General features: G+C 38.1%; 19 protein-coding genes across 34 annotated transcripts in view; 8 read left to right on the top strand and 11 right to left on the bottom strand.

Annotated features, from left to right (window-relative positions):
* Nucleotides 1–3,459: 3,459 nt before the first annotated feature.
* On the top strand, nucleotides 3,460–6,123 carry myl10 (myosin, light chain 10, regulatory). The gene is made up of 7 exons (XM_056271552.1): nucleotides 3,460–3,566; nucleotides 4,096–4,182; nucleotides 4,271–4,346; nucleotides 4,879–4,983; nucleotides 5,518–5,596; nucleotides 5,701–5,749; nucleotides 5,893–6,123. The coding sequence occupies exons 1-7, from the start codon at nucleotides 3,564–3,566 to the stop codon at nucleotides 5,995–5,997; spliced, it is 504 nt and encodes a 167-aa protein (XP_056127527.1). The 5' UTR covers nucleotides 3,460–3,563; the 3' UTR covers nucleotides 5,998–6,123.
* Nucleotides 6,124–7,670: 1,547 nt separating this feature from the next.
* On the bottom strand, nucleotides 7,671–25,011 carry LOC130105525 (collagen alpha-1(XXVI) chain). The gene is made up of 14 exons (XM_056271549.1): nucleotides 24,364–25,011; nucleotides 22,762–22,884; nucleotides 22,548–22,651; nucleotides 13,641–13,702; nucleotides 13,425–13,554; nucleotides 13,101–13,208; nucleotides 12,911–13,036; nucleotides 11,683–11,766; nucleotides 10,227–10,270; nucleotides 9,954–10,016; nucleotides 9,791–9,826; nucleotides 8,310–8,354; nucleotides 8,137–8,212; nucleotides 7,671–7,845 (listed from the first exon to the last, which is right to left on the bottom strand). Exons 1-14 carry the CDS (start codon nucleotides 24,504–24,506, stop codon nucleotides 7,727–7,729), a joined length of 1,263 nt encoding a protein of 420 aa, XP_056127524.1. The 5' UTR covers nucleotides 24,507–25,011; the 3' UTR covers nucleotides 7,671–7,726.
* A 517-nt stretch (nucleotides 25,012–25,528) lies between these two features.
* bcl7ba (BAF chromatin remodeling complex subunit BCL7B a) lies at nucleotides 25,529–28,756 on the bottom strand. The gene is made up of 6 exons (XM_056271496.1): nucleotides 28,588–28,756; nucleotides 27,922–27,997; nucleotides 27,637–27,739; nucleotides 27,318–27,488; nucleotides 26,840–26,919; nucleotides 25,529–26,669 (listed from the first exon to the last, which is right to left on the bottom strand). The coding sequence occupies exons 1-6, from the start codon at nucleotides 28,677–28,679 to the stop codon at nucleotides 26,577–26,579; spliced, it is 615 nt and encodes a 204-aa protein (XP_056127471.1). The 5' UTR covers nucleotides 28,680–28,756; the 3' UTR covers nucleotides 25,529–26,576.
* Nucleotides 28,757–29,546: 790 nt separating this feature from the next.
* On the bottom strand, nucleotides 29,547–34,395 carry tbl2 (transducin beta like 2). Of its 2 annotated transcripts, none has more exons than XM_056271521.1 (7): nucleotides 33,907–34,395; nucleotides 33,634–33,749; nucleotides 33,038–33,222; nucleotides 32,760–32,911; nucleotides 32,524–32,650; nucleotides 32,110–32,262; nucleotides 29,547–30,104 (listed from the first exon to the last, which is right to left on the bottom strand). In XM_056271521.1, exons 1-7 carry the CDS (start codon nucleotides 34,037–34,039, stop codon nucleotides 29,645–29,647), a joined length of 1,326 nt encoding a protein of 441 aa, XP_056127496.1. In that variant the 5' UTR covers nucleotides 34,040–34,395; the 3' UTR covers nucleotides 29,547–29,644. The 2 variants fall into 2 exon arrangements, with proteins under 2 accessions (XP_056127496.1, XP_056127497.1); XM_056271522.1 differs by having other exon boundaries at nucleotides 29,547–30,113; nucleotides 32,119–32,262.
* Nucleotides 34,396–34,630: 235 nt separating this feature from the next.
* Nucleotides 34,631–49,948, bottom strand: prdm15 (PR domain containing 15). Of its 4 annotated transcripts, none has more exons than XM_056271515.1 (24): nucleotides 49,866–49,948; nucleotides 48,732–48,771; nucleotides 48,493–48,586; nucleotides 47,539–47,692; nucleotides 47,310–47,462; nucleotides 47,023–47,125; nucleotides 46,686–46,934; nucleotides 46,408–46,564; nucleotides 45,613–45,734; nucleotides 45,417–45,511; nucleotides 45,196–45,283; nucleotides 44,249–44,416; nucleotides 43,894–43,988; nucleotides 43,667–43,798; nucleotides 43,255–43,398; nucleotides 40,064–40,227; nucleotides 39,878–39,957; nucleotides 39,607–39,726; nucleotides 38,641–38,772; nucleotides 38,471–38,554; nucleotides 38,210–38,385; nucleotides 36,982–37,059; nucleotides 36,478–36,681; nucleotides 34,631–35,651 (listed from the first exon to the last, which is right to left on the bottom strand). In XM_056271515.1, the coding sequence occupies exons 2-24, from the start codon at nucleotides 48,760–48,762 to the stop codon at nucleotides 35,103–35,105; spliced, it is 3,372 nt and encodes a 1,123-aa protein (XP_056127490.1). In that variant the 5' UTR covers nucleotides 48,763–48,771; nucleotides 49,866–49,948; the 3' UTR covers nucleotides 34,631–35,102. The 4 variants fall into 4 exon arrangements, with proteins under 4 accessions (XP_056127490.1, XP_056127492.1, XP_056127491.1 ...); XM_056271517.1 differs by having other exon boundaries at nucleotides 46,408–46,561; XM_056271516.1 differs by lacking the exon at nucleotides 49,866–49,948 and adding an exon at nucleotides 49,566–49,652.
* Nucleotides 49,949–52,420: 2,472 nt separating this feature from the next.
* On the bottom strand, nucleotides 52,421–64,562 carry LOC130105495 (C2 domain-containing protein 2). Of its 2 annotated transcripts, none has more exons than XM_056271505.1 (14): nucleotides 64,100–64,562; nucleotides 63,832–63,927; nucleotides 63,272–63,391; nucleotides 59,747–59,848; nucleotides 59,472–59,588; nucleotides 58,734–58,851; nucleotides 57,804–57,912; nucleotides 57,250–57,314; nucleotides 56,718–56,833; nucleotides 56,249–56,405; nucleotides 55,959–56,063; nucleotides 55,682–55,809; nucleotides 54,701–54,983; nucleotides 52,421–52,771 (listed from the first exon to the last, which is right to left on the bottom strand). In XM_056271505.1, exons 1-14 carry the CDS (start codon nucleotides 64,367–64,369, stop codon nucleotides 52,542–52,544), a joined length of 2,016 nt encoding a protein of 671 aa, XP_056127480.1. In that variant the 5' UTR covers nucleotides 64,370–64,562; the 3' UTR covers nucleotides 52,421–52,541. The 2 variants fall into 2 exon arrangements, with proteins under 2 accessions (XP_056127480.1, XP_056127481.1); XM_056271506.1 differs by lacking the exon at nucleotides 52,421–52,771 and adding an exon at nucleotides 53,451–53,506.
* Nucleotides 64,563–66,774: 2,212 nt separating this feature from the next.
* LOC130105518 (inactive serine/threonine-protein kinase TEX14-like) lies at nucleotides 66,775–89,292 on the top strand. Of its 3 annotated transcripts, XM_056271537.1 has the most exons (28): nucleotides 66,789–67,023; nucleotides 67,113–67,227; nucleotides 67,319–67,484; nucleotides 67,792–67,931; nucleotides 68,143–68,227; nucleotides 68,811–68,944; nucleotides 69,050–69,166; nucleotides 74,818–74,941; nucleotides 75,035–75,213; nucleotides 75,528–75,676; nucleotides 75,791–75,981; nucleotides 76,896–77,004; nucleotides 77,133–77,674; nucleotides 78,060–78,127; nucleotides 78,285–78,376; nucleotides 78,482–78,694; nucleotides 78,823–78,920; nucleotides 79,281–79,400; nucleotides 84,390–84,489; nucleotides 84,588–84,663; nucleotides 85,099–85,250; nucleotides 85,375–85,523; nucleotides 87,000–87,174; nucleotides 87,293–87,436; nucleotides 87,512–87,602; nucleotides 88,236–88,372; nucleotides 88,488–88,548; nucleotides 88,769–89,292. In XM_056271537.1, the coding sequence occupies exons 1-28, from the start codon at nucleotides 66,894–66,896 to the stop codon at nucleotides 88,812–88,814; spliced, it is 3,903 nt and encodes a 1,300-aa protein (XP_056127512.1). In that variant the 5' UTR covers nucleotides 66,789–66,893; the 3' UTR covers nucleotides 88,815–89,292. The 3 variants fall into 3 exon arrangements, with proteins under 3 accessions (XP_056127513.1, XP_056127514.1, XP_056127512.1); XM_056271538.1 differs by lacking the exons at nucleotides 84,390–84,489; nucleotides 87,293–87,436; nucleotides 87,512–87,602; ... (1 more) ...; nucleotides 88,488–88,548; nucleotides 88,769–89,292 and having other exon boundaries at nucleotides 66,775–67,023; nucleotides 87,000–87,125; XM_056271539.1 differs by lacking the exons at nucleotides 84,390–84,489; nucleotides 87,293–87,436; nucleotides 87,512–87,602; ... (1 more) ...; nucleotides 88,488–88,548; nucleotides 88,769–89,292 and having other exon boundaries at nucleotides 66,776–67,023; nucleotides 84,588–84,645; nucleotides 87,000–87,125.
* A 178-nt stretch (nucleotides 89,293–89,470) lies between these two features.
* Nucleotides 89,471–92,977, bottom strand: ska2 (spindle and kinetochore associated complex subunit 2). Its single transcript, XM_056271532.1, has 7 exons — nucleotides 92,837–92,977; nucleotides 91,170–91,259; nucleotides 90,918–91,094; nucleotides 90,655–90,729; nucleotides 90,124–90,166; nucleotides 89,867–89,999; nucleotides 89,471–89,757 (listed from the first exon to the last, which is right to left on the bottom strand). The coding sequence occupies exons 1-7, from the start codon at nucleotides 92,864–92,866 to the stop codon at nucleotides 89,625–89,627; spliced, it is 681 nt and encodes a 226-aa protein (XP_056127507.1). The 5' UTR covers nucleotides 92,867–92,977; the 3' UTR covers nucleotides 89,471–89,624.
* Nucleotides 92,978–99,847: 6,870 nt separating this feature from the next.
* On the top strand, nucleotides 99,848–105,436 carry mdh2 (malate dehydrogenase 2, NAD (mitochondrial)). The gene is made up of 9 exons (XM_056271523.1): nucleotides 99,848–100,027; nucleotides 101,957–102,125; nucleotides 102,444–102,527; nucleotides 102,750–102,859; nucleotides 104,021–104,146; nucleotides 104,256–104,333; nucleotides 104,537–104,636; nucleotides 104,854–105,005; nucleotides 105,127–105,436. Exons 1-9 carry the CDS (start codon nucleotides 99,965–99,967, stop codon nucleotides 105,256–105,258), a joined length of 1,014 nt encoding a protein of 337 aa, XP_056127498.1. The 5' UTR covers nucleotides 99,848–99,964; the 3' UTR covers nucleotides 105,259–105,436.
* Nucleotides 105,437–106,913: 1,477 nt separating this feature from the next.
* On the top strand, nucleotides 106,914–114,169 carry zgc:153345 (uncharacterized protein LOC566129 homolog). The gene is made up of 13 exons (XM_056271582.1): nucleotides 106,914–107,226; nucleotides 107,313–107,401; nucleotides 107,548–107,644; nucleotides 108,206–108,489; nucleotides 108,739–108,896; nucleotides 109,021–109,167; nucleotides 111,232–111,312; nucleotides 111,410–111,512; nucleotides 111,636–111,691; nucleotides 111,783–111,885; nucleotides 111,994–112,078; nucleotides 112,166–112,307; nucleotides 112,479–114,169. The coding sequence occupies exons 1-13, from the start codon at nucleotides 107,095–107,097 to the stop codon at nucleotides 113,996–113,998; spliced, it is 2,997 nt and encodes a 998-aa protein (XP_056127557.1). The 5' UTR covers nucleotides 106,914–107,094; the 3' UTR covers nucleotides 113,999–114,169.
* Nucleotides 114,170–115,047: 878 nt separating this feature from the next.
* On the top strand, nucleotides 115,048–171,102 carry ryr1a (ryanodine receptor 1a (skeletal)). Of its 4 annotated transcripts, XM_056271491.1 has the most exons (106): nucleotides 115,048–115,256; nucleotides 118,883–119,002; nucleotides 119,101–119,202; nucleotides 119,445–119,465; nucleotides 119,813–119,887; nucleotides 120,016–120,094; nucleotides 120,184–120,296; nucleotides 120,383–120,482; nucleotides 120,885–120,981; nucleotides 121,077–121,151; nucleotides 121,242–121,398; nucleotides 121,511–121,675; nucleotides 122,234–122,355; nucleotides 122,596–122,785; nucleotides 122,919–123,054; nucleotides 123,188–123,283; nucleotides 123,438–123,556; nucleotides 123,650–123,783; nucleotides 123,865–124,106; nucleotides 124,185–124,377; nucleotides 124,452–124,668; nucleotides 124,754–124,858; nucleotides 124,981–125,084; nucleotides 125,163–125,246; nucleotides 125,863–126,022; nucleotides 126,285–126,432; nucleotides 126,578–126,783; nucleotides 127,185–127,359; nucleotides 127,719–127,927; nucleotides 128,341–128,699; nucleotides 128,779–128,905; nucleotides 129,032–129,192; nucleotides 129,384–129,546; nucleotides 130,744–130,830; nucleotides 130,918–131,144; nucleotides 131,297–131,741; nucleotides 132,174–132,758; nucleotides 132,849–133,049; nucleotides 133,162–133,273; nucleotides 134,355–134,495; nucleotides 134,591–134,864; nucleotides 134,995–135,109; nucleotides 135,210–135,342; nucleotides 135,506–135,600; nucleotides 135,688–135,823; nucleotides 136,013–136,199; nucleotides 136,472–136,583; nucleotides 136,679–136,799; nucleotides 137,637–137,806; nucleotides 137,980–138,200; nucleotides 138,451–138,541; nucleotides 138,627–138,767; nucleotides 138,880–139,043; nucleotides 139,144–139,222; nucleotides 139,366–139,455; nucleotides 139,565–139,702; nucleotides 139,917–139,994; nucleotides 140,097–140,172; nucleotides 140,278–140,401; nucleotides 140,486–140,601; nucleotides 140,684–140,751; nucleotides 140,840–140,961; nucleotides 141,127–141,176; nucleotides 141,377–141,437; nucleotides 142,364–142,490; nucleotides 142,583–142,694; nucleotides 142,788–142,869; nucleotides 142,956–143,086; nucleotides 143,546–143,866; nucleotides 143,951–144,191; nucleotides 144,274–144,361; nucleotides 144,524–144,616; nucleotides 145,426–145,440; nucleotides 148,673–148,843; nucleotides 148,975–149,034; nucleotides 149,112–149,246; nucleotides 149,515–149,627; nucleotides 149,742–149,838; nucleotides 149,935–150,041; nucleotides 155,312–155,363; nucleotides 155,550–155,624; nucleotides 158,149–158,248; nucleotides 158,363–158,442; nucleotides 158,531–158,607; nucleotides 160,538–160,611; nucleotides 163,143–163,223; nucleotides 163,480–163,568; nucleotides 163,667–163,795; nucleotides 164,006–164,110; nucleotides 165,514–165,595; nucleotides 165,683–166,983; nucleotides 167,073–167,143; nucleotides 167,256–167,424; nucleotides 167,958–168,044; nucleotides 168,239–168,493; nucleotides 168,651–168,781; nucleotides 169,068–169,110; nucleotides 169,198–169,334; nucleotides 169,535–169,595; nucleotides 169,685–169,831; nucleotides 169,912–170,046; nucleotides 170,228–170,384; nucleotides 170,516–170,580; nucleotides 170,679–170,779; nucleotides 170,869–170,920; nucleotides 171,007–171,102. In XM_056271491.1, the coding sequence occupies exons 1-106, from the start codon at nucleotides 115,209–115,211 to the stop codon at nucleotides 171,100–171,102; spliced, it is 15,207 nt and encodes a 5,068-aa protein (XP_056127466.1). In that variant the 5' UTR covers nucleotides 115,048–115,208. The 4 variants fall into 4 exon arrangements, with proteins under 4 accessions (XP_056127466.1, XP_056127464.1, XP_056127465.1 ...); XM_056271489.1 differs by lacking the exons at nucleotides 115,048–115,256; nucleotides 118,883–119,002; nucleotides 119,101–119,202 and adding an exon at nucleotides 161,520–161,537 and having other exon boundaries at nucleotides 119,460–119,465; XM_056271490.1 differs by lacking the exons at nucleotides 115,048–115,256; nucleotides 118,883–119,002; nucleotides 119,101–119,202; nucleotides 145,426–145,440 and adding an exon at nucleotides 161,520–161,537 and having other exon boundaries at nucleotides 119,460–119,465.
* Nucleotides 171,103–177,031: 5,929 nt separating this feature from the next.
* Nucleotides 177,032–197,785, bottom strand: LOC130105529 (cytokine receptor common subunit gamma-like). Its single transcript, XM_056271551.1, has 8 exons — nucleotides 197,633–197,785; nucleotides 186,737–186,824; nucleotides 186,493–186,665; nucleotides 186,264–186,397; nucleotides 185,825–185,978; nucleotides 181,180–181,279; nucleotides 177,396–177,492; nucleotides 177,032–177,300 (listed from the first exon to the last, which is right to left on the bottom strand). Exons 1-8 carry the CDS (start codon nucleotides 197,703–197,705, stop codon nucleotides 177,040–177,042), a joined length of 1,080 nt encoding a protein of 359 aa, XP_056127526.1. The 5' UTR covers nucleotides 197,706–197,785; the 3' UTR covers nucleotides 177,032–177,039.
* A 6,784-nt stretch (nucleotides 197,786–204,569) lies between these two features.
* Nucleotides 204,570–218,779, bottom strand: LOC130105531 (cytokine receptor common subunit gamma-like). Its single transcript, XM_056271553.1, has 8 exons — nucleotides 218,643–218,779; nucleotides 214,539–214,626; nucleotides 214,283–214,455; nucleotides 214,054–214,187; nucleotides 213,611–213,764; nucleotides 205,472–205,571; nucleotides 205,241–205,337; nucleotides 204,570–205,142 (listed from the first exon to the last, which is right to left on the bottom strand). The coding sequence occupies exons 1-8, from the start codon at nucleotides 218,710–218,712 to the stop codon at nucleotides 204,882–204,884; spliced, it is 1,077 nt and encodes a 358-aa protein (XP_056127528.1). The 5' UTR covers nucleotides 218,713–218,779; the 3' UTR covers nucleotides 204,570–204,881.
* A 1,798-nt stretch (nucleotides 218,780–220,577) lies between these two features.
* si:dkey-18a10.3 (heat shock factor protein) lies at nucleotides 220,578–227,003 on the bottom strand. Of its 2 annotated transcripts, none has more exons than XM_056271533.1 (12): nucleotides 226,783–227,003; nucleotides 224,775–224,883; nucleotides 224,546–224,676; nucleotides 224,323–224,438; nucleotides 223,834–223,909; nucleotides 223,680–223,741; nucleotides 223,453–223,567; nucleotides 223,247–223,335; nucleotides 222,909–223,055; nucleotides 221,162–221,258; nucleotides 220,948–221,056; nucleotides 220,578–220,812 (listed from the first exon to the last, which is right to left on the bottom strand). In XM_056271533.1, exons 1-12 carry the CDS (start codon nucleotides 226,873–226,875, stop codon nucleotides 220,646–220,648), a joined length of 1,311 nt encoding a protein of 436 aa, XP_056127508.1. In that variant the 5' UTR covers nucleotides 226,876–227,003; the 3' UTR covers nucleotides 220,578–220,645. The 2 variants fall into 2 exon arrangements, with proteins under 2 accessions (XP_056127508.1, XP_056127509.1); XM_056271534.1 differs by having other exon boundaries at nucleotides 222,915–223,055; nucleotides 226,783–227,002.
* Nucleotides 227,004–227,894: 891 nt separating this feature from the next.
* On the top strand, nucleotides 227,895–230,030 carry cfap298 (cilia and flagella associated protein 298). Its single transcript, XM_056271500.1, has 7 exons — nucleotides 227,895–228,120; nucleotides 228,369–228,536; nucleotides 228,613–228,680; nucleotides 228,796–228,954; nucleotides 229,092–229,223; nucleotides 229,550–229,645; nucleotides 229,779–230,030. The coding sequence occupies exons 1-7, from the start codon at nucleotides 227,982–227,984 to the stop codon at nucleotides 229,887–229,889; spliced, it is 873 nt and encodes a 290-aa protein (XP_056127475.1). The 5' UTR covers nucleotides 227,895–227,981; the 3' UTR covers nucleotides 229,890–230,030.
* A 1,580-nt stretch (nucleotides 230,031–231,610) lies between these two features.
* Nucleotides 231,611–236,016, bottom strand: eva1c (eva-1 homolog C (C. elegans)). Of its 3 annotated transcripts, none has more exons than XM_056271529.1 (8): nucleotides 235,436–236,016; nucleotides 234,348–234,544; nucleotides 233,974–234,097; nucleotides 233,741–233,893; nucleotides 233,198–233,341; nucleotides 232,640–232,717; nucleotides 232,462–232,548; nucleotides 231,611–232,049 (listed from the first exon to the last, which is right to left on the bottom strand). In XM_056271529.1, the coding sequence occupies exons 1-8, from the start codon at nucleotides 235,548–235,550 to the stop codon at nucleotides 231,631–231,633; spliced, it is 1,317 nt and encodes a 438-aa protein (XP_056127504.1). In that variant the 5' UTR covers nucleotides 235,551–236,016; the 3' UTR covers nucleotides 231,611–231,630. The 3 variants fall into 3 exon arrangements, with proteins under 3 accessions (XP_056127504.1, XP_056127505.1, XP_056127506.1); XM_056271530.1 differs by having other exon boundaries at nucleotides 234,348–234,531; nucleotides 235,436–235,525; XM_056271531.1 differs by having other exon boundaries at nucleotides 234,348–234,477; nucleotides 235,436–235,522.
* A 391-nt stretch (nucleotides 236,017–236,407) lies between these two features.
* Nucleotides 236,408–254,340, top strand: mis18a (MIS18 kinetochore protein A). Of its 3 annotated transcripts, none has more exons than XM_056271511.1 (5): nucleotides 236,413–236,700; nucleotides 237,461–237,527; nucleotides 237,625–237,747; nucleotides 237,864–237,966; nucleotides 254,060–254,321. In XM_056271511.1, the coding sequence occupies exons 1-5, from the start codon at nucleotides 236,493–236,495 to the stop codon at nucleotides 254,144–254,146; spliced, it is 588 nt and encodes a 195-aa protein (XP_056127486.1). In that variant the 5' UTR covers nucleotides 236,413–236,492; the 3' UTR covers nucleotides 254,147–254,321. The 3 variants fall into 3 exon arrangements, with proteins under 3 accessions (XP_056127488.1, XP_056127486.1, XP_056127487.1); XM_056271512.1 differs by lacking the exon at nucleotides 254,060–254,321 and adding an exon at nucleotides 238,721–239,298 and having other exon boundaries at nucleotides 236,415–236,700; XM_056271513.1 differs by lacking the exon at nucleotides 237,625–237,747 and having other exon boundaries at nucleotides 236,408–236,700; nucleotides 254,060–254,340.
* Nucleotides 247,072–255,515, bottom strand: hunk (hormonally up-regulated Neu-associated kinase). Its single transcript, XM_056271510.1, has 9 exons — nucleotides 255,228–255,515; nucleotides 252,831–253,123; nucleotides 252,523–252,578; nucleotides 252,003–252,138; nucleotides 251,779–251,906; nucleotides 250,343–250,469; nucleotides 250,086–250,254; nucleotides 249,839–249,992; nucleotides 247,072–248,971 (listed from the first exon to the last, which is right to left on the bottom strand). The coding sequence occupies exons 1-9, from the start codon at nucleotides 255,465–255,467 to the stop codon at nucleotides 248,295–248,297; spliced, it is 1,980 nt and encodes a 659-aa protein (XP_056127485.1). The 5' UTR covers nucleotides 255,468–255,515; the 3' UTR covers nucleotides 247,072–248,294.
* Nucleotides 255,516–263,235: 7,720 nt separating this feature from the next.
* The window catches only part of LOC130105511 (hormonally up-regulated neu tumor-associated kinase homolog A-like), a 21,890-nt gene continuing 17,370 nt past the window's right edge, over nucleotides 263,236–267,755 (top strand). Inside the window, 1 exon segment of the mRNA XM_056271528.1 lies at nucleotides 263,236–263,616. Coding sequence (XP_056127503.1) covers nucleotides 263,296–263,616 — 321 coding nt within the window. The 5' untranslated portion in view covers nucleotides 263,236–263,295.

Raw genomic sequence — 267,755 nt, 5'->3', positions numbered from 1 at the left:
GGCGGAGTGAGAATTGGAAGCTCGTGGAGTCCCGTGGCTCCTCATAAGTGCTCCTCCCCTCGGTTCCCTTCTCTGAGACACCAGGGGAGCCGCGCAGGAGAGCCAGTCCCACTGGCGGTTTGTTTTTTCAGGCCCACTGGAGCCTCTGAGCACCCAGCCCCCCCTCTCTCCGCCCAGGCGTGCGCACACCTCATGGGAGCACAATTAAGAGCTGTCTCTCCTGCCTGCCGAGCTGTGGAGGACTCCCTCCTCTACCCTTCCCCTTTTTTAATCAAATAAGCCTCCTCTTGAGGCTAGTCCTCGTTTAAAAAGTCGGCATGCAGGATTAGATTTTAATTATGGAGATGCAAAGACATGGCAAGAGAACATAATGAAGAGACAAGCAGGGATGTGAGGAGGGCATTGTTCTGGGGATGTGTCTGACTTATCTCATGCACACCTGTATGTGATAATCAATGGACAGGTGTCTGAAATCTAGTCATAAACAAAAATTAATTTTTACTGTAAATTATACAAACTATGACAACATTTGAAATATAAATTGCTTGTATATATTTTAATTTGCTGTGTAAATACGTCTACATGAATACATGAAGATCTAATTGAACAGGTAATAGGCTTTGTGGTGGGGGAAAATCATCTTTAGAAACTTACATTGTACTTCATAAATTTAGGGAAACTGCTCCATCTGCAGGCAAACAAACTACAACCAATAGCACCACTATAATTTAAATATAAACAAAGAGTATAAACAAAAATTAAATGAATGCAATTCCATTAGCATTCATTTTTACACTTTTATAAGACTAGTGTGTGTGTGTGTGTGTGTGTGTGTGTGTGTGTGTGTGTGTGTGTGTGTGTGTGTGTGTGTGTGTGTGTGTGTGTGTGTGTGTGTGTGTGTGTGTGTGTGTGTGTGTGTGTGTGTGTGTGTGTGTGTGTGTGTGTGTGTGTGATTTTTTTAAAAGAAATTAATTCTTTGATTCAGCAAGGATCCATTAGTAAAGATGGTTACAATGTTAAACAATTATTTCTATTTTAAATAAATGCTGTTCGTTGAATTCCACAAAAAAATATTAAGCAGAACAACTGTTTTCCACATTGATTCAACATTGCAGCAAATCAGCATATTAGAATGATTTCTAAAGGATCAGGTGACACTGAAGACTGAATTTTTTTGAATTGTCATAATATTTGACAATATTACTGAAAAACTTAAAATCAGGCATATAGCCTACATTTTAATGATATATACTAGAGATCAAAACGTGGCCCAAGTTACCTGATTTTCCATAAGCAATAATGAGAGGAACATTAAAAACGACTAAATGGCTGTGCATCCCCTCAGCGTTCTCGTATAAAGCAGCCCTGTATTCACAGGCCTGTTAAGGTGTGATGGAACCATATGGCTAATTTGATTGACAGTAAGAAGCAGCTGTAGGAAGCTGACACTTCCCCGCCAGGCTCGCGATCAGTTGTGTTACTGCTAGCACACATATAAGCAGACCTTGACTCCTTCTCGCCCCCCACCTGCTGGTCACACTCCTAACATGGGCACACAGCACACTCCACACACACACATGCACAATGCCAAGCAGGAGATCACAGTGGCATTCCTAGCATCCCATGATGCAGTTCTTCTCCGCAGCTCTTTTGGACAGTGTTCGTTCAGTTGTCTGCGTGGACACTGCTAAAACAAGCTTTACACAGCCTGCTGTCGTGCCAGGATAGCTGGACAGATTATTTACGGCAGTCTGACGGCACATTATTTGGCTGTTTGCAAGAGCACATTTAAATCTGGCAAGCATGGGATGCCTGGCTATATTTGTAGTGCTGAGAATGGCTTTTGTTCAGCCCAATTGTTCGCAACAGATAATGGGAGACAAAGTAGAAACAATATGTTCATAAGAGTTGCATGCTAAACTAAAGCCAAGGGATTGACTATAACTCACATGTTATAATGACTGGATTTAAACGGATGAGTTCCATATGCGTGTATTACAATAATATGCGATTGTTTTGCCCTATACATGCCGATAAATCACAATCAGAATTTGGAAAAGTCCAATTATACATATGCCTATGTTTGGGAGTTTTTTTATGGCAGTGGATTTTAACCAATGTTTTAATTGTCGTTTAAAGACAAGGGTAGCCTATATTTTATAAATGTGTTGTAATTCGTTTGAATAGATAGATAGATAGATAGATAGATAGATAGATAGATAGATAGATAGATAGATAGATAGATAGATAGATAGATAGATAGATAGATAGATAGATAGATAGATAGGATTCGTTTGAATAGATAGATAGATAGATAGATAGATAGATAGATAGATAGATAGATAGATAGATAGATAGATAGATAGAGAGAAGGACAGACAGACAGATAGATAGATAGATAGACAGACAGACAGATAGATAGATAGACAGACAGACAAACAGAGAAGGACAGACAGACAGACATAGATAGATAGATATCATTGAGATACTACTATAGTTTTTAACATTTTATTTTGCTTTTTTAATTTAAATTAGTTTTACTTTTTTTTTTAAATGTCTATATAGTTTTTATTTATTTTATTTTATTTTTAGTTATTTTAGTACAACGAGTTTAAATGTTGCCTACGTTTAAGTTTGTTTCAGTTGACGTTTATTTTATTTCAAGCAATACACTTTTTTTTATGTTTTTTTAGTTGCAGTTTTAGTTTCAGTTAATAACAATGTAGACCAAAGCAGATGTTTAAAAAATATATATATATATAATAAACGTTTAAAATAAATCAACAGAGTTAAAAGTGTGACAACTAGCCCCATTCTCCCCTATACAAAGACTGTACAAAATATAACACAATCAATAGTACAAAAAAAGTGTGTAACTGAGCAGAATAAAAAAAGTAGATAGCTGCAATGAATATAAAATCTGTGAAGAATAAGTGATAAAAATACAATGCACTACGTAACAGATGCATGTTGTCTGCTGTTGCATCCATTTAAGCATCTAAGTCTAAAAAGTATAAATAAATGTTTCTCGGATTCATCTCTCCAGAATGTTTGATTCTCATCGAATACACTCAAGTTAGACCTGCATGTCTGTGCTTTAAGCCTCCTAACTGTGTCTTGTAAGCTGGTCAAAAGTGTCTATACTGATCACCAATGTAACAAGGACATCAAATAATTAAAGTAATCCATGTAGCGGAGACATTGCGTCAACATCTGACCAAACACACTGATGTGAGAAGCTAGCCGGCTTCACACGGTCTTTAAACGACACATTAGGCGTGTAGTAGAGTCTTAGGGGGTTAGGGTGCTTCCAATGATCCTAAGATAGCAAAGCCCACACACTCTGATCATATCAGCATCTGTCCGTAACAATAACTGGGGGGTGGTAGGGTTGGTGATTCTCTATATGGCAAGTATTCTTCTGTTGTGCCTCCTCCTTTGTCTAAACATAGAACAGGTGGGCCGTCAAGCCAATTGTGCCAATATATAGCTGGAAACCGACGATGTTTGAGTGTCCCTCAGGCTTTTGAGACCAAGAACAGAGTAAAGAGAAGCTCTTCACAATGGTAGGACCGTGTCTCTTTGCTTCGTCCTATCTTAACATGGAAATGGTGGTGAAACTGAGTGGTGTTGATCTTCTAACTGAGAGAATATTGTATTTTATGTTAGAAAGTACATGCAATGGAAGGTTTTGTACATGTATTTCTTTCTATATCTTTTAAAAAGGGCCATTTTCATGAACCTTGATCATTGTTCCGAGAGCAACTTTTTTTTTCTTTAAATTTCAGGAAGCTTCTCAGTGAGTAACTGTTCCAGAAGTCAATATATAGCCTATTTGTGTTTAATTTGTAGCATTTCGGACTAAATGCAACTAAATTCATGATGTACTTGAATAGGGCCACATTTTGACAGCTCTCAATGTCAAACTCGGCAGAGTTCATTTTGTGCCGTAGAGCGGTTAAAATGTATTATAGCAAACGTCTTTGCGGGTCATGTCATTTTTGCACGAATTTTTAAGTTTTATGTGCTTCAAAATTACATTTAAATAGACAGGGGGAAAAAAAACATCTAAATTGTTTTTGCTCTGAATCCCAGGCACCAAAGAAGGCCAAGAAGAAGGAAGCTGCCAGCTCCAATGTGTTTAGCATGTTTGAGCAGTCACAGATCCAGGAGTTTAAAGAGGTGGGTCATTTCTAGGATTCACTTACTTAAACATTTTATTTTAGCATATTTTTGGTACTTACCTCTGTAAATCTGAATGCTTCTCTAGGCTTTCACCATCATGGACCAGAACAGAGATGGCTTTATTGACAAAAACGACCTGAGGGACACATTTGCTGCTCTGGGTGTGTGAAGCCTCACTAAATGCCTGTATATAGTGTAAATACTGGAGATACTTAAAGGTGTTTATCCTTTTAAACCAACAAGAGTATTGTTCTAAGGGTTACAGTGGCTCCTCTTTAGCCCCCTACTGAATGTTGTGAAGCCTAAATGTGATTACTGTTTGACAGATTTAGATGCAAAACCATTCTATGAAACCATTGATAAATTCATATACAGCAGTAAAATCTTTCTAATTTAATAATTTTTTATAATATAAATATATTTTTTCATTACAAATCATACTGTCAGCACAGCAATTCAAGTACATTTTGTTATTTTTGTCTCTCAAAATTCTAAAACTTTGTCTTTTAAAAGTAAAGCGAAACATACCTTGCCTAATTATTATTTTCCCTGGCCCTGTAATCCGGTCTCATTAGTATTTTATTGCATTAAACATCTATGAGCTATGTAGTGTTCTACTCCCACTACATTTGAACTATCAGAGGAAGTGGCACTCTGTATTAATGTATATCTCTGTATGTGCGTGTTTGGCAGGACGTCTCAATGTTGGCAACGATGAGCTTGATGAGATGCTAAAAGAAGCCTCCGGCCCCATTAACTTCACCGTCTTCCTCACCATGTTTGGAGAGAAGCTCAAAGGCAAGAATCAAATTTATCAGAATTGAAATGATAATCATGCTAATGAGGTGTAAATAGCAGCAGAACCCAGCAGACATGAGACATGCTGCATACTGATATATGAATTGTATAGTTTAGCATCAGAAGCATAGATTTTGAATGTAACTTTCTCCAAAAATGACTCGTATCTTTGTTAAAGGGATAGTTCACCCAATAATGAAAATTATGTCATCTCTGTTGAACACAAAAGAAGATATTTTGAGAATATGGGTAACCAAACAGTTGATGGGCCCCATTGACTTCCATAGTATGGAGAAAAAAATACTATGGAAGTTAACTGTTTGGTTACCAACATTCTTCAAAATATCTTCTTTTGTGTTCAACAGAAGAAAGAAATTCATACATGTTTGGAACAACTCGAGGGTGAGTAAATGATGACAGAATTTTCATTATTGGGTGAACTATCACTTTAACCTTTTGACATGTATAAGAGTATATTTGACTCATTATAGTTACAGAATAATCTATAATCTGTTACCTTTCTGTGACTGACAGGTACAGACCCCGAGGAGACTATTCTCAATGCCTTTAAGATCTTCGACCAAGAGGGCACAGGAATCCTTAAAGGAGAAGAGTAAGTAAATTTACGGAAATGTAAAACCTTTCAGCACATCACTGACTTTAAAGTCCAAAGTCTCCTTGAAATGCATAATATATTTATTTTGTTTCTCCTCACAGGATCAAATATCACCTTATGTCCCAGGCTGACAAATTTACTGAAGCTGAGGTAATATACTTTTCTTTCTTCTGAAATGCAAAGGCACAATTTGTCTGAGATGCTGATGATGAATTTTATATTTAATATTAAAATATGTAAAAAAAATCGTTGAATGCATTTTAATCATGAACATTTTTACAAAATGTACCTAGGTAAACCAGATGTTCACAAACTTCCCCTTGGATGTGGCTGGCAACCTGGACTACAAAAACCTGTGCTACGTTATCACCCACGGAGAGGATAAGGAGCAGGAGTAAAAACTACATTTCCCATGTCTCTCCATGTTTGTTCATGTTCATTTGTGTGCTGTCTTCCTCTTAAGCTCTGTACCTGTGCCTTTTGTCAATAAAGAGATTAAAAAAAAACAAAGCCAAAGTACTGTTGTTGTTGGAGGGTTTAAACTCTCTAAAATCCCATCCATCCATCCATCCATCCATCCATCCATAAATAAGTAAATCATAAAATGCTAAGTACAGTACTGTTGTTGTTGGAGGGTTTAAACTCTCTAAAATCCCATCCATCCATCCATCCATCCATCCATCCATAAATAAGTAAATCATAAAATGCTGTTTCCCATACATTTTTTATTTAAAAAGTCAAAAATCAAAATACAAACAATCAGATTCTGGCTCTCAATAACGTAAAGTTTTACTGTGGGAAACTTTTTGAACAAACACTTCAGACATGGCTTCTTTCTTAACTCAACAACAAGAAAAAGCCCAAGATTCAGAAAGATTTTGTTCCCTCCTGAGGGGATTACAAAAGCTCAAGCGCAACAATAAGCTTAAAGCCACAATGGCGTGTTGAACGGTCCTCTGCGAACAAGGTCAACAGGGCCTTTTGTGTCTCTCTGGCTATTCACTGCAACCCTATTAATAGCAGACCTGGGTGCGTTTTAGGTGCAGACCATTTTGGGTTTTCAGCGAGTCAATGATAGGCTGTATGAGAACAGGTGAGCAGAGGTGTAAACACAATTTATTACGGTAGACGTTGCCCTTTCTATTCAGGCAAAGGGCTAAATTTGGTTTTAAAGTTCTATTCTAGTGTATTTTGTACGGTTGCTGTGAGCTTTGCGACTTGAATTGTTTTCAAACAAAGCCACTGCTATGAGAGCTCTATAAATATATGTATGTGCATGAGGTCATCTTAGGTCATCGATCAGAAAACATAAAGGAATTGACAAGAAAAATTGTGCCTTTTTTGTTTTCTGGAAAGTCTTTATGACTATATTTTTTCTATGACAATACAAATTTTTCAGCTAGATAAAATCATCATTCATGCCACATAAAGCTCATTAAGAAATGAATAGTGTAAAGAATGCTATTTTTTGCTTGTCTAATCATGTAAATCATCATGTTAATCAATTACCCCAGATATCCTGCCAGTACAAAATCCTCACTTTTACCATCATAAAAGAAACAAACTACAGTAAATACACACTTAAAGTCACTGAAGATTGATTCCAGTTACGTTCTTAATGCATGTTTCTGTTCTTATTGATGATTAATTGGTGCATGTTATTCAGTCTTAGTTTTTATAATCTTTAATCAAGATCTAATAACTTGCTCTTACTATAAAATAACTTTTTTTTCTGCTGACATCACTTGGATACTTCTAACCAATAGCAAAATAGCTAGTTAGTCATCATTTTAGCAAACTCACATTCAGGCTCTATTCTGTAAGTAATGCCCACTTTTCAACATTCAATCAATTCCTGATGGATAAAATAAAGGCCCGCCCTTGAAATACATCACATTACATAAGATGAATGGATTATAAATGGGAATGAAAATGGTTTTCAGACAGAATATTACCATTAAACATAAAATACATAAAGTAAATCAAATAGAAAAGATCAGTGCCACTTTCATTATACTCATCAACATATACATTGAGTGATCTGTCCTTCAGAACAACAGACAGGAGATAAAAGGTCTTGTGGTCACAAGTGTTTGTTATTCACTCTTCATACCCAACAGAGTCCGGCTACTCTCTGTCCGAGGTAACAGGAGAGGAGGGTCTGCCAGCACTAACACTTTTAGCACTGCCTGTTAGCATGAAGTCTGCCAGGAGATCTATTCCAGAACCAGAGTCCAACAGAGTATCTGGGCAGAGCGGGAAAGAAACAAAAATGAAGTTGCATAACCATTCATGTGTCTAAAAATAAATAGTTGGCTATATATTTATGGTCCTCTGATGTCAATTTTATCCTTAAAAGCAATTCATCCTCATGCAACCTTAAAGTCATTACTAAACAATCACTGCAGATCCTAACCTCTCTGGCAGCTAACAGCTTATGCCATGAGATACAAATGACGCTCTGGAATCCAACTGAGTCTAGTTATAACTTATAACTGGAAATCTAGATTAATATTAATCAATAATATTAATCTCACCATGAATGCCGATCATGTGTTCTAGAATGAGAACCCTCTCGGCTAAAATCTTCAGCGCTTCCCTCAACTGCTGCACCTGCAAGAAGGCTGAGCTTTAGCATGTGACAATAAATCATCATAACTACACATACAAAACTTCAAAACTATCCAATTTATTTGTGCATCATCCTTACCTCTCCTGGAGTCTCTCCCGGCTCACCTTTAGGACCTGGAACACCCTGCTCACAAAATGAATTTTATATACATGTATATATATATATATATACACTCACCGGCCACTTTATTAGGTACACCTGTCCAACTGCTCGTTAACACTTAATTTCTAAGCAGCCAATCACATGGCGGCAACTCAGTGCATTTAGGCATGTAGACATGGTCAAGACAATCTCCTGCAGTTCAAACCGAGCATCAGTATGGGGAAGAAAGGTGATTTGAGTGACTTTGAACGTGGCATGATTGTTGGTGCCAGAAGGGCTGGTCTGAGTATTTCAGAAACTGCTAATCTACTGGGATTTTCACGCACAACCATCTCTAGGGTTTACAGAGAATGGTCCGAAAAAGAAAAAACATCCAGTGAGCGGCAGTTCTGTGGGCGGAAATGCCTTGTTGATGCCAGAGGTCAGAGGAGAATGGCCAGACTGGTTCGAGCTGATAGAAGGGCAACAGTGACTGAAATAACCACTCGTTACAACCGAGGTATGCAGCAAAGCATTTGTGAAGCCACAACACGCACAACCTTGAGGCGGATGGGCTACAACAGCAGAAGACTCCACCGGGTACCACTCATCTCCACTACAAATAGGAAAAAGAGGCTACAATTTGCAAGAGCTCACCAAAATTGAACAGTTGAAGACTGGAAAAATGTTGCCTGGTCTGATGAGTCTCGATTTCTGTTGAGACATTCAGATGTTAGAGTCAGAATTTGGCGTAAACAGAATGAGAACATGGAACCATCATGCCTTGTTACCACTGTGCAGGCTGGTGGTGGTGGTGTAATGGTGTGGGGGATGTTTTCCTGGCACACTTTAGGCCCCTTAGTGCCAATTGGGCATCGTTTAAATGCCACGGCCTACCTGAGCATTGTTTCTGACCATGTCCATCCCTTTATGGCCACCATGTACCCATCCTCTGATGGCTACTTCCACCATGTCACAAAGCTCTAATCATTTCAAATTGGTTTCTTGAACATGACAATGAGTTCACTGTACTAAAATGGCCTCCACAGTCACCAGATCTCAACCCAATAGAGCATCTTTGGGATGTGGTGGAACGGGAGATTCGCATCATGGATGTGCAGCCGACAAATCTGCGGCAACTGTGTGATGCCATCATGTCAATATGGACCAAACTTCCTGAGGAATGCTTCCAGCACCTTGTTGAATCTATGCCACGAAGAATTGAGGCAGTTCTGAAGGCAAAAGGGGGTCCAACCCGTTACTAGCATGGGGTACCTAATAAAGTGGCCGGTGAGTGTATATTTTTTTTTTTTAAATAAAAAACTATTTTTAATTACATTTAATTATCTTAATTATAAAACTGAAATGCATTGCAAAATAAATTCATTGATTTATGAATTGATTAAAAATTATAATAAAATAAATAAATAAATAAATAATTGTTATAAATATAAATGCAATCCAGTATGTGCACTCACAGGCTGCCCTTGCTTTCCTGTTATTCCAAGTGGACCCTTTGAAAATAGAGTGATACAATCTAATTAGCCCAAATAAAAAAGATTACATTTTTATCTAAAATGAAAAATGTATAAGATTAAGATGTAATTTCTATCTAAATGTAGGTCTTTATTGATGACTCACTCTTTCTCCTGGATCTCCTTTGGGTCCCCTGTCACCTGGTGTGCCTGGAAAGCTTAAGGCAGCCTATGATGAAAGTGAAATAATAAGTACACTGTGCCTTAAATATCCATATGTATTGTTCAATTATTTCTTTCCTCATACAAACTGTAAATGCTTACTATGTTAGAGCACATTTCATGTATAATCTGCAAGAACACTAAATATATTCTTAATTCTTTCTATTTATCCTAAAATATATTCTAAACACATTCCATAATGATAAAAATGCCTTACATTTTTCCCCGGGGCACCTGGGTGTCCAGATGGTCCGGCAGGCCCTGTTCAACACATATGCATGGGCGTCAGTTTGGTTTGAAATGTGCTGGGGATAGAGACGCATTCGGAAGTGCATTTTCAGAAGTGCTGGGTACAATGACGCATTCATTTGTTTTTCTCTTTCGCAGGTCATGTTTTGAAAGACGATGTCCTGTAGCTTACTAATGTAAATAAATAAAAATGCATACAAAAATGTGATGATGTCCGACTCGTTTTATGAAGAAGAAAGCCTTAAGTTTTCAAATAGCATTAGTCATATGACTCACTATTCTGCTTCATAAGTACCATGTTGACAATATGACATGACGTGGTTTAATGTACCTAAACAATGATTACCAAATTTCTCTCTCATATTGCTCCTCATAACCACTGAAAACTGTCAAAAAAATCGAACCCAAAGTCCAATTATTATGGACGTTATCTGACATTAAGCGTTTCTGCTTCACATTTTCAGCAGGGCAGCGGCCAGCGGAGCGGCTGTGGGTTGACTCCCCACGGTTCTCATGGGCTTTATATATAAGTCCTAACGTGAAAAAGCTTTACGTGGTTTAATGTACCTAAACAACGATCACCAAATTTCTCTCTCATATTGCTCCTCATAACCACTGAAAACTGTCAAAAAATCTAACCCAAAGTCCAATTATTATGGACGTTATTAAGCGTTTCTGTTTCATTGAGGCTATTGTAGGAAAAAGCTTAACGGTTAAATGTACCTAAACGACGATCAGTGATGACCAAATTTCTGGTTATATTTTATGTTATATTAAGTGGTTATGATGAGCAATACGAGAGAGAAATTTGGTGATCGTTGTTTAGGTACATTAAACCACGTAAAGCTTTTTCACGTTAAGCGTTTTCGAATGTCCCAAGGAAAATAGGCCTGGCCTACCATAGGCTACGTGTTGAAGTTCAGTGGGAAAATGTGTGGCTATGCCTTTTTGCTAATATTTTGATTTAATTCCCAGTACAATTGACCATATCTTCACACAACTCAACTTCTGCACTACAAATTTTGACAAGATTGAAAAAGCAAAAATATGTGTCGCACAGATATATGATGACTGACATCACCCAATCATGTGCGATTCCCGCACGGTGGATTCCAATCAAAGTAACAAGTTCCATTTGGCGTGCCAACCACCGCTCCCCAACCTAGAACGTATCCCAATGTTACAGTTGTTGCAGTGATATGAACAGAGAAGCGTGTAGCCAGCGCAGCAGCAGAACGGCTAAATTGAGCTTGAGGTTTTAAAAAAAAAGTGGTGGGTACAAAATGACTAATGACGAAACATGGTGGGGGCGCGTCCCCACCGAAATCGACGCCTATGCACATTTGGATAGAAGAAGATTAAATGTGTGATGAAATAGGTGGGTGATACCAGGTGAAACTGTTTGCTGTGATGTTCTGGCATACCTGGCGGACCAGGAGGGCCGGAGGGCCCGGGGGGACCAAGGAAAGTCTGAAGGTCACGATAGGCAGCAAAGTCACTATCCGCATCTGAAACATGTAATGTAATGTAACTTCACTTGCAGCTGTACCGCTGTTCTGTTCAGTAGGATTTGCTTCTCAGGTTCTGTTTTGGGTTATCCAGATTCATGCTGCCTCACAGACAGCTAACAAATGACTCTGATTAACTGCTGACAGACAGAAGCCAACCAGACTCTTAGAGTGAGCCAGAGCTCTGAGAGGTTTATCCAAGCAGATCCTACTCAAATGCTGCCATCTTATGGTCATTTTGAGAATAACATCTGAAAGGTTGCTGCTGCTACAAATCATTTACGTATTCAATTCCTTATTTTCTTTAACCCTGATTAATAATGGTGAAAATTCTGTCATTAATTACTCTCCCTCATGTCGTTCCAAATCCGTAAGTCTTTCGTTCATCTTCGGAACACAAATGCAGATCTTTTTAATGAAATCTGAGAGCTTTCTGTCCCTCCATTGACAGCTACGCAACTACCACTTTGACGCTTCAAAAAGTTCATAAAGAGATCGTAAAACTAATTCATATGAATTGAGGGGTTTAGTCTAAATTTTCTGAAGAGACATGATCGCTTTATATGATGAATAGATTTAATTTAAGATTTTATTCATAATTTATTCATTTTATTTATAAACATTTATCAACTCTCACATCAGTTGTGGTAAACGGAAGATCAAACATATTCGCTTGATGTGTGAGAACCATTCACGTATATTACGCAGCACGTTTGAGCTTCCACAAGAACCAGTGAGGTTTGTTCTCGCAAGTCAAGCAGGTTAGGTTGAACTTCCGTTTATGTCCGCTGATCAAAGCATAAATTAAATCTGTTCATCACGTTAAGTGATCGAGTCTCTTCAGAAGATTTGGACTAAATTGCTCAATTCATATGGATTAGTTTTACAATCTCTTTATGAACTTTTTGAAGCATCAAATTGGTAGTTGCGTAGCTGTCTATGGAAGAACAGAAAGCTTTTCGATTTCATTAAAAAGATCTTCATTTGTGTTCGGAAGATGAACAAAAGCTTTACAGGTTTGGAACGACATGAGGGTGAGTAATTAATGACCGAATTTTCATTTTTGGGTGAACTATCCCTTTAAAGTCATAAATTATGCCATTACACAGTGAACCGCATGTTTAATGTGGACTGTTGTACTCACATTCGCCATGTTGTTTAGCCATTAGAGTGAAAACATCTCCCCTAATGGAGAAGGGAGAGGATGCAGCAGGTCCCGGCGGACCAGGAAGGCCTCTTTCTCCTGGAGGACCTCGCAGCCCTTGAGGTCCTATAGAGATCAGACGTAACCAGGGGAGCTGTGAAGCTAAGTGAAAATATTTGCTAGTTCTTACCTCTAGGTCCCATAGGACCAGGTTTTCCAGAAAACCCTATCTTTCCTAAAGGTCCAGGAGGACCAGGGGGACCTGGGATCCCAACAGGTCCTGGTTGTCCTTTTGGTCCTGGGAATAGAATTCTGATTAAGACAATATAAAATATAAAACAAAAATATTTAAAACTTATATTTATAAATACGTATGTATTTTATATATTTTAAGATTTAATTATGTATTTATATATCAAATAAATAATAAAATAAAATAAAACAGATAAATATCATATGAAATTACGCATCCTAAAGAACAGTATAGTAAAACATGTACATCGTTTTTTCTTACCTGGTCGGCCAATGGCATTGGGTGTTATTGGTGAGGGGTGTGCCCTGTCCACCTCATTATCAGCTGTTCTCTCAGGTGATTGGCTGGAAAGAGGGAGAGGGGGTGCCTCTGCATCTTTCAGTAACATTATCTGTTAAAAAAGAAAAACCACACTCTTACCATCTTAACTTAAATGTGCCTGGTTAACACAAGAGGTTACCTACATTTCTATCTTACCTGAGCTTCAATGACACTCAAGCGCTCTTTGACGTCAGCATAACCAGTACAGTTCATGCACTCTAAAGGGATGAATGCAAAAAAAGAGATGTTAAGGAAACGTGGTATGACAGCATGCAGAGAAAGGGGGATTTTTAACCATAAAAAATTACATAGCACAGAGTGAATGGATTAGGCAAATGCTATAAATCTCTCAGCCATCTGTTGAGTCATTAGTCAAATCTATGATCATTCAATCTAAAGTTTGCTCCGTTTTTGCAATATCATAATTGCAGACTAGTCAAAGTGGTAAGCAGAACTGATCTGAATGAGGTTAGTGTGATGCTCTCACCATGAGCGTAACAAAGACACATTCATTCATACTGTCCTTAAAATTCCAAGGATCCTTCCAGAGTCACTGACTTGTAGTCCAAAAATGAAATCAATCCCGAAACCTCAGTGTGAAACCAAAATATCAGTTGTATGCTCAGTGTTGTTTTGTGAACAACGAGAACTTGTTATAGAGACACTAAATGAGTTCAATCACATCTTTGGTTGACATCCCTCCCTGGGGTATGATAAGGAACAGGAAAACCAGACATTGGCCAGCGTGGTTTTCCATATGCATGGAAACCCAGTGAAGGGAAATATCTCACTCTGGGTTTCCCCAAAATTCACCTTTCTCATTTGAGAGAGACACTCCTCACAGCACAGAGGCTGGACCTTTCTGTAGAGCAAGAGGGATCTTCCAAGACAGCAGAGTCTTGGGAATCATTTGGCGTGAAATGAGATGATGATGATGATCTCTTAATGGTGAAATTTTATATGTGAAATGCAATACACAGATAATGATATTAGAAATTAAACTTTAGAACAAAATGTAACAATATTCACAAAATACAAAATGTCTCAGAAATTAAACTGATTATGCTGAGCTGGGGAAGTTACTTTAATGTAAACACGAATTGCTGTTTGCAACCCATTTTTTACATATTATTTGACATTGCCATTTAAAAGTTTGAGGTCAGCAAAAAAAGTTTTAAAAACAAAATACTTTTATTCAGCATGGACACATTAAATTGGTCAAAAGTGACAGATTATTTTTTTATGATGTTATAAAAGTCTTTTCTTTCAAATAAGTTATTTTGATAATAATAAAGAAATGTTCATAGAGCACCAAATCAGCATATTAGAATGTTTTCTGAAGGATCATATGACACTGGAGACCGGAGTAATGATGCTGAAAATTCAGCTTTACCATTACAGGTATAATATTTTAAAATATATTAAAATAAAATAAAAAATATTTCACAATGTTACTGTTTTTTTTTACTGTATTTTGATCAAATAAAGCATAAAATACTTCTTTCAAAAACATAAAACATTCTTACCAACCCCAGTCTTTGTTAAATACAGCTAAAAACAAAGAAACTAACCACCTTAATTTTTGACTGGTTGAAACATAGTAAGGAACTGAAGAATACATTTGGATTAAAAGACATAAAACACCAAAAATGCAGTACAGGATTCATTTTTGGACTCATTCGTGTACATTCAAATGGACCACTAATATAAACCAAGCTTCATCATCTGCTCTCAATTGACTTTAATATTACAAGACTAAAGGCCACAAGCATGTCACAGTGTCATCAAAAAAACAGTTTGGATGCCAGACCTCATGAAGGGACATTAGCTCATTCCATGAAGCGCAAAGGAACAAATTTGTCACTCCTCACCACAATATACACATCCAACAGAGCAGGAAAGTTGACATGTCTCTGTTTTTTGAGGTGGAAAGCCATAAGGACTGCATTAAAGGGCAATGCTAACTGCATGTCTCCTCATTGATGAAACACCCATGCTGGGAAAACCAAAGAATGCCATTCACTCTATATCAGTTATGCTAAAAAATAAAATATAAAACACTAGTTCTGTAATATTTACTTTGTAGGGACTGCATGGCACTGGGTGATGTATGACAGAAGGCTGTGTGCAAGTTAAAGCGCTGTTGAAGTTTGGCAGACTGTGAAAACGCAGAATGAAATGTTCAGCTGTCTCTGACATGCCTGTTCTCTTTGTGCATTGGCCATAACGCAGGGTTCTGCTGGATACCAGACCGCTCTCAGATCAGTGGACAAATGAACGTTGGGGTTTTCTGGAAAAAAGTAAAGAAGAGCAGCACAATGGGATCTGCAGACACTGGACCGTTATGCTTTCTGCAGATGCGAGGGAAGGCTTAATCGGGCCTACATTTTTTGGAACTAGCACAACGATTTTATTAAAACTGACATGGTTAATAAAGTTACGCAAACACGTGCCAGCGCAGACATCAGTGATGTATTGATGTACCAAACCAGAGTGCGACTCAAGAAGTACAAATACACAAATCACACATGCAAGCTGACCACATTAAGACTCCACACCCATTAACAGCATTCTGGCAGAGACTGATGGGGTTTTCAGAGATTATGAAGACACAAGATACTTCTGCATGTTCTCCAGGGTGAATGCAGTTTATAAAGTGGTTTATTGGTAAAATGCGATGCAATGAATTTGTTTTATACAGAATTTTAATAGGCTGTATTGCCAGATCTAGATTGTGCGTCATTAACTTTTTTCTATGCTAAATACAAGCAGACTTGTCAGTAATGAACTTCAGTCTCTGTATCTGCCCTCAAACAAATACTTTGGTCACATGCATTGCAGGAAGACTGGTAATTGCTTGCCATCCCTCTTTGGGATTCATTCGCTTGAAATTGTACCCCCCTAAAGCGTATAGTGTACAAGCAGACTAAACAAATCTAAATTCAATTCAGTTTAAAATGCACTTTCACGTAATTGCAGGAGTCTGCTTTTGCTTATTTGGTTTGTGAAGCACCTACATAAATAACTAAATAAAAATAACATTTTAATTTACATTTGACATTTAATTTAATACATAATATCACTGGGAGACGGGAGTTGCTCTCTAGTGACCATTGGAATAATGTTGAGGGACAAAGGATCTCTCCCAGCTGTTGATTCCAGCTGCAACCACGACACCTTACAGTTGTTCTGTCTTGCATTTGTTAAAATTGTGATGTGCATGTTTCTGATCTATTTGTAATATTGTTTTAGACTATTATGCATAGCCCATGTTGGTGACTGTGGTACTTGGACAGTCCAACTGGATCAGATGTGTTTCTTGGTCTGAAAAGTTGAATAAGATTTAATAAGAGTAATAATTTCCAGCAAAATAATCATTTTCATAATTTTGGTTCAGCCCTATACTTTGTGATTATTTAGACTAGTTTATATTCATGGTGAGTGTTGGGTGTAATGCATTACTAATTAATTACTGTAATTCAATTACTTTTCCCTTGAAAATGTAAAGTAATTTTTCTGTAATTTAATTAGTTACTTCTGATGTAATTGCTTTAAACACTGTATAGACTATAAAACAATTCTATATAAAACAAGTGTATTTAACATCAAAATTTAACGTCTAATGTTAAAATGTATGTTTTAAATGTAACCTTCTCCCTTTAAATAGAGAGAATAATCATTTCAAGAAGAATTTATGCAATTTTATATTATTTATTAAAAGAGCAGTTTCATCCTTGTATTGTTCAACTGGCCGAGGTTGATATGGGATTTGGAAAGTAATTGGTAATGAGTAATGCAACACTTTTTGGAGAGAGTAATCTCCGTACAGTAATCTAATTTAACTGTTTAAGATGTAATTAGCTAGTAATTAATTACTTTTCTTAGAATAACTTATCCAATACTGTTCATGGTGGAAATTACAGGGGTTTTTGGAGGGTCCCACCTCCATTTAAGGCTCAAACCCCAAAAGAAAGTCAAATAACAATAAAGTTGGGCTTACTAAACAGTAAGAAGTAATACATTTGATCGTCACTAAAACTTAATATTCAATAAATATTTCAACAACATTTTCAAAAGTAACCACAAAAAGTTAAATCACAAGTAAATCAGATCACAGAGCTACAAAGATGCAACATAGTACATTATACTGTAAATCTTACATACATATACATCACTTATATTCATCTATAATATACTCTATATATAAATATACACTATAAGTCAAAAGTTTGGAATAATTACGTTTTTTTTAGACTTCTTTCAAAAACATTTAAAAATCTTAATCTGTATTTATTGTAGAATACTGTTTGGCTAACTAGAAACACTGCAGGCACCAAAAGACATTTTGCTAATTCTCACTGCACCCACACAGACGCTGATTAATGCAGACAATCACCAGATTACAGTATGCCACTTCTCAGGAACTGCACTACCCGCCAAACGCTGACATGTTCAGTCAGCGAAAACAAGCGCCAACTAACAGCAACAGATGCTGACAAGGGTACTGAAAAACCAAAAGAACGTGTCCTGTTGCCATTGATGTGAATGTGTCTGTTGGCATTGGTCACTGTATAATTTGCACACTGATTATATTCACCATGCATTTATGAGATACAGTTTTGGGTTTAAGTCTTACAAGTTACCCTAATGAACAGGTAGAACGCATCGGCTTGTCCATCTGTGCTCCACCACAGAAATGAGATGATCTCACCCACCACAGGCAGCTGAGGGGGCTGAAGCACACGCGTCCTCATCAATCATGACCACAGACATCCCATTTTCCCACAGCTAGGGGTACTGATCACAATCTCAATAAAGGAATTTGTAAAGCAGGTGATAAATTTGAAACTCTGCCAGGCCTTCTGGAAACCCGGTATGGGGGTTGTAAGAAAGACAGCTGGAGCAAATAGATATAGATAAGACCCTGACCAGGGCATTATGGGAAGTTCGAGTACCCAAGTAATTCTGCTGATGGGAATTGTTCCCATGAATGACTAATGCTTTTAGTCTAACAATCAGGGTTTGGTGGTTTTCAAAAAGGAATCCAGGAACCCTCAGAGAGCCATTATGTTGTACTGTTGTTGATAAAATGAATTACTTGTATTAAATTAACTGTTTAGTAAATGTTATAAATCCACTCCAACTTTTTGTTTAGACTGTCTTTTAGGGATCTAACTAACTCCGTCCCCCCCAAACCACTGTTATGTGCAGCATGCATAAAAGTTAGACTAAATAAGTAAAAACAGTTGAGAGGTACGCAGAACATTAAGGAGACAAGCAAGCATTTTGCTAAATGTATTTTTTGAGCTGTTGAAGTTATATGTTAAATTAAGATTAAATATGCTAAAAATAAATTGTAATATGCTTATAGTATTTATTGATCCTCAGGTAATCTATCTTTACTCTAACAGTGGGAAGAAAAACATACAATGTCTAAAGCTGTATTATGCAAATCAAAGTAAAAATTTCCCAGATAATAATTTGATTTGTTTTTTAGTAGTTAGTCAGTTTTTGGAAAGATTTTGTATTTCTACACTACCATTCAAAAGTTTAGGGTCGTTTTTTAAAAGTCTTTTATGTTTCAAAAGTCTACAATTTTATGAAGTTTTTAATGCTCACCAAGGCTCTTATTTGATCAAAAAGGCATTTATTTGATTAAAACAGTAATACTGTGAAATATTAATACAATTTTAAAAAGCTGTTTTCTATTCTAATATATTTCCCTGATGATAAAGCTACATTTTCAGCAATATAGTATTAAGTGACACGTGAACCAGCATATTAGAACGATTTCTGAAGATTTAGAGATCAAGAAACTTTTGATTGTTAGTGTATATCACAAAAAGCTCAAAAACCTCTGAATTGGGAGATATCAATTACATTTTTTACATCAAATACAAAAACATAACAGTAGGTTTTTGATGTGTTGCATGCTATCTAGTTCCTCTCTAGTGACAATTGGAATACCGTTACAGGACAAAGGATCTCTTACAGCTGTCGATCCCAGCTGCAACCATCCTCCCACACCTCAACAGCTTTGCACTCTAGCATTCCTTGATGTCTACTCATTCTTAGTCAAACATGAAGCTATACTTTTCACATAGTTAAACACAATTGATCAGAATACCCAAGTCTTTGACATACTAATATGGAAATTTAACGAGATCAAGAGAAGAACTGGCCCCAATATACAAGGAATCCATTAAAGAACAAAACAAAACTAACCGAGGGAGGGGCAGCAACAAAAAGTCCAGCATTTTGCTGACTAATCTGATGGATGGAAAAGATTTCTTTGTCTGCACTGCATTAATGAACAAACAACTTCATCACACTGGTATCTTTTAATACAAGGCACATGAATTTTCGACACTGTACATTCCTGAAGGACTAAACATCATTAATGTGGTTCAACATGACCACAGATAGTCACACAATTCTCAATAACTGTCAAAGTGATATGAATAAACATCTAAAGCACAACTCCAGGGGAGAATGAATCAGTTTCAAGTTTCTGATTGCAATTCTGTTTATATATATATATAGCTGGATTGTTCACTCTTACATTTGGCTAGTTCCTACAACCAAGGTCTGAATCCTGCCTGATGACAACAGCTTGCTAGTAAATAGTTCTCCGAATGGATAAATACATGGACATGAAATGTACATCATAAAACAAAAAACTGTGAGTCTGTGGTGTGACACGAGAGACACCAGTTTCAGTGGATGACTGGGAAGAACAATTAGAATTAAGTATTCTATTTGGCCGTTCACACAGAAGCCGTTCTGCGCTGCACGTCCATTGTTTTTCTATGTAAATATGCCCTAGATGGATGTGTTTGACCATTCGTGTCTTGTGTCTTTTGCATGCCACTGCGTTCAGAAAACTCATGCTCAAGTTAGAAGTTCAACTTTTAAAAAAATGTGTCTTGAGACCTCCAATTTTTTTCCATTCCACTGCCCGCATCTTTACATTTTCAATGCATTCTACGTTTTTCATTTGCATTCCACTGCAATGGACGGCTGGTTTTAAAATCTTCCCGGTCTAGAGACATTTGTTGACATTCGCTTCATGATAACTTCAGTTAACTCTACAATAAGTAAATCCACTTCTTCACCAGCTAATTACTCTTTGACAGCAATGCAATAGAAATATACAGAGCTATCACAAAAACAAAATTCTAAAGATGGCTGTGAGCTTGGGTCTATTCCTTGCATTATTTTCCCATTACATATTTCCCATTGAATTTGATTCATGTGTCTCATGTTTTAAAATTTAGAGTCATTTAGAGCCTCGTAATAGATAAAGCACCCTTTCCACAAACTTTTCTTTAAGAAGAGTACATTTATAACACTGAACTAAGTGTTATTTTACCCTTGCATTAAAATATGGGGTTTCTAATACAGCTGCTGTTGGAGGAAATGGGAATGCAATAAAATAATTATAATGGCTCTATTTGCAATGATCATCGACCCATGTACAAGTTCACCTTGATTGGTTTAACCAAGTTCCAAACCCGGAAATGTAAAAAAGATTTTTAATGACTGAAATCAGACACAGCATTCTTCTTTAGGCCTCATTACACACAATAAATGGAAATGTTGGGATTTCACACGACTGACTTTGACCTAACTTGAGCTGTTTGACTACGAGTCACAATCCAAAGTCCAAAAATAAGTTCTTAAATAAACCAAACACAGAGGGGCCTGAGACCCAGGGGATTGACAGCCTCAGGCTGAAGCTATGAGCCCAATGGAGAGGAATAAAAGGGAGGAGGAAGGAGAAAGGAGAAAGGGATGGGGAATGAAGATTTCTGATTTATTTACATGTCAGAGATCGTGGCGCCCTTGGATTTGACCCAAACTAAATCATCCACATCTCACAGGGGATGATCTGAAAAGAGACACCGCAGACGGGCCAGTGTGTCTGCTGTGGGGGGAAGGAGGTTCATTAAACCAGCATCCAGAAAAACATGGGAATGTGTGTCATGGGTCAATTATCCTTATTGGGTCAAAACTATTTGGACTCTTGTGACCTCTACCACATCTAAATGTGCTGTGTCAAATCAATTAAAATGAATCAAAAGCATTGACTCATTTCCTTAATTCAAAATATTTTCTTCCAGCTATTTATTTTAGTTTAATTCAAATGTATTTACCCATATATGCAAAGACCCAGAGCTGTGCTGGTTTTGATTATGATTATCTCTCTAGGAGTAAAGTGTGTAAGGAGTGTAACTGTACCAATATGACATGACATTGACATTAGACAGGGTTACCAGGTAAAATACATACAGATATTTGTGTTTATACCCACAAAAAGTTAAGAAAAGGATGCATTGGCTCTAATATTTTAGTAGACTTCCAAAGAACTTGTCTCAGATACTCCTCCTAAAATTCCTTAGGATAAATACAAATAGAATCACATCAGATGTACAGATAATTTAGTCTTGGAACAATATAAGAAATATTCATATTGAGACATATTGACTTTTGATTGCAGATTTTTGTGTCATGGCAAATCTGAGCATACTTTGTGACATGGCCAATCCAAAATGGATTTTCTCCAGGTTAATATATGCCAGTATTAGAATTTTTTGCACTGAAGTGTGTGGTGCTCATATAGAGAGAGGGGAAATACGTTCAGCGGAAAAATGATTGACACATTCCCTTTTTCTAACAGATGATTGATTCCCACAGTCAGACCAGCTGTTGTCATTCACATTAGCACCCACAAACTGAATGTAAGGGATCTCTCCTTGTTGCTAAGAGACTTAAATTTGAAAAAGAACCACCCACTAAGACACACCAAGCCAAGTGTAAGTGGTGTTTGCCCGTGCAAAACTCTTGCTCGATGCTTGGGTCCTCTGGGTGGTTTCAATGTGGTTGCTTGCTTACACAAATCAAAAGAGTCCAACCACAAAATCTCTGTGATAATGTTACGATTTTCTTGGCACAACTAATAAATGTCATCTAACAGCTAACAATTCTTTTCTCTCACAGACATTCAAATGCTTCAGCAATACATCAGTGAACTTGAGATTGGTGAGAAATGATCTCCCTCACCCTCTCTGCAGTCTTCCCCATGGAATCCCGGACAGCATCGCCATTCCAGAGAAGTGATTTTCCTGTAGGTCACTCTGTACACAGGTCTCACCAGAGTTCTGTAGCTGGGAAAATACAGAGAAGCAAAGCATACACAGAGTCTGTTAGTGAATGTGAGAGTGAATAGTAGAGTATAATCCAGTTTATACCATGAGATCATTTCTTTTATCTGTACCTGATGAGGTTTGCACACGGTCCAGGCCATCGGCAACTCTGAAACAGTCGCTGCACAACAGTCTCTGTCCCATTTTGTGTCTGACATGAAACTGTCTTCTGTACTGTGTACTGGCACCGATTCCTTATTCGTTCCATGATGAATAAACAGTAATAATGACAAAGACCAGACCAATCAGTATCCAGCAATGTCAAATATCGAATAGAAAAAACAAATCATGGAGAAATGAATGCCAATGAAATCATGGAAATTTAGAGCATTAGGTAGAGAGTGATAAATGTGTTCCTAAAATTCCTTTTCACAAAACTCATATGGCATTGCAAAACAAACAAGCATGTGACTTCAGTAGTTTTAGTGCCATAATGTTTCTTCATGAAGCTCCTTCACTTCAAAAGCGAAATGAAATACAGCATAGTGGACCGAGGGTCCTCAGAGAGAACCTCTCAGTGGCACAAGCATATCTTTTTTCCTTTACCATGGGAGGAGACTGAATGATTTATTCTCTCCCGACATTCATTTAACACCCAGAAGTGTCTGTCATCTGTTCTTGAAAAGAACTAAAACAAAAAAATCGGGAAAACTTCCTTTCTGATATGTCTCGGGTGATTCAAAATATCCCAGGATTGTGACCGTTTTGTCTTTCATGTCATTGTTCTTCGTTGTTTCACAGGACAGATTGTGATGAGTCGTGATCGGACTACAGACACACATGAAGCTCTACACGTCTAGACTAAAGAGCTCAACCTCAACCGCATGTCAAGCCACAAAATATTTTGCCACATCTGTTGGGATAAAGATTTTTAAGATAAATACTTTTGGCTTTGATTTGGTTTGTGCTTTTTCTGGGAATGCAATCAGGGGTCCACATGAGCCTTCACAGATGTGTTTAGGATAGATAGATAGATAGATAGATAGATAGATAGATAGATAGATAGATAGATAGATAGATAGATAGATAGAGAACAACAAACATAATGACAGAACAGATAGAAGATAGACAGACAGATGATAGACAGACAGACAGACAGATAGATAGATAGATAGATAGATAGATAGATAGATAGATAGATAGATAGATGTACACTGTAAAATGATTTTTCAAAGTAGTAAATAAAACACTGATTATTGAAGTACGTTTTACAATAATTTACAATTTCAGTCTTTCTACTTGAAATTTTCATGTTTAATTCAATGTTTCTTTGTAATTATTTATGAAATACTAGCATTTTCTGAGTGAAAGCGGTTTCAAAATAAATCCTACACCAGTTTTTTTCAGTGTAGGCCTAGGTTATTTAGCTTCAAAAATGTATTTATATGTACACATTACATATATATCCAGAAAAGTTGTAAGCCACATAAACAGTTGTGAATACTATTTTTAAAAAGTAAAATATTGTTCGATTAGATAATAATAGAAATGCTCGACTAATTTAAGTTTATTAAAGCTTGACTGTTATAACTCGAGTTCATTGACCTTAATCCATCATCCTGCAATATACTAAGGCTTTAAATCAATCAGTTTGATAACCCAGTGATGCTCCAGCTGGTTAGTAAATCTCTTTCTCTAATGTTACATCGAGCACATGAAGTCACAGAGTTTACCTGTTAAATGTGTTTGCTCCAGTGTTGTGTTCGGACACTGTGCGTTGCAGTCTCACTGGAACCTGATAAATAGCTGCTGAGGCTTTAAAAGGACGAAACGACAACATGAAAATACAAAGAAGTTTCCAAAATCCCTCACGCATGGTCCGACGTCTTACAACTCTTCGCTTATTCCCTGCGCTTTATCTGATGTTGTCCTGCTCAGACAAGTTGTGTTAAACGCCTGAGTGAGTTATTGAGAGACCTGACGGAGGAGAGACAGTCAAAATGCTATCCGGTCTTCTGGAGTAAAACACTGGCTGTCTCATAACATATTTGGCTGACTATCTAGTATCTACTACATCATCGATAGCGTGGCCAAAAAATGCTGCAGGCGTTTGTGACATCCAAAACGCCGTCTAGGTATGAATTAAGGTACTGTATAATAATGTATAAAGAAATGCAGAGAAAACAACTAGAGGACAAACATAAGATAGATAGATATTTCATTATTAAATACAATGCTGATACGTAAATAAATAATAATAATAATAAAACTGATGGGCAAAAATAATAATCAATAGTTCTGATTTAAAATGGGTAATGGGGCTTTAGCGCCACCCGCTGGTCAACCACTTTTTAATACCACAAATATTGAATCTCCTACACTAAATCTTTTCTTTTAAAGATTTTTGTAATGTGTTTCAAAGAAGTCTCGTATGCCCACCAAGGCTGAAAATACAGTAAAAACAGTAATACTGTGAAACATTATTTCAATTTAAAATAACTTTTCTATTTACATATATTTTAAAATGTAATTTATTCCTGTGACGCAAAGCTGTTTTTTCAGCATCATTACGCCAGTCTTCAGTCACATGATCTTTCAGAAATCATTCTAATATGATGATTTGATGCTCAAGAAACATTTTTTTATAATTATCAAAGTTGAAAACTTTTTTTTTAGGATTCTTTGATGAGCAGAAAGTTCACAAGAACAGCATTTATTTGAAATACAAATCTTTTTTTTACATTGTAAATGTCTTTACTGCATATTTTGATCAATTTAATGCATCCTTGCTGAATAAAAGTACTGATTTCCTTTTAAAAGGAAAATCTTAGTGATCCCAAACTTTTGAACAGTTGTGTATTTTGTTATTGTTTTGAAAAAATAATGACAAAACTGAAGTTTCTTGAAATGAATGTCTAATATTTTAATAATATTTGCTTCAAATAACAATATGGCTGCTTCATCAACCTCAATGTGCCCACTATACAAATACCATTCCTATAAAATTTGATGAATAATACCAACATACTAAATAATAACTTATTTCAATGTATGTGTTACATTGAGACAAATGAGTAAATGTTCAATTAATGAAAAAAAAAAAAGAGAGCTGGAAGGGGGATTCTTTAACAGTTGGAGGCACTAAGAGACCCTGAGACCAGAATCTACAAACAGAAAATCTAGATATTATTGACACATTTTGAATCATAGCTTAAACATTAATTTCAATCTGCATGTAAACTCACAGAATTTGATTGAAGACCTTCTGCATGTTAAGTCATTGTATTTATTAAAAGAGAATGGCGTGGTCTAATGAGATTATTTGTGCATAAAGTGTGATGTATTCAATTATATTTCAAGTACCCTTGTTATTTAACTCACTATTTGTCTTTGTTTTGAAATACATTTTCTTCAATAATGGCTAAGCCTTCAGTCAACATGAAATTATTTTATGGCTTTCTTTTTTATCAAGCATCACATTCCACTGACTATAAAATAAAACTATTATCATTATAATAACTGTAACAGCAATCAACAAGAAGGGCTTTAAAGTGAGAGTACATTCATCTGCTCTCCCGGTAAACAGGAATGTCCAGTTAATAGTCTGGCTTCTTTTGATTTTGGCTTATTAACCTTGAAATAATGCTTCATTTATGTCCCATCCGAATTCTACTGCGAGATCTTCAGAAATGAACAATAATTACAACATGACCAGAATTGAAACATATTCTGTATGTTCTGGGAACAAGAGTTAAAAAGGGAAGGCCAAGATTTGTAAATCTTAAATGTTGCAAAGCTATTCCATGCGATAATAAATATAGTGCTTTCTCGATGTCTGGTCCATATTGTGTCTTTTGCAGCAGTTCTTCAGTGATCAGTCTGGCTGATTATCAATGCCCAGTGTGCAGTGTGTGTGTGTGTGTGTGTGTGTGTGTGTGTGTGTGTGTTAGCTCAGAGGGGCTGCCTGGATGACCGAGACCTGCTCGGTACAAATTCTTTTTAGTGGTGGGGCTCCACAACTGTCCTCATCCTCCTGCACCTGGAGAAAAAGGAACAATTACTAGCTGACACAGAAAGTTGTTGCGTTGAGAATAAAACCTAAAAAAAGAAAGAAAAAAAAATTGAATTTGAAGGCAAGCAAGGCCCAGCAGAAGAACTGTCCTTGCAGTCATGCTTTATTATCAAACTCTGGCTAGTTTTGTTTTGTACCTGAGCAGTGAGAGGAAGAAGATCTTCTTTGATCAGTGTTGGCGGCTCATCTGCAATCTCACTCGACTGCAGCAGCGGTTCTAGAAAAAAAAAAGTTAGCATTTTTAAAAGTGGGTCAACTGACTAAAAGATCTCAGTGAACTTTGTATTTTTAAGAGATAAGAGCGCAACACATTTGCTCAGAACAAATCAGCATGACACAAAGAGGGAAAACAACTTACAGTGGAATCTAAATATTTAAGCAAGGTTTATAAAAGCTTCAGGGTTTATGAAACACTGAATATACCTTTGAAAATGTGTAATTTATTTATTAATAATATAATGAGTAATGAATCTCTCAGAGATTAACATTAAACGAACATTTAAATATAAAAAGATAATATGAATTTGTATAAAAGAAAATTACAAAGTAATATAATATAATATAATGAATCTCTCAACATTAAACTTAATCAAAAATGCAAGCTATGAGTCTCACCTTCCATGATTTCCTGGCCGAGGGTGGGCGGCTGTGGGTCATCTGTATGATAGTCTAGACTCTGAGGTGCAGGACTGACCGGCTCACTGGGCGGTAGACTGGAGTTATTGCTGCTGTCTGCAGCTATTTTATGCTGGTATGAGTCGAGAGAACTCTGGTTGCTGTTGTCATCTGAGAAGGCAGGAGGCAACCAAGAGAAGATTTGAATTTGACATGAAAGAAAAAATCATATGGGTTTGGAACAACATGAGGGTGAGCAAACAATGATAGAATTGTCATTTTGGGGTGAATTAACCCTTTAAAACTTGCATCTGTTTACCTTGAAAATCTAATAGTACAGAACAGGCGTTATCAGATGCCTCCTCAGTGGGAAAATTCTTCCGTTGCATTTCTCCACCCACAGACACTTTGCTTTTGTCCTTCTAAAAGACATCGGGTTACAGATACAGTAAATACTGTGGAGTTTAAGATAATATGTACAGATTATTTTGATCTATATGTATGAAATGGAAACAACATATTTTTGTACATGCATTTAGCTTATCCAGATGACATGAAGGTACAATTAAAACAAAGAGAAAAGAACATCTAAGATGTGTCGTACCTCCTTTGAGTCCACCACAGGAACCCATTTAAATATTCTTAATGATGTATCACCAACTGTGACCCATTTCTTCTCCCTGAAATGGAGCAATTGTGTAACAGGTTTCCTATATACATGACTTGAAAAGCTCTATCAAGTTTCCATGTTAAAAACGCAACCATGCAGAAATAAAGCACTTATCAAGTTTCCAGATGGAGAAAGTTTTGGCTCATCTAAAAGCTATTTTTTTGGGACATGGGATTACAAGGTCCATTTGTTAATGAGATGAGCCCTATCAAATATCCCCATTTATTTCAATAACAAAAGTGCTTCGTTTTGTTGGGCTAAAGCCTTACTGGGTGTGCTTCAGTGCTTGGATTACTCTTTTGCACAGTAAATGTATAATAGATTATATAAACTAGTAAAAAAAAAAATCAGGTTACTGACAGTCCCTACATACTACACTTTTTCATCATATGAAGAAACCCTTTAAAAACCTCTTAAGTCCCGCCTCTTTTTGCCACTTGTCCCTTCAGAAAATAAAGACAAGTGCGCTGACATTGGCTGTCTCTTGTGTCAATCAAACAGCATCCTCTTATGAAACTCCTCCTCCTTTCCGACTGAAGTTTCTCTTTTGAAAAACATTTCTCTCTTTCAAAGTGTCTTGACGCCGCCCGTTATACTCACCATCTCCGTACTTTCTCGATGGCGGCCATCACTTTCTTAATGTCATCTTTAGCGCGGCTTCGGGTCTCTGCGCGGACCGAACGACCCGACATTTCTGAATTTTATCGGTACTCTTACTGGAATCGTGTCGGTCTCGCAGTCTGGCTGCACAAATCTCGCATCGCGAGAACTCATACTCTACTTTCCAGAGCTTCTTGACAGGTCCCACCTACTTACAGAGAGGGCACAGGTGGCTGCTGTTTTTTTTTTTTTTTTTACATTTTATTATTAACTTTATTATAGTCATTATAATCATATCCAGTCAACGACCGAATGGCCAAATCATCTTTTAAGGATTATACTTGTTTATAACCTAAATGCTTTAATTTAACTTTTAATAGTTATAGTACCTTTCAAAATAAAAGTCTTCAGGGGCTGTTTTTTTTATAGCTGAATTAAGATATTAAAATTTGTAATTCTTAACAGTTAATAACATTTAATAAAAAGTTAACAGTTTATTATTTCTATTCATTATTTTAAAATGATTTAAATATACCGTTTAATGATTTAATTCTTACAAAACTTCGCTGCTGACAAGTTCCTTAAAAAGTGCTGTATTACAATTCTTTGATTCTAAAATATTCCTATCCCTGTTCAATATGCAGAGAAACGCAAGTAGGCAAAATTATAAAAAGTCAAATATAAAGCAGTTCAAAGGCAAAACACAGTGACTACATTTAGTCAAATTTGAGGTATGAGATAATCTGCCCTTTGACAGACAGACAGCTAGCTATGCTCATTTAGAGAAATGAGGATGAAAATAATCAAATCAATCAAAAATATTTTCGTTTCAGTATTACAGCTTGTTGCCTTTGTAGAACAGTATATTTCTCCTGAAAAGTGTAAACATGTCACCTTTAAAGCCTCAAAAATACGGAAGAAAATGTAGTGGAAAAGGAACAAAAGTCATTTACAAACACTTAAAAACATTTGATTTATTCAATAAAATCATCATGCTAAAGTCACTTATTTCTGAAACCGAAAACAGACTTGCTTCCCAGTGAAAACAAATCAGCCTTTAGTTCTTTGTTGCATTCAGCACTGTTTCCAGAGCGCTCTGAGCATCTGATATCTGCTGCTGGAGTCTTTGTCTTACTCCATCATTTGTAGTTTTCTTCAGCATGGTCTCCATGTCCTGGATGGCAGCGCGGTACCCGGTTACATTGTGAAAGACGCGAATGGCACGGTCCCCAGTACTGACTAGGAAACGGCTGTTGATGTCAAACTTAAGGTCGGCTATTTGTTCGCTGTGAACACCGTGGAACTCCTCCTCTAGTTCACCAGTGGTAGCACTGTATAAGGCTATATCACAGCCGTTTGATATGGCTACTACACGACCGTCGGGTGACAGTGCAATGCGGCTTCCCTCCGACACCTGACATGGCACGGTCCGGAGCAAATATGGGTCCTGCTTTTTCTTATACTCCACATCAGTGTCCCACAGCTTCCATGTGCCGTCTTTGGACACAGTCACCATTCTGTAAAAGGTAGTGAAATGTTATTAGTTGTAGCTATCGATTTATAGTTAAATTTGACCGTGAGGATTTTAAACTCAATGAAAACTATATAATTAAACTTTCTACACTGTTCAGGCTCAAGGAACAAAATTGTTAACAGTATTCAAACATGTTATTAAATGTCTATGTTCTAATTTATAAGTGTTGTTATTGTTAACTAAAAGTATTACAATTTATTTTGTTAATTGAAATAAAGCTATGATGATAATATATATATATATATATATATATATATATATATATATATATATATATTAGATGAAAAACTAAAATATTAGAAATGTGGCCTTGGTAACAAACTTAAGTTGAAGTACTAAAATTGCTAAAACTAAAATTTACAGACCCCCTGTGGTGAAAATCCAGTTTTTAATGTTGTTTATTTGTCTATGTGGTGTTTTTAATATGCTTTAAAGGGATAGTCCACCCAAAAATGAAAATTCTGTCATCATTTACTCACCCTCAAGTTGTTGCAAACCTGTATGAGTTTCTTTCTTCTGCTGAACACAAAGGAAGATATGTTGAAGAACGATTGGACCTTTGGCACCATTGACTTCCATTGTATTTTTTTTTTCTACTATGGAAGTCAATGGTGCCAAACAACTGTTTGGTTCCAATCGTTCTTCAAAATATCTTCCTTTGTGTTCAGCAGAAGAACGAAACTCATACAGGTTTGCAACAACTTGAGGGTGAGTAAATGATGACAGAATTGTCATTTTTGGGTGGAGTATCCCTTTAAGACAAACCATGTGCAAATTCATAAGTCAACACCATTCCGGAGTATTTTCTCCTGAAAACTGCAGTGAAAAAAAGACGCGGTTTTAAATCGCTGGTGTTTCTGACATCACAAACTACCTTATAACCAATCACGTCAACGTGCTGGCGGGCTATAGCATTTCATTAACTCTGAAGCAGGGGAGTCTCAAGAGAAGTGAGGTTATCCCGGTTTATTTTTCTGTTGGTATGAAAAATTGGGAATATTTAGCAATATAACGGGTGAATTATGTATATGATATATATTTCGATGTTATGATGAACTAAATGCCTTTCTCCTCTGACGTTCTGAGTTGTTCAAAGCGTTTCTAAGGATACTGATTGTTAGAAGGCAGCCGTCTGACTCTAAGATGCGAACGGGAACATGGTTTGTGTAACATTAGCAACACATTATTAGCTGTTTGATAACCTAGTCAAGCCAAAGGCTAATCATATTAATCACTGTTTTGTGTCCGTCGTTTTAGAGAGCAATACATAAAACGTGTTACCATTCTGATACATCGACATGTAGACAAGCTTGTATAATTCACTCTTTCACTTCTTCTTCTGAATCCGTTTCTGGTTCAAACATATATGGCATAAACACTTGTCATTGTACAGCGTTTACTAAAGTTGACCTAGTGGATCTCTGAGCTGGTTTGAATGAGTGGAGGTGGGGACTAATTTGCATATTCATAGATCCACTTATACTAAACGAAGCAAGGGTGTAGAGTTACATTCAAGCTATTTTAAGGCATGAATAAAAAAATCCACAGGAGAAAACGTTTAAATATGTCATTTTGGTGATCAAAGATGAGTTTTAAGGGATAACTACAGATACCTACCGGGGGGACTTTAAGCTAAAAAACATTTTAAATGAAAACTGAAAATATAAAAATAAAAGCCAATTCAAAATGTGAATAATATACTAGTATATGAATAATACTAAACACTGATTAAAAAAAAAAAGATTTTAACATATATATATATATATACACACATATAGAGGGAGGGAGGGAGAGGGAGAGAGAGGGAGAGAGAGAGAGAGAGAGAGAGAGAGAGAGAGAGAGAGAGAGAGAGAGAGAGAGAGAGAGAGAGAGAGAGAGAGAGAGAGAGAGAGAGAGAGAGAGAGAGAGAGAGAGAGAGAGAGAGAGAGAGAGAGAGAGAGAGAGAGAGAGAGAGAGAGAGAGAGAGAGAGAGAGAGAGATGATCTTGCCTTCGAGAGTCATTTGAGAAATCAAAGGAGTAAACTCCAGCTGAGTGTCCCTTAAGGTCAAATGCACGAGTGACCTCTTTGAACTCCCCTGATTTACCAAAGCAAACCTCCCACACCTTCACATCAGGGGTAAAGCCACACGAAGCAACAAACCTTATGAGAAGAAATATTAAAATAAATAAATAGAGATTTTAAATCTATTTCATTTGCATTACAGATCCATATTATTTAATACTATTGACACAGTGATGTGATGCAGATTTTGCAAAGAGGGTTTCATTATTACACAAACGTTATTACATGTAACACATTTGTTTAACTATATTAAATATATATTTGACCCAAAAACACTTGTACATAAGGAAAACATTTCTAATTCCCAGAGGAGCTGCTTGTATTACTTCTTGAACTAACCGTCCACACGGTGACACAGCAGCATGTGAGTTGGTCATCTGATTAGTGTTGATAGTAGCTAAAACCTCTCCTTTCAGATCCCAGATCACAATGGTGGTGTCAACAGAGGCAGACATGATAAATTTGCCTGAAAACAGAATCTAAAATTAGTAATTAAGTCTTATGCAAGCTTGCTTAGCATATGTATATGACATTTAATACAGTTCAGATGGATTTAATTAATGGAGTCCACTGACCTGTCTCAGCGATTCCGATGTTGATAATGATCCCCTTGTGTTTCTGAGGGAAATCCCCCGCAGCAGCTTTGAAATTGAATGTCCCATCATCTTTTTTAATCATCTTATAGATTCGAATGGTCTCTCCATTAGACAGCCAAGTGATAAACGCTCTAAGGACAAAAACCAACCAGTCAGCAGTAATAACTGTTTAAAAGAGTATCAGAAAACTTGTAGATTTAACATGACAAAATATGTTAATGACATAAATTGGGGCGTGTTAATGAGGCCAAACGTACCGACTGTCTGGGCTGAAGCGGACGAGTGTGGCGTGGTCAAACTCAATGTTGGCTCGCAAGCACTTGTGATCTCGGTCAAGGAAGTCTTTAGTGCTCCAAATTCGGATGGTACGGTCATCTGAGGAAGATGCAAGGTATTTGGCATTGCTACTAAAATCCAGGCAGGTCACATTGCCACTGTGACTCTAGAAGGGGGGAATGAATGCACAGAAATACAGATCAATATACAGGACTTTGACATGCACCTAAAGACAGTTTGCAATCTTGACATTTAAAATAAGACAATATAATATCATTACAATTAATTATTATTATTATAACAATGTTATATTATTATAACATTATTATCAATGTTGAAAGCATATGTGCTGCTTAATATTTTTGTGGAAAGAGTCATACGTTCTTTCAGAATTGTTTGATGGGTAGAAACTTAAAAAAACTAAATGTTTTGTAACATTTTTCATTTTGATGCATCCTTGCTGAATTAAAACCATTAATTTATTTGCCATTCTGGTCTTCTACTGGTTGCCCTTGACATGCTTTGCCAGCAAATGACGTCATGTGTTTACTATATCTTAGATTTGATCACGAAATACCTTGAGAGAGGAAGCCAGTAGCTGGTGTGAGAATGTGTGCTGCTGCGGTCTCTCCTTACGGGGGCGCTGTTGCTGCTTCTGCTTTTTAGAAGGAGCTTTCGTTGCATTTTCCTCCACTGTAATATTATCCAGTTACATAGCATCAAAATAAACTACTTTCCAACCTAAACTATGTCTTTGAAACGAACTTACAACATCGTTATGTTAGTAAAAAAAATCAACTTCAAAACTAAAGTTGCTGGCAAGATAGAAGAGGGACACAGACACACTTACCCGGTGCATCGGTGTCTTTCTTCTGTTCGTTTTGCTCAGATAATTCACCTTTCTGTCTACCAACAGCCACGACCACTAACAAAACCAGTGCACCTATCAGTACTGACAGTGCAAAGATCGCTGCAAACTCCATCTTGGCTAGATTTGTGCCACGTTATCACCCCTGACACAAACAAGCAGGCTGTATAGAAGCAGATCTGTCTGTCTCTCTTCTCTGTAACTTGAGTCGCACTTAGTTCCACTTCACGCTGGCAGCTTGAATGCTGCAACACATTAGAGTGATCTTCATTGACTATCCTAATGGATCAAACTTCTCGGGGCAGCACGGCAGTCCCTTTACTTGTTTTGAAAATTGCAAAACGTATTATATAAATTACGTGTATGAAACGAAAACTCAAAAGGGGTCTGTTATCTCAAAGAATGAATTACACTACACGTAATCAAGTGCTAAATATCTCTTCACAGTTCACCACCGCGCAGCCGCGAGACTCTTTCGTTGGTGAGCGAATGAAAAGTTCGAGCTGTTAGCGCCCCTAATGGTTTGGAGTCTCAGCAGAAATTTACAAATGACCCGTTTACACCAAAATGATCCAAAGAATGATTAACAAAATATGATTTGATTTTAGGGATACATCTAGGGATACACTACATACTGGTATCTGTTATTGGACGATATTAGAGATTTTTTAATTTAAAGTCATTGGTGGATATTCACACATTTGAGACAAGTCCATACATGCATTTATTAGGACAACTCATTTTTCCTAAAAAAGGAAAGAAAAAAATAGAAAATATTTCCAGTTAGCACTCACAATACACTATATCCATGTATTGCATTTCTATAGATTCATTCTTTTTGACATCATCACTCCACAGGTGCTACAGAATGACATCAAACAACAAATATAATTTTAGTTATCATTTTGAAAAACTAAGGTCCTCGCTTTTTCTTAAATCATCACCAGACGTTTCATGCATTCATAAGAAAAATAATAATAATCTTCAGCATCTTAATAATTGGTTGAAATTGTCCTCTGGTTTTTCATCAATTCCAACAAAAGGCTTGTGCTGCCCTTAAAGTCACAGTCATACTTTCAACAAAGAGAAGTGCTCAATTAATAACAAATCCTTTCCTCATATTGGTCCAAATCTTGAAAAGGGACCGTAGCTATAAATTACATCATATACTTGATTTCTCAGTAGCTGAACATCTGTGGTGCTGCAGTGGTCTGTTGTTGAGGAGGTCCTGTGACTTGCGGCTGAATCTGATGCCTTTGTTCTGGCAGTGGTTGTGGCTGTTCTGACGGTGCCTGAGCGGACTGAACATCCGTCTGGGTGTCATCTATGGTGGTGCCATGATCTCCATCGGCCGGTGCGACGGGCCTCCAGGTTAAAGCGGGCTGTTCCAGCTGGTGGGAGATGGGGTTGACGAAGGTGGTGAGGTTGATGAAATGTGCCACTGATTGCGGAGCCGCGGCCCCCGTGGATCCCACCGCCTCTGACTGGAGATCTGCTGGACGGTTGTGCAGCATGGCTGAACCGCTGACGGCATCGAAGGTCACGGTGAGGATGGAGCTGTCCAGGGTGAGGGACCGATCGCTCGGAGCGAGGTGGCTGACGGCGACAGGCTGGAGGCTGCTGAACTGGGCGGGAGCGGGTGTGGTGATGGGAGTCACAGTGATGTTGGTTAAACTGACCGAGCTGGAGGGGGCTGGAGGGGCGCTGGGGTCAGCCAACACTACCACCTGCGTGTGTACATTTGACGGAGGAGATTATTCATTATAATTAAATGAAGCAATATCTAAAAACTCAAATGCACAACCAAATTGAAATATCTGTTGGTTTTAAAAGTCCATGAAATGGCATTCGCTACCCATTCTGATTCTGAGTGAAACAAAATATTCGACAATACATTTTTGTTTTGATTTTATCCATCAGGAATTGATTGGATCTAGGGATACTGTACCGTACATATTAGTACCATCTTGGTTATCAGACAATGTTAGAGCTTTTAAATGTATCAGTATTGGTTGATATTGGATATTTATTTGGCTATGCTCATTTTCTCTATTTTTACATTTAGATAACCTTTACTTTTGTGTAAAACTCACATGTAATTGATCTTTAAATACACTAATAATTTAACAACACATTTAAATGTAATCTTTAAGAAATGAATATCCATTTTCATTCTGTACATTATAATGTAGCGATGCCTAAATTCACTTTTAGAATTTTAAATAATTGATTTTAGTGATACATTAAAAACAGGAATATTGTGAAATATTTTTAACAATTTGAATATATTTTAAAATGTAATTTATTCCTGTGATGGCAAAGCTGAATTTGCAGCATTTTCTTTCAGGATTCTTTGATGAAAAGAACAGCATTTATTTAAAATACAAATCTTTTGTAACATTATAAATGTCCTTTTGATCAATTTAATGCTTCCTTGTTTAATTTCATTTAAAAAATCTTACTGACCCCAAACTTCGAAGTATTATGCTCAATTTTGTTTTCATGTTGACTTTAACGGCGAAATGCTAAGAGATCATTTCTGAATGAACAAACCTGCTGAATGCTCTGCACAGCAGAGTTGGTTTCATCTCCCACGGTGTTCGAGAACTCAGTGGTTCTGCTGGTGAAGTCAGCGTACTCGTCTGAATCAGACAGCTCAGACTCGTGAGGCAGGAATTTTGCCCTCTTCTTGGAGGGATTGGAGTTCCTGGAGACTTTTTCCACAGTGAGAGAGCCTTTCTCCAGAGTCAGAGAGGGCTGAATAACAGAGAGAACAACAAACAGAAACCAAATAATGAAAAAAACAAGTCAGAGCAATAGCCTTGTGGGCAGCGCTCCGACATATGGCGCAGATGTGCTTCAGGTGACCAGAGTTTGAGTCCTGGCTGTCCTGTTCCCCTCGTTCTCCACCCCATTGCATCCTGTCTCATCTACGCTATCCTATCTATTAAAGGCATTAAAAAGACCAACAATATAACTAAAAAAAAATTACCCTATCCACCTTTAATTTTCATTCTCTGTCTATCATCATGCAATACAGGTTGTTAAAAGACAAACCTGTGTAATACTAATGGTAGAGGCGTCGACTGTTGATGGTTCTTGAAGATCAAAGTCACCCAATCGTACAGTCACAATCTGAAAGATCATATGAAGCTTAGACATATGGCTTTCCATAAGCTCAAACATTTTAAAGGAGTGATCAAAAAATGCAATATGTACAGAGCCACACAGAAAATATGTATATCATGTCCACAAATACTAGTATAGTAGTAAATAGTTAGTTACGTCAGGACGTTTTATTAAATAGTTCCCTCATTTTAAGTAAATCATGCACACAATATAATAATTTGATCACTCGATTTAGTAAATCGTGGCCACGTTGTAAAAATTTGTTCCATTGTTTTAGTTAAATCAAAACGAGGGAGCAAATTAGTTCAATGTGGCCACGATTTACTATAACAAAGGAACAAATTAATAAGCTGTGGAATGAATTCTTAATTCGTGGCCACAATATTATTATTGTTTGTCTGGATGTCATGTGCGTGGCTCTGTAAATATGAAATGAAAAGGTCTTTTAAAATGAATCACTATCTTGGGATTTCATGTTCATTCATTTTTTACTTTTATGAATTCGTTAATTATATTTTCGTCCAATTTACTCTGACTAAAACAGCATGTAATTTACTCAGCAAAAACAATATTTATTTGATGAAAACTTATAGATAGTTATCTTGAAAAATTAACTTTTTGAAAAATGTATAGTTTATTTATTTAAACATTTATTTACAAACCCCAAATCAAGAAAAGTTGGGACATTTTCTAAAATGGAATCAAATCCAGAATCTGTGATTTGTTCATTCTCTTTCAACTTTATTTCACTGACAAAAGTACAAAGAAAAGATTCCCAATGTTTTCACTGAACAGCTTAATTGTATTTTGTAAATATAAACAAATTTCGATGGCTACAAAACACTCTAAAAAAGTTAGTTAAATAAAGAGATGTCCCAACATTTCTTGATTTGGGGTTGTAATTTAAATGTGTAAAATGTATAAAGAAATGCATTTGTCAACATATTTCTTCTGTCATTGTTAGTGCATCATTAATATCACATAATATCTTTTTTCTAGTCATATTACATATCGTGTTTTAAGTGAATTATCATTATTTGTCATTTTCGTCTCTCATCTCGTCTTTCAACTTAATTATCATTGACAATATCAAAAGAAAAACGAATATTTGAATCAGTAATGTCATTAACCCTGGAGGTGTGTGGTTGTTTCTCACCTCGGGGTGTTTGCGGCGCATGTGGCGGTTCATGGAGGCACGTGTGGAGACTTTGGTGCCGCACAGGTGACAGCTCTGAGCCTCCACCTTCTCATGGGTCAACTGCATGTGTTTCTGCAGCATATACTGCGTCACATACTTCTTGTCACAGACGGCGCAAGAAAACGTCTTTCCAACTGCAAAAACGAGACAGATGAGAGTAAATATTTGATTGTTTTAGTGTAATTAAACCAAACTCTGTAATATTTCAGTGAACTGTACCTGTATGAATAAGCTTGTGCGTTTCCATTGTGTTTCTCTCACTAAATGTCTTCCCGCACAGCTCACACATGAAGTCCTTTGTGCCTGAAGGAATACATTATTATATTTTGAATACATTTTTTGTAATATGTATCATATGTAGCATTACAGTATGATGTGATCCTACTCACCTGTGTGTCTTTTGTAATGCTTCAGCATGTTGACTTTCTGGGCAAATTTGCGGTTACACTCTTTACATTCATATTCTTTAATTCCCTTGTGCAGTTTCATATGATGCCGTAGAGCATGTTTTGTCTTCATGCCTGGAAAACACAGAAGCATTTATGTACTCATTCAGTTAAAATTGAGCTACATGCTGCGTCCCAATTCGCATACCATCCATCCTTAATAGTAATCGAAATTAGAATTAGTGTGTCCCAAATCGTAGTGTATATAACCAAAGATACCAGATTGTCTACTTTTTCCGGTTAGAATCCGAAGTGCAGATCCATGCACACTCTAACAGCTATGGTTGAGAATTTGAGTAGAACCACAAATCAAAAATGTAAAAAAAAACTACAAACATGCCGGACGTGCGAGTCCAGAGGCTAAGAAGAGAGGTTTAGATAAAGGGGTTTGAGTGATTTATTATCAGTATCTAACATGACGAAAAGATTTTTCACTGTTATCCGCATTAAATTTCATCTGCAACAGCATTGTGAACTTTTGTACAGATACGTTTGGTTATTAACTTTTGAATGCATCATAATGCAAATTGTAAACACATGAGGAGAGTTCTCCGCATGAAAGACCCATGACTGGCAGATCAACGTGCTACTACATTTTTCTCCAAAACGGTATAAATTAAATGTGGAGGATTTTAATTGTGACTCGATGATTGGCAGGGCAGTTTAAAAGGTGACAGGATGCACATAACTAAGTGACAGAGCTGTCCGTTAAAGACGCAATTATGACAAAGTAGTATATCCCAAAACTTGTGTACTCTGCTACACACTCAAAATGATGTACTTTTTCTTCACAAAAAGAGTACATATTTTTAGGGGATAGTATAAGTAGGCGAACTGGGACGCAGTGACAGTGTTTCACATTATTAAGCAAGGTGTATTATGGGATGGAGAGGAGATAAGTGTCCGCACCTTTCCCACACTCTGCACACAGGAAGTCTCTGACGTTATCATGGACTCTCAGATGTTCCTTTAGCATGTCTTTCCTAGCGAAGGACTTTCCACACTGATCACAGCCATGGCTTTTCACTCCTGCAGCGGCCAGAGGGTTTATCACTTTTAATTAAGCCTTGTCTATAAAATGTAAGTGATTAAATACTTTAAAAATCAAAGAAATTGTTCAGTTTAGACCATAATATCTATTTTTCTACCTGTGTGTTATACTTGTAGTGCTAAGACTCACCTGTGTGGATGATTTTGTGCCTCTCCAGGTTGCCGATGCTGTTGAAGATCCGTCCGCACATGTCACACGGATGAATGTATCTGTGAAGAAAGGAATGGCATTTAACTTTCCTGCAAAAAAGAATCTTAAATGTTTTTCTAAAGCCTTGTGAAGAAGCAAATATTTGAAATCCAATCTCTGTCTTACTTCTGCACTGCAGGATCGGGCAGGTGGTCTCGGTGGATGACCAGGTGAGCGTTGTACGTGGCCTTCAGAGCAAAACGGCGGTTGCACATTGTGCAGTTGTAACCTTTTTCCTTATGCATGTCCATTATGTGTTTCAAGTAGTCACGACCCTTGGCGAATGTCACCTGATGAAGGTAGTTGAAAAGTGGTGGAGAGAGAATGAATGTTCATGATAGATAAATAAACTATTTTGCTGGGAATATAAGATTAAGCAACATCATGAAAATCACATGATTTTTAATGTACTTTTTATTTAGCAATTCAATGTTTCTGTGAATCAATTAAATTTGATTTAAAGATTTTTTCTACTTGTTTGTTCACCACTCAAAAATGTTCATGGAAGTCTATTCATTAAGAAGTGAAATGGATGTGTATTTTTATATATCAAAATGTTTTAGTGGAAATATATGTTGGTAAATATAGCTGTTTATTACTATTTATTGTTTATATAGTGGTGCATATAAATTAAAATGAATAAATATAAAAACATACACTGATTATTTTTTATCTAGATTTTTACTGTATTCTAATTCTAGCATTACACATTTAAATGTACTTTGCAACAATAAATCAATTAAGTGATAGGTACTACATTTCTTTAAAAAAAAAAAAAAAAATACACTCACCGACCACTTTATTAGGTACACATGTTCAATTGCTCATTCAGGCAAATCTAATAAGCCAATCACATGGCAGCAATTCAATGCATTTAGAGATGGTCAAGGCGATCTGCTGAAGTTTAAACTGAGCATCAGAATGGGGAAGAAAGTTGATTTAAGTGACTTTGAATGTGACGTGGTTGTTGGTGCCAGACAGGCTGGTCTGAGTATTTCAGAAACTGCTGATCTACAGGGACACTACACTATGCGTGAAAATGTATGCCATGATGATGCCAGAGGTCAGAGAAGAATGGCCAGACTGGCTCGAGCTGATAGAAAGGCAACAGTAACTCAAATATCATGGCACAAATGATATCTGTCTTGCTTGTGCCGGTGATCAAGGATAAGTCTAGTAAGGTTGGTTGCTCTGATAACTACAGACCAATAGCCCTTGCCAGTGTATTGTCTAAAGTTTTTGAAAGCATCCTGTTGAGCAGAATTGTGGACATTATCCCCTCTACTGACAACCAATTTGGTTTTAAACCAAAACATGGCACAGATATGGCCATATATTCCTTAAAGGAAATTGTTAATACGTATAGAGATAAGAACTCCTCAGTTTTAATGAGTTTTATTGATGCTTCAAAAGCGTTTGACCGCGTCAATCATTACAAGTTATTTGACAAAATGAGTAAGAGAGGTGTATCTAAATGTATTGTGAGAATTCTGTCCCACTGGTATGCCAACCAGTCTATGTTTATAAAATGGGGCCACTGTGTTTCTGCCCCTTTTGGGGTCAGGAACGGGGTCAGACAAGGTGGAATCCTCTCCCCTATTCTTTTTAACTTGTATGTTGATGAGCTCTCTGTCTGCTTGAATTTGTGTAACACTGGGTGTATGATAGGTAACACTCTAGTGAATCATATTATGTATGCAGATGACCTTGTGGTCTTCAGTCCTAGCAGTGCTGGTCTTCAACAGCTTCTTAATGTTTGCTCTGACTATGGAACTGTTCATGATTCAAAATTTAATACAGACAAGAGTGCGGTGATGATTTGTAGAACAAAGGAGGATAAATGTCAAATGTTTCCTCCTTTTAAATTGGCAGGTAATACCTTGATAGTTTTGAGCAAATATAAGTATCTTGGGCATCTCATTACAGACCAGTTGAAGGATGACCTTGACGTTTATAGGCAATGCCGCTCTATATATGCTCAGGCGAATAGTTTGGCTCGTAAGTTTGGTGGGTGCACAGATAGAGTGAAAGTTGCTTTGTTCAGAGCTTACTGCACTTCTCTCCACAATGCCCACTTGTGGTCTAGTTTCAGCAAAGCTAGCTTGCATAAACTTCAGGTAGCTTACAACGATGCACTGAGAATTCTGCTGAGAAGACCACGCTGGTGTAGTGCCAGTGAGATGTTTGTGGCTGCAGGTGTTAATACTCTGCAAGCCACATTGAGAAATGTTATGTACAAATTTATATGTCGGCTGAATAACCCAGAGAATTATATAATTGTGGCATTGACCAATATCAAGTTTAGCACTACACGGTATAAGTCCAAGTTATGGAAGCATTGGTATAGCTGTCTCCTCTGAAGTTGTATTTGTTTTTATTATATTGTATTGTATTGTGTGTACTGTCTTGTTTGTTTTATTTGGACCGGTGAGTCTGTAATAAAGTTTTATTATAATTATTAAATAACCACTTGTCACAACCAAGGTATGCAGAAGAGCGTCTCTGAACGCACAACATGTCGAAACTTGAAGCGGATGGGCTACAGCAGCAGAAGACCAGACTGGGTGTCACTCCTGTCAGCTAAGAACAGGAAACTGAGGCTACGATTCAGATGGGCTCACCAAAATTGGACAATAGGAGAAATATTGCCTGTTCTGATGAGTCTCAATTTCTGCTGCGACATTCATACGGTAGGATCAGAATTTGGCATAAACAAAATAAAAGCATGGATCCATCCTGCCTTGTATCAATGGTTCAGACTGGAGGTTGTGGTGTTATGGTGGGGAGGATTTTTTGGGCCCCTTAGTACAATTGAGCATCGTTTAAACACCACAGCCTACCTGAGTATTGTTTCTGACCATTTCCATCCCCTTATGACCTCATGTGCACATCTTCTGATGGCTGCTTCCATCAGGATAACACGCCATGGCACAAAGCTCAAATCATCTCAAACTGGTTTCATGAACATGACAATGAGTTTACTACACTCAAAATGCCTCCATACTCACCAGATCTCAATCCAATAGAGCACCTTTGGGATGTGCATTCGCATCATATATGTGCAGGTGACAAATCTGCAGTAACTGTGTGATGCTATCATGTCAATAGGGACCAATATCTCTAAAGAATGTTTCCAGCACCTTAGTTGAGTCTATGCCATAAAGAATTAAGGCAGTTCTGAAGGCAAAAGGGGCTCCAACCCAACCAGCTGGCGAGTGTATATATTATACATAAAAAAAACGTCAAAAGGCTGAAAATTTTGAGACATCAGAAGAGACACCATATTCAATCAATTATGACATTAGCTCCTACTTTACCTGACATTTCTTACAGCTGTATTTATGATGTTCAGGATCGTTCTTCTCATCTTCCTCATCAGAACTGTCGTCACTCTCCTCCATAGAGATGCCAATCTTTTTAATGAAGTCCTCTCTTTCCTGCTCGTCCATTAAGGCGATGTCCTGTAAGAGATGGTTTTGGACTTCAATTAGAGTACACCGCAACATATTAACTTTTTTTTTAGATTAGTCATTATGCTCAACTAGCTAACTAACTTTTTAAAATGATGCTTTAAGCATTTAAATGCCTCTTAACAAAAATGTTTTGATGGGACGTAGTGGACCCTATTTATTCAGCACTTCCTTCAGGCTGACTAATCAACTGGTCATTCAGACAACCCACCAAATACTTGATAATGAAAAGATAGTTTTGCATGTCACTATTCCTCACCTTAAAGTGTACATGTATGTGATCTCTCAGGACGTCCACACGGAAGAACCTGCGTCCACAGATCTCACAGGTGTATTTCTTGTCCCCGTGGGTTAGTAAGTGTTTGTTCATGTTACTCCGACAGGAAAACACCTTGAATAAAAAGTTATTTATTTTATTTATTTTTTCAATGCTACACAGATCTGATTTCAACAACAAATATGGTGTCCTTGGTCTAGGAACACCACCTTTCCACAAATGGGACACGCCGAAGGCTCCTTTCTGTATTTGCTTCCCTCCTCCCCGTTCGCTTCAAGTTCCTCTCGTTTCATGTTTTTCGGACCTGTGGAAAAGCAATGGGTGGTGGAAGCCATTAGTGCACATACAGAGCAAGTGACATAATGGTTGATGATCTTTACCTACAGAGAAGGACAAAGAAAGTTAATGAGGCCTAGAAACAGAGAACTCAAGTAGAGCAGATGTTTGTGTTTCTTTACTGATTAGATAAACAGACTTTACTTTCAAAATGACTTTATATGAGTATTCTACATGGGCACAGAATAGTTTCTTGTTTTATTTGAAGCAGCAACGTTCATAACTCACCAACAACATGCCGCCTCTGGTGGTCCTGCATGACATCTTTGCGGTAGAACATCTTATTGCAGATCTCACACGCATACAGTTTCTCTCCGTGTTTCTTCTTGTGCTTGGACAAATTACTGTTAGTGGAGAAAAACCTAGAACATATCTCACACTGGAACGTTTTGTCATCTGCAACAAGAGGGAAACATACAAAAAAGATGTTGTGCATGCGGTCAAATACATATTGTGTTCATTTGTACGATACATTTGTAAAATAAGGCGTGTTTTATAACTCAAATCATGCAAAAAAAAAGTATGCTTTAACTAATATTAACAATCAGCAATATATTTTTACAGCATTGATTAACCTTTGTTAATGTTAGTTACTGTAATAAAAATGTTCATGTTCAAGTTAGTTCACAGTGCATTAACTTATGTTAACAGATACAACTTTTGATCTTAAAGATGTAGTAGTAAATGTTGAGATTTACAGCATTTATTAATCTTAGATAATGTTAAAGTATTGTTCATTCTTAGTTTATGTTAACTAATGTTAACAAATGAAATCTTATTCTAGTGTTACCGTAAAATTTAAACTTTTCATTTAATTAATTACATAATTTCCTTATTAATTGGTTGTCTTTTTTTGCAACATTAAAAATGTTTTTTATAAATAACACTGAATTAGTGAATCAAATAGACAGCCCAAAAAAAGTAAATTGACCAATAATACAATATCATAAAGATATATATTCAAATTTAATTTTCATAAAACACAAACATTATTACTATTATCAATAATAATATTAATAATTATTATTATTAGTAGTAGCAGTATTATTATTATTATTTATGCAAAGTTGTGTAAATGGTTTAGAATAACTCCCCATAAATTTAAAACAGAAATGTACATATTATAATGAATGAATATTAAAATGAAACCTTTTTTTATTTAAATTTTTTTTTACCTGTCCTGCAGTTATGAAATCTTAAGGCATTTTCCACTCGGAAGGATTTCTCACAGGTTGAACATTTGTACCTATACTCTATATCAGACTAAGAAAACACACACAAATAAAACATGTCAAGATACATTCATTTTACACAAATCTGTGTGTCTTTATATTTTAAAACATGCTATTTTTAACAATCAATAAACATGAAGTTATTGGTTAAAAAAGTGCCATACCTGATTCTTGCTGTGTTTGTAAGATATATGCTGTTTAAGACTCTCCTTTCGACTGAACATCTTGTCACACTCATCACACTTAAAACACTTATCACCTGTAAGTGACACAAAATTATTCAGCATATGGCACATCTAATAACCTCAAATGGTGCTATGCAGTGTGATAAGTTATTTCCAGGGATGATGGGAGAGCTACCGTGGGAACGGATGTGTCGGTTGAGGTTGCTGCTGTTCTGAAACACCTTACAGCAGAGGCAGCACTGGTAAACTCTTTTATGATCACCACCCTGCCGCAGAGATCGCCTCCTTATACCAGGTCTAACAGAAAAACAGGATCAAGACTTGTTCAAGTGAAATTACACTGCTGTTCAAAAGTTTGGGGTCAGTAAGATTTTATCATGTTTTTAAAAAGAAGTCTCTTACGCTCACCGTGGCTGCATTTCATTTTAGCAAAAATACAGTAAAAAAATTGTATTATTGGGAAATATTATTACAATTGAAATTCCGGTTTTCTATTTTAATATATTTTAAAATGTAATTTATTCCTTAAAGCTGAATTTTCAGCATCATTAAAACATTAAATCAATAAACATTTCTCATCATATCTGCCAAATATTTTTGAGGAAACATGATACATTTTTTAGGATTCTTTGATGAATATAAAGTTATTATACATATATATATATATATATATATATATATAATATTATATTATATTATTTAAAGAAGAAATCTTTTGTGACATTATAAATGTCTTCACTGTCTCTTTTGATCAATTTAATGCATCCTTTCTGAACAGAAGTACTTCTTTCTTTCTTTCTTTCTTTCTTTCTTTCTTTCTTTCTTTCTTTCTTTCTTTCTTTCTTTCTTTCTTTCTTTCTTTCTTTCTTTATTTCTTTCAATAAAACAAACCCCAAACTTTTAAACAGTAGTGTATGTGTTTTAAAACCCAGAGGATGTGACATAAGTGAATCGTAAAGGTTGTCCTTACTTCCCAGAGGAGATGGGGGAGCGTGTCACCCGAGATGTTTTGAGTGGCGGGCCGTCTCCAGCCACCATGACCTCTTGGACATCCAGTACAGTAAGGGGAACATCAGGAGCCAAAGTACTGAGAGGCGGCTCACCAGATGCAGGAACAGTGGATTCTGCTAAATGGGAAGTGAAATATAATGCTCATTTAAACAATTTTTGTTACTTCTCTGCAAAATGTGCTTTAAAAACCATCTTTGCCAATCAAACCCCTTTATAACCCTGAAACCCCCACCTCACCTTGACCGGAATCGGCTGATCCACTTGGCGCAAGTTTCTGTGCTTTTGTCCGTCGTGGTCTGCCTTGTTTTCTGGTTGGCTCTGGTGGGGCGGGAGCAACGTTGGCCGTGTTGTTTTGGGGTAGCGCCTCTGCAACCTGCTGGACAGGTGCGTCTGCTGGGGTTTGGCAGAGCAGTTGCTCTGAGACAGGAAGGGTTTCTGTTGGTGGCCCCTTCGCCGAAGGGACTCCAGGTTTGCTGGACACCATTTCTGAAGAGGCAAAATGATAAATTACGTCTAGCATACGTGTACTGCACACTGCACAGATACTGCACACTGCACTTTAAAGCACACATACCTGTTGGAGAAGGAAGTACAGGTGACCTAAGAACAAGCCGATCCATTTTTTTGCCATAAAATGCTCCATACCAGACTCTCAATTCTGTTCCGGGCAGAACATCCTGAAATGGAGGAAATGAAAGAACAATTCGAATAAATTGGCATTTGAAGTTTAATAGAACACCGCAATTTAAATACATTTTATTTTACAATCGAAGTCATGCATTATTTGATAGCATAACTATCTTCACTATTTAACCACAGTGCTATGAAAGGAACAGAAGTGACAGTACGGCATCAATGCACCTGTGATGTATTAAAGTAAACATCATCATCTTGCTGGTAGGCCGTCAGATTTTGGTGTTTGTGGTCTGTGGCAGGCCGAACCAACATCATCCAGTTACAGTCGTCTTCATTGGACGAGTCAAAACACACCACCGATCCGTCCTTCTGAAATATCTAAGATACACAATAGAAAAAACATTAAGTATAGGTCATATGGTTAGGAGTGGCATATTAATGGTCTACTGTTTACCTTTAAAGGAAATGCGCCCTCCATTTGAAGGCTTGGAACCCTCTTGGCCTCAAAAGGGCCAAATCGAGTCCTTTTAACCAGCCGTCTAAGTACAAACACGCCTTCGTTCCCCTCCTCAGCTGACCTGATCTCCAAGCTGTCTGGTAAAGATGACCTGGAACATGGACAATTATGTTCTTAAGTTAAAATTTCATTTGCAGACAAAAATTGGAATAATTAAGAATTTCTTATTGTTTTAAGAATTTCATAAGATGTCTCTTATGCTCAAGTAGGCTGTATTGATATGAACAAAATACAGTAATATAAAATGTGAATAGAAAACAGTTTTTGCTGCTTAAAATGTTTCTTGAGCAGCAAATAAGCATGTTAGAATGGTTTCTGAAGGATCATGTGATGCTGAAGACTGCTTAAAATGTACCTTTGCCATTCCAGGAATAAATTACATTTTAAAATATATTAAACAAAGAAAAGAAAGTCCTTAAAATTGTAAAAATTTGAACTGTATCTATGATCAAATAATGCATCCTTGGTGATCATAAGAAAAAAATATTTTCTCTTAAACAATCTTACTGACCCCAAACTTGAAGGATAGTGTACAGAAAAAATGTATGATATTTAAATTTGCAATATATGTAACAAACCATAATGGTTTTATGATCATTAGCTTTTCATCTCACAATCCCCCTGGAGTTCTTCCATTAACCCCAGTTTGGGAAACCCTGGCATAATGTAGTGCTTAATGCATACTGTTATTGTCATAATACAATTCAGTGATAAATGTCACAAAGGCACTAAGAAATTCAAGCACCTAGTCCAAGAATTTCCTATTAAAAGAAATACCAAGTCATACATATATACTGATAGTAAACATAAGACAGTCAATATATGGCCTTTGAAAATCACACATATGACCATCTAATTGTGGTCAGCCAAAAGCCACCCATGTCCACTCACCGTGCCCGACTTAGAACAAATGAGTCCTTCACTGTGACGATGGGCCCCAGCTCAGGACACTCAGAGTCGTGGTACTGCCCGCAGTCCTCACACCCTGCAGGAAGAAGAGTCACATGCAATATTATGGCATGTACTTGAGTAAAACAAGGACACAGCAAAAAAGCTCACTAGTGGCAATAAGGATACAATAATGTTTCATGCATATTCATAAACAAGCAAGATTATAGTTGTGCACTTACAAATAAACTCATCTGGTGTCTGCTCTGCCATTCTGACACCCTAAAGATGATGCATCAAATATGTACATTAGTTTTAACACCTGTAAAAGCATGCTGTACTTATGATACAAATTAATACCACACACACACACATAAATATACATATATATTTATAAATATATAACACATCTGAGACCATTTCAAATTACATTTTGAAACATATGACATGAAAATGTTAAAAACATGCAGATTCTTAGAAATATAAACTTTGTTTTCATGTTGACTACATATATTGGAAAAAAGTAAAACCATTTCCCACAAATATTATTTAATAACTAATAAATCTAAAGAAATAATAATAATAAAATACTATGTCAAATAACTTATGCTATAACATTTCCCCCCCCAAAAAATCTGCCTTTAAAATTAGGCTTTTTTGTATGTTTACCATATATTATTTTTAATATATAATGACATGAATTTTAAAAACATTCATCGGGTGTATTTAAGCATTTGGCATGAACTGGGTTTTTAATATATTTTTTATATAACTTTATAAATCTGGACCAAACATATTTACATATGTATAAGGAGACAATTCTTTGAAATAATACGCTATAAAATTATAAGTCCTTAAGGTCTAAATGCAAAAACATTTCAATGCACTTTTCCATTATAACGTTGTGTTGATTGCATTGCTGTCAGTCAACAAAACCCATTACACAATGTAACAGATTTTGTTGATGCTCCCAAGATCAACAATCACAACGCATGACGCTCGTTATCAACGCAGTACAGGCAGCTGTCGGCGAATGAAACGCCTGTAAGCAGCCAGGGAAAGAGTACAATACGGACCGATGCGGACAGAATCCGTGATTTGGGAAGATTTCAAACTGTAGCCGGGTTTTAACTCCGATCTCAGGCAGCGCTCGCTCTCTTTCAGCAATGCAAATGTAACAAAGAACAATCGGCATGGCGGATGGAATGGAGACGCAGCGCTCATCTGGAGCTAGAGCGTTTGAAAGCGCAAAGCACAACAAACTCGCTTCGCTCACACTTTTCATTGCTGCTGCACCTTTGAATGAGGACCATTTGGGGATTTCGTTCAATGCGTTTGAATATAACTACCTCACAAGTTTAGCATAAAGTCATTACCTGTTTTCCAAACGTCTACACATTGAGTGAATCCTGACTCCGGGTTCCAATCCGCTCCAGAAACCGCGCAGGACCGGAAATAAGACCCACGAATTGCATTATGGGAAGTGTAGTTTTTCCCCAAACGGTCCACTGTAAGATTTTCATCAATATTACAGCTGATTAATTAGATTATGCAGACACAAAATAACATGTCTGACTCTAAATCCTATTTCGACAGGAAAAATGAATGCAGAAACAAACAGGAATTTTCAGTCAGTATTTACTGCTCAAACCAGTAGATATGTTGATGAACATAACATAAGCACAGGCTTACATTCATTATGCACAGACATCAAGGTCGTTGTCACTTTTTATAACAGCTGTTCAGTTATAATGTCATTTTGTAGGATAATCAGAAAGCAAATCAGCCATTGGGTTTGAAAAGTAACAAAAGCTCTGTTTAGCATTACTTGAAAAGACTTTTGCATTAAACAACACACATTAGGCTACACAAACATACATCAAATGTGAAATTTAAAGCTTTATTGATATAACAACAGGGTTTCATAAACTAGCATACTTGTGGTAGTTGTAGTCCTTATTCAACAACACATCCATGTGTAATTTATGTTATAGAGCAAAACAAGTCTCTTCAAGTAATGACAGACTTTATTTAATATCACAAACCACCGTTCTTAAAAGCTGACAGAGAATTCCAGAGGGTTTTAGGACTACAAACGCAACAGCTTTATGAGTTCTTACTGCACAGGCCATGCAGATGTGTGATCTTAATATTGCAAGTAAATGTGTTCTGGTGATAAACAGGTTCTCATGGATACAATTATCATTCACAATTTCTACAGACATTCTGGTTAAGGAGGCCAACCAGAATCCAACAGAAAGCACAGATGAGTTAAGTTAACAAGGAGTTCTTTAATGCACATGATTATATTATGATGATACGCATAAAAAGAGGACTGATGTGTTCGATTTTATTTAAAGGCTAGATCACCTCTGGACGGCCAAGCAAGCATGACAAAAATAAAATCTTCATTTGCCTCCTGTTTCAATAAAAATGACCTTTGTTTAATTTTATGACTGTTAAGATGAAATACCACCAAATGAAGTGTTAACAGCCTGTAAATGGCAACACACAACAAAAAAAAAAAAAAAAAAAAAAAAAGATCACAGAACAGTAGTCCTCCCAAAATTCAGAGTTAACGGCCAGACTGCTGAAGTTTCTTTCTGGCAACATTCACTATGGACAGGCATTCAGGTTTCTTCTACATATGCAGCTTGAGTTCAAGTAAATGTCAAATGGAGCCTGTTATTGAATCCCCTTCCCACAAATCCACTGCAGTTTCAGAATACAAACTGGTGGCTGGCATTCACAATCAACATTTTAGGTGGCTTAAGATTACAAATCAAAGAAAACACCACTCTTGGGAAAATAACTCATGAATCGTGAACATATTGAATAGCTAAATTCAAGAGGACAGTGCTCTTGCATTCTGGTCTTTCTCAAACGGGAAAATTCCCTTGCTTAGTGTTAAAAACCTTTGGTACAATTCACACACATCAACTTCTTTAAAATTGTGTGGCATTGTGGAATGACGAAAAAAAGAAAAGAAAAATCAATCAGCACATTTGACAATTATACAGTATATTGAATAATGTATGCTTAAAAAGAAAATATTTAAAATAAAATAACCCTTATAATATCTTTTGTTGATATTTTCCCACCTCTGCTTAATATTTAGAAATTAAAAGATGAACAGAAAACCAAACCCGTCTTAAAGCAAACATATCAGTGCCAACCCAGAACATTTGAAATGTTATGCTCTGTTAGAAAATGTTTCACTCAACAAATTTGGGAAAATAAAAGTCACTGTTCCCAGAGACAATTAGGCTTAAACTGCAGATTAGTATCCCTATCAAAATAAAAACTCCCATATTCAATTCACATAAAGGCAGAGATCTTTCACATGATTTTGAACAAATCCAGAGCATGTTCACAACCAAACCCCCCAGAATTCACTGCACATCACTGCAAATGCATTTGGAATGAGTTCTGAGCATATAAAGAAGTGCAAATCAAACTGATGGTTTTCCCTTAGATAGTCAGATAGTCCAGGTTCCATCAGGTCACCAGAGGGTTTCCAGAGGGATAAAGCTTAGGTAAATAGCAAGAAAAGGTTATCATCAAATCCCACTTTGGTTAAAAGGCCACAGACACAGAGTATCTTTTGCATGATGATCACTGTTTGCATAAGGTTAAACGATTCCTTTGAGTCATTTGGAGCGACGAAGAGAGCCAGTGCTCATTTGGATGCTGTTCTGTAACTTTCTTGCATAAACACACATTTCACAAGGTGAAAGAGAAAGTGACAAGCCTCTGATGCCCATTTACATGGATGAAGAGATGAAACTAGTGCCATGAAGACAGACTTCATAAAATAGGTAAAGAAAAACCAAGCTGAAGGGTCTGAATAATAATGAAAGTGGACTTCTGAGAATGTGCATGATGTGTTGAGAGGGAGTTGACAAAACAGTGATTGTTGCAACGCGAAACAAGAAATGACTTGCATAAAAGTTGAGAATGAATGTGAAAAGGAGGACGTTAGAAAAAAATTAAGAGGTGCAAAAACTATTAGTCTCGATGAAGGCCTTCTCTAATGCAACAGAGTGGGCAGTTCACGTGGGCGGTTCCCTCACTGTGCCGTTGGCTTTGCTCTTGCTCTTGGGCAGAAGCTTGTGGTTGATAATGCGCCTGAAGGTGGCCGTCCTCTTTTCCCTGTCGCCCATCATGGCCGCCTCGGGATGCTCCAAGTACTGCAGATCATTGTGGGACTGGCTCATTCCTGGCTCCTTTCGCTGATGTCGCCGTCTGAAGAATAGCTTGGCACTCTTGTGCAGGAAGCTGCCTACAGGGGGCGCCAAAGAGAGATGAAAATAATCAGCCAAGCTCACTAACATACTTCACTGAGCCAACCCGGAAGTCAAACTCTGATCAACAGGAAGCTAAACCATAAAATTAGTAATCAAATATTCTGTTGGTTTTATCGACTACCATGAGGAAACAGCGGATTTGTGGGAATTGTGACGCAATCTGTGTGTCATTTTCAGCTCTGAAAGATGCTACTGCAATACACTGGCAGCATCAGATGGAAATTAGCTGAAAGAATACAAGCACACTACTAACACAGAGTATGCAAACATGTTTGAAAGTGCTTGGTTTTAGAATCAAAGCAGCCTAAACCAGTCCACACCAGCTTAGAAGTTCAGGAAGGTTGAACTTCTGAATTTTTATGCTGTTTGGGCAAGTTATCAGCTGAAACTCTCACTCAGCCAACAATGAAAAGGTTCAATAGCACAAAACAAAAAACAAGAGGTGCCTCCAAAGATTTGAGAAGCCAAACAGCATGTCAAATCTTTCTCCATGTCCAAAATTCACGTTTGAAAAACCATGTTAATCAAATACAGGGTAATAACTTGCTTATTATCCCGATGGAAGTTTAAAACGCTGGGGCATGGACTAGCTTTTTTTACTAAAAGGGTTTGTTAATTTCACAGGGAAGTCTACATAATTTTACTATTATAGACTTCTCAAGAGGTCACTTACTCTTCCAGCAATAAAGTCTGGTTAGCACAGGTTTCCACTTTAAGATAGCAAAAAAAAAAAAAAAAAAAAAGGTGATAAGGGAGAGGTACAGAGGACAAAAAAAGACAGTGAATGTCATCAAATGTGAGAAGTACAGACAGAAAGACACTAGACAGTGCTGTAACATTCATATTAGACAAAGGTGAGACAGAATTTAGTAGCTCTGTATTAACTGGCATGCCACTAACAAGACTTGAATTTGGTTGAGATGTTCCTTTTTAAGACATTTTTCAGTCTTTTTTTGAAGGTTGTTTACATTAAGCAACTCAAGTGACGGAATAAATGGCTACTTTACTCTTTGTCTTAATTGGACATTAGTTTAAGATTCAGATCAGCTTTTTAGAATAATTAATTCTAGAATAATAAATATTGTAGTTACAATTTCGTGGGGCAAAATATCATAAATTTACCTGATACACACTACCTATACAATAGCACAGGGATAGTATAATCTCTCTCAAGACCCACCACAATATTTGAGATCAGAAAACAATTGAATTACTGTAAGCTTAATGTTAATCAAAAGTTTGATTTGAAAGAAATTGATATGACAGCGCATATGTATATAATTAAAACGCGGCCTACGCAAATTCGAAGTGATTTTTACTTAATGTTGGAATATCGTGCATCCCTAGACGAAATGTGTCATTCACTGAAACACAAGTTTAGCTGCAGCCAAGTGACTTTCTGTGACCCACCTTTTCCCACTCTGTGACCACGGTTTGAAAACCTCTGCACTAGCATAAACACTACTGTTAAATTTTTAAAGAAATTAATAAAAATGGAACTTTTGTTCCAGCAAGCATGCATTAAATTGTTTAAAAGTGACAGTAAAGGTATTTGTTACAAAAGAAATCTTGTTCTAATTAAATTCTGTTCTTTTGAACTTTCTATTAAACAAAAAATCCTGAAAAGAAATGTATCAGCGTGGTCAAATAGAGACTTCTTTCAAAAACATAAAAAAAATCTTAACGACTCTCAAACGTTTGGCCGGTAGTGTAAATGCATGCCTTTGACCTTGTGGTTCACATGCAGACCTGTGATCAGATTTATGACTCTAGTTAAGCACTTGATGTAGTTTGAAGGTGTAAACTGGTTAAATAGAAACCCAAAACCCAGCTCAGCATAATTCTGAATGTTGTTCTTTTTCAATACACAAAGCTCAAAGTCCATTCCCTTTCTCCACCCTCACCTTTTCCTTTTTTGGAACCCGTTTCAGAGGTACAGAGGGACAGAGAGGACTTATCCGCATCTGGGTCCTCTCCAGCCTGACTCTCCCAGTCCTCCACATGATCTGTGCCATTCGCACCCACCAGAGACTCTATGGGTTCGAGAAAGCTGGGTTCTGCCACTGTTTCCGAGGGTAATGCTGCTGCTTCGCTGCTGGTGCCCTCAGATGCTCCGGACATAGAAGCGTCCATTGCAGCTGCATATCCAGCCATCAAAGTCATCTCCTCATCCTGTGTTAGAGGGGCCTAGAGATCAGATTAATAGCAAAGCTTCAATTAGAAACTGACAATTAAAGCCAAAGAAGCCAAACTTGCTTTAAGATGTAACGTGACTAGGGCAAGGTATCACTAACTATTTGTTGATACAGCACAAAAAAATGTATTCTGTCTGATACTGACAATATTGTACTCTTTTGTAAAAAATATATTACAATCAAAATCAGTTGTTTTAAATGCTACAAGTGAATTCAGGCATCACAACATTATAATGTAAAAAGATCTAAAAAGATTGATAGATGTCCCAAAAATGACAAACTACAAACATTAGGAAATGCTTGCTTGATTCATGGGTTGATAATCTTGATCTAGGATTAGAAGGTTTCCAATTTTGAAAATAAATCTGATCAATTTGCACAATTTTGTATAAATAAATCAAAATCATTTTTAATGCTAAATGATTTTTGGGAATCACAACATTATAAATGTACAAAATAAAAAAGAAATTCTAAAGATTTTCTAAATATTCCATTTACCAAATTTATTAAATTATTAGTGTAAAAAAAAAAACATTTAAGTAAGCAATTGATGACACCGATGGTAATATAAATGTAAAAAATATGGGAAATGAGAATGCACAGAAAAAAGTAAACAAAAGTGCTATGGTATCAATATAGTGTACATCCCTACTAAATACGCATATGTGGGCAAGCAGTCTTTTTCTGTACCTTGGTTACTCCTGAGATGATGATGGTGCTCTTTTTGACAGGAGATTTGAGCTTCTGTTTTGCCGACTCATGGAGCTGTCTAATGGCAGCCTCGGCTACAGGGTCGGTCCCATTTAGCATCAATAACTCTGTGCAGGAAAGAGAGAAAAAGAGTGTACAAATGCTGAATGTAACCTATTACTAATGTGTATTTTGCATTCATGCTTGCTCCGGGATTGCTGAAGAGCACTTGCGGAAATGCGTATGCCACTGAAGTCAACAAGCTTGGAAATCTCACCTGTATCCGATGATGACAGGGCTTTGCTAACTTTGGCTCCGAGTATTGACTGCTGCTCTGACACCCTTCTCTCCACCAGCTTATTTCTAGAGGGTGATTTGGATTCTGTAAGAGGGATTTTTAAAAACACGAAAATCATATTAGAGATTTCGATTTAGTGGTTTAGGAGATTGACATAACAATTGTAGCATTTTTATATTTAACTTTAATAACAAATACCCAAATAAAACCCCCACTATTTTGCCTCCCTCAAAAATTAACAACTGAATCAAAGGTCAAATGAAAGCTACCAGGTTGCAAAGGTCGTCCTGGTTTACTCCTCACAGCAGTGACAGTGGTGACAACGGTGCCACAGGGCATCACAGTGCGGTCCATCTCCACTCTCTTAGTAGGGGCCGGCGTGGGCGTCTGCCAGCTCCGCACCTCGCTGGGCTCCAGGTAGGTGAACTACACCGAGAGCATGAAGAGGTAACGTCAGGTTTCATTCATTCAGGTTGGTAAACAAATATATTCAGTATGGCATAATTCATTTTCCAAAGGAAACGGAACGAAATTATAGTTTAGGCTTTCTTATAGTTCTTTCTGCATATTAAGCTTGGGCATTTTAATTCACTTCAGCATTAAAGAGTTTCAGGCCAATGTACACAAAAATACATAAAGAGACACATTTCTATGAGAATTAGATCTAAAATAAAATCAAAATTGACATCTAGTTACAGTCTCATTATGATATATTGATGATATTTGATATACATTTACCTCAGTAGTTAGTGATCCGGTCATATGATCTTTGTTCATGAGTGAAAAAGTCTGTTGACCTTTGGGGTGTTTCTTCACTAGATCAAAAGGCACAGATACCTGACCTAACAAACCACCTGGGAGGAGAACAGAGAGTGATGCCTGATCAAATCAAATGAATGCTCATTATTTAATCAATGCGTTTGCCTAGGAAGGCAAAAGTGACACTGAATAAACAGACAAACATTTCACACAAGCGCATCTGGCCTGTTAGAAATCAGGGTGAAAGGCCAATGACATGAGGTAATGGAGGCCGTCACATTGTCTGTTAGCAGAGTTCAGATCATAATGTTACCACAGTATCCTGCTATTAGCTCAATAAATGTACCACTTTCACCTCATTTTGAGGATATTTCATGATTTAGAGAAACAGATGACAGAAAGTAGATTAAAATTCAGATGACCTTCAAGCTTTTGCAGACCCAGATTAATGGATATCACTATTCTGTTTTTATGCCGTTAAGCTGGTTTATTTTCGGTCATGTGGACTTACTCTCCTGAGGTTTGCCGTTATCCACGACCTGGATGTTCAGCTCCTTTGATCGGCCGCTAAGCTCACTGCAAAACCATACAGAGACAGGAGATAAAATAAATCATACGGCATTCCTATCTAAAAAGATGCCCCAAAAATACCAATCATTTTATTTATTTTAAATGTCTTAGGACATGGTTGCTGGTTTTAAATTTTGTGTGGATTTGTGAGTTGACAATCCTGACCAAGCTTTTGAAGGTTTACAATTTTTAAAAATGTTAAAATAATATTAAATATAAAATGTTAAAATAATAAGAATATAAATAATTATTGATATTTATATGTATATATACGCTATTGCACCTGTGCTACTAACATTACTAAACAGCCAGTTTCCCAGCCAGTAGTGTCACTCCAACATCAGCCTGATTCACATTATTTCCCTTTCCTAATTTCCTGTCCTATCTCTATTGTACTTTTCTATAACAGCGGCAAAAGGTTAAAACAGATATTTTTTTTTCAATGGGTATAAATTAAGTTGGCAGGAGCAGCTGGGGAGGTGGACCTGAACTCACAATATGAAGGGCTGATCCCAGGCCGGGTTGGATGTGTTAGTCAAGACCGAACTGGTGACCTTCTGAGGAGGATCATCCAACTGGAGGATACACTGGGGATTCATGCCGCCTGAAAGCAGAACAGAAACAGTTTATCATCTTCAAGCACAAGCAATACCATTCCGAAAGTAGACTCATTTGCTAATGTACATGTAACCCATCAAATAAAACCAGATTTTTGTGCCAAAAGACAAAGGAAGAGATCTAGTACTGTTTGAGCTAAATGACTGACTAATGCAGAGAACACTCTTTGTCAAAATGAATTATGCATAAAACGGATGAGCTGCCAGTTGTCTCCGTTAAGTGCTTGGCTAGGCTGTAATAGTGACTTGGCTGGAGAGCAGCGGGACAATTAGACCACTTCCGAAAATGATTTCCGAACAGAAGGGACATCCTGATTGAGGGAAACACAGGCAGTTCACTTAAGAAGTCATGGGGGCGGTGCTTTTTGGGAAGTGTTGCCTGCACTTTGTGCCCACAACAAAATTCCATCTAAATTATTGGCTTTATTTCTTCGATCCAAGCAATATTAAAACATTAGATGAGGTCTGTGGTATATATGAGGTCCATCTAATACATAACGAGACCAATGGGACTTTAAGGATGTACATTTTTGTGAATCATATGACCATATATTTAGAAATGGCCCATCATAAACAGCTATCTGTGATTACGAAAGGCACATAATAAAAAAAAAGGTGATACTAAATTGTTACAAAAAAAATTCTTTCAAATGCTGAAAAGCATGTTTAAACCAATATACATCATGCTGCATTTTATTGAATATTGTATAAATCTGCATAAATTAGTTGGCTAAATATTAAACACCTGAAAGGACATACATTCTTCATTAATATGTGTGTGCGATGCACTACTCTTTTGGCCACTGACCTGCAGCACCATTCTCCTGTTTGCATGTGACCCGGATGTTCTTCACTAATAGTTTCCATTCATGTGCTCGCGGGGGCTTTGGGGGTGAGGTCACCTCCAAGGTCTTGTTCCTTACTTCCTGTTAAAGAGGACAAAGGAAATAAAACATTATCACTCATAACATCAACAGCAACATCCTTTTCTGTGTTTTTCTCTCCATTCTGAGAAAATTCCAAAGTTATGTAATTCTCTGAATATTATGACATTTATCAGATCATATATTCAAGGCCTTAAAGGGATAGTTCACCCAATGAACTATAAAATTATGTCATCATTTACTCATCCTCAAGTTGTTCCAAACCTGTATGAATTTCTTTCTTCTGCTGAAAACAAAAGAAGGTATTTTGAAGAACATGGGTAAACAAACAATTGATGAGACCCATTGACTTCCATAGTATGGGAAAATTTTTTTATATGGAAGTCAATAGGGCTCATCAACTGTTTGGTTACCCATGTTGTTCAAAATATAGTCTTTTGTTTTCAGCAGAAGAAAGAAATTCATACAGGTTTGGAACAACTTGAGGGTGAGTAAATGATGACAATTTTAATTTTTGGGTGAACTATCCCTTTAAGACAAACATAATAGGGTTTTAAAACTCTTCTGTGGTTGAATTTGAAATGATGTGGAACCTTTTTAGAGAGGATTAAGAGCTAATGATGATACGATAAACACTTAATGACATTTGCGCAGGGTTGTACCTGGACTTCTGCAGACTCTGCATGTCGGCTGCTCAGAGTTACAAATGCTTGAGCTCCATTCAAGACCTGTCTGAGCCTGTCGCTCACAGCCACTTCACTTAGACTCTCATAATCTCCCTGAAACACACACAGAGTCATGCCATGTGCTTTCCGAAAAAAAATAAGCAGAAGTTACCCCTTAAAAACGACAGAGATTTACAAATGAAAAACAGACAATGAGAACCGTACTTAATCATGATCTTTTCTTTCTTGAGTGGTCTGATGAGTGAATATACCTGCGCAAAACCTGGCGTCAGCTGCAAATCTACAGAGTCCAGGTGAAGCACCCTCCAGGAAATCTCCACCTCCCTGTTCACCTCTTTCATCTGTAGGGCCAGCTGTGACAACAATAGACACACAAACGTTACTTATAACCACAGACACAAAACAAGGGCTGATTTGAGCAATAAGTCATGAGACTGTGTACAAAATTGTAAAGCCTAAAACCTCTTTAAACATGGTTTAATATAAGGTCTCAATTGTTTTGTTGCTTTTAAAAGCTCACAAAACAGAAAACATAGTTAAAATTAAAATGTCAACCATCATGTAAAACAATGTTAGCTTCTATTTATTTGTTCACTTATTTTTATTATTAGGATTTTTTTGGCATTTATTTTTGCATTAAATTATGGATATAAACTCAACCTATTTAAATGTAAAGCTTATCTAAAGTTTGGGTCAGTAAGATAATACAGTAAAACAGTAATATTGAGAATATTATAACAATATAAAATAACTTTTTTATTTTAATGTATTTTAAAATGTAGTTTATTCCTGTGATGGCTAGATTTTCAGCATCATTACTCCAGTCTTCAGTGTCACATGATTCTTCAGAAATCATTATATGCTGTTTTGGTGCTCTTATTATTATCCATGCTGAAAGCAATTGTGGAAACTGAATTACATTTTTTTCAGGATTACTTAATAAACAGGAAACTCCAAGAAACAGCATTTATTTGAAATTGAAATATTTTGTAAATCTAAAATAAATACCTTACCTTTGAGAACAGACCTGCACTTTAAAAAAAAAAAACCAGCAGCAAATGCAGTATGATAAAAGACACCAATGTTTAATAAAAGTCATTAATAATAATAAATGACAAAAAATAATTTTTCAACTTATGGCTATTTACCATTGTCAACTTGCCACGTACAGAATCAAACTACTGTGCACTCACACAAGTATGTGTATGAATATTATTGATTTAAGAAAAATGCTGCTTGAAAAACCAACTGAAATAAACAAATGACCAAAAATCAGCTATAAATTAAACAATAAATGCTGCTGCTTCAATTCAGCAAGGCAGAAACACACAGCGACCTACAACAGAATAACCTAACACTGCCTACTTCAAACTCACAATAAACAAAGGGTCCAGAGCATTCTCATATTCACAACAGCGCATTGAGCCGCAGGGCCCACAGTACATGGAGGAATGGGCTGTCATGTCCAAGCACGACTGCTTTACATTTCTGGAGAATGAACTTGGATGAAACGAGGAGGAAAAAATGACAGGGCGCCAAATTCCTTTGCAGTGCTCTCAAGTTCATTCCCAAATCACATGAAATAATAGTCTGAAGAGACAGCAAATGCTAACCAGTTACTATTAGCTTGCCTTAGAGTGAGATTTATATAATCAGGAAATGCTTCAATCGATCTACTTCAATCTTAGGCTGAAAATATATTTGCTTACAGTGCTTGTGCCAAGTGTTGGACCGCATGGAGTTAAAATAAATGGGTTATTCCACAACCTTGTATACGGCTGTCGGGGTTTAGAGTGCAATGACCTCTAGAACAGAAACAAAAGCCCTAAATATACTGTTATTCAGCCTACAAAGCCATTCTAACAAGAGCTGGAGCTTTCCAGTAACCGGCCTTGACCAGCAGGGGAAACAGACAAAAATATGCAATAGCCATATGGATTCCTCCAGAAAGAGGCTGAAATGACAAACAGAAAATAAACGCAAAAACTCCTAAACATGCAAGCATTCTGTATGTACATTTGGCACATGCCCGTAATTCTATTTACAATCTAGCACTTGGCCTAATCCTCTTAAACAAAAACTGCCTACTACTACAGAATACCATAGATCCGGGGCGGATTGTGGAGACATATGAGGAAAATTTTAGATTTTACAACATGTTAAATGTTTAGCCATTCAATGCACTTAAAGCTAAAACGGGATCAGCAAAACAATGAGTCGTCGAGTAACTTACTGGTTTAAAAATAGCTGTAATTCAATTAAGCAAAGACGGTGTGAGCTCTTAAACACAATGTATTGTCAACTACTGCAAAAAAGCTGCAGCTCTGCACACTGAAATTGTGATATAGTTTTTTTTTGTTTGTTTTTTACTGCTATTTGTAGTGCAATATTAAAATAACTCTGTTCAAGAGGTACAAGCTTTTCCATGAATAATTCTGGGCAGGATGTACTAGTGCAAGTGCACGTGCTCTTTCCTGAGGCAGAGACATATTAACGGTGATTAAAATAAAGGCAGGACACTGAGCCAGTGCTCGCGACTGAGGCACTTAATCTGATTCCCGTGGCGAATAAAATGGCAGAGTGAGTCACTCCCTATAAATCAAAAGCATCCAGGATGGTGCACGAGGCGTTACATCTCTCATGAGAACATGGGATGTCCCATTCAAGGGCAAATGTGTTTATTCCTCATTCCATATAAGCCTAATAGGACTGTACACAAACGGAGCAGTGTTCTTAGGGTTAACTAAAACTATTAAAAATGACAAAAGAAGATCTGCACACAAAAAATATGCTAAAAAGCTCACATGAAATGTATTGTCCAGAGGCACAAATAAAGTGCAATTTTTTTTGCACTTTTGCACATTTGACTTAGCTAAAATTATTAAAAATTAAAAATAAAGCTGAAATAAATATTAGATGAAAAACTTAAATGAAAATTAGAAGCATTTACTTGGTGATTTACTAAATGATATAAATAAGTTTAAGTTGATGTACTAAAACTGAAATAAAAATAACAAAAATTAAAGCTATAATGAAATATTAAATAATAAAAATTACAAGAGCACATAACAAAAAGACAAGCCTAACTGAAACTAAAATGAAAATGTAAAAATGAAAAGCCAATTCATTTCAAAATATTAATAAAATACAATAGAAGTATACTATGTACATAAATAACATAGAGGGGTTGAAGTCTGAGAACACTAATGAAAACATTGTTTTTTGTGCATTACTTTAATTCTACACATTTTTTTGTATATCCAAGTGAAAATGGAAGAAAATCTGACCTTTTGTATAAACAGTTCACATGATTAGTGACATAGAAACCAAACAAAATATAAAAAATTTACTATTCATTTTACATCTACCAACACTTCTTTGTTTTAAAGGTTTCAAAATCCTAAAACTTTATTACTTGCTTTAGAATATAATTAACTTCCCCATAAGACTTATTTCCCTCTTCACTCAAACTGAATGTACAGTTCAATTAAGCATAGTGTTGATTTATCCCCATGTGATTAAAATAACTATTTACTTTGATGACAAAACACATGACAGACTTTCCTAGAAGCACACAGAATGAGACGCTTGTCTGCTCCATAGGAATGTTTTGAAAAAAAAAACTGGTTCATCCTCCAAACCAAATGCCAATATCTCTGGAAGCATTCAAAGAATGACTGTCTTGTTTGACAATTTGTTATACAGACGCCAAAGCCTGATGTTTACTCAACCATCCTCAAGTGACTTTAAAGAGCAGAATAAACACTCGTTTTTACCTGCAGACGAAGTGGAGATATTTTCACACTGTATCTCAGGGGTGTTTCTGAAGATGCTGAGCTTGGTAAAGCACTGACAGAAAACTGCAGTTTGTTCCCAACCACCTGACACAGGACATCCTGCAAAAAGAAACCAACTATGACTAAAACTAGGTGGAAACTTTAAATATCCTAACATTTTAACAGTCATAACACTGCTAATAACTTTCCTGAATCAACAAACAGCGGTGCATGTCAAAAGGAGAAGTCTTATATCATACTCGCCCTATTTTGATTCAACACATGCAAACCTAAATACAGGCAAGTAGGGAGATCCACAATATAGTGTATATTAACTTAACTAACTTTAACTTTTTAACTTTATTGTCCCCAGGGGGAAATTCTTTTCCACAGCACTGCACTTGTTTAACACACACAACATAACCAATTTAATACAAATAGACAACTACAGAAAAAAGAAAAGAAAAAAAAGCAGTTAAATAACACTCAGCGATGTCTGTTGTTAAGGTATGTGATGGCTGAGGGAATCAGGCTTCGAAACATGCCCTCATTGCCCTTACCTTTTGACCGAGTGTTTTTGTAAAGCTTGAAATCTGGTCCACGGCCAGTTCTGATGACTGGACACCATCATCTTCAAAGGTCAGCTGAATCCCGCTCTAATAAGAGGAACAAAATACCAAAGTAATACAATAAGCAAAAATAGACCACAACAATCTCTTATTTTTTAGGAAGACTAACTATATATATATATATATATATATATAGAGAGAGAGAGAGAGAGAGAGAGAGAGAGAGAGAGAGAGAGAGAGAACTGAATTACAAACAAACCTGTGATCTACGAGCTTCCTCATTAAGGCCCCTAAACCAGGCTCTTCTCCACTGACTCTTCCAGCTTTTCAGAGACAGCACCCAGCATAAAATCCCATCAGCTTCCTCTGAATCCACATGACTGAGAGGTGTTTTCCCAACAGGGGGTTCGTTGGAAAAATACAGCACCAAGTATGTAATCAAAGTGACAACAGAGGCCAGAAAGAGAGTGACCATGCAGAGCCACTGCCAGTCACCCACCCCGGAGAAAACACCCTCCATAGACGACATGATCACCGAGCCATTCTCTTAAACCCTTAACATGTTTACCCTCAGCTCTGCTCCTCACCCTTCCGCATCCCAACACAATAACGAAACTTTCCTTCCTAGAATAATTGAGTAATAAAACACCTTCACAAAACAGCAAAAATGAAAGTTCACGAACGGAGGGTGGGTGGAAACACGAGACCGGTGGATTGAGGCTCGTAAATCTCACTTCAACCAGCAGGACAGCGACAGATAGAACAAAATACAATTATTAAATGTGATATTTATAATATTAGAGCATCTGTACAACTACTTACACACTAAGTAATTTTTTTAACATACGTTAATCACAGTAAACCAATTGTGAATTAATCTGCGAGATGTTAACAGTGTTATCGGACACATTCAATTTTTTTTTAATTACAGGTTTAAAAAAAATATTATTAATATTATACATTAAAGACATCGGTTGGACTATTATTTGCTATTTGAAGACATCTCTAAATAATAAAATCATTAGATCCGGAGTAGGCTAACGTTACTCGACGTGAAAAAAAAGTTCCTGAAAATCCCCCCGGTGTTGATGAGCCACGTTACCATCACATTAGCCGAGCAGAAAACAAAAAAAAAGAGTTTAAAAAGTGAAATTAAGTGCAGTCCTCGTCTTCTGTAACGGGGTTGTTCATCCTTCTGTGCGTGTAAGAAGAGAGATAGAAAGAGAGAGGATGTGTGTAACACCAACACACACCTCTGATTTCAAGGATTATTAGCTTTGCGTTGAGGTTCAGGACAGCACCGTCACCAGACCAGACAAAATAAAAGTCCCTACCGCAGTTTTCAAAATAATTCAAATATAATAAAATAAAAACTAATTGCCTTGAATAAATATATTGACAAAAATATATAAATCTATAAGTAAGAATAGTTTTATGTATATCATCATATGGGGAATTTATGCTTAGCAGAAAAAAAGACAAAGGTGTCTTGTGACATTTCTTTACTAACCATTTGAACAATGGGCGTTTCTTTGTTTATATGGCTTCTTTTTTTTTTTTTGGCAGTTTGAATATGATTTTGTTTTTTTGAGTTGTGTGGTTAAATGAAATTATTTACAGAAGTCCTAACCCTAATTTCTCAAAGTAGCATATAAAACAATGAACCTAGTTTGGCTATTTTTGAATCACATTTATAAAGAAATTGATTCACTATTCATTCTTAAACTGTTTAATGTTTTTTTTTTATTTATTTTTTTTATCTTTAGCCATTCTTTCGATCCATGATCGTTCACCATGCACTGTGGAAGACTGTTTATGCTACAATTGAGTAAAAATATGAATCTGTAAATCATAATGAGATAACTAAAATTAAATAATAAATTATAATCTCATAATTATGATAGTCACATTATATTGAGAAAATGTTTCCTAATAATGACTTACTATATCATAACAATGAGAATGTTCTCCGTAATTATAGTATCTCAAAATAATGAGAAACGTTCAGATAATTAGTTAATGTGTTATAATATTTAGGGGGAAATCTCATTATTATGAAAAAGTTTCTCATCATAATGACTTACAGAATCATTTATTTACTCTCAACTGTGGCGGGAACGGGCTTTCAAACGATACTGATACTTATACAGTATATATGTTTTGTTATTTCTGAGGTAAACAAGGTTTAAAAGCATTATTCATAAATAACATTAAACAAACTGCAATGATTTTGTTTTGTCGATAATTTCTTATCAATTACAGAACATGAGCAATCGATAGACAACTTTCAATTTAAATTAATTTTGACAAACGTCACATAACAATTCTCATTGCAACACATTTGCGCGGAGGGAGAAAGCAAAAGGAGAAATAGTGCGTGTCACTCACAATGTTTTGCTAACAAATTGGATTCTCACTTTAAAGTTTATGAAGTCTATTTATGAAGTCTAAACAAAACATAAAATCACTATTTGAAATACTTCGAATCGATTCTATGAAATAAAACATATGAAATGTCGATATTTCAAGATTCATCTAATAGTATCCATCCGCTGTTTCCCAACGTCCAATAGAATGATCAAGAACGTGTGAAGCGCGTGAAATACATTAACGTTACAGATGAGAATATTGAAGTAGTTCTTTCAGAAGTCATTTTAAATTAGCGACAATCACCTAAACTCTTCCTGAACTGGTAAATTATAGTACGATAAATATGAATATTCAGATTACATGAGCTTTGTCTAATTTTGTCCGCTTGCTAGCATATGTAACTTACGTTGATTACATTTAAACTTTACGTTTGAGTATAACAGAAGTCAGTAAGGAGAACTTCGCTGGTTAGTTCTCGTTTAATAGTTTATTTTTATTTTACTTTCTGACTGCAACTGTAATTAGTCAGTAAACAATGTTAAGCAAACATGTGTTAATCTCTCGTTAGGTTAGGTTTCTATGCTAAAACTATCCAACCTAGTAATTTAGGCCTAAATTATGGTTTACAGGTGAGGAAGAAGAAACCTCTGGAAAATTTACTTGATCTATGGGACATCAGCATCATGACAGGGGTTCAGCCAATGCCCTGCCCGGTGCTCCTGGGTACTGTGAAAAGTGGAGGTTTACCAGCCCTCCTACACAGATACACAATTGAGAAAAAAGTAGCAAAAGTGGAGAAAGTACTCAAAAAAGGTTTGAATACATCTCAGAGGCATTTCAAATGATTTTTTACTTTGATTGTACATGTCTCATTAATGCTTTTTGTATGCCACCTTCCATAGGTGTGGGAGTTGACAGCATGAACCACCTTGGACAGACACCACTCTTTTGTGCATCTCTCCTCGGCTTTGTCAGTGTAGCAGAGAAACTTCTGCAGTTTGGAGCAAACCCAAATCAGTAAGGCCAAACCTTCCCATAATCATCCATGGAGATTGTGTGAATATGAAAAATAGCATACTATCTCATGTGTGATGCTTATGTCCACTAGCCGCTGTAATGATGGAAGTACCCCCATCCATGCTGCAGTTTTCTCTTGTAATCCCTGGCTCCTGAGTTCACTGCTGGATGCTGGCGGGGACCTGCGTCTCCATGATGATCAGGGCCGGACTCCGAAGGACTGGGCCGAGGCAGGTGCTCAGGAGAACAGCCCCAAGGTCTGTGCTGCTTTGGTTCTGTATAGATAAAATGCAGCATCAGTACAGCCTTAATCTTTGTCTTTGTCATGACAGAGTATTTCATGATATAATTGATTATTTTAGATGTTTTTATTTACAATTTTATACTGTCAACATTTTCATAGTTTCATATTTAAAACATCACATTTCTGCAATTGTAATTTCTATGTGCATGCATTCATAAACGGTCTGTGTAATGCACCTTATTGTTCTATACTTGCTGCTTCAGATGCAGCTTCTGCAGTGTAAATATGCCATATGATTAATTGGTCTTCCTTATCTACAGATGCTTGCTTTTCTGAAGAGATGCGAGTCTCAAATGCAGAGGTTGTTGCAGACGCATCTGTCCGGGGATGTGCGTTCCTCCCCTACCTCCTCAAAGACTCTCCTGAACTCTCCGTCCCTGCTCAAGCTCTTGCTCCCTTGGTAAGATCTGCAGTAATATTGATCTTTATCAGTGAACACTTTCAATCTCTTTGTTATAGTCTTTTATTCTTGAGAATGAGAAAGTAACAACACCGACGTAGGACAGTACTCAGATTGCACATCAAATGGAAACTCAATACAGTACAAGTGTTTTTAATACAAAAGTGAAAGTAAAAATTCAGATTCTTTTTGTTTGTGTCCTTTTCTTTAGGGGATATGAGCTCAGTCATGAAAATAAAACTAGCTATAAGATGTCTGCCTGTGATTTGATGATGCAGTGTTTTGGCTATGGAAAGGTTTGTGTAAACATTTTTTTCTCTCTTACAAGTATTTTGAGAAGGTTAACCCTGCCTGAAGAACCCTTGAAAACACCAAGAATACACATTTTTGGGTAATTTTTATAAATAATTTCATATTGATGAATAAACTATGTTTTAAATCCTAGATTACTATTATAATGATTTATAAAATTGAAGGGATAGTTCAACCAAAAATTAAAATTCTTTCATCATTTACTCATGTCGTTCCAAACCTGTATGTCTTTTTTCTTTTGTGGAAAACAAAAGAAGATATTTTGAAGAATGTTGGTTACCAAAAAGTTTCGGTTCCCATTGACATCTATTATATAGACAACAAGCACAATGGAAGTCAATAGGAACCAAAACTGATTGGTTAACAACATTCTTCAAAATACCTTAATTTATGTTACGCAGCCATACAGGTTTAGAATGACATGAGAGTGAATAATGACAGAATTGAATTTTTTTTTTCGATTCCTCTTCTCATTAGCACAGTAAAGCTACTAAACACAATGTCCTTTAACGTTGACAGTTTAATCCCAGTGAGCTGCAATTGTTTTCTTTTCTTTAATCATTACAGTTATGCTTTGAGAAGCCAGGGCTGAGTCTGGGATTGGCTGCTTCTGTGCCCTTGATATGTGACGGTGACTTAGGTCAAGCTAATGATGAGCCCCTCAATTCATTTATGTGTGGATCTTTCATACGTATGACCAAGTAAGACATTGTAATGAATGACCTTTTTAAATATGCTATTGAAGTCACATCAGAGGAAAGATGTAATGGATATAATAGCATTTCTTTTGTTTAACCATGCCTTAGTTACAGTTGGAAAGGATGTCGCGTCACTGTTAAAGAGCTACATGATCAGATTTTGCAACAATGTGAAGAAAAAGATGGTCTTCTGGATCTACTCATTTCTGAGCAGGAGTATTGCTGGTAAGACTATAAAAATTCCTGGAATAAAAAAAAGCTACAAAAGAGTTTGACAAACTCAACAGTTAACTTCTTTAGGTGGTAGGACTGGTTTTTGTAACAGTTTTTTTTACTAAATGTTTATTCATGTAAATGGTTTTCCCTTACACTTCATTTGAACTGGGATAATTGACCTTTCGCCGGCCCCTGCCCCAAAACGGCCATTGTCCAATCACACATCATAGCAACCGTTACTATGTGAGCAGGTCCGTCAAACATTGACTCCAAGCAAGATGGTGAAGCGGTCCGCCCACGGCCGATAGATTGTCTGGAGTACCCCGATAGATACCCCGATAGATTGTCTGGAGGAGTTGTGTTCTTTCCGTTTCCAAAGCCGAAAACACAACGTGAGCGGTGCCTACAATGGATAAAAACAGTGTGGACGGCCCCACTCCCAGTTAAATGTGTCGAACATGGTTAACTCGCGTGCAGCGTGCGTGATACAGTAAGACACAGAGATTAGTCAAAGAAACACGGAGAAAGCAGATCAAGAGGATCCACAAAGGAATTACGTTTTCTAAAGGGTTGTTGTTAACATGATATTCTCAGGAGAAAATTAGCAGCAGTCAACTAGCAGTGCAGCAGCCGTAGACTACAGTTGCAGGGGTAGGCAACAGGCGGCCCGCGGGCCAAAACTGGCCCGCCAGCAATATTTTCTGGCCCGGCGGATTATTTTGGAAGTCCGTTTTTTTTTTTTACTATAACGGTTTACAAATAGAACGAATGTGTATCATTCGTTCAATCGTTTTTTTCTTCAAATTAAAACCAAAAATAAAAAAATGAAAAACAACTTGTTTTTGAGATTTGAGATTCTGAAAACGAGATCTAAATTTTTAAAGCAGTGAACACAGAGTGTATTTTAAGCGGTTGCTGAATAGAACCTTGTGGGAGCGGGACGGAAAAAAACAGTCCTGCGCAGACCTCCTTAAACCTTAGGTGTGTAGCCTATGTGTGTCCCGAATAAATAATAATTTAAAAAAGGAATAAAGTTCAAAAGTTGGACTGTAAGCGAATGAGGCATGATTGCTATTCACACCTTTATTAAAATGGCTGTAATCTGTTACCACAATAGTACTTGATCTGTTTAAAATGATTTCATTGATATATATGGCATGCTTACTAAGGGGTTAAATTAAAAAGCAAAATTAAAATTTGACTAATCCAGTAATTAATTTTTTCTATTTTTGATCTGAGCACACAATCAGAAAATCAGAAAACCTGTCATTATTCGTTTTTTCATTTTATTTCAGGAAATAAATAATGGAAAAACAAGTCGTTTTTATTTAATTTTTTTATTTGGTTTTAATTTGAAAAAAATATTGTGAAACGAATGAAAAATGAACGAATGATGAACGAATGATAAACGGACACATCATATTCCACGATTATAGGCCTACTGCGGGCGCAAACAGACAAAGAAACACCAGAACAACCATTTTTTTTGCAATTTTTAATGTCGTCTTTTAAATCTGAAATAAAGACAATGTTGCTTGACAAAAGATTGGATAGCCTATACTAGGCTAATTCAAAAGAGGGGGTAATTATTGGACGAATAATGTGTGGCAACAGCAGCTTAACAGTAGCACATAATTCGAACATTCATGAACAGAAACAAAACTATTCGGCCTAAAAAAAACGGAACATGGATTATCCAGGTCTATCCACCTGAAACGACATGAAGAATAATATTTCAGAACAATTATAGTGACATTTCAAAATGCAATCTGACAATTAAATATAATTTGCTATCGATAGAGTTAGGCTACTCACTTAATGTGAAAACTGGCATCCTTGCCTGGCATTCGTCACAATGCTTCGGATGTCTGGTGTTACAGTTGTCACTGAAATCCGCAGGCAGTTCTCGAGGTTTTTGTGCGTCAGTCGATTCCTCTCATACGTCTTTATTGCATTCATTGATGAGAAGGCAGACTCGCATGTATAGGTGGAAGGGAACATTGTCAACACATAAAACGCAAGGTTCTTGATTGTGCTGTACTCCTCTGAGCATGCCACCCAAAAGGCACTCAGGGACTCTGCAGATCTGAATGCATCTTTGATCAGAGAGGTTGTTTGGAAATCAATTAACTCCATCTCAAATTTAGCCTCATCCAAGGAAGGGACGATTGTTTTGACCAGGGTGGAGAGTTCTCCGCTAGATCGGGTTGTGAGAGGGTCACACACATAAGCAATTACTTCATTCGGGACGGAGAAGTCCTCCAACCTAGAAGAGAAGTTGGCTCGGAGTTGCTTGATGAAGTCTACCATCAGTCCCGTCACTCGTCTTGCCTGTGTTTTTAGAGTACTAAAATGTAGGAGCCTGCCAGTTGATATGTCGGACTCTAACAACCCCAGCTTGATGGTGAATGCTTGGAGCTTTTCAACCATGTCCACGATGGTTTTGTCTTTTCCCTGTAGCTGCATGTTAAGATTGTTTAAATGGCCAAATATGTCAGCTAAAAATGCAACATTGGACATGAACTTCTCGTCCTCCAGAAAGGCAAGGTGATCTGCTGCTGCCTTACTCTTGCTAGATATAAGGAATGCCTTCATCTCACCCAGTAGCGCACAGAAGCGCTCCAACGCTTTGCCCTTGCTTAGCCAGCGCACGTCATTGTGCAGCAGCAGGTCGTCGTGGGTGGCCTCCTCTGAATCTGCCACAAGCTGTCGGAAAAGCCGATGCTGGGTGCTTGATGTACCCCTGACAAAATTGATGACACGCATCACTTTATCCATAACTACCTTCAGCTCACCACTGAGCTTTGCACAAAGTACACTCTGGTGGATAAGACAATGCAGCCCATGCATTTGGGGGGCGATCTCCTTCAACCTGCTCACCAAACCTCTGTGTTTACCCACCATAGCAGGGGCCCCATCTGTCACGAGTAGGTTGACTTTCTCAAATGACAATGAAAGCCGTTCAAACACTTTTGACAGTTCAGTGAATATAATATCTCCAGTGGTGTTCCCCTCCAAAGGAATAAGAGACAGCAAATCTTCTCGAAACTGCTTCCCATCAAAATACCTGACAAAGACACACATCTGGGCAACATCTGTGTAACTTGTCAGTGCTCTCGTCTACCGCTAAGGAGAAGTAATTAGCCTTATTGAGATCACTGATAACGACTCCCTGCACAGCATCAGACAACGCCTCTATGCGGCGGGTAGCGGACCTTGCAGAAAGGGGCACCTGTTTGACAGAGGCAATGATTCCATCCATGGACTTGTCAACAGCCAATTCCTCCAACACTGCAACCATGACTTCTTTAAAAAGCTCTGCGTCGGTGAAAGGCCTGTTGTTTCTTGCGAGCAACCAAGACGCTTTTAGAGACGCACTTGTCGCTTTTTGTTGCGAGGTGAAACCTCGCAATAGGATCCTGCTGCCCTGAGCATAGCCTTGTGCCAGCGCTTCGATTTTGCGCTTTCGTGCCTCTGTTTGAAGTGGATAGGCAACCTTGAAGCTGCCATGCTTTGTCTCATGGTGCCGTCGTATGTTGTATTCTTTGGAAACAGCGACAACTTCTTTGCAAATCAGACACACCGGCTTTGAATTTTTGAAATCCGGTAAAATGAACGCAAAACTCTCTTTCCATTCCTCTCTAAAGGCTCTATTTTCATCGTCAACTTTTCTCTTAAGACCTTTGGACAAAGACATTTTATTCATTTATTTTATTCATTCATTTAGCTAACTTCACTCTGCACACTAATCACTTGTAGGCCTACGTAACAACCAGGGTTCGAATTATAATTTCATCTTTGTGGGGGTCTTTTTTTTAAAAAGAGAAAAAAGTAGCCTATGAGCAGGCACGGTGTGTGTGATAAATAAATTGCTTAACACTGGCGTAACTTTGTTTTAAAAAGTTAGTGAGTGAGTGGGGGTTGGTAATACAATGCTAAATCAGATATATGTACAATAACATGTCCAACAATCGATTTAAATAGTACATGGGGTTTAATTTATCGTTAATGAGATGTATCCGCGGCGCTTATTTCTCGTGTGCTTAAATGGTCCAGTGGTAGAACTTTCGTCAAGCGTTTAAAAGGTTCTTGGTTCTAATCTTCATTCATATAGTTTTTTTTTTCTTTTTCTTTTTTCTTCATCAAAACTGATTATGCTCATCAGTGGTTGTATATCAAGTAGTAGGGACACGTTTGTGTGCATTATATTTTGTGATTTCACCGTAACGAATAGGGCAATAGGCCTATTCCATGTAGCTGGCCCGCCATCTACTGGATAAAAAAAATATTGGCCCGCGGCCAAAGTTACTTGCCGACCCCTGGTTTAGAGTGCAACGGGGAAAGCATGAAGCTTACTTGACAACATCAGTTCATATATCAATATCGTAACGAATAGAAATAACCTTAAATAATGTATGGTTATCTGCATCTTTCCGTCTCTTATGTATAGTTACTTTTTAAACACGAAAATCGCATTCAGCATGACACGCAAGCGGTTGCCGTGGTAATGAACAACCTGCTTGTTAAAGCGAATGTATGATCTTGTATCGGAGGCAAAATGACTAAATATGCAGCGCGAGTAATATATTTCTTACTCCAAACAATTAGCCACTGAACCAGCTGATAAATCTTCTTCAAGGCTGTGTTGGTTGCATTTGAGGTACAGGTCATGGGGTTTCTCAGATTTCGCTTGAGACCGTTCGCCTCGATAGTAGTCGTGTCTCCTTCATTGCGTATTTTTATATTTTGAATATATCCCTCCACTGCATACTGTAACCCCTTGTGCCTCGATCTGGAGGATATCGCGGAGGTATTGCTCCAAAAAAGGTCACTGACACGCACGGGTATACCTCTTCCCGTCATGGCAATCTGTCGCGCTGGTCGTGTTTGACCATTTGTTTGACGGGCGTAGTAACAATAACTAAGCGGCGTGGCTTTTGCGAACGGTCAATTAGAAGACATTATAAAAATAGTATTTCTTAGTGAAATTGAATGGAAAATAATGTATATTTTATCGATTGGGAATTAAATTAAACATAAACGGGGTTCAAAACGGACGCAGAGGCGGCTTTTTTCTGCTGGACTGGTAAGACATAAGCGATCATTAGATTTAATCAGCGCGATTTACTGCAATGCTTTTTTTCCCTTAGTTGGTCAGAACAAAAGTGGATGTTACTTGACATTTTCCTGTGAAAATTCTTATGTTGGTCATACTTCCAAAAAGTAGAATCTGTGATTCCGAATTACAGTATCCACACCGGCGCGCAGCTGCACATTCTCCTCAAAACATTGGATTCATCCGTGCTGTGCCGTGCCGAGGCACAAACCACGTAAGGTTGATAATTCCGCTAATAACTGCAATTGCAGATTTCAAACAGAGATGGTGACAAAGAGGAAAAACTACGGACTGCAGCTTTAACTATAATTGCCCTGACTAGAATTATGCGCTATTAAACCAGTAACATTTATCAACAAATTTAATAAGGTCCATTTTGATTTCATGTCCAAAAATGTGTAGAGGGAATACTTCACCCCAAAATGAAAATGTTTATCATCATATACTCATGTCATTCGAAACCTATGTTTATTTTCCTGCATTGTTATTTGTTATATATAAATACACTGTGCAGTAGCCATGATTTCTATGATGTCCTCTGTAGTCAGGTGTCTCACCCGCACATGCTGATGCTGATGGCTGTGAGTATGTCAGCTGGCCTGGACAGCACAAGGCTGGTCTATGAGAGAGTGAATGTTGGATCCCTGTACAGTCTGCTTCATCAAAAGGTAATAATTGAGCATTTCAGAAAGCACAAATTTATACATGACAGAAGTGGTTTTGTTTTAACTGCGTTCTTTGTTTATTTCCACACTCTGCAGCGGGATGAGTTTCCTCTACTACAGCTGGTTGACCTGTTATCTGTGGTGCTACAGGTGTGTGAGGTGTTAATGTACCTGAACAGCCGATCTCTGGTGCTCCGGGCCCTTTCCTCACACACTGTACTCATAGTACACCCTGGAGTTGCCAAGGTTACGGGCCTCGGGTTCATGGTGCCCAGGTACACCGTTGCAAAAAGCACAAATTAAAATATATAGACTATAAATTTAGAATAATTTGAATTAATGAAATGTGTAAATTAAATAGTTTATATTCATAATGGACATTCCATTCACACCAAGGATGATAACTATTATGATATTGGTAAAGATATAGTTCTAAAATCCAGAATAAACAGAATAATATCAGCTGCTGGTGTGGGTGCTAATATAGGTATCATTATAGTTTTCTTGATAGTTATCGTTCTTGGTGTGAATAGGCCTTTACAGTATGTAATTTGAATCTTTAGTCATTTGATATGTTTTCCAACTACAGTGAGGGAACATGCCCCTACAGCCCGCCTCCTGTTCCTGTGCCTCTCAGCCTGATAAACTGGGCAGCTCCGGAAGTCATTAGATGTAGAGCATGTACAGGAAAAGCTGATCTCTATAGTGTGTGCGCCCTTATACAGGAGATCTATACAGGTACAGGTCATGTAATGAAAACTGTCTGTCATCTTTAATGTAGAGCTTGTGTGATAGATCTCTTTTTGTGTTACTAGTTTGTAACTTGTAACGTGGTTGTGTTGCTTTGTACAGATGCTGTGCCATGGGGCCCCATGGACCCACGTTGCATAAAACGGTCAGTAGAGGCCGGTCAGGCTCTGATAGCACACCCTGCCGTGTCTGAGCCTTATTACCAGTTCCTGCAGAATGGCCTCCAGCACAAAGCCCAGCACAGGACCAGCAGCCTGCACGATCTGTGCTACAATCTACGCTGTTATATCAGAGTTTGTACATGGGTTTAGTTGTGTTTCTGTGTCTCATCAATCTGCATCAACATGCTCTCTTTTCTAGATGTACACTACCACTCAAAAGTTTGGAGTGGGTTAGATTCTTTTGTAATGTCCCTGAAATTCTCTTATGCTCATCAAGGCTGCATTTATTCGATAAAATACAGTAAAAATTGTAATATCGTGAAATATTATTACAGTTTAAAATAACTGTTTTCTGTTTGAATAAATTTTATTCCTGCAATTTATTCCTTTGATGGCAAAGCTGAATTTTCAGTAGCAATTACTCCAGTCTTCGGTGTCACATTATCCTTCCGAAATCATTCTAATATGCTGGTTTGCTGCTCAAGAAACATTTCTTGTTATTATGAATGTTGAAAACAGTTGTGCTCCTTAATTAGTTTGTGAAAACCATGAATAGAAAGTTTTTAATTTTTAATCAAAAACAAATTGTTACGAATGCTGAGAGATGAGGCAGAGAGAGAATCCACTTGCACACTCATTTTTAAACAACAAAACTCCACATGAATAGACAGGATCATCTGACCCAAAACACGAATACGATCTACCATGAAACAACAACTAGAAAAGCACAAGAGAAACAAAAGGGCTATATACACACAGGGGCTAACAGGCTTAACAAGGAAACGAGGACTAGGACAAGAAATACAACAAAGGTCAAGACAAGACGGGTAAATATGTGACAAATCTTCCTGAACCCAAAATTTTGAATGGTAGTGTATGTCTTTTGTTGCCCTTTTTAAAAATTTATTTAATTGATATATTTGGATATTTTCTTTCTTAGTTATTTTACAATTAAATTATTAAAAAGATGTTGTGCAAGGTTTTTCCAGGTATACAGAGATAACATGATAGCATGAGAGTGAATAGTGCAATCTAATCTGCTGCAGGAGATAAGAAGCGAGAATAAGAGAAGTGGATGGAACTCTTGGTCGGCTCTTCAGTGCATTCCTGGATGGAACACTGACATTAATCTGGCGAAAGAGCAAGACGGAGCTGGTGAGATTTCCATCCAGCCATGATTAGGGAAACTTTAGAGCCTAGAAAATGATCACTTTTGCAAGAAAGTGCCTGCTAAGAACATTAATGTAATGTAATACTTTGAATGTCCTATACTTTCCTTTTAGTATATCAGAACTGCAGGACTGCAGTACACAATGAGATCCAGGACCATCACCTAGAAAGAATCTACACAGAAGAAGAGAAGTCCACCTCAGACACTGATGACCTCCACTGGGATATTTCGCATCATGACAACATTCCATCGTATGAATGGCCTATTACCCATCATTCTCCACTCTCTGAACCATCTTGTTCTAACTATGTTGATACAGACAAGGATCTGGCAATCAGTAGCTCCATCTCAAAGCATACTGGCTCCATTGTTCTCAACCTTAAAGTGTCTGAGGTTCTTCTACAACAAGCTGAGCAGAGTCTGAATAATGTGGAGGCGACTCGATTGAGCACCCCATGCTTTGACGAGGTGGATGCTGTGGTGAAGAGGATGAACATGGAGAAAGAGCGCAGTGATAGTGTTTGTAAGGCTTTCGGGCCACCGTCCAAACGATATATACACGAGTGGGCCATTAATGCAGATGAAGAGGTCAGTCAGTACAGCTCAGCTCAAGATGAGAGCTTTGAGAGCACGTCCTATCCTAGTAGTGTACAGGTATGTGCACACAACCTCAAATGTCACAGCGTTAAAGGTGAAGTGTGTGTTTTTCAGTGCTAAAAAAAATATAATATATAAAAATATAATAAATATTAATTGCTAAAAAAAGTGGGGTCGGTTAGATTTGTAATGTTTTGGAAAGAAGTCTCTTAAGGTCACCTTGTTTTTGAACGGCAGTGTACACGCGCACACTATACTTCACCTTCAGAATATCACCAGACTTGTATGATCAACTAGCTGGGAGTTACATGTTTATCTAAATTAGTGACAATTACCACTAACAAAGATCAGATACTAACAAAAAATTAATGGAATAGCAATCAGTGTAGGTTGATGATTTAAATAACAAAAAAAAAAATATGAGGAAAAACTTTACTTACAGGAGGAGAAAAGTGACTTCAAGAGAGTCGAAGCAACAAAGAGAGGACAGCCGCAGACAGGACGTCAGAGGTACAACAGTACAAGTGCATTAGCAGAAAAAGACTAATACAAGTCATATACAAAAAAAGAATATAATATATAGGATGGCAAGTTTGGCAACAACAGAAAAGATATATGAGCAAATAGGAGAGAGAATGACAAAAATAAGCAAATACATCTCTTTCAGGTTAAATGTGCAACTTGGGTTGTCGGAGACCCAGAAAGACAGAGCACACCGATCTCTCGCAGAACATTACCAAACAAAACCCACATGGACCAGTGAGAGACAACAGCCACTCCATTCATTATCTTCATGTGCAGTTTATCCAGTTTAAAAAGAAAAGTGTTGAAAAGGTATGTGATCTGTCCTGTGTGCTGGTACAGGTGAGGTTAGTGACATGGTGGCCCTAATGGCACGTGGGTGTTTGGGGAAACCACTGGGTGCTGTGGGCAGCAGTGACAGTGAGGATGTAGAAGAGCAACAGCTTCACCTACAGGACTGGCAGAGACACAACATCAGACATAGTGTGAACAGCTACCCGGAATCTGAGACCCAGGAAAGCACTGATTTGGAGCAACTGTTCAAGAGTTTTGCTGGTAATAGAGCTATGCCTGAAATTGCTGTTTAGATATTTCATATAGTCATGTTTTATTTTGGTTACATTTAGTATTAAATTCCATTTTTAAATAATTATAACTCATTTTCAAATTCTATTTACGGCCAGGTATTCAGTGTGATAGTGAGGAGAGCACAAATTACCACACTATCAATCAAACTTTTGATGTGACCAATGGAGTGCTGGAGGCTACAAGCCAAACTGAGGTGATAAACTATAACCTTTATTTATATTTGTTTTTACCAGTTCATTAAAGTCCCCCCCCATTAAAACACAACCGCCCACATTTACATTCGGTATTCATCATCTTGACGAGATTACATATTTCACTTGCAAAAAGGTTATCATAACAGTTTTTTTTCTTCATGTAGAAGTTTTAAAGGTATAGTAACAAAAATAGCTTTTTGTGTAATAGTTAAAGGCTGTTTAATAAGAGCTGGGGGAGTTTAATAAATGGTCATTTGAAACTAAATTATGACTGAAAAATGTATTAACAAATACACCATTTCTGCATATGTAAAATGTTGAATTTTTAATGTACTATTTAATGTCTTTTGTGTCCAAAGGATGAGGGAAGTTCGGATACTTCGGCTTATACACAGACTCCTTTAGAGCTGTCTAGTGTGTTCTACACACCTAATAACCACCTGTCCAAAAGCACATCATCTGGTGTAGAGCATTCTCAGGTGAGAGTGGACATTTTTAAGTTGGTTTTGTCATATAACACTCTAAACCCTGGTTTGTGGTTTCACAGACAAGGCTTAACCCTCTGGGGTCCAAGGTGTTTTTGGGGTCCTTGATGTTTTGACATACTCTGACATTTGTGCTTTTTTCAGTTGCTTATAAACATATTACTGGCAAAGGTGTAATTACACTCTATTTAGCACACACAGGGCTACCATAATGTGTTATCAACATGTATGTACATTTTTGTATTTTTGAGAGAATATTGTTTATGCGTGGTTATTGAAAAAACTAAAACTTAAAGTTTCTGAAATAAGGCCACAAAACACATACTAAATATCTGTCCACAAGACTTTTGACTAATGGATGTTATCGCCTAGAGTTTTTTCTTCAAAATGATCTGAAAATCATCCTGCCTTATCATTCACATAAAACAATAGATTGGTTTAAATTTAAAAATGACACTTTTTGTTTGGAAAGGCAATATGCGCAGGGGTGTGACCTGCTGTGATTCACACCTGAGAAGACAATGGGCCCGCATAATGAGCGCATGGGGCTGCATACTAATGACCCTTTCATTCAGGTGTGTCACTGAGCCACAAGAATGCAATGACAATATATATATATATATATATATATATATATATATATATATGCCTATATAATACAAAATTGGTTCACAGTTCCAATTATTTATTTATTTTTCAAATTGTGCTTGCAAATTGTATAAAATCAAATGTAAAAATTTATAGTAATTGTGCAGTTAATTATCATACTGTTTTTACAGAAAGTTTGGGAATGTATCCCAAATGTGTCACTAATAAAACACAATACAAATAATTTAAAGAGGAGGCTTATATTGAGCTTTTAAGATTTACCTAAGATTTATTTATATGTAGCCTACATATATTTTTGCTATTTTAATAAAAAGGTTACAATTACAACAACAATTAAAATTTTAACTATATTTCAAATGTAATCTTTCTTTGTATTATATACTAAAGTATACATTTTATCAGACATATTTCACAGTTGCGGATTAATTAGTTTGAATATAGCTTACAATCGAACAAATACTATAATAACATCTTAGCAAACAAGCTTATTTGATGTGGCAGTATTTTACAGTAAAAACGACATATTGTCTTTCATATGTAACATATCGTTTTTATGATTAGGACATATAAATGTTAATTTGCAGTTTAATACGTTGCTTATACAAAAATATTTTATTTCAACATATTTCAGTCGATTTTTACTCATCTCAGTATTGGAATATAGTTAGGTAAAAGCTGTTCATTCATTCACACACAAAAACGCGATTCAAACAGTCTTTTTGTTTACAGACACTATTCCATATCGCGATTAGCACAAAGCACTTGAAAATAAAGAATGTACCTATTTCCTCGGCTGGATCCGTTGCTCCTCCAAATGAAACTACCTGTAGCCTACTTCTGAGGTAATTTTTTCCAGGATTATTATTAAGATAGTACTATTATTCCTCACAGCGTCGTAAATATGAGTCTCTTTCGGTGGTTATCCAGCTGATGCGTGGACGTGGATCGCCTCAGAGCATTTGTGTTTGAATAGAGCGCGCGTTCCGTGGGCGTGGTCAAATTAACTTTAATGAGCTGAGACGAGAACGACTATCATCTCTCTCTTTTCGTACAGATTACATAAAATGAGAAAAAAATTTTTTTATATAAATTACTTCATTTAAAAGAAGATAATTCAGGCTTCATGCCTGTGTGCCTGTATACCTGTTTGACTGAGTATTTGCAGAGTTACAGATGATTTTTCGGACGTGTTTCAGAATGGACTTCACTGACAGAGAGAACGCAGAACGCGCATCATGTTTATTTTTCTTTATTAGGCGAAAAGCACAACACTTTGTTTTTATTATGAGGTTCCACAAAAAAAATACAAACTTAACAGGATCGAATGATGTACAACACTTATATGTAAGATCAAAATTAACAGAGTAATTTGAGTCTCTTTTGCACTGATAAGGAAAAAAGTGAGCTGGTATCGCCGGCGAGACCGCTGACCCCAGAGAGTTAAGCTAGTCCCAGACTAAAATGCATGTTTGAGCCCTTTTAACTGAAAGCAACTTGCACGGACATATCTTCAAATATGTCAGTGCCATTGTTTTGTCTCAATGTCACAAGCTGGGCTCGAATTTGGGTGTCAGGTGTGGTGAGTTGAGAGATCTACCACTGAGCCACAGAGGAGGTTATGTTGGACTCAAACGAAACACTCAAGGCAATACTCCAGTCAAAGTAGATTTATTTAAAAAAAGGGTAGTTTGCAAGTTAAAAAAAATCCAACAAAAGTTCTTTCCAGAAAGAGGTATTACTAACAGTAGTGAATCTGCAAACAATCACAGGAAAGAAATAAAATAACGCCACAAGGGGCGAAAAACTAAATTAAATAACTAACACCTTACTTGGGATAACTTGGGATAACTTTGTGGGACACAGCAGGAAACGCATAGCTAAGACTCAAAAACCGAGTGAGTAACAAGGGAAAAAACACAGCTAAAATACTCTAGGGCCACGGTTGTCAAACTGGGGTACGTGGACTGATTTCAGGGGGTACGCGAAAAAAGATCTAAGGGACTGTTCGTTTTTTATTTAAGGGGCTACCGGAGGAGTTTTGAGATCTGTAGTCAAAAAAGACTTGACCCTCCCTTCGCCAGCAATCATTTTTTCTATGACCCTCCAAAATGATTGTGAAAAAAGGCATGACCCTCCCCGATAATTTATTGATTACTTCTGTACTGGTTTGAGCTTGGCAAAGATGTTCAGATAGCCATTGTTTTTTTTTACAACCATGCCAAACGACCAAACCTACAATTCGGTTCGTATCACGATTTTTGATTTTAGATTTGAAAAAAATCATGTTTTCGGTGCTGATGCAGTGGTGACGCTTTCATGTAACATGCAAGGGTGGTGCTGCCAATAAAGTATCTAAAAGCTGCCACAAAGAACCGGCATAATGATTATGAATATGTCAAATATAGCAAGGAGACATTTTAATTGTTTATTAATAAACAAGTGTTTGTCAGTGTCGGCTGCAAAGATGAAGTTGACGATTTTGACTCGCGATCTTCGCAGTAGTGAACGCGCCAGAGAGAAATGCACATTTCATACGGATTACATAAGCAGAGAGTCTGATTTCTTTCGTTTTGAATTGTTCTGTTAAAAAGTAGACATTTCAAGCTTTCTATATATTTCTCAGGTCTGTGAGGCAAGTACCTTATACGCTGTGTTTCGGTCACTGATCTATATATAGATCAGTGGTTTCGGTTCATTTATTAGGAGAGAGTCCAGTTCACACGCCGGCGCCTCCGTGTCATGATGATCTATTTTCTACTATATTTACTTCTTTTTATTAAATCCAGGCAATTGGTTGATGATACATTGATTAAAATTAAGATACAAAAACGAAATTCACTTTAAAGAAAGGCTTTGTGCTTTCTGTTTGAGGTCTCTGTAAAAGTTTTAAAGTCGCTTTCAGAGCGGTCATGTCCGTAACGGAGAACTGTCACGTCCGTAACATTGTTTTTTTCCTCGTAAATGCGAACACGAAAAATTAAATAAAAATAATATTTTATGTTATGTGGAGGCCGACCCTTCTTCATCCGGTGGGTAGTATTACTTTTGTTTTGCGCAGTGTAGTTCATAGAATTACTAAAAAATATTTTGCCACCTAAAAGTTAAAGATTTTTTGTGTCACGTCACATGTGTATTTCCCTCATATTAAATATAAAACACATGTGTAGACTGATATTTTTCTAATGTCTGGAGCTTTATTAAGGGAGTATGGATATATAAACAGACGTTTCAGTATTAAATGCATTTTCTGAGAATTTATATTTCAAGTTTTGACTGCAAATGTCACGTCCATAACTCTGGAATTGCACAATTTTAAAGAATTTATCCTCACTATTCTCGACAAAATTGATAAAAATAAATATTAATAAATAAATAAAAACTTGTTGTTAACAATTGGTGGTGTTGGGGGTACTCCGGAAGATCTATAATGTCTCAGGGGGTACATGCCTGTTAAAAGTTTGGGAACCACTGCTCTAGGGGAAACAAGGCACAGGTGACCTGGGGTGCTTCTCAATATCCCTCCTCGTCTCCTCGCTCCTCTGTCCTCCATCCTATGACCCGGAAACCGATCGAGCTCAGCCATCTGGAAGGACATCTCAATTCTCTAATTGCACCGCGAGGAGGCGAGGATCGAGGAGTGAGGAGGCTTCCAGAGGAGCTATGAGCGAGGATACACAGGTGTACCCTTTGCGGAAGAGTTTTATCGACTAAACATGACGCACGTATCAATTCTCCTCCCCCTTCACATCTGTCACAATCATTTGAATTTATACTTTACTTTTGTAGTTTACATAAACCACACAACTCACATATTTCAACAAGGTATCTTGCTTTATTATTATTTATTTCTTAATTTCTTAAATAAACAAACTTTAACAACATAAGGGCAGATCCTTTGAGCACTGCTGATGACGCAGTGAAGTGACGCTCGAGTGATCAAGTATTCCAATGTATAAAAAAGCTTTCATTCAATTCCTCCGTCCTCATTTTTTTTCCTTGCAGCCTTCCCTCGCGTCCTACAGGGGGTGGAGCTGAGACGCGAGGAAAGGAAGCGAGGAAAGGAAACGAGGATGCACAAATAAGAAATGAGAAGCACCCCTGGATACCGCTAACAAGGACACATGAGGAAGAACTAAGGCAGAGGGGAACACAGGTGACCTCTAGAGGCCCGGAGACAAACAACAGGAGGCAGGATGCTGACACTCAAGATGCACCCCAGAAATGTTTTTTTCTAAGGCATATTTATAAAAGCTATGTAGATGTCCTAATTGAACTAAGGCCTAGTCCTGACTTAGTCTAAGCCCTGTCTGTGCAACCGGGCCTAAAATATAGAAGAATAAAGTCAATATTTTTCGTAAACCCTTTATTTCTCAGTCACTGAGCTCAGAGGATGAGTTGGACGTCACAGTGGAGGTGTGTCGACCCAGCACATCTCCAGCAGAAGAAAATCAAGCTGTAGAAAACAGTCTGAGTGGTATACAGATGAAACACTCTGCAATCATTGTATTACCAGTTTTGTGGGTAAAGTTTGTCCTTTTTTCTAACCTTTATATCATCCTTATTATTATCTAGAATACCAGCTTGCTCAAGAGGACTCAAAGGAGTCTGAATCCATTACCCCTGTGCACAGGTGCATTCCTACCCTCAGGTAAAAAAAAATTAAGCATTTCACGCAAAGCTCAACAGCAGATGGAATTGATTTCTTGTAATAACTATGATTTCTTTTTATTAAGTGTACAGTGAGTTCAAATATTTGGGGTTAGTAAGACTTTTCAGCATGGACACAAAATTATCACAAATGACAGTATAGACATGTATATATACTGTTATAAAAGATTTCTATTTTAAATAAATGCTGGTTTTTTTACTTTCTATTCGTCAAAGAATAGAAACAATTTTACTGTTTTTACTGTTTGTTGATGAAGTAAACCAGCATTAGAGACTTTCAAAAACAATACAAAATCTTACCAACCCAAAACTTTTGAAAGGTAGTGTATTTTGTCTGTTGAGTCCTTTGCAAATAAAAATAACAATAGTGACTTCCTTCGGCTGAGTCTGTGCTTTGGTTTATTTGTTTGATCAGTTGTTTGCCAGACCTTGCTGAGATTGCGGACCTCTCCAGCATATCCTGTTCACCGGCCCAGCACCAAAAGTGGCTGGGGTCTGCTGAAGCCCCGCCAATCCCTCACAGCAGAGGACATCCACCCTGCAACAGCACCCCACGCAGCCCAAAAGGTATGATGTGAATCAGAAAAATATAACGTGCATGGTACTTAGGCTTCACTTTTAGGATTAATCAAAATTCAGAGTACATTCTGTGTGCCAGTTTTATGTAATTGTGCACACTGTTTAATTACAGGTCGTAGGACTCTTCAAGATGTGCAGATTGGCTCTGAGCCCCTCCCTCACCTCCAGAGCCTATTGGATACATCACCATGGGGCAGTGCTCCATCCCACACTGTCTGCACAGAGAGTTACGCCACAGCCAGCGCAGGAGACAGCAGCAATGTCAGTCAATCATATTTGAATAATACATTTCTGAAATATATCAATGGTCATATGGCTATCGGACGATATGTGTTTTTATAATGTTATCTGTATCAATCACCGGAAAAAACACCGGCAATAGTTTCACTTTGTAATGTCATTATTTCATATAACAGTAAGAGAGAATAATAATACAGAACTTAACTTTTAATTAAAATAAAAAAAAAACATTTAAATATTTCAGTGATGCTTTGGATGAACGATATATAAAAGCGCAAATATATAACTGCTTTTGACAGCGCCTCAGTCACAAGCTCAGCTTCTTGTTGGTCTTTTCACCAGAACACGCACAGCAGGGGAGAGGCGCATTCACAATAGCAGCTTGAGTTTCGGTTCGCTCAAGAGGTGCTTTTCTACGGCGAGAGACTTCTATGTTTGGCTTGTTCCAACAGTGAAAAGTCAACGGTCTGAAGAAGAACGATTCAGTGTAATTGCAGTTGGATGCTGCTTTATTAAGACAGAGCGCTGACCGCTATTCACACACTTGAATGTCGTTGCAACGGCTGTTTTTTCTTCTCTGTTTCTGCTGATCTCTTGCGCCCCCCTTGCAGTACCTTGCACCCTCCACACTTTGAGAACCACTGCCTTACTCGGCTTTCATTGTCAATTGCGCTCGTTCCTGTTGCGTGTCTCACACTGGCAACCCGCGTGAGCGTCGTGTCTGAGGAGGAGGGTGCAGGGGAACAACGATCTCCGATATTTTGAATTTGGACTGCAGTACCTATTTCGACCACTCATTCTTACAGACTGCACCTTTAAATGAACACTCCAGATTATTAATACTAGTTGGCCTGACTAATGTTAAACATAAATAAAATGTCTACTCAGAGCCTGTTTATTGTCCAGGACACACATGCATTTTGGTTCTATAATCTTTGTTATCTTTGTGTCATTTTATTGCATAAAAGAAGAACGTTGGCTATAGGTGTGTATCATGTCATTCATTATTTTTTATTAACCTTTATGTAATAATTATTATTAATATTATTACCAATTTAGACTTAATGTGAGTGTTTTTTTTTGTAATCAGTCTCTAAATGTAGAATGGTAATATCTAATTAACCTATATTTCAGTTATTGGCTTCAAAATATTATAAATTATCAGTTATCAGCCAAAATATCTACGTCAGTGCATCTCTAATTTTTCTAATATGTGCTTTTAAATCTCATGTTGACTACCGGGAGAATATGATAGCACACTCTAGCCATCAAATATCTTCAATATTGACATCTTCAATGCATGTTTTGGCAGCTTGAGTTCACTCAAAAAGTTTTATTGACTTAACTAAAAATATTTTTATTATATACAAATGCTTATTGTTATTGTTTTGTTGTAGAAGCTTTCATCTGACAAAAGTAAATATTCCATTATCTTATATTTGCATCAATATATTCACAGCTGTTACATTTATAATGATATTCTGCATCTCTTTTCAGACGAATGCCTCTGTGTCTAGCGTCCTGCAGTCTCCATTGAAAAGAGAAATGTCTAAGGAGGAAACAGACTCTCCCTCTAGCGGAAATGCAGAGTTCACCACTGCCAGCTCTGGAGCAAGACAGACCACTGAGACTAGCCAGGAGACCAGTGAAGAGATGGGGCATCCTTTTGACAGTGTGCATTTATAATTCACTGCTATAGTGTTCCAAAAATTAATTATGGGAGGTATTGTTAAAGTATTATTTTAGTGATCGCTATGGTGTGAGAATCAAACTGTTTGTGATTCCTGTAGAGAATAATGATGTGGATGAGGAAGTAGGTGACGACCTGTCTGATTCTAAACATCAAGAGTCCTCTGATGAAAAGGTGTTTGAAGATGAAGGCATCTCAAAGAGGAAGGAAGAGTGTAAGGGTGAAAACCCGTGTCAGATACACCGTGAGACGGATCTACATTGGGACTGTTATTTTAATTTTTAAAAGGAATTAAAAAGATGTACGTTTGTATTTTCAGACCAGCATCCAGATCTTAACTCTGCTGATATGGAAAGTAATGCAAACTCTCAAAAGAGCAATAAGAGTCACAGCCTTGATGACACCGAGAGGTAAAACCCAATACTTTGCCTTAGTGAGGGGTATTTCATTATTGGTTGATAACTTTCAGACAGTGTTGATACAAAATATAATAATATTTAACACGACATTGCCCTCAAAAATGAGGGTCTATTTACACTTCATGTGTCTTTATAACTCGGATAGTTATCCACTTAGGTATACATATTTTATTTACACTTGTAAATGAAACAGAAATTGTCTGCATGGAAAGTCTGCATGAACTTGAAATTGCAACCGGATTTTCCCCCCTATTGTTACGTATATCCAAGTGAAACAAGAAAAAACATTACTATTTTGATAAGAGATTATGAGCACAAAATAAAATAAAAAATACAAATATGTGCATGGATAAATTGCATTTAGAAAAATAAGAATTGTAAATTTTGATTTCATTGTTTTAAAATGAATCAGAATAGTACATTAAAAGTCTACAACAGTAAGGGGTGGATATGTATGTATTATTTCTTTATGTACAAAATTTTGGAAGGAGTTCAGTCTAAAATCTTGCTGACAGCTATTTTAATTGAATGTTTTGTTCATGTTATTAGGTCCTATTATGTTTTTCCCTCTCCTAAAAAAAAAGAAAGAAAAAAAGAAGATACTTCTACTTTGAAATCTTGCAGAGCAAGTTCCACCTTTGATGAGGATCTGGAAAGAATGCTTTCAGAAAGAGCCCCTAGACAGAGAACCCCTGAAATAAAAGGAGAGGGGGATGTGAGGGACTTGGGCTGTCCAGAAAGAGACTACATAGAGACCGCAGGTGAGTGGAAAGAAGTTATGGGGTCTTTTTTGGCCTTCTTTAAAGGTTCAGCAAATAAGCTCAAACGCCCACTGTAGTGTTTAACTGGTTGAAGCCCTGTTGATTCTCTCTGTAGAAGGCATAAATGAGCTGGGAGAGTGGATTGAGGCAGCTAATCAGGAGAACCATCCTAACAGGTGCACAAGAAGCCTAAAATAAAATGCATTTGACCCCAGGAATACAGTGCTAGTGTAAAACTTACTGCTTAGAATAGAAATATTGAAATTACCATTGACTTTTAAACACTTCAGCCTTAGAAATTAATGTTTTACAAGTAACTTGCTAACTAAAACTAGCTAACTTTCCTGCCCCAAAATTCATTTTTGTAATTTCATTGTTTGTTTGTTTTATCATCAGAGTTCTTGAGCATACACCTCCAGAGTCAGTCAAACCACACTGTTAAAGAGGAGCCGATCTCTTGGATTTCCTCAAGGTCTCTTGCATCTGAATCGTTTCCATTTTAGATGCTTAAGGCATGTGGTTTGTGTTCCTTTATGTTGAATTTACTGTTGAAGGAAAAAGATCTTTCCAAATAAAAGCCCTTAGCTTTTAAACTTGTTCTTAACATATGCATATCTTCGAGTTCTAGCGTTGATGTTACAATTTACTAGCAGATGATGTTGTTCAAGGTAATATATATTTTTTAAATGATTTTGACATTCCGTTTGATGTTGCTACAAAAAGGTATTGCTATTTGTCGTGTTATGATTAGTAAAGCTTCTAAATAAAAGAACACGTATATATACACACACATCTATAAATAAAAGACATTTTATTGCATACAAAAAAAATGTATTTACTGAATCTTACATTCAAATACAGTCTCCTTTGCTTTACTGAGATCTTGACGATCTAAAGTTACATAAACACCTGTTTAACTTTACAAAAAATATAAACTCTTCTGCTGTACAGTTTCTTTCTTGTACAAATCTAATGGTTTCCAGGTCATGATGTAATTTAATACAGCAGCATAATGCTGAAGAAATTAAGTTTATTCCTTAAAAAGACTGATAAAAGTTAGTTTATTTTGTATGCAATCCCAATTAATGGATATACTGAACTTTATGGACAAATGTTTCTGAAATGTTGTCTAGTTCGCCATCATTCAAGTGTGTGTAGAGGGGTTTTACTATGGAATGGAATATACTACAAGAGGAAGTAACTCGAGGCTTTACGCATTTTGATGGGGTTGCATCTATTTTGTCCCGGTTTCTCAGTCTTTTGCCAGCAATGACACAAGTCCTTTCTTATCCAGCTCAATGAGTTTAAGGTGTTGTAAGGTCTTCATTGCAGAATCACTGACTTTCATGTTTAACTTCTTCATTCTCTGAGTGCTTATCGGCCCTCTAAAGTGACAAGAATGAAAAGACTTAGATCAAAAGAATTAAGGTTGCCTTAAACTTCACTACATTGTGAATCATGTTAGGGCTCAGGGTTAAATATGACCAGACAAACCTGTTTTTATCTGAGAAGTACTCGGATAACTGTTTATTGAGCATGTTGAGGTCATTCAGCTTCAAGTTACCACGTACACTCCGCGGGACAGTCTCAAATGTCCCCTCAGACACCTCTTCATGCATGTTCCGTGCTGCAAGACAGACAAAATAACTATATATTACAATTATTGAGACTGATAAAGATGCTGTTCACCTTTGACATTGTGAAAATGTTACAGCTGCTTTATTATGTTGATGGTTTTCTTCTGTCTTTACATTCAGACTGTGCTTGAGTTTGAGGTTCTGATATCGGCATGGCCTAAAGAAACAGAAATGCATTAATAAATAGCTAAAAAAGAAGCTTTCGCCTCATAGGACCACAAATATTAACATTTTAATAGGTACAGAGACATACAATACTGTTTAAAAGTTAGAAATGTATACTGTTATTCAGCAAGGACACATTCAATTGATCAAAAGTGACAAAGATATTTGTGTTACCAAAGTTTTGAATTTCAAATAAAGTTTCCACGAAAATATATAGCAACACAACTGTTTTCAGCATTGATTTTTGTAATCAGCTTTGCCATTACAGGAATAAATTACAATGTAAACTATATTAAAATTGAAAACAGTAATTTTACAACATTACTGGTTTTACCGTATTTTTGATATTTTTGAATAAATGCAGCCATTAGAGACTTCTTTGAAAAACTTTTTTTTTTAATCTTACCAACCCCAAACTTTTGAACAGTAGTGTAGTTGTGTAATTATGATAAAAATCATTTTTTAACAAAACTGTCTAACCTCAACATTTAAAGCAGCAATGGATGAGCAGAGAGCATCTCTCGCTTCTTGTTCTTCTTCTGTCAGTGGAGGAACCTTGAACACCAGAATTCCCATTAGCACACAGAGTCTGAACCACAAACATCATGGAACTACTTTATTTTTCAAAGAACACCCCCTTTACCATGGTAAAATCATTGTGTATGGCCTCTAGTGTAGTAACATTGACAAGGACCCTTTGGCTTTGTTAGACTTGTGCTCTTGTTGCACTAATGAATGAATACCTGCACATCTGCTGTGTTCTGCAGCTGTTGAACCAGCTGTACTGTCGTGTCCAAATGAGCTCGTATGGAGTCCATGGATCGTTTCTGTTCTGCTGCGATCTCCTCCACTTGAGTGCACAGGGCCGAATGGCGTGCTTTGATCGCCGACAGGTTCTCCAGCAACTGAACAGGGTTTCCCTGAAATCCACAACCACAGATTTAGAAAAACAGAATCGGTCATTATTTAAAATGAATAAATATATACAAACTTACCTCAAACGAGCCCGCTTCACGCACATTTGCCATGAAGTCAAATTTCAGCCGCTTTTCCACATATTCTATATCAGCTTCTGCTTTCTGGAACTACAAGGACATGGATCTAAACACCATCATTCAGTAAGCATTCAGAAAATTTGAGTCAGGAGTTGATTGCCATTCATAGGCTTTAGCATTTATTGGCTCATCTGAACGAGGGTACGATCTAAAACCTGAAACCCTATTAGCAATATTGCACTACTCTGAACACAGTGGACAGCAGAGTCAATACTGATAGGGTCCCAAGAATTAGGATTAGACATTACGACCTGTAAAACAGAAAACAAACAACTATATGCCAACTGAGATGGTGGACCTCTTTGAAAAGTTGTAAACATTGTGCAAAGCTGTTTTCAGATGCTTTGACAATACTATTGCACTGCTAGCTGTCCAATACAGTAGTGCAATGAAGTCAGAGCACCTGTTAACAGCAATTGATGTGACTGGCCACGATGTTGACCCTACCTTTGAGAAAAATCCCTGGCCAATGCCCTTTTAACATTGCACTGCTTTAATAACTGGGTTATCAGTAGTACAATATAAAAGGGGCACTGGACAGACAGTACGCATTCAGGGTGGTCCTTCTGCATGCTGAAATATCCAACAATCATGTAAATAATGCCAATTAAAAGCCTGGGAAGAACACAGTTTTAACATAAACATTAGAAAACAAACACTATAGTGCTGAGATCCAGATATGTAGATATGGGCAATAATTTTAAAAGTGAGTGTTTAATTGCTATGGTATTTAGTTCATTAAAGCTACTTTGCATCTATTTCTTATTTATTTATTACGCAACATCCATAATTATTCATAATATATATATATATATATATATATATATATATATATATATATATATATACACACATACAATTTCTGGCAAGCTAATACTGCGCCCCCTATCGTTTCCTCGTACTAATGATATTTAAACATGCAAATATAAAATTAATACAGGTTTAAGGTTTTACTAAAATCATTGAATAACAAAAATGACTTATGAGATTTTGCAGGCAATTGTCAGAATTGTCAGAATCTTCACAGACTAAACGTTTACAAAGATCTGTGCGTCGTCCAGAAGCAATGGACACATTTTATATTAATTTTATCAGTTAATAACAACTGCGACATTAACTTGATGTATATAAGCCGGAACAGTTTATACGTGTATAAAAACCTTATTGAATAATGTATAGGAGTAAGTTCGGGCTGCAGCGCACAGTTTGGCGGACAGACGCACAGGCCCTCCCGCACCAGCACTCCCCTCACTACCGACCAGCTATCGAACCAAATAAACATTTTCAGGCTGAATGCCAAGGATTCGTTTCAAAATATACGCATTACAGTAATTTAATTACATGAAGACTGATATTGCAGTAAATATTAGTAAATCATGTAATTAGCTGTTGCACTAGTTAGCCATCCAGCTACATGTTTTTCGTAATTTTCTCCCCTCCAACCTGAGGGAAAGACAGAGGAATATAGAGAACATGTAATTTTTCATGTTTTATTCTGCATTACGTCGTCTAATGCAAAGGCACCGGTATTATTAACAAATAGACGGATCCGTCACTTTACAAGGGAAAACATTTGATGGAAACGTTTGCCTGAAAAAACAGCTTACCATCGCCTCCAGCTTATCAACTGTCTCCATGTTGAATAGTTTACATTCCTAAAGCAGCCCCGGAAATATAAAGCTCGCAGCAGAACGCAAGACCTTCTCTGATTGGTCAGCTGTCAGAGAGCGTGGAAGGTGATTGGTCAGTTTGGAAGGAGAAAGAGCGGAAAGGGGGTGGTATATTCGGGATGGAATTCTAACGTACTGTTTTGTACGTACTACAGTATATCTATACTGCGCATACTATTTATGCTTGTTGCATAAACAGAACGTTCGATATTTCCGGGTTGTAACGGTAGGCCGCACGACTTCCGGTTACTCCTGTCAGAGCGAGTCTGACAGCGAGCAGCTGCTTGTCAGAGCGAGAACGCTAACGTTAACTTTAGTTAGTCAACGAGGAAGATGGCATTTTACACACGATGCTTGCAGGACCTGCCAAGGACTACCGTTAACGATGTACATAGGATTATACAATCCTCAACATCAGCCCCAAAGAGCAAGCGGGAGAAGGGGTTTAAAATGTATATTTCCAGCTACATTGACCATTACGAAGGTAAGTTAATTTACTATGCTTTGTTTTAGTCTAGTAGCCTAGCCTATGAGCTATCTTGCTAACCGGTAACGTTAAACATTGAATGAGCCTGATGAATATTATATTGTTTTAATTGTTTTGATCATAACATGATATTATTCTTAACTCAGTGTCAAACAAAGAGCCAGAGACAGGGAGAGTGAGCGTCCGCGCTACCTGCCATAGGTCACTGAGGAAGAATGAGAAACCTCACGACCTCAGAGTAGGATCTAAGATAGTTCAGTTGTTCCAGCCAGTTCTGCTCCAAACATGTCCTGGGGATTTTGTGTTGCTAGGATAGGTTCTGTATCAGTAACATAGGCAGAAAATAGCACTCGGATATCTAACCTAGCCCCCATGAAAACTCCAGGAACTGCTTGTGACGGCTGTTGTTTATTATAAGTTAAGTTTAAGTTAAGTTTGTATGGTAAGTTAAGTTGTAAGTTTGTTGGAGTTTCAGTTATCTGTATGTTCAGTATTCATGTAACGTTTTTGACTTGTAATAGCCTACTAACATCTCACATATGTAATACTAACATATTTTAATGTTTATAAAAACAGAACTAAAAACGACCTTTTTTGGTCATTTGTTAACTAATATGATATGGTTAAGCCTACCATGACTAACAATCTGAAATGTTGATTTTGTTCCATTTCCTGTGCCTGTACTATATTTAAGATGGCAATGGTTATTGGTAATGTTTTTTTTTTTTGTTTTTTTTAAGATTACACTTGAGCACTCATTCCCGGTGCAACTGTATGAGGCTGTGTGTTCATGTGTGGCTGGTAAGGCACTGTGCAATCACAATGTTGCACTGCTCTATCAGACAGCACACTTCTCGCAGCTTCAGATCAGTGCTGTACCCCCTGTCCTTAGTTGCACTGAAACAGAGCAACGCTGGCACAAGCCAAGGTCTATGGTAAGTCTGAGAGCATTATTTACCACACTGTTTCATAGTGTAGTCAGTCAGCTGAATTGGTATGTGTGCAAAGCTTGCTTTCATTAAAGACCATTACTATCAACAGGGTGTGAAGCCAGGCCGGGTCAGAGACATGGTCGTGTTGGCAGCCAAACCCAAGCAAAAGACGGTTGGAAATGGTGTAAGGTAATAATGTTTTATGTTATTTCTATAATTTAGATAAAACATGATTTAAATATGAAAATAAACACATCTGAAACACAGCATGTTACCATGTACACAGGAGCACACTTTACAAAGCACTGAGGGGAGAACTGCCAGATGTGGACATGCTCAAAGTGGCTGAGGTGTATAGTGATTTCCCTGCGACCTTGGCACCACTCATCACCACCATGGCCATTAGTTCTGATGTTCCGTTAGTCCAGTCAGCACTAGGGGAAGTGCAGGAGGGAAGTGCCATCGCCTCTCAGCACCCAGTAGCACCCACCAGGACCATCCAGTTGCACTCAGATGCACCTCCACCTCCACTTCTGCCGTTGGCTGATTACAGGTTGGAGCCTACAACCTGTCAATTTGTTTGCAGTGAACAACAACAACTTCATCTGGTCTCCCTCCAGACAAGTATTGAAATGGCCAGACAGGTGGAGGCTTCCACACGGGACCAGAGCTTGTCTGCAGAGTGGCATCAGGTTCGTCGACCACGAATAACGTCCTCACACTTTAGAGAGTTGTGCCATGTTCGAGGTGAGAGTACAGCACAGCAGCTCGCTCAGAGGATTTGGAAGGGCACTGTTCAAACTGCTGCCATGAAGAGGGGCCTGGTACTTGAACCTGTTGCCATTGAGGAGTACTGCAGGATCAAGAACACAAACTATTGGCCTTGTGGGTTTATCATCCACCCTGATGCCCCCTGGTTAGGGTCTTCTCCTGACGGGGTTGTATTTGACCCAACCGAAAACCCTCCCTATGGTTTGGTTGAGATTAAATGTCCAAATTGCAAGAGCTATGTTGATTGCAAGTACTTGAAGTTGCATGGCAACACAATGCAATTAAAACGGCAGCACAGCTACTACTGGCAGGTCCAAGGCCAGCTTCTAATAAGTGGAATGGAGTGGTGTGACTTTGTGGTGTTTGCAGAGGATGACATGGTCATCCAAAGAATCTACAAAGATGCAGAGGTTGCACAAATCATTAGGGAGAAGGGGGATCACTTCTTTTTTTATTTTTACATGGCTGTGTGTTTGAAATAGATACTGTTACTATTTACTGTTACTCTTAGAATAATTTACAGTAAATCAGTTCTATTTTTGTATGTATTTATTAAATTGTGAATGTTTGTAAACAAACAACATATCAGTTTAACCCTCATTTATGTTGTCACTTGTGATCTTTGGGGTCTTCAGATACCCCAGACAATAACATTTAATTTTGTAACAGGATTATAAAAATGTTTTTACAAATGCAATTTTACTCTGTTTGTTAATGTTTTTCCTCAACATTTGTGTAGTTTTGGGAGGATTTATAATATCTTGTAAATTTCTATGAATAGATTAAAAAATATTTATTTAAATAGGCTTTTAACAAAAAAACAACAACAGTATTTTATGCAAATTTCACTTTATAAAAGACCCAGATATCTAACTTTCATTCATGGGGATAACATGGATAATTTTAAATGGTTTAATGTAACATTTATGCCCATTTTTGAAAAATCAATTTAACCACTAGATGGCTATTGTCACATTCACTGTCTGTCTTCATCTGTACTACACTTCCCAGTATCCTCCGTCATCATCATCACCTGTTCATCATCGTTGTCATCCCCGCCTTCACCTGTGTTTCACTCATCATCGTCACCTGTTGTCTTTGTCATTATCTCTGTGTATTTAAGCTCCCCCTGTTTCTCTGTTCACTGGCCGGTTATTGTTTGTGTTCATACACACTTGTTTCGATTGTTGGATTGTTTGAATATTAAACTTTAAGTTTGCTGCCTGAAACATTACAGCTACATGGCTCCATTATACTATTTGACTACCTGAAAGATATATTTTCACAAGTTGGATTCATATCTAAATGTTATAAAATGTTTAAAAAAAATGTCAAAATTTAGCATTTTTTGTACAGAAAAAAACTACAAAAAAAACGTTTCTCAATAATTTTACATTATGCTTAGAATCAAATCTGAACAAAGTGTTACAAAGAGAAATGTTGGACTCTTAAGATGTTATTTATTTCAATCATCTATTACTAACTGTAACAGAACAAAAATGAACAGAAATGAACAATTATATTACATGTTGGGTAAAAATACATGACCATCAAAATGGAATGAACTGAACAGCAATAACAAATGAGCAAGTATGTGTGTGAGAGAGTGTGTGAGTGCATTTACAAAGATATATATAGATTTGTAAAAATGAACAATAACATCTCTACATTTGTGTATGTTTGTAAACATACAACATACAGTATCAGTTCAAGTTTTGTATAGATTCGTAAAAATTAACAATAAAACTTGAACAAAGAAATTGGAACTGATTGTAAACTGATTCATAAAAATTCTAGTCCATTCATTTCTGTGTTGCCCATGCCTTAACCAGTGGTCCATTCTGGTAATTCACCAAGAGACAAGCGACGGTGAACAACTGGTCAATGCTCCCACACACTGACAGAGGAATGACTTTATCAAACAGTTTGTTCTCTTTTACTCGCCTGATGCACCTCTCAACATGCACTCTCACACGGGCAATAGACTGTGTCTGCTGGACATCCTCTTTGGTCATCTGTTTGTTTCTTGCAAGGAAAGCAGGTCGGTAAACCTTTCCAGAGAAGAGATTGTCCACAAGAAAGCCTTTGTCAACCAGAAATGGCCATCTCTGGTGTGAGGAGTTTGGCTATTCCTGACTGCTTAAAAATTTCCCGGTCACTCATGGAACCTGCATACAGAGGTGACACAAAGGTGATGGGACCATGAGGTGCAATGCCAATCATGGCCTTGAAAGTGGTGTGTGACTTGTATGGGGAGTAGACTTCGCTGTGCAAAAGAAGAGAAGAGGGAGTTTGGCAAAAGATTTCTGTGCAGTCAAGCACCACTTGTGTGTCTGGGAACAAAGCAAACTCAGGTGGTAGATGAGCCTTTAATTCCTCTGGTGGTATCCACAGGCGGATGGAACCCAGTAGATAATAGAGGAAATGTGTCCACGATGTAATTATTCTGCTTGCTGTGGTGGTATGGATGTTGAAGCGTTTGGCTAGGTCCCTCAAATGCAGGCCCACAGAAAGGTGCATCAAGAAAAGCAGTAACTCATCTATCGGTGCTAGTCTCTGTTAAAAAACAAAAACACACAACACACTAGAAATCACTTGTACTGTAGTATTAATGTGTGTTGCCCTAACAAATCATCTGAAAACACCCTTGATTAATAATGGAGCCTTTGACAGTCAAGATATGTCAAGTAAACTGTAACAAATGTTAAGACTAACAACATAACTTACTGATGGTCTCAGAAGGCTAGGTTCTTTGGAGGCAGCATGGACACTGGTGATCCGTACCATTTTAGTTGTTGCAGCAGGCTCCACCAATTGCCAAAAGGCCTGGAAATGCTTGTATGATGCAAATCTGCAATGAAATTATAATCACTTTAGAACTTTATGTTCATAATAATACAAAATGATGACTGACATATTATTGATGGAACAACATACTTTTTTAAATTTTACTTCAGTTTCTCAAAAAGGAAATTTTACTTTTACTCGAGTACATTTTTTAGGGAGTAATTGTACTTTAACTTTAGTATAGATTTTCAGTACTATAACCCCCACTGCAACCCAGACACACATAGAGTTAGCTACTACATACAATTGCATAATAGCATGGACCAACCTTGTGTAAAAACGAATATCCTCATCAGATCCTTGGAGGTGTTGGAGTCCAAACCGAGACAGCAGTTGCAGTGATTGGACTTGTTGTTGGAGCTCCTCTACCTTTCTCCTCAGGGCTTCGTTTTCATCTGCCAGATGATGTGTGACAAGTGCAGTAGTGGGGGTGACACAGTAGGCGTGATCACGATGTACAACTTCCATCTCTGTGACCACCTCGTTGTCAGACGCCATCGGTAGGTCAGGGGAAGGAGGCCTTGGCCGACGTTGCCAGACATTAAGCCGAGGTGCCGGGACGCTGAACTCATTCCAGGCAAACAAACAAGGGACACTGCCTTTCTTTAGTCGTTTCTCCCCTCCAGTCGTCGTTACAAAATCCTCAAAAAGGAAATGACAACTGCAGACTCGAGTGCATTCAGTTGGAGTGAAGCTATCCCTGCGGATCTTGACTAGCCACTTTGATCTCACCTCAAGATCCACAGGGAAGCGATGAAAACTAATCGTTCCATTGTATTTCGACGAATTTCCACATATCGGCACACAACAGTGTAAAGACGTTCGTCTGGATTGACGCTGTAATTTAATTCGTTTTTCTTTTAGTCTTGAGAAACTCATAATTGCCGTCTAACTAAACTATCACTCTCTCGCTCTCTCTGAGAGGAGATAACGTCAACGTAACCGGAAGTTGTGCGGCCTACCGTGACAACCCGGAAATATCGAACGTTCTGTTTATGCAACAAGCCTATTGAAATGTATGTGAAATGTAGGTTATATTGAAATGTGAAATATGAATCCTAAATTCAGTGATTAAAATATTTGTCTTTCCCCCCTCAAGTTTTGTGTTAGAGTATGCTGACTATTAAATAATATTACATTGTGGGATACAGTGTTTATTGGAAAGAAAAACAACTATTTAGCATTTTAAATCCATTTTTCTAAAAACTTTTGTCACTCAGATCAAATAATGAATCAGATTTACTTATTTTTTATACACCACACTGAAATGTCAAGAACGGAACACAGTATTCTTTGCTGTAAGCTTTTGTATACCACACATTTTGTTGAATATTAAAGTAGGTCATCCAATTACTCTATGCATGCAGAAAATTCAGAATCATATACCTAACATAGCCAGACTCAGCACAGTATTCATACTCTATACCACTACACTGCACAGTATTCAGACTTCACACTACATGATGATCTATATTTATAATAATAGTTCACAAACATTTTGTCCCAGACCTTGTAAATATAGCAAGAGACCTGTTTTATTCTCCAAGGTGTAATGTTCAGGCCAGGGTAATTTTAGAATAATCATGCTCCTAGACAAATTCAGTTTTAAAACTAAATTCTTAATAGGTCAGGAGCAGTTACTACTGTTTTAAAAAAAAATAAACTTTGTACTTCTGTCCTTAAATAGTAATAAAAAAACTTAGAGGGCTGAAAAAGTTTCTATGACGTTTCATCCAAACGGACCAATCGATCGCCAGAATGTGATCAGCCATTGAAAGAGTAAGCGGTGGTAAACCCTGCCCCATTTAACATGACTGACACAATTTCTATTCAATCATAGCTCTGCATGCACACCGCTACACCAATCAGAGAAGGCCAGAATGTCATAGCGTCAACAAAGCTTGGCTGCACCGTAGGCTTGTTCTCACCCGGTTGTCTTGTTAGAGGACGTTGGAGTCACAGTCAGGAGGGGCTCTATATCAAATATTAATTTTAAAACCGCAAGCACTTACAGAATATCAAGCCAACATGTTCTCCCGCATCGCTAGACCAACAGCCACCCTCGCCCGGAGCTTGTCCACCTCCTCCCAGGTAAAAACGGTCATATTTGTTACCATGCGAGTGCGCTAACATTAGCCTACATGATGTATATGAGTGTATAATGACGCTAACATGTCAAACTGAGATTAAAACAAAATGTACTTTTTTTCTTTATTGATTCGTGGTCCTTAATAATCCATAGACTACAATACTATAGTTGAAACTAAGTTAAGAACCTGCATCCAGGTAACCTAGAAGTTACCTTGCTTGGCATTTAGCCAGTACACTGACAGTGTGATTTCTTAGTCATATGGTATTTAGGTTTATAGAGGTTACAATAATCATGAATCCAGTTGAAACCCTGCTGTCCGCCATGAGTAGATTTTTAGTCGACCTTGCCAACTCGTGTAGTCTGCCTCTGCCTGTGTGGGATCATGATTCCAGGTTAGAGATGGCATCTGACTCGACCCGCTTTGAAAGGTCATTACTGTAATCAGCTACTTGTCTCTCTGTTGTGTAGCAAGTACTACAAAGTGTCTTGATCTGTAATGAAGAGATCAGGCTTAATGCAGCTTTTGTGTTGGCTTAAAATGGCAAAAGCGCTACTGAGATGATTCACCATCTGATATGTTTCATGAAACACAACTTTGGCCTTTATAAGGCTTGTACTTATATTCCCCATACATAATCACACCCACATTGCATTCCTTTTTATTCTTAACACAATGCAATACATGCGTTTAGTTGCCAATAGAATAAGACTAATTAGTTTGTTTTCAATAAACTCGCTCTAAACGCACTCATATGCCATACAGACTTCCTTTGTACTGTCTAAACACTTTACAGAGTCCTTAATCACTTGGTTTAAACCCTCCCATTTCGCTGCATGAATGGTAGTAAAAATTCCCACTGGCGTATTTCCAGACTGAAAAAGTCCCAAGGTGCAGTTAAAAAATATGTTTGTGTGACCTCTGTTTGTAAACACACAGACACAGAAAAGGATGTTTAACATTTTGCAATTTGCATTCAAAGGCTGTTCTATTTTTATTTAAAGGGATAGTTCACCCAAAAATTAAAATGAATTACACCCCCCATGTCGTTCCAAACCCGTGAGACTTTCGTTCATATTTGGAACACAAATGAAGATCTTTTTGATGAAATCTGAGAGCTACGCAACTACCACTTTGATGCTTCAAAAGCTTCATAAAGAGATCTTCATAAAGTAATTCATATGAATTGAGCGGTTTAGTACAAATTTTTTGAAGAGACTTTATCGATTTATATGATTAACAGATTTAATTTAGGCTTTTATTCACATTTAAGCATTGATCAAGCTAAAACGAACCTACTTGATGGGCGAGATCAAACCTCATTGGTTCTTGAGGAACCTCAAACGTCCTGTGTAACACACAGGAATGGACCTCATTGGTTCTTGGACGTCAAGCGAATGTGCTTGAGCTTCTGTTTACCACAACTGATGTGTAAGTTGATGAATGTTTATATGTGAATAAAAGCCTAAATTAAATCTGTTCGTCATATAAAGTGATCGAGTCTCTTCAGAAGTTTGGACTGAACCACTCAGTTCATATGGATTAGTTTTACGATCTCTGAACGAACCTTTTGAAGCGCCAAAGTGGTAGTTGCGTAGCTGTCAATGGAGGGACAAAAAGCTCTCAGATTTCATCAAGAAGATTTTCATTTGTGTTCCGAAGATGAACAAAAGTCTTACAGATTTGGACCTACATGAGAGGGTGAGTAATTAATGACAGGATTTTTGGGTGAACTAACCCTTTAAACAGTTTTTGATGACTAGTTATGATTAATGATACCTCTTAAATGTTTATATATATATATTGCACATAACAATACAGTGCAGTAAATTTAATGGCCTATTGAGTCAAAGTACACTTAACTGATATAAGTAGGGTGGATCAGCACATATTGCAATTGTGACATGTTGCAATTTTTTCCTCTTTGCAGAACAATGCGAAAGTAGCTGTCTTGGGTGCCTCAGGGGGCATCGGGCAGCCCCTGTCCCTCCTACTGAAGAACAGCCCTCTAGTGAGAGAGCTGTCACTTTACGATATCGCCCACACTCCTGGAGTGGCTTCTGACCTCAGTCACATTGAGACCAGAGCCCATGTCACAGGTACAGAAATGTTTTCGGCTCAAGCCTCCTTGGTTCTGATGGTTATAATTAGATTTTTTAGTATTTGCAGATAAATCATATTTATTATTTTAAAGTTGCATGAAATGAACATTTCCTGTGTTTTCTAAATGCATCTTCTTAATCTTGTGAACGATTCATCCAGGTAACTTTTTAACCCATAATTTTGATTTAAAATGTCAAAACTTGACAGTTGAAACAACCTACTTTTATCTGGTAACATATGCTAGTCTTCTCCAATGCTTAAATCCTATTTACTTTAAATTGTTCTGCTATAGTGTTCACTGTGTTGCCTTGCAGGGTACATGGGAGCAGATCAGCTGGGTGCTGCACTGAAAGGCTGTGAGGTTGTTGTCATCCCTGCTGGTGTCCCAAGGAAGCCTGGTAATATTTTTTATGTCTCTGCTTTGTTTTGTTTTTAAGCGCATTTCTAGTCAGCATCGAATGGCATTTGCAACATTTTATTTGTGTGAATGTAAAATAGGATATTCAACAAAAATTTTTGATTGGCTTAAACATAAGGGCTTGGGGATAGAATTGGGCTCAGTTTTAAATTCTTATGGATTTCTATATAATTCTGAAGATTCTTTTTGGCCTTTTTTCTAGGTATGACCCGTGACGACCTGTTCAACACCAATGCCACTATTGTGGCTATATTAGCTGATGCCTGCGCCCGTCACTGCCCTGAGGCCATGATCTGCATCATTGCAAACCCTGTAAGTATAATAAAGTCTTGGAGAGATTAGTGCATTGCTGTTATATCACTTGCTAAACTGTCCAAAGGTCAAAAGGGCGTATAGCACTACATATCTATTAGGGATGAGTCGCGATCTTCGAATAGTCGAACTGCGTTCGAAATTCGATCATAAAATTGCTTATTCGAATATCGTTATATTTTGCCGCAATTCCAATGTGACATAATTGACGGCGCGCCTACTGTCCTAGATCGCGCAGCAGGGTATTTTCCTGTCGGGGACACAAGGTGCCACTAACATGAATGAAACCCCCTCCTGCGCGATCTTGGATACCAGCGTTTTTTACATAGTGTAAACAAACAACAGAAGAAGAGCATTGTTGTGACCGTTAACTCTGCGCCCAACAGAGGTGGGTAGTAGACTAACCTTTACTGTCTATGGTAGTAACCGTCCATGGTAGTAACAAAGTAGGCTACATTTACTTCACTACGTTGGGCGACGTTCCTCTCGTTTCCTTATTTTAATGCAATACATGTTGTTAAATGCGTAGTTTATTCCAAGCGCGCTGTATCTTTATTACTCGACGATAGCACTACAAGTATGATGACATTATCCGTTTTTTGGACATATACATTCATTAATAGGCTACATTAAATAAGCTACCATTGTCCACACCACAGTTTATGAAATGAACACCCGCCATCCTGCGGTAATGTGTGTGTATTGCGGAGTGGCATCACACGAATAGTTTTGATTGAAACTAATTTGTTTAAAAAGTAGGCTTTTGCAGTAACATTTTTTTATCTAACGAGCATCTGGTTTGGCGATGCAAAAACAGACTGTCCTGCTTATTGTTTTTTTCTTAACTACCGGTATGTTAAAAAAAACGATGAAAACATGTTACTTGTTCAATTATTAAACCGTTTGTTTGATGACAAATCGCTAAAGATGAAATTGGCCTCCCTTTCTGTCACTGTGAGTGCGGGGGGGTTTTTTTGTTGTTTTTTTCGAACGATAATCAACTTTTGCTGCTCGATTTTCGAATGGCATTTTTGGCAGAAATTCACATCCCTAATATCTATACACATACATGCATGTATGCTTTGGACCGTCCATTTAAGTTGATAATTGTTCATATAGAAAAACAAGTTCTGTATTATTAAACTTCATTGTAAATTTCAGGTGAACTCCACTATTCCCATCACATCAGAGGTGATGAAGAAACATGGCGTCTACAATCCCAACAGAGTCTTTGGTGTGACAACACTGGATATTGTCAGAGCAAATACTTTTGTTGCTGAGCTCAAAGTAAGTTATATAAACTCAATAGATACAGATTTTTAAGTACAGATTTATTTATTTAATGTCATACGTTTGCACAGTCATTTCATTGTCACGGTTACTGCAATATTTCCAGGGCCTTGATCCCGCCCGAGTCAATGTGCCAGTGGTCGGAGGTCATGCAGGAAAGACCATCATTCCTCTCATTTCACAGGTGAGGAGAACCTGTATTACTACATAACTGATAACTTATTCAATAAGCATTTGAACAGTATTGCATTACAATGACTACCAATTCAAGCTTTAACTTTCATGTCAATCCAAGCTCAGCAGTTTTTCTTTCGGACAGGTTGTTTAGATTATTTAGTGAAATGATAAAGCTGATGTGTATTCTTATTCTTTTCGTGTTGTTTTCAGTGCACACCCAAGGTTGAGTTCCCAGCAGATCAGCTGTCTGCTTTGACAGGCAGGATCCAGGAAGCAGGAACTGAGGTTGTGAAAGCTAAAGCTGGTGCAGGTGAGAACTGAGGTTTTAGATGCTGTTTGATTGCTTGTTTTTTGATTGCATTAAGTACTCTGAGGCTTTGGTTCCTTCATGTCGCTGGCATTTTTTTTTTTTATTGTCCAGAAATTTAATTTAGATAAAAAAAAAAAAATACCACATTAAAAATACCATTTAGAAGATCTGAAAGATGAATTTGTATCTGTAAACCTAAAGGTGTATCTCTTCATAGGCTCTGCCACTCTGTCCATGGCCTATGCTGGAGCCAGGTTCACATTCTCCCTTCTTGACGCCATGAATGGAAAGGAAGGTGTAGTTGAATGTGCATTTGTGAGATCTGAGGAAACCGAGTGCAAATACTTCTCTACACCTCTCCTGCTTGGGGTAAATCTAGCTAGACCCTCTTTAGATGTTACTACTTATCTTCAGATCATACAAGGTCAAACAACCACCTGGTAAAACAGGCTTTTCTGTTTTTAAAATTAATTTCTCTTCCTTTTCTCAGAAAAACGGCATTGAAAAGAACCTTGGCCTTGGCAAGATTTCTGCGTTTGAGGAGAAGCTGGTAGCTGAAGCCATGGATGAACTGAAGGGCTCCATCAAGAAAGGAGAAGATTTTGTTTCAAACATGAAGTGATCTGTGCTTGTGGCACACTACCTGTGAAATGTCCTTTATTTATAAAGCTGAGTCATTGTATGTCAACAGGGTTTCCCAAGAAATGTATGTTCATCATGTTCAAAGATGCAGACAGTCTTTGTACTGATTAAAACAGTCAAATCCAGCCATCAATAAAACGGTCTGTTTACCAACTCTATACATCCTTGCATTTCAGTTCACTCTATTCAATATATTGCTCTTTTGCTATGAGAATATATTATTGACTTGTTTTTTGTTGTTGTTGTTGATTATAAACGGTGACTCATAAATCAATGTGAATGAGTTTTACATAAATGGGAGTGGCTCTGAGTAAACCTGCTGTCAGGGTTATTGTTATTTTCAGTCAAGGATCCACTTTCACATTCAAGTCTCTTTCCATGTACTTATTCAAATGATTAGAGATTTGGAGGTATTTAAATGAAGCTTAATGATGTAATGGATATTAAATTTCCTACACACACATACACACACGTATGTATACAGGTGAAACTTGAAAAATTAGAATATTGTGCAAAAGTTAATTTATTTCAGTAATTCAACTTAAAAGGTGAAACTAGTATTATATAGACATTACATGCAAAGTGAAATATTTCAAGCCTTTATTTGTTATTTTGATGATTATGGCATATAGCTATGAAAACCTTTTCACAATATTCTAATTTTGACTTAGCCATAATCATCAAAATTATAACAAATAAAGGCTTGAAATATCTCACTTTGCATGTAATGAGTCTATTAGTTTCACCTTTTAAGTTGAATTACTGAAATGAACTTTTGCACGATATTCAAATTTTTAGAGTTTCACCTGTGTGTGTGTATATATATATATATATATATATATATATATATATATATATATATATATAAAAAATTTAAAGATCTAATTATGATAGTTTCAAGTCTGCCCCATATTTGTGTTATTTGAGAAGGGGGTATTGTCTGCATGAATGATGATTTGAAAGGATTTTCCCCCACAATATTTTACAAGCATAACTACCTAGCTTTCTGAAAACATTTTAAATATAAACACCTAGTTTTATGTTTTTATTTCACCTTTTCCAATTACAGTAGCATTAGTTGGTGTCTTACCTGGTGCCTCGATCTTAAAATGACATTGTTCTCCCATTGTAAACAGTATTTTATAATGGATAGAAACCTTTCATTTTATATATGGTGCTTAAATCATATTGCTGATAAATCTTTTCCCCTAAAGTGACTTTTAATAGGTAATATCTTTTAAAAAATGCTAAAAGCTTTCATACTTGTGGTTGCATGCCTACATATATTGTTAAAAAACATTTGACAGTTACCAACCAAGAGATGTTGATCACATTAGGAAATATTTTAAAATAAAAATATTACTTTTGAAAATGTCTATTTTTTTATTATTTATTTGTTTGTGTATTATAATATTTGTATGGGTTTCTCACTTTTAATTAAAGAAAAAATTACCCTCCATTTTACTGGCAGATAAATATTAAACAGGCTGGATTTATTTTATTTGTATTCAGTAATAATAAAAGGAAAAACATTAGTCAATTCCAGCAAAGCAAAAAAAAAAAAAAAAAAATCTTGTCTCACATTGGCTTATTTGAATAAGGTTAGCTCATTTGCATACGTTCAGATGAGCGGAAACGACCTGCCACCAATCATTTCAGGCGATTCGTACGGAAACGTCGTCTCCGCATCCACCGTCGTACTAATTAGCCAAATTTACCGGTTCCATGACTTTACTGTGTAAGTCAATAACAACCAATTAAACAAAACATTTTGAATTTAGACAGAAAGTTTTTGTGGTGTTCAGACCGTCAAATAATGGCTGGTTTAACAGAGGAGCGTTTGCGCGTGGTGGCGATCATTCACGCGCTCAAAGCTGTCGGTATCCGCGTGAAAAACTGGAAGAACTTTCTGAATGGAGATTCCAACTGTCAACAAACTTTTAGTCAGGTAAAAAAAAACTCCTTGTAACGAGGGGTAATTAATTGTTACTTAAAAATATATTGTCATTTACATACGTTGAATTTGTCTCCCAGGAGAGCTCGTCACAACGCTTTGCTTTTGGACGTGACATGCATTTGCTCCCTCAACATCAACTCTCTGACATGGGCGGTACACTACCTCAGTATGTTTATCAACATCTCTTGTTAGTTTTAAAATTCAGATAATCAAAAATAAAATTGAGTTTCACGAGAATAGCATGACAGTGATTGAGAGACAGAAGCCTGCGTTTGTATTCCACATGAGAGCATCTGAAGTGCTGGTTTTCAGGTTCTTGGTGGAGGCCTGTGGATATCTGTCACAACATCTGGATACAGAAGGTCTTTTCAGGAAGACCGGATCCCTGAGTCGTATCCGAGCTCTAAGGGTAAATTCCTTCAAATCTGTCATATATCACAATGGCATTGACAGGTTATATCTTACCACTCTGCCTATGTAGTTGTACGTGTTAAATTTATAGTGAGCCTTTTGATGGATGGCAATCTTTTTATTCAGGTACCCGTTTTGACCTTTACAGGTGTATTTTCCCCCCCACTAATTTTACAATACTGGTATAAAGTTTGGAATAAATAAGATTGTTTAAAATGTTTATGCTCACAATGGCTGAATTTATTTACATTAATTAGAATAATTTCTGAAGGATAATGTGACACTGAAGTAATGGCTGGTGAAATTTCAGTTTTGCCACCTCAGGAATAAATTACAATTAGTTAAAATCAATTGTTTTTCATTGTAGTAATATTTCACAAAATTGCTGGTTTTACTGTATTTTTGATTAAATACATCCAGCCTTGTTGAGAATAATAGCCTTCTTTCAAAAACATACAACTTTTGACTGGTAGTGCAGTCTAAAATATAAATAGCACTTTTGACAAATGGTTAAAATTATCTGCAAGAAAAAGTAACGACAAATGCTATTATTTCATAGGCAGATTTGGAGCAGGGAAAGACAGTCTTTCTTCCCCCGCACGCAGACCTCCTGCAGCCTTGTGACGTTGCCTCTCTCATCAAGCAGTTCCTGCGTGAGCTGCCATCTCCACTCATCCCTACAGATCTCCAGATCCCTCTGATTCAGGCCCAGGGGCTTGAGATGACACATGACCAGGAGGGAGCGAGAAACAGAACAACTCTGCTCATTACAGCTCTGTTACCTTCATCCCACGCCCGTGCACTCAGATACCTCTGCACCTTTCTGCATCAAGCTGCGGAGAGGTTTTACATTTGATTGCAGCTTGAAAATATGCAGCTTACTTTGCTGAATGTCAATTTGAGTATTTTATTTCCTTGGATCTGTGCAAATTTTAAAGGAATTTTCTCTTATTTTTCTGTAATATTTACTCTTAAGTTGAAATTATTGTCTGTGGTAATTGACAGCATGCTAAAAACACTTTGCATAGATGTATAGACAATACACGAGCTCATTTTTAGTCATATTTTCCTTATTTTCATGTCTTTGATCAGATGCAGTGAGAATAGAATGGATGCGAGTAGCCTTGCCGTTGTTATTGCTCCTAACCTGCTTCAGTGTCAACCTTGCAAACTCACTCTGGACACCGAGAAACATTTAGACCAGCAGACATCAGTGATCAAATCATTCATTCTTCATGCAGAACGTATTGGTAAAGATGTAGGAGATTTGAATGAGCGATTGGTTAACCTGCCCTTTGCTGGGTGCAGCATCAGATTGACCCATTTATTTGGAGTAAACTGAGCTTGTACTTGTGTGTGAACTTTGTCTATCAGGTGTTGTTCCATCATGTGTGCTGGAGGCTTTAAAAGCAACAGGGGGAACAGAGACACCCTCTTCTGCAGGTGGCGCTATGTTTAGTAAGAGGACAGGACTCAGTGTTTACAGAAGTCTGAGACGACAACGAAGACGAAGTGTTGGTGGTGAGATTTTTTTGTTTGTTTTGTATATATATTTTTATTGAGCAGATTCTTAAAGGGGTCATATAATGCCATTTTTGTACAAGCTAATATGATTCTTTAGGGTCTAAATTAAAAGTTTGTAATATACTTTAATTAAAAATTCTCATTAGTATTGTAAGAAAACACTTATTTTACCTGGTCAAAAACAGCTCTGTTTTCAGCACGCCGTTTCAGTGCATATGCCTTTAAATGATCATGAGCTGCGCTCACTCCGCCCCTCTGTTCTGTGCATAGCAGCTACACCGTTTGTAACACAATAACACAATAACCATAACGCTTGTTCAGTATAAACGTGGAATTATGAATTATATTGAGAACGTCATACATAGAAAACATGCCGTAATGTACCCTGACTGAGTGTAAACCTTAGACGCATTCATTGTGAAGCGTGCAGCTAGCGATTTGCAAAGATTAATATATTAATATAAAGTTTAATAAAACGTTTCACTCACTTCCGTTCTTCTGGAGGTTCAGCAGGAACACGAATATCTGGTACCGATCCTTTTTAGCAAAGCTTCTTAGCAAATCCAGCTTTATACTGACCCTCGTTTATAAAGCAGTCTGGTGTGTGAAATGATTCGCGCAAACATGAAAGCATTGACGTTGCTCGTGTGGAATATTCCCTTCGAAAACAAACTCAGCCACTGCGTCTTCAGCGGTTCGGATTCAGGAACATTAAAATGACTGTGTTCGTTATTACACCCAAGAACAGAACACCACAATCGCTTAGACGCCATTCTGCTCATAGACAGTGCTCCAGCATATCAACAATGACCGCGCCGGTCCGGTCCGGTCCGCGCAGACTATGATTGACAGCTACCTCATGTGCGAGGGCGGGTCTGTGTTGAAACGCTCCCGTCAATCAACAATCGCGGGAGGGGCGTCCGTTTTATTGACGTCACAAAAACGAACGGCTCGATTTGAGGCAGGGGAAAACATATAAGGAGATTAAAACAAAACCACTGGATGGATTTTTATCATTATATGATGTTTGTGTACAGGCACTGCCAACACACATTTCAGTACAATCAACTTGTAAAAGTGCATGTACCATTATATGACCCCTTTAAATGGCCAATATTCATGGCATACTTGGAAAACAAATCTTTAATGAAGGTACAGTCTCAAAAAAGGAAAGGACAATAATGGAGTGTTGAATTACTCTCTAGACAACGCTCTCTAATGGAGCGTTGCATTTTTTCCAGGTGTAAAAAAGGACATTAAGTTCTTTAACCAGGACAATTTAGGAGGGGGGCATGAGGATTTCCAATGTAACAATATTCGTCTTCTGGCTACCAATGAAGCAAAAGCAATAATTTTAGCATGGAGCTTGTTACACAAGCCATCAACAGGGAGTACTCCAAAAATGGCAGTTATTGGGCAGGGTTTAACAGAAACATTAAGAGCCTTTGACAATGCAACAAAAAAAGAAGACCAGAATGGATACAATTTAGGACAGGTATAAAATGTATAAGAATGATCTGCTGGGGATAGCGAACATCTATTGAATCTGTCATCTTCTGTTAAAGAAAGTTTCTTCAATTGTTGGTTTCATACTGCCATAACCACCACAGACAATTAAGGTGGTCATGTGTATTCTGTATTTTTACAGCTCCCCACCAATCCTAAATATACAGTGTCATTTTTGATTTTGCAATATAATATTAAAAATGATGAAAAAACATGAAAAAATTTCTATTAATAAAAGAATACTGAAAAAAGTCACAGCTTTCACAAAAATATTTAGTACAACTGTTTCAACATTGATAATAATAAGAAATGGTTCCCGAGGGCCAAATCAGTATATCAGAATAAAGGAATACATTTCTGAAGGAATAAATTACATTTTAAATTATATTAAAAACTGATATTTTAAATTGTAATATTTCACAATTTTTACTGTTTTTCTAGACCCCAAACCTGTTAAGTATATAGTGATTTATGTTATGGGCACAAACAAATTCCTAGCATATCTTTCTTTCTGTTTTAATGATAATGTAAATTTTTATCAAAATATTGTTTCAGAAATATTCGTAGATGCTTTTTCCAAACTGAAGCCATGTCGTACTCCCACTGGACCACCAATAGTGTTAGATGCCATGTCAGGTGAGCCACTATATTTTTGCATGGTAAGTGCTTTCCTATTAGTTATTCTCTTAAACTGCAAAAGTAAATAAAAAAAATGCTTCTTTGATCTTTATAGTGACTCCTCTCTCAAAAAGCCCCTCTCCTCAATCACCAGTTACAGTCAAACGTAAAGCCACCGAGGAATCACTTCCTGAACTTGAAGGATCTGCAAAGAAAAGGTACATTTTTGGCTTATCTGATACATAAATATCCATTTTGTCTGGTTGTCAGATAACTTCATAGACTACTTGCAAAAGATGTTCATCCCAGATGTTTCTGTGCTTGTGTTTACTATTGTTCAGGCGGTCTTTGCATGACCTAAGAGAGGACATGTCGACAACTATCACTCAGCCAGAAGGTCAGTCCATTTATGTGTGTATTTTACCAGCTTATCTCATGATTGTTGTAGAATATTGATACTCCAAAGATGCTTTGTAAAAATCTGTTAGAATCTGTAAGCAGTCATAGTCCAAAGACTATGTGTAGTAAAGAAGATACTATTCTTACCACCAAGAAGAGAAGCCACACGAGAGAACAGCGGAAATTGCTTAGGTACTGTATCATGACTGCACTCTACTCTGTAATACTAATTTGGGGATGATAATTTCATCTACAAAGAGTAGCAGTTTGGCTTATCTGTGTATGTTTTGGGGTTTTCAGGCCTCCAGCACAAGAAGAAAAGGTGCATCGGAGAAAAAGATCTCTCCGATTTTTTACTGTGTCCAGTGGAAACAACAGTAACCAAGTATGTTTTGTTTTAACCAGCTTTTAGTAGTTTTTACTCTTTTTGTTTAATTTTTTTCATTCTGCTAACCTGGTTTCATATTTTTAGCTTTCAGTGACACCAACTCATAAAGACCCTGAAAATTGTTCAGAAGAACACCAAGAACAGCTTGACTGTAAAAGTGATTCACCACTTATAAATGATATGTCTCCAAGGATACCTCTTATTGTCATTGATGAACCAGGAGCAGGTTTGGATGAGTTTTTATTAATTTAATTCACAATATTTACTGATTCAATAAAAATCTGGCCAATATGTCGGTTCATCACTATCGTTGACATTATTGTAAACTTTAAATCTTTTCATATTTTCTTTTGTTCAAATAAAACATTTTTTGAATGTTTAATTTTCAATCATGCAGTTGTTGTTGGGAATGAGGTGGATGATGACCCGGATCTTCTCAACTGCTGTTTTGCAGAAAACACTGATGACTGTCTAAAAATGGGAATAGAAGCATCTTTCATGCAGAGACAGGACAGTGAAGAACCCTGTGACGATGAATGCTGGACCGTACTTGAAGTTGAGGACTTTGAGCGGTTAGGAGAATGTGAGGTAAAACAATCTGTTACTCAAAATGAAGGGTCTCATGCAAGCACAGAAGTAGAGAATGAGTCAGAGGTGAAGCAGCCACGTAAAGAGTCCAAAAAGGATAAGAACCGCTCTAAGAACCGATCTTGTCCTCGTAGATCCATAAGCCTACCTGAGGTGATGCTTGAGTCGTGTACTGATGAGATCCCCGTTTTGGAAAAGGAAGTTGGTAGAGCTGAAACTGAGATTGATAACAGTGTCTGGTCGATGTTTGCAAGTCTGACCCTTTCAAATGAGCAAGAGAATGTAACCACGGAGAAGAAGGGGGGTATCAATGAAGTGCAAGAGACAAAAGGAAGCATTAAAACACAAAAGAATTATAAACAAGACAAGATGACCGACTCAACTATTGGTTTCAAAAGACCCCATCAGCGTTTGTCCGTGGCTGAGCGACTTAGAGGTTTTAGTGCTTTGACCTTGCTGCTCCGGACATCACGAACGGCACCTCATTTCCGGGAGAAACCGCAGGATTCCCTTCAGAGGGGAGCCACGCGCCTTCGGAGGCAGGGGGCACGCCGATTTGGCCGCTCCATCAGTCATGAGGGCGTATCTGAGAGACCACCAGAGCAGAGCCCTGTGGGATCTCCTCCAGCAAATCAGGCTTTCATAGGAATGTGCGACGCTAGCCCTGATTCGGGTGTGGAGTCGGTCGATCAAGAACCGATTAATGATTTACATCATCAAGAGATGTGCAAGAGGTCACAAAATTCCCTCCAAAATCAGACAACAAATGATGTGGATTCTCTGAGCTTGTTGGGAAACCCGAATCAAGATCTGAATTTGTCTGCAATGACGAAAACTGAATGTCTGTTCCTGTGCAAGCAAACAGAGCAGAATGTCAAGGAGCTTGATCTTCATAAAATGTTGGATCAGAAGTGTCACATTGGTGGTCACGAGGAAGACGATTGTGAAGATTCAAATGTTCCTCCTGTAGTTCTTACACCTGATCTTGCATCACCAATGTTCTTCCAGCAGATGCTGCCATTGAATCTCTATGAAGACTCAAGTTCAGTCGAAGACTTCAGAACGGATCAAGTCTCTCCTCTGCACGAAAGCGATAAGGAAACCCCCTCATGGCTGAATGCCAGTCCTCCATTTGAGTTTCCACCTTTTGCTTCTTTGACACGAGACGGTGTGATTTTTGAAGATGACACAAGTAATGGGTTGCCTGGTGAGCTTTCCTCTCCAATCTTTCAGTTTAGGCATCCGACCACTAGAAGGCGCTACAGAGACTCTCCCCGCTGGCCCTCGCATGAGGTGCGCATGTCTACTTGGAACCCGTTTCCACTTTAATCATTTAGTTCTTTAATTTTTATTAGTTACATATCAGTTCCCAAAGACTGGGATCTGAATATGGTTTGTATAATCATTAAACTATTATTTATGCAACAATGGTTTTACTTGTTTGTTTGTGAGCTGTCACAAATTTTCTTTGTTCTTAATAAAATCCGTTTTAATAGTTCACTTTTTTTGTAGTTATTTTCTAGATGTTCAGTTCATTTAATTTTCGCCCATATAAGGACCTGTGACAAAATCTGTTTGCAAGTTAAAATGTCATTACTTACCCTCAAGCTGAGTTTCTTTCTTCTGTTGAACACAAAAGAAGATATTTTAAAGAATTTTGGTAACCAGACAGTTGATGGAACCCATTGACTTCCATAGTAGGAAAAAAAAAATTCTTTAAAATATCTTCTTGACAAACTCCTCATACAGGTTTAGAACAACATGAGGGTAAGTAAATGACAAAATGTTCATTTTTGGGTGAACTATCCCTCTAAGCAACTGATTTTGGTTCCATGTCATGTTAAGCAAGGACGACTGGTTTGGGAAATGTTTAAAAAAATATTTCTGCTTAAATAAAAGTAAGCTAAACAGTGTCTGTGCCATGCTGTTGATCCCTGGCATGTGTGATCTAAGATTGTAAAAGCAAAATGCAATTGCAATAAAAGTCTATTGGCAAACAGTTGCCCCATACAGTTCCATTGCAAGTGCATTTCAGTACAGTTTTCTTTTTTCTTTTTACAAACTTAAGTTTGAGAATCCTTTTTGGTGACTTAGAATATTTCTTTATTAGAGTGAAATTATTTATTCATTTATTTACTTTTAAATATCCAAGGAACAAATCCAGATTAAAGGGAAAGGAACCAAGTTTTAAAAGAAAGGTACAATATTTTCCCTCATTAAACAAGTTTGAATTATTATAAAAAGATTGTTAATATCCTTTAGCTAAGCCCAACAGAGAGTGATAATGTTAGTTTTATGAGGCTGGTGCTCCTCCTCTTTGATGTGGAGCAGCGAGAGAACGCTACAGAAAGTGGAGCTCTCTGTGAACAGCATTCACCAGAGCTGGAGTCTCAGTTCTTCCACACGCACAGGCAGCCTGTGGTCCGAAGTGAAAGAGAAGTGGGGAAGCTAAGGCTGGGATCTGTCCCAGCTGAGAAGAAGGAAAGAGAGGGGACCCCATCAACACTTTTCCTGCCGGTACCCGCAAATCTCCTGAACCATGGCAGAAGGAGCAGAGGGAGAAGAGGAAATCCAGTTCTTACGAACAGTGAGTTATATTGAGAATACCTTACCTCCGATTAGTTAAAAAATGCATGTATCGTATATATATATGCATTAGAAATATGATTTTTTTTTTAATCAATGTTAAAGTTGACCACATTTTTACAGCTTTCTCATTCAGTTTTCATGAATGTTTTTGGAAGAATGTTGAGTGACATGACCAGGTGTGTGGATTTGCTGGCATTGTTGTCTATTTATACATAGTGCAGTGCAGAGGTTGGATTGTCACTGTTTGAAACATGACTTTACACTTGGCACTGTGCACAGAAGCATGACAACTACATACTGCCAAGATCAAGATATAAATCTAGACTATAGACCAAATATACAGTACAAAGATCTGTGAATTTAAGATGTGTGAGTGAAGCAGTACTGCTGTAGTGTATGTTTATGAGTCTATATGATTGACCTTAGTGTTGTAAATGCCTGACCTGGCTGTGTTGGGGTTATGTCAACATGAACATTGAGTCATTCTAACAAGAGCTCAAACAGTCCTATAATGGATGCACTGGAAGATTTTAACCAATGCAGAAGCGTAGATCAAGACAACTAGTGCTGTTCTGTACTGTTGTTTGTGATGCTGCTGTCTATGAGCTCTGAGTCTATATACAGAGATGGGATTAGCTGCTTTCTGGCCCGTCATGAACCAACACCTGTTTGTTACAGTCTATTTAAAAAGTCTATTCTGTCCCCCTATTTTTATGACGGCCTCCAGAGCTTTTCAGCACATATTTAGAGTTTGATTAGCAAAAACATTTTATGAACACTGTTTAACTGCATTTTTCTGGTAAATAATATTTTATTAAGATTTTTAATAAATTAATTTTTTTTATTGATGAGTGACTAGATAGTGAAAGAAAAGCAAATGAAGTGGTCCAGCTTGTGAAATCCTTTAATGCTGTTTACAAGACGTCACAGAATGCATCATTTTGGATCATTCTTCATTGCAAGTTGTTTTATGGAAAGGTATTTTTGATGCAGTTTCTTGATACATTCTGTGATTGTGAAACAAGAAGTCAGACAGTCATTGTCCCAAATGAACAGTCATTCATTGATTACAGTTCCACTGTTACTTTTGTGTGACTCTGGCTCCAGGAAAATTGCAAGTAGCAGGTGCCACAGCCTGAAATAGAGGGATAGAGGAGGAGGCCGGGAGAGACAAGTAGGGGAGAAAGCTGACTAAAAAATAATGTAATGCTTTTGATACTGTAATTGGGTTGGCTGTCGTTTCAAACAGTAAGCGACGACATGCTAAAACGATTTGAAACCCATTTAAAACAAATCTTCAAAATCTTTATACATTTTCAAAATTCATTTATTCAGTTTTTATGACCTCATTAATATACACATTGAATAGTATACTTCTAAAATTGTATTTGTCACACAGCAGGTCTATGTGTACGGCAAAAATAAAAATTTGATTTAAAAAAATTTGACAATTTTATGTAAAATTATGCAAATCTAAAAATGTACACGTTCCTTTACAAGCACATACATATTTTTTTTTAATATCTCTATTGCTCATCATGTATTTATTTAATCGGAAATTCAGTAAAAACAGTAATATTGTGAAATATTATAACAACTTAAAATATTATTTATTTCTGGTGATGGTAAAGCTGAATGTTCAGCATCATTACTCCAGACTTCAGTGTCACATGATCCTTAAGAAATCATTCTAATTTGCTGATGTGGTGCTCTAGAAACATTTCCTATATTATCATTGTTGAAAACAGTTGTCCTATTTAATATATTTGTGGAAACCTTGATAATTTCTTTGATGAATAGAAAGTTCAAAAGAACAGCATTTCTTTGAAATATAAATCTTTTGTAGAAGTCTTTACTGTCACTTTTGACAAATTTCATGTTTCCTTGCTGTCAGTTACTATTGCCCTATTGTGACGTATATACAAGTGAAACGACTTCTCGAACAAGAAAAAATGTTGGCCGGAACATGATTGTGTCCATCAGGAATTGATTGGATTGTTAGATCGCTGTGGTTTGCTTATTTCTGTGATGCCATGTGAGTGACAGGTTGTCCTGCCCTCGCGCCAGTAAATAATGTCATCATCAGAGAAAAGAATAGATGATGCTGCAAGTGGGAAGGGAAGTTATTTTGATGAAAGATTTTGAGAGAACATGAATTAAAAATAAAATTATGTGCATGAATAAACCATTTATAAAACAGTAGCATTCCATAAAAAATATTTTTGATGGTAACTTTAATGTCTTTAGAAAACGTAACTGTTGAACAGTATGTATTTCCAACAACAAGTTTAAATATTTTAATGGGATGATTGTAAATAAAATGAATGCTTGTTGCATTTCCCTCTCATATATTATAAAAACGTATTCTGACATTTATTAAATGCAAATGTTATAATTGTGATCTCACAAAGACTATATTGTTACAGAAGCACTGTGTCTCAGGTTGCTAGCAGAATGTGTCGGTGTAGACAGGGTTTTCCACGGCCCACTGGGTTACATTCCAGCCCTGGAATATCTCAGCAGATGACACACTTACTTAATACACTGTCATGCAGACTAGCCTGTCAAGGACATGACCTGCCCCGATTTGTCTATAAAGGCAGGCTTCATCTTTAATTTGCACTTTCATACAACATATATTGAACTGAATCAATGGAACAGTAATGAGGTTATCTATTAAATCAAGTCTTTTTGAGGTCAACTTGTATGGCAATAGAGTAACAGAGGGTGGTGTTGTACTTAGAATTAGTGGCACCACTACAGGCTTTTATAACTACCGGTATGTTTTAAGATCAAATTAATTTATTTTCATATAACCTATCAAATAACTTTGTTTCTCATAGAACTTAAAAATATTTAATACATAAAGCAATCTTTCTTTCTTCTCAGACAGGCCTCACATGCCTCACAGGCCTCTAAGCCTCCCCACATGTGTTCTGGCTGTAACCTGAGCCACATTCAGGATTAGGTGCTTTCTGCCTTGATCAAGGTTACAAATAACAAATTATGTAGCAGCAATGTGTGCTATGGGCATGTTGTTACAAAGAAAACATCAATGACTTGTCTAAATCAATATTTCAGAAAGTGGCAATATTCAATACTGAATTAAATTGGATTTCTGTGATTCCAGTAGAGCAAAGATTGAGATTTACTCCTAGTACTCACAGAGAGTTGCATCAGATGATGCATCGACAAAATATTGTCTTTGTTTATCAAAAGGTTGCGTGAGATTGTGCCCCGAAATTTGTATAGCTTTTTGTCTAATGTTAAAAGGATAGTTCACCCAAAAATGTAGTTCCAACCCTGTATGAGTTTGTTTCTTTCTGTGGAGCACAAAAAATATATATTTTTTGAGAAATGTCTCAGTGATTGTTTTTTGTCAATACAATGGAAGCCAAAGAGCACCAAAATGGTTGGGTTACCAACATTTTATCAAAACGTAATTTGTGTTCTGCAAAAAAAAAAAAGGCCTAGAATGACTTCTACATGAGGTTGAGTAAAATGACAACAGAATTTTTATTTTTGTGTGAATTAACCCTTTAACTATTCTGACATGTTTAGTCTTCTTTAAAAACATGATATATTACTCAGATACTGACATCTTGACATTTATTTTCTTTGTAGGATGACCAGGTGGTTCTACAGTGCACAGCTACTATCCTGAAGGAGCAGATCAAACTCTGTCTGTCCTGTGAGGGTTTTGGGAATCGCTTGTGCTTTCTGGAAACTACGTCCAATGCCCAGGTATGCTTTTCTTACATGTCATTCTGAATTTATGAAATACTGTTTTGGATTCCCAGTGTTCTGTACACTGTTTTTTTTTTTTTTTTTTGTCATTCTAGAATGTTCCTCCTGATCTGGCCATATGCTGCTTTATCCTGGAGCAGTCCTTATCTGTGCGGGCCCTTCAGGAAATGCTGGCTAACACAAATGATCTTAATGAGGTTTGTTCAGAGCACATACATCAGGAATGGGGTGAGAGTCACTCTTAAAAGTAGATAGTCCACCCAAAAATGTAAAAATTAAATTGTAACAACATTACGGTGAGTATTAAATGATGACAGAATTTTTGTTTTTGGGTGAACTATCTCTTTAATATCAAATCAACTCAATTCAAAGTCAATTACTTTTGATTACATTACATTTCTTGTCCTCCTTACCTTGTTCTCTCTTTTGCATACTATAGGCAGTCGATTTGGACAAATGGGTAGGTTTCCATTTTTGCCTCGAAATGTTCCTTGCATTTTGCTTATTCTTATTGCTGTGTTTCTACCTCAGATTATAGCCGCCTTGTCACTATCTCTGACAAAAGGCAGGCCAGAAGTCATTCATCACTAATGTCGGAGACAGTGGAAAGGCGGGTTATAACTGAGTCCCTGATGCTAAACACTGTAACGGCACATTTTTTGTCCTCTCGTAGTCTTTACTCACCTAACGCAATTCTGTGTTAATCTTTCAGTTATTGCTGTGACAAAAAAACATATCTATATAGATTTGTCCACATAGATAGACTCTTGAATTGTTTATGGTCATGTTTTTCCACCTTCTTTCTAGTCTTCACAAGGAGGAGGCCACCGCACGTTGTTGTATGGCCATGCTATCCTTCTCAGACACACTCACTCTAGCATGGTTGGTCAAATTTTAATATACCCATACAGGCTATCACTGGATGAGTATTTTAAGAGAAAATGTACTATAGCGAAATAATAATTTATTCTCTCTGTTTTTATTGATTGGCATCTCTTTGCATGATGCAGTACCTTAGCTGTTTGACAACATCAAGGTCACTCACAGACAAGCTGGCCTTTGACGTGGGCTTGCAGGAGGACTCGACAGGTGTTTAATTTCTAGGGGATTGTTTTCTCAAATATAGTGCTTGCAAATGTACAAAAGGGAAATCTGAGTTAAAGAAAATCTCCCTCCAGGTGAGGCATGTTGGTGGACCATTCACCCTGCATCCAAGCAGAGGTCAGAGGGTGAGAAGGTCAGGGTGGGCGATGATCTCATCCTGGTCAGCGTGTCCTCTGAGAGATATCTGGTAAAATATCCGTCTCTATATAGTCAACACAATCTCTTGTAGATGGAGCCTTACAGTTTCACTTGAAACATCTGTACCATCAACAGCACCTGTCCTATGCCAGCGGAGACCTCATGGTGGACGCTTCTTTCATGCAGACCCTTTGGAACATGAACCCAGTCTGTTCTGGCTGTGAGCTGGCAGAGGGTAAGCTTAAAGTACAAGCATTTTAAATTCTTTAGGGCTGCAAGACTTTGGGAAATTTGATTTAAACCATGTGGTGTTCAAAAAGTACATCTTTTTATTATTATTTTCATGAAATCAATGTACTTTATTTTGTATGAATTGTTGCAAGTGCCAAAACCTTTACCAGAGTTCGTACCATTCTGATGAAGCAAAAAATATAAAAATTACTAAATAAAAACAAAATAAGAATAAAAATTACAACTGTTAAATTACATTACTAATATGTATGTCTTAATTTCCTTATTTTCCCCAGTTAAACCAATATGCATTATGCAACCAATAGCAATATGCATTGTAGACCAATTTTAAAAGTGCCTTTACAACAAACGTAATACATTATTTTGTGATGTTTCCTTGGTTCAGGGTATCTGACTGGAGGGCATGTTCTGCGTCTTTTCCATGGGCACATGGATGAGTGTTTAGCAATTCCTGCTGCTGACCAGGGCGACGACCAGAGACGGTGAGATACAAATCCATATGCTACTGTATGTAAACATGCACAAACAGCTAATCTACACCACAATCAATCTTTTCTTATTTTGCATGAAATTTCAGAAATGCACACTATGAAGGTGGAGCCGTGTGCAGCCACGCCAGATCTCTCTGGAGACTGGAGCCTCTTCGCATTGGGTTGGTGCTATTTTTATACAGCAGAGCCTTAACAAGCGAAAATAATTGTTTTTCTCCTTTAGAGCTGATGTTCAATCTCATTGTACACAGGTGGAGTGGTAGCCACATGAAGTGGGGTCAGTCCTTCAGGGTGCGTCACATCACAACAGGCAGGTATCTGTGCCTGGATGAAGAGAAAGGACTCCTGATTGTGGACCCGGAAAAGGCGAATACGAAGAACTCTGCTTTCTGCTTTCGTGTTTCTAAGGTCTGCATAATGCTCTCAGCTTTATAACATACTCTCTGGGAGGTTGCTCTTTTGAAAATATTTCCTAACAATCTTTGATGTCAAAACATAAAAATGTCATTTGATTGAGTAGGAGAAGACCGAGGTGGTTCAGAAACGTGACGTGGAAGGAATGGGGATCCCAGAGATCAAGTACGGAGAGTCCATGTGCTTTGTGCAGCATGTCTCTACTAGCCTGTGGCTCACATATGCCTCAGTGGATGCCAAGTCTGCTCGACTGGGGCCACTGAAGAGAAAGGTATGAGTGTTAACCTCATGTACAGTACTGTTCAAAAGTTTGGGGTCTGCTTTAAAAATAAATTAATGCTTTTGTTTGGCAAGAATGCATTAAATTGAGCAAAGGTTGTGGTAAAAACATTTACATTGTTACAAAAAAAAATTCCTATTTCAAATAAATTTTGTTCTTTTGAACTTTATATTCATAAAACAATCATGACTTTTTTTTTATCACTGTTTCCACAAAAAATATTAAGCTGCACAACTTTTTAACATTTTTAATAGCAAGAAATGTTTCTTGAGCTTCAAATCAGCATATTAGAATAATTTCTGAAAAGTCAGCATAGCCGTCACATGAATAAATTACATTCGAAAATATATTAAAATAAAAACAGTTATTTGAATTGTAATAATATTTCACATTATTACGGTTTTAATGTATTTTTGATCTGGGTGAGTATAAGAGACTTTATACTCAAAAACATTAAAAAAAATCATACATAGCCCAAACTTTTGAACAGTAGTGTAAATTCACAGACCTAATTCGATCAATTCTAATATGTGCATTTCCTTTCCTTAGGCAATACTGCATCAGGAGGGTCACATGGACGATGCTCTTACTGTGGCCCGCTCTCAAACAGCAGAATCCCAGGCTGCTAGGATGATCTACAGCACTGCGGGACTCTTCACTCAGTTCATTAAGTACGTCCGCATACAGCTGTAGATCTGGTCTAAAATTGCAGCAAATTGTAATCTTTTAGGATTCTTGGAAAAATCTTAAACCAGCCTATCAAAACAAACAAGCCTAACCAAACGTTGAGACCATAGTCAACTTAGCACCATTAAAACTGGTTTAATAAAAAATGTTGTTGTTTTATCAGGGGTAAATATCAGGGATAAGGGTAAATTATTTATTTTTTGTTGATTTGTGTTGTCTTACAGGGGTCTGGACTCTCTGAGTGGGAAAAGTAAATCTCCAGGTCCATCCCCATCTCTGCCTCTAGATTCCATTGTTCTGTCCTTGCAGGATCTCATCTTCTATTTCCGCCCTCCTGATGAGGAGCTGGAACATGAAGAGAAGCAGACCAAACTGCGCTCTTTAAGGAACCGTCAGAATCTATTTCAAGAGGAGGTTAGACATGCTCGCAAAAATACACACAAATACAGATAAACCAAATTTGATTTATACTAATGAAAATATATTGTCTTTACATTCACTGCTTATAACATAAACATCCAAACATAATTATGTCAATGTTGATTAGGGCATGATCACTCTCGTATTGGACTGTGTTGATCGGCTGAATTTCTACAACACTTCGGCCCACTTCTCAGAATTTGCTGGGGAAGATGCAGCTGAGTCCTGGAAAGAGATTGTCAACTTATTTTATGAGCTGCTGGGTATGGCTGTGTTTACTCATGACAGCATCATGCAATACAGACAAATCTAAACCACACTGGGGCACTTAATGATTTACTGGTTTCAGTGTTTTTTTGGGAAAATGTAATTCCCTTGTCATTTTTTCTTTTATAGCATCTCTGATCAGAGGAAACCGGGCAAACTGTGCTTTGTTCTGTGATAATCTTGACTGGCTTGTCAGCAAACTGGATCGTTTAGAGGCATCCTCAGGTAGGAAGCCATAATTTATCCTTTGAGAGTCCTTATTAATGTCTTTACTGTTGCTTTTGATCAATTTAATGTGTCCTTACTGAATAAAACACTAATTCTTACAAACCCCAAGCTTTTGAACGGTAGTGTATATGTGCATATTTTTAATTGTCAGGCATTCTGGAGGTGCTGTATTGTATCCTTATTGAAAGCCCTGAGGTGCTTAACATCATCCAGGAGAACCACATCAAATCCATCATCGCGCTTCTGGACAAACATGGACGCAATCACAAGGTTGATATCTTTTCGCAATCTAGGTTAAAGCTTTTATTTAATGAGTCTTCAATCGTATCTGATCACATGCTCTGTTGTGGCTTTTCTTTGTAGGTTCTAGATGTACTTTGCTCTCTATGTGTTTGTAATGGTGTTGCCGTGAGGTCCAATCAGAATCTGATCACTGAGAATCTGCTTCCGGGCCGTGACCTCCTCCTGCAGACCAACATCATCAATTATGTCACCAGGTCTGATTCAGTACAACCCAAATGACATATAAAAGTTATCTGTAGAGGCATTTGTGTGGACTCATGTTTGATGTTTTGCAGTATGAGACCCAACATTTTTCTGGGCACGTGTGAAGGCTCTACACAATATAAGAAGTGGTACTACGAGTTGATCGTTGACCACGTGGAGTCATTCCTGACCGCTCAGGCGTGTCACCTTCGAGTTGGCTGGGCTTTGACGGAGGGCTACAGCCCCTACCCCGGAGGAGGAGAGGGATGGGGGAGCAATGGAGTTGGAGATGATCTTTTCTCGTACGGCTTTGATGGGCTACAGCTGTGGACAGGTTAGGATTACCTTCCTCTATCTATTCCAGCACATTGATATCTCACTGAGCACATCTATAACATTGCGCTTTCATCAGGTCGCGTACCACGTCAGGTGACTTCACCCAATCAACACATTCTCGCGGCTGAGGATGTGGTGAGCTGCTGTTTGGATCTGACCGTGCCCAGCATCTCCTTCCGTGTTAATGGACATCCCGTTCAAGGCATGTTCGAGAACTTCAATCTCGACGGTCTGTTTTTCCCTGCGGTCAGCTTCTCAGCTGGGATCAAGTAAGAGTTGATTTTTCAACAAATTACTTGTTTAATCTAATAGGACAAATTCAAAAATGCATTCCACTTCACAGAGTTCGATTTCTCCTTGGCGGGCGGCATGGAGACTTCAAATTCCTCCCTCCTCCAGGTTATGCCCCATGCTATGAGGCAGTTCTGCCCAGAGATAGGCTGCGGATTGAACCCATTAAAGAGTACAAGCATGACTTCAATGATGTCCGGAACCTTCTGGGGCCGACCCAGTCTCTCTCCCACACTGCTTTCACTCCCTGCCCAGTTGACACTGTGCAGGTAGGATTTCAGACAATATTATTAAAGGTCTGTGTAAATAAAGTGACCTGTTGTATTGATTTTACCATCTAAATTATTTCCGCAGATTGTTCTTCCTCCTCACCTAGAGCGTATCAGAGAGAAACTGGCTGAGAACAGCCACGAGCTGTGGGCCGTTACTCGAATTGAGCAGGGCTGGACTTATGGACCAGTGAGTCTATGAATATAAAATAGAATTGAAGGAAATAATGATTATTTTAAAATACTAAATGCACAATTAACATCTTTCAATTCATACTCAATACTGTCTGTCTGCTGTCCCCACTCTTTCAGTTCCGTGATGACAACAAGAAGCTGCATCCTTGTCTAGTGGACTTCCAAAGCCTCCCGGAGCCTGAGAAGAACTACAACTTGGCAATGTCCGGAGAGACACTGAAGTAGGTGAAATACTGAGCTTTTATATATTTGTTGCTGTGTGGTTAGTTAACCCCTGGTTCTCTGGATTCTGTCTATAGGACTCTTCTGGCCTTAGGTTGTCACGTAGGCATGGGAGACGAGAAAGCAGAGGAGAACTTGAAGAAGATAAAACTTCCTAAAACGTCAGTATTACAGAATATCTCAATAACCACCACTAATCATTTAACACTAATAAAGTAGTTTTAATTAAATTACAAAGGTACAATAGTGTTAGTTTACCTTTCAAACGTTTGGGGTCAGACATATTGGTTAATAAAGTCAGATTAAATACATAGTATATTTGTGTTATTTAACATATTTAATTATTGCAGGTTTGTGTTTGAATTTCACTGTTTTTATTCATTTAGAGTAATACGGAAACTGTTTTGATGAGTGACTGTTGAGATGAGTAATTGTACGCTCAGATTTGGTCTAGAACTACAATAACCATCATGTTTACACAACTCGCACGATGCCTTTGCTTACTTACAATTTCTCTCAACATGTGGACAGAAGAGCTGTCAGAGCTTCAGACATTTTGTGTACATTTAAAAGTAATGCATTACTTTACTAGTTACTTGAAAAAAGTAATCTGATTATGTAAGTTGGTTTACTTGTAATGCACTACTCCCAACACTCGTAGTGTATGCTAACAACAACAGGTACTGAGATATTATAGGTATTTTAATGTCAAAATGATAGAGAGAAAAAGCTAAATAATGATGTCTAAACTTAAACTAGTTTCTGTTTAATTCTTAGGTATATGCAAAGTAATGGATACAAACCTGCTCCTCTAGACCTCAACTATGTGAAATTGACACCGAATCAGAACACACTTGTGGAAAGGCTAGCTGAAAATGGACACAATGTCTGGGCTCGAGACCGTGTCCGCCAAGGCTGGACTTACAGCATTGTTCAGGTACTGTAGGTGTACACTTTGTCACTTTTTAGTAGCAACAAAATAAAAACAACAATAAATTCCCATGCTTTCTAGATCATGGCTCATCCTTTACGAGTATCACATTCATCCATATTCTGAGAGAAGTACTTCAAAAAACATTTGAAAATATCACAGTATACAATATTAATAAAAATTTAGAAGATTCTATGAAATTACCATTTCAGCTTTTGTTCTTTCTGTAGAGTTTGCTTAATTTTCTTCTGAATTTTCTTTTTTTTAGGACATTGTGAACAAGCGCAACCCCCGTCTTGTGCCATACATTCTCCTGGATGAAAAAACGAAAAAAACCAATCGTGACAGTGTATGTGCTGCTGTACGAACTCTGATTGGCTATGGCTACAATATTGAGCCACCTGACCAGGAAAGCAGTGAGTGTCCATCTAATCATGCACCAAATCAACCTCTTTATATCACTCTTGAAGAATTCTACTACAAAGAGAACTTAAAGTCATCCAATGAGTTTTGTATTTGTAAACTTTTACTCACCTAAACCTCTGTGACCATTTATTCCAGGTGGACATGGGAATGGCAGTGGTCGGAGTGATAAGATCCGTGTGTTCAGGGCAGAGAAATCCTACGCGGTGACCCAGGGGAAATGGTACTTTGAGTTTGAGGCAGTAACAGTGGGAGAGATGAGAGTTGGGTGGGCAAGACCAAACGTCCATGCAGACAGAGAGCTGGGATCAGATGATCTAGCCTATGTCTTCAATGGGTTCAAGGTACTGAAACTTTATTAGTATTATTAATGGCTTCTTTTAGGAAACCCTCCTCAAGCATTATTGCACATTATTGCACAAGCTTATCCTATGGTCTTTATGATATTCATTAGAAGATTGACAAGTATTAGTTTTGCTTAGCATCACACCGCCCACATTTCTTATTATTAATGTTGAAAACGGATGTGCTGTGTATTATTTTGTGGGAAACATTATTTTCCAGGATTTTTTTTTTCCAGAAAAAATTCAGAACAGCATTTATTTGAAATCTTTTGTAATAAATGTTTATTTTAATGTTGATCATTTTTATGTTGAGTAAAATCTCTTTTTTTTTTCAAATGCATTTTTTTTTTTTTTTATCAAAACAGTACTGTATAATATAATTTACTGATTTTTACCCATAGTCTCAGCGTTGGCACATAGGGAATGAGCCATTTGGCCGGCAGTGGCTGTCTGGTGACGTTGTGGGCTGCATGATCGACCTGCCAGAGCAGAACATCATGTTTACTCTGAATGGAGAGATGCTCATCAGTGACTCTGGATCTGAGATGGCCTTCAAAGACATTGAGATCGGAGAAGGTGAGAGTCACGAAGAGGAATGATATTGAGATGTTAGTTGGCTGTGACATTTAGGTTCAGGTTTATTGATATAGCCCATTTCATACACAGAATGGTAACCCAATGTGCTTTACATAATAGCAATTACACAATAACATTAGCAATAAAAACATGTTAAATCACAGGGAACATAATACACAAAATTGAGAGCTTAAAATAAAAACCTTACAGACCACAGGTACAAGAGAGGGTTAATAGAAAGCATCATAGAAAAGTTTTGTTTTTAGTCTGGATTTAAAAATAGAGACAGTAGGAGAGGTCTTAATGTCTACAGGAAGACGGTTCCAAAGAAGTAATAATATGTCTGTTCTCCTGACCAGGCTTCATCCCTGTATGCAGTCTGGGAATGTCCCAGGTGGGCCGTATCAACCTTGGGCAGAATGTGAGCAGCCTGCGTTACTTCACAATCTGTGGACTGCAGGAAGGTTTCGAGCCCTTCGCCATCAACATGAAGAGAGATATTACCATGTGGTTCAGCAAAAGCTTGCCCCAGTTTGTGCCTGTACCAATGGACCATCCTCATATTGAGGTAAAAACACACTGAAAATCCCTTATAAATGCATGCTAATCTGCCTTGGCTACTAAGTAAATAAATAAGTCCTAGTACTAAAATGACTAAAACTGAAATAAAAATAAAGGTTGCACTTTATTTTATGGTGTCGTAGTTTCATTGTACTTACTCAAATAGTACGGAGTAATATTAATTAACTACATGTGCTTACTATAGAGTTAGGGTTTGGCTTAGGGTTAGTTGCATAATTTACTAAAGTGTTACCAAAATAAATTAACAGAAATATTAAAAAACTAATAAAAATGAAAAAAGCACATTACCAAACGTACTAAAATTTTAATGAAACCTGAAGATATACAAATAAAAGCTAATTCAAAATATCAATAAACCCGTCTCAGGCCTCTTTTTTTGTTTTTTGATTGCTTCAATAGGTGTGCCGTGTGGATGGAACAGTGGATAGCGCCCCCTGTCTGAAACTGACTCATAGGACATTTGGATCTCAGAATGCCAACACGGACCTTCTGTTCTTTAGACTCAGCATGCCCATAGAATTTCACGAAACCTTCAAAGTGCCAGTGGGAGCTTCACCCCTCACCCGAACCCTCACTATCCCTGAGGATGAAGCTCTTGAGGTGGACCCCGAATCTGAGTTTGAGCTTCTGAAGAAGTCAGCCACTCGTAAGGAGCAAGATGAGAAAGAAAAAGAGCCTTCAGTCCCTAAAGAGCTTCCTGGCAGCAAAGAGGGTGAAAATGAGAAGGACACCACCACAGAGAAGAGCAAAAAGAGAGGGTGAGAGAAGATAGATGCGAGATTGTATCTGTAATCTTGTCTTCTGATTCAGAAATGACAAAATATCTGTGATTTCCAGGTTTTTTTCCAAGGCGAAGAAGGCAGCATTTACCCCACCACCGGTGGTTCCAACGGTGCCTCGTCTGATGGAGGATGTTGTCCCAGATGATCGAGACGATGCTGATATTATCTCAAACACAACTACAGTATGGATAAAACTTTTACAATTTTTCCCTTACTAAATATCTGTGTAAGCAGAATTTCATCTAAATAATGTGTTGATGCATGATAATGTTGTCCTGTAAAGAGAATCCTTCTTTTCATCCCAACAGTATTATTATTCAGTCCGAGTATTTGCCGGACAGGAGCCCAGTGGAGTATGGGTAGGCTGGGTCACTCCTGACTACCACCTGTACGATCCACACTTTGATCTTTGTAAAGTCAGAAATGTAACTGTTACGGTTGGGGACGATAAAGGCAACATTCATGACAGGTAACTTAACTTAAGGTAACTTTAGTATATAGCTTCATACTGCTACATATTTTAGTGCATTTTTCGCCAGAATATGACTAGTAAGGCTTAACTTTATCCATTTTATATCCTTAAATTCCCCTTAATAAGTCATGGTGGAGGTTACTTTACATGTTTCAGCACAACCCGGTCTCTTTTTCTGCTTTCCTCAGTGTAAAACGCAGCAACTGCTACATGGTGTGGGGAGGAGAATTTAGCAGCTCACAGCAAACACGCATCAGCCAGGAGGACTTTGTGATTGGCTGCTTGGTGGACCTGGACACAGGACTGATGACCTTTACAGCCAATGGCAAAGAGATCCACGCTTTTTACCAGGTAAGATAAAGTGGCCAGAGTGAATTAGGTTTCACTTGTTTCCTCTAACTGAACAGTACATAAGGAACTAGGTAAGTTTGCAGTAGATTTTTACATTTTCTGATTTGAAAATGTGACTGGAAAAAGTAAATAGTGGGGTGTGTTTGTTTACCAGGGTGCAATGACTACATGGTTGCAGTAGTGTTTCAAGTGATTTTTAACACATAGCTAGGGTGCTCCTAGATGGTTAGTAGTGTAGTACAGTATTGAGCAGCAGATGCTTTATAAACTCAGCAAAAATGAAATGTCCTCTCACTTTCAACTGCTTTTATATATATCAAAGTAGCAGCCAGTATCTGGTGGGGCACCAGCTGCTTTAAATACTACAGTCCATCTCATCCTCATGGACTACAGCAGTTCTTTCTGTGAGATATTACTCCACTCTTCCACCAAAGAACTTGCAAGTTCTCGAACAAGTTCTTCTTGTCTCCCTGTAACACTGTCTTAGGCATCTTACATTACGGACACTGTAGTTTATTGCTCTGTTCACATCTGCAGTCCTCATGCCTCCTGCAGCAGGACTATAGCATGTTCCTGGGCATCTTTCTTCTGTTGTTTTTTTTAGCGTCAGTAGAAAGGTATCTTAAGTGTCTCTTTACAAGTTATTGTAACTTACCCTTTATTATCTACCACCTGTAAATTGTTAGTGTCTAAAGATTCATGTGCAATAGTTGTTTATGGCTCATTGAACAAGCATGGAAAACATTGTTTAAACCCTTTTTCCAATTAAGATCTGTAAAGCTTATTTGGATTTTACAAAATTTATTTCAAATATCCTGAAAAGGGGAAAGTTTATTTTTTTGCTGAGTTTATATTTATGCTTCTAGCTAATAGCTGTTTAGCAGCACGTATTTGCAGGACCTAAGCAATATAACAACCAAGAAACAATCAAAACACAATAATATATAATAAATATATAATATGTATGTATTATATATTTTTATTTAGCACATTCAACAAATGACCAATTATGTAAACTCCTAAATAAAATAATTCTGTTTGCCTTTAAATTATTATGTATTATTATTATAGAAAACTCATTAATTCCAATATTTAAAACATTTGACTTCTTTAATTTCCTAAAGGGAATTAAAAATACTTAATCACCATAATTTATGTCTATTTAATGTGAAATTAAGCTGTTTCTCTGTGTTTCAGGTGGAACCCAACACTAAGCTCTTCCCTGCTGTGTTTTGTTTGCCATCTAGCCAGAACATGATACAGGTGGAACTCGGCAAACTAAAGGTCCCTATCTTAGTGCTAAAGTTGCCTCCTTTTTTGTGACATAAAATGTTCTTTATTCATATTCTTCTTTTACCGCACTTTATCCAGAACATTATGCCCATCTCTGCGGCCATGTTCCGCAGCGACCATAAGAACCCGGTCCCTCAGTGTCCTCCCAGGTTAGATGTCCAGATGTTGACACCTGTCATATGGAGCAGGATGCCTAATCACTTTCTGGACCCTGAAACTGGCCGTGTGAGTGAGAGGCAGGGCTGGAAGGTACAATGCATGGAACCTCTCGTTATGATGGCGCTGCACATTCCAGAAGAAAGCAGGTATTACATTAGTATGCATATATTACCCGCTTATTTCATTAGAAATTTGAAAAACTTTCCTTGATCCTTTGAAATAAATAAATTCAGTGTACAATGAAAAATGTAATGGATTAAACAAGTGGCAGAATTTGATATCACTTCCTCTTTTCCAGGTGCATTGACATCCTGGAACTGTCGGAGCACACCGACCTAATGAAATTTCATTACCACACTCTTAAACTGTATGGTTCAGTTTGCGCACTGGGCAACAACCGCGTCGCACACGCCCTCTGCAGCCACGTGGACGAATCGCAGCTCTTTTATGCCATCGAGAACACCTACCTGCCCGGCCCCATCCGCAGCGGATACTACGACCTGCTCATCTCCATGCACCTGGAGTCTGCCAAGCGCAACCGTCTCATGACCAATAAGGAGTTCATTGTGCCCATGACGGACGAGACGCGTAGCATCACCCTCTATTCAGACGCTGAGAAGGCCCATGCGCTACCTGGGGTCGGGCTCACCACCTGCCTGCGCCCCAAACTTCACTTTGCCCCAACTGGGTTTGTGGGCACTAATGCAGACCTCTACACTCTCAGCCCCATCTTACCTCTACAGGTAGGTGGAGGAAATGAGATAGAGGCCAGGGTTCTATAACTAAAGCTAAAATCATAAAAAAACTAATTTTGCTGTGTGAAATTAAATAAATTTGAACTGAAACAAAATAAAATATTAAAAACCTAAACTTATTTTTTTTTAGTTTGTTGCCAGCCAGCATTTCTTATTTTTATTTAGTTTAACTTGCTGTACTAAAAAATTCAAACTAAAACTGAAATAAAAAATAAATGAAAATGACAAAATTAACAAAACTTTAATTACATTTGATAACTGGAAAAAAGAAAATTTAAATATAAAAAATAATTCAAAATATGATTAAAAACTATAATAGGATCTCAATGATACTAAAATAACACTGATTGTTTGTGAAAACTGCCACAAAATTGGCATTTTAATTTATCTGTTGCTGACTCTTCTCTTTCTGTACTTTAGATGCTTAAGGACCATGCCCTCAACATGCTTACTGAAGCCGTGCAGGACGGTGGACAGGCCATACGGGATCCCGTAGGGGGCAGCGTTGAGTTCCACTTCGTGCCCATCCTGAAGCTAATCAGCACCTTGCTCATAATGGGCGTGTTTGATGACAACGACGTTAAGCACATCCTGAAGCTGATCGAACCATCCGTCTTCAGTGATGGAGAGAGCCAGGCTGAAGAACTGGAGGCCACCAAAATTGGAGATACTGAACAACTGGTCAGCAAAGAGGAAGGAATAGAGGTAAAAGAGAAAGCGGAACATGTAGAAAATGAGGGAGAGCTGTTGGATGAAGGCATGGGAGAGGATGAGGAAGAAGATCTTGAGGAGGATGAGCTTGAACCTGAGGAGGACGAGGAATATGAGCAGGCAGGAAAAGAAGGGAAGGAGGACGAACATGCTGCGGAAAAAACGGACAGAGAGAAAGCGACAGATGGAGAAGCTGAGAAAGAAACTGGTGCAGCTGAGGCAGAAGTGAAGGAAGAGGAGGATGTGGGAGAGGGACTGCTGCACATGAAGCTTCCTGAGTCTGTTAAACTTCAGGTGAAGTACTGCTGATTGAAGACTTTCATGTGTTACTTTTTGTCTCGCTTTTTGACCTTTTGACTCACTTTGTGTCTTCCTCATCCTTAGATGTGTACTCTTCTGCAATATTTCTGTGACTGTGAGCTGCGTCACAGAGTGGAAGCCATCATTGCTTTCTCAGACAGGTTTGTCAACCAGGTGCAGACCAATCAGAGACAGCGATATAATGAGCTCATGCAGGCCTTTACGATGAGTGCTGCAGAAACAGCCCGCAAGACTCGCGAATTCCGGTCCCCTCCACAGGAACAGGTACTGTACAGCCGCTATACATGTGTGAATGTATACACACACACACACACACACACACACATATATATATATACTTTTTATAGCTAATATTGTATAAACTCTGTATATTCAGGTGAACATGTTGATGAACTTTAAGAATTGTCCAGAGGATGAAGATAGCCCCGTTCCTCAGGATGTCCGGAATGGCCTGATGACATTTCACCATGACCTTTTGGGTCACTGTGGTCTGTTTAACCGTGCAAACGGAAATCTTTTCAAAGAACATACTGTCACTGTTTAATACGAAGACCAGTATCATTACAGTCCATGTTTATTCCTGTTAGCATGCCACTCCTGTTTCCATATGCATTTTTTTCAACCTTAGAAAGACGAGGTACATCTTAGGAGTCACTGTTCTCAAGCATAATGGGTCTCATTCATGAAACATTCGTAAATATACGAGTAATTATGCGAGTGATTTGCGCGTAAAGAGACCTTCCCGAAAACTCTTCTCCTGATTCACAAATACTTCGTAAACGTCAGATGTGATAGTGAAATGTGTGTGTGTGTTAATGAATTCCAATCAGTCGTAAATTGGATGCGCGTGCACGTTCATTCTCAATTACCATAAATCCCGCCCATTAAATCCGACTGACAACTATATATGGGCATCATATTGCGCATGAAATGAATGCGAATGAAAAAAAAAAATTCTCAGATGCAGAAATTTAAGTTTTATTATCAGAAGTTCATTCAAAACGCCACATTTTATTTTCAAGCGTACATAGTGGTGTATCGGGTCCTAAGAAAAAAGGAAGCTTGGCAGCATATTACAGATGCAGTTAATGGAGTTTCATCTGTTAATCGAACATTCCCAGAAGTGAGAAGAAAATGGTTCGACATTAAGCTTGAGAGCAAAAAATGAATTAGTTCACTTCGGAAAAATAGTATTCAAACTGGAGAAGGACCACCATCGCAGATGCTATTACTGGCTCTCATAATAAGAAAAACCGTATGTAATTACTATATATAATATTTTTTCAAAATGCTGTGCAAATATGTACCCGATTAAGGTGAATTAAAATGCAGCCTTATTAATGAGCAAAACGTTCGGGTGTTAAGCGCACTATTTACGTGTGGCTGGGAGCAGGTGTAGATTTCTTGTGTACCAACTAACATTTGGAAAATACGAACATTTTAATGAATCCGCAAATTTACGCCAGAACCACTTTACACACGATTTACACAAATTCGTTCTGCTCGTGTTTCTTGAATGAGACCCAATGCAAGGACTGGAGTCATATGGATTCTCCTTCTCTGTCATAGGTGTACATATTGAAGAGGAGGAGCAAGAAGAGGTGGTGGACACCTCTCTCCGTGGGCGCCTCTTGAGACTGGTGGAGAAAGTTAGGAGCTTACGCAAGAAGCCGGAGGCAGAGCCTGAACCTGAAGAAGACAAAAAACCCAGTAAAAGATTTATTTTTTTACTTTGTATTAGACTTCCGTGTGACATCTTGTTTTCCCCTACCATAATTACATGAACATCTGCTCTTGTGTCACAGGTACTCTGCAGGAGTTGATCTCCCACACGATGATCCACTGGGCTCAGGAGTCTTTCATTCAGAACCCTGAGCTGGTGAGGCTCATGTTCAGTCTGCTACACCGGCAGTATGATGCCCTGGGTGAGCTGATCCGAGCGTTGCCCAAAGCCTACACTATCAACGCTGTGTCTGTGCAAGACACAATGGAGCTACTGGAGTGTCTGGGGCAGATCCGATCCCTGCTCATTGTTCAGATGGGGCCAGAAGAGGAGAGGCTGATGATCCAAAGTATTGGGTGAGTGCATGATCGCACCCTTAAAAAGTCCTTTAACTTCAAATGGTACCAATAATTGCAACTGCAATAGATACACTGTGAGAAATTTCCACCACCCAAGAGTTGCAACCATCCTCTGTTTCTCTTTCAGAAATATTATGAGCAACAGGGTATTCTACCAGCACCCCAACCTGATGAGAGCTCTGGGAATGCATGAGACAGTCATGGAGGTTATGGTGAACGTACTTGGAGGTGGCGATTCAAAGGTACACAGTTTATATTTTTAACACATTTATGCAATGTTCAAACATTTGAAGAATCAATTGGTTTTAAAGATTTAATTTGATTCGCATTTGCTCTGGGCAGGAGATCAGATTCCCTCGAATGGTGACCAACTGCTGTCGTTTCCTGTGTTATTTCTGTCGTATCAGCAGACAGAATCAGCGTTCAATGTTTGATCATCTGGGCTACCTCCTGCAGAACAGTGGGATTGGGCTGGGTAAAGCCTGATTCTTAAAGAAACCCACTTTCCTTTTTGATAACTTTTCATCTACAGAATGTACATTTATGTTTAGCCTAGTTAAAATTAAATTACATTAAAACTCAGCTATAAATGTATATTATTGAGTGTTGTATCAATCAACCAGTGATCACTGTTTCAGGAATGCGTGGCTCTACTCCCCTTGATGTTGCTGCTGCATCCTGTATCGATAACAATGAACTTGCTCTGGCTCTCCAAGAGCAAGACTTGGAGATGGTGCGTCATCCTAAAGTACAGATGTAAATCTTTGTGACCAGTTTTTGTGGCTCCTACAAAAATCTGTTTGTCTCTCTGTTTGTGCAGGTGGTGAAGTACTTGGCTGGTTGTGGCCTGCAGAGCTGCCCCATGCTCTTATCAAAAGGTTACCCTGATATTGGGTGGAATCCATGTGGAGGAGAGAAATATCTGGATTTCTTGCGCTTTGCTGTATTTGTTAATGGTTTGTATTTATGATGTGATTATGATTGTGTCTAACTGGACAAAGGAAAGTATACAGTATTATACATAAAATGTAGTTTGTTAGTGTGCGAAGTGCAAATAATGTTGACATGAGAAAAATAAAAACAAAATAAATAATAAAAAAAATATACAATTAAATTAAAAGTTTTGTATAATGTTCTGCTTTCAGGAGAGAGCGTGGAGGAGAATGCTAACGTGGTGGTCCGGCTGCTGATCAGGAGGCCTGAGTGTTTTGGTCCTGCACTGAGAGGAGAAGGGGGCAATGGTCTGCTTGCTGCTATTGAAGAGGCCATTAAGATCTCAGAAGATCCTGCAAGAGATGGACCCACTGTTAAAAAAGACAGACGCTTCCCAATGTAAGGGCAAAGCATCTCTGTACTAGATTACCGTCTGGTATATTAAAGACATTTTATCCTGATCAGTGCTTCCACCAGTTTCATATATCCACCATTACCGCCACCCACACAGCCAACAACCTGCACACGCGCTAACATTTTCACACACGGAAGCACCTTGTGCGAAGTGAATAGTGTAGAGGGAAAATAACATGTTAACTCAATTATCACTGTTTGGTTTTACAGTGGTGTGTAGAGAGATTTTTGAGTGTTTCTTGTTCATGATGTGTCAGGTTTGGAGGTGAGGAGCAGCATGAGGAAAACAGAGTTCACCTGGGAAATGCCATCATGTCCTTTTACTCAGCTCTTATTGATTTGCTGGGTCGCTGTGCTCCTGAAATGCACGTAAGTGTGTTTGTACTCTATGTAACTGCTTGAGTGGGACTCAATGAGAGATCTGACTTGATTGAACATCTCACACTTCCTGTCTGTTTGTATAGTTGATCCAGGCTGGTAAAGGTGAGGCTTTGAGAATCAGGGCCATTCTTAGGTCTCTTGTGCCCATTGAAGATCTTGTTGGTGTGATCAGCTTGCCAGTCCAGATACCTGCTTTTGGAAAAGGTAGTGTTGTGGATTTTTTATCCTCAAACCTAACTATTTTAGATTTGGCTCCCTAAGACTAACTATTCTAGTATAACTTATACGCTAGCGCGTCTAAATATAATTGACGTTAGCTACGTTCACACAGCAGCGAGTCTCCAGTCGACTACAGCATCCGCTCCCTAACTATACTTCAGCGAGTCTCCAGTCGACTACAGCATCCGTCTAAATCCTATACTCCAGCGGGTCTCCAGTCGACTACAGCGTCCAGAGCCGATAATCTAACTTGTTCTCTTGCTGCGCAGCTTTAATGACAGACAGACTTGAGTAATTGTCCTTTAAATGCTCTTTATTACAGCCGGGAGTTCTCGAGCAGTACTCAGAGAATCTCCCAAAAAGAAGCAATAAGCATGGCCGGTGGATCTCAGACAAATCCCATTGAGAATCCCACCAGTAAACACAAATACAACAGTTTTTATAGAATAGGGAGGTATGGCAAAATGACATGATACATTATATAATTTCCCTACAATTTGATTGGTTCTTCATTACTTCATAATCACAAGGTTTCAAATTTATCACAAGGTTTCAAATTTAGACTGTCTAGTTTCATTTCCCATATTTGTTATTTATACACACACACGCACACACTCAAAGTCATAAGTTTTTTCCATTGGTTTCGTACAGTACATTCTGTTTAAATGTTAGATGTTAAATAAGGTTAGATGTTAGTCTAACCTGGTTAGTTTTATATTGTTTAAAATTTCCACCACAGTAGCAAGTAAAGAGTTTGTAGATGGAAGCTTAAATCCTTAATTTTCTCACACTTCCTATCTTACTACGCTCATTATATTTCAGATAACAGCGTCATTGAACCAAAGATGTCTGCTAGTTTCGTGCCTGATCATAAAGCACCAATGGTCCTGTTCCTGGACAGAGTTTACGGCATCGACAACCAGGACTTCCTGTTGCATGTACTAGAAGTGGGCTTCCTGCCTGACATGAGAGCAGCAGCTTCCTTAGACACAGTAAGATGTCTTCTGTATCATTCTTCACTAACAAAAATGCTGTCTGTGACCGCATTCAAATGATGGTGCTCACATGGAAAATGCTGGTTCAAGTCTGGCTTTCATTGTTTCCTTTTCTCTTTACATAACTATCTGCTGTACCGTCACAATTATTATCCTGTTTTTCCTCTAAGGCTGCGTTCAGCACTACAGAAATGGCCCTTGCTCTGAACCGTTACCTGTGCTCCGCTGTGCTGCCTCTCATCACTAAATGTGCTCCTTTGTTCGCCGGGACGGACCACCGCGCCATCATGATCGACTCTATGCTTCACACCATCTACAGGCTGTCCCGAGGACGCTCTTTTACCAAAGCTCAAAGAGATGTTATCGAGGAATGTCTCATGTCTTTGTGCAGGTAACTTGTGTGCAGTGTTGGGTGTAATTCATTACTAAGTAATTAATTACTGTAATTTAATTACTTTTCCCTTTAAAAAGTAAAGTAATTAGTACAGTATTCTAATTACACTGTTGAAGATGTAATTAGTAGCTATAAATTAATTACTTTTTTAGAGTAACTTACCCAGCAATAATTGTGCGATACAACAAACGCCAATAAAACAAATATGCATTCAAAATTCATTTTGGGGTTGCTTATTGTTTTACAGGTACCTGCGTCCTTCCATGCTTCAGCACCTCCTCAGGCGGCTGGTATTTGACGTGCCGATTCTGAATGAGTATGCTAAAATGCCCCTTAAGGTATGGGATTATATCATTACACGTCAGTACAATGAATTTAAGCTGGTTGCTATAGTCATCTCATCTGTCTCTCATTATTTTGCAGCTGCTTACTAATCATTATGAGCGTTGTTGGAAATATTATTGTTTGCCCAATGGCTGGGCTAACTTTGGCGTATCATCAGAGGAAGAGCTTCATCTCACTCGTAAACTCTTCTGGGGAATTTTTGAATCTCTGGCTCACAAGGTGGGCTTGTACTGAGCTGTTTGAGAGAGTATTAGTGTTATTCTGTCCCCAAAATGCATTCAAATGACAGAATAACATAATAAATAGCTTTTTAATTTGTGTCCACCAACAGAAATTTGATGCAGAGCTATTCAAAATTGCTATGCCTTGCATATGTGCGATCGCTGGAGCAATTCCTCCCGATTATGTAGATGCCAGCTACTCCTCCAAAACAGAGAAAAAGGCTTCTGTTGATGCTGAGGGCAACTTTGACCCCAAACCTGTTGATACCACTAAGTATATTTATTTATTTAATTCTGTTTAGTGAGATTAATCAAATTGTCAAAAAGTCAAATATTTTATTACTTGTGCTGTTGTGATTCTCTCTTTTTTATAGCACTATCATTCCTGAGAAGTTGGATGGTTTCATCAACAGATATGCAGAATACACACATGACAGATGGGCTTTTGAAAAGGTATATATTATTCTATCTATCTGTCTATCTATCCATCTATCATCTATCTATCTATCTGTCTATCAATCTATCTGTTAGGTGGCTGGTAGTGTTTTATTTATTTATTTGCATTAGAGTTTTACCAGTGCCTTTTAATCCACCAGATCCAAAACAACTGGACTTTTGGTGAGGTGTTGGATGAAAATGCCAAGACTCATCCCATGCTCAGGCCTTACAAAACATTCTCTGAAAAGGTAACAGACATCATATATTACATTTTCACTCTCTCAGACTCCATAGTGCTATTTGGTTATTTGTAAGTGACCTATATCATATGTTTTAATGTAATAATATTTGCATTAGGATAAAGAAATCTACCGCTGGCCTATTAAAGAGTCTGTGAAAGCCATGATTGCCTGGGAGTGGACATTGGACAAAGCCAGAGATGGAGATGACGAGAAAACAGAGAAGACAGCACGCAAGATCTCACAGACTGCACAGGTAAGGGAGGATAGAGATAATAAAGGATAGAGTGGAAAATATATTGAGATACTAACTTGATACTAACTGCATACTGCTGTATCTAAAACTCAACATTAAGTTTTGTGACTTGTTTCACATATTAAACAACAAATTGCATTTATTACTGATACTCTAAATACGAGTATGATATCATAATTCACAAATGCAGTGTTTTTACAATTTCTTTTCATAGGCGACCTATGACCCCAGTCATGGCTATAGCCCTCAGCCCATTGACATCTCAGGCATGACACTGTCCAGAGAGCTACAGGTACACAATGATTGAGAGAAAGAGCACAATCCCAATTAGTTCAACATCACCAATTCAATACAATTGAAAGCACCATGGCTAACAGCACACTGCATTTTCTAGTCCATGGCAGAACAGCTTGCAGAAAACTACCATAACACCTGGGGCCGCAAGAAGAAAATGGAGTTACAATCAAAAGGTTAGCCTCTCTCCAATGTCTGACCAATAAACAGCCTTTTTTAAAATGATTTTCCTGGAGTTCATTTTAGTTTTTCAACATCTCTCTTGATGTGTTTGTACTTAGGTGGAGGGACACACCCTTTGCTTGTGCCTTATGACACACTGACAGCTAAAGAAAAGGCACGAGATAGGGAGAAAGCATATGAGCTGCTCAAGTTTCTGCAGCTCCATGGATATGCTGTGACAAGGTACAGGAGCCACTGAAACCCATATATATACTCCAAAATAATGTAATTGCTATAATTGTGATTGTCTAAAATCTCTCTGTCCAGGGGGCTCAAAGATATGGAAAGTGACATTTCATCTATTGAGAAGCGTTTTACCTATGGCTTCCTACAGAAGCTGCTAAAGTGGATGGACATTGCCCAGGAGTTCATAGCACATCTTGGTAAAACTGCATTCATTTGTATTCCATGAATTTATGGATGAACTGAGATTAACCACATTTTCTGCGACATTTGTGTTTACAGAGGCAGTTGTGAGCAGTGGCCGTGTGGAAAAGTCGCCGCACGAACAAGAGATTAAGTTCTTTGCCAAGGTGGTCTATAATCCCAAGAAATCTTTTAGCATTTAACGTTTGATCAGGACTGTAAATAATGTGTGTGAAATATTTTTGTCCTCCTCAGATTCTTCTACCTTTGATAAATCAGTATTTTAAAAACCACTGCCTCTACTTCCTCTCCACGCCGGCCAAAATCCTGGGCAGTGGCGGACACGCCTCAAACAAGGAAAAAGAGATGATTGCAAGGTAACAACACACAAACACTTAAACAGTCTGATATGATGTTAATGTCAAATACAATATTCTTTCACATTACATTTTTTAAAACTTTTTATTTCACCCTGCTTTCTTTTCCCTCTTTCTGTCACGTTCATTCTTATGTTTGTTTGATTTCCTTTAATTTGGTATCAGTATCTTCTGTAAGATGTCTGCCCTGGTGCGACACAGAGTGTTTCTCTTTGGTAAGATGTACTCTGCTGTCCTCCATCACTTTTCCTTTCCACTTTCTTATTACTTTTATTTCGAGTGTTTTACCTTTCTTTTGTGTGTTTCTCTCCATTAACTCAGTAGAGCATCTAATGTGCTTTACCTCAGTGTTTATGGTTTAAAAAAAAGGTGAATATCTATCCTTGATGTAATACCATCTGTTTGTGATATATAGGTACGGATGCACCTGCTATTGTCAACTGCCTTCATATCCTTGCACGCTCACTTGATGCCAGGTAAGTCAATTGTCAATCAGAATAGAGACCAGTAGCACACCAGTTGTATGTTGTATCTCAAATGTGTCAAACTCTACTCCTGGAGGGCCAGAGTGTAGCTCCAACCAGCTTGCCTGGAAGTTTATAGTAATCCTAAAGACCTTGGCTGTGTCCGAAAGCATCCCCTATACCCTTAATTAGGGCACTGTTTAAGGGGACAGGCATTTTTGTGGTGTCCAAAACCATAGTGGATGTAATCAAGTGTACTCGTTCAATCCCACAATGCATGCACCGCAATACAGAGTGTTTTTGTGGTGTCCAAAACCATAGTGGATGTAATCAATTGTGTACTCGTTCAATCCCACAATGCATGCACCGCAATACCGAGTGTACAACCAATGTACGCTCAACAGCTAGAGAATACCCATAATGCACTGTGATGGTCAAGATGGCACCTGCAGCTAAATCATCAATCCATCCATTTTCCAAACCACTGGTCCTATGTGGCTACAGCGTAATATCATACAGGTATAAATTCATTTTTAATCAATTATTATTTTGTTTAATTAAAGTTTATACATGTTAGTTTCCATGGCTGAGTTCAAGATAAATTGTTTCATTACTGTTGGAGCTGCCAGTTTGCTAAGTTTCAAATGATTATTAAACAGCAAGCACAAACTATGCTAAAGCGGCAGCCCTTCCAGCACACTCAGTTTCCTAATTCCGTCACTCGTTTTCATTCATTTCTTCAAGGGGACTATATTAGTGGAGTAATGTAGGGAATAGTGAATGAGGGTATAGGGGGTGATTTCGAACAGCTCTTGAATAGCTGGTTCAGGTGTGTTTAATTGTGATTGGAGCTAAACTCTGCTGGACAGTGGCCCTCCAGGAACTGAGTTTGACACCCCTGTTTTGTAAAAAAAAAAGTATTTCCCTGACTTTAACAGAACTGTGATGAAATCCGGGCCTGAGATCGTAAAAGCAGGGCTGCGTTCGTTCTTTGAGAGTGCAGCTGATGACATTGAAAAGATGGTGGAAAACCTCAAACTTGGCAAAGTGTCCAAAGGCAATCAGGTGCAACTTTTAGTAAAGCTAATATCACAAGGTGTTTTTTTCCTGCATTATTTTTACATAGCACGAGTCCATCTGTGTCTTTTGTCTCTCAGCCAGTGAAAGGCGTGTCTCAGAATATTAACTACACCACAACAGCTCTGCTCCCTGTCCTCACTTCGCTGTTTGACCATGTCGCTCAGCACCAATTTGGAGATGATGTTATGCGTAAGGACCTTTTTTGAAAACTAAATCATCATGCGTTCATTTTAAAATGACGTAGATAAATTGATTTGCGTCTCTCTGTCTTGCCTCTATTAGTGGACGATTTGCAGATGTCATGCTACCGAATCATGTGTAGCATCTACTCTCTTGGTACAGTAAAAACACCTCATGCAGAGAGGTTTGTATTTGTCTGTGTATGTGTGTATAAATGTATGTGACAGTGGGGTTGGTTTTTTTTATATTTTTCCTTTTTATGTGCATTAGGCATAGACCAGCCCTTGGAGAATGTCTTGCTCATCTTGCTGCAGCCATGCCTGTGGCCTACCTGGAGCCCAATCTTAATGAGTATAATGCGTTTTCAGTCTACACTACCAAGACACCCAGAGAAAGAACTAGTAAGTCATCTCTTTTCAGCTACAGTTCCATTCAATAAAATACATATATAATGTTACAAACATTTTCTATTTCAAATAAATGCTGTTATTTTAAACTGTATTTTTCTATTCCTTAAAGAATCCTGAAAATAAATATCATGGTTTCCTCAAAAATATTAAGCAGTGCAACTGTTTTCAACATTGATAATGATAGGAAATGTCTCTTGATCACCAAATTAGCATATTAGAAATGACTTCTGAAGGATCGTGTGACACTGAAGACTGGAGTAATGATGCTGAAACTTCAGCTTTGCCATCACAGGAATAAGTTACATTTTATGCCTTGGTGAACATAAGAAACTTGCTCAAAAACATTAAAATATCTTACTGAGACCAAACTTTTGAATGGTACTGTATATAAATCTGTTTCTGTATTTGTATCTGATTTTTATTATTCCATTTTTTTCCTTTTATCTACAGTCCTGGGCCTTCCGAACCATGTCCAAGAGCTGTGTTTGGACATTCCTGAGCTAGACATATTATTGAAAGAGATTGGAGACCTGGCTGAATCAGGGGCTCGCTACACTGAAATGCCGCATGTGATCGAGGTCACCCTGCCCATGCTATGTAACTACCTACCCCGCTGGTGGGAAAGAGGAGTGGAGAACTTTCCTGAATTGGAGGGTAAGCTGTGTACAGACGTCACCTCCGATCACCTCAACCAGCTCCTGGGAAGTATCATGAAAATTGTGGTCAACAACTTGGGAATTGACGAAGCTTCCTGGATGAAGAGGCTTGCGGGTACGAGAAGTTGTAATTCTCAAGTCTGGGCTTGTATTTTGCACTGAACCTGATCTTCAACATAATATCCTTGTTTCGATCCAGTGTTCTCCCAGCCCATTGTGAGCCGAGCCAAACCAGAGATGCTCAAATCCCATTTCATTCCCACCATGGAGAAGCTGAAGAAGCGAACGTCTAAAGTAGTGGCTGAGGAGGAGCACCTGCGTATGGAGGGGAAATCTGAGGGGGATGAGGAGGAAGGAACTATTAGAGATGAATTTGCAGTTCTCTGTAGAGACCTGTATGCTCTTTACCCTCTTCTCATCCGCTATGTGGATAACAACAGGTATTTTGTGGTTCCTACGTAGATTATTTTAATAGCATCGTTTTTAGCTGTCTTGACATTTTAAATGTCACATGGGTTTTAGAGCAAGATGGCTGACGTGTCGCGACCCAGATGCCGAGGAACTGTTCCGCATGGTGGGCGAGGTCTTCATCTTCTGGTCCAAATCTCATGTAAGAGACAAATGTCTATTTGAACGAAACAAAGAAAAACACACAGTATCAGTATTATAAACACATTCATTGAAGCCACAGCATATGACATTTGAACACAACAACCTACAATTCTATGTACCTCGCTTCTCTTCTCATTCTCTCGGTTTTATCTCTATGCAGAATTTCAAGCGAGAGGAGCAAAACTTTGTGGTGATGAATGAAATCAACAATATGTCCTTCCTCACTGCTGACAGTAAGAGTAAAATGAGCAAGGTGAGGCCCTACTGTCAATAAATGGGAAATAGACTTTCATATTTGATCATTTATTTCGTATTATTTGATTATCACGTGGTCCGAGTAGTTTTTCTGTTCTGCAAATTCACATTTATAATTTATATATTGTTTTTTTTTATATTTACATAATAGATTCGTTTTTTGGGTTTTTTGGGGGCGAAAGGGGGGAGGGGGGTATTTGATAAAAAAAAACTGACTTAAGCGTTGTGTTGACAATAGCATTATTTTAGAATTATTTATATACCATTATAATATTTTGAAGTAGATTTTTTTTAATCAGTTTGCATTTTAATTTTAGTTTACGTTCTAGTATTTTTTTTTAAATATTTACATTTAATTTATTTTGATTTAAGTTTTTGTAATTTTTGGACTACATTTGATTTTAGTTGCCAAGGCAACATTTCTAATTTCTAAAGTTTTTCATCTAATATTTATATTTTATTTAAACTTCTTCAGTTAGTTTTAGTTAACAATATTAACTCTGATTTTCAGTCCGTTTTTTCTTCTCAAAACAAAAACTTAAAATTGTTAATAAACCAACAGCCAATGGTTGATTTGGCCTCAAGCCCCACATCAAAAGGTAAAGTGTGCAGTGCTTTCATGTTTTTTTTGTTTTTTTGAAGACGTTGAGTTTATTCTTGCTGCCACAAAACGCCAGTGATTACTGGTATTATGTGCAAGTGCTTTTCGGATGCGTTTTACAGGATTTAGGTGACAGTGTTAATGGTGTTCTCTCTCTGACTGTGCCCTGTCCTCTTTTTCTCATCTGGATGCTGGTGGGTTTCTAGACCGGGGACTCTGAGGTTAGCTTCTCTGTCTGCACGACTGCTGTGCTACCGCATGGCACCTCACATCTAGGGGGGGAGGCATTTCATCAACTCCCCCGACACACTGGCACTCATAACTGTGACTTCACAGCTGTTTGACAAGACTAGTGTCTATAGGAATAACACTCTTTTTTTTTTTTTTTTTTTTTTTACATGTTTCATGTGTAGATAGGCATCATGCTAAAAAGCATAATGGTGTTTTTTTTTCCCTAAAATGGTGTCTTTAGTGCTCTTTATGGATTAGATTATTGAGGGATACACAGCTTAAAATGGGAATTTAGAAGAATACAGTATAATAACACAATGTAAATAATTATGTTAAATGGTTATATTATGAAAAGATGAGCTCTCTCAGTCTCAAGAAAAATCCCATCCCCATGGACACAAGGGCCACAGGGCGCCTGTCGTCCTGCCAGTGTGTGAGGGGGGGAGTCTGAATAGAGGCGTTTGATGAAAGAACTCTTTGTAGTGTCAGGCTCATGGCACTTGATTCCATGTCCGTCGCAGAGGGTCCAAGCCCCTGGAGGCCTGTGCCATCACCCTGTACAGCGGTTTGCATCTGTTGGACTGTAGTTCGGATGGGATCTTCATACATCTCTTATCTTCCTTTTCTTTTTGTATAACGGCTGCAGGTTGGGGTCAATTTTTAATCTGTTCAGGAAGTCAACTGAGACTCAGAAATTTGTAGAAATTCACACATCAAACTATTCAAACTGTACTTCAGTTCATTTCCTAAACTGGATTCATGTGACGGAATTTGACCTCAATTAATTTATATTTCATCATCCTCCTTGACAAAGGGGGGCATTTAGAGTCCATCCTCTAATGTGTGCCTACTTAATCCCACCTTAACTGGAATTGTTTCTGTACTTATATCCAATGGCTTACATATCCATGATGTTTCATTTTTGTCTCCCCATCCACCCCTTTTAGCCCATGACCCCTGATGCAATCAAAAACAAATGATTGAGGTGGGATTGTGGAAAAGGGAATTAAACTTACATACTTTAGGACTAACGTAACCTGTAAAACTTGGCTTTAATTGTTAGTTGCATTAACACAATGGTCTACAGCTGAAACAAATCCTTAGTACAACCACAACAGAATACATTATTTTATTTAGACCAGGGTTGAAGACAATATCAGATACCCAAGACCCAAATCCAGACCACTAACGGAGCCATTAAGACCCAGACCAAGACGTGTCGGTCCAAGCTATGAGACCCACAACAAGGCCATGTTTATTTGATTCTGGGTGGTCTTAACCCTATAAATCCTACTGTATCATATTTGATACACAAATTTCTAAGGCCTCTAAATTATCTATGCGATCAAAACTTTGCTGAAAAACCTGTTGTACTCATTTTACTACATGGCTTCTATTGTCTTATTGATAGTTTATACTTTTAAAAGGCTTTAAGTAAAACGTCCCCCTTTACGTTGTGTTCTTGCTAAGAAATCTTTAGAAATTTTTATAAAGTAAATGTAAGAATAACTATACATTGTTAGTAATACTTTAAGATGAACACTTACTGGACTGAAGTAACTTCGCTTTAATTGATTGTCCATAGATCATTATCTCTTATTATTGGGGTGGCAGTGGCTCAGTGGTTCATGTAGGTTGTCTACAAACAATATAAATATATAAATGCAATCCATTTACCATTTATAAAAGTCATGTGAAAATGTATCAAATATGATGCACCAGACTTTTGAGGAACGTTTATTATCTCTCAATCATCATTGTGTTGCATTGCATTATGTTTTGCTCCCTATGATGAAAAATTACAGAGATTTGTAAAAGTATAAACTTTATAATCAATTTATTATCAGACAACAGAGGGCATGAAGTAGATTGTGTACAACAAGTTTTTCAGCATCTTGCTAAGACATATTATTGGAAGATGTAGAGTAACAACCGATATTTTACTGCATTTTATAAGTAGTCTACTATACTGTTATAAAGATTTAATTCATTACAAGCCATCAGAATTTCATCTTACTTTTTGGCCATATAAATAAAACTGAGGTGTTTCTTGTCCTCCCCAAGTATGTCCTTATATTCTCACTATATCATAGTATATAAGCCATAAAAAGCCTGCCCTGATGCATAAAATATGATTCACAACGACTTTAACAAGGTTAAGACCAAGACCACAGGGTCAGTACACCAAATTAGATTGACGTACTATATTCTTTCACCCACAATGGTTCTCATTCATGAAGCATGAGCAGAATGATTTTTGTCTAAAACCATTCTTACTTAATCTTTGCATTCTTAATCTTTGCACACAATTTATTTTGCTCATGTTTTCTAAATGAGACCCAATGTCTGAAACTCTGAAAGTGCTGGATTGGAGGGGCAAAACTGGTGCAAACAGGACATGTGTGATCAAGCGTACTGAAATGATTGCCTCTGTGGGTTGAGTTTCTTAACTTTGGCAACCCAAAATGAGTCAAAAGCGATTATTTCCCCTTTAGTTTTATAATTAACGCTACAGAGTGAGTTTTACAGTGTGTTTTTTAGTTCCTCTTCCTCCCCCTGAGTCTGAGCTTGTTATGACCGTGCATGTCTTCGCAGACCTTTTCAATGCATGGAGTGTATTAAGCTGCACTGACACGTTATAGTACCAGCCTATCTATAGTGCCTGCTTTTATTATGTGTCTACGCTAAGATGATGTTTCAGTTGAATGAATTTCCCCCTTTTTAATGTTGTCACCTCTGTTAAGATTAGAATTAAGATTTTAGCTTCAGACCAAATGTGCCTTGTCTTCCCCACTAAGCCCCAATGTTGTTGTCTATTCTGATGAAAAGCAACCCTGAACATTTACCCTCCCTTCCCTCTTAATTACCGTATTTACCCCACTTAATTACCCCTATAATCAGAATGACTCCTTTCCATGGACTGTTCTCTAAAGAAGTCCTAACTTAAAGATAAAACCTAATGACTGAAATAATGTCTTCAAGTAAGGATGGATTGTTCTGTTTAGCGGTCTAGGTCCTTCTTAGGGAACAGGAAGCTTTGTATTTTTCTCAATGAAATGAATGTAAAATCTTGAGTTGGACTTCCATTTTTTTGGTCAACAGACTCTGTTAGCACATCATTCAATATGAAAATCTTTTCATAAGATGCCATAAGATCTCACTGAAAGTTATTTCATGATGTCTATATCAGTTGTCATGCTTTGAATGTTACTTTCATCTCAGGCTGGTGGCTCGGATGTGGAGCGTACCAAGAAAAAGAGACGTGGAGATCGATACTCTGTTCAAACGTCCCTCATTGTAGCATCCCTGAAGAAAATGCTTCCCATTGGACTTAACATGTGCTCTCCTGCAGACCAGGAGCTCATTAACCTGGCCAAGACACGCTATTCTTTGGTAGTGTGATCACCATATATCTGTCTGTCTCCCTATCTATCTCACAAGCCTAGATGTTGTTATAAAGTTTCACTTTGGTTGGTCAGCAAAAAAGGTAAACTCAGCCAGTCTGTTGTGTTGTTGACCCATAGAAAGACACAGATGAGGAGGTGAGAGAGTTCTTGCAAAATAACCTGCACCTCCAGGGCAAGGTAAGTTTATGTCTGCATGTTTGTGTTGATGTTAAAGTGTTTTTGCAGGAATCCGAATGCTATCTGTCTCTTCTCAGGTCGATAACCCGTCTATGCGCTGGCAGATGGCACTGTATAAGGAAATGGCAGGAAAGGCAGAAGATGCAGATGCTCCAGAGAAAGTAGTGAAGCGGGTTCAGGAGGTCTCTGCGGTCCTCTACCACATTGAAGTGGTGAGTTTGAATTCAAAGGTTTGAAAATCCTAGTGCAACTCAAATAAATCACATTTTGATGACCACTCACCCACACTACCACTATACTTCAGTATCCCAGTCAAATTCGCCAGTTTGTTGCCTGAACAGCAAAGCATTAATAATAGGCAAATATAAATGCGGTTTAAAATCAGATAATAAAAAAAAATAATAATAATTATGTTGCAGCCCAAGTAAAGTTGTTTTGTCTCTTCTTAGACTTATGTCTTTTGTTCCATTCCATCTTCAGACAGAGCATCCTTTCAAGTCCAAAAAAATGGTTTGGCACAAACTGCTGTCGAAGCAACGACGTAGAGCGGTGGTGGCCTGTTTCAGGATGACTCCCCTTTACAACTTGCCCAGGTAAGAAAAAACACGATCACACGAGAGTCAGTCAGTCTATTTCATGGAATAAAATGATGAGAAAAGGGGGTAACAGGATCGGAGACAGATAAATGTTTACCGTCTCTCTTTCAGGCATAGAGCATCTAACATGTTCCTGGATGGGTACAAGCGGAACTGGATCCACACCGAAGGATATTCCTTTGAGGACAGAATGATTGATGACCTATCTGTATGTGCTCACACATTCACAAAAAATACTGTTGCATTTTTAGCAATTTTTTGTGATGTAATCCACATGATATAGTTTTTGTTCTCACTGATGTAGAAAGCAATGGAGGAGGAAGAAGAGGAGGAAGAGGAAAAGGAGACAAAGCCAGACCCTCTTCATCAGCTCATCCTTCACTTTAGTCGCACTGCCCTCACTGAGAAGAGGTGAGATCCCGTCACACCCTTTGTTAGTGAACAACACAATTGGCTCCTGGTGCAAAAAGAGATGATCACATGGCCATAACCAGTGACTGTTATACAGACAGCTCAAGCTATTCACTTTTTTCACATGGTTTTTTGTCAATGTAATGTAATCACCTATTACAAAATAAAATCAATATATAAGTACGGGATAATGTCAGTCTGTCTTATCAATAACTTACATTTTAGAGGTCATTTTCAAAAAATTGTCCACATGATATCTCTGTTTAGAAACGTATATTCTGATTATACAAAAAATTATATATACAGTGGGTACGGAAAGTATTCAGACCCCCTTAAATTTTTCACTCTTTGTTATATTGCAGCCATTTGCTAAATTCATTTTAAGTCAATTTTTTTCTCATTATTGTACACACAGCACCCCATATTGACAGAAAAACACAGAATTGTTGACATTTTTGCACATTTATTAAAAAAGAAAAACTGAAATATCACATGGTCCTAAGTATTCAGACCCTTTGCTCAGTATTTAGTAGAAGCACCATTTTTGATCTAATACAGCCATGAGTCTTTTTGGGAAAGAAGCAACAATTTCTTCACATCTGGATTTGGGTATTCTCTGCCATTCCTCCTTGCAGATCCTCTCCAGTTCTGTCAGGTTGGATGGTAAACGTTGGTGGACAGCCATTTTCAGGTCTCTCCAGAGATGCTCAATTGGATTTAAGTCAGGGCTCTGGCTGGGCCATTCGAGAACAGTCTGGGAGTTGTTGTGAAGCCACTCCTTCGTTATTTTAGCGGTGTGCTTAGGGTCATTGTCTTGTTGGAAGGTGAACCTTCGGCCCAGTCTGAGGTCCAGAGCACTCTGGAGAAGGTTTTCGTCCAGGATATCCCTGTACTTGGCCGCATTCATCTTTCCCCCGATTGCAACCAGTCGTCCTGTCCCTGCAGCTGAAAAACACCCCCACAGTATGATCCTGCCACCACCATGCTTCACTGTTGAGACTGTATTGGACAGGTGATGAGCAGTGCCTGGTTTTCTCCACACATACCGCTTAGAATTAAGGCCAAAAAGTTCTATCTTGGTCTCATCAGACCAGAGAATCTTATTTATCACCATCTTGGAGTCCTTCAGGTGTTTTTTTAGCAAACTCCATGCGGGCTTTCATGTGTCTTGCACTGAGGAGAGGCTTCCGTCGGGCCACTCTGCCAGAAAGCCCCGACTGGTGGATGGCTGCAGTGATGGTTGACTTACTACAACTTTCTCCCATCTCCCGACTGCATCTCTGGAGCTCAGCCACAGTGATCTTTGGGTTCTTTACTTCTCTCACCAAGGCTCTTCTCCCCCGATAGCTCAGTTTGGCCGGACGGCCAGCTCTAGGAAGGGTTCTGGTTGTCCCAAACGTCTTCCATTTAAGGATTATGGAGGCCACTGTGCTCTTAGAAACCTTAAGTGCAGCAGAAATTTTTTTGTTACCTTGGCCAGATCTGTGCCTTGCCACAATTCTGTCTCTGAGCTCTTCAGGCAGTTCCTTTGACCTCATGATTCTCATTTCCTCTGACATGCACTGTGAGCTGTAAGGTCTTATATAGACAGGTATGTGGCTTTCCTAATCAAGTCCAATCAGTATAATCAAACACAGCTGGACTCAAATGAAGGTGTAGAACCATCTCAGGGATCATCAGAAGAAATGGACAGCACCTGAGTTAAATATATGAGTGTCACAGCAAAGGGTCTGAATACTTAGGACCATGTGATATTTCAGTTTTTCTTTTTTAATAAATGTGCAAAAATGTTTTTCTGTCAATATGGGGTTCTGTGTGTACAATAATGAGGAAAAAAATGAACTTAAATGTTTTTAGCAAATGGCTGCAATATAACAAAGAGTGAAAAATTGAAGGGGGTCTGAATACTTTCCGTACCCACTGTATATATATATATATATATATATATATATATATATATATATATATATATATATATATATATATATATACTAGGGATGCACCGAATCCAGATTTGTGGGGTTCGGCCGAATACCGAATCCACTGGTTAAGATTCTGCCGAATCCGAAACCGAATACCGAATCCTACTCTCATCCTCAGTCCATTAACACAGTAAACACATTAATGAAGTAAACAAAGTGGATTTTTCATTTTATTTTATTACTGTAAATAATAAACACTACTTTTACTTTTATAACTGTAAAAAAAAGAAAAGAAAAAAGAATAAGCAACATTATGCATTTTAACAGCGGCGATGTTGTGTAGCCTAGAGTCCTTGCCACCATGAGACAAATCGGCATTGCAAATTGAACATGTAGCTAGACTTGAATTGCCTTCTTTCACTGAAAGTACTGCCAAACAACACTTTTTCTGCTCACGAATTCCATTTTCACTTTCTCACAGCCTACTGCATTCGAACGGTCCACCTACTGTAGCGAGTGGAAATAAGGTGTGGCCCCTTTAAGAACTGCGCGCCGTATGTGTCGTGCGCCTCGAACACATGCCCATGTATGCGAGATATATCCAGCTGCAGACCCGCAGCACCACCAGTTTCAGAACCCCAGTGCCAGAACCCCAGCGCCAGAACCGGAAGTGAGGGAGGGGCGGAATTATTTACAATGACACAAGCATGGTTGCAAGTATTTAAAAATATTTAAAATTGTTGCACCTTTTAAATAATATTTAGGGTATGTTTTTATTACACAGTGAGTCACTGCTCGTTGTATGAACTATAACTGGTATGTGAGTGACAAATAAAGAGCAAGACAGCGCTCGTGTTGTTTGAAGACGTGAGAGTGCGCGCGCGCGGCCAGGGCTCTCTCTCTCTCTCTGCTCGTTAAGCGCCCTGTCATGCGCAGCAGTCATTCTATTCTACATCACTCACCGATCAAAATAGGCTTTGGCGGGACAAAAATTTGCTTTGGCGGCCGCCAAAAAGCGGACGATCTGACGGGTTTTAGAAGATTTAATACAACCTGAAACTAAAATACAGACCCGACCTCTATTTGAGACCGGACTTATATTTACCCAGACCTGCAGCCACACCAGGCGTGTAAAGAGACAATCGTCTATTTGGGACTCGGCTATTATTTGAAGTATGGTACATTTTTATGGTTTCTTTTAAAACAATGCCGGATTTTCTCTCTCTTTTTAGATTTTTAACATTATTTTACATAAAGAAAAAATGCATGCTGCACATGTTCTTGTGAAATAAAGTATATTTTATATAAAATGACCATAAGTTTCAAGCATTATTTTTCACCATCATGATCAGGAAGTAACTCTCATAATACAATGAAACGGATAACTATATAGAATTATATTACACAAAATCAATGTTTTAAAATGCTTATTGTACTATACCTTAATGTATCATTATAATACGTATAAAGTATGACGTTTCGTGTGTAATAATGCCGTTTCGTGTCTAAGCAAATTACGCTCCAAAACGTTAGGTGGCGTTACTCGGTTTAGAACGTAAGCTCCGCCCCTCACTTCCGGTCCTGGCGCTGGTGTTAGAACGTAAGCTCCGCCCCTTACTTCCGGTTCTGGCGCTGGGGTTCTGAAACTGGTGGTGCTGCGGGTCTGCAGCTGGATACTATTGATGTATGCGGGTTATTTCTGTTTGATGCTCATTTTTACCTTATTTTGTTAAGTAACGCTGTGGACGGTAGAACGTGTGACAGACAGTTACACAAGTTCGATTGTGGAATAAAGTGCGAGTTGTGAGATGCAGTGGCGTAACTATCGGTAAGCAGGGTACGCGGTTGCTTACGGGCCCGGACCAATCAGGGGCCCGCTTGACTGGAAGATATTGATTGACAGCCGGGGCCCCCTATCGCATTATTACTACTTTTAGTTTGATCTCATTTGACTTTATCACGATTTTGTTTTAAATAAATAATGACAACAACATATTTTACAGATCATTAAATACATGTGTGAAACGAACAATCATGGATTTTGGTGTAATTTATTTTGAGCTGGGACTGGGAAATCCCCGGGTCGGCTGTTTACACGCGCGCGCCACTTCATGCGTTTTCTCAGATCGGATAGCTACTGATTTATCAAAACGATTCCATTTACAGCTGGTCACATAAATGTGTTTTTGCAAAACAGATATAAATCCGATCTTCAATTTCCGCGCTATATGCAGATTTAATAGAGTTCACGTCACCGAAAGCAACAGATAAGCTGCATTTTATTGATCATCAGCTAAAATTTCTAAATCGAAGACCTTAATTAGAGAGAGCGGCAACAGTACTGGTAAGATCATTTCGTTTCTTTACTTTTAATGAAGATGATTGTGTGTTAAGCGAGCGTCTGCGACTTACTTTCACTTTGATTTGCGATAGTTTGTGCATTGGCTTGATAGATGCTCATCTGCGGTGATGCGTGTTGTTGCAGAAGCGTCGTCATATCTGACTATGACATATAGCCTATAACACGCTCTCACACGTTTATTTTTTTAGCATTTTTAGAGGAGTAAAATTGACATATGTGGTTTCAACAACCAGATGCATTTACACTTGTCCAGTGTCGTCTGGAATGCGGCCCAGACCACCTCCTGAAGTGGTTTGAGCGACCGGATTCAAATCCGTCTCGAATGCGTTTCGAAGGGAATTTACACCTGGTCTTTTCACGATCGGATAGCTATACGATCACAGAAAAAGCATGAAGTGGCCAGGTGTAAACAGTTCCTTGCGTATTGCATGCAAAAGCCTACTCGTGGACATTGCGTCATCACGTGTTGTAGTAGGGGGCCCGCCTTGATAATCCTGCATAAGGGCCCGGTGTTGGCTCGTTACGCCACTGGTGAGATGCCAATCGCCTCCGTGAGTCTGTCTGGCCTCTGCAATAACTACTACAGGCTTGTTCGACTTGAACCGGCGCTGCACAGACAGATGAGTTTATGACATCAAAGTCCCGCGAGAGCAATTCAAAAGCATAAGGAGCCGTCTGCTCTCTATTCGTTCACGCGGTACTTTGATGTCATTCACTGATCGGTGACTTCGACGTAGCGCGCGTAGTGCAAGCCTAGGGTTCGGTTCGGTGGAAAAAAATTCTGAGGTTCGGCAGAAACCGAACCCCGTTAAAAAGCCCAATATTCGGCCGAATCCGAATCCTGGATTCGGTGCATCCCTAATATATACAAAGAAAGATATTCTAGGATCAATTATCATTTCAAACAATGTAGACCTTTTTACATCTGTGGTTGTCTTTGAATCATTGTTATTTATCTCCTTGTCCCTGCTTCTGCTCTGTCACAGTAAATTGGATATAGATTACTTATACATGGCATATGCTGATATCATGGCTAAGGTGAGATCTTTTTGTTTTATTGTAAACCGTTAGCACCAATTTACTATTGTTTATTCTAATTTTCTTTTTATCTGTGATTAAAATGTATACATATTACTTTACCGTTACTTTTATACATTTATAAAGCCATTAATTTATAGGCTCTCACACTATGTAATGTTCTTTGTTCATCTCTGTTGAATTTAGAGTTGCCACATCGGTGAAGAAGATGAGGGTGGAGAGGAGGAGGAGGAGGAGGGTGGAGAGGAGATGCCCTTTGAGGTGCGACAGACAGAGATGGTAGGGGGAGTCCGGGGGCTGGGGACGGGGATGACACAGAAGCGGTAGAGTGACATCCAAACCAACCACTGTATCATCCATCCATCCATCCATCCATTCCCTCACATCCCATCTTATGTTTCTCTGACTGGCCTGTGCTCTCTGATCTCTCTCTGTCTCTCCATCTGACTCATTATTAATGTATTAATAACATCATCACACTGCAGCATCTTTAAAACATTTTCAAAGGTGTTTTATTTTATTTTACAGTTGACAGAGCTTTGAGCCACCAACTAAACACAAATGCATAAACAATTACCTGAATACATTTACTTGACAAATATGTTACATATGAAAAAGACTAATATTTGGACTTATTTTACAGTTTGTACCGAAACATCATTATTAAGTGTTTAGTAGTTTGGGCTTAAGGAAATGTTTTTTATTCTTTTTGTTGTACCATTCAGTTATGAACATACAAGGGTGAATTTCATAAAGAAATCAAAATCAACAAAATAGGAGTTATATATTCTAAAATTAAAAAAAAATTGTGAATTATTTTATTGTTTTAGTTAATTCTTATATTTTCAATTATATAATTATACAATTCCTGGATTGTTGACTTCAGAGAGATTTCAGTGTGAAATTTCACCTGTTGCAGCTGTAAAAGTTCAAAAGAAACTATATCCTTATGGTTGCTTTTTAATGATATGTTGGATGATTTATTGTTTTCTTGCCGTGAGCTTGAGTGAGGTATCAAGTGAACATACTAATATATGCTGTTTCACAGTTTGAGTAATCACTAATGATGGCTTATGTCATATTTATGCTTTCTATTCTATTTCTTACCTTAATTGACTTAAACTCATTCACAATAATTATGTGAAAATGACTAATCAATGTTTTCCCCCATACTGACATAGTATACTGACACACAGACTACAGTTAAAGCCAGAGCAGTCTCCTAGTCTACACACACACTCACAGAGGAACACCTATGATGAAGTGGATTGTACGCGCCATACACACACACACACACACACACACACACACACACTCACTCAGGCTGAGCGTTTATGTAAAGACATGGTAAGAAGAAATGCACACACTTTTGGGTGTTTAGGCCAGGCTTACATGGGAGGGGGGTGGCATGGGTGGGGTGGGAGGTTTGGGAGGGTGGTATATCATGCATGCAGTAATTTTTTAATTTTAAATTTTATGATTCACTTAATTTTTTAGAAAAACAAGCTTCTGTAAGTAAGCCAGCTTTTGTATTTGCTTTCAAAATTTTCACTTTGCACTATCTTTTATTTTTGTAATAAAAAGCTTGCTTTTATTATCATTTCAATGATAACATTATGGAATTGTATTTGTTAAAATATCTACAATTAAAAATAATTGCATTTAATTACAATTCCTTTTTATTTCAAAATAAGTTGTATGATGTTTGGTAACGTGGGCTAAGGGTTACGTATATTTTGTTTATCGTTCACTTCCCAACAGGAGACAGAGCTGTAGATGAGTAACACCTGTATGGCTCTTTGTTTCTCTGTGAGATGCAAAGCCATCAGGAGAGTTTACTGTAGTCCAACGTTTGCTCTGATAGACAAACGTGGGAAATTTGTATGACTATCCCATAACTAATGATGATGGTGCGGTTGATTGGGAGCATGCTAAATGAACATGAGTGAAAGAGAACAGAGTTTTAGAATATAAAAAGAATAATCAGCGGGGCCCAAGCACAGCTCACACAGAAATAGAGTGCAACAGTTGGGTTCCAAAAGTAAAAAGGTTTATAAGTTAAATCAATTTCCATATAGAGAAATTGATTTTTACCTTATAAATCTTTAAAGACAACCTTACTGTGAGTTACGAGACTTCTGCTGATGTTGTTAGCCCACATTATTGCAACTTAGTTTTAAAACAATCATGTTTAACATCAGAATTTGTGGTGAAAAACTACATGCAAATGACGTAATCTTGATCATACATCTTATACTAGTGACAATAGACAATCAACCTTTTTTGTCCACAAACTTTCACTAATGAGACCGCAACTACGGCTCACTGACGTTTTTCCTACTACGACAGTACTCATTGTTTTTGAGTTGATGAAGACAATACATTTACATGCTCGCTGATGTCCTTTGTCGTCTTCACAGAAATACCAGTTTCTAAATTTAGAAAAACCCACTGAGATAATTTTCTTTACACAACACATGAAACTGCATGTGACTTTAATTGTCACTCTACATATCATTGTCTGACGCCCACAGACATAATGAACAACATTTTTATAACAGGATCTTGAAAAGCACACAATTAAGACTTTTGAATGACAAGTAGCACCTAATCTAGACTGAAAAATAATCATTATCGCTTATAAAGAAAGATTTTACTGTTTTGGTTTCTGTAGTTCAATTGCTGTAGTGGAGCAGTGAGATTGAGCAGAAAGAATGGTTTGTGAGAAATAGGACGCATTAAAGGCTTTCAGGCAGTTCATTTTTTCCATGTTTAACCCTAACAGGAAAAAGAGATGGAAAAGCAAAGACTCCTCTACCAGCAGTCCCGTCTACACAACCGAGGGGCTGCTGAGATGGTCCTACAGATGATTAGTGCCTGCAAGGGTACATGTTCACCCTTACACACACACACAAACACTATTGGATCTTTTCCCCTTTTTTTTTTAAGCTTGAACTTTCCATTTATTGTTCTACATGTTTTTTGTTTTTTTTGTACAGGTGAGACAGGGTGCATGGTCTCTTCCACCTTAAAACTTGGTATTTCTATTCTAAATGGCGGGAACTGCGAGGTCCAACAGGTTAGTTAAGAGTTTGCATTGAGACAAGACAGTGAATTAGACCCTGCACTAATGCTCAGCTGTAACAGGATTGACTATTTGCTTGCAGAAAATGCTGGACTATCTGAAAGACAAGAAAGATGTGGGTTTCTTCCTCAGTGTCCAGGCTCTAATGCAGACCTGCAGGTATATTTTAACTGGAGGCTGCTGTCATCACACATTCTAGTTAATAGATTCATTTGTAACACTTTAGAATACGGTTCCTTCGTTAATGAATAACTTCACAAGAACCAATGAGTAACACAATATTAACAAACAAGTGTTACTACATACTTCTAAAGAAATTTTCTAAAAGTATACTATTTAAAAGTTAACCAAAAATCTCAAACTCTTGAGATGACTTTTGTGTTTGGTTGCACAAATCATGACTAGATTACTAATAATTAGTAATTCCCACAGAAGTATGTAGTAACACTGGAGTCATTACTAGTTTGTTAAAATGATTCTTACAGTAGTTACTAATGAAAAGCCAATAAAGTGTAGAATCTTCTAATCACTCACAAGATATACACACATACACACACACACACACTAGACTTGTAGTCGAGACCGCCTAAACCGAGACCAAGACACTACCAAGACCAGATGGTATCGAGACCAAGACAAGACCAAGACCAAGACCAAGACAGACCAAGTCGAGACCAAGACCAAGTCGAGACTAAGACCGAGACCAAGTCGAGACCGGAGGGGAAAAAAACATTAGTGTTGAAGCTAAGCAATAACTTGTCAAATGTTGTTTTGCATTTGCCTGCCTATCTCTGCTGATTTTGAAGTCTCCAAATGAACCCATTCTGCAACTTTTAAATACATAATTATATTTTTAAAAACGAAATTATAGGCTTAAGTGCAGGATCCGAAAGTTGGTCGTTTTTGTCGCTATGGTTACACACACACACACACACACACACACACCATTGGCGGTGCGCTCAAAGTCATCTGTCAGTTGTGCAGTTACCCAAAATCTCCTGAAGGTAAAACCCATCATGTCACTGATATGTGTTTTACTAAATATTAATATATCAAAAACTGTACATGATATGTGTTTTTTAAATCAAGTGATCAAAGTGCTCGTTGCCGCTGCGATCAGTGGCGCGGATACAGTGTTTTCTCGCGTGGCTCGCGCGCACCGCACTGTCTTCACTCGGACGCGCGCTTCAATACGTTGCGGATATCGTCGTGGATATTGTAGTATTGTATTGCTCAATCCCCTGACCACTATGTCGGTCTGAGACAGCGAGACCTAGACAAGACCGGGAGGTCCGAGACCAAGACAAGACCGAGACCAAAGACCGTCAAGGCCGTGACAAGACCGAGACCACGTAAAAGTGGTCTCGAGACCGGTCTCGAGACCAAGACCGGTCTCGAGACATACATCACTAACACACACACACACACATGAGCTTGGAGACATACATAAAAACATATTTTTTTGGGAGGTAGGTTAAATAATAAAATAACTGTATATGGTATTTGGGTGGCTGATGACTCAATATGTTCCAGTACTGCACCATGACTCTAGTGATTCAATGCCAGTCCAGAGGAATGCCGGAAAGTTGGCCACAGGACAAGTAAGGTCCCGACAACTGCATTTAAAAATCCATTTCTTTAAAATTATTCAGTTGATAAATAGACAGCATAGGCCAATTATTAACAGCTTTCCCAAATCATGAGTCTGCTATGCTATTAGTTACATATTGATAATGTAAACAACCTTGTGTATTCGTTTACAGTAGTAGTTAAAATGTTAATATAGTGCTAGTCATTTGTCCTGCATTGGTTATTGATTAGTTTCGCATGAATTATGACACTTTTTCAGTAGTTCTCTGGGAAGCATTAAAAAATAGTAGTTATTGATTAGTTAATAGTGAAGTACCACTTTCATTTGCGCGCTATTACTTACTAGTTCGTTAATCAGAGTTTCTTGTTAGTTAATAATAGTTACTAGATTGTTAATATTGTGTTACTCATTGGTTCTTGTGTAGTTATTCATTAACGAAGGAACTGTATTCTAACGTGTTACCGATTCATTAAATCAGTGTTTGGGCATCTTTTGCAGTGTTTTGGACCTGAACGCTTTTGAGAGGCAGAATAAAGCAGAGGGTCTAGGTATGGTGTCAGAGGAGGGAACAAGTAAGTAACGTTAATAATCTAGAATCTTTTTTCATCAAGATAAATACCAATAAATGGTCAAAAGGAAGATTTTAGTTCAATACAGAAAGCTCTGAAGATCATAGTCCTATCAAATGTACACTGAACAAAAAACGCAACACTTTTGTTTTTGCCCCCATTTTTCATGAGCTGAACTCAAAGATCTAAGACTTGTACACAAAAGGCCTATTTCTCTCAAATATTGTTCACAAATCTGTCTAAATCTGTGTTAGAGAGCACTTCTCCTTTGCTGAGATAATCCATCCACCTCACAGGTGTGGCATATCAATATGCTTATTAGACAGCATGATTATTGCACAGGTGTGCCTTAGGCTGGCCACAATAAAAGGCCACTCTAAAATGTGCAGATTTAGACAGATTTGTAAACAATATTTGAGAGAAATAGGCCTTTTGTGTACATAGAAAAAGTCTTAGATCTTTGAGTTCAGCTCATGAAAAATGGGGGCAAAAACAAAAGTCTTGCGTTTATAATTTTGTTCAGTGTAATTTGAAAGTATAGAGCAACTATATAACAATCCATAAACATGTAGACTGTCTTGCCAAAATGACATATGGCAAATATTCAATCATCCATCTGTAATCATACATGTTTGGTCATTCTAACATGGAAATGCTCATCATTTTTGTTGACAAAATTTATCAGTTGAATAAATTAATTGTAATCATATTGTCATATACTCCATTTGTCTCCAGATGTAATAATCTAGTCTAATATGATGTCAATAAACACAGATTATGAAATTGGCCATAATTAATTCCCTTTTCACTCCATGTCGTCTGTTTGCCCTCAACTCACCATCCCTCTTTTTCCATGGCTATACTATTGTCCTCCATCTCTTTTCATTCCTCCTTTCCTTCACGGGCCTCAGACATGAAGCTAGAACGGGGTAAATAATGCCTCTGTCCCTCTTCTTTTCATTTCTCTCTTCCTGTCACTCCTCTCTGTCCCTTTATATCTTTGAAATCAGTTTTGTTTGAAACCTAGCTTTTTTGGTCTTTGAAGAATATATATACGTTTAAGTGTATATATATGAATCTTATTACTCAAGGATTTGTAAAAACAACTGTCAGTCACATCACAAGTACAGATCGCAGAACTGTGTATCTGACTTATTCATTCACACTGACAGAATGTGACTGAAGTGTTTTTCTTTCTTCCCTTGAGTGTTGAAACAGATCTACTGTAACTCTAGAACTCTGCATTGTGTCTAATCTATAAATTAAATTATACAATAAATATATGCTGCATTTTAGTTATTCAGTGTAACAGACAAAAATGTTTTTATTCATAATGTTGGTTTTTGCATTAATGAACTTTCCTTTCGTGTATTTATAAGCATTAGCTTTGTTTCTATCGAAAAGGGTCTTAACCTTCATATGATCACACTAAAATTCTTAAATTGAGTTTTTTTTATTCCTAACAAATACATATAACTTAAACTTACCAAATCAAGCCATTGATTATGAATTGAGCCAAATCTGATCTAACTCTGTCTTGGCTTCACGATTTGCACCTAACATTACCCTATATGCTCTCCTATATTTACCCCTGTCATGAGGTCATATTTAATCCAATAATCAGTCATTCATAATTGCTCACATCAAAACGGTAGTCTATGTTAGTTGACAGCAGTTTAGCATTGCAATTTAACATTTTGTGCAACAAATTTGCAACAAAATTATCAAAGGAGCTATTTGTAAACATATCAGTCCATGCTGAAGGCTTTGACTGACTGTGATTTTCATGAATTTAGCTTTGTGTAATGACCTCCTCCTTCCCTCCCCAAACACAGCTGAGGTTTAGGATTGCAGTAGGTCTGTCCCGCATGCTAAAGTACCATTTATGTTAGGGCTTCATGTTGTAATTAATCCCCCTTAGTTTTTGAGCCACAGTTTATGTGATTGTATATAAGTGTTCTTGTATCTGTTTTCATATAGGTACATTATTGTGTATGTGTATAGTCAATGTATATGTGTTGTGTTATTTGGGTAAAGTAATTATGTGATGTGGCTCATTTTGTTGCTATAGTTCAGTCGGAGTTAAAGAACTAGTGATTATGCAAAAGGCTGTGTCTCATTCCACTCCCTAGTTCCCAAGGAAGTGAATCAGTTAAATTGTGCCATGACTAAGATCTTAAATAATTTAGCTTTATTGGTGCTTTCTGGGATTTTTCAGTGCACCTTGGTCAGCATACTTAATAATCAACTGGGCAGTGGATTGAAACGCTCCCAAAAATAACAAAATTTCCTGCTTATCTCTTTCAGAAAACAGACAAACAGACAAATATATTGCAGTTTGCACTAACATCATAACATGAGAGATTTGAGGCAGTTTGTTTTCTCTAAGCTGTTTAATCTCACTTTCTTCCACTTACGGTCTTTCTCTTCTCAGTTCTAATCAGACTGCCCCTACACTAAACCTGTGATGAGTGTCATAAAGACAGATTTACCTTTATGTGATGTATTCCCACACATTTCCTTCCTTCGCCTAGGTGAGAAGGTGATGGCTGATGATGAGTTCACTTGTGACCTCTTCCGCTTTCTGCAGCTCCTCTGTGAGGGTCACAACAATGGTGGGTGGGTCCTGAATCTGCACATAAATTTTTACTGCAGAGTGAATATGAAAATTTATACTGTGATTTATTGCAATTTGTGCCCCACAACCATTTCATTTTTTTTTTTACACACCATCATATTGTTCCAAACCTGTATCTTGTGATTTTTTTAAAAATCTTTTTGAAGAGCCAAGTTTCAAGGGTTTTGGAAATGTAATGTCTGTCTGTAGCACAGATTGTGTGTTTAACCATCTGTGAGTTTACTTCACTTTAGACTTCCAGAATTACCTCAGAACACAGACAGGCAGCACCACCACCATCAATGTCATTATCTGCACAGTGGATTACCTGCTTAGACTACAGGTGAGGTCATTTTACCCTGGAAAACCCAGATAAAATGTTGCTTATATTTGGATTTTAGCACACTTATTGCTTTGTGGGCATTTATTTTCTCTCTCCAGGAGTCTATCAGTGATTTCTACTGGTATTACTCAGGAAAAGACATCATAGATGAACCAGGCAAGAGAAACTTCTCTAAAGCTATGGCTGTGGCCAAACAGGTGTTCAACAGCCTTACCGAGTATATCCAGGTGCAGTTTATTTTTTGATGATTGACATTTTTATTCCATTTACTATATTCATTTATTTTGGTCTCTACATGTAGCTGCACAAACCCTTTTGTGATTCCATAACCTTAACAGAAACTACTTGCTGTGATTTTTAGTACATTCATTTCCCCTAAAATCATACACTTAATTCACATATAGCTGCCATATATTGAGGTTATCCTTCTGTTTCAGGGTCCCTGCACTGGCAACCAGCAGTCCCTGGCCCACAGTCGCCTGTGGGATGCTGTGGTGGGCTTTCTGCATGTCTTTGCCCATATGATGATGAAACTGGCTCAGGTAACCAATCTAAATTTGATTTGTCTGTTATGTAAACATTTTGTTTGTTCATTCTCTCTGAATGCATTAGATCACATAGCTGAAACTTTCATGTACTTGAAGTTGGCTTAGTGTAATTTCTCAACTTGATATACGAGTAGTTTTTGTAGAGTATAAAGTTCTTGTTGCATCAGCTAATGGGGATCCTAATAAATAAATAAAACAGCATCTTGTATGGAGCATAAAACCATAGTGCACAGTTTCCCTGTCTTGTCAGTGGATATGCACACTTTTACCAGTTGCAAATATATTTAATTTCTACTAAAAGGGCTCATTTATTTTTAGTGGCTAATAGAAAATGCATGAAAATTAAACTATAGTAGTTGCTCATGTAGAACTGTTCTTAATGATTATATTACATGCTAATGTTAAGAACATGTTACATTCCTTTTTCAATTTTAAACAAATAGTGTGTTGGAATGTAATGCTGTTTTTGCTCTCAATGCTTTACTGATTAATTAAACTGTTTTTCACACGCCGTATACAGGGAAGAGTATGTATCACTCTATTTATCTATTGAAGTGATTGTATTTGAGTTTTCCCCCTTCATGTTCCAGATTCCCAAATCCAGGTTGTTTGAACCCAAGAATATAAATTTGGAAGTATTCCCAAAAAATTTCCTTTTTATTCCTGTATATTTTAGCTTAAGTATTTAACATTTTTTAGACACAAAATATAGTTTGTTTTGTTTTTTTCATTTAACATGATAAATTTACTTAAGATTTCTGTTAGAAATAAAAATCTAAAGAATGCAAAAAAGTGGGTCAAACAGCCTGAGAAAATGGATGGAAGGCAGTTAACATTACCCAAAAGAACCATGTGTTTTCAGCTTTACATGATTTTTTATTAAAAAAGTGTTTTGCCCTTTCTATAATTCTACCTTTAGTGTGCTGATTGATTTTTGTTTTTATGATTTTCATGATCTCTTGTATGTATAGAGTGTTTCTGTTTCTAATAATTATTAACCCCTGTTATTGTTACTGCATGCAATAACCTGCATTTAAATGTTGCAGAATTTTACATTATCCTCAGCCAATCTGATAAGGTAAAGTTTCTTATAAAGATGCTACTGTAGTTATTTTTTTAAACATACCCTTAAAGTTAACCAAGTTAAACCCTTACAAATACTGAAGACCTTATGTCTAAAACAGTGTTTTTTCCATTTAAGAATTGTTTACATTTGTTGTTGTTTTTTATTTTATTTAAAACATTCAAAAATGTTACATTTTATATGTTCCTTTAGTTTACAAAATAGACATTTTTATCAAATTTGTTCATTTAGATTATATATTTATCATAGTTAAGGTATCAGCATCTATTATATGTTATTGTGCAGCTAGTATGTCAATTCTGTTTTCTTCTAGGATTCCAGTCAGATTGGTCTCCTGAAGGAATTGTTGGACCTTCAGAAAGATATGGTGGTCATGCTATTGTCTTTGTTGGAGGGTATGAAGACAATCTTGCATTTATATTCATTAATTTCACATTATTCAGTCTAGATTTGATTACACTGTATGGCTCTGTATTTGACAGGTAATGTTGTAAATGGCACCATTGCTCGGCAAATGGTGGACATGCTAGTGGAATCCTCCAGTAATGTAGAAATGATCCTTAAATTCTTCGACATGTTCCTCAAGCTAAAGGACATTGTTGCATCTGACGCATTTCGCGACTATGTGACAGACCCCAGAGGTTTGATATCCAAGAAGGACTTCCAGAAAGCCATGGACAGCCAGAAACAGTACACACCTTCAGAGATCCAGTTTCTATTGTCCTGCTCTGAGGCAGATGAGAATGAGATGATTCATTATGAGGAGTTTGCCAATCGGTTCCAAGAGCCAGCAAAAGATATCGGATTTAACATAGCGGTGCTGCTAACTAACCTCTCTGAACACGTTCCTCATGATACCAGGTTGCAGAACTTCCTCGAACAAGCTGAGAGCGTTCTGAACTATTTCCGCCCATTCTTGGGTCGCATTGAGATAATGGGCGCCAGCAGGAAGATTGAGAGAATCTACTTCGAGATCAGTGAGGTGAATCGTAAACAGTGGGAGATGCCTCAAGTCAAAGAATCCAAGCGGCAGTTCATATTTGATGTGGTCAACGAGGGTGGCGAATCGGAGAAGATGGAGCTTTTTGTTAACTTCTGTGAGGACACCATCTTCGAGATGAATATTGCTTCACAGATTTCAGAGCAGGATGAGGAGGAGAGAGAAGAGGATGATGGGGAGGAACCTGAAGGAGGAGATGGAGGAGGCGGCGGTGATGAAGAGGGTGGTGGTGAGGAGGGCCAGCCAGAATCAAGCTCTGCCTTTGCCGATTTCATCCAAAGCGTCATGAATTTCCTGGGCATGTTCACCTTTAGGAATATTCGCAGACAGTACCGTAGGCTCAGAAAGATGACCATCAAGGAAATTGTGGTAGGACTTGTTACCTTCCTGTGGACAATCCTCATGGGCATCCTCCATTTCATTTACAGTGTGTGTAAAGGTTTCTTCCTGCTCATCTGGCATACACTTTTTGGAGGCGGTTTAGTTGAAGGGGCTAAGAACATCACTGTGACCGAGTTACTGGCAAGCATGCCGGATCCTACTCAGGATGAGGTGCACGGAGACCTTCCTGGAGAACCAAGGGGTCGAGAGGAGCAGGATACTGGTGGGATAACAGACTCAATGGAAGCAGGAGGGGGAGAGGAAGAGGATGAGGACACCCAGGAAAAAGATGGTGGGAAGATTCCTGGTATCGATACACCTGGTGGACTTGGAGATATGGGTGACACGACCCCCGTGGAACCACCAACTCCAGAGGGCACTCCATTAATGAAGAGGAAAATGGTATGTGGGTTTTCATTTGGCTGATTTCCTCTTGTTTCTTCACCAGTGTTCTAATTGGTGGTGTTGATCCTCGTTTATTTATGCTGCAGAAATCAGAAGAAGCAGGACCTGAGCAACCTCCTGCTATCGAAGAACATCCTCCTGAACCTGAGAAAGCAGAGTGAGTGACTCCACAATGAAGGGAAAACAAGACATTTTAGTGTTTGTGTTTGGTTCTTTATGGTATTTTAGATGTATTTAGAATTTTAATGACCATCTTCCATGTGTAACAGCACTGAGAATAGAGAGAAGGCAGAGAAAGAAGCAGAGGTCAAGCCTGACACAACACCAGAAGAACCAAAACCTAAGAAAGCCACTAAAGCAAAGAAGGAGAAGAAATCAGCCAAAGGAGCAGGATTTGAGCTCTGGAACGAGCTGGATGTTCAAAGAAATAAATTCATGGTAGGACAAAATATAATATTATTTTTCCCAAACTAATACAGAAAAATAGAAACATAATCCAAAGAACAAGGCAAATAAAAACAACAACATACACACCTACAATACAAATGTTCATACTCATCCTTGCATAAGAAACACATGTGTATACGCAAGCACATACACACATACTTAGACATACTCTGGTCTGGTCATAATATATAACTTATATTAGTATTTAGATTTTGATAAAATTCTGCAGTACAAAGTTGTGTAAAGGATTACACATCCGACACAGTCTTCTATCTCATATATTCATGGCATGGGAAAAAAAACACTTAGTTAACCGATGTAATCTTTTTAACCATTTCCCCCAATATGATGAAATTCTATTAGTATGTTGTCTTAACGAAAAGGTCAGAGTTTCCATATCGTACACATCATTTAAAATTTCAGATGGGGGATCCTCATTGAGCCATTTCCTTGTAAAGGCCTTCGTACTATTTGCTAGTACCGGTAATACATTAAAAAACTATATGTCCTTTGTTCATCTACAGAACTGTTTGTCCCGTAACTTCTACAACCTTCGTTTCCTGGCTTTGTTTATCTCCTTCGCCTTGAACTTCATTCTTCTCTTCTACAAGGTTGTAAACTTATTTTAGATTTTTACACTGTTTTCCCATTTTCATTTTTGGTCCATTTGGATTTCAAATATTCATGACCATTTTAAATTCCTTTTAAAATGGCATGCCTCACAATAATTTTGCGTACGCATACAGGAGATATACAAATCAAATCTAGTTTTTATTTTTAAGGCTCCATCTTTTTATTTCTCCAGGTATCTGATACTCCTCGCAATACTGATGAGTTTGAAGGCTCAGGCATGTTTGAAGGCTCTGGGCTGTTTGAAGGTTCGGGGGAGGACTTTGATGGCTCTGGCAGAGAGGATGGAGGCGATGATGATGTTGAGGAAGGTCCTGTCTATTATTTTCTGGAAGAGAGTACCGGATACATGCAGCCCACTATGTCCGGCCTGTCCATTCTGCACACCGTCATTGCTTTCATAACCATCATTGGATACAACTGCCTTAAGGTTTTAACCACTAGTTTCATATTTTAATGCCTGAACTTATATGATTATCAGTTTAGATTCAAGTTGGTTTTTATTTAATTCTGATCTTCAATATGTACACGAATATTCCTATTTATTTGTGCTATCAATAAGTGATCATGATGTCATGGTCTGTTAGATTCCACTGGTAATTTTTAGGAGAGAGAAAGAGCTGGCGAGAAAGCTGGAGTTTGATGGTCTTTACATCACTGAACAGCCAGAGGATGATGACATCAAAGGCCAGTGGGACAGATTGGTGCTAAATACACCGTAAGTGTGGAGACATCTTGATTATTATGGAGACATCTTGATTATTATGGAGCTGTTTCTTACAAGATATATCTGAAAACGGACATGTAGACTAAACCGAAAGTTAACCTAGATTATGTTTTGAGCTCAAAGTTGTTTTGTACATCTGGTATGTGGTCCCTAATTAATGTTTCCATAATGCGCTAGGATAAGTGTTCTAATAAGTGTTCATTAGCAGACCTAGCCAGTTGTGGTCCTTTAATAATAATTTTTTTTTTTAAACTAATACTCTTTATCATTGTTTTAGCTCCTTTCCCACCAACTACTGGGACAAATTTGTTAAGCGAAAGGTAAACCAATATTCTTCCTGTTAGTTGGTATTTTGGTTTAAAATGAGTGCATTTACAAAGCTTTATGATTCTTGATTATTTTGTAAGGTTTTGGATAAATACGGAGATATTTATGGACGTGAGCGAATCGCAGAGCTGCTGGGCATGGATCTGGCATCGCTGGATGTCAGCAAACAACAGACAGACAAGAAACACGAAGAGCCAGACAACTCCATGCTTGCATGGTATTAAAAATACATCACTACTGGCATATACATTTGTGACATTTTGTCTAAGACATTACATTTAGGTTATGTGTTATTAATTGCCACTAGTGGCACCAAACAGAATTTCAAAAATATAGATTTTTCATAATCAGATCATCCTGCCCTAAAACCATTGGTCAAGGCAGAGTTTTAGATTTTCTTTCCATATTATTTTTTAGGCTCACTGCCATTGACATCAAGTATAAGATCTGGAAGTTTGGAGTTGTGTTCACAGACAATGTAAGTCTTTTTTGTGAGTTACTAAATTTTATTTTATTGATTGATTGCAAAGTTCATGTAATGTGCACTAACGTGTTCTTTATTTTTAGACTTTCCTCTACCTGGTGTGGTACACAGTGATGTCACTTCTGGGACATTACAACAATTTCTTCTTTGCTTGTCACCTTTTGGACATTGCAATGGGTGTCAAGACCCTGCGTACAATTCTTTCCTCCGTCACACACAATGGCAAACAGGTACAGTCAGTACAACAAAACAAAAGTGGTTCTGGAAATCAGTACTGATGCACCGGTTGACTCTGTTGGATTGTTTTTAGCTGATGATGACTGTGGGTTTGCTGGCTGTGGTTGTGTACCTTTACACTGTGGTGGCCTTCAACTTCTTCAGGAAGTTCTACAATAAGAGCGAGGACGAGGATGAGCCGGACATGAAGTGTGACGACATGATGACGGTTGGTCACTTCATTATACAGAATTACTGGTATCAAATTGACCTTTATTCTCTTTCTCCAATAATGTAGTTCTTAAAAAAAATGATAACCATTTGTTATGGGTTGTTCACTTTTTTCTCCAATTCTTCACTAACCAAACACATGCTGTATAATCCCCAAATCTCTCTCTTTCTCTTGGCAGTGTTATCTGTTCCACATGTACGTGGGTGTGCGGGCAGGTGGAGGTATAGGAGACGAGATTGAGGACCCAGCAGGGGATGAGTATGAACTCTATCGGGTGGTCTTCGACATCACTTTTTTCTTTTTTGTCATCGTCATCCTGCTGGCCATCATTCAAGGTAAGACTTGTCTTGCTTTTCAACACGTGTAACATCCTAGCAATTATACCACATTAAATCTTACGTTTTGGAGATTTATGGCTGGCTATGCCAATGCACGTTTGTATGCCAATGCACGTTTGTCTGCACAGGTCTGATTATTGATGCTTTTGGGGAGCTGAGAGACCAGCAAGAGCAAGTAAAAGAAGATATGGAGGTACTGAGATCATTACTGTCCAATAAAAAAAAAATACATATTAAGTATTTATATACTTAGCTGTCTGTCTGACTTTACATATTGCTTTGCTTCTTCAGACCAAATGCTTTATATGTGGTATTGGGAGTGATTATTTTGATACAACTCCACATGGCTTTGAGACTCATACGCTTGAAGAACACAACCTGGCCAATTATTTGTGAGTGATTCAGTTTTATGGCACCTTTCTGATGTTATACAATCTCTCCATCACCAGACAAACAGAACTAATGTTTCTCTCTTCACTAGGTTCTTCCTGATGTACTTAATCAACAAGGATGAAACGGAGCACACTGGGCAGGTGAGACATGTCACAATGTTCACACCTCATCATAACAATAATGAAGTGTGTTTCAAACATATAGGATATGTGTGTGTGTTTGACAGGAATCATATGTGTGGAAGATGTACCAAGAGAGATGCTGGGATTTCTTCCCTGCTGGAGACTGCTTCAGAAAACAATATGAAGACCAGCTTGCATAAATGCAAATCTGTTTTGTATCTAGTTTTTTAAAGCTGCAGTCCGTAGCTTTTCCTCTTTGTCGCCATCTCTGTTTGAAGTCTGCAATTGCAGTCATTCGCGGAATTATTAATTTTACGTGAGTTGTACATCGGCATGAAACAGCGCGGATGAACACAATGTTGTGAGGAGAGTGCGCGTCGCGGCTGTCGGTCACAGCGCCGGTGTGGATAACGTTACTGGCATTCAGAATCACACATTCTACTTTTTGGAAGTACAGGATGACCAACATAAGAATTTTCACCGGAAAATGTCATCTGAACAAGTAAGTAACATTAACTTTTGTTCAGATCAACTACGGGGAAAATGCATTGATTGCACTGCAGTAAATCGCGCTGATTAAATCTAACGATCGCTCATGATGTCGAACCGTGCAAATTATACTTTGTTCTCAAATTGTTAATGTTAACAACATCAGCTTTGCGTGACTACATTTAATGTGTTTTATGGTTACCTGTAGTTCAGAATTCATATTCTCCATAATAGCTAAACGAGAAAGGCACAACAAAGGAAACTCCATAACTGTGTGAATTAAGCAAACAATTTTGGTACTGTTACACGATTGAACTATTGAAATGTCTTACTTGTCCAGCAGAAAAAAGCGTCTCTTCTTCCGTTTTGAACCCCTTCAAAACACGGAGTTCACGCACCAAACGCCCTGCCTATGTTCCTTGTGTTCACATGAGACGGTTGCTGTCTTTCTCTAGCCACTTTAAATCCGAAGTACGAAGTCTTTTGGGTTTTATAACGGGTGAATCTCCAGTTGACACTGATGATTGTCGTTTGGATCTTCCTGGATCCGCCATAAGTTCAATTATGTAAAGTGCTGCGAGAAAAGGCATCTCTACTCTCCCCAACGTCAACATCCTCACGCGCAGTATAGCTAGCCGAAACTCCTTTATGTGTACGAATGTGACGTAATGACGCAAAGACATGCTCGAATTTCCCGCGGAAACCCACCAGTACCACTGGAAATAAAATCATTATTACAAGCTAACCGTTTTGAATCGAGCTACGGCAACCAGATAGTTTTGAACACTGGCTGAATATGTTTTTTTTTAAATAATTATTTTGGATTATTTTTAACTTGAAAAAAGTTACGGACAGCAGCTTTAAACTAACAAAACTATTATCATGTTATGTGACAAACCATGATTTATGTACATTTATACTTAGAAATTATGTTGTAGAAAAAAAATGCATGCTATTTATGGATAGTATGTTTTTGGGTAGTTTTATTTATTTTGGGGTAGTTTCTAATCATTTAAAATGTTCATGTTGCTAAGACCTGTCTAATGATTCTTTAGTGCAGCATCACATTAAGTTTTAGCCAAGTACCTAAAAGTACCTTTTGTTTCATAAATATGAATATGAATTGTATTTTATGTTCTTGCAGTAATAAGCATAAGCATCCCACTTCATCATCAGCTCGAACATCAGAATTGACTGTGAAAAATTAAATAAAAAGAATAATTTAATCCAAATGTGTAAATAATCATTACAGACATTGTGATAGTTTAGCTGTTTTGTGCAATGATTAGCATTAAATTCTTTAAGCATAATATCTGTGTGCAAATATCCCAAAAACTTGTACTACTGATGATCAATATGCCAATATACATTTAAGCAACATACCAACATTGTTTAATTTTAAGATTTTAAATGCATAAATGCATAAAGAAAAGTAGAATAATTGAAAAGTAAAATCCCAGAGCAACTTGTCTAGTTAAAATTAAACTCTAGTTGAAATGTAACTGCAACTACATTGCCAATTGGCAGCAGCATGAATCACAATAACTATTACGCACTCTAATCATGGTTTGGAAGCTGAAGGGCTTTTCCCACCAGTACACATATCATACTCTAGAATTTACTTTCTGCCAAATATATCTCTTATCAGACACATGATACAAAGCTCTTGCTTTAACAAAAATGTTATCGGACATTAAATAAATCTGTTAGTATGCTTCCTTCCAATAACTACAGAAATTTCATGTTGAAAACAGTGAACATAACATGTTGAGAAAAATAATTCCACACAAATTAATAAAAACAAGGGCAAAAAACATGAAAAGTGGTTACATGACTACTATAATGGACGGAGCTACCCAAACTGAACAGAAAACAAACGCCATCTTTATAAAAAAAAAAAAAGAATGCAATTTCAATTGCAAACACTACATTATCCTGCTTAAACAAAAGAACATAATAAATAAAAATATTCAAGCATTTAAATTATCATTCCTTGTTTGGATATGTAACTTTACTGTGTCACAATTTGGTTACGTTTCCTGTTCCTGTTTCATGTGATCCCCTGTTTAAGTCATGTGATCCAGCCATGTGTTCCCTTGTCTGATGTGTCATGTTGTCATTGTTTCATTGTTCACAGGTGTCTCTTGTCTTTTCATTAGTCTTGTGTTTTTAAGCCCTCATGTTTGCCATGTGTCTTGGTCAAGTTTTCTTTGTGTAACCACTGAAGGCAAGATGTAGAGAGAACCCAAGTGCAGTTTATTTAATACATAACAAGATCAAACCTAAAACAAAAGCATGGCGTGGCATGAACTCAAAAACATGAACATGACACTTCCCAACCATGGTTACAGTGAAACACTTTACATAAAACTTGACCAAGACACATGACAAACATGAGGGCTTAAATACATACACGACTAATGACAAGACAAGGGACACCTGTGAACCAGTCTATGCTGTGAACAATGAACCAATGACAACATGACACATCAGACAAGGGAACACTTGGCAGGGTCACATGACTTGAACAGGGGATCACATGACAGACATGAAACATAACCAAATCGTGACACTCTAACTGCATTTTAAAAACAAAATGTGTGAAAAATACCAAAACTGGATTTTATCATTATTTAACCTGAAAAAACACATTTTCACCTGTAAATGTCCTGCTTTTCATCAATCAAAATACTAATTTTACAAAATACTAAAAGACAGCTGCAGTGCAACAGTCCTCAATGAAACATCTCCTCCTAACTTTACTTTTATGAGTGTCTGCAGAGCTGTAAGGAGAGGTGGAGTAGCTGCTCTTTTTAAGGATGTCTATCAATGTAAGCAAATATCATTTGGTAATTACCCGTCTTTCGAATATCTGGGTATTGTGTTAAAAGGCGTTCCACGCATTTTACTTATTATTCTTTACAGGCCTCCAAAATACTCTTCAGCCTTTGCTGAGGACTTTACAGAACTGTTATCAACAATTTCCTCAGAGTTTGACTGTTTTGCTATTGCTGGAGATTTTAACATCCACATAGATAATACAGAAACCAATATGGCAAAAGAAATCAAAACTGTTTTAAAAACTTTTGACTTGATTCAGCATGTACACGGACCGACACACACTCGTGGACACACTCTGGATTTACTTATCAGTAAGGGTCTAAACATTTCATCGATTGTTATTAAGGATGTAGCACTGTCTGATTATTTCTGTATTTTCTTTGATATATTGATCTCTCCTGCCATTGAAGCTAGATCTGTGTCTGTCAAGAAGAGATGCATAAATGAGAACACTAGTGTACTATTTATGAAGGCTATATCTTCAACACCAAGCTTATCTGCTGACTCTGTTGATTTTCTCCTTGATTCTTTTAACTCAAAAGTTAAAAGTGTAATTGATGATATTGCTCCTGTGAAAGTCAGGAAGAATAGTGGTAGACAAAAAGCACCTTGGAGAAACTCAACAGCAGTGCAAAATATGAAAAGACAATGCAGAAAAACAGAGCGCATGTGGCGGAAGACAAAACTTGTAGTCCATTATAACATCTACAAAGACACCATCCATGCTTTCAATATGGAACTAGGCAAAGCTAGACAGACTTTCTTCTCGAATATTATAAACAGCAACTTAAACACGCACTCTTTTTGCTACTGTAGAGAGACTGACAAACCCCCCAAGCCAGATTCCCAGTGAAATGCTCTCAGACAGCAAGTGCAGTGAGTTTGCTTCGTTCTTCTCTGAGAAAATCAATAATATCAGAAAGGTGATCAGCACATCATTGAGTTGCACTGGGGTCAGACAGATCAGACCACAACCTGAGAAAGCAGCTACTATGTCTGATTTTGAAGAAATTGATGGCAAAATTTTAGAAGAAACCGTACAGCACCTTAAAACATCAACCTGCGCCCTTGACACACTTCCCACATCTTTTTTCAAAAGTGTGTTAAACTGTTTAGAAGCAGATCTCCTAGAAGTGGTAAATGCCTCACTTATCTCTGGGAATTTTCCAAACTCCCTGAAAACTGCAGTTGTCAAGCCCCTCCTGAAAAAGAGCAATCTGGATAAGACTATATTAAGCAACTATAGACCGATCTCAAATCTTCCTTTCATAGGCAAGATCATTGAAAAAGTTGTCTTCAATCAGCTGAACAAATTCTTAAGCTCTAATGGATACTTTGACAATTTTCAATCTGGTTTCAGATCGCATCACAGCACAGAGACAGCTCTCATAAAGATAATAAACGATATTCGCTTAAATACTGATACAGGCAAATTATCAGTGCTGGTACTACTCGACCTCAGTGCTGCATTTGACACGGTTGATCACGACATACTTCTTGACAGGTTGGAAAACTGGGTCGGGCTTTCTGGGATAGTTCTAAAATGGTTCAGGTCATACTTAGAAGGGAGAGGTTATTATGTGAGTATAGGAGACCATAAGTCTGAGTGGACATCCATGACTTGCGGAGTCCCTCAAGGCTCAATTCTTGCACCACTCCTATTCAACCTATATATGCTCCCAATGAGCCAAATAATGAGAAAGAACCGAATCTCTTACCACAGCTATGCAGACGACACACAGATCTACTTAGCCCTATCGCCTAACGACTACAGCCCCATTGACTCCCTGTGCCAATGCATTGATGAAGTAAACAATTGGATGTGCCAAAACTTTCTTCAGTTAAACAAAGACAAAACTGAAGTCATTGCGTTTGGCAACAAAGATGAAGTTCTCAAGGTGAATGCATACCTTGACGCTAGGGGTCTAACCACTAAAAATCAAGTGAGGAATCTGGGTGTGTCTCTAGAATCAGACCTTAGTTTCAGTAGTCATGTCAAAGCAATAACTAAATCAGCATACTATCATCTGAAAAATATTGCAAGAATTAGATGCTTTGTTTCCAGTCAAGACTTAGAGAAACTTGTGCATGCTTTCATCACCAGCAGGGTGGATTATTGGAATGGACTCCTCACTGGCCTTCCTAAAAAGACCATAAGACAGTTGCAGCTCATACAGAACGCTGCTGCCAGGATTCTGAGCAGAACCAGAAAATATGAACACATCACACCAGTCCTCAGGTCTTTACACGGGCTCCCAGTTACATTTAGGATTGATTTTAAAGTATTATTACTGGTATATAAATCATTTAATGGCCTAGGACCTAAATACATTGCAGATATGCTCACTGAATGTAAACCCAACAGATCACTCAGATCATTAGGATCACATCAGCTAGAAATACGAAGGGTTCACTCTAAGCAAGGAGAGTCTGCTTTTAGCTACTATGCAGCAGCAGCTGGAAGCAGCTTCCAGAAGAGATCAGATGTGCTCCTACAGTAGTTACATTCAAATCCAGACTCAAGACACTACTGTTTAGCTATGCATTTACTGAATGAGCACTGTGCCACTGTGTCCGACTGTTTGTACTGTATTTTATTTTTTATTCTAAACTGTTAAAATTATTCTTATTTCTTTTGATTATTTTAATCTCTTTATTCTTAACTGTTTTAATTATTCCTATTTCTTTATGTAAAGCACTTTGAATTACCATTGTGTATGAAATGTGCTATATAAATAAACTTGCCTTGCCTTGCCTTGCCTAATTTCATAACATTTTTTCTAAACTCTTAAACTGAATTGCCTCAGTCAGATTAAGACAGATACTGGGTTATCCACTTGAGATGGGTCCTGGGTTGGTAGGGCTTCAGCAGGTCCAGGTATGGTGGAGGCTGATGAATAGCTATGCATGGATTGGTAATCTGACGACAGGTCTGTTGGGTTTGAGAGGATGCTTTCACTGTCACTGCTGGACTGGGACACCATTCTGTACTCGCGCACAGGACAGGCACGCTCTGTGAAATTGGGTTTGAAGCCGTTCTCCAGATCTTTAGGCATGGACAGCCATTTCTGTGTGAAAAAAAAGATGATATATTTTCACATTCCCCTCTATGAATTAAAAAACTAATTCAGGGTACATGACTAAAAAACAAAAAACTGCTTACCTCTATATTGCCATCATAATTGTCAAAAAGGGATGCAAGGTATTGGCTTACATTTCGTCCTGCATTTGGTACCACTGGTATTAAAATTATTCTTAATCTAAGGAACATTAAACATTAGTTTAGAGTAAATAAAACACTTATGGACTTTTATTGTGGAAAATTATTAAACTAAAATGTTTAAAATGAATGAGCGGTGTATTTGAATGAGCATTTAACGCAGAAAACGGCAAATATTGCAAGAGAAGCCCGCTCCATGCGGAAAATTGGTAAAATCAAGGCGACATGGACAAGGAATTGTAAGGTATTCATTCAACTTAATGGGTCAAATCCGGAACAAGCTAAAGTTGTGATGTTAAGAGATTTGATGGATCTAGAACAATTTAAATAATGGGATATATTCCTTTTTGCATTTTTGATACATCTCAAGATATGCCGATGTTGAACCCTGTGGGAATGAATATAATCTTGTCAAAATGGGAATTGTGGTCAGATCAATGGATTAATTTTGTTGTTGGACTGGGCATGTATGGTTTATTAGAATGTCTATTCGACATCCAAAGCACTCATTTTTTCTATCATGGTCCCAAATGTTGACATGAACAGTGATAAAATATTTGATATGGAAACTGTCTTTGCACATAATATACTAGCACCTGGGGAATGTCACTACTTTACAACACAAGAGTTCAATGGGACTACACAAAGGTTTTCCGATGACGCATTTTCCATCATACACTTTAATAGCCAAAGTTTGAAATGTAAATTATCAAAGATTAACAACTTTCTTAGCGATTTAAAACGGACATTTAAAGTGATTGCTGTAACAGAAACCTGGTTGAAGGAAATGCAAGTTGACAGTGTACAGATCAATGGTTACAACATGTTTTATGTAAACAGGATGGGGAAAGGTGGAGGAGGTGTTGCCCTCTATGTTGATGCTAAATTGAAATGTAAAGTTGTTGAGCATAAAACCATAGCTGTGACTGATTTGATGGAAGCATTAACGATAGAAATTATAAATGACAAAGGAAAAAATGTGTTAATTACTTGTGTTTATAGACCACCTGGGCCTGCTATTGATTTGTTTACAAAAAAAATAATAGAATTGTTTGACGATGTAAAGAATAAATCAGTAATTGTATGTGGTGATTTCAATATAGATTTGGGTAGCAAAATAGCAACTAATGATTTTAGGAATTATATGGAAACTGTAGGTTTATGCCCAATGATAACCAAACCAACTAGAATCACAACTCATAGTGCTACGATTATTGATAATATATATACAAATATACACGGCGAAATTATAAATGGTATTTTTACAATAGATGTGAGTGATCATCTCCCTGTATTTACATTTTATGACAATTTCTGTATTAAGACCACGCAAGATAACTCTCTCTTTGTCATAAGGGACAAGTCTAGTAAAGCTATTGAGGATCTTAAAGAAGATCTTAAGAGGCAAAATTGGGATCAAGTATATACGAATGACTTAAATAATGCTTATAATGCTTTCATGACGACACTAATTAATTTATATGATCAAAATTGTAAACAAATCAAAATTTGTGTTCAAACTGCGAAGAAATCATTTGATAACCCTTGGATGACAAATGGGTTGAAAAATGCTTGTAAAAAAAAATTATCTGTATAGAATGTTTTTTAAAAAAAGAACAGAAGATGCAGAGTGCAGATATAAAAAATATAAAAACAAACTTGTATCAATTATAAGAAGACAAAAAAAGGATTATTATACCAATCTGATAGACAAAAGTAAAGGCAATATCAAAAACACATGGGGCGTAATAAATACAGTCATGCATAAAGGCAGGCCCAAAATTATTACTCCCGATTTTATAACCAAGAATAACTCAGATAAATATGCGACAGAAGAAATTGCAAACGAATTTAATAATTATTTTGCAAATATTGGCTCAAATTTAGTACAATACATCCCAGATGAAAATATTGATGGTAGTATTATTCCACATAGTGTAAACAGCATTTTTCTTGAGAGGGTACAATAGAGTGAAATTTTGAAAATTGTGTCTGGATTTGCAAATAAAAAGTCAAATGATTATATAGATATGAATATGTCACTGATAAAGCAAATTATAGACGTTATTGTGGAGCCTTTTACTTATATTTGTAATTTATCATTTACCACAGGGAAATTTCCAGAACGTATGAAGATAGCCAAAGTGGTTCCAATTTTTAAAAAAGGAAATAAAAATGATGTTTCGAATTATAGACCCATATCTCTGTTACCACAGTTATCTAAAATCTTAGAAAAATTATTTGTGAATAGATTAAAACATTTTTTGGATAAAAACGAATTGTTAACAAATAGTCAATATGGATTTCGGTCAAATCATTCAACTGCAACAGCAATGTTGGAACTGGTAGAAGAAATAACCAATGCTATGGATAAGAAATATGTTACTGTAAGTGTCTTCGTGGACTTGCAAAAAGCGTTCGACACTCTAGATCATGAAATATTATTGATTAAATTATATAAATATGGTATAAGAGGTATAGCTCATCAGTGGCTCAAAAGTTATTTAAAAGACAGAGAGCAGTTTGTTGAAATCAATAACATAAAATCAAGAAATTGTTCAATAAATTGTGGTGTACCCCAGGGGTCGATGCTAGGTCCAGTACTTTTTCTTCTTTATGTGAATGATATAGTAAATGTTTCTAAGTTACTAAAATGTATTTTGTTTGCGGATGATACTACTTTATTTTATGCTGGCAAAAATATAAATGAGGTATTACAAGTTGTAGAGTATGAGTTTGGGAAAATTATTAGATGGTTTAACGCCAATAGACTGTCTTTAAATATCAGTAAGACAAAATTTATGATTTTTAGTTGTATAAATGTGGATTTAGATGCAGCATTGTCAGTACAAGGAGTACAGATTGAAAGGACTCATGAATTTAAGTTTTTAGGTGTTGTGATTGATGAACAGTTGACATGGAAATTCCATATTGACCATGTAAAATCTAGGGTATCCCAAATTATAGCTGTGTTACATAAAGTAAAAGAATCTGTTAATAAATGTGCCTTAATTTTGTTATATAATTCATTGATTGTTCCACATCTGACCTATTGCATTGAAGCATGGGGAAGTGCAAACAAGACTTATATAGAACCTGTTTTTAAATTACAAAAACGTGCCATTCGCGTTGTAAATGGAAGTGAATATAGGGCCCACACAAATCCAATATTTATACAGTTAAAAACTTTAAAATTCAATGACTTATTAGAATATAGTCTTCTAAAAATAATGTATAAGGCTCATCTGAAAATATTACCTGATAAACTGCAAAATAGATTCATCAAGAGAGTTAGTGAATTTAATTTAAGAGGAACTGAAGTCTTTCAGAAACCCGAGTTTAGAACAAAATTAAAGGAAAGATGTGTCTCAATACAAGGTGTCAGTCTGTGGAACAATCTAAATAGTGAAATTAAAACTTCTATATCGTTTTTTTGTTTTTAAGAAGAGTGTAAAAACATTACTAATAGGAAAATATAATGCATCTATTTAGCAGGAAAATGTGATATTTGATTTATGACATTGCATACTGGTGCTGCAAAGTAGACGTGTGTTGTAAGCGTACCTTTTTGGAATTGTAATTTGACTTATGTTGATAAGGGGCAGATATTATAAGTTTATCTTCTTTTTGCTCCTTTTCATTTCTTTTTCAAAAGAATGAAATAAATAAAATATGAATGAATGAATGAATGAATGTAAAGTAGTTAATAGACAAAATGTATTCAAACCTCTCACTTTGGACCAGCAAGCAGGCGAGTATGACGAGTATTATTGCGCCTCCCACTGTATACAGCACCAGTGTCGTCACAGACATGGGAGCCAGACTCTCTGGGAAAAGAGTTGCCATTAATGCCACTGCTGTACTTTTCATTATTGTTTTCAACTAGCATATTTCCTAAATCTCTGCAAACATTTTATGATACGTTTACGCTTTAGGAAGGTAAAAATGCACACTAAATCCACACTATCTCTAATGCCTTTCCCATCAATCATCATGTTCATGAATTCAAATGCCCTGAAATCGTGAGATGTTAATTTAATTATATATTAAATATAATTTGGAAGTAAAACAAAGTGCTGCACATTTTATTGTTGCTGAGATGGGTATGTGTATTTTGTAAAACGTTTGCAACCGCTTTTTATCACATAATAACAAGCTTTTGTAAGCCGTTCTTTGTCATTTGTCACATAGAGACTACTGAACAGACATTTAGAACTTTACTTTAAAGCACTGAACATTAAAATGAGGAAATAAAGCTGTAAATAAAGGGTGTGTTCACACTTGTAGTTCGGTTCACTTGGTTTGTTTTGTCAGGACCAAAAAAAAACATGTAGTCCTGGTTAGCTTAGCGTTCCCATTGGCATTTTTAACACCGAACTTAAAGGGATAGTTTACTTTGAAATTAATTTTTGGTATGTTTTAGCTTACCTCAAGGGCATCCAAGATGTAGGTGTCTTTGTTTCCGCAGTAGTTTCAATTTTGATATTTTTAGGTCAAACCGTTCTTGTCTGTCAGTCATATAATGCAGGTCTATGGTCACCACCTCAAAGAGCATGCACAGAGAAGTCCAAATTAAACATGATTTAATGACTCGTAAATGTAAGTGCACATTGATGACCTAAGACAAGAAACAAGCGGTTTGTGTGAGAAAACTAACAGTATTTATATCGTTTTTACCTCTTGTAACCACAGCCACGTCCAAGTGATCTGAGGGCGCGGGCACTTCGGTCTGCCTCTGCGCAAGCGCTGGAAAGCGCCGGAAGTGATCTCTCGCGTGTGTACGTCACTCATTGTTTACACAGAGATTTCGGAAGTGTTACCTTTCACTGCGAAGATCTAAACATATTTAGATAATATAAAAGGAAATCGCAATGGAAGACGATTTCGATATAGCAACAGACAACGTTTAACTTTTTCAGAGAGATCACTTCCGGCGTTTTCTGGCGCTTGCGCAGACCGAAGCGCCCGCGCCGTCAGCTCACTCGGACGTGGCTGTGGTTACAAGAGGTAAAAACGATATAAATACTGTTCGTTTTCTCACACAAACTGCTCGTTTCGTGTCTTAGGCCATCAATGTGTACTTACATTTACGAGTCATTAAATCATGTTTAATTTGGACTTCTCTGTGCATGCTCTTTGAGGAAGTTACCATAGACCTGCATTATATGCAGAGCCGGATTATCCATAAGGGCACTTGGGCCAGTGCCCAGGGGCACCAACCATTCACAACCACTAGGGGGGCACCACATGAGTCAAGCATTAAAAATATTTTTCGTAAATTGTTATATTATTAACTTGAAATTCTTGACAGACCATAAATAAATCGTTTATGAACACCAATTTAACAATAATAATAACAATAATGATTTAATAATAAATTATAAATAAATAAAGATTACATGACCACTATCACTCCCCCCTCCCCAATCTGTCAGAGTTGCGTTGGTCCACAACAAATACGTGCAAATGTGTCATTTTTTTAACGGCTACAAAAAAATGAATTAAAATCAAAACTGGACAGACGTCAATTGAGTGGTTTTGCAAAAAGAAAGTTAAAGAAAGACAACGACGCTAGACGTAGCTACAATTCACAATGTTCCAGGTATCGAAAGATTTTTTGTGAGAACATCACGGGAATTGCGATCACTAGCAGCGCTGAGTCTGACGAAGCCGGAGCTAACTGTGGAGACGGTAACAAAGAAATGGACTTTGGGGATGTAGTTGACACCTTTGCTTGCGCAAAATCAAGGAAGGAGCAGTTCTGCTAAACTTAATACATGAAAACGTTTTACCAGATTTAGTGCTACACTTATTGTCTCTTATTTGTTCCTCACTAAATAATGTTTTTTTTTCCACTAAATGTTCGATTTTATACAATTATTGTGCACTTGTGATTTTTCTAGACTAAATTTTACTGCTGAGTTACCCACTAATCTAGTTTATATAATAGAATTTTTGTCATAGGTTATGATCATATTTTTTTTTATTTGTTGTTTTTCTTTATAATGAAGTTGTCTGTATTAAGTAGATTGTGTTTAACAGAAAATAGTGATTATCAGTTCAACACACAGAGTTATAGAAATTCTACTTGATTTTTTTTTTTTTTTTTTAACTGCGCTGGTATCGGATCGGTATAATTCAATACTCAGACTTTTTGGTATCGGATTGGATCGGTTCAGAAGAAATGGTATCGGGACATCCCTAATATTTTCTGGTAGGCTATATCTAAGTTACCCAGGAGCTCTGTTGACATAGGCTTTGCTAACGTTAGTTACAGCTTGATGAATTGAGTTGAACACATCAGGAGAGAACGCAACATTAGCCAGCTAGCTAAAGCTCTGGTGGGAAATTATTAGCTAACGCTACGGAGGCCATAATATTTTTGACTCATGGCTGAAGTTAAGTTTCTCCAACTCTCCCCAGGTTGGCAAAAAAAATGCATCTCAAAATGCATCAGATTGATGCTATAAAATATGGAATATTTAAAAAATTTCTTCCGGGGGGGCATGCCCCCGGACCCCCCTAGAGGGGTAATATCCTTCTCACCTTTTTCACCCCTGACCCCTTTTCATGCCTGTAGAGGTAAGAAACCTGATAGATTTATTATTATTTTTGGGCAAACGTGAATTAACGCTGTCAATTAATTTATGTACATTTTTAATTGACACATTTGAATATAGGGGGCCTTTTGAGGTATAGTGCCCAGGGGCACCACACTGTCTTAATACGGCCCTGATTATATGACTGACAGACAAGAACGGTTTGACCTAAAAATATCAAAATGGGCTATATGCACGCATAACTTCCGCGTTTGATGCAAGGATGCTCTTGCGTTTCCGGTTGGGGAGATTTAAAGCAGAGGAAAACCGAGGAAACCGGGATTATGGCAGAGTCTTCAAAATGTACTGTCCTCTCGTCTTTGAAACGAAACTTTAATACGTTTAGATGTAATTTTAAATATAGTTATGTTTATTTAATATAATAAACAAAGAAGCATAAACAAAATGAGGGGTGTCTGTTTTGTCTGTTTTTGTGACTAACGTTTCTTTAGTATAGCAATAGAGTAAAAAAACAATATAAATTCTCGGTATAGCATTGGACTCTACGATCGGCGGAAGTAATCCAGCATCCTTAGACCTTCACCGGAAATACCGCCGTGCATAGAGCCCATTGAAACTACTGCGGAAACAAAGACACCTACATCTTGGATGCCCTTGAGGTAAACTAAAACATACCAAAAATTAATTTCAAAGTGAGCTATCCCTTTAAAGATACCGAACCTAAAGGCATAGGGTCTGATTGGTCGGCTTTTATGACGTATATTTCTAGACAGAACTTACAGAACATCCAAAACAATACTGTGTGAAAATTCAAGGAGTTATGAGAATTTGTAAGAGGTAGGAATAGGGCCTTCAGGCAATTGAGACGGACTCATAATTATGAGCATTTGTAACAATATAAAATAACTCAAGCATTAGTAAAAAAAAAAGACAATACGCAAGGTTGAGAGTAATTATTGGAGTGAGTTATGCAGCTCAATAGTTAGAATAACACCCGTGGGAGAAGTATGGGGGATGATAAGTTAGATGGGTGGCGTAAGGAGGGAATGGGACTACCCTGTACTGGTCAATGGGAAGAAGGCAGTGACAGACAAGGAGAAAGCAGAGATGATGGCAAAAGCTTTTGTAGCATTAAGTGTACCTTTTTCTAAGGCAGAGATGGAGAGAGTGATTACCAGTGCAGGGATGGCATCACCAGGAGGAGATTTGTTATCATGTAGTCTTTTACGTTCCCACTCATTCAAATTAACTGCACACACCAGGGTTCATTTTAATCCAACCAAACATGCCAAGTGTGAACGTGCCCCATCAGGTAGTCAAGTTCTTGATGCCCATTTGAACACTTTCTTGGGCCAAACACAGGAAATACGTCATGCAAGTAGACAAGTTGTTGAGTGGAATGACTGCAAGTGTGGGTATTGGTACTCTCTGCCATAAGGTGGAAACGGTGAGAGACTCCGTCTTTAATGAATAAACCCTGAAATCTCATCCACATGTATATCAATCATCCGAAGTGAAGAAAGTGATTGTGGAAGGATTTTATGACAAATACCTCACGTTCTAACATGTAAATCCATAAAAAGCATCCAATCCGATAAAGCATAACAGAAGATACGAAAATTACAAGATACTTGTGCGCTGCAGTGCGTTGCGATTGTGCGAAAGCAGAGAGAACTGTTTTGATTGGCTGCTATTATGAAAAATTGATCTGTCGTGTCACGCCCACTGATCTATGTAAAGAAGAACATATATGTAGGTAGGCATATATAGATCAGTGAGATAAGATGTGATAAGTTCGTGCTGCGTCGGTACCTGTGTCGTTGGTCTTGTACACAGACTCACTCCAGTCGCTCCAAAACTTGGACTCTCCGCAGGATGATGAGATTCGAGCCCTGACCTGGAACTCATACCGTTTTTTGGAGGGAAAAGACAAAACGAAGGAACTCCTGCTGCCCGGAGAGGTGTTCTGGAGAGAGAGAGAGCTGTTAACTGTGCCGCGTTTTGTGTCTGGTTATCAGACGACCACAAGGTGAAAAGGTGAATATTTTATTTTTATTCATTTTATTTGTTTATTTAATAGTTGCATAAAGGCAATATCAAATCCCAATCTTGCTGTTTGTCTGAATATCTGCACGAGCTTATCATAATAAATTAAGATGCTATGAAAGACTGTATTAAATATAAAATGTGCACATGCTTCAAATGCAGCTCATCCAATCAGAATTTATTTTTTATAATACTAATTTTATACCTTCCAGTTGTTGTCTGTCCTGTGACGAACTTCACTCTCAATACAGCTGTCATCATTGGTGACATTCCAGTACAGCCACAGTTCAGTATCTTTTCTCTCCACCAGAGACAGGTTGAACGGAGGGTTAAGCTTCACTGATTAGCAACACAGTATAACGTATCAATCCATCAACCAGTTATTTCCATACAGTTGTTGTCAAGTTGTAAGAAATATGAATAACTTTTCATACCATATTCTTTTAGAGAATGGTTCTGCTCTGTCACCAAACTGCCGTTGTCACTGTACAGCCATGTGTTCAACGAATTAAAACGTCCTTTTTCGGGATAGGGAAACGCGCAGCCCACATTAACACTGTTAATCTTGTGATATGTAGAACAATCCAGAATTTCGTGATGCAAAAACCTAAGAGAAATCAAAGGATATTGTTATTCCTGATATATTAGCATCCAAATTTTTTTGTTCAACATACGCACCTGCTCTTGAAACTGTAATTGTACTTGAGCCCAAGCTCACTCCATGTGCAGTTAACATAGTCCAGATTTATGATAAGGCAGTTTATTTCTGGGTAAAGATGAGAGACACAGTATAGTAAATGCACCGTGGGTATACTTTGTAGAACCTTAATTTATACAGTTCAATTTTCTAAAAATTACAGCTTGTAATGCATATTGTTTGTCAGTAGAGGATGCTCAGCAAGACAGACACGTATACATACAGGAAATATGTAAATTCTTTAGTCAAAAACACATTAAATCATACTGATTCAAACTGAAAGTATAAAATCAATGACTTACACAAGAATTCTTAGAATATTTTAATTGAGTTAAAAAACTTAATAGAAAGCTCATGTTGCATGTGCACATCATGGCCACAGATCAGACATTTTGGAAAGCATCTCTGTGGCCAGACTTTTTAGGCCCTATATATGTTAGCATATTATACTTTAACATCTTAAATATTGTACAACCACACTATTCCGTAGTTTTAAAATGCATATAAAACGTACTCGGTTACTAACGTAACCTCGGTTCTCTCTAGAGAGGGAACGAGTACTGCGTAATAGCTTACGCTAGGGGAAAACCTCTTTTCCACGAGATATTGAAGCCAAAAATTATCCTTAATTTTGTATTAATGTAAAACGCTTTGCAGCAGCAAGCAGACACAGGCGAGACAGCTCGCGCGCCTATTGGCTGCTCTTGCGGCAAATGCAGCAGCCTATCGAGAGAGACTCTGCGTGACGTAATGACCAATGGGGGCAACTCGCGCCCATATCGTCACGTCCCGCCAGAAAGGGCGTGGTCTCACTCTATAAATATGCTCGTTAGGCTGGTACAAGCTGGTTTTCATCGCCGAAGCGAACCAAGAGCGTATTCCAAGCACGGCAAGATACGCAGTACTCGTTCCCTCTCTAGAGAGAACCGAGGTTACGTTAGTAACCGAGTACGTTCTCTTACGAGAGTATCTCTCGTACTGCGTAATAGCTTACGCTAGGGGAACACAATGCAACACGCTGTGCGTACAGGGATCCAACACCAAAGTCCCAGGGGCCGAAGCCCAGGGCTCATAAAGTGCATAATCACCATAAACTCACATAGAGTGGAGGAAGAGAGGCTGGAAGCGTCATACCTTATAAAATAGCACCCAGCGGGGCTTATCATATGACAATAAAACGTGCAGTCAGGGTGAAAGCTTTCAGCCTGATCTGGGTGGCCATACGTGTGTCAACACTCATGGGGCTGCAGTAAACTCAGCATCTGGGCCGTACAGCGGGGCAGATAGCACTGAATTTTAGACCGTCAAAAGCTTAGCTTGTAAGGCGGGTACCTCCAGGTTATAGTATTTTATAAATGTAGACGGTGAGGCCCAGCCTGTGGCCGTACAGATATCTTGCAGGGAAACCCCGCTAGACCATGCCCACGAAGAGGCCATGCCTCTCGTGGAGTGCGCTCTGACACCCAAGGGGCACTGCAGGCCCTTTGCAGTGTAAGCGAGCGCAATGGCATCCACTATCCATCTGGATAGGCTCTGTTTTGAGGCGGCAAGTCCCTTGGAGCGCCCGCCAGACAAAACGAAAAGCTGCTCAGTCTGTCTGAAAACAGACGAGCGCGAACATTCATTTTGAGAATGACCTTCGAGTCATTAGGCCCAAACTCCATACATGACGCGCTTACTGAAAGCGCCTGCAAGTCCCCTATGCGCTTCACTGAAGCGAGAGCCATGAGAAACACTGTTTTGAACGACAGGTGTTTCATGTCCACCAGCTGGATTGGCTCGAACGGGGCGCCTTTCATGGCCTCCAGAACCGTGGAAAGGTCCCACGTCGGGACTGAAGGGGACCTGGGAGGGTTTAGCCTGCAGGTTCACGGCCCACCAAGCGGATAAGGCGTACGGAGCGGCAGGAGAGGCAGTATCAGCTCTCCACGCCATGGCTATTCTACAGGTGTTCCAGGCGAAGTTGCTTAAGTCCCTGGATGGCGTCGCCTCTGTTGACGCTGACGTCATCCGGGATCTCCGCTCAGCTACGGACCTTGCGCTGATGGCCACCAAACGCTCAGCACAAGCCATCGGTCGCTCCATGGGTTTTCTGGTCGTCCTCCACAGACACCTGTGGCTGACGCTGTCTGATGTCAAGGATTCCGACCGGAAAACCTTGCTTAATGCTCCCATCACCCCAGCCGGTCTCTTTGGGAACGCGGTGGAGCCTGTCACGGAGCGTTTTTCGGAGACCCAGAAACGCGCTAAAGCCATGAGCCACGTGATCCCGCGTCGAGCGCCCCCGGCTCGTCAGCGTTCGCGCTCGTCATCGGCTACCCGGAGCCAGCCCCAGAGCTCGGTGAGACAATCGGCGGCGCCTCGCACCGAGCCGGATGCTCGCGCTTCCCGGGGCAGACAGTGGCCGGGACCCGGGAGAAAGAGCCAGGGCCAGAGAAGGAGCCCACGCCGAGGGAAGGTCAGCGCGCCCCCCTCCGCGTCAAAGCCTTCTTCCTGACGGAGCGCCAAGAGGAAGAGAGAGCGCGAAGGAGGACCGGCCTCCAAGCGCCGTGTTCTTATGCATCGTGTCCCTCATGTTCAGTTGAGCGACGATTGCATATGTGTGAATGTTGTTTGCTCCAAAAAATTAATAGAAGCATGTATCCCTTCACAAAAAGAGCTTTTTCTTCCTCTTACACCTCACATTGTGTCACCCGCCCTTTCACGAGACAGCGCAGGGTCACACTCGATGACTATAATGGCATCTCATGGGCACAAGATCGCCAGCACTACACTCAGCCCACTGCGAGCCGCACTCCCACCAGGGCTATCAGCCTCGCGGGAGTGCGGCTCCAGTCTAAACACTACACTGGGGGCGACTATGACCGCAGTTCGAGCACGCACTCTGAGTCGTTTTCTGGGTGCGTGGGAATCAATTCCGGGCATTTCACCGTGGGTGTTGGGCTTAATTCGACACGGGTATTCGCTTCAGTTCAGACGCAGACCATCCCGTTTCAACGGCGTGATCCCGTCATTAACTTTGCCCCAAAACGTTCCCGTTCTGAGACAGGAAGTTCTCAGTCTGCTCAAGAAAGGAGCGATAGAACCGGTTCCCCCGAACGAGAGGGAGAGCGGTTTCTACAGCCGCTACTTTGTGCTACTCAAGAGAGGGGGGGGTCTCCGTCCGATCCTGGACCTGAGACCCATAAACCGAGCACTTCACAACCGCGCGTTCAAAATGACAACGTTGAAGCAGATTCTGGCGCAAGTTCGTCCCGGGGATTGGTTCGCTTCAGTGGATTTAAAGGACGCGTACTTTCATATCCAGATAGCAGCGCGCCACAGGCACTTTCTGAGGTTTGCGTTCGAGGGCACAGCTTATTAGTACTCAGTACTCCCGTTCGGATTGGCTCTTGCCCCCCGCACCTTTTCGAAGTGTGTGGACGCGGCGCTTTCTCCCCTCAGGTCGAGCGGAATGCGCATCCTAAATTATCTGGACGATTGGTTGATTCTAGCCCACTCGCGAGAGGTGCTAATCGGTCATGTGGAAATACTACTTCGTCACCTGGACTCGCTGGGGCTGCGTGTAAACGAACAGAAAAGCGTGTTCACACCGAGTCAGACCATAACATTTCTGGGAGTGTGCTTGAACTCAATAACGATGCGAGCCCATCTCTCTCAAGAGCGCATAAAGTCTCTGACATTATCATTGGAACCGTTTCAGACCGGGCAGGTCTGTGCCACAAAAGGAATTTCAGAGGCTGTTAGGTCTGTTGGCGGCAGCCTCCCCAGTGTGTCATCTGGGGCTGTTGCATATGCGCCCTCTTCAAATCTGGTTGAAGCTCCGAGTCCCTCAGGGGGCGTGGTCGTCCGGACTCAGGCGCATCACGGTCACCGGCAGCTGCATTCGCACTTTGGTACCGTGGAAAAACCCAGCGTTATTCAGTTCAGGGGTTCCGATGGGCACCGTGGCGCATCGCACCGCAGTCTTGACGGATGCATCAACCTCAGGCTGGGGAGCAGTGTGCATGGGCGCGACTGCCTCAGGCTTATGGACGGAGTCGCAGCGAAAGTGGCATATAAACCGCTTGGAATTGATGGCGGTATCCTTAGCCCTCAAAGCCCGGTGTTTTGAATCGCGGAGCGGATATGCTCTCGAGGAATGGGATTCCTCATGGAGAGTGGAGGCTTCACCCGGGATCGGTGCAGATGATCTGGGATCGGTTCGGCAGGGCGGAAGTCGATCTGTTCGCCTCGAGCGAGAACACGCACTGCCAGGCGTTCTTCTCGCTGTCTCGTTCCCCCTTGGGACGGACGAACGACGCCTTGACTTCGCGCCGGCCGAGAGCCAGACTTTACGCCTTTCCTCCGGTGAAGATTCTGCCTACAGTGTTATGCAAAATCAGGGAGGAGAAAGCGTCTGGGATTCTCGTAGCCCCGAACTGGCCGAATCAGCCCTGGTTCGCGGACATGATGGAATTACTAGTGGACTCCCCATGGGAAATTCCGCTCAGGAGAGACCTGTTATCGCAGGCGAACGGCACGGTATGGCACCCCAACCCCGGGCTGTGGAACCTTCATGTGTGGCCGCTGCGGGGACTCTGAATGAGCGGGACGCTCTGCACTCTCGAGCGATGAGCACTATCGCTGAGGCGCGCGCCCCATCCACTAGGCGTTTATACAAATTGAAATGGGAAGTTTTCTCTAAATGGTGCCAGGATATCAGCATTGACCCGGGTAATTGCACCGTGTCGGATATTCTACGCTTCCTTCAGCACAGGATGGATAATGGGAGTTTACCGCCCACTCTGAAGGTGTATGTGGCTGCTATTTCTGCGTTTCACCCCCCGATCGAAGGACAGTCGATCGGTAAACATGCGTTGGTGATCAGTTTTCTCAGGGGAGCTAGGAGATTATGTCCGTCACGGCCGCCTTTTGTGCCGCCGTGGGATTTAGCCCTAGTGTTGAGGGCTCTGTCTCTTCCACCGTTTGAGCCACTGGCTTCGATTGCGATCAAGGAGCTTTCCCTGAAAACTGCTTTGCTTCTCGCTCTTGCTTCAGCGAAACGTGTTGGGGACCTACAAGCGTTCTCGGTTCACGAGGACTGCATTCGTTTTGGACCGGGAGATTGTAATGTGACTCTTCGGCCAAGACAGGGTTACGTTCCGAAGTCACTCAGTACTCCGTTCAAAGCGCAGGTTGTTTTACTGCCGGCGTTGTCTTCTGAGTTGTCAGTCTCGCGTGATACTGATGCTCAGAGCGCTGTTTGCCCAGTCAGGGCTTTACGGATGTATATGACTCGCTCAGCCGCTTTTCGTCAATCGGATCAGCTATTTGTATGCTTTGGCGGTTGCAACAAGGGACGTGGAGTTTCGAAACAGAGGCTTGCTCACTGGATTGTGGATGCTATTGCCTTGGCTTATGATTGCCAGGGGGTGGTCTGTCCCCTCAACATTAAGGCTCATTCGACGAGGGCGATCGACTCTTCGTGGGCCTGGTCCAGAGGTATGTCTATAAGGGACTTGTGTCTTGCTGCTGGCTGGTCTTCTCAGAATACGTTCGCCAGATTTTATAAGTTGGATGTACCTTCTGTTGCGTCTCAAGTGCTTTCGGTGAGCTGAGCCTTCAGGTTGTGCATGAATGCTTGATTTATGTATTGTGCTTATGCAACTGTCGCCGCTTTGCTGCTGACTTGTATTATACTTGCTATTACTCTGTGTTGTTCTGCCCTGAATGATTCAGTGCAAGACTTCCCTCTATTCATTTGCTTGGGATATGCAAATTTTGATGAGGTTTAGAAAGCGCGCTATTGGCTCGCTTCGCCCTATCAGGAGCTCGTATTTCTAGTAGCACAGCTATTGGATGAGGGTTCTGTCATTCTCGAGTGGGTGGGTTCACTGCTCCACGGCGGGATTTGACACAGTTCCCATACTACGTCATCGACGTAAATGTCGAAGTGACCGCCTTGAAAGGGAACGTCTCCGGTTACTTTCGTAACCTCGGTTCCCTGAAAGGCAGGGAACGAGACATTTACGTCGAACGCCGTGTCGCTTGTTCTTTCGAGCGTTCAGTCGTATTCTGATGCAATTGATGCGCATATGCAATTTATACTGCCAGCAGGCGTGTCAGTATTTGCATATTTTGTGTCAATTGGCCAGCTGTCTCCAGCTGGCGTTAGCCCATAAGATTTCAGCAGAAGTGAAGAAGGGGAGGAGTTCCCATACTACGTCATCGACGTAAATGTCTCGTTCCCTGCCTTTCAGGGAACCGAGGTTACGAAAGTAACCGGAGACGATTCCCTTTCCGTTGGGACAAAACGCTTAACACATACAGTGATATGAAAGACCAATCTTGCACCTTATTGGGGATGTAGGCTGTAGGCTACTATATAGGCTACAGGCAAGAAGATGGACTCAGATAATAAACACTTTCTATTCTATTCTATTCTCTCTCTCTCTCTCTCTCTCTCTCTCTCTCTATATATATATATATATATATATATAAAGTCCTTAAATGCCTACGTGTATTGCATTAGCTTAAACTGGGATCATAGCACTTGCATATTGTTGTCCTCCTATTGTTAGTTTAACTGTAATCGCTTTGGATAAAAGCGTCTGCTAAATGACTAAATGTAAAATTGGCTTGACATTGGACATTCGCACATTTAGGACCGTCTCTAAAGTTGCATACAACATTGGCAAGTACGTTTCTAACTTCAATCGCAAACTTACATTTATTTGAATAAATATCAAAATCCAAAGGGTGCGCATTATGCATAACACTACATGAACACTTACAGTTGGTTTTATGACTGTAAGTCGTTCTATTCAAATGCTATTGAAGTTAGAAACGTGTATACCAAAGTCGTATACACTTTAGAGACGGTCCCTAAATGTGCGAATGTCCAACATCAAGCCAACTTAATGCCAGTCTATCACTGGGAAACGCTTAGCTGTGCGCGTTATTCTGAGTCCTTCTGCTTGCCTGTGAGTTTGGACTTTTACATCACTAGTCCATTAAGCTACGTTAAGCGTATATGTCCAGCAGGGGAATCCTGAAGTATTGAGGGAAACATAATAGCCTGCATGCAGCACATCGCCACAATATAAAGTTAAGGCAACTAAACAACCAAGAGAAATATATGTCAACCTCAAAAATGTAACATTGGATCTGTATATCCGCATCGGGGAATAAAATTATGATCTCGTTCACGGTAGAGAAATATGCATGTAGGCTGCACAGGAAAAGTAACCGTGAAGGCACCGAATTTAACAAAAACAGCCGTCATAATAATCACAAATAAACTTACATTGCTGTAAATGAGTTTTATGAATGAATGACTTGCTCTAATTTTGCTGGTCTTCGTCAACAACAAGCGCTTTTGCACCCCCTGATGGTGAGGTCGACTAACAGCAGATGGAGATTATGCTCGGCAATCTTCTGCTTTTCCTGCAGTTCCTGGACGTCAATGTTGAATTTACTGTCGAATTTGAACCACTGAATTTGTGGAAGCGAATTTGCAAAGCGAAATAAAATGGACCGAAAATTGCCTGTTGAATATTATTGGTTGTATTTTTAAACAGTTTGAATATTTTGGAAATGAAATATGAATGGTGAATATGGATTATTGAATTTTGAATAATGAAAATGTGTTTGAAATGTTTTTAATTGAAATATTCACAGCTTAAATATTCAACCATGTTGAATTTCAGCCCATAAAAATGCAAGCCCTAAAAATACAATGCATAAAAATGCAAGCATGGTTAATGCAATGCCTATTTTTTTTCAAGTAGTGCAATTCAACAGGCTTTTTATTTCAAAAACATTTGACATTATTTTACTTCCATAAGCAAGCCCAACTGGAGTACAGAGGCCGCTGAGGCCATCAGCCCCAGCATTTTCTGAAACCTTTTGAGCGGAACTATCGAGCCGTGGCGGAAGGATTTCGCGACGCGCTGAATATTTAGTCCGCGCTCTGGTGACAGACGTGCCGTCATGGATAGCGAGTCTAACACTGTTCCCAGAAAGGAAATTTTCTGACTGGGAGACATTGAGCTCTTCGCCCAATTGACTGTGAGGCCCAGCTCCTCGAGGTGCTCGAGTAATGCGGCCCTGTGTTCTATGAGCTCCGATCGTGATCGAGCTAGAATCAGCCAATCGTCCAAGTAGTTCAGGACTCGCATGCCCTGAAGTCTCAGGGGTGCGAGCACCGCGTCCATGCACTTCGTGAATGTACGAGGTGCTAGGGACAGGCCGAACGGCAGGACTGTGTATTGATATGCCTGGCCCTCGAAAGCGAATCTCAAGAATCGCCTGTGATGGGACACTATTTGTATTTGGAAATAGGCGTCTTTCAGATCTATTGACATAAACCAGTCCCCGTGGCGCACTTGCGCGAGGATTTTCCTGGTCGTAAGCATTCTGAACTGGCGTTTCACAAGCGCTCTGTTCAGCTGTCTGAGACCCCCATCCTTTTTCGGTACCAGAAAATATCAGCTGTATAGGCCCCCTTCGCTCTGAGCCTGAGATAAAGGTTCTATAGCCCCTTTGCTCAGTAGTTTCGCTATCTCGGCACGAAGTAGATGAGACACTTCGTTTTTCACCGTAGTTTCGACACGCGCCGTATAACGGCGAGGGCGTCGAGCGAATTGTAGCGAATAGCCTCTCTTTATAGTGTTCAGCACCCATTCTGATACCCCGGGAAGCTTTGACCATGCATCCGCGTGAATAGCTAGAGGCAGAATGAAATCCGGGCTCTGGCCGCGGCAAAACGGCAGCTCGAGAGCCCTGGTATACTGGGAACACAACACCGTGTTTACAGCGTTCGAGGCGGGGGGCGCACTGATCACAGCAGGCAGCCTGGCCGCGCTCAGCTTTTCTATGGCAGATTGTGCAGAAAAAGTGAGCGGGGCAGATCCCGTAGGATTCGGCGTGTCTGTGAGAAAATGGGCGCGGGACTGCGGGCACATTTACTACACTGAAAACATTGTTGGTTAGAGCCGACTGAATGTGTGTTGGTTTCGTTTTTACAGAAACCAAGGGACACGCAGCATGCAGTGTAAGCGGGCATTGTGACATGGGCGCGTTCACTACATTGTTTGCACACTCGACCTGAGTCGATTTTATTTGTGCTAGCCCTGCACCGTGGCGGGCTGTGTCTGGGTGTGGGAATGGGCACTGGGGCGTGGGCATTCTTACAACACTCATAACACCATCGGCCGTGGCCGTAACACCAGAAAATGCACTCTTTATTAGATTTATCTGGGTAGCCGTAAAAACGGCTTTTGTGCGCAGGCAAACGGGCTGAGACACCGGCTGGCTCACTGCGAAATACACTGGGACAGTCGCGATGCTTGGAACTGACCGAGCGAGAAGTTTTGGTGGAAATCCGGCCGCAGCGGGATCTGAACACCGTCGCTTTCCTAGAATGGCTAGGAAGACTTTGAGGCCTCGGGCTTGATCTCAATCCTCGGCCGGGGCCCGCGCTGAGGGGGGCGGCGTCCAGCAGAGCGAGAGCGCGGTCTTTGGTTTCGGGCGCGGCGGCGGCGGCGGGCGGTGCAGATGAGACATTCATTTCCGAGAAAGCGTCCGTCCAGTCTGTTGCGCGGCGGTTGCGCGGTCGCCTCCCAGTCGAGGCCGATGCTTTCCACGGCCTGAGAGAGCAGACGAATCAGCTCAGTCTCAATGCCGGCTCTCTTACCAGTGGTTTGGCGGGAAACGCTAGCGGAGGGGAGGTCCACGGAGCTCGCCCAATCCTCGCTATCAGATGCCAGAAGAGAACACGCCTCGGTGGGTTCGTCGAACTCGTGGACGGACGCGGCGGCCGTTGTCCGTCAGTGAGCGACTCCAGCGAAGCCGGCAAAGCTGGCGGGCAAACCGGCGAGCTTTGGCGGGCTGGAGAGAGCTCGGGAGCGCGCTGGGCGCGGCGCTTCTTGCGGCGCGGCACCACGGCGGGCTGTGGTGAAGGCTCGGAGAATGATGCCAGGCGAGTCCTCAGAGTCACCATAGGCAAAAGCTCGCAATGAGGGCATCCGCCGTCAGCGAGCGCGATGGCCGCGTGATCCTCACCCAGGCAGGACACACAGATGACGTGACGGTCCCCGTCGCTGAGTGGGGCGCGGCACGAGCCACAGGATGGCATCTTTAAAAAGACGCAGCTCTTTTGTGATGAGAAGTGTGAGTCGCGTCAAGTAAGCGAGCAAACACTCTCAGCAGAGTAAGGATACAAAGTGATATAAAAGGATATAGAACGCCGGAAAGCACAGCAGGTACGGCAGTTGAAGGTGGCGAGGCCAGCGACTCCAGAGCTCGTCCCGCTGAAAAGCTTGCTTCGACGGCGCGGCTTCTCACTCCGGATCCAGCGATGCGTGTGCTTCGCTGAAGAGATGAAAATCAGCTTGTACCAGCCTAACGAGCATATTTATAGAGTGAGATCACCCCCTTTCTGGCGGGACGTGACGATATGGGCGCGAGTTGCCCCCATTGGTCATTACGTCACGCAGAGTCTCTCTCGATAGGCTGCTGCATTTGCCGCAAGAGCAGCCAATAGGCACGCGAGCTGTCTCGCCTGTGTCTGCTTGCTGCTGCAAAGCGTTTTACATTAATAAAAAATTAAGGATAATTTTTGGCTTCAATATCTCGTGGAAAAGAGGTTTTCCCCTAGCGTAAGCTATTACGCAGTACGAGAGATACTCTCGTAAGAGAACCACAAAATGGGGAAGAATTGAATAAAAAGACGACATACCCACCCTGATTTGTTAAGTCGTTCAGAAATTACTTTAGTTAATCTTGTTTTTTACTTGGTAGGCCTATTATATGTTTTATAAAGTCAACATAATATCAAATCTAATAATAAATAAAAAAACATTTTATTTTCAAAATAGTTATATGATACTCACTCGGTTCGGATGATGCTGAAAATGTAAATGAAGGACTATTCCCAAGGAAAAGACTGACTAATAGTAATATCATCTTGGAAAGGTTTACATAACTCACTGGTTTTGTGTCTGTTTCTATCTTTCCTGTTCTGTTCTAAACGTATCCGCTCTTTGTGGGCTGACGTATATGTGAGATTTCCTGTTTCTGAAGAAGCCACTTTTTGCTCACCGCCTGAAAAGAACTGAATGCTAAATTTGTTTTTAAGTTGCATATTGTTACACACTATTTTTCAGATGCCGATTCACTTGTACATAAAAACTCACATATTGAGTTTAAACCCTAAAACAAGCAAGACTAATATATATATATATATATATATATATATATATATATATATATATATAGGCCCATATACTGTATATATATACACTCACCTAAAGGATTATTAGGAACACCTGTTCAATTTCTCATTAATGCAATTATCTAATCAACCAATCGCATTGCAGTTGCTTCAATCCATTTAGGGGTGTGGTCCTGGTCAAGACAATCTTCTGAACTCCAAACTGAATGTCAGAATGGGAAAGAAAGGTGATTTAAGCAATTTTGAGCGTGGCATGGTTGTTGGTGCCAGACGGGCCGGTCTGAGTATTTCACAATCTGCTCAGTTACTGGGATTTTCACGCACAACTATTTCTAGGGTTTACAAAGAATGGTGTGAAAAGGGAAAAACATCCAGTATGCGGCAGTCCTGTGGGCGAAAATGCCTTGTTGATGCTAGAGGTCAGAGGAGAATGAGCCGACTGATTCAAGCTGATAGAAGAGCAACTTTGACTGAAATAACCACTCGTTACAACCGAGGTATGCAGCAAAGCATTTGTGAAGCCACAACACGCACAACCTTGAGGCGGATGGGCTACAACAGCAGAAGACCCCACCGGCTACCACTCATCTCCACTACAAATAGGAAAAAGAGGCTACAATTTGCAAGAGCTCACCAAAATTGGACAGTTGAAGACTGGAAAAATGTTGCCTGGTCTGATGAGTCTCGATTTCTGTTGAGACATTCAGATGGTAGAGTCAGAATTTGGCGTAAACAGAATGAGAACATGGATCCATCATGCCTTGTTACCACTGTGCAGGCTGGTGGTGGTGGTGTAATGGTGTGGGGGATGTTTTCTTGGCACACTTTAGGCCCCTTAGTGGCAATTGGGCATCGAATCATTTCAAATTGGTTTCTTGAACATGACAATGAGTTCACTGTACTAAAATGGCCCCCACAGTCACCAGATCTCAACCCAATAGAGCATCTTTGGGATGTGGTGGAACGGGAGCTTCGTGCCCTGGATGTGCATCCCACAAATCTCCATCAACTGCAAGATGCTATCCTATCAATATGGGTCAACATTTCTAAAGAATGCTTTCAGCACCTTGTTGAATCAATGCCACGTAGAATTAAGCCAGTTCTGAAGGCGAAAGGGGGTCAAACACAGTATTAAAATGGTGTTCCTAATAATCCTTTAGGTGAGTGTATATATAGCAGCAATAAGTTGAAGGAATCATTTTCTGTATGAATTTATCAGTCTCTTACATCATTCTGGAGGAATTTTGGATTGATCTTCTTAACGTTGCTTCAGTTCATTGAGGTTTGTGGGCATTTGTTTATGCACAGCTCTCTTAAGGTCCCGCCACAACATTTCAGTCGGTTGAGGTCTGGACTTTGACTGGGCCAACACCTTAATTCTTTTCTTTTTCAGCCATTCTGTTGTAGATTTGCTGGTGTGCTTGGGATTATTGTCCTGTTGCATGACCTAATATTGGCCAAGCTTACAGATGGCCTCATATTTGAGTCAAGAATTACAGAGTTCATGGTCGACTCAATGACCAGTGGTGGATGAAGTAAATGTAATTCGTTACTGTACTTTTTTGCATATCTGTACTTTACTGAAGTATTTAAATTTTAGGAGACCATTACTTTAACTCCACTACATTTCTAAGTTAAATATCTTACTTTTTACTCTACTACATTTTCACAATCTGTCGTTCCTTTTTATTTATAAGTGAATAAAAATGTAACAGGTCAAACGAGCCACCAATCACAGTACAGGGCGCTCGTGCTTTGTTTTTAACTTGCCATGGCGGTATCCACTAAGCGCGAAACAGAGCCGTTAATTATGAGAGTTGCGAACGGTTGCAACCTTTTTTACAGTCTATGGTTGCGACCGCAGTGATCTCGCCGCCGTGCGGTCACGTGATTCGTGTAGCTCTCAATAGTTCCAAACCGCGTTGCCATTCTTGGTCGAGTTATACTACTCATGTAACTATTTAAATAGGGAAAACGTGGAGGTGTTTGGTCGCTTCTCTGGTTGGATCCTAATGAATGAACTGGGCTAAGTTAAGTGCTAAAGTGTCTCGCGCGCCAGAGCGATTAAGTGCACGCACCGAGACGAGAGAGGTATAGTTAAGGCAATAACATAGTTTAATATGAAAAAACAGTGCAGTATCCCTTTAAGTACATTTGAAGGCAAATACTTTTGTACTTTTACTCAAGTGAATGTTTAAAGGCAGCACTTCTACTTTTACTTGCAGAATAGTTTACAGTGAGTATCTTTACTTTAACTCAAGTAAGTTACATGGTATGTGATGTGTACTTCGTCCACCACTGTCAATGACTGCAAGGTGCCCAGGTCCTGTGGCGGCAAAACAAGACCAAATCATCAATCCTCCATCAGTGTGATGGACAGTTGGTAATGTTTTGCGATTTTTCTGAGCATTGCACGGTCTGACCGTGGGATGAATTTACTGAGACGAAGATTGGCAACTGTCTTGAATGATTTCCACTTGTGAATAATCTTCCTCACTGTAGAATGTTGGACATCAAATTGTTTGGAAATGGCTGTATAACCCTTCTCAGATTGATGGCAGCAACAGTTGCTGCTCTAAGATCATTGCTGATGTCTTTCCTCCTTGGCATTGTGTTAACACTCACCTAAAGGCTCCAGACCAGGGGTCATATTAAGCTGCCAAAAAGCTCTTTTTTTTATTTTGTATCATCTGTCCATAGAACGTTTGAAAAGTAACTGACATTACTGGAACTTCAAACGGGACGGGTTCAGTCAAACACTTAAAGGGATACTCCACTTTTTTTGGAAATAGGCTCATTTTACAACTCCCCCAGAGTTAAACTGTTAAGTTTTACCGTTTTTGAATCCATTCAGCCGATCACAGGTTCTGGCAGTACCACTTTTAGCATAGCTTAGCATACATCATTGAAGTGGACAAGACCATTAGCATTTCTATAAAAAAAAATGACCAAAGTGTTTCGATATTTTTCCTATTTAAAACTTGACTCTTCTGTAGTTACATCGTGCACTAAGACCGACGGAAAATGTAAAGTTGCGATTTTCTAGGCTGATATGGCTAGGAACTATACTCTCATTCCTGTGTAATAATCAAGAAACTTCACTGCCGTACCATGAGTGCAGCAGGCGCAGGCACTTAGTCCCGGTCACGTTGGAAGTTACTGAGCTGGGGACTATTTTCAGGCGCTGCGTCATATCATTACGCCTGCTGCACTCATGGTACGGCAGTAAAGTTTCTTGATTATTACGCAGGAATGAGAGTATAGTTCCTAGCCACATCAGCCTAGAAAATCGCAACTTTACATTTTCCGTCGGTCTTAGTGCACGATGTAACTACAGAAGAGTCAAGTTTTAAATAGGAAAATTATCTAAACACTTTGGTCAATTTATTTTGAGAAATGCTAATGGTCTTGTCCACTTCAATGATGTATGCTAAGCTATGCTAAAAGTGGTACCGCCAGAACCGGAGATCGGCTGAATGGATTCAAAAACGGTAAAACTCAACAGTTTACCTCTGGGGGAGTTGTAAAATGAGCCTATTTCCAAAAAAAGTGGAGTATCCCTTTAATATGGGTTTGGTTCATACATACAGGGATACAAAAGTAGGCCTACCCCATGTGTAAAATGAAATACTCTGCTTTATCTTTAATCCTGTGGGCCTAATTTTCTGCCAGAGGTCCTGGACATCTTGTTCAGATACATGGCATCATGGATTCAATCATATACCAACAGATAAAAAATCAAAACCTGACAACCTCTGCTATAGAAATCGTATAATGGTCCATGTTTGGATCTTCCAAGAGGACAGTGATCCAAAAACAAACATCAAAATCAAAACAAAAATGGGTCACTGAGCACAAAACCAAGCATCTACATTGACCATCCCAGTCCCCAGACCTGAACCCAAAATGAGTGCGCTGAACTGAAGAGAAGAAGCGCCAACATCTGGTAATCTGACGGATCTGGAGAGATTGGAGGAATGGTCTCTGATCTCTTGTCAGGTGTTCTCCAAACTCATCAGGCATTATAGGAGAAGACTCAGAGCGGTTATCTTTGAAAAAGGAGGTTGCAAAAAGAATTTAATAAAAGGGGGCAAATAATTGTTCCCAACGTGTTTTGGAGAAAAACAGTTATTTCATAATGTGATTTCCCCCCACTTTCAATTCTTTTACTTCAATGAAAGGTTCAATTTGTGCTATTTTTTTTAATAAAATATCAAAATGATTAACAATGCAGATATATATTTTTACAGCCATCTTTGATCATATTAACCAAGGGGGCAAATAATTCTGACCAGCACTGTATATGCAACTACTTTACTAACTGGCAGCAGCATGAATCACAAATAGCACTCCGCTAAATAATCAGATAATACATGGTTTGGAAGGTGAAGGGCTTTTCCCACCAGTACACAAATCAAACTCTAGAATTGACTTCTTTCTGCTAAATATACGTTATCACAGATACATCTTCCACTATGATACAAAGCTCATTGCTTCGACAAAAATGTTAGTAGACTCATCTGTGTGGCTTTCTTCCAACAAATCTACAGAAATCTCACATACGTTCCTGTGGAAAACAGCGAACATAACATTTAAAATGTTCATGTTGCTAAGACCTAATGATTCTTTAGTGCGTGTCACATTAGGTTTTAACCAAGTAGCCTACCTAAAAGTATACCTTTTGTTTCATAAATATGAATTGTTCTTGCAGTTATAAGCATAAGCATCCCACTTCAACATCAGCTCGGACATCAGAATTGACTGTAAAAAATTTAATAAAAATAATCATTTAATCCAAATGTGTAAATAATCATTACAGACATTGAGATAAACTGTAGTTTAGCTGTTTTTATTCAGTGATTTTAAAAGCATTACATTCTTTAAACATAATATTTGTTTACAAACATCTACTCATCTTAAATCTTAAAATGGCAAATTCACATATATTGTAAATGTTAAACATCCCAAAAACATGTTGTTCAGAACTACTGATGAGCAACATGCTACAAATGCAAAAATCCTGATGAAAACATACAGCTAATATACATTTCAGCAACATACCAACATTGTTTAATTTTAAGATTTCAAATGCCTTTTTAAGACTTTTTTTTCAAAGAGATACATGAAAAACAGAATAATCTAAAAGTAAAACCCCAGAGCAACTTGTCTAGTTAAAATTAAACTCTAGTTGAAATGTAACTGCAACTACATTGCCAATTGGCAGCAGCATGAATCACAATAACTATTACACACTCTAATCATGGTTTGGAAGCTGAAGGGCTTTTCCCACCAGTACACAAATCATACTCTAGAATTTACTTTCTGCCAAATATATCTCTTATCAGACACATCACTATGATACAAAGCTCATTGCTTTAACAAAAATGTTATCAGACTAATCTGTTAGTATGCTTCCTTCCAATAACTACAGAAATTTCATGTCGAAAACAGTGAACATAACATGTCGAGAAAAATAATTCCACACAAATTAATAAAAACACTGAACAAGAGCAAACAATCTGGGGGGAAAAAAGTGCTTACATGACTAAAATGGAGAAAACAAACGCCATCTTTATTAAAAAAAAAGAATACAATTTAGATTACAAACACTACATTATCCTGCTTAAACTAAAGAACATAAGAAATTAAAACATTCAAACGTTTATCATTCCTTGTTTTGATTTGTTACTCGACTTTTGAAGTTGACTTTTTTAAACAAAATGTGTGCAAAATGCCAATACTGGATTTCATCATTATGAACAATTTTTTTTTCTCACCTGTAAATGTTCTACTTTTCATCAATCAAAATTCTAATTCTTATTTCGAAACTCTTAACTCTCAGGTGCTCTTCATTTGGGTGCAACACTCGTTATCAGAAGTGACCGGACACCTAAAAATGAAACTTCCTCCATCCCAGTAAAACCAATGCAATTTATTTACTTCAATAATATTTTTTCTTTTTAATTTTGTATTTTGGGAGAATTTGATGTTACTTATTTAATTAAATAATTATATATTAAATAAAAATAATTAATTAATATTTATGCAATATTTATGGTTAATTTTTGCCATTGAAAATAATACAACATTTTTTTTCTCTAATTATTGCAGTATTTGAGATTAATAGAGACTAAGTCAGATTAGAGCCATCTTTTGTGGAAAATTAAATAAAACATTATTTCATGGGTTCACCACTAGATGCTTATAAAGCTCTCTATGGAGAGACTTGTGAATCCTCTAAAAGTTTTTGGACCAAATGACTTACTTTTAAGATGTGGATTTGAATGTATTTTTTAGAAATTCTCAAATAATACTTTTTGCCAAGGTTTATAAAAAATGTTTAAATAAATTTGATGTGAAGTGTACACATTCTTGCATTATTACTACAGTCAAACCTGAATACAGAGAAAGCATTTTGTTGCAGGTAACAATACAATTCAATACAAAAACAGTAATGAACAGTAATGCTTTATCACAGCTTATTATTATTTATAATATGAATTATTATTTTAATATTTTTCATAATAATTATATCAATATATATATATATATATAAATTATAATTATGTTATGTTTTTCACTATTGATGTTTTAGAGGGTCACCCATTCATTGCTGAGCACTTTTTTTTCTGCATCGTGGCCGATTTGTAGAGAATTTTTGTGTTTTTGTCAATTTCCCATTCATTTCCTATGGTCGGTCATTTTTGACCGAAGAGCGAAAGTGACTAATTTTTGTACGACCACTTAGCCTGCTTGAATCATGCCTTCAATTTTTTTGTTGTGTTCACATACCTAATGCCATAAAAGTCACCAAGTTTCGTAACATTCCGATGAAGCTGTGATTTTTTAAAATTCAAAACAGAACGTTTTTTGGTCAGAAGAGCACCTGACGCACTGAATTGCCTCAGTCAGATTAAGACAGATACTGGGTTATCCACTGGAGATGGGTCCTGGGTTGGTAGGGCTTCAGCAGGTCCAGGTATGGTGGAGGCTGATGAATAGCTATGCATGGATTGGTAATCTGACGACAGGTCTGTTGGGTTTGAGAGGATGCTTTCACTGTCACTGCTGGACTGGGACACCATTCCGTACTCGCGCACAGGACAGGCACGCTCTGTGAAATTGGGTTTGAAGCCGTTCTCCAGATCTTTAGGCATGGACAGCCATTTCTGTGTGAAAAAAAAAGATGATATATTCTCACATTCCCCTCTATGAATTAAAAAAACTAATTCAGGGTACATGACTAAAAAAACAAAAAACTGCTTACCTCTATATTGCCATCATAATTGTCAAAAAGGGATGCAAGGTATTGGCTTACATTTCGTCCTGCATTTGGTACCACTGGTATTAAAATTATTCTTAATCTAAGGAACATTAAACATTAGATTAGAGTAAATAAAATACTTATGGACTTTTATTGTGGAAAATTATTAAACATTAAACTAAAATGTTTAAAATGAATGTAAATTAGTTAATAGACAAAAAAATGTATTCAAACCTCTCACTTTGGACCAGCAAGCAGGCGAGTATGACGAGTATTATTGCGCCTCCCACTGTATACAGCACCAGTGTCGTCACAGACATGGGAGCCAGACTCTCTGGGAAAAGAGTTGGCATTACTTTTCATTATTGTTTTCAACTAGCATATTTCCTAAATCTCTGCAAACATTTTATGATACGTTTACGCTTTAGGAAGGTAAAAATGCACACTAAATCCACACTATCTCTAATGCCTTTCCCATCAATCATCATGTTCAGGGTTCTAAATTAACTTTTTTGATCACCAGCCAATGTGGCTGGTAACTTTCTAAAGTTACCAGCCATTTAGAATTTCCACTAGCCAAATTTTTTCCGGTGAAAATAAGAGAAATTATGAGTGCCACTGAATGCATTTGATAATTTTATCAACATTGTTGGCATGAAAAACACATATAAAGTACAATACAACACAGAAAGTGCAAACATTTCATTTCAAGTTTGGGATCTATCTCTATTAGGGATGTGCACGAATATTCGAATTTTCGCTCTGTAATTATTATTAAAAAAATAAAATACTAATACTAATACTTTTTTTCTTCAATTTTTTTCGCAGTTATAATTAAATGCACTGGGTGGAGCATTTAACAAGTGGATTGTGTTTTTGATCACATAATGTCGTTGTCTGCCTCGCGAAGTTTGGAATTACTTAGATGAAAATGATAGCCTATTACAAAATGGAATTACGTTTAATCAATTATTAATTAGTATTATAATCATAATATCACCACCACAATGAGAAATCACATGAAATCCAAAGAAACAGCAGTCGACTGAGGAAGCAGCTGTCCATCACTGCATTAACGACTGCAGGTCAGCAGCTGTACCCCGATATCTTCTGGTAGCAAAATGATTTTGACATATGCTTCCTTTAAGTTTCGTTGAGGGAGACAGGTTTAAGAACAGAAAACGCAAAGTGCTGTTACTTCACTTTGCACACACACAGGCGCGCGCGTCTCTGCCACGCCTGTGTGTCAGCGCAGCGCGTTTTCTCACTCGAGCATGTGGATATTATTGTTTTTCTCAACATGAACGTGAAACAATATAAACACGATAATCATATGCTGACTCGAGTATGTAGGCTACGTTCTGTACGATAACTGCGCAGTCTGCTTCTTTTTTTTTTTTGCGTTTTTTCCCCGTTTGCGCTGCCTGAGCTTAAATGCTTTTGTTGTTTATATATTTTGTTTACACATATTGTTTAATGTTTTCAACTAAAAGAAAACCTTAAGATATATAGTAAGCTTGTTGTGTATAGGCTATAATTGCCTAATGTATAAGCTTGTAAGAAATAATGACAAAAACCTTAAACTTAAAAAAAAATATAGCTGCGAGCAGCGATTACGGGCCCAAGCCGGTGGCACCGCAACCCCGGTGCCTTTAGTTACCTAAAGGCACCGGGGTGGCGGTGCCGCCGGCTTTGGCCCTTCATCGCTGCTCGCAGCTATATTTATATATATATATATATATATATATATATATATATATATATATATATATATAAAAAGCCGGTGGCACCGCCACCCTGGTGCCTTTAGGGTTATTGTGCACGACGTGACACAAAATATCTGCTCGCTATCTGCCGAACGGCTCTGGTAGTTCCGCTTCAGCACTGATGATGTTGTAGAAATAGTGCGCTCTGGTTGGTCTGGATTATTCTGGATTTTTTATTTTATACAGAAATAAGTTATTTATAATTCAGATGAGAATAAAGTTAGTGTTGATTAAAATGAAGGAAAACAAATATATTGATCTGAAATATAGCACATTAATTTTAAATGTATTTAGGTTCAATTACCAAACATACAATCTTAATTTAATTTAAAGCAAACAATACATTTAAAATATATGGGTTGTATGCACTTTTTTTTATATAAAAAAAAGATATATATCCAAAAAGACAAGGCCTTAAAGGGTTAAACTCTTGTCACTGTAACAGACGCAATCTCTCTCTCTCTCTCTCTCTCTCTCTCTCTCTCTCTCTCTCTCTCTCTCTCTCTCTCTCTCTCTCTCTCTCTCTCTCTCTCTCTCTCTCTCTCTCACACACACACACACACACACACACACACACGTCAAGTCACTTACATTTTAGATGCAATATTGAATAAGCAGAAAAATCGGATTTTCTGCTCTGAAAATATAAATAAGCATAAAAATTGAATAAGCACTTTGAATATTCTAAACAGAATAAGCACTAGTCGCTAATGAATAAGTACTAGTACTTAATGGAATAGATACTAGTATCTAAAAAATAAGTACTAGTAGCATGAAAATAGAGACTAGTAGGTTAAAATGATTAAATGTTAAAACGGCTTGCCATATTGGCTCAGAGAGAGAGAGAGAGAGAGAGAAAATGACCTTTTAGATACTAGTACCTATTAATAGATACTAGTATTTATTCAATAAATACTAGTACTAAGTCATTAGATACTAGTACATATTAAATAGATACCAGTACTTATTCATTAGCTACTAATACGTATTCAAAAGAATATCTAAAGAATAAGCACTAGTATCTAAAGAATAGGCACTAGTACTAAAGAATAAGCACTAGTCCCAAATGAATAAGTACTAGTACTTAATGGAATAGATACTAGTATCTAAAAAATAAGTACTAGTAGCATGAAAATAGAGACTAGTAGGTTAAAATGATTAAATGTTAAAGCGGCTTGCCATATTGGCTCAGAGAGAGAGAGAGAAAATGACCATATTCAAACCACAATATCTGACTTTCTGAGGGTCGGAGCTAATTACTTTAAATTAGAAAGTTGTTCGGCTTGAGGAGAAGAATATACACGCTGAGTTTTGTAACTGTAGGTAAAACTAACTAAGTTATAACACACTTTATATGTCCTTTTTTAGTCATGAAAATTAATTTCCTCTCCGTGGCCAAACCGTTCGAGATATCAAAAATCTGTCCACAATTTAGCATCCTTAATGTCTTGACTTCATGCACACCGAGTTTGGCAATGATTGAATGAATTGCCTAGGAGTAGTACTTCAAATTCCACAGCAAGCGTTTTCCAAACAACCCATAATAGCCGATTTCCTGTTGGGCTGGCGTAAAACTTGACCAGGGGAAAGATGTTCGGCCCGATGAGATCTATATGTGTACTAAGTTTCATATTAATTCATGCAAGCGTGTTGGATATATGGACCAAATTGTTGGACCCCGTTCAAGGGGGCGCTGTTGAGCCCCCCTGCCACGCCCGGGTACCAGCTTCAGCCCGGCCCTGATGGCTGTGGGCTCTGACCTGTGTGCAAAGTTTCAATAGTTTTTGAGCACGTTAAGAGCCCCAAAAGCCCCTGAAACCTTGAACTCCATTAAAAGCAATAGACAAATCCCTCACACACAGAGACGAAGAGAGAGGGAGAGAAAATTCTCAGGGTTGTATGCTATTTTTTTATATATAAAAAGATATATATCCAAAAAGACAAGGCCTAAACTTTAACAAGGGTTAAACAATCACTGTAACAGACACAATCACACACACACACACACACACACACACACACACACACACACACACACACACGTCAAATCACTTACATTTTAGATGCAATATTGACTTTTTTTCTGTTTCAGCAGCGAAAATAGTTAAACAAAGATCACAGCAGAACCATCGAGCATCTCACAGCAACGCGTTCTCATTACTGAATGATTCAGCATTTTGAACGAATCGGTTGACTCAAAGATTCAACGACCAATCCATAATCTGTTTCATTCATGAATGACTCAGCCGTTCGAACGAATCGTTTGAACGAATGAATCAATGACTCGCTCATTAAGACGGTCGCCTGGCGACACCTAATGACGGTTTAGTGATATGTTTAAAAGTATCATTCTTTCCAACGATTGTTAATTAACTCATATTTGAAACATAAGCTATATATATATATATATATATATATATATATATATATATATATATATATATATATATATATGTATATATATATATATATACACACATATGTATACACAAAAATAAAATAAAAACACATTTGAAGCGTGTTTGCTTACTAAATTGTGAGCTGAACGAAAGTTGCAGAAAAGATCAGCAACAGGAGTCAAAATTCATTAATCACGAGAGTGAAGAGCTGACTGAAAAAAATGATGATGGAATATTTTGTGTAAAAGCGCCTATTTAAGCGAATCTGTCATTTACTCATTTGTTGTTGTGTATTACCTGAAAACCGGAAACAATCGGCCCCCGATATGGTGCTAATTTTAAAGTGACACTAAAAAGTATGCGGCTGCACTGGCATTCATAACGGTGCGCGTCCATGGCGACGAGCAAGCAGAACAGAGCGAACGTTTTTTCATTTCCACTTCCATAGAAATTCATTCGAGCGCACTGCGAGCGCCACCACTATGTCCGTGCGGATGTCCTTACTTTACTTTCACTTTTATATTAGCGATTTAAAAGGCCTCGCTGGTGTCTAACGTCGATTAACCGGTGGGAAAAGATCCTCACAGCCACATACCTAATATATTTATATTTAATTACAATAGCCATACCTGATAAAAAAGTTTTATGTACTGAGTTGATATCATTTTGGACACAAGAGGGCAGTATAGCCCTTTGTATTACTTGATGTATTTATTTTTTAACTGAATAGCACATTCTGGCTGTTTTTAAACTTGTACATTATTCTTAAATTGAAAACAAGAATAAAATGGGGTTAGTTCTGATATTTGTGTAATTTTATCTAGAAATAAATGGTGTATAATTAATTTTTTAGAAGATATGAGGCTTTTAGTGTTTACTTTTTTGACATGACTTTAATCCCTCGCCATAGCAAAACAATTTGAGATAGCCATTCACAATTTAGCTTCTTTAATGTATTTTCATCATGTTGAAAAAGTTTGGTGGGAATTGAATAAACCACTTAAGAGGAGTGGGTAAAAAATCAGAGGCTTTTTTAGCCAAAAATCCACATTCAGACAAAAATATCTGACTTTCTGTTGATCCGAGCTAATTACGGTAAATTAGAAAGTTGTCCGGCTCGAAGAGTACAATATACATATCGAGTTTTATTACTGTAGATAAAACTAACCCCCCCCCTTTTGTCAAAAGCATTTAGGAAGTGACACACTTCCTGCTGCCATTTGGTGGCGCTATAACTTTGACTCACAATAGTCACATCCATGTGATCGGGCTCTTACAACGAACACACTGTTGAAGTTTCATCAAGATCAGTTAATGTATGCAGTAGTTATGACACACTTCCTGTTTCACGTTTCTCGCCATAATTTTGTTTCCTCGCCACGGCCAAACCGTTCGAGATATCAAAAATCCCCTCGCAAACTTTCATCCTCAATGTCTTGACTTCATGCTGACCGAGTTTCGTGCCGTTTGTTTGAATTCTCTAGGAGGAGTATTTCACATTCCATTGCGTGTGTTTTACCAACAACCCTAAATAGCCGACTTCCTGTTGGGCTGGGGTAAAAAGTAAGAGTGTGAAGTATATATGAAACGAGGAGATCTACATGTGTACCGAGTTTCATATTATTACATGCAAGCGTGTTTGATTTATGGACCATGTTTTCGGACCCCGTTCCAGGGGGCGCTGTCGAGCCCCCCTGCCACGCCCGGGTACCATCTTCAGCCCGGCCCTGATGGCCGCGGGTTCTGACATGTGTGCAAAGTTTCAGGAGTTTTTGAGCATGTTAAGGCCTCCAAAAGTGTCCAAAAGGTAGCAGAAAAATAATAATAATAATAATAATAATAATAATAATAATAATAATAATAATAATAAATAATCCTAAGGAAAACAATAGGCCCTTTGGGCTTGGGCCCTAATAATGTAGGCTATCTCTCGTTAAACGACATTTAAATTTAAACCCAGAAGTCTGTCCCAACCACCGCCGCATTTAGTTTAATCTTAACTTTTTACTTTAGCTACTTTACTAGCTCCCTCCTCTTTCAGTCTGCTCCCTGCTCTGGCTCGTTCTTCATCTTCCTTGTGTTTTCTGGTGGATGGACGCGTACGCTCCGTTTGTTTCCATGATCATTTCTCGCGCTGGTTTCACTGCAAACTGCGCGCAGCCAATGGGCGTATGAAACGTCATCACGTAGCATTACGGCACAGTGTTTATGGGAAATGTAGGAAGTACTGCCAGGGGGATAAATGACCGAGAACAGAACCTTATGCATCACCGGCCAAACTGGCTAGTAAGTTTTTATTAACACCTGCCAAAATGAATTTTAACCCGCATTTGGCGGGTTGGCGGGTGTTAATTTAGAACCCTGATCATGTTCATGAATTCAAATGCCCTGAAATCGTGAGATGTTAATTTAATTATATATTAAATATAATTTGGAAGTAAAACAAAGTGCTGCACATTTTATTGTTGCTGAGATGGGTATGTGTATTTTGTAAAACGTTTGCAACCGCTTTTTATCACATTATAACAAGCTTTTGTAAGCCGTTCCTACAATGTACTAAATTGTCATTTGTCACATAGAGACTACTGAACAGACATTTAGAACTTTACTTTAAAGCACTGAACATTAAAATGAGGAAATAAAGCTGTAAATAAAGGGTGTGTTCACACTTGTAGTTCGGTTCACTTGGTTTGTTTTGTCAGGACCAAAAAAACCCATGTAGTCCTGGTTAGCTTAGCGTTCCCATTGGCATTTTTAACACCGAACTTAAAGATACCGAACCTAAAGGCATAGGGTCTGATTGGTCGGCTTTTATGACGTATATTTCTAGACAGAACTTGCAGAACATCCAAAACAATACTGTGTGAAAATTCAAGGAGTTATGTGAGGAAAGGTTATCTGGAGAGCTTAGAGATATGGATATTAATAGACAGTATAGTAGCTTCCAGGAAAGAAGGGTGGCGAATGAAACTCTTCCTAAGAGTTCTGGAAAAAGGAGAAGGAAAGCGGTTCCATGGTGGACAGAGGAATGCAGAGAATATGTAAGAGGTAGGAATAGGGCCTTCAGGTAATTGAGACGGACTCATAATTATGAGCATGTGTTACAATATAAGAGAACTCAAGCATTAGTAAAAAAAAGACAATACGCAAGGTTGAGAGTAATTATTGGAGTGAGTTATGCAGCTCAATAGTTAGAATAACACCCGTGGGAGAAGTATGGGGGATGATAAGTTAGATGGGTGGCGTAAGGAGGGAATGGGACTACCCTGTACTGGTCAATGGGAAGAAGGCAGTGACAGACAAGGAGAAAGCAGAGATGATGGCAAAAGCTTTTGTAGCATTAAGTGTACCTTTTTCTAAGGCAGAGATGGAGAGAGTGATTACCAGTGCAGGGATGGCATCACCAGGAGGAGATTTGTTATCATGTTGTCTTTTATGGGTGAGATAGCATTGGGAAGACTGCTTAGACTATACTGTCGCATCTTGTGACATCATGTCATGTGTTTGGTTTGTTTACATGTCTTTGGTCCGTGTATATAGCGTTCATATTTCATTACAACCGTACCAGAGTTAGTTTGGAAGCAGGCTCTGCTTGTTTTGTTTCACAACAGGGTTCGCACAAGCGTTCCCACTCATTCAAATTAACTGCACACACCAGGGTTCATTTTAATCCAACCAAACATGCCAAGTGTGAACGTGCCCCATCAGGTAGTCAAGTTCTTGATGCCCATTTGAACACTTTCTTGGGCCAAACACAGGAAATACGTCATGCAAGTAGACAAGTTGTTGAGTGGAATGACTGCAAGTGTGGGTATTGGTACTCTCTGCCATAAGGTGGAAACGGTGAGAGACTCCGTCTTTAATGAATAAACCCTGAAATCTCATCCACATGTATATCAATCATCCGAAGTGAAGAAAGTGATTGTGGAAGGATTTTATGACAAATACCTCACGTTCTAACATGTAAATCCATAAAAAGCATCCAATCCGATAAAGCATAACAGAAGATACGAAAATTACAAGATACTTGTGCGCTGCAGTGCGTTGCGATTGTGCGAAAGCAGAGAGAACTGTTTTGATTGGCTGCTATTATGAAAAATTGATCTGTCGTGTCACGCCCACTGATCTATGTAAAGAAGAACATATATGTAGGTAGGCATATATAGATCAGTGAGATAAGATGTGATAAGTTCGTGCTGCGTCGGTACCTGTGTCGTTGGTCTTGTACACAGACTCACTCCAGTCGCTCCAAAACTTGGACTCTCCGCAGGATGATGAGATTCGAGCCCTGACCTGGAACTCATACCGTTTTTTGGAGGGAAAAGACAAAACGAAGGAACTCCTGCTGCCCGGAGAGGTGTTCTGGAGAGAGAGAGAGCTGTTAACTGTGCCGCGTTTTGTGTCTGGTTATCAGACGACCACAAGGTGAAAAGGTGAATATTTTATTTTTAGTCATTTTATTTGTTTATTTAATAGTTGCATAAAGGCAATATCAAATCCCAATCTTGCTGTTTGTCTGAATATCTGCACGAGCTTCTCATAATAAATTAAGATGCTATGAAAGGCTGTATTAAATAAATATAAAATGTGCACATGCTTCAAATGCAGCTCATCCAATCAGAATTTATTTTTTATAATACTAATTTTATACCTTCCAGTTGTTGTCTGTCCTGTGACGAACTTCACTCTCAATACAGCTGTCATCATTGGTGACATTCCAGTACAGCCACAGTTCAGTATCTTTTCTCTCCACCAGAGACAGGTTGAACGGAGGGTTAAGCTTCACTGATTAGCAACACAGTATAACATATCAATCCATCAACCAGTTATTTCCATACAGTTGTTGTAAAGTTGTAAGAAATATGAATAACTTTTCATACCATATTCTTTTAGAGAATGGCTCTGCTCTGTCACCAAACTGCCGTTGTCACTGTACAGCCATGTGTTCAACGAATTAAACCTTTGTGTTTTTTTGTAGGGAAACGCGCAGCCCATATTAACACTGTTAATCTTGTGATATGTAGAACAATCCAGAATTTTGTGATGTGAAAAGCTAAGAGAAATCAAAAGAAAATTGTTTGTCTTGATATTTTCATCCAAAATTATAGGTTTTTCTTTTTTGTTCAACATACGCACCTGCTCTTGAAACTGTAATTGTACTTGAGCCCAAGCTCACTCCATGTGCAGTTAACATAGTCCAGATTTATGATAAGGCAGTTTATTTCTGGGTAAAGATGAGAGAAACAGTATAGTAAACACACCTTGGGTATACTTTGTAGAACCTTAATTTATTTTCAAACTCCTGAGGTAAAAAAAAAAAGAAAAAAGAAAAAAAGTACAGCTTGTAATGCATATTGTTTGTCAGTAGAGGATGCTCAGCATCAGGGGTCTCATTTCTAAAACTGTGTGTAGGATCCTTACTTAAAGTGTATGCGCCCGAAAGCCAAAAATGGTGTACACCAAAAAATATTCATGCTTTGTCCAAATACCCACACTTGCGGTTGCGGCCTTTGCACTTGACCACTTGTCTACTTGCATGACCCAAGTGTTCAAGTAGGCTTAAAGACTGCAAGTGTGTGTAGAACTTTTGATTACTCGATGGCACACTTATTGTCTTGAAAAAAATGCAAGTGTTTACAGAGCTTTTATTTATTATATTTTTAATACTTTGCATTTCAGTCTGTTCAGTAGTCGCTATGTAACTAACAGAAGACACATTTAAAATTGTGGTGCTTCTAATTTGTGATAAAAACAGTTGCAAATGTTATACAAAATTGGCATACATACCATAGGCCTACTCATCTTTGCATCAACGAAATGTACAACGCTTAATGTTTTTACTACCAAATTATATGTATCTAATTAATTTAACTTAGGCTACAGTGGAATGTTTTCCTCGACATCTCGCGATTTCGGGGCACATGAGTTTCCGGACATAATGCATGATGGGATACGCAATTAGCCTCGAATACCGCTCCAAAGTGTAGTGTGCAATACTGTGCATTAAGGGCACTACACTGCACTTTGGCATTTTTAAAACATGGGGCAGTCTTGCGCACTAACTTCCTGTCTCGTAGACGCGCTCTCAAGTGGCCAAGACCGCAAGTGTGGGTATTTGGTATTTGGACAATCCGACTTATAAAACCGTGCGTACGCCAGAACCTGCGCAAAATTCCTTTTATAAATTCCAGTCAGCGGAAGATTGTGCGCACATGCGTCTCTTCCCCGAAATAACTATGGAGCTCACAACGCCTAGTTTTACTCATAGACTGTAAAAAAAAAAAAAAAAAAGTTTTACTCTGCATATCCTCATCTGCATATAATTTACATAATGCATATTCATTCACGTGATACCATGTTTAACGGTACAAGACATAAGGAAAATATGAGATGTGCCGCCACATTACATTGCTAAAAACCATTTTATAGGCTATCATTGCCTTGTTTTTGAATAAATAAATAAAATAGTATAAAATATATATAAACTAATTTCAGAGAAAGTTTTTCTCAATCTTTTCCACAGGCCAAATAGTATTTTTAATTGATTTATATTTTTAATTGAAACAGATAGGCCTTAATTGTGTATTATTTGCGCGAAAAAAAAAAATTCTCAAACAATCTTCTATTATCATGGTAAGCAATCCTCTCTATAGTTAAAACATTAAAACACAGCATGCCACAGACTTCAAAAAGTTCAAAAGCAGTGCATTGCATCCACTACAAATATTTCTATTTATTAGAATATAAAAATGTTGTAACTTCTCAGTAATGATTTAATGTTATTTAAGTGCTTAACTCCATTAATGAGATGGCATATTTTATCTAAATGTGTATATCAGATATAAAACCTAGTTTAAATCCTTATTTTATTTATTTAAACTGTTATTGTGAACATGCACCGTATTTATGATTAGGACTCATAATGAAGATTTACGTTTTTTCCTTCATCTGCCGTTAGATACTAAACGGCCCAACACACTCTGTAGCGCGGACATTTAAAACAGGATGGATGTTTTCTTCAAGTAGATTAGGTGAGTGAAATTATATTTGTATTATCTTGCGGTATATATGTGCAGTGGCGGATTAAGACTCACTGACACATTTACTATGCAAGGATTGTCACGGAGAGTAACACATACCACACCCCAGTTCTAAGCTACAATTTTATTTTATTTTTTGTTTTAATTTTATGTTTATGTTTGGTTTATGTTTCAAAAAACGAATGTCTTATCATTAAGGGAATTCAAGGAAAAACAAGTTTTGACTGTAGTTAAATATTGTCAATGTTTGCCTTGTTGTTCTGTAAAATTCATATTGTGAAAAGACAATAAAATATAAATGAAAAAAAAAAAAAGACTCACTGACACCAAGAGTGACCACCCCACCCCCAATAATAATACATTCAGTTACTATTACTATTATTACAACTTTTATTTCCAACCAAAATCCAACGTCTGTCCGACGTCGGGTTCTGACGCCAACCTAACTTTCATTTCCAACCTGAACGCAACATCAGACTGACGTCAACATCCGACATCGGACAGAGGTTGGATTTTGGTTGGAAATGAAAGTTGTAATAATAATAATAACTGCATGTATTATCTGACGTCAACCCAACTTTCCAACCAAAATCCACTTTCCGACGTTGGATGTTGACGTCAGTCTGAAGTTGGATGTTGACGTCAACCCAACTTTCGGCACTGACACCTAGAGTGCTAGCCTGGTTAAAACCAGACCATTCTCAGTTGTAACTGAGTTATGGACTGGCAAAGTGTCATAGACAAATCATTTCCAGAGGGGCGTCACCAACGGACGTCGCGGATAGACCTAAAACCAATAAGAGCGATAAAGGAGATGACGTATGCAGAGCGGCGGAGAATCTCCGAGTGTTGTCCTTTGCTCGGTTTTTAACAAAAAGGAAACGTTCAAATCGCTTAAAACAGACGCGATAGCTGATTCGAATGAGTGATGTTCGACGGCGGCATCCATCTTTGTAATGTAGGCTACAAAATCTGCTTCGAAATCCCAGCGCTGTCGTCATCGTGTAAAGCCCGCCCCAACGTTTCTGATTGGTGCCGCGATTTCAACGGATTGGAAATGGGCTTGAATGAGCTCTTTGCCAGATTAACTTTCAGAGCAAATCTAAATTTGCCGGAAGTTGTCTGGGTTTTCCCAGGCTACTAGAGTGCCGCCATTGGCGTTGAAATGAAATGCGTGAAGTAGTGTGAATCAGGCGGTAGATCCCGCGTCCACAAAAAAAAAAAAAACTTTCAACAAAACATTCAGGGAATTTAGAACGTTTTGATGAAAGGGTATATAGGCCTAGGCTAGAAAAACGTTTGAGAATGATTCCCCCCCCCCCCTGGACGTGGTTCCCCTGGGCACTTGCCCAGTTGCCCATATGGTTAATCCGTATATGTTTAATTTTCTTTAAATTTTCTATCTAAAAGTGACCAACAAGTAATTTAACTCCAGCTCCGTTTGTAAGCATGGGTCAGAGTTTGCGTGCAGGTGCGCAAATTTTCCCGTGAAGTTTGTGTTTTATAAATCCCAACTTATGCGTCGGAAGTGGCATACGCCTCTTTCAGGGCCTGTTTTGTGCAACGGTTATAAATGAGGCCCCAGAGGACCAGACAGGACACGTAGCCTAAACATACAGGAAATATGTTTTTTTTTAGTCAAAAACACTATTTTATACAATCTTACTGATTAAAATTAATAGTAAAATCATATGTCTTGCATAAGAATTCTTAGAATATTTTAATTCAGTCATTTGTTTAAAAAACTGAACAGAAAAGGTTGTAAGCTCATGTTGCGTGTACACATCATGGCAGATCAGACATTTTGGAAAGCAATCGTCTGCCCATTTTGTCAACTTCTCAGCGAAAGCTTGCTGAAGAATTTCACAATTTCCTAAGTAGTACTGAATGGTCACCTCTTCTGATGAAATAATCTCTGTGGCCAGACTTTTTAGGCCCTTTATATGTTAACATATTATACTTTAACATCTTAATTGTTTTACAACCACACTACTTCCGTAGTTTTAAAATGCATATAAAACCACAAAATGGGGAGGAAATTAATAAAAAGACGACGCACCCTACCCTGAAATTACTTTTGTAAACCTTGTGTTTTATATACTTTGTGTTATATGTTTTGTAAAGGCAACATAATGTAAAATATAATCAATGAAGAAAAAACAATATTTTATTTTCAAAATAGCAGTTATACCATACTCACTCGGTTCCGATGATGCTGAAAATGCAAATGAAGGAATATTCCAAAGGAAAAGACTGACTAATAATATCATCTTGGACAGGTTTACATAACTCACTTGTTTTGTGTCTGTTTCTATCTTCCCTGTTCTGCTCTAAACGTATCCGCTCTTTGTGGGCTGACATATGTATTTCCTGTTCATCACCAGAAACCACTTTTTTGCTCAATGCCTGTTATGAAAAGATCTGAATGCTAAATTTGTGTATAAAAGAAAATAGGAATTAGATTTTAACTTATTTTATTTTTTATTACAGTTCACTTTTACATAAAAACACACTGTTATCAAAAACCTAAAGCAATACTAAAATGTATAAGGAATAAATATATATTCTGATCTTTAGTTACATGTAGACATTATATATAACAATCAAGTACAACAAAATAAATGTTTCACATCACAATTCACATTGTAAACAAACTTTGCACTTCCGTGCTATCATACAATTGGCTACAATATCTTTATTTCAGTGGGGAAATTTACTGTACTGAAGAAGATAAACCATTATATGTTTGCATCATATGTAAGAGATGCTATGATACATTTTGATTGTTTTAGTGTGCATATTTTTATATTTATATGGTACATCAATATCAAGTAACTTGCATACAAGATCTATGTGCCAAAAAATTGGGGATTTATAAATGTAAATTTACTGATTTAGAAATCTAATTCTCATCATGGCAACCTTCCCACACAAATACTGACTTTAAACCAGCACCCAATTCAGAGGTTGCGTTAACAAAAAAAATTCCACCATTTACAGATTTGTACAAGATTCTGAGTGCTTTCTGTCATTTTGCTCTACTACATGGAATTAGACTAAAAGTTGTTGCGAAATCAATCTTGAGTCAACAAGATTGTATAGAAGTACCACCATGTTACAGTTCACTGATGGATAAAAATAGAACATGACAGAAAATGTACATTATTTATATAATTTACCATTGACATAAATCAAAATGACACGTGCCTGAGCCCTTAAAGCTGCAGTCTGCAGTTTTTCCTCTTTGTCGCCATCTCTGTTCGAAATCTGCAATTGCAGTCATTCGCGGAATTATCAACTTTACGTGAGTTGTACCTCGGCACGGCACAGTGCCGTTTTGAGGAGAATGTGCAGTTGTCAGTCACCGCGCGGTGTGGATACTCTCATTCGGAATCACAGATTCTACTTTTTGGAAGTATGACCAACATAAGAATTTTCACCCTAAAATGTCATCTGAACATGTAAGTAACATCCACTTTTGTTCTTCTGACCAACTAACTGAAAAAAGCATTGCAGTAAATCGCACTGATTAAATCTAACGATCGATTATCATATCACGTCAAACCGTGCAAATTATACTTTGTTCTAAAATTGTTAATGTTAACAACACCAGCATTGCGTGACTACATTTAATGCCCTTCAGATATTTATACTTGTTTTCGCATGGGCCCGGTTGCAGTCTCTTTTTCCAAACTCAGTCCAAAGTCTTTTGCATTTTACAGCGGGTGAATCTCTAGTTGTCACTGGTGATTGTCGTTTGAACCTTTCTGGATCCGCCATCAAATTAATACGTTTAATTGTATCAAGTGCTGTGAGAAAAGGCTATAAATCTCCACCTCCAGCATCCTCACACGCAATATAGCTTATACTAGCCGAGACTCCTTCTTAATGTGTACAGATGTGACGTAATGACGCAAAGACATGCTCGAATCTCCCGTGGAAATCCACCAGTACCACTGGAATTAAAAACAGTATTACAAGCTTACCGTTTTGAATCGAGCTACGGCAAGCAGATAGTTTTAAACACTGGCTGGTTATGTACTTGCTCAAATTTTTTTGGGGATAATTTTTAACCCAAAAAAGTTACGGACTGGAGCTTTAATCAAATGACAGGACTGTCAACTCTCAACTGGGGTGTTTCAGATAGCACTTTTCTCTATCAACCACCATATCACAATATCAAATGACCCATGCACTAGAGCTTTACATGACAAAAGAGAGCTCTAAGGGCAGTGTAGTGTTACTGAAGGAGAGGCTGGACGCTTCCTGTGCCATCTGCAGCAGGGATTGTAAAATATCTGAATACTCTTCACCATCATAGCGCTCCTGCTCCGAGTCTGCATTTTCTTGCAGGCTTCTCTCTTGTATAACTGCACAAAAACAATATATTTAACGGAAACGTGAAAAAAAAATTGTGTAAGTTCTGAGTTCATGTGGTTTTGTGCAGGGAATTCATGTGTGGGTCTAGGACGGTGTGAGAGGGAAGCGTGGGAGTATATGTGTACCTGTGTCGATGTGAGGTAGCATGTCAGCTTCATTCTGGCCTCTCTGTTTGATCTTGGTTTCTGTGATAGAGTCTTTAACAGCAGAGACATGGCAGCCAGGACTAAGGATCTAACATGAACAAGAAACCAAACACATCAGATATGTTAACTACGTATAACTCAAGCACTGTGCTCTTGTAATAACCTATGTGTTGTGTGATGTTGCAAGGCAGACCTTGGTGAAATTGTCCAGGTCTGGTGAAGGTGAAGAGCAGGAGCGGATCGCTGCTAAACTGGAGTCAATAAGCGCCAGTGGATCAGACATATCAATTCTGCTCTCAAGAGAAGAGGGGGAGTGAAATATTAGAGCTGAACATTTAATCGAATTAAAGCCAACATGATGTGGCTTGGTGCGATTATCAAATCGCAAAGGCTGCGATTTATTTAAAATAAATATATTCGCTGCATTTCACCAGAAGCATTTATAAACCTGTTGCCAGCAAAAGACAAGCTTTAACCCTGCAGTTTCCTGTCAAAATAAAAGCTCAGCGGTTTAACGTTTGAAAATAGATTAAGACACAAATATTAGTATTATAATTTTACAGTTGTACTTATTTTATTATACTATTTTTCTTAAATCCTATTTTTTAGAGTGAAATAATCTAGTAATATTTCTTATTTTGTTTAAAGGGACATTTCACCCATTTGCATTAAGCTTTGTATCGTTAGAAACCCAGTCATATTTTTGAATGGTCGTGCATTATTCCCTCATTTTTCCCTGAGACGGGAGAAATAAGGATTTCAGTGTTGCAGTTCCTGCTTATAATGATGTAAAAATCGTCATTTTGCATCATTGTAAGCAGGAAGTCCCATATCTTGGTAGAGGGGCTGAGACTACAAACACTCGTTCCTTATTTTTCCAGGGGGTGGGATCCACTCACGCTACAGACCTATTACAGATCAGTGGGTGGGACTTCACTTTCTGAAACTAAAAGCAATATCCTCCATCTTGTTTGGAAGCTAAGCTAACAGGCGCTGTGGAGCCAGATGTAAAGTTATGACAATGGCGAAATGTACTCAATATGATATGGAAGAGGAGGATTTCGAAAGTCTGATGCTCGAATCAGATGTTCGTGGCTACTTTTACAAGCCGCAATATAGAGAAAAGCAGCTGAGGCTGATGGAGGAACAGGAGGCGGCTGCCTGTCGCGGATGAGGAGCCCGGACTGGCTCAAGCTGGGTGGACTGGTGGTGTCTGTGCTCTCACTGTGAGCCTACGGACACAGAGATAGAGTCCGTCTGCTGCAAAGAATTTCAATGATGCCAATTTCTCCTAGACAAAATCTCTGAATCAGACGAGGACACGGACGTTTGTGTTGTGAACCATCCTAGTTTCGCACCGCATATGTTTTGACTGAACATCCTGGTATCATGCAATAATTCACCATTTCGAAAGAAATACAAATGAGGAGTAATTTACTAATGAGTTCATCAACTAACTAGAAATTTTGTGTGAAATGAATTTCAAGCTCTGGTGGTAGCTAGCCTTGTAAGACGGAAGAGTGATTTCTCTGATAGGCGGATACCTCATAGGCGCTTTTCTGGATTAGTGGGAGTGGCTTGCGGAGCTGTGCAATGTGGTGCATTGTGGGAGTTGTTGTCTTTCATACAAATGGGCCCTAAAGTTACTTTATGTCTTTTCTCGGTCAAGAATTTATTAAACATTTCGACTACATATATGGCCCACTTTCAATAAAGATTAATGTTCCCACGGGTGAAATGCTCCTTTAATATATTTATTTTATTGTCATCCTGATATATAGATTTTTTTTTTGGCAACAAACATGGAAAATCACATTCACAATTTTTTATCATAAAAATCACAATTAGATTTTCCCCTAATTTGTGCAGCCCTGTGAAATATTGTACAGAGTTATTGATAGAACAGGGATGAGTTACAAATGATCAAATAAATGACACGCATGAACCTTTCCGAGGGTATTTCCTCAAACTCCTGGACAGTTGGGTCATCCAGCAAAGACAACGCCAGCTCCACGGAGGGCAGAGTCGGGGAGGCGGGGGATAAGAATGGCAGGAGAGTTACAGGAAGGCTTTCTGTCTCGGCCTCTCTGTAAAACAGAAAAAGCAAACGAAACCGGAAAAGAAACTGAATCTCTGAAAAATACTTTCATTTCCTTTTTTACACATTAAAAAAGATTGTTTTTTTAATGTGTAAAAAAACCCTAAAACGATTATAATTATACAAAACATGACTCCTGTGTAGAGGATGAAGACTACAGGTGGACTGCTGCTGTCTTACTTGATTGGCTCAGGTGTTTGATCCAGCAGGTTGGTGATGTCAGAGATGATCGTACCATTTGAGTACACGTCAGCAGGTGACACATCCAGCTGCCCAGAAACCCAAAGTGGTGTCACTTCCTTTCAATGTGACAGAAATTGTGCTACTTTTATAACTAAACAGCATTGTGTTTGATGAGTAGGTCAAACTAAGATTTTAGCTGGTACCTTTTGCAACGTAGGGATTTCTTGGAGGGAGGAAGTGCTTTGGGTGGGATTGACACTGAAGGAACGGGCGTATTTTGGTGCAGACTGAAATTCGACAGAATTGTCGATCATAGGGCTGTTTGAAAGGAAATGTGATGTAAGAAGTGAGAACTAAACAGACAACAAAGAGCAGACAACAACATTTCTCACTGACGAAGAAAATTTTGTGTGCTTTAAATAAAACTTACAGTCTCCTTTTGCAACCTTTGATCCCATTTGATTGGACGCTGTTGATGATGAACTTTATAATCTGAAAAGATGTGAAATAGGATCAGTTGTGTATAGTGACCATTTATATATATATATATATATATATATTTGTTTTTTTGTTTTTTCATTTACCTTGCGTATGATTTTGTGCTGCTGCTGATAGTTCTGTCTTAACGAGTCCAGTTCTCTCCACAAACTCTCATTATCCCTTAAGGGACGGATAAATGGTTAAAAGAAAATGGTTCTTTTTAGTCATGGTAGAGAATATAGCAAGGATGCATTACATTGACCAAAAGTGACAGAAAAGACATTTATAATGTTACAAAAGATTTCTATTACAAATAAATGCTGTTCTTTTGAACTTTCTATTCATCCAAAAATCCTGAAAAATGTGAAGTGAACTGGGTTTCCACAAAAATATTAAGCTATTTTCAACTTTGATAATAAGATGAAATGTTTATTGAGCACCAAATCAGCATTTTAGAATAATTTATACTTTGCCCTTATTGGAATAAATTACATTTTAAAATATATTAAATATATTTAAGTGTCCAAACGAGGCTGAAGTTTACTGTAGGTTTACACTGATGAATAGTGTACTTGTCTTGGAGGAAGGCTCACCTGCACAAAGCCATGAGTTTGAGGTCTGAGGAGTCTTGCCAGCCTTTGACATGACTAACCTGAACGAGTCCCTGAGAGATCTGCCCTCCCTCTTCAACTCCACGGCTAACTGACACCTAGTCATGAAATCACATATACAACACAAATGAGGGATAGCAACTGCTTTGCAGATATCACTGCAGTTTGAGTGCTGCACAAGTATGATAAGGTTTATCAGCTTCACCTTCCTGTGGATGAGGCCCAACAGATGGGGTTGAGCTCTCTGGAAGTCCTCGTGCTGAAACTCAACACAATTTAACTGCCCGTCAGCTTTTGGCAACCCAGCGTCTAAATGTACCACTTTGTGGAAGCCATCTGTGTGTGGAGGTCAGACACATACAGTATCATCTATCATGCTATATGTATACATATATTATCATTGTATATCTTATCATCATTAGCTGAACACCTACACATGTTAAGCTGGCGCACAAAGCTGGTCATGTTGCTATGTTTGAAGTAAAGGGGCAGGACTTCCCTGCTAAACCGTTGCTCATCCTGGACAAGAAAACTGCAGCCATCCTAACAGACAGGAAAAAGGCGGATGTGGTTTGTGTTACATCACGTTATATATGTCAAAATATTTCTAAAGAAGAGCCCATTCTGGTCTGGCAGGAAACACTATTTTGTGCTTGAAGGGCACTTGCACTTATCAACATAACACAGGTTTCTATAATCAATTTGCTTCCTGAATTCAATTACAGTTTACTTCTTTTAACCTGAAATGTTTTTCACAGCTCATGTTTTCTTTAACATATAAAAACTCACAATCTAATAAGGCAGGCACTAGTATGTGCACTCAAATGTGCAAGCACTAGTATTAGTTATAAATGCCTGGTTGAAAAAAAAAATCAGATTAGTTAAATATTAGTAAAACAAAACTTTAATATCTGTAATACTGATAAATAATAACATTATTAAATAAATAATTGTAATATATAATAATTGACTTATAAATTATTGATTTATTCAGCATAATATACTTAATACAATTGTTATGGTGGTTATAATATAGGTGGTTATGTTAATAAAAAGAACTTCAAGGAAAATAAAGTCATATTTACATACATATACAACTGAATAATACAAAAAGTTAATATCCATAAAGTCATTCAATTGAAATGATTAAAAAAAGTCACACTTTAAAACTTTCAATTCACTACTTTGCATTATTCAAAGTCCAAAACAAAAATATTTAAAACTTAAAAAAGCGTCTTTAAGATTATAAAGGTACTACTTTATTTTATTAGAAACATAGGCACCTGTTTTTTTGTTGTTGTTGATGGATGTTTATGACAAACGTTCTATTTTCGGGGCGGAAACACGACGTTCCAAAATCTGTCACATGATGCATCGGTTCAGAGCGCGCTGTCATACTTGCAGGCAACTTTAGGTCGCAAGTTCTAATAATATAATGCGCAGCGATTGGACGGACAGTGGACCAATAGCGAGCTACCGCCACCGGCATCAGCACAGTACACGTGGATCTGTTTTGTAAGACAGGGTATGCGCATGACGTCACCGTCGGCCGGAGTGAATGCGGTCACGCCCACAAGTGGCAAAAAGACTGAGCGGCAGCATTTGTTTTCAGCGTGAACGCCGTGAAAATCACACAAAACACATCTAAAACGGGAAAGAGCTTTGCGATTGACTGTACAACTAGATTTGACCAGAAATCTGAGGTACTGTATATTTTTACAGACTGCAAAAAGCTACAGAACAGACTATATTCTGCATAATTGGATGTTTTTAAATAAACACTGACAAAAAACTATACAAGTTTTAGGGCTGGACGATATGATATACAGTATAACATTAATGTAAGTGATCACTCGGATTTAGACCTATCTATATTGTATTTATATAAAACGTTTACAGGCAAATTTTCTTCATTTATTTCCCCGGCGTCGAAATCAGGCACATATAAATGTCAGGAAACACGATTCCTGGCTGCATGTCAATATCCATGGATCACTGGATCTTTGATAAGTTGTAAGGAACACTATATCGAGTCCAACTTTTAGTTTAAACTGATAATAGTTTGTTTTACTCGCGTTAACGCAGTTTCCCCTATTAACTCCAGTCACGCAGCAGCTCTTCTGCCACTCAGTCCCGCTGAGGGGGGCGTGTTCCGGCGGGGAAGTGACGTTAATGCATTCCCTCTATTACTAATATGTCACCTGGTTACATCAGAATAAACGTCTACTGGGCAATGTTAAATGAATAACAAGCAATTCTGAAGAGTTTATTATTATTGTGAAATTTACATTCTGAAGAGTAATATTATTTGTACTGTTTGTTGTTTGTTTTACGATAGACAAGACATGTAATACTGTAAATAAAGAACCACTATATAACAATTATCTAATATAAACAGCAGTTAAATTAAATCATCTGTATTCTGCATAAAACAACACTCACTTGGCTCCAGCAGATCAGTTCGTTCGTTGACTCAGCCTCTACAAGTGCCCAAAGTTTGCTGACAAAAGCTGGGACACTATTATTGTGTTTCATCTCTCCTGTTAAAATAATAAACTTTCTATGTCTTCTCTGAAGATAAATGTCACACTGCTCTAGATTCGCCGCGCGTGAGGAGGTAAATAGAGTCCCAGGCTGACCAACACGTGAATATTCCTGCTGCGACACACCCCCTTGTCCCTCTATCCACCAATCCTCAACATGGCTCCCTGTCCCTATAGTATACGTCTTGTACGTATTTTACCTGCCTGTCTTACATAATCACTCACTTAAAATAAATGAACTTTTGCTATATGAAAATATACTCTGATAAAGAGCTCAAACAAAGTCCCTTTCAATGCTCTAATACCTGAATTTGTCTGATGATAATAAACAAATAATTTACGCGTCTAAATTAATTAGACAAATTAACGTTGTTGTGGTTTAGCAGCATGGTTTTATTATATGTATGATTATATAATCATAAAAAATTGTAAAATTTAAAATAATTATATATTTTTTTATAAATTATAATAAATCATAAACCCTTACAGACAGTAACCAGTGAGTAACTTGATCTCGTATCTACTTCTTTTATGGAATATTCATCATGCATGTATATTATAATAAGTGAATGCGCATGAGTATGTGGCATTATTGAAAACTAACATTCGTGTTAAATTAATTAAGTAAACTACTTTGTATGAAACTAGAAACGAGTGAACCTCTTTTCACTCTTTGGTGAAGCAAAACGTTGAGCGTTTAAAGAGACTTTTATTTTGAATTGGCCACTTCCTGTGGAAATAGTATCGTTACTGCCGCTGCCTGTTGGTGCACTGAATCAAGAGTAAGTATATTTTGATTAATTTGATTGTGGAAATGAGTTTTAAATCATTATTTATCTATTTATATTCTATTCTATTACCTGTATTATTAATTTCACACCTCAAAATTATATTTTCTGCGACGTGCCCGCACAGCATGCTAGAATATTCTTGAAACGCGATGTTATGGGTGCCATGACAACACACACAAACACAGTGAGGCGCGAGTTGCGCGACATCTCAAACGTCTCCCTTGTCGTCCGGTGGTTTTAAATCTACTTTCCCTTCAAATCTCTGATTTATAATATTCCTGCACAGGACTGATTCAGCAAGTGAGAGATGGTTCAGCTGCACGTCAAACGAGGAGATGAGAGTCAGTTTCTCTTCAATACTACAGTGGATGTCTCGATTGAGACACTGTCCCAGCAGATCAGCGCGGTCTACAATGGAAGATTAAAAGTGGACAGGATCTGCTCTGGTATGACAATGATTTTGTGTATGTTTGTGTTGAAAAACAGTAAAAATGCCTCATATTCTTTAGGTTTAGCCGCTTTATGTTCTTGATCGACAAGTTCATACATAAATGGTTTTAAAAATGCATGTATTTTGTCAGTGGCAGTTAACGTTAACTTACAAGTTAACAAATCATAGAAGTCAAGTAACGTTAACGTTACTCACAAGTGTAAAAATGCACAACCATTACACTTTTCATTTGTATCTCCATAGAAATTCCAGAGCTGGCAGATCATGGGATTTCTCTTTCACCAAATATGCAGGGCCTGGCCGATGATCAGATCATGGAGCTCAAACTAAAGGATGAATGGGAAGACCGCTGCATTCCCAGTGGTGGTGCTGAGTTTAAGAAGGATGAGATTGGACGTCGAAATGGACATGGTAGTCATGTCACATTAAAGTTTAAGTTTGAATTGCCTCATTAATTGCTATAACTGTACTCTGCTTTTCCATTTAGCTCCAAATGAGAAGATGAAAGATGTTTTAAGGAAAACAATGGAGGAAGCCAAGGCTTTAATCTCAAATGTATGAAGCTGATTTTAATATAGAATACTTCTAATCCTCAATACATTGTTACCCTTCTGATATTATTGTATATATATATTTATGTTTACATATATGCATTTTCTTCTGTCTATAGAAACAAGTAAGAGCAAATGCCTGTGTTACCATGGATATGGTCAAAGAGGCTCTAGACCAGTTGCGAGGAGCTGTGATGATAGTTTACCCAATGGGACTGCCTCCACACGATCCAATTAGGATGGAGTTTGAAAATCTAGAGGATCTTACTGGAACACAGGTTTGAGATTTTCCAAATTTAAAATTATGTCATTTATTTACCCTTGTACTTATTTACCCTTGTACATTTACTTACCCTTATTTGTTTGATGAACATAACAAAAGCTGTAATACTGATACGAAGGCTTTTCACTGCAGGCCTCATTACAAGTGATCCCAGATGAAGATGCTCAGCTGTGGTGGGCATCTAAAGAACTGCAGAGGGGCAAAAAGCTGCAGGATTATGTTGGGAAAAATGAGAAAACGAAAATTATAGTGAAAATTCAGAAAGTAAGTGTTCGGTGTGAATTTTAGTTATTTTTTTGTGACCTTGATCTGGGGCCATTTGCATAAACATGTTAAGACTGTGTTTTAAGAACTAGTATGACCAACTAGCAGTTAGTTAGGGGTAATTAGTCTTGCTTTTCTGTATCAAATTATAATTGTATGTATGTGGCTTAAAAAATGTATGAACAGTCTTAAAGAAAAAAAAATTGGTGACTAATTGATGCAACCGACCCCTGGTGTTTGAACGTATCTGAAAATAATTCACTTTGGCCATGGTTTTCCATTAAATGAATTGAAACCTGATCACCATCTTCGCGTTTTCATTATAGAGAGGCCAGGGGGCACCAGCGCGAGAACCTCTAGTAGGTGAAGATGAACAAAAACAGATGATGCTGCACTATTACAAGAGGCAGGAAGAACTGAAAGTGAGTGAAGCTTCTAATTCTTTTGTTTTTATTTTATATCCTCTTTGTATATTGTATTTTGTATGTGTGTGTGTGTACGTATTTTATATATTATTGTAGATCATTCATTATTGTTTCATCTGTTTTGCTCTAGAAACTAGAAGAGGTAGATGATGACACACATCTTCAGTCCAATTGGTCGGACAGACAGGCCCTAAAAAGACAGTTCCAGGGACTCACAAATATCAAATGGGGCCCAAGATAGATTAACAGAGAAAATCACAGCTTTTCTACAATAACTGTTTGGCACATCAGAGACCTTAAACTCCTCTACAGCAGTTTTTATGCAATTCAGTGCCTTTATTACATATGAAAGGTTTTAAAGGAGTAGATCACTTCAGAATTAAAATTTCCTGAAAATTTACTCACCGCCATGTCATCCAAGATGTTCATGTCTTTCTTTCTTCAGTCGAAAAGCAATTAAGGTTTTCGAGGAAAACATTCCAGGATTTTTCTCCATATAGTGGACTTCTAAAGGAACCAACGGGTTGAAGGTCCAAATTGCAGTTTCAATGCAGCTTCAAAGGGCTCTACAGCCACGGAATAAGGGTCTTATCTAGCCAAATGATCTGTCATTTTCTAAAAAAATAAACATTTATATACTTTTTAACCACAGGCAGTAACCTGACGTAGGCGGAAAATGTAGGGTGGGGCGAAAAACTCAGACATCGTTGTTTTACCTTTTATTTATTTATTTTATTTGTAAAGGGCGTTTGACTTAGTCTTTGCACGTTTGCTTTGTAAACACTAGGTCTGTACTTCCGTCGACGTCACGCGTGACCTTTCGTGATTACGTAATGCGTGGCGTATCACAGCTAGTGCAAATCGAGCTTGTGGTTAAAAAGTATATAAATGTTTGTTTATTTTTTAGAAAATGACCGATCGTTTGGCTAGATAACTCTTATTCCTCGGCAGGGTTCATGTAGAGCCCTTTGAAGCTGCCATTTGGACCTTCAACCCGCCGGTTCCTGTTGAAGTCCACTGGAGAAAAATCCTGGAATGTTTTCCTGAAAAACCTTTTCGACTGAAGAAAAAAAGACAGTAATATCTTGGATGACGTGGAGATGAGTAAATTATCAGGAAATTTTCATTCTGAAGTGAACTAATCCTTTAATGAATGTGTCTATGTAAATGTGTGTGTAATGCAAGCATGAGACAAGATTTCTCTGTACTAATTCATTGGCAAAAGGATGCAACACCTTTCCTTTCTTTGTCTGTGCTTCTGGCAATTGCTCAATTTAAACTTGATGCCGTTCAAAGACAGGATGTTTCTGAGCAGCACTCAGGATTGCTTCGGCACCACAGAGTTCATTTGGAGAGCGTTGAGAAGGAGTTACTGAACATATTATTTTCCTCAAGGCAAAAGAGAGGTTACAGTATCGGGAGATGCGGTTTCACTAGAAAGAGGTTAAAGGAAAGTTGAGTGTGATGTTGTGTAATAAAAGAACATTCTGTTTGTGTTATTTTTTTATTTTATTGTACATTTAAATATAATACACTTTTAATAAAAAATGTTTTGCCATCTTAATTTGCATTTACATTCAATACCACATATATTATTCAACAGCTACTTTTATATAAATACATTTTTCATTTAAGCACTAAAACACATCAGGTATCGCTAGCTCTGTGTTATTATGTCCTGTTTTTTTTTTTAAGTAAGGCACCTGGCAATGTTTTTAAAGACATTCCCGTTTTAATGTCTTAAAATTTGATATTTCCTTCACTTATTTGAGCTGCCCAACAAATAATGTGAGTTTGGGGCGGGGCCATTTATTTGGCTGACTAATAGCAGATGAGGGGAGTGTTCAGGAAGCCTGTTTCAAGACAGTTTTGGCAGTTCTAACTAGCAAAAGTGTTGCAGAAATTACACACTTCACCTTTCATTGCAGTGTTTTGGTAACAAAACATTCAAAAAGTTAACTCCCATTTGGTTGAAATTACAGCTACTGCACATTCTGTGTAATAGCTGGCATGTATGACTGCAGGATGCATGTGTTTCCATTGAGGTATGCGTTCATCCTGATTTCCTGAATCACAAGCTCTCTGCGTTCAATTCTCTCCATCAGCTCTGCTGCCTCTGTGGTGTACGTCACATCTTCCCAGCAATACACCTTCCTGTCTATCTCTGCCAGGTTAGAACTGTCCATCAGTGACCCTTTCTCATCCTCATCTTCTTCCTCATCATTATCCTGGTTCATTGGCTCCTCCTCTTCCAGATTAGTTGTTCTACTCTTCTTCCTAAATGTTCTAGGTGTATTTAGATGTCTACTGCAGGTTAGCTGCGTTGAAACAGCTATTAGAACAATCAGAAGGCCCACGCAAACACTTGACGTGAAGAGTAGTCCTGCCATCTCCGGATGCTCTGAGAAAGAGAAAAGTAATTGTGTAGAATAGTTAAAAAAAAAAAAAAAAAAATCATTACCCTCATGTCATTCATGCGTATGCAGTTACTTTTTTCAGAGGAACACAAAAAATTATATTTTCAGTATAACAGTTCAATAAAATAATACATGAAGATTCTTAAAAGTTCTACTCTGTATTGCATGGGGGAACTTATAGCATAGAGGTTTGAATTTCATGAAGGTGAGTAAATAATGATAGAATTTTTTATGTAATTATAGAATTTTATATAAACCATTTTGAATAAACATTTGTTTTAATGGGAATTTTATTTAAAATTATATTCCCTCTATTTGTGCTAATTTATGTTGACTGGGATCATAAAAAATGTTCAAGTATGTTCAGTTTAAGACATTTTATATATTTCAGTTTACCTGTAATGTAGACATATGCCATTAAAGAATTGCTGACAATAATCCTGTTCTCTGGAAACTTTGAACTTCTAATGACTGGCTGTTCCCCTACGAATAAAAGCAAAATAAGACTGTTTCATTGTTTATTTACTTCCACTGCAAAGTTCTATATAAAGTGAACTGTATGGTGCACTGTCACCTTTTTTGGTGCTCTGGTTAGGAACTGAGGTAGTTTTGAAACTTCTGGGATCAGCCTCCTTGAGTAAACTTTGTGGAACTGAAAAAAGGCACAGTACAAGTTATAACAACTTCCAACTCCCAGTCGGTATCTCCCAGGATCTTTCAATACGACGATGATGAGTAATCTTTATTTTTCCTGTGAACTGATTCTGCCTTCAATCAGTAACAAAAGCCTGGCATTTAAAGCAATCACAGGAAGTCTTACACAGGAAGCTCCTGAGAGCTACAAAATGCCAGGCTCATTCCCTATTTTAATTCCCAAACAACTTTTGTCTTCGTTGTAATTTAAGGACGGGAAGAAAACAGACGGGTAAATCAACAATCTGAGAAGAGACAAAGGCCATATGTTAGTCTTTTCCCACGCTCTCAATCAATGGGAAACTTATTTAAAATCTGCCATGCCATGAAGATGGCATGTCATGCAGTAGCTTTAATAAAAAAAAAAGAGACATTTCAAGAACACTCTCATAGAGGTTTTGCTTTAGGAAGATTCTGATGGATATAAGAGCGTTCATACCGCATGCATAAAGGATGGTGATATACTTTTTTGTTCCAGGAGGGCAGGGGTCTTTGAAAATTTCCTGGTCTACAGTAAACAAACACCTCTGTTTGCCATAGCAGATTTTGGATACCACATCACCGGCTCCATGAAAAAGACATTCTGCCAAAAAAAAAAGAAAAACTCTTATTATACAGTAAAAACCACAAAAAATCGTAGGCTGCGACGTAAGTTGGTACAGAAGAATAAAACGTCATCAGCATGCGCTAGTGGTAAACAAATAGACCAAGATGAATCGCTCTTTGGCAATAGTGGTTTTTATGTGTGCTGAAAAAGAGTCGAAACTTGGCAAACTCTAAACTTGTCCCTCAAATCTGATTAGATGATTGGGAATTTTGTTTCAGGATCAACAAAGATGTTGATCCAGAAACATGTTGCTCTTAGTGAAATCAGGTTCTGGCTGTAAGCCAGTTGATAACCACTGATTTAACCTAGAGCCTAATGTTACCATTAAATCAATGTCATATTAAATATAAACCTGACTTCAACCTAAAAACATACCAAATGGTGGAAGTTCTCGTTCCTCTGCTGGGCACAAGTCTTTCTCCTCCAGCGGTCTACCATAAACAGCAGAGTAGATATTCAGCACTTTTGGATACTTGCAGTGCAGCAGAAGTCGATCTCCCTCACATGTTACTCTCTTCTTGTGCTCTGCTGTAAGGCAAAAATTATCAGAGGAGTAAATATTTGAGGAAGAAATAATCAATTAAGGCTTTAAAGAAGGAAATACTTACTAGGTTTACACCTGTATGATACATGGAGGAATTTAGGGGTTCCAGGACAAGGATCTCTGCCAAAGACTTGATGATTAACCAGGAACTGGCAATCTCTATGACCCTGGCATTCAGAGAGCACTTTCTAATAGAGAGGGATAATCAAAGACCATAGACTGTGTGTTATACAAAAGGCAGGGAAAATGTAGTATAGCCTTCTCCTGATTCTGGAAAACACATTATATTTTCTGAGCCAGAAGTGAAAAAGATCTGCCACAGAAGTCTAGTCTCAGTGGGACTATTTAAAAGGTACTAAAATGACTTAATCAAGTTAGTGTTTAGTGGATGCACAATTAAAGGTCTATTTTCCTGAAAGCAAGGCTCAGGCTTCTCACCTGCAGCGCTGTGGTAGCAGAACAGCTGTGATTACGCCACTGGCATCTCATTCCTGGCACGATCCCGGGAAGGGTTTCACTCTGTCCATAAAATGCAGACTGAATAGTTATGGTGGAGTGTCGTGGACACCTGAGGAGCAGGAGATCTCCATCACAGACTTGAGCTGATTGACTGTTGATGATCCTAAACAGATAATCTAATGAAAGGGGTTTGGGAGGGAGGAACTAATAAGTTCATTAAAAATACATTATGAATGCGATGTAGAAAACATTCGAAATATTATTTCACCTCTTCTATTTTTATTTTTTGTGAGGCTTCACATCAAAAGTGTCTATAGATGGTCTAATTGCCCAGTATATAAACTATATTAATCTAATGGATCTAATAAATTCATTATCAGTGCGATTCAGATGGAGTAATTGTCCAGTATATATATATATATATATATATATATACTGGACACAATTACTCCATATATATATATACCGGTATATACATATATATATATATATATATATATACATATATATATATATATATATATATATATATATATATATATACACATACATTATGAATGCGAATCAAAAAACATGCAAAATATTATTTGGATACACCTCTTCTACAATGAACTACTTTTTGTTTTCAAAATTAAAGTCATTTAATTTAATTAAAGTCATTTTTTGTGAGACTTCATATTAAAAGTGTCTATAGGTGGTGTGATTGTCCAGTATTCACAAACATATTACTTATATATTTATGAAAGTTTTTAAATTAATAAAAGTTATTATAAAAGTTTAATAAATAATTAAATTAGTGGGTAGCTTATGATTTATTTATGCCATTTATGTGCCATTAAAGAAAAAATATTGTAAGAAATGTTATAAAATCTTTAAAACATGGATGAAACCATCACGGAGGATTTGGCATTGATCCATATGTATTTATTTTAGATTGTATACTTAATAAAAACAACAATTTAACTAAATTAATACAAATGATGTGTATGTATTCGTTTTCTATTATGATTGTTATTGAATATTGCACTCATAAATATTCTTACTGTTCATCATCATTATTGACTCACTTGAGAAATCCGAGAGTCCGTCCATTTCTTTAGTCCACAGTATGAGAACACTGTAAAGTATTTGAACACACAGCCCAGGTGCACGGCAGCTTCTCGGGTGCTGCGCTGAGATCATGTTCAAATTCTTCAATTATTTCTGCATCAAGCCGCGTGCATTCAAGCGCGTGCTGGTGAAAGAAAGGCTGTCAGGAATTCCCGTCTCTCTCTCACCTGCCAGGCATCTCACCCCGCTAAAGTATATTATTCTCATACCACGACTTTGACATCCCACTCCTTTCAAGCCAAAGTCTAGGAAAGCGAACTCCTCGGAATCGTTTCAATCTAAAAATAAGTCAGAAGAAGATATAAGGCAAAAAGAAAACATTTCAAAGCGACGCAGTCACTGTGTTGCAGCCTATGGGAAATAACAAGTGCGCAACAAGTCAGTTGTGCCTGAAAACAGCGACATTCGCATTATGTATTCGAATATGGATGATTTTATGGTCTTTAGCAAGACTACAATTAGTAACAAGAGACTTCTTGACACTCAGAAAGGGATTTTTGAGGATGATGAGGAATAACACGTTTGAACGGGGCGTGGCGGTGAATGCCTAAAATTGGCAGTGCTGTAGGAGTTGAGAGGCACTGCCCAACAGTATTGTAACCAATCTGATTAAACTGCCTTTACAATCAACAATATTTCATATAATTATTGAACCGACTGTCTTTGAAACTAAACTTCTGGGACCCCTAAGCCTTTATATAGTCTACATATAGCCTGGGTTAAGAGAAAATGTTTATTCATATTTGAGTGTGTGTGTGTGTGTGTTTAAAATAATTTATTGCCCGAGTATTATGAGTTTAGTCATGTTTATAATATGCTAGTAAAACCATACGAACCGAGAAGGGTCGTCTGGCTGCTATTGTACGAACGTCGCGTTGAGAATGAAGTGAAATTGCTACTCCGTTGCAGCAGAGGGCGCTATGCTCTTATCTTTTCATATGCGCTCACTGCAAATCAGCAGAAGTACAGCTGCCCGCGTACGTTTGAAAACATTTTACTAGTGTTGAAAATAATATGGCTGGGAAAATTAAAGTTCCGGACGATTGTAGCTATAGAACATACTCTGTTTGCGAGAGTGCCGCTGACAGCAGCAACAGAGTGGAGGAAGATGGCGAAATCGACGGTCCAGCAGTGTTTATGTGCGGCAAATGCAAGCTGCCCATCGGCGACAGTTTGTCCTGGGCAGGCAGTGATGACGAGCAGAACCAAATCATGCTCAAACGTAAAAGATTATTACGTTTTTATTGCTGTTGTATGTTAATTGCTGGTTATAACCTGTTATGTCTTGGGTTGATATACAGTGCCTTTCATAAGTTTGAGGTAACTTTTATGCAGCAGAGGCGCATTAAATTGACAAAAATGTCCGTAAATACTTGTGTTTATGAAATGTGTTTTGAAAATGTTACAAAAAAAAAAAAGTTCTTTTGAACATTCTGTTCACCATAGAATCCTGAAAAAAATTTATCACTTTTTACAAATTAAGCAACACAACTGTTTTCAACATTGATAATAATAAGAAATGTTACTTGAGCACCAAATCTGCTTATTAGAATGATTTCTGGAGTAATGATGCTGAAAATTCAGCTGTGCCATCACCGGAATAAAATACGTTTTAAAATGTTTTAAAAAGTACAAAACAGTTATTGTATGTAAATTGTAATAATTTTTAACAGTTACCTTTTTACTTAATTTCTGATCAAATAAATGCAGACCTCAATGTCAGAGACCTCAAAGTTTTGAATGGTGGTTAATGTTATTTTTTTCATTGATAATGATCACATCTAAATATACATTTTTGCATGCATTTGTTAAAATAGCATAAAACAATTTTGGATAAACAACAAAACAAAAGTTACTTAGCTGAAATTGTAATTATACATATAGGCATGTACTAAAAAACTGACTAAGCTACACATGAAGGGAGTGTGACAGTAATGTTTTTAGTACATGCAATGTCTTGATTTTTGCACCTTGAATTTCAGGTATCACTGACAATATTGTCATAGGGAAAGAGCCCTTTGTTTCTGGTACCCAAAAGGAGCTTGGATGGTGAGATATGTGTTTATATACAGTATATGTCATAGATGTGATTTTAACCACCAAAACATGAAATCAATGTCTCTGTAAAATTGTCTCTCATGTTTAGCCTCGTTGTTAATCTCACCTGCCATGGGTGTGGTGCAGAATTAGGAATCATGTACATATCAACCCCCAAAAAGCTTGATTTCAAGAGATCCCTTTTCTGCTTTAACGTTGAAAATATTGAAAGGTAAGTAGCCTATTGTTCACAAGCTTGTGTGCTGTTTATCTTGGGTCATTTTGGATTTTTGCATGTTTACCATAACTCATCATTCTCATTGAGGACATGTTTGTTTCTCTCTATAGCTATGTAGTGGGCAGTCCAGGCCAGCAGATGCCAGAATTAGACAGACAAGACAGACCAGTGACCCTGGAGTACCAGAACACTGTGGAGCAGCAGATGACAGAGGTAAAGTAGTTCACTTAGAGACCGTTTAATTATTGATCTATGAGGATGATGAAAACCGATGTAAATCTTGTCTCTCTCTCTCTCTCTGTTTAAAAATAAGCAATTTCTTTTGCACAACAAATGTAGAGATGAATGCCAATATTGAGTGCGTATAGAATATGACAGAAAAAATAAAACAAATCATATAAATCTGTATGGGGTAAATTAATTGTTTTTAAAACATTAGATAAAATATATATATTTTTAAATAAAATAAATTCAAACTAATGTATCTCTAATAATAACGTGCTTTAGTATGGGGGGTACAAAGAAGAGATATAAATATGTAGAAAAAGAATAAGAATATCTGCTTCTTTTTTTGCTGTTTTAAAACGCAGAAGTAAACAGCAGATGGCGCTCTTGTGGTGATACCAGAGCTCTTTGTTTGGTCACTGAGTCCGGCAAACAATAGATATTAGGAGCTGTTAAAGAATTTGATCTAGAAGGGAGTGCTGCCAGTCTGTTTGAGATATTTGAATGTTTTAATTAAATTGTCCATGTCTATGTGTTTGTCAAAGAAATCAAATGAAAACCTCTGATAAGATTTACAATAAGATTCCTGTGGGTGATGATGAAATGTCTGCAGCATAGTGTGAAAATATGTTTTAGTAATTTTTCAGATATGTACTGGTACATTGTGTTCTGGCAATTATGTGTTTTATTTTTTATATAGTCATGTCCTTATGCCCATGTCATTTTCTAATATACCTTGCAGATAAAATCCCTAGCTGTGATAATAGGACAACGCCTACTGGAGATTGAAACTAACCTCCAGTGCAGTTCTGAAAAATGATGTGGGCTGTTGTTTTATGACTGAGGATAATAATCCCTCATGTCTGTCATGAATGAGGTTTTTGGACTCTTTAGTGTAAGATAATTTTGTCTGACTGTTATGCATTTACTATACAGTTGTTTGCAAGTGACACACACATCTGTAGTGTCCTTCCTTTTATTAATGTCACAAAACACATTATAAATGATGTCCTTGGATATAGATACATGCATATATTAGATATAACAACAACATTTTATTGTTCTTTAAATTTTGCTGTAGGCTACTGGATGTTAGAGAAAAACTATTAATGGAAAGCATGTGTTTGTCACCATCTTATATTTTGTCAGAAGTGATCCTTGTGTTGTTGTCATGTGATGCACAGGGTGAGACTGCACCATAAATACAATGTTAAAGCATCACACGTGGTGTTGTTTTTCCCTCCACTTGTTTGTTTTTGATATTTCATCTTTTGCATCAAAACATCCCTGCTCCAACCCTCTGGAAAACTGGTTCAATAACAAGTGGATAGTGCATGAGGATGGAGGGAGGAGGGGGGCAGGGTGGCTCAAGCCATTTTTTTTGTTTACAGTTCCTGTCTAATGTGCCTAGCAACACTCTCCACCAAGAGGCGGGAAAAAAAGACTGCAAGAGACCCCTGAAGGCGCGCGCCCCCAATCCCGAATGCTGGGGTAGCATAACAACAGCGGCTGAGAGAGAACCCGCGCGCCTCGGACCAACCAGAGAGCTGTATCTAAGGGGCATGCTGCTATGGAAACAAAGCGCACATGCTGTCGCTAGAGCCTGTTGCCATCGCATCCGTCGTTTCCTTATTTGCTGGAGAGCCAACCAGCTTGCGAGGCGGTCTGTCAGTCTGATGACGTTGAGCGTCAATCGTTCGCAGGGGCGTTGTCTCTATCTCCCGCGCCCGCAGAGACTTCTTCATTCTTGTGTCTTCGAACTCCTCCTCCGTTCTACCTGTTTACCCAGTAGTGTTAAAAATAGGAACCAGAGGTAAAACAAGCTTATAGCACATTGTATTATTGCATCATTTTTATTGTTTGTGTCCAGTAGAGGGAAACAGCATCACTCTACATGTATTCTACATCCTTTCTAGCTGTACTAGTTCATGGGGGTTCATCTCAGACTCAGTAAAGGCCTGTGCAAATTCAAGAACGATAACATGTACCTAATTATGTTAAGCACGCATTTTGGTGTATGAATATCTGAACATGCAATATATCAGAAGAAAGAACAGAGTCTCTGCTTTTAAACAATACACACACAAATTGTTATCCCTTACTGAAATTAACCATGGTTTTATAGTAAAAGTAGTAACCATGTTTTTTGGGGGGATTACCATTTTTATAACCACAGTTTTACTACAAATGCCATGGTTAAACTATGGTGGTTAGTGTAGCAAAACCATGGTTAGTTTGTGGTTACCATGGTTTAACTAACCATGTTATTTGTGTGTGTGTATGTTTTTTTTTTTTTGCAGTAAAACCATGGTTCATTTTCTAAAAGGTACAATATGTAGGATTTTTGCAGTAAAATATCCAAAAACCACTAGGCCAATGTTATATATTTTGTTTAGTTGATTACTTACAATATCCCCAATGTTTCCAGCTATTTGTAAATCTTGAGAAAATTGCGATTTTAACCAAGGAAACGGGACGTGTCAGCAGGGGTGAGGAGTCGCCAGTCAATGGCGTCATATCCGCGTTACCCTCGGTTTCCGCTCGTACTGCCATAGTAACCATGGCGACAGACGTGGACAACTGGGTTATGCTTAGCAGGACGCTCATGCTGTTGTTGTTTTGTTCAAACATTATGGACCATGGCAAGCGACTGAGACAAAAAGAGGACTAAAACGAAGATCAACATCTTTCGAGAAGCCGAGAGCTCCACGTCCGGGACTAACTTCGACTTGACAGAGACGCGAGTATTGCATGTACTTTATTAGACAGGTGAGCAAATGTACATAACACTAATCAATGTTATTTAGTTCAACATGATGAAATGTTAGAATATGATCTGTATGTTATTCTAATGTTGATCTAGCTTACTGCTAGTCTCATATAGCCAACTAACAACCTAACTAACAACATTCAACACACTCAAATGCAGTTTAGTGTGATAGGGTAACTGTTAGAGCCAGTGAAACAGCGCTGCTTTACCTCAAGTTTAATTCGTCTAATAAACTGACCTGTGTGAGTATTAATTCAGCACTTGCGTGTAGTTCAGTAGAATGAAATGTCCTTATTCCTTTATATCCGCGGGACTTGCATTGCGTGTGACGCTGGTATATGTCTCTCATTAGCAATCGCGCCCTGCTTCATACCAGTCATGTTAAAAACATCAATGTATTCACTCATCCATAAAAGATCCATCAGCTTGACGACAAGATCCATAATTCCGCTTAATGCTTTGCGTCATCGATATACGCCTATTGTACCTTTAAGAGATTCTAGCTTCATGCATTATTTTTTTTAATCAACTTGAATGTGGGTGCATTTAATTTTAAAAAAGCTACTTTTTGAACAAAGAAAATCAAGTTTTTTCTCCTAAAGACTACAAGGTGCATAAGCAATGCTTGTATCGCTTGTTTCTGCTCCTTTGCCTGTGTTTTGATCCTGAGATTCTCTATTCTTTCAGAAGTTGCGTAATAGCCCTCCTACGGTATAACCGTGAACACACGGAAAGCCGAAAAATTCCAAGTGTGGGTATGTGCAGGTAGGATTGACGGGCATGATGAAAGGTTACGGTTTGGCGAAAGGTGTTTATCATTGGTCGTGAAAGCTGTCTGTCAGGGTGTGGGCTAGGGTTTTGTGTTCCCATTCAGTCGGTTCACTCAGTACAGCACATGACTATGGGACGCTCTTGCGCCTGAAAGGCCAATGATGCCGACGTGGGTGGGGTTACCTGCCCACAGCATATAAATGCAGTCGTCATTCCCTTTGTTCTTCTGCTAGAACACCATCACGCCACATTTTCGCAAGAAGGAAAGCTCACGGTGGTAAACTAAGGCAGAAAAGAGAATGTTTTAGCACAAGTTTAGCTTCGCTAACGAAGGGCTGATGAGCTTTTCTCAAACAAAATGTCCAAACATGCCACATTCACAAGAAAACCCATGGTAGTGACTCTTTTTAGCAAGTTTTTAGCACAGCTAACAAATGGCTAATACATTTTTTAATGAGAAATATCTGAACCTTGTTCTGGGTGTTTGTGGTATACTCATCATGAGCACTGTCCAGTGTGTTTGGAATTGTCCACGTTAGGCTGGATTTCTCCAACCCAGAGGCATGTGTGCACTGCCGAAGCAATAAAAATTCTGTATTATAAATTTGAAGGCCAGACAAGTAGTTGAGGGTTGGTTTTTTAGGGAAGGACTACATGCCTGCGCACATGTATTCAAACGCACATACCTGTGGAGTGGGCTCTTAATACGCATGTGCGCGCCATCGCCGTTCTCACGTGTTTGCGTTTTTGAAGTTTGCATAGAGAGAACTTGAAAGAGTTTTCTGTTAAAACGGTGTCGTGTTATCGGCCCCTAAGTTAGAAACTAATGATCGTTGCAACGGAAGTGAATCAATCAAAACTTTAGCTGGAAAATAACTTTATTCTACAGCTGCTATAAAACCAAAACAATCTCTGTTACTTTAATTTCCTATTATCACTGTAAAGCCGGTTTGGAACAACAATCCTTTGTTAAAAGCGCTATATAAATGAAGATGACTTGACTGCCGGCAGCTCTATCAATCCGCACTCGCATGCTCAGTGGGGTAGTGGCCAGGCACAGTCCGCTCCTGTCTTTAGGTGCTGATCCAGATGTGGCGATCGCCGTTTTATTGCCACATCTGGATGTGGCGATTTATGGATGTGGCCCGCCGTTTATGGGGGCCATGGAGAGTTGGAAAGATCGTGTGGAGGCCGAGGAGTGTCAGTGTAGTGTTCACGACAAGGTTCCCATGGCTGCCCCTGAAAGCAGAACTTTGACTGTCGGGGGAAGGATTCTGTCTCGCTGGATGTGGGCGAGGAATGGTCTGATGATATATTTTTTTCAAGCAGGCAGATCACGGCTCCTCCGAGGTGGTGGTTGGAAGTGAAGTGCGGGCTCCGAACATGGCATAAACGCCTAAAGTCATGTTGGGAGTGCAGTCTCCTTTGAGCTGCCTGTCCTGTAAAGTCTCTGACTCAGAGTAAGAAAGGAGACTTGCTTTGTGCCCTGTGCGAGTTGTACACAGGTACATTGAACAGATGCAGGCTATGCACTCATCTGACCAGCTTTTTGTCAAGCGACGTCTTTCCCACTGGATTGTAGAAAGCTATGTGTATAGCATAAGGAGTTGGTTCTGCCTGGAGGAGTGTGTGCGCACTCAACGAGGGGCATGGAAACATCATGGGCATGGTTTAAGGTTTTCATGCGGATGCCAGTTGGGCATCACCGTGCACGTTTGTCCAGTTTACAGACTAGATGTCACTGCGGCGATGGTAGGTCAGTTCGTGCTCGCCGCAGGGGTTTTTTAATCAGGGGCCGTCGCCCCCATGAAAAAGGAAAAGGGGTATGTGGCGGTGCTGGTCCCTTGCATTTAGTTCAGCAACTTTGCGGGATGTGAATATATGTCCCATAGTCATGTGTTGTACCGAATGAACCGGCTGAATGGGAACATTGAGTAATGCAAATAATTACTGTTCCCATAAGGAGGGAAACGAGGTACAACACCTCGGCTTGGTGAAGAGCTGGACTGAACAAAGGGAATGACGCATGCAACTACATTTATATGCTGTAGGCACCCCGCCCATATCGTCATGTGTCGTCATTGGCCTTTCAGCCATGTCTTCCCATAATCATGTGTTGTACTTCGTTTCTGTCCTTCTGGGAAGAGTAGTTATATGCATAACTCAACATTTCTGTTGTAGCAATTCACCTTTCGGCACACCTCATTTCAGCAAGCCTATCACTCTGACCTGCAGCTATACCGGTCTCAAAAATTACGTTAATGGCAGGGAAGTGTTGTCTCATAATGATGGAAAGTTCCGTCAATGGCAGGGAAAGACCTAAAGCCAGACAGATTCTGATCGACTGTCTGTCCATGTTTTATCTCTAATCAGCTGGAAAGAAGGGATTCCAACGATATTGTTTCTCTGTATCTTTGTTATACAGTAGACTTTCCTATTCTCAGAGAATTAGAATGATTATTAAAACTTTATTGTCCTTGTGTGAACGGGCCGTAGCTCTGTATACGTTCAACAAACACTTTTAAGATAAAAGGTACCTAAAATATATCAGATTTGCTCATCATTTTCTTCCGTTTTTTTTCAGTGTCCTTTTGTTACGACAGGCGAGTGTATTTCTGTGTTCCAAACCATTGATTCCATCACTCAATCGATTCGTTAAACAACAAGCGTTCACGGTTAAACATGTCTTATTGTCTTTTATTAAAATATGCGTGACAACAAATCTCACAAAACAAACTTCAAAATGAAATGCCTCACTCGTTCACAAATTAAATGTCAAAGTGCTGCATTGAATCTCAAAGCAACAACTCGTTCAGTCGATCAAAACAATGAAATTCTTCACAACATGCTCTAGGAAGCCATTTACTCGTTGTATAATGAATTTTCGAAAGGAAAGCCTCAAAATTACATTAATAAACGAAAAATATATGAACCAGAATGTATGTGAATTATTTCAAAGATTTAAAAACACGGATTTGTTCACGAACAAAACATGACTGAACTGTACATGCTGTTGTCTGTGTCCTTCTGTACTGAATTTTTAATTCATGTATTTTTCTCCCATAGCCAAATTTTTTTTCCACCTGCTCCGCCAGCCGCTGTCATTTTGATTAATGGATGCTGGCTGCAATCTCAGAGTGCATCTCACTTGAACTGGAGTGCTGATGCGCTGCACTTTCAGTATGATCTTACCCACCCCATCCACCTTCATCTAAGTGTCCAGACATAAACACACGCACACACACACACACGCACACACACACACCCTTTGTCCTGGAGGACTGGTGGGGTGGTAATCAATAATGTAGACAGTCTGATTAAGCGAAGGTTACTTCATTGCAAATAACCCCATGAAGCAATCGACACAAGGAGTGCAGAGACAAACCCTCCAATAGTAGTGTAGCTCAAAACGGGATTTGCCCGTCCATTCTTGCTAATATGTAAATTGCATGTATAGGTTCTATGAAACAGCTGCCTTTTCATTTGCGTGTATTCGCCTCAACATTCCTTGCAATTATGATGAAAAGAATTGTGACATTTTCGAACTTCCTGAAGTAACACAACATAATGAGGTTGTTAGAAATGCTGTATGGATTTTTGTTTTTAATTGGCCAAATGTGTACATCTAGTTTAAAACGCATTTAAATTAAATTAAAATAATTTGGTGATTTCTGTCATCTAAACCAAAATTCAAATATAATTGTTTTGTAATCGTTGTTTATTAAACACCTGGACACCATAAAACCCCTCTGAAGGTAGCTTGTTCTCTGGACAAGGGTATTTTCATGAATATCAGATTGGTGCAAGTTATCACATAACAGAGTTTTATAAGGTTATTATTATACTGAATACAGGCCTATTACATTTTTTTATTTTTTATATTACACTGTTTTAAAGTTTTGTAAATGTTTTATAAATAAATTTAGCTGAACATTTTAAAATAGTGTAATTTTATTGTGACAACTTAGTACTTGCAGTGTGACAACATTTCCCTCAAAACATTAATGTGTATCTATCTATACAGAAACGGACTTTTCAGAAATAAACCTACCCTGAAAAGTCTCCCCTTTTTATACTGGGTCTGTGAGGATGGTATTAATTGTCTGTTTTTCAGACAAAGAAAACGCTCCTCAGCTGATAAAAAAACAAAACATTGGAAAACAGGATTAGTCTAAGCCAAAACAGATTGAGAGGTCTAAGCACAGCAAGAGGGCCTTTATTTGACTTTGAGTCTAATGATGGTCTTTGCCATGTAACAAACAGTAAATAGGGATTTGCACACCCTGGACCCAGCGTTTTAAATTGTGACGATGCTGTATTAACATGCCCCGGTTGTTTAATATTGATGACACTAAAGGATATCCGGGATTTATTTATCCTTCCTTTAGCTCAGGTTATGATGTCAGCAGGTTAACTCTACATTTGCGGAGCCCTTCTATTCTTGTGTTAAACTCAGACATCATGTTCTTAATGGAAGACTCATTTCTGTTCTGCTGACATCAAGTGCTTCCTGACTTGTGTTCCTGTTTACATTTATATCACTGAATCGGTCAATCAGAACTTACTTAATACAGTAAAATATTCTGTATTTCTGTATTGGTATATTCTGAGGCACTTGTCATAATGATTTTGTTAAAATTCTGTCGATTGAGCTTAATTTGTATAAAACACAGAATATTCCTCTACCAAAGCCATAAAAGTAGTAATCTGGTCAAATCTTACAAAAGTTACATTAAAGCTATAATGTTTTGTTGGACTTTTACTGGGAAATACAATGGTATTCATTGAAGGACCATTGATTCCATGCTACATGATGAATGTGGTAATCATTCACCATAGAATGTACTGATGTAGCTTTGTAATTCTATTTTATGTCATCAATGTTCCATGGAATTATCTCAGCATTTATTTGTTAGGGCTGGTTGGATGTTCTTAAGTCAGTTACAGAGCTAAAACATTTAGGTAAAAGCGGATGATCGTTTGAAGTCAGGCGTTTGGTTTAAATGTTGTTCTACATCACTATATCTCGCTGCCAATTTATCCTCCGCTCATGTTGTTGTTGTGAATTACTCTGAATCAGATGTTATTTAATCATAGCTTGTTTTCACCACTTTTCGCCAAAGGATTTTCAGTGAGTGTCGTCCTTTGTAAACAAAGAGTTTTGCTTTAATATACTTTGCAGCCTCTTTTGTCCTTAAGCTTTTATCAGCTTAGCTGCACAGACTTATCTGGGCTAGAGTGTTTGTGTCTGTGGGTCAACCCCCCCCCCCCCTTTTTTTGGGTCTCCTGTACAGAAACACAAGAGGGTGTATAATATAAGTGTTTGTGCATGTGAGGCTACAGCTGACTGGATTATTCGACACAGGGTCTTTCAGCTGTCACTCATTTAATGGTTATTGCCGGGTTCTCATGGGAAAAGTGTATAGAGTTACACCAGGTCACCTGTTTCTCTGTAAATTTCTGTGACAAACTCTTTTAACTACCATCAAAAATGATAGTTTTATTTTTATTTAGCCATTTTATGTGAACAAAAAATATACAACTCTGAAATTTAAGTATTGTGCATTTATTTGTGTCAAAAAACAATACATGCTGCATTAAAATAGAAAATTCAGAACACAAATAATAATCTTTAAATATAAATATTTAAAATCTTTTTTACAGTGTTAAAAAATCTCTTTTAACTTGGCAAAAAAGCAAATCAATACAAAACTTACAAAAGACCTTCAAATGTATCTTCACCATAACAAAAGTACAAAGACGTGTCACCAAAAAACTGACATCACTTTTTTTTTTTTAAATCCTGGTGAGCATGCAAAAGTGTAGTTGAGATCAGAAAATTTGTTCACAGCTCATAAGTCTTCTGTGCACGTGAAGACTGTGAAAGAGGTCTGCTTTGTAAATCAAATGTGAAAAAGACAGCATGAATAATTTTTAAACGCATGGAATTAAAGACACTTGAGTTCTATGTACAGGCAGATTTGAATCTCTTTCGTTCAATGGAGAGAAAACACCACCCTGGTTATAACCAGGTCAGCCATTAAATATATACACAATATTGCACAATTTATTACTTCACATGATGCTCTGCAGATTAAATGAATCTTATAAACGAAGAGTTAAAATAATTCTGAAAATCTTCCATTACAGCCCAAAGGCGGAATGCAAGATATTTAAGGCTATACAAAATGCCAGCAATCTCCTACAGGAGAAAAACTAGGAATGCTATCTTCCAATGAAATATTGACATTTCACTACAGGTTTAAAAGTGAGGCTATTGAAAAAGTGAAGCATTGACCTGAGTACAATTACAATTTGAGGTTGAATAAAGTAAGAGCTTAAAAATCACTAATATTGTTTGCTCAAATAAGCGCACTATAAAAAAAACCTTCCAACCATTCATTAACAGTCTTTGTTGTGTTACTGTACATGAACATATATTAGTACACACATTATTGTGGGCAGTGACAGCTTTGTTTCACAGAAGAATTGTGCGTTAAAGGTTGTGGCTCAGCTGCTACATGGCACTTAGACTAGAAGCCTGTTGAACGTGCTGCTGCATGTGAACTTGGCTTTCAGTGTCTACTGTCCTGAGGCTTTGTTACCTCAAGATCTATTTGTGTTCTATATGTTCTCTGCAACCTGTGTATGTCATCCCAAATAACTCCCCGTGGGGTTAGCAATGTATCTGTTCTGCGTGTTAGTGCAAGCATTGTTGATGAGAGAATATGGTACTGCATACATCTGATTTTATATAATCGAAAAGTTCTCATCCTCAGCACAGGGTTTTGAGAGCCCCTGAGGCGCAGAGCAGAGTTTGCATATGGTAAGGAGTTGGAGACTCCACTTCCACCGCAGGCTCTGGCCTGAACGGGGGCAGCTGGAAGCTGAAGGGCGGCAGCTTTTTCTTTAAAATCTGCCCGATACCCATGGAAGGGAACTTGCTGCGGTGCTGAGGGCTGTCGGGTTCTTCGCTAGCCCCGCTGCTGGGAGGGCTACCGCTTGAATCTGAGGAGCTAGACCAGTCTGAAGTGGGAGGCTTTTTTTTGGGCTGAGGTTTGACGATGAGGACAGGTGGGCTGGGGATCGTGGCCTTCTTCAAGTATGAGCTATCGGGCTGAAAAGCAGACACATGTCGAGGCGGAGAGAGTGCTCCGTTGGTCAGTTTGTACCATGGTGATGGAGGAGCTTCTTTGCTTGGTTCCTTGCTTGCGGAAGCCCAGGAATGAGCGCCGAGGGAGGAAGGTGGGCGAACAGGGATGTTGACAGCTTTTGAGGGTTCTTTGGAGCTGTCTTTCTGGGGCGGCTGGGTCTCGGGTGTAGGATGGGCTGGCTGCGGGTTGTTCGGGAACAGGGGGTGGATCTCCAGGTACTCCAGAGAGGAGGACGTGATGCAACCACCACGTCCTGAGTAAACATCTTTAAAACCTCCAGTCACAGCTTTCAGAAGACCTGAAATTGATGGGAGAAAGTTTGATTCAGAGCAGATCCAACTCATGTCTTTATTTGTACAAGCAAATATCTTTATATTACTGTCATGCAGAAAGTCTGATGGCCTAGAGAAGGTATTTTGGAATTTAGTGCTGGACATTTACATTTTAAACTGCTTTAAGGAAAGATGTTGTTGAACGTTTCCACTGTTTTTGTTCATACAATGAAAGTCAGGCAAAACAGCCTTGGACCCAAATTGATTTTCATTGCATGGACAAACAATATTCAATATTTTGAAAAAAATATAAGCAAGTCATACAGATTTGGAGTGACGTGAGGGTGAGTAGCGGAGTACATTTTCACTTTTGGGTGAACTATCGCCCTAAGTGAAAATTTCAACCAACTGTACGATGTTCCACACGTTATACTGAGTTTGTGGAGTTGAAGCATCTTTGAGGCTTGAAATACTTCAATATAGTCACATGACTTGGCAAACCAGCAAGAGAGAGTGTGGGAAACAGGTTTTCTAAACATTTGTTATATGTGCCCAAAGAAGTCATCTTTAATCTTCAACTTGATCTTTCTGGTGATCTTGAACAGCCCTGAAGGTTTTACATTTGTTTGATTTACTGTCAACCTATTTGCCAAGTAAAAAAATTGGAATTATCCCTCAGGCAACAGAGCTTATTCCAAAGCTGCCTTCAACAAAGAGCTATATTAAAAAACGGTTTAATTTGTACCATTGTATATGTACCATTTGTTCTCATTCTGTCAATTATTGTCACGTACATATAAGTCACGCATCAATTGTGTACCAGATCACGTCTTAACCACATGGTTGGTTCATACATGTCTATGTTTAACGGTGTATATAGTCTAGGCACCTACCAGTTCTTTGTTTTTTTTCCTTGGTGGGGCCTTTGCTCACAGCGAGATAGACGGGTGTCTGCTTGGGTGGAATCGTGATCTTCTCAATGTGCTTCCTCCACTGGGTCTGAAACAGCTCGCTCTTTTTCTCTTTCTCCATGTTGTACTGTTTCTCCTGTGAGAAAGAAAGTATGTTAAACGCTCAGGAAACACATCTGACAAGGTTCTATGAAGGATAATCGTGTAGATGTTGGTTCCTCAAACTTACCCTGTACTCTTTTGAGAGTCTCTTCATTTTGTTGTTGAGGAGGAAGTAGACAGCCAGCGTGTGGCAAGCTTTGTTAGTGAGCACCGCACTCAGCACCTCACTGTGTTTGTAGCCCATTTTCTCAGTCATGTGGAGCAGAACCGTATGGTTGATCTCCTCAATGTGGATTCTGAGAGTTAAAAAGAGATGTTTTAGGTCACAATGACATAAAACGTGTAATAAAAGCAATTTAGCTAAAAGCATATTAGATGACTAACCTATTTAAGTAAGGAACTCCAGTGTGAGGGTTGCCCAACTGCAGCCACGAGTCGGTCATCACTTGGTGGATGTTGGGTCTCTTGTCGGGGTCAGGCTCTAACAGTCTCTTCAGCAGATTGACGGCAGCTGTGAACACAGACAGGAACCAGTGAGGACTTTGTGCCATGTTACTTTAAGTAAACAAAAAAAATTATAAGCACATCCTCGGTCAGTCTCTAGGTTTAATTTATTAATTAGGACAAATAAATCATTATTTATTAGGGCAAACATATAATGCTGTGGCCATTAAGATTCTCCTACATCTTGCATTAGTCAAGGGATGACCGCACAACCTGGCGTCCTTGAGATGCTAAATTACGGTGTTACAAAATGAGGCTAATCTCATTTCAACAGTGCATCATCCTGTAGTAATATATCCTGCCACAGATTTAGTAGTGAATGAATCACCTGTTGTTGCACGTAAGTGTAACGCAATCGCAATGGAAAATTCCACAGAATGTGATTAACCACAAGGTTGACAGTATCATCTCTTCAAGAGAATTAATCTGGAATTCTGCTTGCATCATTTAGGTCAGTGAAATACAATGGTAATGTATTCTATTCTATTCAATGGTAAGATGACTACTTAACTACATACTATGGAAAAATCTTACATCTTTGGAAGGTTTACAGACAGTATTAAAAATCAGAATAAAGCAGATCCTATAATTTCTTCTTGAGAATAAAACGTTTTTTTTTTTTTCTGTGGTTGAAAAATAAGCCGCCCCTTGTCTGGCACATTTGCAGTAAACAGTGTTTATGAGCTGACGGCTTTTCACTGAGAATTTTGACTGTGTTCTTTTGAGTATGTGTTTGTTGCCATTAAAATGTACCATGCGTAATAGTCAAATAAAAAAAACAGAAAGTTAAAGGAGAATTACACAACGGTTACACAAAGTAAATGGTCAACCACTGTTGTAAACCTCATTATAATGACAAAATCTTATAAGTATCTAAATTATGACCTACAGTTTAAAATGATTTCATAAAAATAAAAAGGTTACACGTGCAATGGTGTTGACACTCGGGAATGTTTTTTCTATGGAATACAGGTTTACAAAATAGCGTGACAAGTCAGAAAACTAGATGTTTCATGAAGATTTTCTTTCATCTCCTGAGATATTTAAAATACCAGTGGACACCAGACCATCTCTATTTTTTTCAATTAAGCATTCAAAAGCACCATGCTGGACAACAAATCGGTGCATTCTCTCAAAGACAGCATTCATGCTCAACTTTTAGAGCGTGATACACATTAGAACGTAATTGGTAGGAGTACACAGGCTAATTTTCAGCATGTAATAGTTTCTTGTTCCTGTTTGGATGTGATCTTTGTGGTCATAAATATCTCATTAATATATTTTTGAATATCTCAGATATGCAGTTCTGTCAATACCTGAAGAGATCGATGGAGGTAGAGGGTTCATATCTTTGTCCACCATCCTCTGATGCAGAGCTTTCAGGCTAAATGGCTCCACAGTGAATGGTAGGGTACCAGTCAGCATGGCGTACATGTTCACCCCTCTACAATTAAAAACATACATATAGTCAAATCCAGAGAAAAAGAAAATGTACTCAATATGAGCTTGGAACATGGTGCTTCACATTTAGCAAACTCACATTGACCAGACATCCACTTTGGGCCCATATTTCTTCCTTGAGAGAAGCTCTGGTGCGGCGTATGCTGGGCTGCCACACTGTGTGCTGAAGGGATCAGAGTATCCCAGAATTCCCGCACAGTTACTGAGGCCAAAATCTGTATGGGGAAACAGAGAGAGGGTTGTGTATAAGACAATGTTTATGTGTACTGGCTCATAGAGGGATTGACTTTAAATACCTTCCCACTAGGAGGGATGCAAAAGTGTATATGGCTTCCCAACAACACTAACCCTGTCTGTCACACACAACTGCTAAATAAAGGCCATGCGTTTGCCAACAGTTTAACAGAGAGGTGAGAGGTTGTTCGGTTTTAATGAGATTCTGATTACTCAATTAGTCTTCACCACATGCTAAAGATGAACACTTTCATGTCACATCACTTTAGGTCATTAGGACTTAATGTGACTTTGTGACGTTCTTTGAGTAGGCCTGTGACGAGAAAACATTGCATAATGTAAATTTCATACAATGCATTGCTTACCGATCAGTTTTATGTTGTCCTGTTCATCAAGGAGGAGGTTTTCAATCTTCAAGTCTCTGTTGAAAATAAAAACAACGATTCAAACAACTTTCATCAACCGTCTATAAACTATAAACAAACAAGCCACTATAGTCTTTGAATTGATTTTACTGCTCATTGTGCTCTAAAATAGACTTATATACATTACAGAGTATCTACACATGGTTTCTTAGTTTTCAGAATTAATTCACTAATTGTTGTTCCTTTGGAAAGTCTCATTTAAGCTTCCTTTTCGATGACCTCACACCCTGTGACTTTTTGTTTCTCACCTGTGAACAACTCCTGCCCTGTGCAGATGCTCCACTGCCATGACTAGCTGGCGTACGTATTTCTGGGCTTCTCTTTCATCCAGCCTTTTCTTCTCATAAATGTGGTTCATGAGGTTTCCACCAGGGCAGAGCTCCATGACGAGGTAGTAGCTGTTCTCCGTCTCCAGGATGTCCAGCAGTTGGGTGATGTGTGGGTGTCGGATCATCTGCTGAATCTGTCCTTCACGCCGCAAGTTCTTTGTGACATACGAATCCTTTTTGGCCTTTCTCTTGTCAATCACTTTCACTGCCACCTGTGAAGATAAATAAAAAGGAGATTTTGTCAAGATAGAAAACATAACAGGACTGTTTATTGGTCTCCTTATGTATGGAATTATTCTAACAGCCCTGAACAGGTGAGGTGAGCCAGACCAAGACAGATGGGACTCTTATTTCACATTTGTCTGTCTCCTCACGTCTCCAGGGTTGAATGTTTGACCCGAGTTCCTGTGGAGGACTCGGTGGGGGAGGGATAAGGACAAATGACCGATTTGTAGCCGTTAAAGCACCCCCAGTTGAATGAAGAATGTCCAAATGGCCTGTTAATGCCACCCATTTGTCACCAACATGCCGTGAACCACTAATGCTCTATAAACATTGCGTTAAAAAAAACTCTGCCGCCTCAAAAACACGTTCACGGGCAATGTAATGTAGCATAGCATGCATATGTAAGTGAATTAACTCATTTGTTAATGATTTTGATGGGTTTTTTTTTTTTCAATTAAGGTGGGAGGGGAGGGTCTTTGTTCTTTATCAAACAAGATTTCTTTGTCCTGGGTAAAATGTCCCTCTGTGTGCTGTAACAATAGCCTGGTGCTATTGGTTCCGCCCTTGATCAAAGAGCCCCAGAGCGTGACCCGATGAGGGTTCAAGCCAAGGGGTGACTTGCTGTGCCACCACAAATCATCAGGCACAAAAATAGAATATTGAGCAAACCGATCAAACATGGCCATTTGAGCAGATAATTGGACCAATTTCTCAAACTGAGGAGCATTTTAAAGGAAGAACTGAGGAAAAAGGGGGAAAGTTCCATTTCTAAACAATCCCCAAAAATGCTAATCCGACATTACTGGATCTTAACCGTCGTGTTTTGCCAGCATTGCTGATAAGGTCGATTGGTGGTCGATGGTTAAAGGGGGGTGGCAGGGGGACCCCCGGAGTCTCAGACTAACATGTTGTTTTTCTCTCAGGCAGACAAAGGCGGCGAGGGTGAAAGTGGGTTAGGTATGCTCACAACAGACATGGGGGAAGCATGTGCTATCGCCCACCAACCGTGAGCCCCGCCCCACCCTGTCTGTTTTTCTAGGTGATGTCAGAGAACGAGAGCGAAGCAGGAGACAAGAGGAGCACGAGGCAGCCTTGCTTCTCTTTGTGATTGCTAGCGTTTGCATCATCGCCCCGGACAGACCTCTTCTCCTTTCCCACAGCAACAGCATAAGAGGACTGAACAAATCTCTGATATGCTAAGGTATTTCAGGTCACTCACTGGAAGGTCAATAAACTTTTTTTTATATAAATATGCAAATAGAAGCTTCACCCAGAACATTATACAAAGGAAGAAAGCAGCCAGTTAAAAAGAAAAACACACCATACTCATGAAGGAAGTGACATTCACAGTCAACCAACAATAATTAAATTGTCATAAAACTCACCCTAGAAACCAGATATCATGTCTAACTGAGTAATACACATACTGAATGTGTTATATATATATATATATATATATATATATATATATATATATATAAATATATATATATATATTTCTCCATTAATTCTGAACGGCTGCACACTTTCTTTGGGGTAATCTGAGATTAATACAGACACCTGAATGCAAACAGGCTAAAGGATTGCCTCTGTTACCCAATTTAATCTGTATGAAGGGGAACATGAGACCAGTGAGAAACATCTCAACTCAACCTGATGATCAGGGGATGATGTTTCTGTTATTCTTCCCCAAGGAGCCAACACAAACTGATTTCTGGGTACTTTTGAAATAAAATTCAGCTTTAAACTTCATATTCACATTGATGGAAAACATTTGTTTTAGAATAAATCCCTAAATAACAAATACAACAGAGAATTCAACTCTCGGTCCATACTATAGACTAACCACTGCCATTGACACTGAGGGGGGTTTGACCAAAACAATTTAGACAGATGTTATTTCTCTTTTTAACTTTACATTTTCATATTCAGACAAATGCAACATCATTCTAGTCAGGTCTTGGCTGGATTCTCAACAGCTTTTCGACCAATTTATATTGACTGGATGCTTTATTATGTTTCTATTATTATGACATTTTTTTCAGTGTCATTTAGGTGCAAGTGAGCTAACAATTCTTCAAAGCTTCTCACCTTCTCGCCGGTGGTCGCATGAAGCCCCTCTCGCACTTTGGCGAACGACCCCTCTCCCAGCTTCCTCCCGATCAGATAATTCCCAACTCTTTTCGTGTGGTAAAAGTTTCGGAGGATGTCAGCTGGAGGACCGTTGTTTAGAGACGAAGGATGGATGTTTTCTGTGGCTACGGGTGCCTTAGCTTTCATCCCGAAAATCCTCCCGCTCTCCGTACCCATGTCTGTTCCAGCATCGGGCATCCCTGCGCCTGTTGAACAAACCCGGTGTCCTCTGAATCTACTGCTACTGCTTACTAAGAGCTCTATGAGAATGAGACATCTGAATCCCTGTCCCTAATACTAAACGCTTAGTGGAACCTGACACACGCGCCACCTGTTCGGTTCAGCTGCCAGTCAATCCGCAAACTGTAAGATTGTAACGTTAGGCTAATAGTTTTACGTAACTATTGCATTCGTCATGGAATAATGAATAAAGCCAATTGGTCCTAATCTAAATCAAATTATCAAACCGTCTCATTTATATACGGACCGTTCCGAATGACAAAGCTAAAAAGATTCCAGCAACTCTCTGTATCTGAGTGAGAAATAAGTGAATGTCTGGCTGCCGAGTCTCTCATATATTTGTTATTTGAAGTTAGTTTCCCGGCACGGGGTGGGGGCGTTTCTTATTTGCTAGCAAATCTCTTCTCAGTCACTGGGTTAAAATCTAATCCAATCAGCTCCCGCGCAGGGACCAGAGGCTCCGCCGTCTTCTGAGTTGTAAAATGAACCCCGCCTCTCACCCATGCTTACCTAGACAACAAAGAGCATGTTGCTGTATGGCAAGCCGTTTTAGCTTAAATTGTACCCAGCCTTACTTGTTGTAATTTCATTTTTACTAGTACAAATTTAATTAGAGAACTTTACAATTCAATTCGTACTAGTAGCAATTACAATTAGAGAGCTCTCTAATTCAATTCTTACTAGTAACAATTGCGATTAGAGAGCTCTCTAATTCGATTCTTACTAGTAAGAATGTAATTGCAGAGCTCTTTAATTGAATTAAAGAGCTCTGCAATTGCATTCTTACTAGTAACAATTAAATTAGAGAGCTCTCTAAATCAGTTTTTACTAGTAAGAATTACATTAGGAGTATGGCAAGCCGTTTTAGCTTTAATTGTACCCAGCCTTACTCGTCGTAATTACATTTTTACTAGTAATAATTCAATTAGAGAGCTCTCTAATTGTAATTGCTACTAGTACGAATTGAATTGTAAAGTTCTCTAATTAAATTCTTACTAGTAAAAATGAAATTACAACAAGTAAGGCTGGGTACAATTTAAGCTAAAACGGCTTGCTATATAGGAGAGCTCTTTAATGCAATTATTACTAGTAAAAACTGATTTAGAGAGCTCTCTAATTCAGTTCTTACTAGTAAGAATGCAATTGCAGAGCTCTTTAATTCAATTAGAGAGCTCTTTAATGCAATTCTTACTAGTAGGAATTCAATTAGAGAGCTCTACAATTCAATTCTTACTAGTAGCAATTACAATTAGAGAGCTCTCTAATTCAGTTATTACTAGTAACAATTACAATTGCAGAGCTCTCTAATTCAATTCTTACTAGTAACAATTCCAATTAGAGAGCTCTACAAATGAATTCTTACTAGTCATATGTCTCCATTGACTTCCATTCATTTTTAATTACAGAGCTCTATTGCTGAGGGGTCAGATTCGCAGTGATTCTTGATTTCTATCAGCTTTCCCCAGTGATGGTTTACGTATATCGCTTTTGCCTGACCTATTGGTCGCGACTAAATTATCTATTGATTATTCATTCAAATGAGACGGACATGCTAATGCACACAAACACGTTTTATGCGGTGATGTCATTCATATGATGTGGAGCATTGATTTTATTTTATTTAACTAATTTGCTATGCAATTCACATCATCAGATATAATCACACTTATATTATTATATACACATTTTACTCTATATTTAGCACATGTTATGCTAGCTACATAAATTCATCCCCGTTGTATGTTTACCTTTGTTTTATCAGTTTCTTTCGTTTCCCCTTAAATATTTCTACATTACCTCACTCAATTTGTTTTCTGTAATGTCTATTTAAACACTTTAAGTATTTTAAATGGAGGCAATATAAATGCGGCCAGTCATGCTCTATAAATGATAATCGAAAGACCACCAATGTCACCAAAAACCCAGAATTCCTTTATACTGTATCTTACACACATGGTATTTTGTAAATGAATGCCTTGGTGTTCATCAAAGTGTAATCTTTTAGCGATGACTACCCTGACATGATTAATGGATCTTCACAACAATAGAAGGCTGGCTTTTTAATAATATTGCGTCACCACACCCCAGCTAGCCGGCAGCTTGTTTACATTACCATGCGGTCATGAGACGAGCGATGCACAGAGAAATGAAGGTGAGTAGGTCTATTGCGCTCTCTATTGGTAATATTGCGTAGGACAAGTAGTCTCTCTCTCTCTCTCTCTCTCTCTCTCTCTCTCTCTCTCTCTCTCTCTCTCTCTCTCTCTCTCTCTCTCTCTCTCTCTCTCTCTCTCTCTCTCTCTCTCTCTCTCTCTCTCTCTCTCTCTCTCTCTCTCTCTCTCTCTCTCTCTCATTCAAAGCTCATGTTCCCCAATAACAGGGTATTTTACTTTCTCATTCTCACCTTTATTTCCTAAAGTTGTGACTGTCTTTTCTCTTTGCTGAACTTGAGTGTTTCTGTGGCCGTCATATGGATTTGTACAGTAGTTGTAGTAGCACTAATAGGGCTATTGACTCTGTACCCACCCTTTCTCTGCAAAAGACAACACACAAGTTAACTCTTGACAAAGCAAACAACCTTTGAATTGAAAACCATTCCAGGAGCCCATTTCAGAAAGGAGGTTAGTGAAAACTGTAATTTACGATACATGTATACACAGGGTGCGATTTGTGAAAAAAACAACAGAGGGGGGGATGTTTTGAAAAAGTTTTATTCATAAAAATAAATCATGATGAGAACATGAATTTCATCACTGCATTTGCAGGAATTGTAAAATCTTTTTTCTTATTAACTCATGAAGTAGCCTAACGCAATATGTTTTACTCTAATAGCTTAATATGAACTGTGATCACGCACAACGAAAAACACGTAGCCTAAGAATTAAATCCCCCTCCCAGTACCATGGATAGTGCCACTCGGCTTGACATGTCAAAAGACTTATTTATGAATGGCAAAATTAAATGGCACAACGTAGTGTCAACTTAAACATAAATAGACTATAGTGTAGGCCTCATCATACTAGGAAAACAGTCTTTTTCTGCTTTCCTGTGGGAAAATCCGCAGCTTTCCAGTGGGTGGTCCATTTCGAATTTTATTGTTCTATCGCACTGACAGTTCACATTACAGCGCTTTACTTAGTTTAGGCTAGGCTACTTCTATCAGTCTGCTGAACCATGGATTGATTGCAAAGTTAAACCATCACAGTAGAAAAGTTGTACAACTGTTAAAGTAACAACGTTAACGTTACATCGCGATGCTGAGCTACAGTGAAATGATAGAAAAGACAGATGCATCATCTGTGTCAGTTCGCGTCTACCGCGCCGCGCTAAACGCCTCCGACACACAGCTCTACTGCCCATTCTCGCAAGTGTTGATAGGCTATTACTTGTGAGGAGTAACCAATCAGATAGCGCCGTGGGCGGGACATTGCGCAAGTCTGCAGAGAGGTGATTACAGAGAGGCTGCGGCCGCTATACCAGAGCCAGCCGAAGGAGCGCATTTTTAAAATAAAATTGACTTTAATCAAACCACGGACCCGTGATAAGTTTTGTGATCCATCTCGCCACTATTGTAGTAGCACGATCACTTTGAGGGGGGGATAAATTTATCCCCACCGGGGATAAAAATAATTAAGCAGAGGCAGGGATACTTTGACCAGAAAGGGGGAAATCCCACGCACCCCCCCCCCCCCCCCCCCCCCCCCGGCAAATCGCACACTCACTTACACAAACATTACAGTCACATTGCACACGTACAGTCACATTGATTAAACGAAATACATGTTAAATAGATATGTTTTTAACTGAGTTTTGAATGTAGCCACAGACTGTTTAATGCCTTAAACGTTAGAAGCAAAACCTTAAAGTGGATACGTGATGCCACGGGTAGCCAGTGAAGGTCATGAAGCAGAGGGGTAATGTGAGCAGAACGCCTGGTGGAGGTGAGAACTCCTCGTGAATCTGATGAGAGAATGTCATGAGTGTGCCAAGTTGTCATCAAAGCTTACTACTTTGGAAAATATAAAATATAAACCGGTTGTTTAACACTTTTTTGTTTACTACATGTCTCTATAAAGTATATTTACTGTATAATGTAAAATGCACATGGACTAGCATTGCAGTAAGTATGCAGTATAGTGAACATTGTCTGATTATTTACTGTTCTGTCTATAAACGTTTGAATGATTAAGGACACAGTTGTTCTCCCAACAATCGGCTGTACCTTTCAACCTGCCTCAGACATTATGAGAACATGGTCCACAATATTGGACCTTATTTCATCAAAATCATGTCAACAATCTTGGCTTCTTCTACCTCTTCCACTGTCTTGCCTACCCTTCCACCACGCATCCTCACTCCTCTTCTTCTTCCCGGCTGTTGACCCTGTTTGTTTCCTTGTTGTTCTGCATGGTCAGAATTTGTAACAGTGTTGTGCTCTGTCTATGCTTGCCAAATGAAGGTTCATAACATGCACATCTGAGCTATTTTAGAGAACTGGTGGATCATTGGTTGATGTAGCCCTTTACATTTCCCTTCATTAGTGAAATTCAAAATTCACCTTCGCAATTCATCAATTCAGGAAACATTTACAAAAAAAATAAAATAAAATAAACTCTAATAGAAATGTGTAGAAAATATGCTTGACAGTTTATGACAACTACAGTTGCTCAACAACCATTTTGTATTTAATGCAACTAATACCAAGATGTTTCAAGGGTTAAGAATATTCAACAGGGAACCAGTATAATATATTTTGATCAAAAGCAATTGATAATGTAGGAAAAGTAGGCAACTTGTCAATTGCATGGATGTACCAAAGCATTTGCAATTTGTTCAAAATAATAAGAAGTTCCTTTTATGATGTGCACAAGTGACTAGATGGAGGTTAAACAAGTGGTTTTGAGAATTTCAGTTGTAATTTGAGAAATGCACCAAAGCGACTGAGAAAAACTAAATATTTACCCCCAACGATCAATGCTACAAAAGACGACGTAATCATGATATGCCGCTGCTGACCACCAGAGGGCGCTCCTCACCAGCTGGATAAGTAGAGGTGGGCAATGTTGCAAAATTTGGTATTGATCTGATACCAAGTAAATGTAACACAGGTCAGAATTTAACTGACTGGGAAAAAAAGAATAAAATTTGCAATAATTATAATTTCAACAAAAATGCTGAAAAGATGCAACAAAATGTTTAATCGAAGTCATTGAGTAATTTTAAGGGGAAAAATGACTAAATACAGAAAGCGTGCCACGTTCAGATTGAGATGTTATTGAGCTGTTATATTGTTTGAGGAGTTGAGAATTGTTCTCTTACTGATCTGAAGTGGGTTACTGTGATATTGAATTTTATTTGTATTTTTCCCCTCTTTTATATTTTTGATGTTTTAATTTGGGTTGGTATTTCCATTTTTCAGAGTTAAATAATATAATAATGCTGAACAAACCAAAATCTAAATCTAAAGGATTAGCAAAAGCTTTAATTTAAATGATTGAACTACAAGTTAATACAATGAAATATCTACAAACTATAAACTACAATTAGAATATAAATAGGTATATATTCAAATATCAGAGCTGAAAATATCACTTCAATATAAAAGAAACAAATCATTAATTTGTGCTTTTATTTTATTTCATTGTTATTGTAATTTTATTTAATCTATATTCAACCAATCTTTCAAACAAAATATAAATTGGTACATTTTCTAGTCATTGTCTGTGTTTATATGTGCCTTATAAATACTTGCCCTCTGTAGTGAACCTATGCTACTGGTTTATTACCTGGTGTTACCTGGTGAAATTCAGTAGATAAGGTATGGTAAAAATAGTAACTGTTACAGTACAGTGTTACAGTTAGTGGCAAGCCAGCCAGGAGGGCATAGTAAAAAAAAAATGTATGCGTGTGAATCTGAAACTTTAAAGTCACAAGAAACCAAAATAAACTTAAAAACTGAAGTGGTGCACATAGTGTCAAATAGATGTTTATTGGCCTATAAAATATGAATACTGCATTTCTAATAAACTCATTGTGGTTTAACGTCAGGAATTTCGAAGAGGTCACAGTTCTTTTCATCATAACTGCAAGGAATGTTGAGGCGTGCAAACAAATGAAAAGCAGCAGTTCCATAGAACCATGCATGCAATTTGCATATTAGCAAGAATAGACTGGCAAATCCTGTTTTGAGCTACACTATTGGAGGGTTTATCTCTGCACTTCTTTAGTGGAAAGCAGTGTGTCATGATATGAGGTGAATGCATCAATAATATGCTGAATCTAAATACATTTTCATGACCACTAAACGATTTTGTGATTTGTGCTCTTGACACACCTGCAATTAGTCGTGTGGTATATGTCACTATGTTGAATAAGATGAAGACAAAGGAGAGTTCAAAAAGGTTTATTAAAACAAAATGGTACTTTAATGAAAACAAACTCAGGTAATCCTGTCCACCACGACGAGAAAGTAACAGCGTGTAACACAGACACACAAACAATAACCAACAAACACAGAGTAAAGGTGAGAAACTTAAATACAGTGAGAATGAGGAGATGACCAACAGGTGTGATGATCTGATGAGTGTCCATGATAACTGATGAGTGGGTGGAAAATCAAACAAATGAACACATGAAAGTGAAAGTTCATTAAAGTGAAACTAAAGGTGAATAAGTCCAAATAACTGACACTATAAAACCATTGTTCATTTTTTTAAAGGGCTGCCAGTGACAGGCAGTTGTACCCCAAAAATTTTTCTGACAGATTTGTTAACAACAATTACAGAACATTACACAATCCATTTTAACTTTTAACAATCAATTTAAATAAATTGAATTGCACAAACATACCTATAATAAATGTTACTTGTACACTACTGTTCAAAAGTTTGGGGTCTGTAAGATTTTTAATGTTTTTGAAAGAAGTCTCTACAGCTCACCAAGGCAAAATACATTAAAAACAGCAATAGTGTGAAATACTACAATTTAAAATAGGCTATCTTTTTTCTATTTTAATATATTTTAAATTTAATTTATTCCTGTGATGGCAAAGCAGAATGATTTGATGAACATAGTCAACGGAACAGCATTTATATTAAATAGATTTTTGAATGCAACCGGGGGGTCAAACGCCACCCAAAGAAAAAGCTAAAATAACAAAATAAAATATAGATGTAAGCAATGTTTCAAGTATAGGTACTGCTTTTCAGCGTGATGACAAAAAAAAGTAAACTGTAGTAAACTGTAGGCTATCACATGTTGTTGTACACCCTCAAACTTGTGATTGTCCTTTATTTGTAAACATTTTTTATGTGTAGCCTACTACACACACAGACATTCCCATCTAATTTCTTTCTAACGTTAGTAAATTCAAAAGTTTTTGTTGCTCTTTAACTTGCACTAAAACGTGATTTACCATCCAAACAGCCTATGTAATATTAATAAAAAGGCTTGTCTTCTTTAGAGATACAAGCTCAGAAACATTTAGAATCTGTTGACGTTTTTCATAGACTAGACTAGAGTAGGCCTACCTTGATATGGTGCCAGGATGGAAAATGCAATTTTGTTATTTAACAATAACAGTAAAGATGATTAGGCTACTTTGTAGGCCTATTTGTGAACACACAATTGTCAGGCCATAAATCTAAAAAAAAACCTACGAATTTGCACTTGCTTTGGTGTTGCCAGACCAAATAGACCTCATGCCACACTTTGCCACCCTATAAATACTTTTCTAGACCCGCCCCTGGGTGGCGCGTGTGTCAGGTTAGTATTAGGGACAGGGATTCAGATGTCTCATTCTCATATAGAGCTCTTAGTAAGCAGTAGCAGTAGATTCAGAGGACACCGGGTTTGTTCAACAGGCGCAGGGATGCCCGATGCTGGAACAAACATGGGTACGGACAGCGGGAGGATTTTCGGGATGAAAGCTAAGGCTCTCGTAGCCACAGAAAACATTTATCCTTCGTCTCTAAACAACGGTCCTCCAGCTGACATCCTCCGAAACTTTTACCACACGAAAAGAGTTGGGAATTATCTGATCGGGAGGAAGCTGGGAGAGGGGTCGTTCGCCAAAGTGCGAGAGGGGCTTCATGCGACCACCGGCGAGAAGGTGTGAACACTGTGAAAATGGCACAGGCTAATAATAGTTTATAAGTAGCCTAATTTGTTTATTTATTTGTTTATATAATTCTCTAAGCACGACACTTGTTTGAAAGAGAAATAAAATAGAAATTGGTCAAAATCAGCCATAACCATGACGTAGGCTAAATGCTGTTGTATTTCCAAGCGATATTGTTCATCTATTGTCTAAATATGAAAATTGCTCGCTGAAAAACTGTTGAGAATTCAGCCAATATGCTGTTGCATTTTGTTATTCACTACATTTCGTTTATCCGTTTGTCTGAATGTGAAAATGTAAAGTTAAAAAGAGAAATAACATCTGTCTAATTGTTTTGGTCAAACCCCCCTCAGTGTCAATATGAACCACGAGTTGAATTCTCTGTTGTAGCCTATTTGTTATTTAGTGATTTATTCTAAAAACACGCACGATAAACACAGACGCATTTGTGACCGATTTAGATAGCCTATCTGTACATCCGACCTAGGCTACGTATAGGTCTAAACACGCATATCCGATTCCCCTTTAAATTCGCCACTACAAGGCGAGGACGACACGTTTATTCACAAAGATAGATTTTTAACCCTCTGGGGTACTTCGGTCATTTCTGACCGGATTTTTAAAAATAAAAAAATGTTAAAAATCGTAGCTTCGTCGGAATGGTACGAAACTTGGTCACTTTTATGGTACTTGGTATACGAACACACATAAAAATTGGGGACAGGATTTGAAAAGTCTAAGTGGTCATAAAAAAATAGTCACACTCAGGACCTTCGGTCATAAATGACCGCCCATAGGAAATGAATGGGAAATTGGCAAAAATATGAAAATACAGAGTTTATTTGTGCGTACAATCTACAAATCAGCCACGATGGAGGAAAAAAGTACACAACAGTAAAGGGGGAATCTCTAAAACATCAAGAGTGCAAAACAGACAAATACACTCACACACACACACACACACACACACACACACACACACACACACACACACACACACACACACACACACACACACACACACACACACACACACACACACACACACACACACACACGCACACACAGCTGTGTTTTTGTGATATATGAGGACATTCCATAGGCGTAATGACTTTTATACTGGACAAACTGTATATTCTATCCCCCTACACTGCCCCTATCCCTAAACCTACCCATCACAGGAGACATGCTGCATTTTTACATTTAAAAAAAACATTGTTTTTTATGTTTTTTAAGCTATTTGAAATATGAGGACTCATGCAATGTCCTCATATATCACGTGTAAGTTGTAATACCAGTGTATGCATGTCATTATACACATTTGTGTCCTCATATATCACAAAAACAAAAGCACACACACACACACACACACACACTTATACACACAAAAACACACGCATGTACACAAATGAACGCGTGTCATTGCAAAAGCTAATTTTGGGAAACGTGTGAAATAAAAGCAATTATTCATCAATGTAAGAAATAAAGCGCACAGCACTGAACGCATGAGACTGTAAACAATCAAGGTTGCAAAACACACCCCCACACACCCACACACACACACACACACAGTGTAAGATCAAACGATGGAATTCCTCCTTAGTAACCTCCAGGCCTATTGCAGCACATATGTACTCTTTTTATGCGTTTATTAGAGGTTGAATTCAAATCAAATACTGTCAAACCACCCATACTACTTCTGAATAGGATGTCTACTTCATAAATTGTATGAAAATTATGGAAATGCATGGTTCAGATGATCACTCAAAACATATATGAAATGGAGGCGCCCTTATATGGTCAGTAAGGAAGCTTGGCTTTCCATCTAGTGAAAAAGTTTGGTATGCGCCAAAATAAAATCTTGACTGAAAGCTTATTTTTTGAGATATCAACCTAAAATTTGGAACACAACTTCTTAAGATTTTTGCCTTTCATTTTCTTGCAGTTTTAGATTAAAATATATTTTGTAATATATATATTTTATATAAAATATAAATAATAAAATTTTTACATTGTTCATTTTCATTAACTCAAACTTACATAACTTTTTTTCTGTTTCACTTTCATAATTTTTTTCACTTCTGCAATAATCTGGCAAATGTCTTCTTTAAAACAAGACCAACCATAGGTCTATATTCCAAAGCATTCTTGACTTACAACCATTTAAGTTTGGATAGTGATTTTCATGTCTATGCGAAAATAATATAAGTTTTATTTTTTTATTTTTAAAATAAAATAAAACAACCAAACAAACAAAAAACTTGACAAAAATAGTCTTTGAGAATCACTTATTATAAATTAAAATCCACAACCTGAAAAAAATAGGCAAATATGTGCAAAAACAACTAGAATTCACAAGCCTTTCTACAGAGGCTGTAAATCCATCTAGTGGTTAAAATATGATATTGCATGATAATTATGCTCACTACATCCACCAGAAGGCTCCAATGTGATTTAAAAAAAATGTTTTCTATAGGCCAAGGATCCACTTTAACCTGAAATACAGCATTAATTAAAAAATAATAAAAATAATATATATATATACATTTTCTATTATATTCAATGGGAAAAAATGTATCATAATTATTGCATAAATATTAATTATTTTCATAAAATTCTCTCAAAACACCAAAAAAAAGAGAGAAAAAATATTATTGAACAAAAATAAATTTCATTGATTTTACAAAACAAAAAACAAAAAAACATTGATTTCAGGGGTCCGGTCACTTTTGACCGCGAAGGTCCTGAGTGTGACTGGAAAACGAAGAACCCCAGAGGGTTAATGTTGTATTATGAGGCAGACGTGCGCTCGCTCAATATTGAGGTGGGAACTTATATTTATCTTTGTAGCTAAAGAAAATAAATTGCGCGAACACCGAAACATTCAAGAGCTGCATGGTTTTCAACCTCTGCCCGTGACTTTTATAAATCAAACAGCTTCACTACTGAAAGCTACATTAGCTACATTTCTCAGCGATAACTTCGCTCTAATAGGCTTTATAGCTTCACTAGGCCTACTTCCTGAACTTCAGCCAGCTCCTTTGTTTCCTGTCTGCCATTATTGGACAAACTGATTAATCCAGGTGTGCCTGATTATTGTTACTGAGGCCAGGCACACCTGGATTAATCAGTTTGTCCAATAATGGCAGACAGGAAACAAAGGAGCTGGCTGAAGTTCAGGAAGTAATGCAGCTGTGCATAAAGCCAATTAACACAACAATGTTCGCGGAACTTGATCGGACTATACGTGCGAGCGCGCGCTCCCTCTCTCCCACTGTCTCTCTCTGGTTAATTCATTCAAATACTGGTCTACTTTGTTTCACTTCAGAATTCTAGATCTGAGCTGTAGATAAACAAAAAATATTTCGTTTTCATTGTCTGTTCCGTCAGATTTTGCGCTGCAAAACGAGTCATGATGACAGACAGTATCTTGTCCATGTTGGAAAATAATCATGACCATTGACCACCCAACATGAATTATATAAATAATTTTAATATCACAGGGTCTACCATGTGGATAGTAAAACGATCACAGAAAATCATATTGGGCGGGAATTAATGTAACACAGATATCGGATCAAGTCTGAAGCTGTAGTGTGATATCTGGTTTATGACAATATAGGCCTATTAATTATTGTTTGTTGACTGCGAATGTCACTTCCAGAGTAGGGTGTGTTTTTCTTTTTTACTGGCTGCTGTTTTCCTTTGTATAATGTTCTTGGGTGAAGCTTCTATTTGCATACTTAGAAAAAAAAGTTTATTGCTCTTCCATTGAGTGAAATTAAATATATTCAAAGCATATCTGAGATTTGTTCAGTCCTTTTGCCCCCTTTCACTGTTGCTGGGAAGGAGTAGAGGTCTGTCCCGGGCAGAGCCGGGTAGATTACCTACAAATTGTTGTCGGTTACTGATACCAAATTATATGACAAAAATTGTTAGAAACATAATCCTGTCAGGCGTCGGTTGTGTAAATGCACGGAGACAAAGGAGCATCAATATAAATGTCTTTAATGACAAACTCAGGGAATCAGAGGGGTAAATCCAACATACACAAGAATGGACAGAGAATGAGGGAGAACAGGGTTTAAATACACGGGTAGGCTACTAACGAGTTAACTAATGAGATGACA

The sequence above is a fragment of the Rhinichthys klamathensis genome, unplaced genomic scaffold (assembly GCF_029890125.1).
Source record: "Rhinichthys klamathensis goyatoka isolate OS25496 unplaced genomic scaffold, OSU_Roscu_1.1 h1tg000321l_1, whole genome shotgun sequence".
In the NCBI taxonomy this organism is placed as follows: domain Eukaryota; kingdom Metazoa; phylum Chordata; class Actinopteri; order Cypriniformes; family Leuciscidae; genus Rhinichthys; species Rhinichthys klamathensis.
This window is presented reverse-complemented; position numbering and strand designations above follow the sequence as displayed.

Bases quoted from the DNA above. Each gene is read 5' to 3' on its own strand.
- myl10 (XM_056271552.1), top strand. The intron at 4,183-4,270 runs GTGGGTCATTTC...ATGCTTCTCTAG, and splicing joins AGATCCAGGAGTTTAAAGAG to GCTTTCACCATCATGGACCA. The intron at 5,750-5,892 runs GTAATATACTTT...AAATGTACCTAG, and splicing joins ACAAATTTACTGAAGCTGAG to GTAAACCAGATGTTCACAAA.
- mdh2 (XM_056271523.1), top strand. From the start codon at position 99,965: ATGTTCTCCCGCATCGCTAGACCAACAGCCACCCTCGCCCGGAGCTTG. The intron at 104,334-104,536 runs GTGAGGAGAACC...TGTTGTTTTCAG, and splicing joins TCATTCCTCTCATTTCACAG to TGCACACCCAAGGTTGAGTT. The intron at 105,006-105,126 runs GTAAATCTAGCT...TCCTTTTCTCAG, and splicing joins CTACACCTCTCCTGCTTGGG to AAAAACGGCATTGAAAAGAA.
- tbl2 (XM_056271521.1), bottom strand. From the start codon at position 34,039: ATGGAGTTTGCAGCGATCTTTGCACTGTCAGTACTGATAGGTGCACTG. The intron at 33,223-33,633 runs GTATTTCGTGAT...CCCCCCTTCTAG, and splicing joins TACTGGCTTCCTCTCTCAAG to AGTCACAGTGGCAATGTGAC. The intron at 32,912-33,037 runs GTACGTTTGGCC...TTTTGTCCTTAG, and splicing joins CGCTTCAGCCCAGACAGTCG to AGCGTTTATCACTTGGCTGT.
- LOC130105531 (XM_056271553.1), bottom strand. From the start codon at position 218,712: ATGATATTATTAGTCAGTCTTTTCCTTTGGAATATTCCTTCATTTGCA. The intron at 214,456-214,538 runs GTGCGTATGTTG...GATTTCTCTTAG, and splicing joins AATTACAGTTTCAAGAGCAG to CTTTTCACATCACAAAATTC. The intron at 214,188-214,282 runs GTATGAAAAGTT...GTTGCTAATCAG, and splicing joins CCATTCTCTAAAAGAATATG to TGAAGCTTAACCCTCCGTTC.
- cfap298 (XM_056271500.1), top strand. From the start codon at position 227,982: ATGGTTCAGCTGCACGTCAAACGAGGAGATGAGAGTCAGTTTCTCTTC. The intron at 228,121-228,368 runs GTATGACAATGA...GTATCTCCATAG, and splicing joins AGTGGACAGGATCTGCTCTG to AAATTCCAGAGCTGGCAGAT. The intron at 229,224-229,549 runs GTAAGTGTTCGG...TTTTCATTATAG, and splicing joins TTATAGTGAAAATTCAGAAA to AGAGGCCAGGGGGCACCAGC.
- si:dkey-18a10.3 (XM_056271533.1), bottom strand. From the start codon at position 226,875: ATGAAACACAATAATAGTGTCCCAGCTTTTGTCAGCAAACTTTGGGCA. The intron at 224,884-226,782 runs GTGAGTGTTGTT...CCTGTCTGTTAG, and splicing joins AACTGATCTGCTGGAGCCAA to GATGGCTGCAGTTTTCTTGT. The intron at 224,677-224,774 runs GTAGGTGTTCAG...CTCCACACACAG, and splicing joins TGTGCGCCAGCTTAACATGT to ATGGCTTCCACAAAGTGGTA.
- LOC130105518 (XM_056271537.1), top strand. From the start codon at position 66,894: ATGACAGGGGTTCAGCCAATGCCCTGCCCGGTGCTCCTGGGTACTGTG. The intron at 87,175-87,292 runs GTGTGCATTTAT...TGATTCCTGTAG, and splicing joins GATGGGGCATCCTTTTGACA to AGAATAATGATGTGGATGAG. The intron at 87,437-87,511 runs GTGAGACGGATC...TTGTATTTTCAG, and splicing joins AAACCCGTGTCAGATACACC to ACCAGCATCCAGATCTTAAC.
- LOC130105529 (XM_056271551.1), bottom strand. From the start codon at position 197,705: ATGATATTACTATTAGTCAGTCTTTTCCTTGGGAATAGTCCTTCATTT. The intron at 186,825-197,632 runs GTGAGTATCATA...ATCTTTACCCAG, and splicing joins TTCAGCATCATCCGAACCGA to AAATAAACTGCCTTATCATA. The intron at 181,280-185,824 runs GTACCGACGCAG...CTCTTTTCCCAG, and splicing joins GTACAAGACCAACGACACAG to AGAGTCTGGCTCCCATGTCT.
- ryr1a (XM_056271491.1), top strand. From the start codon at position 115,209: ATGGCAGAAGGAGCAGAGGGAGAAGAGGAAATCCAGTTCTTACGAACA. The intron at 121,399-121,510 runs GTCTGCATAATG...TTGATTGAGTAG, and splicing joins TCTGCTTTCGTGTTTCTAAG to GAGAAGACCGAGGTGGTTCA. The intron at 163,224-163,479 runs GTGGGTGGGTCC...ACTTCACTTTAG, and splicing joins CTGTGAGGGTCACAACAATG to ACTTCCAGAATTACCTCAGA.
- zgc:153345 (XM_056271582.1), top strand. From the start codon at position 107,095: ATGGCTGGTTTAACAGAGGAGCGTTTGCGCGTGGTGGCGATCATTCAC. The intron at 111,692-111,782 runs GTCAGTCCATTT...AAAATCTGTTAG, and splicing joins AACTATCACTCAGCCAGAAG to AATCTGTAAGCAGTCATAGT. The intron at 112,308-112,478 runs GTTTGGATGAGT...TCAATCATGCAG, and splicing joins CATTGATGAACCAGGAGCAG to TTGTTGTTGGGAATGAGGTG.
- bcl7ba (XM_056271496.1), bottom strand. From the start codon at position 28,679: ATGTCGGGTCGTTCGGTCCGCGCAGAGACCCGAAGCCGCGCTAAAGAT. The intron at 27,489-27,636 runs GTAAACAGATGC...CTGCCTTCTCAG, and splicing joins TGTACTATTAGATTTTCAAG to ATGACAACAGCAACCAGAGT. The intron at 26,670-26,839 runs GTACAAAACAAA...CTTTTTCTCCAG, and splicing joins TTCTTCCTCTCACTGCTCAG to GTGCAGGAGGATGAGGACAG.
- mis18a (XM_056271511.1), top strand. From the start codon at position 236,493: ATGGCTGGGAAAATTAAAGTTCCGGACGATTGTAGCTATAGAACATAC. The intron at 237,528-237,624 runs GTGAGATATGTG...TCTCATGTTTAG, and splicing joins ACCCAAAAGGAGCTTGGATG to CCTCGTTGTTAATCTCACCT. The intron at 237,967-254,059 runs GTAAAGTAGTTC...TTTTTCTCTCAG, and splicing joins TGGAGCAGCAGATGACAGAG to GCAGACAAAGGCGGCGAGGG.
- hunk (XM_056271510.1), bottom strand. From the start codon at position 255,467: ATGCCCGATGCTGGAACAGACATGGGTACGGAGAGCGGGAGGATTTTC. The intron at 253,124-255,227 runs GTGAGAAGCTTT...TTATCTTCACAG, and splicing joins ATGCGACCACCGGCGAGAAG to GTGGCAGTGAAAGTGATTGA. The intron at 249,993-250,085 runs GTAAGTTTGAGG...TCTTTCTCACAG, and splicing joins GACTCTCAAAAGAGTACAGG to GAGAAACAGTACAACATGGA.
- LOC130105525 (XM_056271549.1), bottom strand. From the start codon at position 24,506: ATGCGTGAGGGATTTTGGAAACTTCTTTGTATTTTCATGTTGTCGTTT. The intron at 13,209-13,424 runs GTAAGAAAAAAC...TTCTATTCCCAG, and splicing joins CAATGCCATTGGCCGACCAG to GACCAAAAGGACAACCAGGA. The intron at 11,767-12,910 runs GTGAGTACAACA...TACATGTTTCAG, and splicing joins GGCTAAACAACATGGCGAAT to ATGCGGATAGTGACTTTGCT.
- LOC130105495 (XM_056271505.1), bottom strand. From the start codon at position 64,369: ATGTCGTCTATGGAGGGTGTTTTCTCCGGGGTGGGTGACTGGCAGTGG. The intron at 57,315-57,803 runs GTGAGTTCAGGT...ATGGTTTTGCAG, and splicing joins TGGGATCAGCCCTTCATATT to TGAGCTTAGCGGCCGATCAA. The intron at 56,834-57,249 runs GTAAGTCCACAT...TTCTCCTCCCAG, and splicing joins TAACGGCAAACCTCAGGAGA to GTGGTTTGTTAGGTCAGGTA.
- eva1c (XM_056271529.1), bottom strand. From the start codon at position 235,550: ATGATCTCAGCGCAGCACCCGAGAAGCTGCCGTGCACCTGGGCTGTGT. The intron at 234,098-234,347 runs GTGAGAAGCCTG...CCTCTCTATTAG, and splicing joins CTGCTACCACAGCGCTGCAG to AAAGTGCTCTCTGAATGCCA. The intron at 233,342-233,740 runs GTATGTTTTTAG...TTTTTTTGGCAG, and splicing joins ACGAGAACTTCCACCATTTG to AATGTCTTTTTCATGGAGCC.
- prdm15 (XM_056271515.1), bottom strand. From the start codon at position 48,762: ATGGCAGAGCAGACACCAGATGAGTTTATTT. The intron at 47,693-48,492 runs GTGAGTGGACAT...TCCATGTTCCAG, and splicing joins TTTGTTCTAAGTCGGGCACG to GTCATCTTTACCAGACAGCT. The intron at 37,060-38,209 runs GTGAGAAACAAC...ATGATCTTTCAG, and splicing joins TGCGCCGCAAACACCCCGAG to ATTGTGACTGTACGATTGGG.
- ska2 (XM_056271532.1), bottom strand. From the start codon at position 92,866: ATGGAGACAGTTGATAAGCTGGAGGCGATG. The intron at 91,260-92,836 runs GTAAGCTGTTTT...ATGTCCTTGTAG, and splicing joins TTGATAAGCTGGAGGCGATG to TTCCAGAAAGCAGAAGCTGA. The intron at 90,730-90,917 runs GTATTCATTCAT...CTGGTGTTCAAG, and splicing joins AGAACACAGCAGATGTGCAG to GTTCCTCCACTGACAGAAGA.